This window comes from Melanerpes formicivorus, unplaced genomic scaffold (assembly GCF_026170545.1).
Source record: "Melanerpes formicivorus ecotype bairdi unplaced genomic scaffold, bMelFor1.0.p_v2 SCAF_23, whole genome shotgun sequence".
In the NCBI taxonomy this organism is placed as follows: domain Eukaryota; kingdom Metazoa; phylum Chordata; class Aves; order Piciformes; family Picidae; genus Melanerpes; species Melanerpes formicivorus.
Window position 1 is genome coordinate 7,066,305 of NW_027142375.1, and position 224,152 is coordinate 7,290,456.

General features: G+C 42.6%; 4 protein-coding genes across 18 annotated transcripts; 2 read left to right on the forward strand and 2 right to left on the reverse strand.

Moving 5' to 3' along the window:
• Positions 1-292: 292 nt before the first annotated feature.
• Positions 293-13,341, reverse strand: FAM221A (family with sequence similarity 221 member A). Of its 3 annotated transcripts, none has more exons than XM_068152420.1 (7): positions 13,120-13,341; positions 11,018-11,191; positions 10,397-10,587; positions 7,827-8,033; positions 6,951-7,061; positions 5,515-5,603; positions 293-3,037 (listed from the first exon to the last, which is right to left on the reverse strand). In XM_068152420.1, the coding sequence occupies exons 1-7, from the start codon at positions 13,296-13,298 to the stop codon at positions 2,975-2,977; spliced, it is 1,014 nt and encodes a 337-aa protein (XP_068008521.1). In that variant the 5' UTR covers positions 13,299-13,341; the 3' UTR covers positions 293-2,974. The 3 variants fall into 3 exon arrangements, with proteins under 3 accessions (XP_068008521.1, XP_068008522.1, XP_068008523.1); XM_068152421.1 differs by having other exon boundaries at positions 296-3,037; positions 13,079-13,232; XM_068152422.1 differs by having other exon boundaries at positions 297-3,037; positions 11,018-11,183; positions 13,079-13,163.
• A 6,167-nt stretch (positions 13,342-19,508) lies between these two features.
• On the reverse strand, positions 19,509-36,199 carry CCDC126 (coiled-coil domain containing 126). 9 transcript variants are annotated; one of them, XM_068152431.1, is made up of 5 exons: positions 36,126-36,199; positions 34,016-34,182; positions 25,135-25,272; positions 23,354-23,758; positions 19,509-21,078 (listed from the first exon to the last, which is right to left on the reverse strand). In XM_068152431.1, the coding sequence occupies exons 4-5, from the start codon at positions 23,589-23,591 to the stop codon at positions 20,897-20,899; spliced, it is 420 nt and encodes a 139-aa protein (XP_068008532.1). In that variant the 5' UTR covers positions 23,592-23,758; positions 25,135-25,272; positions 34,016-34,182; positions 36,126-36,199; the 3' UTR covers positions 19,509-20,896. The 9 variants fall into 9 exon arrangements, with proteins under 9 accessions (XP_068008532.1, XP_068008533.1, XP_068008529.1 ...); XM_068152432.1 differs by lacking the exon at positions 36,126-36,199 and adding an exon at positions 35,890-36,119 and having other exon boundaries at positions 25,135-25,267; XM_068152428.1 differs by lacking the exon at positions 36,126-36,199 and adding an exon at positions 35,890-36,119.
• An 11,714-nt stretch (positions 36,200-47,913) lies between these two features.
• On the forward strand, positions 47,914-73,747 carry TRA2A (transformer 2 alpha homolog). 4 transcript variants are annotated; one of them, XM_068152426.1, is made up of 8 exons: positions 47,915-48,141; positions 56,392-56,525; positions 57,708-57,879; positions 62,018-62,206; positions 71,013-71,128; positions 71,681-71,785; positions 72,526-72,593; positions 72,746-73,747. In XM_068152426.1, the coding sequence occupies exons 1-8, from the start codon at positions 48,106-48,108 to the stop codon at positions 72,754-72,756; spliced, it is 831 nt and encodes a 276-aa protein (XP_068008527.1). In that variant the 5' UTR covers positions 47,915-48,105; the 3' UTR covers positions 72,757-73,747. The 4 variants fall into 4 exon arrangements, with proteins under 4 accessions (XP_068008528.1, XP_068008527.1, XP_068008526.1 ...); XM_068152424.1 differs by having other exon boundaries at positions 47,917-48,141; positions 71,678-71,785; XM_068152427.1 differs by lacking the exon at positions 72,746-73,747 and having other exon boundaries at positions 47,914-48,141; positions 72,526-72,601.
• A 27,131-nt stretch (positions 73,748-100,878) lies between these two features.
• On the forward strand, positions 100,879-222,731 carry IGF2BP3 (insulin like growth factor 2 mRNA binding protein 3). 2 transcript variants are annotated; one of them, XM_068152437.1, is made up of 15 exons: positions 100,879-101,110; positions 102,401-102,461; positions 125,946-125,994; positions 175,803-175,854; positions 175,947-176,010; positions 184,602-184,886; positions 186,983-187,117; positions 188,099-188,221; positions 190,645-190,780; positions 192,603-192,734; positions 210,141-210,260; positions 215,373-215,447; positions 219,167-219,298; positions 221,069-221,182; positions 222,243-222,731. In XM_068152437.1, exons 1-15 carry the CDS (start codon positions 100,936-100,938, stop codon positions 222,342-222,344), a joined length of 1,755 nt encoding a protein of 584 aa, XP_068008538.1. In that variant the 5' UTR covers positions 100,879-100,935; the 3' UTR covers positions 222,345-222,731. The 2 variants fall into 2 exon arrangements, with proteins under 2 accessions (XP_068008538.1, XP_068008540.1); XM_068152439.1 differs by having other exon boundaries at positions 192,603-192,686.
• Positions 222,732-224,152: the final 1,421 nt, after the last annotated feature.

Genomic DNA, 224,152 nt, shown 5'->3' on the forward strand with positions numbered 1-224,152 from the left:
TTCCTAAACTGAGGGGCCCAGAACTGGACACAGTACTCGAGGTGTGGCCTAACCAGTGCAGTGTACAGGGGCAGAATGACCTCCCTGATCCTGCTGGCCACAATGTTCTTGATGCAGGCCAGGATGCCATTGGCCCTCTTGGCTGCCTGGGCACACTGCAGGCTCATATTCAGCCTACCATCGACCAGTACCCCCAGGTCCCTCTCTGCCTCGCTGCTCTCCAGCCACTCTGACCCCAGCCTGTAGCACTGCATGGGGTTGCTGTGGCCAATGTGCAGAACCCGGCACTTGGATGTGTTCAGTCTCATGCCGTTGGACTCTGCCCATCTGTCCAGCCTGTCAAGGTCCCTCTGCAGAGCCTCTCCACCCTCCAGCAGATCAACTCCTGCCCCCAGCTTGGTGTCATCAAAAAAAAAAGAGGAAAAAATATGTCTTCTAGTAAGGAAAGTGAGTTTCTTTTACTTGGGTGCCATCAACTATAGTGAAAAGAGGTCAGAACTCCTAAACAATACTTAATTCATGCGGTATTTTTATGATCCCACCAAAATTCCAAACAACAACAAAAAAGTAGTAAATGTATTTTTTTTTTCCATATAATTGAAGTGGAAATGTTACATAAGTTTAAGCATAAAGTAATTTTTGTATTTTGATAAGACCAGTTCATGATGACCAAAGTGCAGTCTAGTCAAGACTGAAATTGGCAAACACGTAAAACGGACAAGTATTTTTCACTCGATGTGAATGAAAGCATACTGTATTATTTCCTGAAAGTAGACAGTTATCAGTATGAAAAGAAATGCTACTTTTCTGCAACTATTAAAACCTCTTAACAATATTTTGCCGTGAGAAACCTCATCTCTGAAATACATACATTTCTGGAACTGCATTTCCTAATGGGTGTAGCCACAGGGATAAACACAGAAGCAAAACAAATTTCTGCTATTAAGCTTGTAATAACCTCTCTGAAGATTGAAATAAAGCATTTTTTTTCCTGTATTTTTTTAAATTACTCCTTTTAACCAATTTTATTTACATTTGTTTGTTTCTTGTAATTCAATTGGGAAATCTCCATTTACCTCTGAGACACAGGATATGGAATGGAATGGAATGGAGTGGAGTGGAGTGGAGTAGAGTAGAGTAGAGTAGAGTAGAGTAGAGTAGAGTAGAGTAGAGTAGAGTAGAGTAGAGTAGAGTAGAGTAGAGTAGAGTAGAGTAGAGTAGAGTAGAATAGACCAGGTTGGAAGAGACCTTCAAGATCATCGTGTCCAACCTATCATCCAACACCACCTAATCAACTAACCCATGCAACCAAGCACCCTGTCAAGTCTCCTCCTGAACACTTCCAGTGATGGCGATTCCACCACCTCCCCAGGCAGCAGAGGGGACACAAACAACTCTTTCAACTCTACTCAATTTGTAGAAATGATTGCTTGCTAGGACCACAAGAGGGAGCTCCAATTAGTATTTTTATTTATTAAGTAAAGCAGGTTGCAACATCATAGAATTTAAAGTTACTATTAAAGCATTTGACATATTATGCATTTAAAGTAACCGATTAACCTCTCTGGCACCTGTAGTAATGGCAGGACAGCTCAGAGTTAAGGTAAATTAGCCTTTTTTTACATCTTTTAAATTTGGGCAATTGAACCTTCCATTCCCATCTCATTTGATTCCAGCTGCCTCAAACAGTCACTGTACCACTTGCATGCACTCCTAGGAATTCTCCTTCCCTCCCACAGTTGATACCTGAACAAACAAGCAAATTGCCCTGTACCAAATGCATTCAAGCTCACCTCTTTTCCCCTGCCAATCAGGCACAGAGAAGTATTCTCTCTGATAGGAATCACAGCTTTGTAAGCTTCTCCCAATTCTTGCTATACCATCTGAAAAGTCTTCAATTCAAGAGGCAAATTTGTGTATTTTTAAAGACAGATTGATTTATACTTCTGTTTTCAAAAGAGACTAACAGGGTGAGCTCAGGTTCTGTTCTTTCCTCCCAAAATGCAGCCTCTGCCAGTTATTCTGTACCAAGTTCTCGCTGTGCTGCTTTGCAGGTTTAAACCACCCTGCAAAGTTACAAAATCTTACATTTGCCTGTCCCCTACCTTTAACAAAACATATGTTGCCACAGCTGTGAATATGGACAAAGAATACGAAAGCTCTTCTTGATGGACTCAGTCGGTGTTGGATTAGACAAGATGAAAAGAGAACCTGCAGATATGTTAAATGGTGTGGTATTTGTTTACATGCAGTAAAGCACATGTCTGTTTCTACTTAATGTTTTCAGAAGTTTACTGTAATGGAATCGCTGCCATGGACAGTATCACACAAATAGAACTGGGGGAATGGTATCACTAGGGAAATCTGGGATAAAATCTACAAGCAGGATCCCTTCAAGTAGCCAGTAAGTACAAGTGGAAATGGGTTTACATGCATATAGAATTTCACCTGTGAAAAATATTTTACCTTGGCAAGAGCAGAGCCTAGAGAAGCATGAGAGAAGGGTATGTTTGAATTTCATGTCAAGGCAATGAAACCAACAGGAGGAAAAAATTATAGATTAAAACATCAGTATAATGGGACAAATCCCACCAAGTAAAAATCCATTAAAAGATGAGTTCCAGGGACTCTAAAAATAAAGTGCATCATAAAAGACTAAGAGTAAGACACATACTTTCTTTGCCCTACTACAATATAATGTTTGAATACATGGTTGTTCTCTCAGATCTTAAATAACAGTTCTGTAAATCTCTAAATATGATTTTTCCATTCTCTAAGGAATACATATGTAATAATTCAGGAGATTAGAAATTCATTCAGTACCAATCTTATTACAAGACAATAAAAAATTAATTTCAGCAACAGACCAAAACAACAGAAAAAACCAAAGGAAAGTGTGCATGTATGCACTGAAAAGAAAATGCTCTTCAATACAACAATTAATCCTGTGCCAAGTAGTATCTCTTTATTAATCTCATGGCTTCTTTGATGCCACTGGACTTTTTTCTTTCAATTTGGCAGCCTTCTTCTTTTTCAGCTGTAACAAAGAAAGACAGCACAGTGGTTTAAGCATTCATCTTTAAGTTGGCTAGCAATGCAGTATTGAATCTCTACATCCAGCCACAAATTCAGCACAGTGATACATGCAGTGGAAAGAACTACAGCATTGCTTACTTTGAATCACTGGACAAAGGAGCGCTGCCATAGCTCTGCAGCTCATCCCCCTTTAACACCAGGGCTGCTTTTATCTCTGATAATGGCAACCTAGGTATTTATGTATCCCTCAAGGCCAAAGCACCTCCCAAATGTTCAACGGTTTATCTTTATGTCAGCAAAAGGTAAAGAAGTTTTATTACAGACGTGTAACAGACACAGAGCAGCCAGCGTGCACCAAGTTGCATGGGAAGTTTGTTGCTGAGGTAGGTGCAAAACCACCAACTCAGTGTCTCCCCACAAGATGATGTCTTCTCACAAGATTTTTTTTCTGCACAGTAGGCTATGATTTACCAACACACATACATTTAACTCTGCCATTTTTCAGTAAGATTATTAATCCAAATAAATAAATCTGTTGGTTCTGGAAGCAACAGTTGTTCTGTTAGTGAATGAAATTCTATTTAGAGCAATGATAGAAAAGGGATGCGTGGACTTTTGCATCTCATCTAACAAGATATGATGTTGCTATACAAAATGCAAAGAAAAGGAAAATATTTTGTACATGCCTTTTTTCATCCATAAAATAGTGCTGAAAGGAAACTATAGGCCCCAGCCTTGACTTGGATATCTACAAATGAACTTCAGCGCTAAGTGATCCTGTTGGATAGTATCTATCACAGTATCTCTAAGGTTGGAAGAGACCTCGAGGATCATTGAGTCCAACCTATCAACACACACCTCTAGACCATGGCACCAAGTGCCACATCCAATCTCCTCTTGAACACCTCCAGGGACGATGACTCAACCACCTCCCTGGGCAGCACATTCCAATGATGAATGACTCGCTCGGTGAAGAACTTTCTCCTCACCTCGAGCCTAAACCTCCCCTGGCACAGCTTGAGACTGTGTCCCCTTGTTCTGGTGCTGGTTGCCTGGGAGAAGACACCAACCCCTTCCTGGCTACAACCACCTTTCAGGTAGCTGTAGAGGGCAATGAGGTCACCCCTGAGCCTCCTCTTCTCCAGGCTAAACAATCCCAGCTCCCTCAGCCTCTCCTCATAGGGCTTGTGCTCAAGGCCTCTCACCAGCCTTCTCTGGACACATTCAAGTGTTTCGATGTCCTTCTTAAACTGAGGGGCCCAGAACTGGACACAGGACTGAAGGTGTGGCCTAACCAATGCAGAGTACAGAGGCACAATGACTTCCCTGCTCCTGCTGGCCACACTATTCCTAATGCAGGCCAGGATGCCATTGGCCTTCTTGGCCACCTGGGCACACTGCTGGCTCATGTTTAGGCAGCTGTCGACCAGTAACCCTAGGTCCCTCTCTGTTTAGGAGCTCTCTGACCCCAGCCTGTAGCTCTGCATGGGGTTGCCGTGGCCAAAGTGCAGCACCCAGCACTTGGACTTGTTAAATGCCATTGCATTGGATTCTGCCCATTTGTCCAGTCGGTTGAGGTCCCTCTGCAGAGCCTTTCTACCCTCTAACTGTGGGTCTACACTGCACTTTCCCATATTTGGAAGCTAGAAGTTTGCACCTGAAATTTCTACTGCCTTTTGCAAAGAAAATAAAATCTTACAGGATAGGGAAGAAAAGTAGCAGTTTGGATTTGACAGTAACTTATTTTCTCCTATAAACTCATCATCTATTTGTAACATCTTAGCATATTTTGTGATGATTTCCAAAGTAAAGAAAATTATTTACAATTTCACAAAGCTAGAAGAGCTCTCTCATTAACAAACACCTTGATGTAAGCAGCAAGCTTAACAGCAGTTAAGATTTTAGAAGTTACTTATGCAACATTGCCTTACGAAAGAATTCATATACAGTCGAGACCTACTTCCAGCTGAGATGGTGGAGCTAAGGAGCTGATGTGGAAACAGAACTGGTATTTAAAAATCTAAGCAACCTAGCTGCAAGGCATTTAAATTTAACATGGTCAAAAGGGTGGAGGAAGCACCTGAAGGGGGTGATTCAGACCATCTAAGACATACCAGATTTAGCCCAACTACACAGACACTCGTGAGGAAAAGGATATCATAAAGCTTCATAAATGAGGTAGGAAACAAACATTCCCAAATATCACAGGAGATTTTCTGTGCTTTGTTGGTTTTGTCAGATAGTAAAATATTTTGGTTTTCTATAAAGGAGAGCTATTGAAATAAAAAACTGTCCAGTTAAGGTAAATACTAGACATGATTCTGAACTCCTGCAACAGCTCATCATGGCATTTAAGAATTCATTCTGGTACTTTGTCAGGAAGAAAAGGCATTTAGATGGCACTTAACTCATATATTTTTATTTTTTAGACATCTTCTTGTGACAATGCATTTGAATTAAGCAATAACTGTAACTTACTTGTTCTGGATGACCTTTTTCAAAGTAAGTCATGTCATCATCTTCTGCAAGCTTTCCCTGAGAAATATGCCTTGTGGCACTCGAACCACCTGAAAGGGGAGAAAAAAACAAAGAAAGAAAAAAGAACAAGAAAATAAACCAAACCTTTTTTTCCATTAATGATACTTGCTATTCCATTGGTGATGTTTCCTATGTGGCAAAACATATTTCTAATAAGAACTCACCTTTATGGGTAACAAACCCCAGCAACTGGAACCAAAGCATAACATTTTTAGTCCAGGCTAGCAGCTATTATAAATAGTATTGGAATAGTATTGGAGGAGTTCAATTAATTGCTAAATTCTTATACTAAATGAGAGACATAACATAAGTATAACCAATCCATGCATCCAATTTCATGCAGAAAAGACTCTGGCAGAATGAGTTTCACAGGATTGTGATGAGTATGTATGATCCATTCAGATGTGATGAACTTCTGGATGGAATTAAACATTTAAAAAACTGATCTGGTGAAAAAGTGACACCATTAAGTACAAAATGCCAGGAAAAAAAATATTCAATTTATTAAAAAGCGTATCATGAGCAAAAAATAACAAGCAGCAACAAAACAGTTATTCTAACCACTTAATGTACATGAATGTCATACACAACAGGGCTTAGTATCATAATATCAGTATCAGTCAGGGTTGGAAGGGACCACAAGGATCATCTAGTTCCAACCCCCCTGCCATGGGCAGGGACACCCCACACTAGATCAGGCTGGACAGAGCCTCATCCAGCCTGGGCTTAAACACCTCCAGGGACAGCGCCCCAACCACCTCCCTGGACAACCCATTCCAGGGCTTCACCACTCTCATGGTTTCATAGTTTCATAGTTTCATTCAGGGTTGGAAGGGACCACAAGGATCATCTAGTTCCAACCCCCCTGCCATGGGCAGGGACACCCCACACTAGATCAGGCTGGACAGAGCCTCATCCAGCCTGCTCTTAAACACCCCCAGAGACGGGGCCTCGACCACCTCCCTGGACAACCCATTCCAGGGTCTCACCACTCTCATGGTGAAGAACTTCCTCCTCACATCTAGCCTGAATCTCCCCACCTCCAGCTTCATTCCATTCCCCCTAGTCCTATCACTACCTGAGATCTCCCCACCTCCAGCTTCATTCCATTCCCCTAGTGCTATCACTACCTGAGATCCTGAGAAGTCCCTTCCCCAGCCTTCTTGTAGGCTCCCTTCAGATACTGGAAGGCCACAATTAGGTCACCTCGGAGCCTTCTCTTCTCCAGACTGAACAGCCCCAAATTCAATACTTGTTTTAACCTGGGGTTTAGCGCTATGCATCCTTTGGCTCATAAATAAAACCAATGAATTTTCTATTAAATACTTTCTGTTTGAAAAAAAAGGAGAGTTGTTATTATTCTATTAATATAGCACCTGTTATCTGAGAGATAGCTGGAGCAGAATTAGAAGGTCCCTCAAATGCTCGTAAAAATGGATGATCTGTGCCAGTAACAGGCGATTCTAGAAGTTCAGCTGAAGGAGCCCCTGTTAGAAAACAAGTTGAACAAAAACATTAACTTCACAAGATACATTAAGAACAAACATGGTGGAGTCCAAACATGGCAACAGATTCATATTTACAACACTCAGTGCAGACCCCATAAACTCAAGTGTTAACAAAAACACTACAGAGGACAGCTTCAAAACAAATTAAAAGCTTTGTTTCCTTAATTCCTACAGCTTACATTTTTCTAAACTTCAGACAAATACAAGGAAACAGACCAGAATTTTAAAAATAAATAATGAGTACATGGCAATAATAAACAAAGCAGTATTTCAGGACAAAACACCTTCAGCAAAGGCATTGAGGACAACTAATACGCCTGTCAAAAATCAAGTTTTACAATCACCTTTTTTAATACTGAACAGCTATTAGCCTTTGAGCTTGGGAAAGAAAATGTCCTACCCAAGAAACACCTAGGCAGTATCAGGCTAAAGGCTTACATATATGTAAGATGGAAGTATTAAGAGAGACAGAATTTGCAGTTCTTTCTAAAAGATATGCTCTGCTTCAACCAGAACCTACTGGGCTGAACACCAGGATTGTTAATGAAAGGGGTGACTTTATCAATTCACTACAGTAAGTTGCACAAGTGGTTTTCTCACACCTGAAGCCTGGGAGGGGGAAACATATATCTGTCTTCATTCCTTCTCCTATTCATTCACTTCACCTTCAAACTTTGAAAAATCTATGCTGCTTTTCCAAACTGCTTAGTTGGAGAATTAAAATCTCAGGTCAGTTGCACTTACCTATTCCGCTGTCATCAAGTCTCACGTAGCCTTCTGCTAGTGAACTAAAACCTGTCAGTCCTCCCATAGCAGCATAAGGAACATCCTGCCCCACAGGCTTTCCTTGGGCTAAGCGCTCTTGTTTAGTTTCCACAACTGTTTCATGAGTATATGCTGGCTGACCACATGCACAGGTAAAGCAGCTATGAAAGCCCGAGCACTTGGAGCCTAATTAATAAATGAAAAAGCATCTTGAGTGAGATTGTAATGGAATTTGTACTTCATTGTAGACAAAATGGAGTCTCTCTAAAATGGTCTCCTAAAAACCTAGAGTTTCTTCACTGCAAAAGCATCAAGCTGTATGAAAATGCTGTATAAAACAGGAGAAAGGATGAGTGTGGAGATTAGATCATATCAGGGTTTCATTCAGTCAAGTTTTTAGTGTGGCTGAGGATGGAGATTGCACCTCTCAGGGGAGCCTGGACCAGTATTGGTTTTCTCTTGGAGCAGATGTTTCCTAACATCTAGCTGAATGGCTATGTTGCAACTTGTGCTTAGTAACATCCCTCTCTATTCCTCCTCTGACAAAAGATGAAAAACAAAACAATTCTGCCACTGGGTAAAGAAGACAACCAGCCAGCATGTTGGCAGTATTACCTTCAGTGGTGTGCAGCACATGTCAATGTTGTATGGCCAAGAAACTTCAAATCCCAATTTATCATACAAATCCCAAGGCAAATGTCTACTGCAATTAGCAAAATTATCTTAATAGTGAACAGGCTGTGGCAACAGCAGAATGAGTTCTACATATGAGTATTATGAGACTGATTTGCAGGGGGTTTTAAGCTTACATAGATATAGGACGTAACTGAACTAGTCCCACAAACGGAAGTGACATTCAGAAACACCATGAAGTTATACAGCTGCCCTAGCTACAGCCAGGAGTGTCATCAAAGCCCTGATGGATAAATTATGTAAACAAGAAATTGAGGAACTGACTTTGCAAATGTTTCATTATACAAATTACCCTGCTTCCAACTCCCAGTTACAGTTCATTTTGCAGAGCACAGAAAGACATTTCTTTTTAAGCCTAATGTAGTATGTTCAAGGATCACATTCTTGGAAGAGGTGAAGGCTTTCTCCTATCATTACAGGCACTCCTAAGTGACAGAGCTCTTGCTCTGTGTTTGGATATAGAATGAAGTACATGCAATATTAGTGTTTTTTCAATTACAACTTACCTATCACATTAGATTTCTACAACATCAGGCCAGATTTAATACCAGTACATTAAAACAACACGAGGTCAAAATAGCAGAAAGTCTTGGCACTTCTCTGTGTGATCTGTGAAGCCCTTGGAAGTCTCAGGTATTTCTGAGAAGCACTTTAAAAAGTGCATGGCATACATTATTAATAAAACCACCACGTTCTAAGGATTCAGGCCAAATCATCCAAGTGCATGTTTAAGACTTTCATGTTCCTTAGAGCAAATTCTTGAAAGGCTGTCATATAAATATTTCATGCTTTATTCTCTGGGATATATACTCATCCAGCAACAGTTGATTATGGTTCTTCCCATACAAATTACTTAGATTCCATGGAAGAAATTTACTAACAGTATGGAACTGTAGCAGAGAAAAACCCAACCAACCAAACCAACCAACTTCAGCTCACTTAAGTATGCACCATTTATTTTCTATGGTTAATAATTGCAACTGTTTCACTACAATACTCTCAAACAACTGAAGGAACATGCTTCCTCTTAGCGTCTTCTCAAACATTTTGCTTGAAATTCCATTCCCATTTGCATTTCTGGACCCATAACCTGTATGCTTGGGAACTGCTTTGTTGGAGTGCTAACAAGAGTACCATTTGAGAACACAGTATTGCTTCCTACTGAGTTAAGAAAATAGATGAAAATACATTAACGTTCTATTCAACCAGGCAATAGAGGAATGGAGAACAACACTTCTGTCTCTCAAACACAGTCTCACAGTCTCAGGCTGCGCCAGGGGAAGTTCAGGCTGGAGGTCAGGAGGAAGTTTTACACAGAGAGAGTGATTGCCCATTGGAATGGACATCCCAGGGAGGTGGTGGAATCGCCATCACTGGAGGTGTTCAGGAGGAGACTTGACAGGGTGCTTGGTTACATGGGTTACTTGATTAGGTGGTGTTGGATGACAGGTTGGACATGATGATCTTGAAGGTCTCTTCCAACCTGGTCTATTCTATTCTATTCTATTCTATTCTATTCTATTCAAACTACCAAGTTCAAGGAGAAAAGTCACATGCAGGCAGCAATGGAAGTGTCAAACCATATGTGGGGTGTTTCCATACTGCCTGACTTCAGGCATGTGTACCTAACTGAATCACTGAGAAACTTACACTCCCTCACAGGACTTGGAGAAGCTGAGGATCTTGCTCTAAACCCTCCTGTGCAAAAGGCAACATCTTCCATCCCATTCTAGGACCAAAAATTCAGTGACAAGTGCTGCACATACCTAATACTCTGGTGAGAATACATCTCTCTAATGTACTGTTCCTGTTAAAGTCTCCTAGCAAAGAATGCTGCAAGCCCATCAATAACTTACAAGAGTTACATGAAAATCCAGGTGCTGCACTGTGCTGATCAGCAAAGTGTTTGCATCGGCAGCGGATGGGCTGTGTGCCATTTAGAGGGACGTAGTGATAGGACTGGCATGGACAACAGCTAACTCTGCAAGGCACACGAATAGGACGCTCTGTGGGAAGCACTTCATAGTCCGTTTTGTGCTGTTTATACCTAAACCAGGCAAAAATAGCAACTTTTACGATTTTGTTACTATTTATCAGAAATCTAACAGAAAGGTTTGCAATCTAGCTTACAAGTTCTCTTCTGTAGTATCTTAAATAACGTTAATAACTGTTGTTAATTTCAAGTTGCATGCATAGTATCAGGTGCTTTATATGTTACATAAATCCCAGACCCTTACATTCATTTTGACAGCATTATCAGAATCAATCTGACCTACAACGACACAAACCTCAAAGCCGAATTTATCGCAGGCTACAAAAGAATGTATTTAGGCATAGTTCTTATGATTAAAACCCTAATCATCTCAAGCCTTAGACCTTAGCTTAACCTGCCTATACTGTACTGCAGTGCATCTGGAAACACTTCACATTTTCCTGATTTTAAAAACCACAGCAGTTCAAGCAAATCAGATTCCTACCGGTGAGTACAGAAGCACAGTCTCTCTGGTCCCACGAGCTTGCAGTCCATGCCAGTTGGTGATCTCCAGCTCACATACAACCTGTTCTGCAACCGAACTGGCATTACTTTTCTTTTGTACTCTTCATACTCCTCAGGTGTAAAGAGCTTTCCTCCATCATCATCACCTACAATCCTGAAAATGTGTCATTAAAAAACTGAAATAACATGAAGACAATAAAAGTAGATTTCTTCAGATTTTTTTTCACATAATATATGGCAATACTTTTGCTGTAAATAACAAAAAAAAACCCCAGTAATAATCCTTAGTTTTCATAACATTTTTCTGATACACATTTAGCAGAACTATAGCTGAATTTTAGAGAAGTTTTGTGAGTAATACTCGTTTAAAAATACTGTTGTGACAGACTGAAACACAGAGCTGTAAGAGAGAAGGAACAAAATAATGAAGCAAACCAAGCTTCTTTTCACACTGGAGAAAAATTAATGGGTTGTGTAAGCAGCCCCACCTCAGACTTCTTGAATGACCTCTGGCAAGTCACTTCACCCATCCACACCTAATTGCCCTGAAGACTTGTATCAGGTTATCGCATCTTAATCTAGTCGGAGCAAGATTGTTCAACGGGAAGTAAGTAATCACACTGCAATCAAAGTAGCAAACAATACATTCAAGATGTCTTCTAATTTGCAGGAAGATTCTGCTAGTTTACACACACAAAGGTGATACTATCACAGTATAACTAAGGTTGGAAGAGACCTCGAGGATCATCGAGTCCAACCTATCAACAGAGACCTCAGGACTAAACCATGGCACCAAGTGCCACGTCCAATCTCCTCTTGAACACCTCCAGGGATGGTGACTCCACCACCTCCCTGGGCAGTGGAGGCAGTGGCCATATCCCACACTTTGGACAGGCCCACTTAGTCAAACTATCACTATATTCACATTCAAGGTCACTGAATAGTTGGAACTCCAGCATAGCATCCAAATTCTACATTTATGGACAGAACTGTAGGCAGCAAATAAAACCTGCAAAATATAATTCAAACTCAATTACAGCATTCAGCTGTGCCAAAGGTTAGTTTATCAATGTCTGTAAATACTTTGGTTGTTATTATTTGGCTATGCTCGAACATACAGCATTTTTGTCAAATATTCTGTGGGTTTGTGCACTGCCAGGGCTGTACTGCACCAGAACAATGTGTCAACTCATCACTACCATTTGCCTATCAACCCAGCTGACACCCACTGAACCAGTGCGTATGCAAGAAATATGGGTGCTTATGTAATCGGTGCTTATATAAGAAATACCACAGTGCCTACTGCCTCTCATGCTTTACTCTAGGTTTTCCCCATCTAAATTAAGGCGCTTCGGTGTAGTAACTTGAGTTTTGCTCGAGAGGAGCAATGACGAGGTTGGCAAAGACAGGCAGCAGCAGCTAACAGCACGTGTTCGTTCCTTGCAAATGGGAATTCAGGACGCACGCACATCGGTGCCTCCTGAAGGCGCAGCAGCGTCGCAGCTGACCCTCACACACCACGTTACAGCCGCTCCGCCAGGCAGGGCACGCCGGGACCCGAGGACCACCGCGGCTCCTGGCTTGCGGACAGCCGTTACAACGTGCCCCCACTGCAGCGAGACGGAGTGGTCTCGTCCCCGCCAGGCCTGCCCCTAAGGGCTGCTTCCGGGCAGCCTGCTGTGCCTTCTCCACGGAGAGCCTCCCTCGGGCACCGCCACCGAGGTACCGGGGGCACGTCTCATTTCGCCTGTAAATGGCAGGGGTACGTGTGTGAAGGGGTGTGAACAAAAGCGCCGCAGGCCCCAAAAAGGCGGCTTTAGGGCGGCGGGAGGCGAGAGGATCTTTCTAGAGGAAGCCGCGGGCAGACCGCAGGTGCGCGTAAACCGCCCCTAGTTCCGCAGCACGGCGGGCCGCCGCACCTTGAGCCCCTACAGCTGGCCGCCGCGGCCGGGGCGCCCGCCTCAGCCAGCCCCGGCCAACCCCAGCCCACCGCGCCGCCCCTCTTCCCTCCCCTCCCCTCCGAGGTCGGCCCTCCTCTCACCGCCGGTACACCGCGTACTCCTCTACGGCCGCCGCGTTCACCTGCCGTTGTTCCATCTTGCGCCACCGCCGCTGGGCCTCCCGTGGGCAGGGCGCTGGGAGAGGACGTGTGGAGGCCGGCGGGGCGGCGGCGGCGCACCCGCGACAGCACCGACCGCGTCTGTCCCGCGGGCAGGCGGCTGAGCGAGCCGCCTTAGCAACCCGCCTGCAGCTGCCGACATACCACGGGCACGGCGAACTGCACGTTAGGACACACGTGGTGCTCACACCCTTCCACGGGACGGTGGTCACCCCGCAGACACCCACACTAAACAGCAGCGCTGGGGCACGGACATAATCTCTGCTAACACAGACCAACGCAACATATCAGGACCACCCCAAGCCGTCCCGGCCCTGCACTTGCTTTGTCCTGTGCAGCTGCTACTGATTAGACCTTTCCTTAGACCACCACATTTCTGGTGGGGAGAGGTACTTGTGGTTGATCACTGATCTCCTGGCATTTCTCCATTATAAAATATGTGCTCCACTATAAAATACACTTTCTTTTTTTCCCCCATAGTTCAAGACCTTTGGGAAACACAACCAGGGATTGTTCTTAGAGGAATTGGGAAGTGCAGGTTGCCAGTCTACATGTGACACAATGCCACCACTTTGAAACACCTCCTCCGATGTGTTTGAAAGCTGTAGTAAATAGTGCAGCATCAGAAATAGCTGCCTGTGATCTATCTGTATACATTGACTGCTTCCTCTCGATTCAACCTCTTCTGTTCATGTGGCTGAGCACATGAGCAGAAGAGGTAGGATGTTTTCCTTAGCTAAGCTTCAGGAAATAAGAGTATTCAAATTATGCTCTGCATGTTAGCATAAACTACGAGCCCTCAGGCGATTAAAATGAGACTCAAGAAGGCAGCTTTTCTCCCATACAATAAAATGACACGTGCCTGTCAAAAAAAAAAAGAGAGACAACAATTGAAGGAAATCTCCACGTTGTCTTGCATTATGCAAGCCACCAGCAACAAAGCAGAAGGTGAAGAGATGGCACAAGGACAAAGGCGGTATTTTGTCATCCCCCAGAGAGAGATGAAACAACAGGGAAACTCTCAGTTTTTGAGCAGTATCTAAATAAGGTGATAGGGCATATGGTCTGCACATTTGTCCTGTAGCTATGCCACATGTATATGAAATTTCAGCAGAGCAGCCAGCAGTGCAATGCAACACACATTGTTCTGTCACGCTGAGATCTGAACATGAGCAGGTCCATCTTAGAGGCAGAGCAGATAGGGGACCAAGTCACCTCTGCAGTCTTCACGTAAGCTAGCAGAGGAAAATAAAACCACACTTAAAAAATAATAATAAAAAATAACTAATTTTAAAAAAAGGTCAGGACTGTTTCTCCAGGTAAAATAGAATTCCTCTTATGACCTGAAAAAGAAAGAGATGAAAGAAAGGGGACCTTGAAAGCAGGACAAGGAGTTCTGCCGAGAGGGAATTCAAACGCACTGCTGTACAGGAGCTACACAGAACTCAATGTGTTTGAGGAACCTTATCCATATGCACATTTCACTAGTGACAGAGATCCCAGCACTGCCAAGAAAGTGGAAGGGGGGCTCTGGCAAGCCTGGTTCTCACAGAATGAACAGAGCTTCTATGCCATGGGTTGATGTACTTCTTATGTGCAAGATCTTTGTTAAAAACAGTGCTTTGAAATAGTTTAGGTTTGGAAAGCTGAGAGAGGTTTCCAAATTAGGCATCTATAGATGAGGGCTACAAATGTTAGGAGTGAAAGCACTGAGAGTAGGCAATCAAAAATACTTTTCTGTGGGACACCTGTCCTATGAACTACCTTCCATCTTAAAACCTGAGGATTCATTTCTGTATCTGATCACAGCAAATGTTCTCTGTGATAAAGAGACAACATTCAGCATATTAGCACTTCAGCATCTGCTTCAATCCAAATTTGTGCTCATAGACTTACTTAGGAACAAATATAAAAGGTGAAAGACTCTGTAAGTAAGAAATTGAATTATTAACCAACAGTGATATTTCAAGCATCCACTGTATTGTCAAGAATTAGGGCTGGACTGGCTACTAAATGAGTGACAAATGCTTTCACTTAACCCTTCTTCCCTCCCAAAGGAAAGAGAAAGGGAATTAGGGAAAGAGACCCGTGGTTTGGAAAAGAAAACAAAAAACACTTCAATAACAATAAAATGAAATACATACAAACATATACAACACCAATACTGAACCCAACCCCCCTGATGGCAATTAGTCGCTGTCACCACTGATGCTGTTAGCAGAAGTCCCAGACTGGACTCGGCTGCAGATGGGAAAGAGATTCAGGAGCTGGATTCTGGAACTGAAGAACTCAGGAACAAAGGCAGAAAGGATGGAATCCTCCTCATGCTGACCATTGAAGAAGGGGAAGTGTACAAGCACTTGACTCTCATAATCCCTTAGCTTTATACTGACAATGATGTATATGGAATGGAATACCTTGTTGGTCAGTTTAGGGTTACCTAACTGTCCACTGCTTCCTGCATGTACAGCCTTTTGCCTGGACTTCCACATGTTACACAAGATTTAGCAGTGACCTTGGTCTGCATGTCAATTCTTGGTACTAACTAGGAACACTGAGCATCCTCGCTACTCGAAGCGGACGCTGAGAAAACATGCCATTGACTTCAGGAAGAGCAGTTACTGGGAAGAGACTGAGCTGAAAAGTAAAATCACGTTTGTAACTCAAACCAGAAGATACTGTCATAGCACGAGTATACATTGCAATACATTTTGGATTCAGAAAATCATTTTCTGTCACCCATTCCTTCTAAGTGACTGTAATGGACACCCAGAATAAAATCCAGTGATTCCGAGTCAAACCAATGAGACTTTCCGTGGTGAACTAGCAAGTAATTTTGAATAGCAAGACAGGAAGGAAAAATAAGGGAGAAAAGAAAAAAAAAAAGGTTTTCTGCTACTGCAAAGAGGCTATGCCACAAGGTAAGTGAAAGGAACAGAAATCCAGATGGCATGTTTTACCTCCTGTGGCTGTGATGTAGCATACGGACGCTGCTGGCCCAAGATCTCTGAACATATCAAAGCGGGCTGAACATATGGACACTCGCTTACAGTACATCTCTGTGAGACCTAAGGTGCTGCCTACACATCAAAGGCAACAGCTTAATGCTTTGTAGGGTGTTGACAGTCTCTCTCAACACCCTCTGTTAATAAAATGTGTGACCCTTTAAATTGTTTTAGATCCTTACAAGTTTGACAAGTGCTTTAAAATTCATCTCGGTGAAATACCTACATAAATTGAATATAGCCACTACATCAATGCAAGACTAATTTAGAAATAGCTTTTAATATTTTAGACCTCAAGTCATAATTTTGAAGTAATTTTTATTGCTGTGCATTGGGTCAATGACTGTCTCTAATCAGCTATGCTGAAAATGAGAAGAATTGGAGCAAATAATGGAAGCCGTTTCCATCAAATTGTTTCCTCACTTCTCATTTGTCATCAATACTCTGATATACTTCAAAGCAAATGCAAGCAGTACTCACTTACTATGAACTTCTAACCATGACCACCATGCATTATGCTACAATAAAAATTAGTTTGTGTATTGTTAGCTCTATATTGCAGGCATTTAAAAACATCAACATATTTCTCTTCAGTTTTTGCTATTAGAGAAACAGAGCATGATTAAACATCTACTGAGCAGAACAAGCTCCTGAATGCCACAGGGAACCTGCAAGCTCACAGGCAAGCAAGGGTCAATTAACAATGAAAGGATTTTTTCTGGAGGTACTTCCAAACACAGATGGGAAAATTGTAGTAATTAAGATCAGTTGCAGATAAGATAACTCAGTAGCATGGGATGCCACTGATGCTTAAGTGATGTGCTTTCATACATGCAATGGAGGGTTTCTTCTTTAACTTGGGTCTTATTTTAATAATTAAATCTTTTTAAACAGATAAAACCACACATGTGCATTGTCCCAGACACACTGAGATTTAGTTAAACATCAATTCCCTGACCATCTATTCCACTTGAGAAACACTGAAAAAATCTAATTCACTAACTTAGCTGTCAGAGAAACAAGTCTCTCATTTCACTATTGCCTTTGAAATTTGCATACTATTGTCATGGTAGGGCCAAACGGGCCCAGCACAAACCCAGACAGGCCCTGATGTGTCTCAACATGGTCCCACTCCTACTTGCAGGAGTTGGGGGTGACGTGGGAAGAGGGACAAAAGAAAGGCCCCAACATGTCTGGGTAAACAAGTTTCCTTCTGGGGTAAGAGCATGTGTACTGACCACTGCTTCTCCCCGACCAGGCCTGTTTCTGCCTTTTATGGCCAAAGCCTGGCAGACTCCCTTTTCATTGGGTAACTATGTGCTGGCTTCAGTTGCCTTATTGGCCCAATTGAATCTTGTGCTGATTTCTAGTTGAGGCACCTTGCCTTTGCCTTGCCTGCTTGGACCTGCTTTGCTTGCCGTTGCCTGGTCCAGAGCCTGAGATAGAAGCCACAAGCCTACTCACTGCAAGTTAGAGAGCCACAAGCCTTAGGAGCTGGAGCAAAACCTCACTTCCTCTTGCAACTATAATTTTGCTATGCCTCAGTTTACCCAGGAAAGCTGAGAGTCCTTTGCAGAAGATGTGTTGTATCACCCACCGTCCTGCTGGAGCCAGACCAGCCCCAAGACCATGTGACATTCCTGCCAGCAACCAGCCATGCCTGGCACATGAGAGCACCCCCAAAAGCCTCAGTGGCTAATATACAGTAGCAGCACCCCAACATTTGGGGTAGAACCTTTTGTGAGTAATTAATTCATTGCCTCCTGTATTTACAGTTCTTGTCGAGTCTTCCCCCGCTGCGGTCAAGTGCCATATTGTTCCCGGGGATTCTCTCTGTTATTTCTCCTGGTTTGCTTAAAGTGGTTGAAATTGTTGTATTTGCCTAAATATTGTACATTCCCATTGTAAATATATATCCCAACTGTACATCCAACCTCTAACACGTTTTGGCAATTTTCCATATTCCATCTCTACGACTACCTGAAGGGAGGTTGTAGCCAGGCGGAGGTTGGTCTCTTCTCCCAGGCAACCAGCACCAGAACAAGAGGACACAGTCTCAAGCTGTGCCAGGGGAGGTTTAGGCTGGAGGTTAGTTCATTGGAGGTGTTTAGGAGAAGACTTGATAGGGTGCTTGGTTGCATGGTTTAGTCGATTAGGTGGTATTGGATAGTAGGTTGGACACAATGATCTTGAAGGTCTCTTCCAACCTGGTTTATTCTATTCTAATAAAAACTTATTAGATAAATAGATATTATAGATACTTTTATTAATATTTATCTTTGGCACCTTGTTAATTATAAATTCATAACTTCCTTACAACTCTCAAATACATTGAAGCTCCACAGGCAGCAGATAGTATCATCTTGTGAAGCACAAAGGACACAGTCCCAGCTAAGGACAATATATTTGGATTAACTGTTAAAGATTTCAGTAGACACTCTAAGTGACCTTTAAAAGAAACCCCAACATGCAAGTTTTATTAGAGTTTGAGCTCATTCCATTAATTTGACTATTTTAAGAAAGTATTTTCTGAAAGGATTTGAAGGAGACATAATGAACTGGGAACTTAAATTTTATGTGGTCTTTTTTCTAAATACACTTCTTGTAGAGGTTCCCAACTTCACTCTGCTTCTGCCTTCCCATGAGCAAAGGCCACAAGAGCAGCGATTACCCCCAGAAATACCTGCACAGGGCACTTGGGCACCTTGCACACACCACAGACATAATGCAGTTTGGAAACCTCTGCATTAACAAATATTTTTAATTAGAATTTAGGTATACCTGGCCAGCCTGTTTATGATGATTGTCTTAAGGAATAGAATAGACCAGACTAGACCAGAACAGAACAGACCGGAAGAGACCTTCAAGATCATCGCGTCCAACCCATCAACCAATCCAACCCACCTAAACAACTAACCCATGGCACCAAGCACCCCATCCAGTCTCCTCCTGAACACCTCCAATGATGGTGACTCCACCACCTCCCCAGGCAGCCCATTCCTATGGGCAATCACTCTCTCTGTATAGAACTTCTTCCTAACATCCAGCCTAAACCTCCCCTGGCGCAGCCTGAGACTGTGTCCTCTTGTTCTGGTGCTGGCTGCCTGGTATTTAGCAGTTACTTAAAGAAAACAGACAACATGGAGTATGTTAGGCATGTTACTGGATGCCAAGGATACCGATGTTCCACCACACTGGTAACAAGAACCACGTGCCATTTTCCTGTGTTTTCAAAATTACTTCATTAAAAACAGAACAGCAAACTTCAGCCAGGTACACTTGCCAGTCCAGAAGCACCCAGTGACACCAAGCAGCAGCCTGTTTTAAGAAAGATGAGCCTTTACAAGTACAATTAAAATTTTATTTCTCTCTTTCTGTATTGAAGTGAGTACAGGTTTACACACAATGTGACAGGGAAAAAAAAACTCATCTGGATACTAAGGTTGGAAATGGATCAGCAGTCCAGAACATCAGCAGGGAAACAGAAGAAAACAAAAAACCCACTACGTAACTTTGGATGATACTATCATCCAGCACCTCTGGTTTTACTGGTGGGAGGGGTGTTGTTAATAGATCAGACCACCCCCAGCCACCCCCCAAAACTCACTCATCACACACTTTTGGCAGAAGTCCCTGAACATATCCTCCCCACGCAAACATTCAGCACATTTAAAAAACATAGGCTCAGTGTCACTTTCTCTTTGCTATGACTTCAGTAACATCTGAAATATAGTGCATCCACACCGCAGTTCACTTGCTGTAAGGCTAACGGAGGTGTAAGGCAAACATCACCTTAGCACTCAGACACCCTTAGCACATACACCTCTGGGAGGTGCAGAGATGCCTTGTTTCCCTTCACTGCTTTTCGTCCCGATCACAAAAGCAATTTAGGGAGACGGTGTGCTATACTCATCACAAGCTGCAAGGTACTAACAAGTGAAACAGCAATGAATAAAAATAAACAGTATTCACATATCCAAAACTTGGCCATCACTTAAATAATTTTATCTGCAATTACAAAATACATACACTTAAATATCTCTGTAAGAAATCATCATCTAACGTATCACAGATTGTGAGTTGTTTCTGACAACTGCCTTAACTGCTGTGTAAAGATAAACCTGGACAGTGTTACTACCTATTTTAATTAAGTTCCCTAAATATACAGTAACTTCTCTCTAGCTATTCTGACAGATAGTGCAAATAAAGACATTCTTTGGGTCACAATTTTAAAATATTAATGGCAATGCTATCTTCAATTTAGTATTGTTTTAGTAAATGAGTAACAAAGTAAGTCTACACACATTCTAACAGTTCCTCAGTTACCTCAGCTTAACACAATCACAACAAATGAATAAGCTACAATACTGCTCACCTATCCAAAAGGTATGTTATATTCATACTTAAATAAATATATTTAGAAACCTACCTATGAGTTCTCCATTGCTTTCCATTTCTTGTTATTATCCAATGGCATAACTACATCAAATCATGGTAACAAAATAATCTTTGAAGACAACAAAGATCACTTCAGAGGTACTGCTCAAAGCCAATGAAAAAAAATGCTTGGAGAACCTATGCACATAAGTTAGGCCTACATAGATCCAGCACATTGCATAACAGAATAGTTTATGCTTCTTTTAGAGTCAACTACTGCTTTGCCCTAGCCAGAAATGAAAAGCTTATCTTAAGTATCAGCTATCATAGATGTAGCCACACAAAGTGGTCCTGTTTGCTATCTAATGTTGCTTGCTGGTTTTACACGTTTATTTGTAGTTACTGGCACCTGATTGCTAGTTCCATTAGTGGTATTTGTTGCTGAGCCAGTCACAACGATGTAATCAACTTTGTTTTCCAATTTCCCGAGGCGTTGTAAAATGTCATCCAGAAGAACAGCAATTGTTCTCTTAAGATCAGCTGAAGATAAAGGAGAAAAACAAATTAGATCCTGTTACTTACAATGTGTGGAAAAGAATTGCTATTTGAACATCTTCAGACCTCCTGTCCTTCCACTATACTTTTGGGGAAAGACTGCAGATTAGTATACAAGTACAGAATTAAAGAGCTGCTGACTAACACTATTCATTTGTTATTTTAGGCAAGGAAGATACCTCCAAAACAGGGAGTTGTGAAGGAAGCACATTAAATATTTGAGTGTAAGAACAAAGTAACTAGTTGGAGCATTAGACTAGTGACTATTCAAAGGCAGTATTTCAAATTTCATCCAGATAACAGCACTAGAATAGAATAGACCAGACCAGGTTGGAAGAGACCTTCAAGATCATCGCGTCCAACCCATCAACCAATCCAACCCACCTAAACAACTAAACCATGGCAAATAGAATACTCAGTTATGACACCTTTTAGCCTTAGACAGCAACAGAATATATTTAAATACATTTCAACATTTTGGGGGAAAAAAAGGTAATTCTTAATAGCTTTCCTCTAAATAACAGGTTTATCCCATAGAAAAAGTGCTGTAAGAAAGTCTTATAGCACTTTGTGGTGGGTTGAAGTTTCCCCCCAACATTAAATTTGCCAGACCAGTCAGAAGTAAATGAAGCTGTATTTACAAGCAAAATCTACACTCTACAAAGGAATGCAATGAATATGTACAAAATATACAGGACTTACAATATTACACAGATATTTACAATTAATAAACAGCACAAGGACCTCCCTGGCCAAGGACTAGGAGAAGCTACAAGCTTTTCCCTCCCTGCCTTCCCCTTACTCCCCTGTATGAAAGGGACAAGAGAAAAGAGCAGGGGAGTTAGACTTAGCCAAGGCCAGCCAAAGCACACAGATTATTTCTCTTGAGCAAAGCAAAAACAGCCGAGATCAGAAGATAGGAGAGGAAAAAAAAGGGAAGAATTGTTACGGTACAGCTCCTCTTATTCTAGATATTTACCCAATGAATTTGTTTACAATAATCTTTTGTTTTCCTTCTTACACCCAATAGTGATTTGATTGTATTTTTCTACTTTGCTGCTCAAAATCTGTAACTAAATTTTAAAGGCACACCCTAAAACCACCACACACTTCTTACACAAGCTAATGAAGTAGGAAAATTAAACATCTTCTATTCTGGAATATAAAACCAGTGACAGACCATTCAGCAAAAGCTAATTATGCTGTTGTCAATGTCAATATCAACATCTTCTCTCTCAGATTTGGGAAAAATGAACAAACCTACCAGGTTTGACAAGGTGTAAAGATCCCCCTCAAGACACACAGACATACAGAGACTCTCTCTCCCTTCCCCCTACCCCAACCAGTTCTTAACTAACAAGAAAAAATGGGGAGAAAAAACAGGCATGAAAGTGAAAAAAGAGAGTAAACCAAATAAACACTTGCAGTAAATGATAAAACAACATCTCAGCTCAGTCCCTCCCTCTAAAATTCTTTAGTAATGCCATCTTTGAATAAAAAAATTATATATTTTTAGACTACCATTCTTTTCAGAGATGTATTTTTTCCTTTATGACAGAACACAAGCAGCTTCCTCAGGGATTAACTAGAGATCATTGGCAGCCTTCCCTCAAGAGAGGCTACAAAGGACCAAAGCGTTAAAATCCTCCAGACCTTTTTATAGCTTTGCTAAAAGATCTCAAAACTACAGTCTCAAAACTACCTTTTCTGTACTTCAGGCAGGCACAGGTTCTAAGAAATATAATCCAGTGAATACTGGAAACAAATTCATCAAGTTAACAGGTAGATCACATTGAGAGGGATACGATGCAGCAAGCAACAAAGCTCTGAGACAAAGAATCTTATCTCTAATGACTACTTCTATGCAAGGGGAGATACTGCTGAATTCATAATTGCCTTGCAGATTTTGTACCATATCTTAATATTCAATGACAGTGATTAAACTAAAATCATTTAATACAGAGAGGTTTTTCTCTTAATACATAGAATAAACCAGGTTGGAAGAGATCTTCAAGATCATCGCGTCCAACCCATCAACCAATCCAACCCACCTAAAACAACTAACCCATGGCACCAAGTACCCCTTCAAGTCTCCTCCTGAACACCTCCAATGATGGTGACTCCACCACCTCCCCGGGCAGCCCATTCCAATGGGCAATCGCAGTATGTATTACTTTAAAACGAGGAAGTATAACTTTACAGTTTTCCAGCAAAAAATAAAATTCATGAATAACTGCTGCATTTTTTTTTTGCCTCTTACCATATCCTGTCATAGAGGTTCCACCACCACCATTCATTAAATTTTTATTTTCTTCTGCCAGTGCTTTGACATATCTTTTACTTAGATCTAGTATCTGTCCACGCAACTCGGCACTGCTTTGGCGTCTTGGGTACTGGAAAGTGTAGCGTAGCAACATCAACCCCCATATGATTCCAAAAACTAGTAAAAACATACTCAGTTTCTGGGACATATTTTTTCTTGAAAACGTGAGAAACATTTCTGATGAAGGCCACAGGCGTGTCTTAATTTCAGGATAAGTAATTGAACTTGGCTTGGTCAATTGATATCACACGTTAAACCAAAACAAGATTTCTAGGAAGTGAAAAAATCTTCTGGCTGGATCATCTTGAATTCATCTTCTCATGTTTCGGTTGGTCTTGATGACTGAAATGTGTAAAACAGCAGTTGGTTATTCACTGTCACAGCTGAGATCAAGGACAAAGACTAGTTTGTATAATCTAACAAAAATCAGTTTGCATCATCTAGCCAAAAGGGCTAGAGGCTGCACCTTTATTTAGAATAAACCAAACCAGGTTGGAAGAGACCTTCAAGATCATCATGTCCAACCCATCAACCAATTCAACCCACCCAAACAGCTAACCCATGGCACCAAGCACCCCATCAAGTCTCCTCCTGAACACCTCCAATGACAGCAACTCCACCACCTCCCCAGGCAGCCCATTCCAATGGGCCATCACTCTCTCTGTATAGAACTTCTTCCTAATATCCAACCTGAACCTCCCCTGGCGCAGCCTGAGACTGTGTCCTCTTGTTCTGGTACTGGGTGCCTGGGAGAAGAGACCATCATCCGCCTGTCTACAACCTCCCTTCAGGTAGTTGTAGAGAGTGATAAGGTCACCCCTGAGTCTCCTCTTCTCCAGGCTGAGCAACCCCAGCTCCCTCAGTCTTTCCTCATAGGGCTTGTGTTCCAAACCCCTCAAAAACTTTGTTGCTCTTCTCTGGACTCGTTCCAGCAAGTCAACCTCCTTCCTAAACTAGTTGAAGGGCCCAGAACTGGACACAGGAGTCGAGGTGTGGCCTAACCAGTGCAGTATACAGGGGCAGAATGACCTCCCTGCTCCTGCTGGCCACACTGTTCCTGATGCAGGCCAGGTTGCCATTGGCCCTCTTGGCTGCCTGGGCACACTGCAGGCTCATGTTCAGCCTGCCATCAACCAGTACCCCCAGGTCCCTCTCTGCCTGGCTGCTCTCCAGCCACTCTGACCCCAGCCTGTAGCACTGCATGGGGTTGTTGTGGCACCTACTAAGAGGTGCAGTCACCTTTCTCATTCCTCTTATTTTTACCCATTTTTTCTTCTCCAAAAATCAAAACTTCTATGCCTCTATGCATTGCCTTCAGTATTTTATAATTTGAACTGACAGTAAACCCAACAATATTTCAAACAAAACTAAGTATCACAGTATCACTAAGGTTGGAAGTATCTAGAAGAGACTTGTAAAACACACAGAACATTTTGACTAGTCATAAACTTAGATCTACACACAAGAAAAAATACTGTGAAATTATTTACTTGATTCTTACTGCTCACTTAGAAGCACAGGGCAAGTGTAAGTAGCTAAAATGCAAAACTAAATTCCTTCTTTGATTAGTTCAAAGCTGGGCACCATCATTTTCTGATTTTGTATAGCACTAAGATTTTCTTTTTCCCTTGCTAGTACCTAAAGAAATCAAATCAAAATGCACCAGCACATTGCACCCAGTGGCAGCCTTTTGCTACCACTTCAAAATAAAGTCTTACCATAGCAGCCAATTCCGATCTCTCAATAGATTAAGGCGTCAGGAGAAAAACAGATGGTAGGAAAGCTTCAGCAGTTAAACAACAAATGTCCAGACATTTTGAAGAAATATAAGCTTAACATCTTCAGGGAGCTCTGTACTGGGGGGAAATAAATAAAAAAGTATTAACATTAAATTAAACAAAGTACAGGACCAAAGAGACTTTCGTTTTCACATTGAGTGGCTGAAGGAGGGCGTCAAACCATAGGCTTTTAATGCAGAAATACGTTGTAGCAATTGTCAGGGAAGAACACAGAACCCAGTTCTACTCTAATTATACATACATCCATACATTTCAATGCCCAATAACTGATTTCAAAATACTTAAAAATAATGGTAAGAATCTCACTGAAACATGTCCCTTGTCTTGTATTACAAGACAGTGACAGCAGATGTTCCAGATTCACCATATATGTATATGAATACATACCGTTCTCTTATTCATTTTCCCTCCCTCATGCAAATCCAATCTTTTCAATCTCTTTACTTGTGTAATATAGTTCTCATTTTTCAGCCATCTCTAAAACATCTCCAATTATTCATTTATTTTTTTTTAAAGGGAGTTTGTATTGTTTAACATAGCCTGGATAATGCTGCTCATTTCACGTAACAGTTATGTTTTCCTTGTTATTCCCTATTCTTCCCCACAGCTTACCTGTCATTAGCGCTTTTCAGACTGAAGCTACACATTTAATAGAGCTCCACACCAGACTTGCTATAGCAGTACTTAGTTCTCTGTTTCAATGAGAATGTTGAGAACAAATTTCTTACGCTGCTAAGCACTCATCTAAATTTAACTCCACCTCCGCTCTCATCTCTCTACTGACTAGGTTCAGCTGGCCTTTTGCCAACACGCCAGGGTCTGCTGCAAACACAAGTGTAACTGTCAGCAGCGTTCTGAGTTGTGCATGTTGCTTACCCTTCACCTTCACTCTTCAGGTAGCCCTCTCAGCAGGCAGGGCAATGTGACTGAATAAAGTGGCAAGTTTTCAGTGTGCTCTTAAATCAACGTACACATCTAAATTATTCTGAAAACGATCAGCCCAAGGCACGCTCAGTATTAGGACTTAGGTGCCAAAATTCCAGTTGAGTAACAAGTTGTTGTGTGTAAAATGTTCTGTAGTAACTGTCTGCACATTAAAAACTTCCTTCTACTGTTGGATGTGTTAATGCAAGTAGCAATCACAAGTCACTAACTGAGGAATAGATTACTTCATCTTAACTGTGGGATGCCAGTGTGCACGTGCAGAGAAAGACAGCATGCAATAATTTGAAATCCCACTGTAAATTTAGTAGGATGTACTTTCTTCAAAGAATGTGCTTATATCCCCCCCCCCCAAAAAAAAAAAAACTTTTAAAATATAAATTTGTCTTAAGGACATAAGAGGAAAACAAGAAGAAAAACTTCAATTCTACAGTATTCACACAAATACCGGAATTGTATCATAGTATCAGTCAGGGTTGGAAGGGACCACAAGGATCATCTAGTTCCAATCCCCCTGCCATGGGCAGGGACACCCCACACTAGATCAGGCTGGCCAGAGCCTCATCCAGCCTGGTCTTAAACACCTCCAGGGACGGGGCCTCGACCACCTCCCTGGACAACCCATTCCAGGGCTTCACCACTCTCATGGGGAAGAACTTCCTCCTCACATCCAGCCTGAATCTCCCCACCTCCAGCTTCATTCCATTCCCCCTAGTCCTATCACTACCTGAGCTCCTGAGAAGTCCTTCCCCAGCCTTCCTGTAGGCCCCCTTCAGATACTGGAAGGCCACAATTAGGTCACCTGGGAGCCTTCTCTTCTGCAGACTGAACAGCCCCAACTCCTTCAGTCTGTCCTCATAGGAGAGGTGCTCCAGCCCTCTGATCATCCTTGTATGGTTAGATTTCCTAAAACAGATCCACCCTAAACATGAACTCACCAAAATGTCTTTTCCCCAGCTCTCTGCCAAACCTAAGGCTCTACACTCAGACTTTAAAGCATGAAGTGTACTTGTATCGGTAAGCATCTAAACAATCCCTGAATGGTATCAAATATGATGGAAAACATTAACATATGAGGTCCAGGAGTAAGGTATTCACATGATGGTTCAAAATACCAAACAGTATCTCTTAAGGAAACACCACAAGTCTCAACCTCCATTCTCAAAAGCCAGCCTTTTACATGTACTTTTTTTTTTTTAATTGCCTGAAAATGATAGATAGCTCCTGCAGAAATTGAGTTAAGTTCAGCTCTCCACAGATATCTAGCCATCTCATCCTGAAGCATTTAGACAATACTACTACAGAGCTTTGGAGTAGAAATAACTCTGCTATCGCACTGTAAATAAGACCACAAGCCAGGATATGAGTCCTAGCCAAGAGGAACAGATTGAATAAACTCTCACCAAGGAGCAGTAGGAATTACAGAATGGGTCTCTGCCACATGTATTTGATTCCCAGTGCACCTGCTGACTACTGAAACTAACGGAAATTAGGGACTTAACCTGCTGGGCAAATGGCCTAACACCCAAATACTGACAGTGGGCAAAGGAACTGGGAATAAGGTAAACCTGCGTGAAGGGAACTGTTTGTACTTGTCTCTTTTCCTATGCATTTTTAGAGGCCATTCCCCCTTAATGAATTCCAGTGCAATTTCAAAGTTCTGGAGATTTGGTATCATAGTATCAGCCAGGGTTGGAAGGGACCACAAGGATCATCTAGTTCCATCCCCCCAGCCATGGGCAGGGACACCCTTTCTTCCTGAATCATGCACTTGTAGTGACCTGTGACACACTCCCTTCTTCATAGACTTAGCCTGGGTAGAAAGCCAAGCCTACCACTCTCCCAATGACAGCTGAAGGGCTTTAATGGCAAAGGTGGTCAAAGCATTGCAGAGAGCAACAGGAAAAAAAGGACACATTGGAGCTAAGCCTTGCTGGAATTCCTACCATCCTTAACTTGAGACCAAAGACAGACAACCATGCAAATGAAGTACAGTCAGGAAAGAATTTGAAAATCTGAGGAGGGAATGGAAAAATAAAAAATGAAACAAAACACACCTCCACCTCAAAAACCTAAATACCACCACCCACCATCCCTCAAATTGAACAAAACCCCTGACCTGACTGTGCAGGCAAAATGTTGATCCAATAATCAGTGAAGAGGTGACAATCTTTCAGATAATCCTTTCAATAGGGAGCCTGAAGTAACTAATTAAAATTGAAGTTTAATCAAAGTTCTTAACACGAATATCTAAATTATTCTGAAAGTGACAAGACCAAATCAGGGGCAATTTTAGAATTTGGAATTGCAATGAATTCCTGAATAGGGGATCCAAGATGAGGTTTGCCTTTCACAGACACAGCAAGTTTAATTTTCTTCACTGTTGCCACTGCTGGTTGTGTAAGAAGTGTATTGTCAAAGCCTGCCAATATAAACTTAACATTGCCCAGTGATACTACAACAAACACTGACATGCATCTGGTAATGAAAGCTATGAACTAAGGCACTCATCCTCTCCAAAATAAAGTCATGTCTCTATCCTCCAAGCTGTGTATCAGTCATATATAAATTGTATTATTGAGCACACAAAACGAAAGGAACAAGGGCCAAAGAAGCAGAAAATCCAATATATTTTCTGTAATAAAGAGAAGTTATACTATATCTCATACTACTTTAAACAGGAGCATCAGGCTTTGGTTTGAACACTGACCTTTCTCCATGGAAACCAGTCTATACTTACAAGACATACTTGAATTTTATTGCAAAGTCTTCCTCAGATTCTGCTTTACTTATTCTCAGCAAAACCAGAGATTCTAGTCACATACAACACAAAACAAAATCAACCGTCTGTAAAGCAAACAAATGCCTCACACCCTGTGAAATAATCCCAGGGTCTCATGAAAACAAGGCATACCCAAATCCTTAAAAGGTTACAATACACCTTACAGCACTGTCAATTCTGCTAGTCAGTTAGCTCATGGAGATCGGTACGTATTTGTCATCATAGTTTGTCCAAGAGATCCTAAGCCTTCCTAGCACACTGATGTGGTTACCAGCGTAGCAAGTTTTAACTGCTGCAGAAGTGCTGTGTACCTTCTAGTTTTGAAAAATTTACAGGACAGGGAAAGGTGATTATTTAGAAGAGAAAAAGAAAGCAGCAGGCCCGCCAGGTGGTTTTGGTAGTTATTGCTAAGACACTTTAGCAAAAGAAAAACAAAAGAGCCACAAGAGGTGAAGAATAAACCCAAGCTTAAGAATCTCATTCCATTCCAGGATCAAAAAGATAAGGATAAAGCCAAGAACAATATACTGAAAATAGCATTGCTAATGTACAGTCCAATAAAGCCACCTCTTTGGTTATATATTCTGAAAGATAGAATGCCAAATACTGAGACAGTAACTCCTCAGTGATACCCTGGAGGCCCTATATAGGTCTCTAATGAACTAATATATAAGGAAATGGCCTTAATAAATGGGAACTTTACTCAATCTATTACTTTCTACCATAATACTTATCTGTTACTGTCAAATTATGACCACCAACAACGTGACAAAGTGAATTCAAAAGTAAGTCTGGATTTGCAACTCATTAACTATATAAACACAATAGGTGATTTATCAAGACAGAGATCTGAAAAATAAAGATAAAAATGCGAGATATAGCCAGGGGAGACAGAGGAAGGGAGGGGTGGGGGGAAATATTGTAACAGAAGAAAGAGTTGACAGAAATTAGAACAGTAGAAATAAAAGCTGATGTTAATAATTACTATAAAATAATTGTGCAGTACAAGATTATAATTTCTTACAATTTCAGTGGGAGTGTAACAACTCATAAAATAATTAAGGATTTAAAATTAACATACTAAAATTATGACTTGATGTGAAATTTCAGTAAAATTCATGTCAGCAAATATCTGAGTACAGTGAGGTTTCTGTATTAGTAAACAAATAAGCTGTGCTGTAACAAGTATTATGATTCCTCACTGCAAAAGCCAATACAGTTTCCATAAAGACAAAAATCACATGGCATTGCAGAATACTAGGAAATATATCCTATTAGTTTCATTTTTTTTGCTTCTATTTAGCATGTGCTCCTCACCTCGGTGACCTCCAACATCTTTCAGTTAGGGATTTTCCAAGAGGAGTCTTTGGGCATCACGGTTACTCAGCTGACAGACCACACTGACCACTCTGAGAGCAGGCAAGCTAGTTTTATGGCATGTGAAAACCTTTCAGCACAGCTTCTGAGCAGCAACAAAAATTGGAAGTCTAAAGAATGTTTCATGGGCACACAAAAAAAGCACAGAATGTATTCAATGACCAATTAATCTTTAAAGACAGAGGCAATGAAATAAGCACCTAGAAGCCCAAGAGCTATGTGCTGAGACTTTCTGAAACATCAAAAAGTATGTCTGCATTCTGGTAATTTACAGTCTTACATGTCTGTTGGTTTAGCAGTAGGAGAAAAATCTGCATGAGGTGCAGCTGACAAACAGGTGCACAAAGATGTTTAAGTATATCCTGTTACACAGGACCACGATTCCTGGCAATACACTGCAACTTCAGTTCTCTGTTCCTACACATAACATAAATCCCCTTTAACAAATAATTTTACCCAAATCATTCATACTTGAAACTGGTGCTCAAGAAAGAATCACATTCCTCATATTGCTAAAAGCAGAAGATTTAGTAGTATCATAGTATCAGTCAGGGTTGGAACGGACCACAAGGATCATATTTCTTGCAACAATGACAATAGAGTCATTTTCCTGACCTGGCACATCTGCACTGGTGACCTTGGCAGACCAACACTGCACTTTGGTTCCCAGGTTTGCTAATCAGATTTACTCAAACAGCTGCACAGCACCACAAATGAGCAGAATATTCTACTCAGAAGCAAATCATTAACAGCAGTGTGTGACCCCAGAAAAGTGGAATCACATCTGAGCTCTTTTGACGAGCCCCATCCCTGAAGGTTTTTAAGGGCAGGCTGGATGGGGCTCCGAGCAACCTGATCTACTGTAAGGCATCCCTGCCCATGGCAGGGGGATTGGAACTGGATGATCTTTGAGATCCCTTCCAACCCTGACAGTTCTATGAGATCTACTCTCAGTGTTTAGTATTAGGCTGCTGTAAAGTATGGTCAGCAGAATAACATCACCAGCAGAGAGAAGGATGGCCTAGTCACAAAATCTCTGCAATACTTGACTCGACCGAGCCAAAAAATGTTCTACCTGTGCATGAGACTTGAGGGTCTTTCAGGACCTCATCACAGATCAGTCAACAAAACAGAGAATTTATATTAATACTTGCTAGGCTCAAGTAAACAACACACTGCCTTCTCAAGAGTAGGTAAGAAGGCATATTTATGGGAGGAAAAAAAAAAAAAATATGACTACCCTATCAGCATGACAGCTGCTGGACTACAGGTTTTAGCAGTTTTGTACCACTTTTGGAATGCCAGAAGAGTCTGCCTAGCGCTTGTTGTCTTTTCCAGGGCATCTATCTTTATACCTTCTCTCACAGCATATGTTCCTTCATTCACTGCTTCTGCGTACTCTAGGTTTGCAGTTGCCAAGAAATGCTAGAAAAAAAATTATCCCTTTGCCTTATTGTTATCTGCCTTTCAGGGAATACCTTTGATGGAAATTCCCTGTGAAATCATAGAAACACAATAAATTTAAGAGAATAGCAAAAATGGGTCTCTCTTCTTCTACAGTGCTGCAACAAAGACAAAAGAAAATCGCCTTGTCTGATCCTGACAGTCCCTGCCTCTCAGTGCCGCCAAAGGATGAGGATATCTGGGCCAACGAAAGTCACACCGTACCGAGCAGACAAGTATTGTCACTGCTGATAAGCTGTTGCAGCTGCTTCAAACATATCTTAAACCAAGAAGAGTTTTGCCTCCTGCAGACAGGACACAACCTTGGACTTCGAGTTGAAAGCAAAAGCATATAGCTTTAGCCTTGAAATCCCACGCATGAAGTTTACAGTGGCTCTGGTATGATATCATGCCAGTGTCCAAACACTGTATTACCTTTTGCATTTAAATACTTAAGAAATACCTGTGACTTGTTTTCTATTTCAAATGTATGTAGTCCTATTTGCATTGGTTTTTATTTTACACTTCATACAAACAATTATTTTTATTTTGAATTATACCTACAGAGTACTTCTTTGGTGCCTTAAAGTAGCCTGGATTTTTTTCAGCACCCTTCTCCTCCTCCCTTTATTTTGCCTACTACCATCAATGGGTGCTTTTAAAATAAATCAACTATTTAAAAACAAAATTTCTTTGTTCCCTGCATGTGGGCAGCCAGCCAAGATTCAGGATTTTGTGAGGGGAAATGACTTGGCAAGGGTTTTGAAGAAAATTTAGGCAAGCAGATATCAATAGGGACAGTATATCATTCTTGCTTAACTTCCCCTCCTCCCACTGGCTCCATCTGGGCCTCAAAACATTTCTGTATCTCTGTATCAGCTTCCTGGGGGTAAAAAAAAAAAACAAAAAGGGGAAAAAAGGAGGGGGAAAAAAAAGCTTCATCCATCTGGGACACTTTATTTTTATCTTTTTGCTTCATTGCTGCCATTCAGGTCACAGTAGCACCCTTGCTCATAAGAACCGCAGTCATGACAGAACACAAGATACCTTCTTAGGTTATTTTCTGATAAGAGTAACACAATTTTTTTCATTGCAGCTGAACTCCAGGCTATGTTAAGTACTGCCCAGCAAAGTCCTAACTAGTAATTCTGCTCCCTTGTGAAAATTTTACAGCTGTTTGCACCAAAGCCCCTGCAACTCCAAAACTTCCTTCTAAGATGATTACGTTTAGCTAATTTTAGCTAGTTTTACACAGAGCCATACCTGCAAGATCATGCATGTAAAATACTGAGAAAAGAAGGATTTTTACTTTAACATTTTAAAGAGAACTAAAATGGGAGGGTAGTCAACTAACAAAGTTCTGGCTGCACTGGTGGAGAGATTGCCACTGCAGAACTGGTCATACACACACACACGGAGCATCCCTGAAAACACTATTCCGGCAGAACAGTATCAAAGGAAGAGGCTTGCAACAGCTGGGAGAGAGAAAGAATTTGCCTTGCAGGTTTTATTTCATGAAGCCTGAAGAAGTCAAACCGAGTATGGATGTGTGTAAGCTGTCCACCAAAAGTAAGTTTTGGTGGCCAAAACTACAGGACAGATTCACACTCCATGCCAAGAGGCTGATCTAGTTAAGATTTTTGTAACGTAACACTGAAGGCAATGTTAAAGTCTTTTCTGCTACATCTTTTATTATTTCTAGGTTGACTCATTGGTTTATTTTAGCATAGCAAGGGGTTATGACAGACAGTAGTTAACCACAGCACCACAGTGGTGTGCACTGTTGAGTATTTTGTTAAAATTAAGTGGAAGGTACCAAGAAATTTAACTGGATTATTTATATCATGATAGCCTCTTATTTCTTCATTATTCCTAAAGAGACCAGTTTCAGTGGAGTATGTTTTAAGTCCTCTTGTCTAGGCCTCTAGTATATGCCTTACTTTACAACAATAAATTGACAATCATGAAGTCTAGGACACTATTCATAATGCTCAGCTGAGGCAACCCAGCCACCTTGCAGTACAATTTTCAATCACAGGTGAAAGAGGACGTCAAAAATCAAATGCCACATACAGTACCTTTTAGCAATAAACTTGTACCAGCATAAAACACAATTCAGTTGAATGACTGAGCTCCACCATTTTTTGACAGCTACTAGAAACAATTTCATGGCTATTTTTGACACTTACTAGTCTTCAGATATGCTGACTACATTGCTGACACTTCAAGCTCACAGCATGCACTTATCCTACTTACAGTTCGGGCAAGATGCAGGAACTAGTGTCTTTAATTGCTCTTGGAAAAGGTACAAGTGGTCATGAACACCAGGGAAAATATTTCACTTTCAGCAGTCAAATGATGTCCAATTTCCAAGCTAAAATCACAATACACAATAAGCTAATACCAATGTCTCCTCCACCAAGCTAAAAGACAAAAAAAAAGAAGAAAGAAAGAAAATAAATCTCTGAAAGCAGGGACTACATAAGCTTTTAAAAAAGAATAGGAAGCAGCTTTATTTCCAACTGTAAAAGCTTCAGGTAAAAGACCTATTTACTAGACCGAGGGAACTCCAGCATAATTGCTTAATCCTCTGGAGTTCTCAGGTACCTGAAATGAACTATTAAGCAATTATATATTGTAATACATAAAATAAAGAGGCCAGAATAATTTAGGCTTTATACAGTAGTCAAAACGGGAACAAAGGTAGCAATAAATATGATCCAAAACTGCCATCGCTCCATGTGTGGCACCACAAGAAGTTGCTACTTATAATAGATTATTAGCATCTTCATATTGTCTCCTCTCTTTAATATTCTTGAGACTGGAACAAGAATTGCATGACATCTGCTCCAAAACAAACACTACATTATCATTAGAACAAATCATACTACGTTCAACACGTTCATATTCCAAAGGTACTGTTAAAGAGTCGCAATTCCTACAACGTTCCCCTTTCACAATGAAAAAACTGCCCCACTCAGCACCTCCCAATTCACACATTGAGAGGGCAAAACAACGATAAAAAAACCCAAACAGTTGTTAACCTGATCTAAACTGCATTACCACCACCCTTATCATGTAATAGGGCAGAACAAAAATTCTCCCTGCTTTGCTGTGTGGCACCAACACAGAAAGTACACTCCATTCTATCTGGGAGTATCTTTCACATTACTTGATTCATAAAAGAGAATTTACAGGATGCTACCAAGTTAGATTAGGAAACTGAAAGTTTATTAATAATTAATGAGCTACAGAAATAAAGCATAAATAACATTTATAGGAAAAAAAATAATGGAAGATTGGAAATTTAGTTAAAATAGCATCCTATGAAGGAAGCATTATTCCACAACTCTTGCTGTCAGGACTATTTTATAGTCTCCTAACATTTGCCCCTTTTTTTTCTATGCAAACTTGTCAGAAGATCACTTAACCTAACAATATTAAGGATTCTGACTTTGCTTGAATATGGATTTAACAAGTTGTTGGTTTTTTTTTCCTTCCCTTTAAGTTCCATCACATCACTGTGAGCATTCGCCTCTTTTGAAGTTCAGTTCTTACAAGACAGACATCGATCCTGCAGAGTCACTGCAGTCATAGTTTACGACAGGAAGGCCACTGCAAGTGAGGAGGCTAACCAGGAAACCCTTGTTTCCTTCACTGCTTCCTCACCGTCGAAGGACATTGCATCACAACCCTGGGACACGGTTATCCAGCCCAAGGAACGCTTAGCCACGGCGGGCAGCACGACACACTGTCCGCAGGGACCCACCAGACAGGCCTGCATCAGAAAGACCCGAGCTGCCACCGATAACCAGAGCTCGTAGAGCAAGGAGACCGACCTGCAGGCAGCGCCCACGCAGCCCGACAGCACGACCCGCTGCGAATAGGGGGAAAGGAGGGAAAGCCGACGGCTGCACAAGTGCCGGCGGGGTTGAGGGCGGGAGGTTAACAGAAGCATGGTGTAAGCCATAGGGAAAATAAACCTGTCCCGAAGCAGTGGCCAAGCCTTACGGAAAGAGCAAAGTCAGGCGCTCAAGCGAGGTGAAGACCTGGGTCTGCCTGGCAGCAGCAGCCAGGCCGCGGCCACTCAGCTCCCCCCCTTCGCCACCGCCGGCCGAGTCTGGCGCTACCTCCTCATCACTGCCCCAGCCGGCAGGCTGCCCCGTCCTCCCACACAGACTGACAGGCCTCCGTCACCCTCACGCCGCCCCGACTCCACAGTAGGACCTTCCTCGCCCCTTCCCCGACCCAGAGGCACAGGTCTTCCGCACGCCGCTCCGACTCGCCGCCCAACAAGGCGCCTCGGGGTGGGGCGGAGCGGCTCCGCAGCGGAACCCCCGAGCGGCCCCGAGCGGCCCCGCGCTACCTCCGCTCCCTGCGCTCCCGGCCCGCAGCCGTCTGACAGGCGCCGCTCGCTCCGCTTCCGCCCGCCCCACGCGCGACGCACCACCTGAGGCCCCGCCCCTTCTCCGCCCGCCGAACCCGGCCCAGCCCCGAGCGCTGCTGCAACCGAGCCGGGGCTCCTGGATGCGTGCCCCGCCGCTCTCGCCGGTGGCCGCCGCTGCCTTTGCGGGCGCGGGGGCTCGCTCGGGGCGAGGAGGCTCTCGCCCCCAAGGAGCGGGGAGAGCCGCAGCACGTTGTCGGGGAGCGAGGCAGGCTGTGCGGGGGCCGGGAGGGCGACACGTAACTGCAGGCTTAGCAGCCCCTCCTGGAAATGCCAACCGTCGGGCTCCAACTCGGAAATCCCTAGGAGGCTGGAGAGCTATGTGACTGTCAATTTCCACTGACGTCCATAAGTAAAGATTGCCTCCAGAAGTACAAGCCGGGAAAGCACCGCTTCTGCCCTCTAACGGCGTAAGCGAATTTTGACAGTGGCCTCAGAAATGCGTGGTGAGCCTCAGGTCTGGTGCAGGGACCGTTTACCCTCATCCTTAACCTCGTTCTTGTAACCCACAGGTGCAGTGTTCGTGGCTGGGATAGTATATAAACTCCCACTGCGACAGTCATGTAAATAAAATCTCTTGTGATTATAGGACTGTGCGAGCAAGTTACCTGAGGCTCTTTCTGCAAGGTGATATTTAAAGGAAGTTGGTTAACTAAAGGTGAACACTGGGGCACGCTCAACAGCTGCAGTGTTGCTAGGGGTAATCTTCAAGATTGTCCCTACCTAGGCAAGATGAGATACTGGTTATATGTCTCAGATGTTGCATGTAGAGGAAGGTTCTGTTTGGAACGCACTGCATCCTCTGTAAAGTAAGTCCAGATACAGTATGTGGTGTCCTGGCAGCTTGCGGATCCCACCACCACTCCACCTCCCCATCCTAGGGTACCCACATACCTGCACTGCACTGCTGCTCTGCTTCCCCTCTGGTACGTGTCAGAGGCTATACCTGGCTTCTCTCTGGTTTTCAACCCTAATGGGGAGGGTGGGGGAAAGGTGCTTGATACATCAAAGGGGTTAGTAGCTTGCACCCTAGCAGACAAAACTATTGGCAGGTGGTATCACGTCAGCCAGTCACTTGCATATAAAACTTTTCTAATGTTGACAAGTTTGCAGTCACTCATTTCAGAGTTTTGTGAAACATACTTTGGAAAAAAACGTTGTTGGTTTTTTTTTTTTTTCCCTATGTCAATCTGGAAACTATTGGTGTTCAATTGGAAGTTAAATTTAAGAACATTAGGCAACTGCTGAACTAAATAGAAGGCTATACTCCCCCAGAGAATTCAGAAGAAGCTGCATTGAATGGATTATATAGTTATTTCATTATGTAATCAATTCCATGGACAAAATTCTTTTACTAAAATTATACAATATTGAATGAGGATAGGGCAAAAAAAAACCTGAAATACTTAATAAGTAAGCTTTTCAGTGAACAGATTGACTGTATATTGTGCAACACCAATAAAATTGTTGCTAGAAGTGTCTTCTAAAGCAGAATCACCTCATCAGTTTCTATGGGTATTTTCTTGTCACGAGTTCCTTTTGAAAGGATCAAACCCAGATGGTCTGAAATGGACTTCAGATAACAAACATACTGCAGCTATTTACTGCCATCTATTACTGTACCATTTGCTCAGTGATTAATCTTTTATTTTCACAGATGTGCAGTGAACAGCTGTAATGTCTTTGCAAATATAATTTCCACACTCTTTAGAGCTTACTAGGAAGAGGAAGGGAAATCTGTCATTGGTGTAATCACAGGAAGATTTGCTTGTGTAGGTCACAAAATTGTATTAAGAAATCTGTCTCCATTATAAACGTACCCTCTGTTGACAGGAACTCTCAACTATTAATAATGTTCTTAATTCCTCTTGCCTGGAGGCTTCATGTGCTTGGTCATCTTTCACAAACAGGCATCTCACAATATTACATTATATTTTTACCCCTTATCCAAGATGTGTGGTAAAAACTGTATCACAATATATTATCAACCACCTTGTTTCTCCTCAGTGAGGTGAAAATCAAACCCTAATACTGTTTCATGGCCCTCATATTTTTGGGTAATAATACTCACAGGACTATTTCAAGGGATAGATGAAAGCCAGGAGCTGCAAGAGTGAAAACTTGCTATACTGCAGTATTCTGTATTAATTCTCAAAATACATTAAAAAAAAAACCACAACACCCAAAACTGGTTGTTGCTGCAGTGTTATCTTTGTTCCTTTCCTGTGCCATTCACTATCACTGCAGACAGTCCTTCTGACATTAATTTGCATAGCTGTTACTCCATCCTTTTCAAATATGTATTAAGAATTCTCTCTCTCATTATCTGTTTAAACTGCTTAATGGTAATGGCTAGAGAATGGCACTCTGATGAATATGCTTTATGATTAGTGTACTTGCTGCCTTATTAACCAATTAATCTTCTAATCTGTATCCTTAGATAAGAATGTATGCAACTTTGTACTTTCCTTACTGACACTCCTATTTCTCTCCCTTCCTAATCCCTTACCAGTAGTTTATACCCTTTTACTTCAGGGAATGGGCCTGATCTGGGCCCATCTTTTCCTCCAACGTGGATTCTTTTCCCCAAATGGTGAATACTGTATGAAAGCTAACAGTATAATACAACAACATATTAATACTGCTTGAAAAAGCTGCATAAGGCACGCTTAATGTCACATCAGCATATCCTTTAGGCCATCTCTAGCTGTGTTCTATGTTTGAACCATCTTCCATTTAACATAGAGACTAAAGACAGTTCATCTTTGCAGTCTTACTAAGAAACAGTGATATTTGAAAAGTAATATCAAATAATTATTGTCTTTATACCCCAGGAAACCAGTGAAGCTATTGTAGGCAATAATGCAATGAAGGCAGAAGAGCTACGGAAAAGATGGTGAACAGAGCTTGTAGTTTTCAACTCAAAACATAAGCTTGATTACACTTCTTAAAACTAGGTATTTGTATCAGTAACATTTTATAACATTTGTAACATTTTAGGACCACAGCAATGAAAAAAAAACGTGCTGGAATAAGGTAAACACCTTGAATGTGTGCATTAGTAGCAGCTCAACCCTCAGAAGCAGGAGTCACAATGTGGGCTGTAGCATCTTGCATATGTACATGTTAACAAAAAGCATATTCGTATCTTATATTCTCCTGAGCTTTCCCTCCCTCACCTGCTTACTTTTTTGGTTGGTTGGTTGGGTTTTTTAGTGTAACCACTATGTATTTTTAATGGGTTCTTCATGTTCCATACTTTCAGTGGCTCACCTTATGGCAGAAAATAGATACGCATTTTCATCTCTGAATTTCAATGTGCTTTTAATGCTCATTCCCTTTTGTTCCTGGAGTTAGATTACACTGAACGTCATCCTGAACCAGAATCATATTACACTGATCTTGCAGTGGAATAAGTGCTTTATTAGTAAAGCTGCACTTGAGAAGGGAGATGAGCAAATCTATCCACTGGGGTGGAATGGAGTACAGCAGGTATAAAAGACAAATTATGACATGGACTCAGAATGGCTTTTGGAAAGGGAGACATTGGCAAGGCTAAAACCCAGGCTAGCTTCTTAGGAATGAAAATGTAACTGTAATTAAACATGAACTGTCCAAGGAGTGAACTAAGACTTTCAAGAATTCACAGGCAAGAAACTTTCAGCCAAAATGAAATATCCTGCAAACCTAGAAGACCAGGAAGATCTTTCCCTGATATTGCTTCTTTACCATTGTGAGCTAATTTACTCTTTATTTGCTTTTGATCCACCATGCAAAAAGAGAAAGCGCTGGCATGCACAATGCCAGCATCCCATTTACAATAGAAGCAAAAAATAAGATAATTCATGGTCCAAGTAAGAAGCAATATGAACCATTTCCATACAGATGAATGTTCTGGTTTGAGTTAGAAAACTAATTCTGTTTGGTCATTTTACTTTTTATCGCAGGCTTTTCCAAGTAACTGCACTTTGTGAAATTAACAACCTGTTTTCAGAAACAGCATCTGTTTCTAGCTATGAGAACACTCAAGTCTCTAGTTATCACCAAGGCTTGGTGTGTAGCCCAAGGTGACTGCTATATCATGTATACTGCACTGGAGATGCAGAGTAAAAGGCTGGATTTACAGGGAGGAGTGGATAGTTCAGGTGACCCTAGAGTGACCAGCAAGGTATTCCATTCCATATATGTCATAATCTATATAAAGATGAAGGATCACAAGGATCAATCTCTCTTCTTCTTCCTCTTTTTCATTGGCCAGCATCTGAGGAAGACTCTGTCCATTCTGCCTAACCCAATCTGCATCTGGTTCCTGTCTGCTACTGAGTTGCTTCTGTCACAGCATCAGTGATGACAGTTTCTAACCGCCATCACAAGGTTGGGTTTGATATTGGTTTTATATGTATTTGTATATGTTTTATTTTATTGGTACTCTTTTCATTAAAGTAGCTTTTGTTGTCGGACAAGAGGGGACATGGGTCCCAGGAACACCTGTGCAATTCAGGCCTTGAAGAATTCTCTGTTGATAATATACTGGCGGAGAGGAGATGTGAGAAAGTGCTGATTGCTTGGTATGCTGAAGTCCAGCTGCCCCTGAGATGGGAGGCAAGCGAGATAAGGAAGAGGCGAGATCTGGGAAAGAGAGCAATTAGGCCGGATGGAAGAATTCCACAGAGTTGTGAAAACAATGATGTAACCTTTTAGAGAGCAACCAATAGTATGTTGCCAAGTGGGCATAATTATAGCAAACTGTATATAAGATGTGTCTGATGCTCAATAAAGTGGAATCCGCTGATCAAATTGGTCGTTAAAGCGGCCCCCTTCTTGCAGTAAGTGGCGCTCGAACACGGGACCCTAATGAAGACAAACGTTAGGGTTTAAGAAGTTCTTCGGGACGTTGGGAGATTCGCAGTAAGCCGGGAGGCAAGAAGACGGCCGGCCCGGGATAGCAGTACCGGAGGCTGCAAGAAAAGGGAAGACAGCCTTGAAGCCGAAGACGCTGTAGAGCCGGAAACTGCTTAAACGAGGACTGTGCGCACAGGTATTAACGTTTAAATACGGTTATGGATAGGCAGGCAGCGTATGATTTATTTATATGCTTTTTAGAAAAGCGACAGTGTAAGTTAAATTTTACAAAGGAGTTGGTGCCGCTGTTAAGCTATGCAGGAGAGTTAGGATATTTTAAGGACCCAAATGAGGTGTTTGAAAGATTGCAGTGGAAAAAGTCTGGACAAGACTTGTGGCTGCATGGCTTAGATGATGAAAAACGAGCAAAGGAGTGTGGAAAATGGTGGAAGATGGTTATGACAGCACTGGATCAGCATCGTGCTGAGCAAATGGCAGCTTATCAAGCCAGGGTACGATTAGATTATACGGACCCAAATGGAGCAAGTGTTACACATGCTGGGTTGCCTTTGTCAGAAGAGGTTCAGGATTATTTAAGAAAGGAGAAGGCTGCGTGTGTAAAAGGGTTAGGTGGCAGAGTCGAATTACAATCTGTAACACAGGACTCTGCTGAGGAGCCTTCCCCGTATCTTTTAGCTGAGCAAATTGTACAGGAGGAGAAAGTAAGTGAGGGAGAGGAGACAAACAGGGCGATAGATCCTGGAGGTGGTGTTAAAGATCATGTAAGAAAGCACGCAGAGTATTGGCGAAAGGTTGCAGAACACTTAAATGCCGAAGGAGATCAGGAAGGGCTTAGCCGGCTGGCTGCTTCACATCAAGCTTTTCCAGTGATGTATACACAGGTCCCTGGGGAGCAAAATGTTTTTCAGGCTGATGTAACCCAATTGCCATGGAAATTGTTATCTCAATTACGACAAGCTGCGAGTCAGTTTGGGGTTCAATTTGAACCAGCTAGACAGATGATTGATTTTATTTACATGAACTATAATATGTTACCTAGAGATTCTTATAATGTTATGAAGCTGATCCTAACAGCATCTCAATTTATGACATTTTTGAATGAGTGGGAACACCTAGCTAGACAATCAGCTGGAGTACAAAGACAGCAAAACGATCCATTATTTGGTGTAACAGTAGATCAGTTGTGTGGAACGGGACAGAATGAGAGACCAGAGTTACAGGCACTTTTACAGCCGCCTGTTTTGCAAGCATCAGCCCAGATAGTAAGGAGGGCTTTTGACAAGCAGAAGGATGGAAATGCAAATCCTCACTATATGGGAACTAAGCAAGGTAGACAGAAACCTCTTGGTGAATTTGTGGATAAGTTGCTTGCCGCACTTAGAGCAGCAAGCGTAGGAGAAGGTATCCGAGAGGCAATTTTAAGGCAGTGTTTAATGCAGAATGGGAACCAGCAGACGCAACAGCTTATTACATCAGCAGATCCTAGATGGACGGTAGCCGAATTGTTGCAGAGGGCTCAGGACTTGCCAAGCAATCCGATGGCCATGCTGACGGAGGTGATTGATAAGGGATTACAAAAACAGGCTGAGGTGTTGTCAATGACAATGACAAAACAGCTTGAGCATAGTCAGCAGGTTATGGCAGCCTTAGTACCTTTGCGCACAAACTCGAAAGGGCAAGGCCGACCCTATAAGCAGTCATCAGGCGAAATACAGTGTCATCGAAAAGCGTAAGGCGGAGATATCGTCTAAAGTAATGCCCGGACTTTTGGCCCATAGATCCGCTTTAGGGCATTTCCCTAGCGGAGATAGTTATTTTGATGAAGCTTGTTGGAGAGAATACAGGAACAAGTTGTGGGACTTGGTTATAGATGGTGATAAAACTGCTATAAAGCTGCAAAAGTCGTGGCGAGAATGCATGAACTGTGTTAAAACCTACGAACTGAAACAGCGAATGGCTGCTGCAGTTAGAGCAACTTTGTCAGGACGAGATGCAGCGCCAGGTGTATCTGAGTTGCAGCTGAAAGATGTGTCTGAGAACTGTCGACCGATCGACCGGGGCCGCCCCCGATACATCTTGCGGCGACCACACCGCGTTTACCAGCCGTCACCACTGCCGTTTGCACACAGCGGGGAACCTTCCTCTGACATCGCCAGCGACGGCTCGGACTCGGAAGACAATACCGGCAGCGAGGAATTCAAACAGCGCCGACTTTGCTTTACGGCCCCTCTTAGAAAAAATGGAGCGCTTGGAGGCTCGCGGTTACAGCGTTCCTGGCACCGCACTCCTCCCGCGAGCCCTGCCGGCCCCCGCGGATACCGACGGCTCCGACCAAGGCGGTACCGGCTGACGCACCACCGACACCGACAGCACCGACAGTAGCAGCGGAGCAGCTGCCACGGCAGCAGCCCCCACCCCTTTCCCCCGCAGCGGCTTTAGCCGCACTACTCTGTTTTGATTTAAAGCAACAGTACTCATTTTGTCATTTCTGATTGTAACGTCTTTTAGAGATTTGTTATTTAGAGTTTTGTTAAGTTTTTCTAATAAGCATAATGAATAAGTAAGCATTTGGTATTTATAAGTACTTAGTACATAGTAATTGCAGTAAGGTGTATGCACTTAGTTAAGAGTTCAAATTGTAAGATTTTCTTTTGGTTCGAACCTTCTTAGTTGTCTGCCTAGGCATTTCAAAGGAGCTCCATGTAATATAGTTAAGGAATGTATAAACAGGTTTTAATTTTGGAAAGTGTTTTTTAGTTAATGTAACAATTTTATTTCTTTTTAGACACTGATTTGATGGATTAATTTTAACATAGTTTTTTAAGGTTTTAAGGATTTTTAGTATTAGCATAAGTTAAGGTTTGTAGTAAATAGGTATTAATTTTAACAACTATTCCTTCACTAATATGCAGAAGAACCAAGACTAAGGGGAAACAGCATTTCCCATGAAGTCGAACATCGATCACAATAACTGTTATGATAATCTGGGGTCAAAAGCATCAATCAAAAAATATTTTGTCCTGAATGCTGAATTTGAAAATAGGCAGTTTGGGCTGGTAAATACAGAAAACCTATTTTGTGGTGAGGAAAAGGATTTAAATCCCCATGGAAAATTATTGAAAGGGATTGGCATAAGTGGGAAATAAAGACTAGAGAAATTTTAGTTGGGAAATATCAGGAATAATTAAAAGGATTAGTAAAAGGAAAAGTAAGAGACATAAGATTTTGAAGGAAGAGGAATTGAAATAACAAAAGCACAATGGGAAATGGTAAACAAACTAACCAAGGAAATAGAGAAGAGACTCCAAATGGAATTTTGAAGTGGGTTAAGGAGTTAAAAAATCTGTAGGGCTCCTGAAGAATGTAACTGCTGCCGAGAAGAAAATACACCCGGCTGCTGGTTGCACCCCAGCAGGCCGAGGAGGCAGAGTTCACATATACTTGGTGGAGCCTAATTTTGATCCTAACCCTATTTGTACATAAGTAGTCCAATCGAAATCAAAAACCATGTTCCCATGTGTGGAATCTTGATCAGACCGGAGAGAAAAGACTTGAACTTGAAAAAGCAATGGTAAATTTTTCTGCTACAGTTGAAATCATGATGAATGCAAGTATAGATGCAATAAAAGTGCAGCAAATTGAAATCAATAGTCTCTCGAAAATATCTACTCAGAATAGATTAGCTTTGGATTTTCTATATGTTAAGGAAGGGGGTGTATGTGTAGTCATAAATGTAAGTTGTTGTAGTTATGTTAATCTAGATAAACGAGTGAAAACAGATTTACAGGCGATTGTAAACCACAATCAGATATTACATCAGATTTCTTTAGATGATACTTCTTGTGGATTTAAAGAAATATGGGATAAATTAACTTTCTGGTTACCAAATCTAAATTGGCTTCAACATTTGTTTGTAATATTGTTGGAACAATTGTAATATTGCTATGCATAATACTCTGCAATTGTTGTTACAAAATACTAAGACCTTTAAGTAAGATTGCTCATGTCAATGAGTTACAAGTAGAGAATTATGATCAGAATGTGATCAGAACAGATGAACTTAATTATGATCCAATTAAGAAGGTTCTGAAATATCTGGAAATTTTAACACAAATCAATGGTGACAAAGAAAAAAAAAAAAAAGGGGGGGGAATTGTGATGAATATACTGGTGATTTGTGTTAAAATTGTAAGACTTAGAGTGCACTGGGATTAAGGGTCAGGATCTTGTAAGGCCTGTTTAGAGGATAAAGAGAAAGAAACCTATCTTGCAGACTTGCAAGGACACTGTCTGGTTAATTGGAGACATCACGGCTGAGAAGGAGCTGTCTTAAAGATAAACATTCAGAACTAGGAATTTGTTTTCTTCAGATAAGAAGCCTGCACAATTGAGCATGTGTGAAAGTGGATGCTCTGACCCTTACCACACTGAATGTAGGGAGAAGGGATTTGACCACCTATTCTAAGACTATCATATGCCTCCCTTCTATTTAGCATAAGTTTGCTTATATAGATGATGAAACTATATAAGATGAAGAAAACTATTGTAAGGTTGCTTTTTGGGTGAAGTTGGTACCAATAAGAGATTAGTATTACTAGGATGACCAAAAACACATTATTATGGGTAATTTTATATTGGGCAAAGCAATGAAGCTCTTTTGCTCTTGCTGATTGCCTGCAAGTTTTCTGTCTGTGAAGCTAGAGCCTGGCCAGATCTACCTTTACAGATTAAAGAAATCTTGCTACCATTAAACAAATTATGATTTTTGACCATCCTAGAGAAAATAGACGTGCAACATAACAGGTAATAATGAATTGATTGAACTTTTTCAGACGTGTCTGATAGGGATACCCAGACTTAATGTAAATATGTTTGTTAATTATAGTAGTAAGTTTTAAGGTTCTTAGGTATTATTGTACTCATTTTGATTATTGTTAAACTTGTTTATAATTGTATTATGCAAAGTGTTCAAAGAATAACTTCCAAGGCCTTACTTGCACAAAAGAAAAACGGGGGAATTGTTGTCGGACAAGAGGGGACATGGGTCCCAGGAACACCTGTGCAATTCAGGCCTTGAAGAATTCTCTGTTGATAATATACTGGCGGAGAGGAGATGTGAGAAAGTGCTGATTGCTTGGTATGCTGAAGTCCAGCTGCCCCTGAGATGGGAGGCAAGCGAGATAAGGAAGAGGCGAGATCTGGGAAAGAGAGCAATTAGGCCGGATGGAAGAATTCCACAGAGTTGTGAAAACAATGATGTAACCTTTTAGAGAGCAACCAATAGTATGTTGCCAAGTGGGCATAATTATAGCAAACTGTATATAAGATGTGTCTGATGCTCAATAAAGTGGAATCCGCTGATCAAATTGGTCGTTAAAGCGGCCCCCTTCTTGCAGTAGCTTTGGTTTTATTTTCCAATTCATAAGTCTCCCTTATGCGCCTTCTCATCCCTTTAGGAGGGGAAGAGGGATTAATAGAGAGTGTCTGTCACTTTCAGTGGCCAGCCCAGCCTTAACCGTTGACAAGGAACACATGACAAGGCTTTGTTAGAATCCAAGCTGTTTGTGGATGAGTAGCATAAATGTGGCTTCTCCACTGGGACACCTTGACAATGGGGTTGTGCTTCCACAGTGGCTGTCAAAAACACATCCCAGGCTGTGGAAAGAGACTCAGCCAGTGCAGCCAGTGCTGCATACGTGGCTGTTGCCTAAAGCCCTCAGACTGTGCTTCACACCGCAAAGGACTTCTAGAGAAATCCTGTGAATTGCCTCCAAGTGCCTCACGTACATGCACACTCACTTAAGCAGGCCAATCCTTGGTTACACCCACGGCAAACTGAAGATAGCCGGGCTCAGCCTACACAGGAATTTAGGCAGAACAGCTTCGCAGCCACAAAGGGAAGCTCCCGCCCCTGAAGAAGTACACAGAGCTAGCACAGAAGCAGCACCTGAGCTTGCCGATATCATTATCAGCTAAAGGGCTGGGAAACGGGAGGGAGTGCCACTTAGCAAACAACTCTCCTGGCTTTCTGTCAGAGGCAGGGCAAGAGTAGTCGTTTTGACATTTAAAAACTGTTCTGACCTAAGGAACTACCCATTTGACCCCTGGGTCGAGCTTCTCCTGCCTGCAAGATACAAGCTGCTGTAGTTACTGGTGTGTGCTGGAGCACCTTAAGTGCCACAACCACACCGGACACAGAAGAGGCACAGGGAAGCCTTTGCAATGTGGCTGAGCAGAAAATATAGGCTGGTAAAAAGGAAATTCGTGAGACCTTAAGCAAAGACGTAGGCCTTTGTTTCCTAGAAGTACTCAAGGATGAATAACGCAGGCTCGTTTTCAGATACGTACAACAAAATAAACCTTCCAGCCTTGCACGTCAAATCATCTTTTACTGTAACAAACTTCCGCCGATAACGACGACTTGAACGCATTAACTTTAGCTACTCTACCGGCAACACAGCAGCAGAACCCCAGAGAACGTGGCAGGAGGAGATGAGCAGAGGGAGACAGCGATAGCTCAGAAACCAGCGAAAGCTCATTTTCCCAACACGCAGTGGCAGCAACACCAGCCGAGAGCTGCCGCCTTTGTGCGCGAAGCGGCGGGCAGGGCGGCAGGCAGCACCCGCATACCTGGCGGCGGGGCGGGGCACTGAGCCCGCACGCTCCCGCGGCGGCTCCAACAGGGGAACCGCGGGGAGGAAACGGAGAGGCCCGCGCGGGAAGTGGGTTACGCATGCGTGACCGTCCCCGGCGAAGGTTGTCGCAGCCGCACGCCTCGTCCCGCCGGCGGCGCCTCCTTTGTGACAGGCGGGCCGAGGTGGGCCACGCCCCCCGCGCGGTGCCGGGCGCAGACGGAGAGGAGGCGCCATTTTGCGCTGCTGCGGGAGACGGTTTGGGGGGTTCTGGCGGGAGGGAGGTGGTATCGGGACTGGTAGCAATACTAGCAACAGCAACAATAGCGGTAGTATCGGTCGTGGGTGCGGTTGCTGATTGGGACTAGTGTCCCTGTTTGCCCATCCCCGTGGCCAGGACTGTCGACATGAGCGACGTGGAGGAGAATAACTTCGAGGGGAGGGTGAGTAGCCATCCCTATCCGGGCCGCGCTAAAGGGGGATGAGCTAATCCGGGGAAGGCGGGTGGGCGCTCTGCTTTCTCAGGCCCGGTAGGGGTGGGGGCAACGCAGCTTGTTTCTAAAATGGCTTCTTATGGCGTTCGAGTTTCGACTGGGCCGTGGGCGATTCGCGTCCCTCTCCTTATCTCCCTCTTTTATCTTGACGACCGGGGCTCTGAGGAAAGTGGCCCAGTGTGGAGCTGAGCTCCCCTGCCTTAATCCTCATGCGTTTCCTTCTCCCGTCATATCTCCGTCCGCCTCCGTTGGGATGCGGGCCTCCACCCTGCTAACGCAGGTTTTTCCTTTAAGATCAGGGCTTCGGGCTCTGCCATAGCCCGATGTTTCTCTATTTTCTTTCCTTCCCGTGATCTTGAGCTGAGCTGTTGTCCCGATTCGCTTGTAATCTGACGGGTCCGGGCTGCTCTTCCTCGTGCCCACTCTGCCAGCGGGCAGTGCCGGCCAGGATCCCATCCTGGTCGTGGCTAGGGAGAGCGGCGTCCCGCGCAGTATAGTCGAGGCCTCTGCCCGCGTAAAAGAGGAGGGACTGAGTCCTTTTGTGAGAGGTACGCTGCCTCTCTTGTCTGTTGGCCTGCAAACAGGATCTTCGGACCAGCTCTCCCGAAACTATCGGGGAGATACGGTCTTTGTTATTAAACCGTTGACGTTCATAGATCAGGCAGCTGAGGGCTTTTGCTCAAGAAGCTACTGTGGCTTTGTAACCTTTTTAGACCCGTTGCTTCTCTCTGGTTGCTGCGGGTTTTCATGTACACGTATGACTGGTCCCTTCCATTTTCATTGTGTTTTTTCTTCGTAGTGATGATCAGGGCAAGCAGGAAATAGAAGCTGCTTGAAACAAGAATGAAATGTTGCCTTGTCGCCACTCCATCACTATTTTTTTAATTATTATTTTATTATTTTGTGCAGAGTTTTGGGTTTGTGCCTTTTGTTTTTTTAACCTTTTAAGAGATTGTTTAGAGAAACACCTGAGCATCCTTTTGGTGACTGATGAAGCAGTGACAGCAGCTTTGCAATTATACAGGGTTAGTACCTGGGGAAACAAGCAATGAAATCTTGGAAGAGCACTGTCATATTCCAGTAATTATTTTTACACCAATATTGTTACCCTTTCGTAGTATTAGTAAAGGAAAACCAAAAACAACCCCAAAACATTCTTTAGTCTGAGAGTGCTGTAGCTGGCTGTGCAGTGACTGCTGCTACTTCCTCAGGTGAGGTACACAAAATCTGTTCATGTGTTGCTTGCTAGGACAAAGATGCCTGTACAGCTAAGCTAAATAAACTAATCTCTGAAGGGAAAACCTGCTGACTCTGAGAAAGTTGAACAACAAATAGGCTTTGTTGATTAAAAAAAAAAAAGTAATCCTGTAGTCTCACATTTCACAGTAAGATTCCTGTTTCTCTTTAAATTTTCTTGTCTGTATTCCCACTGATTTTCATTGTTAGGAAATATTTATGTTAGGTTCATCTACAGAAGATTTGTATTTAATTCCTTGCTAGAGCTCTTTGTGTTAAAAAAACTAATACAGCTCTGTGGTTTCACTACATCTGCACTCCTTTTTGGCCAAAAATAGAAATAAAAGAACGTTTTGAAAGTGTCAGTTCAGGAGAGTGCTGTGTAGCAGTCCCTGTGACTGCTGCTTCTTAGGTGGCATGTTCTTTTTTGTGTGTGTGGTAGAAAATACCTCTGTAAATTGCTGCTGACCATGTTGAGTCTTTGCTTGGAAAACTTTTTGTCTTCCTAAACACTGGAATTTCTCACTCAATTTGTCATACCTACTGGTGTGTCTTACCTAGTGGTATGTTTTTTTTAATAACAGAACATAATGACAGGTACTTGATTAATTTATAGTTTGGGTGGGGTTTTTTCCTACTCATGAGCATTCAGAAGTGGTTCTTCTTTTCTTCAGTAATACCCTTGTAGATGCTACTGAAGTACTTGAAATAAATTATATTTGTCTGTATCTTAATTTTCACTGAAAGTGCTCACAGGCATCAAATGTGTAACTTTGGGGCTTTAGTGTTTAGTCTGCTTTTACCAATTGGATGGAGCTGTTATGTACTGAATGTCCTGGGGCTTCAGTTCACTGTATGCAGATGCATGAAAATGAGAGTATGGCATAAGTTTTCAGTGGGAGAAAGAACTGCAGAAACTGGAAAAGAAGTTTAAGAATCTGCTTTCTTGGAAATTGCCACAAGTCAGAATTCTGAGTACCTTTTCAGTTCCCCACACACCCACCTCTCCTTAAGTTTCAAGGCTGAAGTCTGAGGCAGAGTTTTTAAAAAATCAGTGCAAAAGGAATAAGAGAGTTTCAGTTTAAGTCCTTCTATATTCTATTCACGTAGCACTTCAATGGAAATTCTTGCACATAGTGGTGAAGTCAAACCAAGATCAAGGTATTTATTGATATGTATGAAGTTTTCTCTTAGATTAATTAAAAAGTGTTTTCCTTTCACTTCACTGTGAAGGAAAAAGTGCTCATATATAAATAATATTAATTCAGTTGTTTGGTTTTTTAAGTTTTCCCCCAATGTTATCATTAAATACAATCTTTTTTTAAATTGGCCTTTAAAGCTTTTTTTTTAACCAGCCTTAAGGTACTGTGTATATATATGCTTTGCCTCTAATTGATGGTACTAAAATTTTGTTAATTAATTTGAAGGGGAAGTTAAGAATAATCATGGAAATAACTTTCCAATCAAATTGATCATTTGCACTACTTGAAGACTTGCATTTCTAAAGTGTGAGATATCTTGTTGAAGGAAGCATGCATAGTTCATATGAATGCAAGCAGCTTTTGGGTTAGCTTAACTACATGTCTTCATTAAGTTTGTATGCAAAAAGCTTCATTTTTCATGTGTTCAAATGTTAGTTACCTAAATCTCATAAGCTTCAAGATCGCTTGGGGGGGAGGTGAGGCAAGGAGGGGGATGAGGAATCAGGTTAGTTATTGCATTCAATCTCTCCTGTGGTGGCAGTGTGCCACCTCTGTGGAAAGGAAGGTGCATTGCTTTCCATGCCTCTCGAACTACAGGTGTGACAATCTCTTAATGCTTGAGTTCTGTATTGCCCTGGAGAGTGCTGTGAACACTCCATGGTTTCTAGTAACTGGTGTGGGGAAAGAGACTTTTTCTGGAAGTCCATTTTTTTTCTTAATCAAGCTCAGTAAGTTCTAGATTGTTCTACACTAACTGGCAAGACTAATGTTTTTGAAAACAAATTCCATTTGCTATCTTCCATATGTGATAAAGGAGTGACTGCAGAATCCTCTCCGAAAAGGTGTATTTTCAAACCTCAGTGAGAAGATTAGCTTGTAATTTCAAAAAGTTTATTGCTGAGGCTTCCTTTTTTTTTTTTTTTATCAGACTGCAAGTGTGACAGAATATAGTATGGAGCAAAAATTGTTTAATCTCTCTGGTGAGTTTCAGGGAAATTTGTCAGAACAGTGGTTAAAAGGTAATCTTTCCCTTTCTTATAAATGAGATGTCACTAAATTGAGTTTTATCCAATGTCTGCAGGCTGCTGCCAAACTCTAGTTTCTTTTGAGTGCTTACAATTTTCTGTCACCTTATAAAGTTTGGCTTCATTAATTTGTTTTTTCAGTTTGGGCAGGAGTTCTTAGCAGGATTTTTGTAAGGTCTGAACTACCGTTTTGCTGCTCTAATGGTATTGCTAGACTACCTGTCCTGTATATTTTTTCATCCTGTGTTTCTCCACAAAGTGAGATGAATTTCAGCTGAAACGTCTATGTGATTTAATGATTCAGGTCTTTTTCCTTCTCACTGCACTTTCCCTGCTTTGCCTTGGAAAGCCTAATTTAAGCTTACTCAGTTCTTATTCAGAGTCTCACTTAAAATTTTGATAGTCTTTCTGCTATACTTTGGAATGGTAAGGTGTGAGGTGAACACAAGTTCAAGACAGAAGAGTTGTATGAACGAAAGAAGTTTTGTCTTTTGTTGTTGGTCGGTGTGGTGGTAGTTGGTTGATTGTTTTCCTGAGGGAGATGAATGGTAGATGTAACTTGCATTTATTACATTATTTAAACAGTTGTTCAAAGACTGGATTTATGTAATCATGAAGTAGTGGCCAGGAGGTATCATTGCTGTACTGCTTTGTTTTGTGGTAGTCTTTCAGGGAAGACAGAAGGTAGAAAGAATGAAAAGTACTCTTTAGTGCTGTCTTTAAATTCTCCTAGCTGCACCTCTTCATATCTGGAGAATTGTTAAATGAATCTGCAGTCTAATCAGATTTTGTGTTTGCTTTTCATAATTTATTTGGCTACAAGTTCCATTTCTTGGTGAATCAGTGACCTCATTTCCTGTTGTGTATTTGAGGAAGCCACCATAGCTTATACTGAAGAAAAACATTCTTAAAAATTCAATTATTTTTTAATTCTGTGATTTAGGTTTGGGTATTTTTTTGTGTGTCCTTTCTCTCTTCCCCCCCCTCCAAGTTTTGCCCTCTTATTGATAGATGTAACAGTTGCTTTGAAAGCAAACTCTAATCTGAAGAATATTGGGGAAGTTAGCTAGCTGTCTTGTCTTCTGGGCTGTAGTGACAGCAAATCTAAATAGTTTGACATGGTCACAGTGAGAAAGTATTTGTAAGTTTGAAAGTAGTGACTGAACAGTTGTGTAATAAAGCCAAAGGTACTAAAATAGGTAGTGCTTTGTAATATAGTTGTGGGATGAGAAGCTGAGTTTAAGAAATGGGGTCTTATCTGTGGCCCTTGCATGACAGAACATTTAAAACAGCAAGCTAAGAAAATGCTGAGGATCCTGAGAAAAAAGTTAGGTGGAATTTTTTGTTGTTGTTTGTTTCAGTGGTTTTGGGGGTTTGGTTGTTCTTTTTAAGCAGCATTTAAATGAATTTTTGTGATAATCATGGAGCTAAGATTAGAACGTTTAGATTGCTTAAAGAGTAGTACAGAGCAAAGAGATTTTAATGCTTTGGATAACTGAGGTGTCTATAGTCTGTCATTAAATATGATGTACTAAAAAATGTTAACTTTAATTTTCTCATATTGCAGAGTGGATATAAATTGTTCATGCAGAACAATTGAGTTGTCCTGTGATGCAGACTAAGATACAGCTTGCTGCTTACTTCCTTATAGTAGGAGGTAGAGGAGAAAAAAATTCTTTAAATCTCCCATTGTGACTCCTTGAAGCTCTGAATCTCTTAATCCCTGTTGGTAGTCTTGCTGATACAAATCTTATTAGATATTTTCTCAGTGTCATCCTTAAGTCCTTAAACTCTTGCAGATTATTGTGATTCCCTTAGTCTCTCCTTTTGAAGAACTGTAGGAGATATAACTAGGTGATCTATGTTGCATCAGAAGATGAGATGTAATTGGCTGCCAATGACAGACACAGTATGCAACTGCTAACAGGTAATCTTTCTTTAGCTGCAGTTTACATCTACAGTTAACTTTGTTAGAGGAAGTTTGAAATGTGTAAGAAATTCTACTGGTCCCTCTGTCACTCCAGTTTTTAAAGCTGTGTATTTGAGAGTGCAGCCCCTAAAGGGTTTAAACATACTTCCAAAAGGACTTGACCTGCGTGAAATGCTGAAACGTTTGCTGTCAGCAAGTGAATACAGTTATCATAATATGTTACGGCAACTTAATGTGTTATCTTAAATGGTGGTGTTAGAAACTCTGTGGACAGTGTCATAAGATGCTTCAGTTTAATACATAGGGACTTCTGCATTGTATGGGACTAATTTGGTCCTTATTTTATTTTTAGCACCTCTCAACCCTTCTAGATTATGCAGTATCTGGTTTTGGTGTTTGTTGGGTGGTGGTTTGTTTGTGGGGTTTTTTGTGGCTTTATTTGGTTGGTGGGTTTGGGGATTTTGGTTTGGTTTGGTTTGGTTTAGGTTTTGGGGTGATTTTTTTTTTTGGTTGGGTTTTGGTTTGTTTTACTAATTTCCAAAGTTCTTGTTCAAGAATTTGTCTTCCAAATGTAAGATGTATAAACAGCACCGTATCTTCACTAAGGAGTGACTGAGGAGGGGTGAATTCTGTGTTTTTATTGAAGGTTGTTTGCTAAATCTGAATGATGTCACATTAAATATTTTTTTTTTTCTGTGTTGCTGAGCACTTACTAGAGGGAGAAGTGGAAACTAATTGTTACAGGGTATGAGGTTTAAAGGGAAGACTTAAAGAAGCTTTTGAACAATGAAGAGTACAAATATAGAGGTGAGGTGTTAGAAAAACATGTTAGTGTTCTAAAAGGAAATGTTTGGGATTTTTTATAGTGAACAGTGGATTTCAAATGTGAAAATAAAAAACTCCAAATAAAATTTGGCAATGTTTAAGTTCCTGTAGATAGTTCTGTTTCAGTGAAAGTCATGTATCTAGGTCAGCAGCTAACCAACTTAGTAATGGAGATGTAATGCGGACCTGATTCTTTGGTCCACATGTCACAGCCAGACTTCAAATTTGGCCTCCATTGATAAGCTTGGCAGGTCTATCATCCCAGTAAGTGACTTTACCCATGTGTCCCTTGTCTTTTTTAAAGAGGTAAAGGAGAAAGGTAGTGTGGCTGTAATACTTGCTAATAAGGAGTCTTTCAGGGTTCGCTTAGAGTGGATTTGTTGTCTTGAAATGCACATGCTTTGAAAAGAACTTCAGCCAAAAGTACTGAAGATTTTAACTGCAATTGTGGATATAGGCAGAGTAAGAAATAAATTGAGAAAAACACTGTGAGGACAGCCAGGAGGAGAAACAACGTAAACAAATATGAAATGTAACACTTATGGGAGGGGAACTTGCTGTGCATTTTTTTCATTAAGAGGTTTGCACCTTTTTGTGAAGTAACATAGCATACTATTTGGGAGGGCGGGGGAGGGACAGGGAGGGTGGTGGTTATAGCTGAGCTCTGTAGAAATGCTGTACACTTTAAAATCTGAGGAAAACCTAACCTGCTCTTTGTTTGCTTGTTTTCCTAGTTTTTCTCTTGTGTGCATTACCATGCAAGAAAAAAACCCTCATGTCTTTACTTATATTGGATTGCTTTGAACTGTACTATTATACATCCTGTTTTATATGGATTAAGTTATATGCAAGGAAAACAGGATAACAATAAGGAAGAAAATTAGGAAGATAAATAATTTGTGGCATATATCTATGTGCATGTATTATGCGAGTAAGTATGTGCATAGATAGGTTTTGACTGGAAATCTTTGGCCATTCTGTTGAACTGAGAGTGTCTTAGTAATAATGTGTAGCAGTAGAATTTGGGGTATTTGATATTGGGAAATACATAGTTATTATTTTAGGGGGGAAATAGTGGTTATTGATATCAATACTTTTATACACTTGTGCTGATCAGTTTTTAGTTTGTGTATCTTACCAAAAAAATCCAAGAGGGGAGGAGGGTAGCTTTGAAAATACAGTAAAACACTGAGAATTCAGTAAGCTCTTTGTTAGAACATAGACACTTATACAGTTTTAAAGATATTTAAAAAAAAAAAAGGTTGTTTTATAAAATAGTTTCTTGCACTTTACCTGCTGGCTTTTCAATTTGGTAGATAACATCTGAACTCCAGCAGAGTTTTATAATCCCCACGTGCTTAAATATACTAAATGTTCTTTTTCCATTAAGGTTAATGTTCGTGAAGAAATTGAAGAGTTTTTTCCAAGAATGTGGAAGATAAATCAAGATAAAAGAAGGCTAATGAAAAGTATTAAAGATCAGAAAATTAAAATTGAATGGGGGAAAAAATTGAACAGAAGATTGGTCAGATAGAAGCGCTTGAATATTTTTTTAAGGCTATAAGGAATTGTTTGAATTGGGGAAGAATACACGAAGTATGAAAAATGAAAAACTCAATGAAGAATGAAGAAAAGTAGAAAGCAAGAGTGAAGTAGAATTAAAAGAATCTGGAAGAATGAATGGGTCCTAGGTTAAGTAAATGTATGGTTTATGTTCCAGTGTCTGTATGATCAAGTTGTAGATGAATTTGCATGATTACTTAGTTAATAGAGAATTGGTGATCTGGTTCAAGCAGGGAACTATTTGAGGAAAGCATACAATATTAACAGTGGGGTAGCAAAATGAAATTTGTTTTGGAGGGTATTGCCTAACCATTTGTTTTTCAGGAGCAATCAATATAATAGAATTACTGTACTTTAAATGTTAGGAGTTAGGCATTTATACAACCAATACCATTTTTAATACTGTCTTTTTTGTTAGGAGTCTCGCTCCCAGTCAAAATCTCCAGCTGGGAGTCCTGCTCGTGTAAAATCGGAGAGCAGGTCAGGATCTCGCAGTCCTTCAAGGGCTTCCAAACATTCTGAATCGCACTCTAGGTCGAGATCAAAATCAAGGTATGTCCAGGAAGTTATTCACGTTAATTTGGTGTTACTGCTTATGCCTGTTCTTTTGGTACCTTGAGACTTCTTTTATAAACTCTCTGTGGTTTATTAACAGGGCTATGTTAATTTGTATGCATGGATGTGAATAGAGAAAGTAATAGAAGTAATAGTAATGTAGAAATTGCAACTTAAATTTGCAGGTTTATCTTTTCAGATGAGATTACATCTCAGGTCTGTAAAAGCTCCTGCCTCTTTCCCCCAAAATCTTATACATGAACCTTCCTTTTAGGAAAAAAAGAGAAGTGAGAACTGCAGCAAAGATAGTTGCAGTTACAGGAAAAGGATGAGCTTTGCAACTGTTGGAAATGTTGGAAGAACTCTTCTTGGCATTCCTTCACTGGAGGCTTATCCTACGTATTTTCTCTTCCATCATCATGCTGGTGAAAATGAGGAGAGCTATCAAATTGTTCTTTCATCAGTGGAGAGAGAAACCATTTGTAGCTCTGGAGGGGCGGAAGAGGAATTAATCCCATCTTCCCTCTTTATATGTTTCATGCCAAGGCAGCTGGAAAAGTTACTGTGCTCTGAATTCTTGAAGTTCAGCCTAATGTTATACTTGCTCTTGCAATGTTTAGCCAGATACCTACAGTTATTTGGATACAGTGTCCTTATAGAATCATGCAACTTTGATGGGATAATGCTTGTTAAAAATTGAGCTTACCATTGGCTAGATGTATGGAAAGATGTTTGAGGAATTAAGCAGGCTTGGCTTTTTGTCTTGAATAATTTTCAAGCCTACATGAACTTTGTTTGTGGATGTGCAGCACTGTAGTGCTGCTGAACCTTTCCAGTTTTCATCCAAGACAGATTTTGGTGTGGCATATGTCACTTCTGTATCATTGTGCTAATGTTAGTTACACATGCAGCCATACAGATAAAAGTTTGAACTTCAAGGTTCTGAAAACTATTGTGAATGTAATCTTCATGGTATGCCAGATGTACTCTCACAAAGTAAAAAATGGTATTACTGAGCAGGTTTTCAAATATCCATGCACTCTATAGATGTGCAGAGTAGAAGAAAAATATTTTAACTGTAGAGAGCCTCTTAAAAAAAAAATCTCTGGGAAATTTAATACTTGCAATTGAGTATGTTATATGCACATGACCTGACTAAAAGCTTTCTCTCTGTTGAAGATCCAGGTCCAGAAGACATTCGCACAGACGTTACACTCGTTCCAGGTCCCATTCCCATTCTCATTCCCATAGGAGACGTTCTCGAAGTAGATCGTATACACCAGAATACCGTCGTCGAAGGAGCCGTAGTCATTCTCCAATGTCCAACAGAAGAAGGCACACTGGCAGCAGAGTATGTTCATGTTTACCAAGGCTGAGTATCAACAAAACAATTGCTGTGTATATCATTGTAGTGCAGGTTAACCTACAGGCTGAATTTCATGCTGTCTCGTCACTGGAGAATAAGGGATTTTGGATAGGGAAGAATGGTCAGGGAAGCAGTCTCTGTCTTTACAGCTGGGCACTTCTTGGACGTGCAACTGGCCGAGCAGTTGTAGAAATTAACTGAAAGCCATATGTTGCAAGCTAGCACGTGCAGATGGGTAGCATCTGCTTCTGTCTGCTTTAGAAGTTGAACCTTTCTGATTTTATTACAGTTCCAAGTACATGTACCCTTCATGAAAGTGAGACCTTTCCTGTGCATGCTTGCAACCTGATAGTATTCAGATTGACTAAAGGACCCAAAGAAGACAGTTCTCAAGTATTTGGTTTTAACATACAATACATTATGTTGAAGGTTGCTTGTGGTTTAACTCAAAGAAATACATCCATGTGTTATTTGGTAATGTGTAAATATTAATAGACTAGAAAAATTTACAGCTATAAAATAAGCCTTTCAAAATATAAGATAATTCTCTTTGTGCACAGGGGGGAGTATAGATACACCAACCAACATGCTAATCTTTCATCATGTTGAGACATTTCTCCCATTTCTCCAAATTCTCTTTACAGTCTGTTTCAGTGCCTTAGCTTCTAGTTCCACATCATTTCAGGCTACTCTAAATGAGTACTGTTAGACATAGGTCTGCCTCTTCTTTGGTGAAGGCTCTGGTACTCTCCTGGTCCTTGTAGTTTTTATCTAAGTGCAGTTCTCCAAAGAGTGCAGGTTTTTTGCAGGCTTTTGCAAGCAGGTGAAACAGCTCACCAGGACCAGATAAGATCAATGTGAGAGAGAAGACAGTGTGTGGAAAGGGACAAGCCTACAGAAGTGCTTATGTACAGTGGCTTAAGCTGTTGTGAAGCAACATTTATAGTTCTGCTTTTTGTGGATTGTTGCCAGTGTGTAATCATGATGTAATAAATACGAATCTAGTGTCTTGAAAAATTGGCAGCAATAACTGAACTTTAAAAGCCTTAGCAGATTTCCTGGTGAGGGATGAATGAATCTACTTTACTACTTCAAGAAATATTTTGCTCTGTGAAGAAGTCTTTTTTGCCTTGGAAACGATTCTGTGAAACGTGAAACTTATTTTCACAGTGAATTTCACATTAGTTCCTGTCATGGTCTAACTCCAGCCAGCAACTAAGCACTGCACAGCCACTTGCTCACTCCCCACCCCCAGTGGAATAGGAGAATCAGATAAAGAAAACGTAAAACTTGTGGACTGAGATAAAGACAGTTTAATAGGACAGAAAAGGAAGGGGGAATAATAGAATATATCAAGAAAGTGATGCACAGTACAGTTGCTCACCACCTGCTGACTGCTGCCCAGCAAGTCCCTGAGCTATGGTGCCCCCACCAGCTTCCACCAGTTTATATATTGAAGATGATGTCATGTAGTGTAGAATATTACTCTGGCCAGTTTGGGTCAGCTGTCCTGACATGTGTCCCCTCCCAGCTTCTTGTGCACCGTCAGCCTCCATAGTGTCAGGAGAATCTGAGAAGTTGCAAAAAAACACGTTTGTCTTAATTGTTGATAAGTGGCATTTATACTAAAATGATAGTGTGTTACTGACATTATTCTTGTTCTAAATCCAAAACACAGCAATAGATCAGCTGCTAGGAAAAAAAATTTAACTTCAGTCCAGCCTAAATCAGGAAAGTTCTAAGAAATAGTTCTAGTAATGTCAAAACAAAGCTCAAATCAAACATTTTTAATTCCCCAAATAGCAAGGTCCTAAAGACACCAGGAAAAACTGTAGCAATTTTTCCATTTCTGATGTGGTAGAGAGAGCTTGCATACTGTATTGATGGGAGGTAGTGAAAAAACTAATATAAAAGCTGTCTTTTAGTCTTCCACAGTCAGTTTAATCCTTCTGCTTACGATGTAAATGTCATGTTTTGCTTAGGGTGCACAGAATGATTCTCAGTAGTAATAATAATAGTAATAATAATAAACAACCAGGTTGGAAGAGACCTTCAAGATCATCTCATCCAACCCATCAACCAATCCAACCCATATAAACAACTAAACCATGGCACCAAGCACCCCGTCAAGTCTCCTCCTGAACACCTCCAATGATGGTGACTCCACCACCTCCCTGGGCAGCCCATTCCAATGGGCAATCACTCTCTCTGTATAGAACTTCTTCCTAACATCCAACCTAAACCTCCCCTGGCGCAGCCTGAGACTGTGTCCTCTTGTTCTGGTGCTGGCTGCCTGGGAGAAGAGACCAACCTCTGCCTGTCTACAACGTCCCTTCAGGTAGTTGTAGAGAGTGATAAGGTCACCCCTGAGTCTCCTCCTCTCCAGGCTAAACAACCCCAGCTCCCTCAGCCTCTCCTCATAGGGCTTGTGTTCCAAACCCCTCACCAACTTTGTTGCCCTTTTCTGGACACGTTCCAGCAAGTCAACCTCCTTCCTAAACTGAGGGGCCCAGAACTGGACACAGTACTCGAGGTGTGTCCTAACCAGTGCAGTCACCCCTGAGTCTCCTCTTCTCCAGGCTAAGCAACCCCAGCACCCTCAGTCTCAGTACTCCCTCAGTACTTGGCCTCAAAAAGTTATAAGGGTTAAGTGTAAGGGAAATGTGAAAAATAACTATAATACTGCTATGTACTATGTGGAGGGACTTGTCCAAACAATGATTTAAAAGACTGGGAGACTTCATTATACTCTCCGGAGCTGCGGTAATACCAGAGAGTGTGGCTGTTAATGGCACTGAATTATCAGATGGATTTGAAATACGGAGTTTAAAAAACAATCCTAAACTCGTATAATTAAACTTTTCCAATGACAAACTGTCAGTTTTTGTTCTGTTCTTCAGCTGTGTTGAGGAATCGTGGAAAATTCTTACCTTAAAAGTTTGAACATTAACAAATGGAAAGAAAATTCAGATAGATGAGTAGTTCAGGCATCTTCATTTTTACAGCGGGTCCCTGGAAAAAAGCTCTGAGAAGAACATGAGGGAAGATTTCAGCCTGTTTATTTTTGAATCAGGCTGAAAGGCAAGCTCTGAAGCATCAATTACTGTGCATCTGTGGCTTTGAAAATCTGAAACTGACATACGTGTTTCAGCTGTGTCAACTTACGGATATTATTTTAGCAGAAACATTAAATCACTAAGCCTGTTGATGCCATTTTAAATTGCTGCATGTAGTATAACAGGTGCCAGAAGCTTAACTGAAAAGAAAAATGTTAATTGATAATTATTATAGCAGAATTGGCATTAGATCAACTCTGTGGCATGTAGAGAAAATTTGAACCTGATAGAGAAATTGTACTTTGTGCAATTTCGTATTTGACTTCCTGTAGTTGAAGGCCCTGCCCCTGGAGGTGTTTAAGACCAGGCTGGATGAGGCTCTGGCCAGCCTGATCTAGTGTGGGGTGTCCCTGCCCATGACAGGGGGGTTGGAACTAGATGATCCTTGTGGTCCCTTCCAACCCTGACTGATACTATGATACTAAGTGAAATCCTAAGTAGATATGTATCCCACATCACATTAAAGAATCAAGAGTGTTGCTCTAGAAAACTGTGCATGCTTTTGGATTAGTTTCACAGAAATTACCTTCAACAGTGTTTTGATGAAAGCAGCCAGTCATTTTCATCCAGTTTACAAGTGGGAAGAGATAAACTTTCAATTGTAAATACTGATTTTCAGTGTAGTTGAGGAGGAAATGTTGAGGGGGGAGGAAGTTTTGATAGAAGGTATAGTTTAACTGGCCATGCTTAGGAGCTCAGGTGTTTGGTGTGTGCATTTGGAGGCAGTGTGCACTCGAGTAATAGTGGTGGACATGCAGAAAGGCTGAAGGTTGGAGTTCAAGCTGGCTGACCTTGTCTCTTGCCTTTTAAAATTAATGACAATAGCTGCTTTTTGAAAATACCTTATATTTGGAATACTAATTGCTAAAGTGTTAAGCTTTGTAATAAACTATGTTTTCTAGTTTTCTTCAGATGAAATGTTTTTACTAAGGGAGACACTTTGATGAGAGAATGTATTGTTTGGGGTTTTATTTGGTACTTAATGAGTTGAACCTTTGTTTCACCAGGCTAATCCAGACCCTAATACGTGTCTTGGAGTGTTTGGTCTCAGTTTGTATACTACTGAGAGAGATTTGCGTGAAGTCTTCTCCCGTTACGGACCTTTGACTGGTGTCAATGTGGTTTATGATCAGCGGACTGGACGATCGAGAGGATTTGCATTCGTTTATTTTGAGAGAATTGATGATTCTAAAGAGGTAAATTCATGCTTTACTACTTCAAATAGGTGTGCTCTTTCTGTATTGTCTGAATCAATATCTGTTAAAAAACCACATGTTTTTGTGTATTGTGTTTTTGTGCAGGTTCTCACAGTGAGGTTAATTTAAGATTTCTTTATTCAAACGCCATGGCACTTTTTAAAGATACTCAGCCTTTAAGTTCCATGTTCAGGTGCTTGGGAAAATTCCAAGCATGAGCTGCTTGTATTGAATCACTAACAAGTGTCTGTGTAGAGGGTTGAGAGAGAGAAGGCCCAGCTTTCCCTCCCCCACAAAGAAAAGAAACCACAGCTAGCTCTGTTGGAGAAGCAAAGGAATGCTATATTTACAAGCAATATATGGAATGCAGGTTGTATAAGCACAATATATACAGTATTTACAATATATATATAGAAATATACAGCAAAGAAAAATACAGGAACAAAACTCCCTCCTCTGTTCAGAGGAGGGCTCCCCCCCTGTACCCCCCTCTCTCCCCCTACCTCCCTTTTTTTCCCAAAAAGGGTTAGAGAGAGGAAAGGCAGTTATTAAGGAAGAGAATTCTTATTAGGCCTCCAAGAGCATGCAGAGATTAGTTTTGCTTATCTGTTACTCAAGGTCAGAGCTCCAGCTAGTAGCCAGAAGCAGACAAGCTGGAAAGGGAGAACAGAGAGGAACTGGACAAGATTCCAACTGCACTAAAATTTAAAGCTGCATTCTACCAATGGAATTCGTTTAGACCTATCTTTGTTTACAAAATATTCTGCCAGAGTGTTCCAGCACTGTCCCTTTGTGAAAGGCACAGCCTCAAACGGTCACAGTCTGTAACTTGAAAATGAAAGTATATATTCAGAGAAACCTCCCAGTAGGCTTTTTTAATATTTTGAAAGTTAACTTTTCAGAGTAGCTTTCTGTATGTATCAACATCCTGAAGATTCTCTTTACATTCCATGCTCTTCTCTGAAAGCACATCATCCCACATTTGAAAGGTAGTGGGGTTTGTCCTGACTTTTTAATTCCCTAGTTACATGGATAGCTGTAAACAGTTAGACTGAGATTTATTGTTAGTAAAATTGATAGAATCAAAGCATATGAACTGCAGCCTGTGTTAGGTTCACCACAGTAAGCGGTACATTTTGAACTCTGTAAGGATACTGTGAGCTTTACTACATTTACTGAAGTGTGTAGATAAAACTACTGTTGAAGACTTGTTTTTTCAGTCAGTGAGATTACCACTTTTTGGACAAACTGAGTTACAGAAGTCAAGCATCTTATTTGTGGATTAAAAGTTTTGGGCAGATGGTTCAGATTTGCTTTTGATTCTGTTTGTATTCGATAAGTACATGCATAGTGCTGGGATAGGACTCTTTGTACTTAGCATTGAAGGGAGGAAGAGAGACAGCTATGGAACCCAGTATCAGTAGCTGAAAAATGAAAACTGATGCTAGTTGATGATATTTTAATGAAAAAAATATTTCATGGGTGGTTTGGTTGTATTAGACTCATGATCTTGACTGATTTCTGGTATGATGCAATGGAGAATAGGAAGAGGAGGGCTTGTAGATGTATGTCTGTGTGGTTGTTGTAAGTTCTAGGGGTAAGACAGACACAAAACTCCTTTAGGATCCCTTCTGTGTTTTCCCACTATCATTCAGACAGGTTGAGAAAGGAGTTAATGGAGCAAGTAGTTCTATATTCATCTTCAGTGGCCTACTCTCTTCTAACTTTTAGCTTTGTATTTCCTTGCACTCCAAGCCCACTGGGATTTTGGAAGTGTGACTGTTGTGTAGAGTACATAGCATGCAAAATACTTACACAGTATTTCTTAGCACGTCCATGTGCCAGTCTTGTCTCTTTTCCAGCTTTATATGTCTTTAGTGGAGTTTTTTCCTAGTTGCCACGGGCAATGGTCATGCATGACACCATGCATTTCTTACAATGTTCCGTGTAAATAGCATGAAGTAATTTGTTTAGTATAAAGCTGCTTTGGCAGATGCTGCAACACTGGAACACAAACAGACAATATGCAAGTACAGAAACAAAGATGAGCACCTTATGCAGGAACTGAAATGATTGGGAATGTAACTAAACCCATTTTTTTCTCCCCAATAGGCCTAGCATGAAGAGTGGGAAAGGATACAAAACCTCCCAACGCTTGGCATTTACATAACTTTAATGCTTTGGCAAAAAAAGGACAGAAGAAAAATTTGTCTTATTTTGTAGGCCTTGAGGGCAGATTTGAGGATAGCAATAAGTGACAGCTAGTATAGGAAAAGGAGATATAGTTACAGGCATGAAACTCTTGACAGGCCCTGTAGGAAAACACTGAAAGGCATGAAGCAATTCTCTGTGTGGAAGATAGATCACATCTGAAGAGTGTGTATAAAAGCAATGACATGATAATTACATTTCTTCCTCTTCAAAAACAAAACAAACACCACCACCAGCAGCCCCCCAGCACCCTAAGCATCCAAATAAAGAATATCAAACTCTAGATGAAATGTTGAACTAAATGCCAGTGCTTCTACGGCAGTCATAGATGGATTAAATGTGTGGAACTCCACAGAAAAGTAAGGCTTTCCCGTCATCTTCACTAATGTTGTTTTAAGAGAGGTAACACAGGGAAGCCTCTGGGCTGACATGCTCTCAAACACTGTTAATATTAAAATTTTACATCAAATTAATTGAGTAGTTTACATTTAAACTTGCATGACTTGGTTTAAGATAGGTGAGTATTGTGTGGATTCTATTGTGACTGAAACCCCTCCAGATCTTGGTCATCACTGGCTAACTTCTGTTACAAATTGGATGAGTTACTGAGCTGTCCAGCTTTTCAGTAACTCACAATATAAAGTGTTCATTGTTTAAGCTGAAGCTACTGTGAATGTACTGCATGTTGTTTGTAGCAAGAACTCACCTGAGAAGAACTAGATACAGCAACTGTTGGTAATATGGCATTTCCTTTTTTCTTACATACTACTTACATGCTCTTTGTAGTTTTGACAGTCTTTCAGAACTGTTTGCTGAAGGAGTGTTCAATACAGTCAGGACAAACTTTGTACCGATGAACTGAGCTGTGAACATATTTCAGTTGCCAAAAGACCAGAACTATAACATGGTTATTGTTTCAGATTGCAAGACATTTAATCTGTGGTGCAGGTCTTAAAAGCATCACTATGGATCAAAACTTCTCCCATAGCTTGTTGAAAAAAATGCTTCAAGTATTGTTTGTGGTGTCAAAAGAGGGACCCTTGATATTCTAGAAAATAAGTTCTCACATATTTGGAATTAAAAGTTAGAGACTTATGGAGAGTCTGAAATACTATGAAATTTCTAATACTTGCAGAAACATCCAGTTACTCATTCTGGTTCTCTAAAATTGGATATTCCTTGACTATGAAACTCCTTGTACTTCAAGGACAGTTGAAGCTCTGAAAACTATATCTTGAAAAATTACCACTGACTGTTGTTTTTTAAATATTTCAAACAATAGGGGAAGCTAATCTATTATGTCTGTTCATCCTATGCTGTACCTGTGATACAGTGAGGATGATGATGATCAGAGGGCTGGAGCACCTCTCCTACGAGGAAAGACTGAAGGAGTTGGGGCTGTTCAGTCTAGAGAAGAGACAGCTCTGAGGTGACCTCATTGTGGCCTTCCAGTATCTGAAGGGGGCCTACAGGAAGTCTGGGGAGGGACTTCTCAGGATCTCAGGTAGTCATAGGACTAGGGGGAATGGAATGAAGCTGGAGGTGGGGAGGAAGTTCTTCACCATGAGAGTGGTGAAGCCTGGAATGGGTTGTCCAGGGAGGTGGTTGGGGCCCCGTCCCTGGAGGTGTTTAAGAGCAGGCTGGATGAGGCTCTGGCCAGGCTGATCTAGTGTGGGGTGTCCCTGCCCATGGCAGGGGGGGTGGAACTAGATGATTCTTGTGGTCCCTTCCAACCCTGACTGATACTATGATACTATGATATTGTTTGCACTAAATATATGAGAAGGACAGCAAGTATGGGAAAAATCAAAACAATGACCAAAAAAACACACAAAACCACACACCACTCAAAACCAAAAATAATCAAGAACCCCCACTATAAACCCTAGTGAACAAAACTAGTCAGTATCTCGTAGAGTTACTTTTAAATATGAAAATACATTTTCAAAGTGAGTCCCAGTGTAAGTCACTTGTCTTTGACTATTCAAATTTGTTCAATCTGTGCATTACTAACTTTGTCATGATGTCATGTTAGTGAAGTCATTTGAGGCAGTCAGACACAGCCAAAATGAAAGCTTGCTGATCTTTTGTCAATAGAAATGTGACCTGACTGTTAGAATCTGACTGGCAGAGCTGAGGTGTCTCTTGTCCCCACTTCCTCACCACACCTTTCCCCTAGTAACCACAGTGCAGGCTGCAGAAATTTCCCATGTTCCTTTTCCAAGCTGCTCTGTGTGGCATTAGACAGACTGAAAAATTAATTTCTTCAGTGAATTCTTGATTGCTTACCTGTGTAAGTTTGTGCATATCATTCAGAGGTCATAGTTTCCAAACTTGTTTTCCTCTCTATGAATGCTAATGTGTAGAAATCACCACATGCTGTAATAAATTGAGCCAGCAGTGTGCCCAGGTGGCCAAGAAGGCCAATGGCATCCTGGTCTGCATTAGGAATAGTGTGGCCAGCAGGAGCAGGGAAGTCATTGTGCCCCTGTACTCTGCATTGGTTAGGCTGCACCTTGAGTACTGTGTCCAGTTCTGGGCCCCTCAGTTTAAGAAGGACATCGAAACACTTGAGCGTGTCCAGAGAAGGGCAGCAAGGCTGGTGAGAGGCCTTGAACACAAGCCCTATGAGGAGAGGCTGAGGGAGCTGGGATTGTTTAGCCTGGAGAAGAGGAGGCTCAGGGATGACCTTATTGTTCTCTACAACTACCTGAAAGGTGTTTGTAGCCAGGAAGGGGTTGGTCTCTTCTCTCAAGCAACCAGCACCAGAACAGGGGGACACAGTCTCAAGCTGCGCCAGGGGAGGTTTAGACTCGAGGTGAGGAGAAAGTTCTTCACTGAGCGAGTCGTTTGTCATTGGAATGTGCTGCCCAGGGAGGTGGTGGAGTCACCGTCCCTGGAGGCGTTCAAGAGGAGATTGGACGTGGCACTTAGTGCCATGGTTTGGTCCTGAGGTCTGTGTTGATAGGTTGGACTCGGTGTCCTTAAGGTCTCTTCCAACCTTAGTGATTCTGTGAATCTGTAAATATAAAATGAGACTGGAATCTGTGAAATTTGTTTTGAGCCACTGGGGGCCATGATCCTGTGGTTTGGGAACTGCTCATTTTGTCAAACACCTTGCAGGTAATTTGAAGGAGTTGCGTTGTTTTGGATAGACTGCTGTAGGTTCACAGCTGTAATGTAAGACTGAGGCATTACCTGTGGCATTCCCAACCCTCATGCTTGCATTTTCTGACTGCAAACATCTGGCCTACAAAGTCAATTTTTTGTTAAAGTTTGCACCCAAACTGATACTATGTGTTTATAGGAATCCTGCCTGCTTGCTTACTGTCATCTTGCAAAAGCTGTGCAAGTCTTCTAACAATGGTTGGGTATTTGGAAGAAAATCCTGGTTGAAACAAAAAGGGGCTGTTAACAGTCTCCTAAAAGGGTATTGTGTTTCTTGAACCCCAAAACAATTCATTTTTTTCCTGTTTGATGGTTTGGGAAATACACTTCCATCTCTTCAACAGTATTTGAAAATCTCTTCTGTGTTGTTAGAGCAAATGTGCCTTTTCCCCCCCCCCTTGACATTTCAGTGTTCTTAGCAGCATTCATGTATACTCAAAGTCATCAAGAAAAGCAAACTGAAGTTTGTTCTGAATATGCTAGCCAATGAAATACAAAATACAAATCTCTATAATAAACTTGAAAAAATCATTTTCAAGATAACACCCAAGTGTCAGTAATTGGGATCACCAATACATTTTTACAGCCTTCGTACAAAATAAGTATCACTTGTCTGAAACCAGGTTTGCAAATAGGGATTTTAGCCTCTCAGTGCATTGGGTTGGAAGGTACCCACAAAGGCTGTCTTGTCCAACCCCCCTGCATTGAGCAGGGAGACTTCCAACTAGGTCGGCCTGCCCTTGGCCACATGGAGTCTGATCTTCAGTGTCTCCAGGCACAGAGCCTCAACCATATCCCTGGGCAATTTCAGCATTTTACCACTCTCATTGTAAAGAACTTTCTTATGTACAACCCAGCTCTAGTTTCAACCCATTCCCCCTCATCCTATTGCTGCAAGCCCTTCTAAACAGTCCTTCCTGTAGGTCCCCCTTCAGATACTGAAATAAATCAGTAAGGTCTCCCCAGAGCCTTACCTTCTCCAGGCTGAATAGCCCAAATTCTTTCAGCCTGTCTTCAGTGTAGGTCCACGTGTGTCTTGTACTGAGGGCCCCAGAGCTGGACACAGCACTCCAGGTGAGGAGTTGTATTGGCCTTATTACAGCAATCATTAGCTAATAGTGTCAACTGAAGTACTTTGTTTCAAAGACTTCAGGTGTTCACATTAAGGATGTTCACAGAAGGATGTAGAGAATTTTCAAACATCTTTGGAAGGAATTTCCAGTTGCTAGTGATGGAATACAAGTGATTGATACTATTGATTACTGTCGAATTCATAATGGCTTATCATAGGCTTTAGCCTTTCTGCAGTTGGGGGATGTAGTGAGAACTGTAAAAGGCTTTCTTATGTCTGCATTTCTCTTTAAAAAAAATACACATTGTTGTAGCTGGCAGTTACTGCTGACAGCTGTTGAAAGCTAAGAAAATGAGTTTTGATATTGGATAAGTCATTAGACACTAGCTGGGGTGTGGTGAGTGTCATGCAGACTGGTAAGTAATCTTTATGCACTGAAATGTACCACATTTCTTGGTAGTTCCAAAACAAACAGTGAGGTTTTAAAATGAATTCTTCATCTGTCCTGCAGAAACGTTGCTTTTGTCTGTACTGCTCAAACAACTCTTCCAAGAGGTGTGTTTTTTCTTTTAATTAAACAATATGCACATGCCAGATGTTCTGGATTTGAGGTGGCTTCTTTTCAGCTCAACTTAATACTCTGCAAGTTGTTGACTGGACATAGAAGTGCCATAAAGCTAAACATTCCTTACCTTTAAAAACGATTTGTATATTGCTGTATTTCCAGAAAGGTGCTTTTCAGCATGGAGCTCAATTTTTCAGCCAACTATTTGCAGCCTGTATTTTTAGGTTTGGTTCACATACATATTCCCAGAATATGTGGGCAGTTTTCTTTTGATTCAGATTGTCCCTGTGGAACAGGACTTAGAAATAAAGAAATGAAAGGCCAGTAAAACATAAGCTAGCAATCATAAAACATACTTCTGTGTACGTTGAAAGGCTTGAGATGGTCTTTGCCTGTGCCTTGCACTTAGCCGAGGCGGAGTTCTAGTTTTGAGTGGGAACAGACCTCACTAGGTGGCGATAGAGTCTAGATGGAAACTGCGTTATTTAAACGCGAAGCGAAGTGTGGTTCGGAGGTTAGTGGTAATTCAGTCACTGCCACTTCGGGGACATCACAGTTCAATCATGTGGGGGGTCAGCGTTTTCTTTCCTCTTGGGGAGCTTGTATGTTAATTCAGTGAGTTTATTGTTAAGGGAGATGCAAAAATTTACATCTCTCAATAGTTTATTCTGTTATTTAATAAATAAATGCACTGCTTGGAGACATTCCATGTCTTGAGGTTGTGTGCTGTTCCTCACAGTTAAATAATAGCAAAGTAGTTCTGTTCTGTAACTCCAGAGAGTAACAATACACATGGAAAATGAAAATAATGTCTATTGGGCTAAGCGCTGTGCTTAGTATCACAAGCTAAGCTGTGTCTCCTGGTGTTTCAGAGATCCTGGAGCAGCTGATGAAAGAATAAATTTGTTTTGAAAATGTTAATAGCTTTTAAGTCCTGCATTGACTGTTTGTTGATTCTTAAGGCCGGGGGAATGTGTTTTGGGGGGTTGGGTTTTTTTAGGTTATTGGTGCGTAATATAATTCTCAAAAGTACGCTGTGCTCCTTTAAAAAACTGTTTTTGTTGTTTGAGTTTGTGAAAGGCCATTGTATTGATTGTCAAAAACTAGAGAAACGGGCTGGGACACATCGTGAGTGTGTGCGGGCTGGAGGCGAGGCTGGAGGCACGGGCTTCTCAAGCGCAGACCCTTCTGTGTGTCGCTTTAGCAGGCTGCTATTGTGAGAGTGAGTGGGGAGGAAGGTTGTAATTAGGTATCCATGTAGGCTGAACCCGCCATTTTACTAAGCTCTGCTGGAGTAGGTCCTTGTAAGGGAGATGGCAGGAGGCTGGGAGAGCATGAAATGGCAGCCGACTAGCAGTAATCCGGCCATATGCACCCTACAGGAAGCCACTGTTTTGCACAGCTTTTGAATCCGCCCGGCCCCTCTGGGTCAGGCGGCTGTAAGAAGGATGCCGTTTCCTGAAAAAGCTGCTTTGACTTTCAGTTTACCTTTTTGGTGGGTAGAAGACAAAGTCTAAGGAAAGTGACTGTTAGTGGTTAGCACTGTGCTCTCTTAAGAAGGGGTTGCGTGTCATGTTAGTCCCGCACCTTAGGGCAGTCCTGCAACACTGCCGGCAAACAGGCCAGGGACAGAGACGAGCCATTCGCCACAGTGGGGCACTAGTAACCAGCCAAAATAAAATCATTTCAGGGCTTGTTTTTCTGCTGGAAAATGATGTGGTTTGTATATAACCTTCCATAGTGCCAGTAGGTTGCAAGTTTCACATCCCTGTTCTTTGTCTTTCCTGCAGGCAATGGAGCACGCAAACGGTATGGAGCTGGATGGTAGGAGGATTCGGGTGGATTACTCAATCACCAAGAGAGCACATACACCCACCCCAGGCATTTACATGGGCAGGCCAACACAGTAAGGAGTTCAGTCATTTCCAGTCCTGGTGCTAAAATGGATTTAAACCGAGTGCTTGGAGTCTGGTTTAAGAACTAGAACTAGAGATATACCTTTTTATGAGTTATGCCAATTCTAATTTTATCACAAAGTTATTAATATAAAGAGTGTGTTGCTGTGGTCCATAATGTGTTACTCAATCCTGTTACAGTTTTATTCTCTTTACTTATAAAAAAATACTGGAGGAATTATTTGGAGAAAACCAAACAGAACCAAATAAACAAAAAAGTCTCTATCCAGCATGGTCAATTAATGCATCCTTACCTTACTGCCATTCCAAGGTGCCCCTTTGCCTTCTGTTTCAATGGAAATTAAACCCTAATGCCTTGTGGACTTTCTGGAGGGTTTGGGAGGTGTTTAAATGCTGCACTGTTAGATTGTTTTGTGGCATAGTTACAAGTATCTGGTTTACAAAAATGCCTTTTGAAAAAGCTCTTAAATAATTTGAATCACAATGAGGAGTAGATACCTAGTGTGATGAGGTTTCTTTTTCTCCCTTTTCTATAATAGCAGTGGAGGAGGTGGTGGTGGAGGAGCAGGTCGTCGCCGTGACTCATATTATGACAGGGGGTATGACAGAGGATATGACAGATACGAAGAGTACGATTACAGATACAGGTATCTTATGGGGTTTTATTCTACTTGTGTTTGAAAAGTGGATTTCTTGGAGGGAAAAAAACAAACCCAAAAACTAAATAGGAGAGCAGAAATGCTGCCAAGTTTGTAGCAAGAGTGTATGCAGAATCTTGCTGTGTGTTAGAACCTCGTTGTGTTAGGTTTTGTGGGATTAAAGTAGTCATAAACAGAAGTGTTTATATAATGTGGGTTACACAGTAAACAGTTGGACAAGGGTTTAATTTTTGCTACCTGAAGGAGGTAGAGCATGTGCCATATAAATCTAGCAGGCAGAGAGAAAAGGAACTTATTTTTTCCATGCTGTATATAGAAACAGGGACAGCTGATACACAGGGCTGTTTAAAAAGGGGTTATTTGTAGATGAGATTTTTAATGCTTGACATTTTATAACCTTCTGACTGTTTTGAAAGTTATCTAGTTTCAGAGGATGTTGTTCAACAAGAATTGTAGGCATCTGGAAAAGCACTTTATGTGTTTGCAAGGCTAGTGAGAGTTTATTCAGTGCTTTATTTGGGAATAGCTTAGAGTTTTAAACACATCAAATAGAGAAATATAAAAGCATTTGTTAAATAACTGTAAGCCACGGCCAAATAAAGCTGAGATCATTCATGCAGGCCAAGTCTTTCAGTGCTGAGGAAATGGTTCTCTTCTGTAGAAGTGATGTGAATAAGGCTTCTTTCATAATGGATCTTGTTGGGTGACTTTTTTAACTTCCTTTAAAGGAGACGATCACCATCGCCTTACTATAGTCGATACCGATCACGATCACGGTCCCGTTCCTATAGTCCACGTAAGTGAATGGAATCTGGCTGCTTAAACCTTGTTGGTACAAGCACGAATCGATTAATGGAAGCTCTTTAAATTGGAGCTTTGAATAGGAGAGGGTCTGGGTACAGTTTGTTTATAGTAATTGTCTTTACTTTTTCTGCTTCCCCTCCCCAGGGCGCTACTGAAGAGCAGAAGGTTTATCACTGAGGACAGGATTTTTAAATAAAAAGTTGGGATCTTACCTTCCTTACTGCTTCCTTTCCCATCCTCCCTTCTTTGTCCTCCATCCATCTCTTTCACAAACCTTGGTTCGTTTAGAACATATCTTCAGTTGAAGTATTCCTGTTTTCCATCCCTCCTTATTGTAATACTCTTAAATATTGTAATTGTTGTAGGTTTTGTGTAGTAAAAACATCTTAAACAAAATTAAATAGAGAACCCAAAGTGCTGATACATTTTGGAAGTCATGCCTGGTTTGTTTTTAAGACAATTGGACTCCTGACTAATCAGAAGACAGCATTGGTATTTTTAAAGCTTGCATGTCATATGTAGTGCACACAGTCAGATACTTTAATATAAACCTGCATTTCCAAGTAACTTGTTAATCTTTCTGTTAAAATGTTTACCTATTACTTTGACAAACAAGTAACGACTTGGAGCCTTTTCTGTAACGACAAATTTGCTTAGGTAGTCATGAGCCAGAGGATTTCTTTCTAATTTTTTATTTGGTTGGTTTTTTTCTTTTGGTTCAGGTGGTTGCTTTGAGTGTAAACTACTTGAGCTAGAGCAAGGTTTGGGAAAACCCCCCCTTGTACCCACACAAGGTCAATGCTATGTTTTATAGGTAAAGTCTCTGGATTGCTACATAGTGGATATGTTTGAAGTTAACACTGTAAAGATACTGGGGATTTTATTGGACTCAGTGGAATATTTCCCCTTCATCAGTGCAGGAATAAGAAATATTTATTGAACATAGCAATTAGTTATATAATTTGCTGTTCATTAAACAAAAAAAAAACCCCACAAACACAAAACACCAACTTTTGGTATTGCAATAATGATTGAGCAAGTTTTGTTTCCAGTCCTTTTTGGAGTTTTGAAAGTATGGATGGATAAACCTACAACTACATGTAAACCTTTTTTTTCTCTCCTCTCAATAAAAGTAAATTCCATTGAGATACAGCTTCTTGTCTTTTATTCTGCATTTTGTGTCACCTTGGATGATGGGCTAAACCAGACCTGTATGGGTAAAAAAAGTCAGCATTTTCCTGCCTTTGTCCTCCCTGAGAATCAGCCTGTGGTTACAGGGGATGGCTAAGCCAAGTGAGTAGTCCAGTTTTCTCTTGTGGTATCTTTGGCACTTGCTGGAATCCTGGTGAGATGGTTTAAGGAGAGAAACAGTATTGACTTTGTTTAGATTTCTGGCAAGTTTTGCCCTCTGAAATAACTCGCCATGTGGCTGGTGGAATGTCTGTGTTGGCAGAGCAAAAGGAATAGGATGACAAAACCCCCACAGGAAAAACTATTTCCATCCTGATTATCACAGAATGCCACTAAAAGAGGTTGTCATACTTTTAAAAGGCTAAGTGTGTGAAGTGTAATTGTGTTAGCTGTTTGTGAATGTCAGTGCCAGGAACTATTAACAAGTAATTGAAAGGATTACTAACACACATCCAACTATTTTGGAAGCTTGATACAACACACCAGGGAAAACTGGTAACAAAACTTTTAAGATCTAACTTACTGCAACTTTACTGGTTCATTATGGTTTACCCATAAGTTGCAGTCAAAATCTTGGAGTGAAATGAAAGCCAAGGATCTGAAATGCTGAAGTTCAGTAACCTCTCAGCCCCTATGAGTTTGCTGGTATTTATTGGTGACCCAGACAAATCAGGAACTGTTAAGAAACTCCTTCTCTAAAGAAAAGTGCCAGTCTCAACAGGGAGAGGACTCTTAGCATTCACATTTTTTGTTCTTTCAAAATTATGGTATGTAACAGAGGGAGGCAACCGGATGCAAGAAGATGGGAAATAGCTGCAGGGTGGGGGGAGGCATTCAGGCTCAGAGAATTCTAACAGGAAGCAAGAAAGAGGAGACTACTTCTTGCTAGGTTGTGGCATTTGTGGCCTGTGAATGCCAAGGGTATAGAAGTGTTAGGTGGGGAAACAGTCCAACAAATCTTGCCTGGAAGCTAAAGCTAAAAAGGAATGGCTTGAGCCTTAGCTGGTGTGTGTGTTTCAACAGGTAAACTAACAACCTCACCATCTCATTTGTCACAAGTCCATATATAGCTGTAAGTGACCCCAGTGTTGTAGCACAGGGTGAGGTTTGTGCTTCCTCCTGGCTCATCCAATACAGTCCATGTGAAGAACAGGTGAAAATTCTTGCTGTATTCAACACTGTTTGTGCAGGTGTAAGTAATTGGTGGACTTAAATGACCATTTCTACCCCCCCAGCCTGAAATGGGAAGGCTATTTCGTAGCTGTTTCCTCCTTTATGTATTTTTTTGTTTGTTTTGTAACTGAAATCAGCTGTTCTTGGGGAAGCCTCAGCTTTGTTGTGAATGGACTTAAGATCACCGTTTATATAAGCTCCTAATCCTGTTTATATAAAATAGTCTGGGTAATTCATCCTGCATCTCTAAACACAGCTAGACAGATACATACATTCTCTAGTCAGTTCTATATTTTCCTCAGCTCCAGATAGAGAACTTTAAAGAGAGTCACACTGCTGACCATATGCTGAAGTTTCACAAGAAAGCAAAAAGCCAACGTAAGCAACAAAAGAGTTACTTGGTACACACAATGGAATCCCAGGGCATGTTTAAGTACTGGCTTTAGACAAACCTGACAGTTCATCTGTGTGTTCATTCTAAGCATAGGATATTAAACACACCACATTCTCAAATGCTTCAAAGTAGTGGCCACAAGGAGTTTGCAACAGCTGCTCCACAGGCTAACCTGAGACTCTGTGTAATGGAAACTCTGCACCCAATGGCAGCAGCTAGAGACACACAGGTTTACATCTTGGGTCAAAATGTGTGCCCACATGAAGATAGGCACAACGTGAAGCTTCTTAGAGCTGTTGTTTTGGCATTTGTCCTATATAAATAAAGCATCAAATCTGTCATGGCATTAAGCTTTCAATCTTGCAATTCCCCCCAAAACATTTGCCTGTGTTGCTGTGTGATATGAAAGAGGTGTGACCCCAGCAGCTTTTTGGCAAAGCATCTTGTGCTGCACAGCTTCATGGAGCCAGAACAGTTAGAGAGGTATTTGTATCCCTGCTGCTCCTTGCTGTTGACTTGCTGTGGTCAGCTGAATCCTCTGGAGCAAACACAGGCTCTCCCTGGAGGTGTTGAAGAAGCATGGACATGGCACTTTGGGATGTGGCTTAACAATTACAGTGATGTTAGATTAATAGAAAAGACCTCCAAGATAATTGAGTGCAACTAACAGAAACAATTCTATGATTCTCAACCAGGGCAAGAACATAATCTGGGATAAATGTTTTCTGTTACTTCTTACAACAGCAACTTATTTTGGTTGGGCAAATGCAAACATGAAATGCAGACTCAGACCACACCATCTGCAGTACCTGCAGGTATCATTTCTTGCATAGCTTAAGTTCTACTTCCACATAAAGTAATTCAGCTACAACAATCTGTGTACAGAACAGGTGAGGACTGTTAGGTTCAGCAGAGGAAGGTGGTTCTGTATTACACAAACCTGTAAATACAACAGTTTCATCATCAAGCCCTGAACACAAGCCCTCTGAGGAGAGGCTGAGGGAGCTGGGATTGTTTAGCCTGGAGAAGAGGAGGCTCAGGGGAGACCTCATTGCCCTCTACAACTACCTGAAGGGTGGTTGTAGCCAGGAAGAGGTTGGCCTCTTCTCCCAGGCAACCAGCACCAGAACAAGAGGACACAGTCTCAAGCTGCGCCAGGGGAGGTTTAGACTCGAGGTGAGGAGAAAGTTCTTCACTGAGCAAGTAATTCATCATTGGAACGGGTTGCCCAGGGAGGTGGTTGAGTCATCGACCCTGGAGGCATTCAAGGGGAGATTGGATGTGGCACTTGGTGCCATGGTCTAGTCATGGGGTGTGTGTTGATAGGTTGGACTTGATGATCCTCGAGGTCCTTTCCAACCTAAGTGATACTGTGATCAAGGTTAAGTAAAAATCAGTTTCCCTTAAACAGGCCTGAGATACGTCCAGGCAGCATAAAAAAAACCCACCACCACACTTCCTCACCTTGGGTTCAACTTGTTATTAAACTGGAACAACTAAGCCTCAAGACTTCCATTTGTACTGCTTCAGAGCTGCAAAATTAAACATTCTTTAAGAAACCTGGCAGATTACTACTGGCCTGGAACAGGCCACAAGCCACTTCAGGAGGCCTGCTGTTGAATTTATGAGGAAAGTGAGACCACCTTACCCAGCATTTTAACACTTGGGGTGGCAACTGATGGTTACATCTTTGGCATCTAATAGCAGGTCTCTCTGACATTCATATTAATACCCACACTTGGCAAAACACTAAAGATGATCTTAATTAGCCAAGATCTGCAAACCTTTCTTCTAATCAGTTCTTGAAGAGAAAGTGGCTGTGGCAGAAAGTTTTCAAATTAACGAAAGGGGCCCTTCTGTGTAAGGTTAAGCTTAAAGGCTTTGATTTATCAAATAAAAAAATACAGTAAGCTTTGTCTCTTTGTGGAGCTTTCTGACTGTGAAGCCAGAACATCAAGAGTGGGTAATATTGGTCATCAAGAATCAACATTGATAAAACACTTCCACCAGGCTGATCTCCTCATTCTCCTCCCAGTACTCTATTAGGACCAGGATAGCACAGTGAATATTCTGTTCTCCTTGGCCAGAAGAGAGAAGGGGGAAAAGGCAGACACAACAGGTCCTAACCTGTATTTCATGTTCCAAAGCCTTTCCTCCTCTTATCAGTGGAAGTCTGAACAGTGAAGATACCATCTTCAAGCCAATGGATCATATCCAAAGGAACATGCAGCAGGCTTGCTCTGCACGTAAGGAAGAGTTACCTGCCAAGTTGGAGACTAGCTTCTTGCTTGTTGAGGTGTCCTTCATATGTCTACAACCAGTGTAAGTAATTATTGAAGTGGCTGAGGCCAGATCTGCTCGAGCAGCAATTGCCGTTACTGTGCAGCAGGGATGACCTGGCTCTCCCTCCTGTGCAACTGCTTCTCCCAGAGTGCTTCACAACATCACATCAGTTGCTAGCACTTGAGGGGAAAGTTAGCAAGAGCAAAGCTTCACACACACAGAGAAATAAAAACACAAAACACCACAAAAATGTAGCACTGGCCTCACACAGGAAAATAAGTGTAGGGATTTTCAGAGGTGTCTTACAGTATCACTAAGGTTGGAAGAGGCCTCGAGGATTGTCGAGTCCAACCTTACATACAAAGCGTTAAATTTCCATCTACTAGAGGCTGGATAAGAACTCATGCAGCAACCCAACTGAGCATTTTATAGAAAGCAGACAAGACCAATAGGTCTTCAAAAAGACAAAACCTTAGGGATGTTAACAACTGGAGTTGATGTAGCTGAGAACACTCCCTAGAAAGGCAAATTCATGCTGGGATAGTTACCCAACATGGTGGGAATATAGGAGGTCTGGATTCAGTTCCTACCTCAGCCTGCATGGGTAACCTTTAGCAGAATCAGAGAATCAGATTTGTTAGGGTTGGAAGGGACCTCAAGGATCATCCAGTTCCAACACCCCTGCCATGGGCAGGGACACCTCACACTACATCAGCTTGCTCAGAGCCACATCCAGCCTTAAAGACCTCCAGGGATGAAGCTTCTACCACCTCCCTGGGCAGCCTGTTCCAGTGTCTCACCACCGTCATGGTGAAGAGCTCCTTGCTAACATCCAATCTGAATCTACCCATTCCTATTTTTGTTCCAGTCCCCCTAGTCCCATCATTACCTGACATCCTAAAAAGTCCCTCCCCAGCTTTCTTGTAGGCCCCCTTAAGATACTGGAAGGGAATGCTTAATCTGTTTTCCATGTATGAAGATGAGGTTAATAAATACACTTATTTTTTTTGTCTGTTCCAGCTTCTGAAGACAGTGGGCAACTTGCAAGAGGATCTGTGAAAAATAATTAAACAATAATTATATAAATCTCTAAATAAGTTTATAAAGTATATGCCAGTACTGGCAGATGCAGTACACAAAAGCAGCCACACATGCACAAGGATATCCTTTAGAAGTGGTCTTGCCTGTTCCCAAACAGATGTTCCAAGAGAGGACATGTTCTCAGAGTTTGGTTCTGGAACTAAAATACTCAGAGGTTCCTTCCTCAAGTGCATGCAAACGAACAGACAGCTTGCTTCGGTCTGAGGGAGGGGCTGAGCCCCATGTCCCAGCCCATGCTTTCCAGCCCTACCCCAGGGGAAGGCTCCTCCTTGCTGAGCACCTATGCAGTGACCGCAAGCAGCATATTGTAGAGCAGCTGAAAGGGCATGCTCAAACACCAACACTTCTAAAAGACATTACAGAATCCATTTTATTTCTATGAACTTCTGGCTTAGTGCATCACCATGCTGCACAGCTAATTTAGCTCTCCAAAGCCAGAGGAACCTGGGATCTCTGCTATGGATTTCAGGGTCACTTGAGATGGTGGTTATTGCTGGGTTAACCAAAAAAGCAATTGTACAACCCAGTTCAGAGGCTGGCCATTCAGTGTAACCCACAAACCTCCCACAAGAAGCACCCAAGTGAGCTTAGGGTCACTCTCCCCTCTGCCAATCCCCCAGCACAGCTGCCCACTGCCAAGCCAGCTTTGGGGCTGTTGCGGGCAAAGCTTGTGGTCTTTTCTCCCTGTCCTGGCCTGGGGAAAGACCATACACTCTCCCAGTTCTCTGCTTCCTCAGCCAAAACCTTGGCTTGAGCATTTTTAAGCTTGAAGAGTTCTGCAGCCGAGCATCAAGTGATGCTGGCCAGGAGCACCCCAGGGGCTCACCCTTTTCCTCACCACTCACAGGGGAAGGGGAAGTGAAAGCTACAGCATTGGGCCCACTGCGACTCAGCAGCTCTGGTGCAGCTCCAACACACACCAATTCAGCCACTCTGCAAGCCCAGCTGCTCCAGTGGCTGACCCAGCAGGTAAAACTGGGGTTGGGTTACTGCCAATCCCTCTGGGATGTAACCAGGTAAAACATCAAGTGATGATTTAGGATCATTGGATGTTAGGGGTTGGAAGGGACCTTTGAAGATCAAGTCCAACCCCACACACACCCCCTTGCCAGAGCAGGGCACAGGTCACACAGGAACACATCCAGATGGGTTGTGAAAGTCCGCAGAGAAGGAGACTCTACAATCTCTCTGGGGAGCCTGTTCCAGTGCTCTGTGACCCTCACAGTGAAGTTCTTCCTCATATTGAAGTGGAGTCTCCTGTGCTGTAGTTTATATCTGTTGCTCCTTGCCCCATCACAGGGTGTAACTGAGCAGAGCCTGTCCCCTCCCTCTTGACAGGCAGCCCTCAAATATTTATAAACATTTATTAAATCCCTTCTCCGTCTTCTCCAGACTACAAAGCCACAAGGCTCTCAGCCTCTCCTCACAGCGCACATGCTCCAGCCCCTTAGTCATCATGTAGCTCTCTGTTGGACTGTCTCCAGCAGATCCTTGTCCCTCTTGAACTGAGGAGCCCAAAACTGGATGCAATATTTCAGGTGAGGTCTCACCAGGGCAGAGTAGAGGGAGAGGAGAGCCTCCCTTGGTCTGCTGAACACACTTTCAGTATCTGTTACTTGTAGCAGAGAAGAGCAGCACAGCTGGTGAGGGGTTTGGAGCACAAGCCCTATGAGGAGCAGCTGAGGGAGCTGGGGTTGTTTAGCCTGGAGAAGAGGAGACTCAGGGGTGACCTTATTGCTGTCTAAAGCTGCCTGAAGGGTGGCTGTAGCCAGGTGGGGAGTGGTCTCTTCTCCCAGGCAACCTGTAACACAGAACAAGAGGACACAGTCTCAAAATGCACCAGGGGAGGTTTAGGCAGGATGTCAGGAAGAAACTCTTCCCAGAAAGAGTGATTTGCCATTGGAATGTGCTGCCCAGGGAGGTGGTGGAGTCACCATCACTGGAAGCGTTTGAAAAGAGACTGGATGAGGCACTTGGTGCCATGGTTTAGTTGATTAGATGGTGATAGGTTGGACTTGATGATTTTGAAAGTCTTCTCCAGCCTGGTTAATTCTGTATTCTCTTTTCCAGACTAAACAACCCTACTCCCTCAGCCTGTCCTCACAGCAAAGGTGCTGTAGCCCTTGGATCATTTTTGTGGCCCTCCTCCGGGCTTTCTCCAACAGCTGTGTGTCCTTTTTATGATGAGAACACCAAGGCAGGATTTCACTCCCTCCCTCTTACCCTGCTGCCCACACTCCTCTGGATGCAGCCCAGCACATGGCTACTTTCTGGGCTGCATGAAGGCACTGTTGGCTCCTTCTCATCAATCAACACACCAAAGTCTCTCTCTTCAGGGCTTCTCTCAGCCCACTCTGCACCCAGCCTGGATTTGTACCACCACCATTCACCTGCCCCAAGCAGCTCCTGCTCCTCCCTCACCATCCTCCACCCTGCCTAAAGAGCTTCTGCTCCACCACCACCATGTTTGCACTCATCCCATAGCCTAGGGCAAGATCCCCAACCAGCCAAGATATCACACAGAGGAGCTCAGCCCCAGTAAGGAGGCCCAGCCAGCACCCATGGATGGTATTGGAGTAGTCATCAAATCTCTTCCTACCTAGCCGGGGGGCCACCAGGCCCCCCAGCCTTTGTTGTCACCACCACCATCACCCAGTGTGCACCATGGGCACTCACCAGTGATGAGAGGAGGATCCTCCAGCCCAGAGGGGCTCAGCTTGGGGCTTCTGCTTTTTCTGGTGGGGATTAAAAAGGGGAGTGGGTGGGGAGGGCCAAGTGGGCACACCTGAGGTGGGAGGAGACTCCAACAGAGCCCAGGTGCTGTGGGATTTTTAGACTGGGCATTAGGAAAGAAATTTTCACAGAAAGATTGATCAGGTATTGGAATGTGCTGCCCAGGGAGGTGGTTGAGTCACCCACCCTGGATGTGTTTAGACGTGGTGCTTGGGAATATGGTTTAGGGGTGAACTTTGTAGAGAAGGGTTATTGGTTGGACTTGGTGATCCTGAGGGTCTTTTCCAACCTGAATGTTTCTGTGATTCTACCTCTAGATGAGCAAGTGACAAACAGTGTCACTGGCTCTCTGTGCCCATGTGCATCTCAGCTGTCTGCCAAAACAGGCAAGGGGAGGTTTTAATTCAGAGCCTGGTACAGTGACAGAGCCAGGTCAGATCCTGCTCAGGAATGACACCTGAAACTAGGAGGCTGATACCAAAGTAGGGTGTCTCAAAACTTCAAACTTTGGATGAAATGACTCACACCTCCCAGACTGCAAAAAGAAATTACATCTCTGGGCAACAGTGGATTTCCAGCTACTCACAGAAAGCAAATCTTCATCACCTGTTGGAGCAACACAACCTGGGATGCAAAGGCTACCACTGCCTGCTTTTTCATCTGCTTCTTTTGGGCTGGTGCAAGTCTGTGAGTAAGAATGTTGTTAATCAATTAACCAATGTAGCTGGGAAACTGCTAGACCTGTGAAGGATATGCCTGGTTTTTAAATTAACTCCTCAGAGTGGGTAAGTTCTTGCTTATTTTTTCCCCTCCTTCAGCTTCTTCAAAATATTTCTCTTCTGTGGGCATTGTACAGTCCTCCCTTATCATCATCCTTGCCACAACCACTACTGCCCCACTTTCTGGGGTATTGTAAGCTCTGTAGGAAAAGGGAGAGTGGGTGACCCATCTCTCATGCATAGGAGGAGTAAGTGTGCACAAAATAATGACAATTAAGGTAGATCATGAGGCTGGAGCATCCAGGATGGGGGAAGTGTCAGAAAACCAGAAAAATGAAGACTCAACTGAAGTTTGCTGCAAAATGAGCGGGTCAAAGCATATCTAAAGGTAAAAGATGTTTTGTTGCTGGGGTTTTGTTCATTTGTTTGTTTTCCTAACCATGGACCTACAAGGAATTCTGATCCCAAACCCCATGAAAGAATGAACAGAAGAGTTGATGGTTTTGTGCTCACCTCCCTCAGAGTATGGAGATTCCCATGCAGAAATCTGTCTTTCAGGAGGTGGAGAACATTAACACCAGATTTGAAGCTTAGCAGGGAACGAAAGCCAAAGGAACAGGTTTTTAATGAGATGGGCACCACAGAGACCTGGACAAGGCACATCTTCAAGCATCTTTCAAGTACTGACATGGAGAAGCCTCCTGTAGTAAGGCTGGAGATGAGGGATAAGATCTTGACAGGCAAATAGGAAATGTTGTGTCCTGCCTTTAGTGACATATGCCACATAAATTGCTTATTGCTCCACTGTGACGTGAGGAGCAAAACAGTGGCTCCTGTCCACAAGCCTGTGGTCAGAATTCTGCTGATGGTCCATAGCAATTTGAACTCATCCTTCCAGGCAGGACACTGCAAGAGTGATTTGAGATACTCCATGGGTCATGAGGGGCAAGACCCCGAGCTTTTGCCTGTCCAGGTAGGACCAAACTCTGCTCCGGTCCAGCCTGAATTCAACATCTCTGATCTTTTAAAATGCATCCTTGGCTTTTTCTTGACTGGAACATCTTGTGATCCCTGGCTTTTAAGGAAATGTTAATGGTAGTCCCTATTCTCCTGGAACACGTGCAGTTTCTCTAAATCCCTGTGGCGATTGTTAGTCTGCTGCCACAGAGGCACTGGGAGGAGAAAGGAGGAAGGGAGCAGGAATGTATCCCACCACTTACTTGCTGGAGAAAACTGCACCTTCTTCTGGCTCACTCATGGAATAGACGGGAAAGTGTGGCAAAACAGAGTGTAGTGTAGTATTTATTTATGTTCTTATATTTAAACAGAGCTGGTGAGGCTCAGCCATCCTCAGCAGCAGGGGTTTATTTGTATAAAGTCCCGTAACCCCCCGGATGACAACACTTGGCTCCAGGACCACACTGCCTGGAGTAATCACTTTCAGAGACTCGCCTCACCTCTGCCTGTTCCTCTCCCGCCCTCAAAAGAGTCCTGAACAGTATTTTTAAACACTGAGTCTCCTAGGTGTCATACTTGTTACTGTCTTTAAAACAGCAGTCCAAATTACCAAATATCCCCTTTGAGGCAGTGTCACTCTGTCCCCCCACGCAGTCTGTGTTACCCTGAGGATGAGCTGGGCTGCAATAGCGGAGGATGAGCCAAACAGGTCTGATGGCTCTCACCTCTGTTCTTTGTGTTATAGAATAGAATAAACCAGGTTGGAAGAGACTTTCAAGATCATTGTGTCCAACCTATCATCCAACACCACCTAATCAACTAAACCATGCAACCAAGCACCCTATCAAGTCTCCTCCTGAACACCTCCAGTGATGGTGACTCCACCACCTCCTTGGGCAGCCCATTCCAATGGGCAATCACTCTCTCTGTGTAAAACTTCCTCCTAACCTCCAGCCTAAACCTCCCCTGGCACAGCCTGACACTGTGTCCTCTTGTTCTGGTGCTGGTTGCCTGGGAGAAGAGACCAACCTCTGCCTGTCTACAACCCCCCTTCAGGTAGTTGTAGACAGCAATAAGGTCACCCCTGAGTCTCCTCTTCTCCAGGCTCAAATGAGTTGAGGTGCTCTTTCACACCACGGCTTCTGTGCCCCACAGCACTGTGATGCTGAGCAAAGTCACTGGTGCTCCAAGCATTTAAGATTCTCCCTTTGTGAAGTATATATTTTTATGTTAATAAAACTCATTCCCTGTGTGGTTTTTGGAGTTTTGGTTGGTTGGATTTTGTCTGGTTTGGTTTGTTTTGGCAGAGGAATGAAGAAGCAGAGAATTGTCTCAGGAGTGCTCTCTGTGCTATGTTTGAATTGTCTGAAGGTGTCATTGCTACTTTTACAAGTTTGGAAACATGCTTGTTGCTTGCTTGCAGGTGACCTGAGTACAGGAGTTACCCTCTAGTACCATCATGCCAAAATCGCCACGCTCTTTTACTGGAAGAGCATGCTTCCAGGACGGCTTAATGAGCACAAAGTCACTCAGGTACTGGATGGACAGGAAAATTGTTCATAGCCAAGGACACAATGAAAAAACTTCTCCGTTTTCTATAAGAACTTGCTCCCCTTTGGGATTGGTCTGGAGCAACTTCCCTGCAACACCTTCTGTTTTCTTACCCCTTTCCCCTTTGTCCTGGAAAGCACACAGCGGGAGGGAGCTCAGGAAAAGTGTCCCTGGAAGTGATGCAGGTAGCTCATGCCCCCTGCCCTCCTGGGCTTCCTGTTCACCCGGGTCAGAGCTAAAGCCGCAACCCTCCAGCGCCGGTTGTATGCGCCGCAGCAATCGCTGTCCCTCTCGGGAAGAGCATCCGGCTCCTGCGCTCTGTTCTCCCGGCTCCTCCGGCTGCACAGTGCCGAGGGAGGAACTGCGCTCCCTGCCAGCACCACCTTGTGAGCCACCTCCACGTGTCACCCGTGAGATACAGGTGATAAAGTGACGTCTGTCCCCGGTAAAGTCTGCGTCCCAGAGATGAAACCCACTTCCTTCTACAGTTCTGGAGGAAAAAGCAGCTCCTGGCTGCGATTTCAGTGGCAGCACAGCTTGTGGTGAAGCTTCGCAGAGCTGAGGGAGGGGGCTGCTACCATCTCCGGTTGAAACAGAGCAGCTGTCGAGGGATTCAGCTCTGGGCTTCACCAACGACCTACCCCGTTGGGACTAGTGAAATGGATATGGGGAGGTAACTAGGGTCTATGAGCAGCATCTCTGCTCAACTCCTGGTGAGTGGCAGAAAGGATTTCCACCCAAATACCTACCCCAATAGCTAAAATCATCCTCTGCGGCATGTGGAAATATAAACCTTCATTTTCCCGCCTGCTAAAGCCACCTGCTGTTGTCTCCTCCTGTTTTCTACTTTTAGCTCATTAGTTCCACCATGGCTACACTGTGCTGTCTCACTGCCTTTTACTGAAGGCACGTCAGAGGCGAGTAAATGCATCTGAGCAGCTGTTTGCCACGTTTGCTGCTGAAAAGCATCATGGACCAACATCAAATCCCTGCTGAATAAGAGCTCCAGGGAGGAACCAGCCCTGAAACTCTGACATCTTCCAACACTACCAAGGTCTTTTTGTCACAGCCTCCTCTCTAACTTCTTCTGGGTGAGAAAGATGAGCCTCTGTGGCTGTAGTGATAATTTTATGAGTTGACTTCTTAAATATCAGCGTGACAAATACTCATTGAAGGGTATTGCCAGCTTACTTTCTTGATGGTGATATCCATGCAAAAGCTTGCCATAATCTTCTACAAATCATGAGGAACATGAGTGGAACTCTGAAAAGCTGCCCAAGAATTTCTATAATGTCACCAGGTGCGTTGGGTCAGGCTTAATCTGAGAAGGCTCCTCTCTGATTTCTTTCCTTTCCAAGAAAGTGGTCTTCCTCTCTAACAAGACAGAGTGTTATCTTAATCAACATCCTCTTTATACTCAAAATACAGTTCCTCCTAGACAAAGATGGAAGAGAAAAAGTGTCAGGAAAAAGAGAGAGAGTTAGATAGGCAGCATTTGCTGGACATCTGGGTGTGTGGCAAGAGCTTCAGCGGCATGAAGAATAGTGAATGAACCAGAAGCAAAGACAGAAGGAGGTGTGAGGAAGGAGCTCTCGTTGCTGGAACATGGGCAAGGAGAAGGGAAAACCAGCTGCAAGGCTAAAGACAGCATCATAGCTGGGAAAGTTCAAAAGTAGCTCAGGCAATTAGTGCAAAAGATGGAAGGGAAAAGGAAAGATATGTGGGTGATATGGAACAGAAGAGCAACTGTGCAGAGAGGAAATTCTGGGACACACCAGGGGACTACCACGCTGTGGTGAGAGCAGGTGGCTCTGGAAAAATTAGTGACTGCTCTCTATAGGAGAGAGTAGGACTGAGAATGATGAAGATGCAGAAGATGCTTGTTCAAGCAGTCACCTCTAGTCACCTCTAGCAGTGAATGACACTATCTGGAGCTTTCTGCTTGATGCACTTTCCACAACCAATGCTAAGACTTTCACTACCTGCCAAGCCTCTCCATGCCTCAAAGTCTCTCTGCAGCACTGAGAACTAAGTATTCTCCTCACCTCCAGCTACAGTGAAGTTTCTTATTACAGTAGGTTGTTTTGTGATGAATCCATTTGCATGGGGTTTTGCTAAGTACTAACTACAAACATTCAAATCAATAACCATAGAACTTGGGAAATTTCAAAACCTTGGAAAGATTTCCAGAGAGGAGAAGGTGATGTTTACAGTCTTAAAAGCTTAGCAATAATAAAGAAGCAAAACTTCTGTTTCAGGGAGATCTGCAGAAATTGTCTTATTTTTCTTCTTGCAACCAACACATTGTTTTTGTTCTGGAGTCAGACAACTCTTTAGTTACTGAGCGTACAATATGGATTTTTCACTAGTGCCCTCGTCCTTTTTTCCTTTTCTTTATGCTGGCATGAATTTGCTCTTCCTGTCAGACACCGGTTACTGCAAAGCCACAAAGATCTCATCTGCTTTTAACTTCCTCCTCACAGCTCAGGGTCTGCACTTCTTCTCCAGCATAGTGCCAATTTCTTGCCAGAAAACAGCTCTGTTGTAGTTAGTGTTTGCCTGAGCTTGAAAGCATGCTGACCCCAGCTTTTTTTGTCAGCTGCAGCTCCCTAAGCCCACAGCTGCTCCACCCAGACCTCTGGTGAGACGTTACCACCACTGGAGTCCTACTCACAGGAGATCAGTCATCAGAACAGAGCTGTAAAATATCTGAGTGCTGTTCTTGAAGAACAGTCCCCTGAAGGGACTGCTCAAGCATGTTGTATTGAACCAGTCTTTCATCACTTCTTGGTACTGCCATTTCTCTGTCCTCTCCAAAATCCAGTTTGAATGCACAGGTTTTCCATAGAGCATCAGTAAGGCTCCAGCAACCCCTGACTTTCAACAAATCTGTTCTCAGAGGCAAGCAGGAGCCCTGCAAATGGGGAAACCTACATGCAGAGGCACAAGGAGTGCTTTCCCCCATTATTCATTGTCTAAAGCACAATCCTATTAGTGCTGATGGGAATAAGTTGCACCAGCTAATGTGTGGGAAAGTCTAAAACCAGCACACAGGTAGAAGCCAGTGCCCTGTGCTGGGCTCCCCAGGCACAAATGGTCTACAGGAGTCCTGAGAAGAGACTTCACTTTCTGATTTCAGTCTTCTGGCATGGATCAGGATGGGGATAAGATAAAACACCGGCCACAAAACATGGATACTCAAGTAGTAACGGGATGGAACCACTTCAGTAAGGAGGAGAGGGAAGAAAGGCAGGTAGAGAGACCAGGAAACAGGGGATAACATCTGGGGAAAGAAAATCTGGTGTCAGCTTAAGGTCAGTAGTTGAAAAGGGAAGCAAGGTGGAAAAAATTCAGATGAAACAGGAAAGACGTGGCTATGAGCTGGGCAAAGGACACTAGAGACTAGGTATGAAAACAAGCAGTACCAGAAGTTTTCCTGTGCAATACACATCAAACTCCATGACTAGCCACCCGTGTTGAAGGGCAAGGATTCTGTTGCCCTGAAAATGTGAATGTGAAGGCATGACAGAGGATGCAACTGTGTTTTATGAAAGCAAGAGTTACTGAACAGGTCTGTGGTGACTGTGCCAGTACGTCGGGCATTTTGAATCCAGACTGCTTGTGAGGTGCAGCTCCCACAAGGTGATTTGCTCTCTGTTTTAACACTTGTTACCCTTTTCACTCTGTCTTTTGGAAACACTCTGGAACTGACTGCCTAGGACATCAGTCTTCCTAAGATCAGATTTACTTTGGGAAGGGTTGTGTTTTATCTATGCAGGGATGTAAAATTCACTTTCCTGAGAGCCACACGTACACACTCTTCCTCTGGCTCCGCTATCTTCTCTTCAAGACCACAGCCAAAAAGAATAAGGGAAGCCAGCACCCCTGCTAGGGGCATATGTCTGAATAGGCACAAGCTTAATAATGTCCTTATTTAAATATGTATAGAACCAAATGTGAATTGTTAATGTAATTGTTAACGTAGCTCGCCATTGCTAAAACATTTTGAGGTGGTTTGGCTTTCCCTTGATGATGAGGTTGGGCATCTTCCCTGAGGTCAAAGTGAGGAAAATATTGGTGTCTTCCCTTCTCCGACTGCTTTGAAACCAGGATCTCTGTTGGTTTTATTCTCGGTCTTTTGTGGCTACTGCAAAGGAGCATCGTTCAGAAGGCACCGTGTGCTTGTTCTCCAGGGGCTGCCGCCTTCCCGGCCCTTTCCCAGCCGGGGGCCTCCCCGCCGCGTCTGCCAGCCCTCCCCGGCCCCAGCGAGGGCAGCCGGCGGGGGCAGGGACTGGGGGCGGGGGGCAGGGGCTAAGGAAGGATTTCGGTGGGGTGTGAAGGGACACCGGGCGGCCGCGGGGGGATGGGAGAGCAGCAGGCAGCTGGGGAAGGAGGGGCGGCGGGGGGCCCCGGGGGGCCAGGCTGGCGGGTCCCGGGGGGGCCTCCCGGTGCCAGCGCTCTTGCCCTCGGGCAGAGCCGGCCGGCAGCAGCCACCCCCTGGCCACCCGCAGCCGGCAGGAAACCCCACCGACCATCTTCTGAAGGGAAGGTTCCCTCGGCTTTGTGCGGGCCGGCCGGCGGGAGGCGGCGGCCCCGCGCCCCTCGGCCGCGTGGGGCTGCCGGCTGCGAGGCGGTCAGCGCTGCGGGGCCGGGGCGGCGGCGGCGCTTCCCACCGCCCGCGGCTCCTCGGAGCTCCATCCCGGCTGCCCGAACCTCACATGCTGCTGCAGTGCGTGACCCTCCCCACCATGTGCCATTTGGCTGTTGTTGGAGGGGAAGTGAGCTCGGAGGTGATCACATCAAGCGCCTGATAACCCCGAGGCCACCTCTGTCGGCGGCAGCCCCGCTCCCCACTGCGGCTCCCCCACCCCTCCTGCTTTCCCAAGGGAGTACAGAGCAGCACCAGCCCTTGGTATCTGCTGGTCTAGTTCTGCCGCAGTTCAGCCTCACCCAGCCCTTCCCTTCCCAAGATAGAAAGATGTCTTCCCTGTTCAACTTCCCGAGGTAAGCTGGTCCCCTGACGCTTTGGAAGGTTCATTAATTAATTAGGCAGCACCTGTTGCTCTCAGAGGAGAAGAAGGAAAAGGAAAGCGTAATTTATCAACTTGAAAAGCCTCTCCACTTATTTTTTTTTTTTTTTTTTGATACATAACAGGGTTCTTGCAGTCAATGTCCCACCTACTTGTCTGGACCTAGGTAAATTCAATTCACCTCAAGAGTTTTCTGTTCAAACTGTCCTACAGAAGGACAGTTGCTGTGAAGCTTGGTCTATGGACTGGTAAATGCCATTACATCTGCTGGCAGTGCAAGTTTCTATTCACCTTCTATTGAAAGACCTCCATAGCAAACCAGGAAATTTACATTTTGGAGTGAAAATGGTGTGTCTGGAGCCACCTCCCACCCACAGTACCAGTGTAGATTTGACTCCATTGGTGAGGTATGGCTGTTCCTTTTGAAAAAATACTATGTGATGAGAGGCAAAAGGGCAATTCCCAAAGGGCAATTCTCTGTGCCCACAGGCAGGTGTTTTGGGATATGTCAAAGAAGAGGCAGCATTTCATCTTGATGCTAATGAGCTGCAGTGGCCACTGCTGCTCTATTTCATCTAGGACTTGGTGGCTCCAGTCAAAGGCAACCCCACTATACCTATCCAAGACATTTCTTAAAACATTACACTGCTGAAGCTTTTTTTCTCCCTGAAAATGAACTTCTTCAAAACAGAAATTTGCTAGAAAGCAGCCTATTGTTATTTTAGCACAAATTTTCTCTTTTAAGAGAGAATACCTGCCACAGCTGCATTTTGTGTTAACATGTTCTCTTTTGGTGCTGTTTTCTGTTTGATTTAATTACATAGAGATTGGAGTTGAAAATAGCAAATAACCATAGTCCAGGTCCTCACTCCTAGGCAAGGCAAGGTTTTCATCTGTTACTTGATTAGTCATTGATGGGGATTTCTAATAGTCCAGGAGTACAGTGTTCTGCCATACCTATAACTTATTCCAAGGACCATATGAAATAAAGAGTTATGGGAATGAGTGGATTGCCTGGGAAGAGTAAGTGCTGCATTCAGTATTTAAGTACAAGAAATGCTTCACCTCTTGTACAAAACAACAACAACAACAAAACAACTTTATGCTTTACTCTGTTATTGGTTTTGTTTTCTGTTTGTTTGTTTTCTTTCCCCAATGATTTCCTAATTTTGCATGTAGTTGCTCAGGATTTAACAATGTTTGTATCATCAAAGTGTATAAAAAGAAGATGAATAAGAATTATATGATCTGCAAAGTTGGTTTTGAGATTAGAAATGGAAAAATATATCAGAAACTGTGTTAGTAGAAAATATTAATAAGTTAACACTTTAGCAAGAACAAATTAATGCAGGAGAAAAACTATAAGCTTATGAAATTTAATGTAGGAAAAAAATAGTTTATCAAGTTAGAATGTCACCAGTTTTGAAAATATAGCATGGATTTAGCCTGTTTTCTTAAATTGCAAGTATGGCTTCTATATGTATGATATTTACAACCAGAACTAGTAATTTGATAACCAGATCTCAAAAGTGTTCAGAGCTTTCCACTGCTTGACCTACAGTTTCAGAACTGAAAGCAAGTCCTGGCTTGTTTTACCTCTTCACCAGCCTCTGCAGAAGTTTTAAGATGAGACTGTGCATGCACAGAGATATGATATCTTATACTACAGGTTTGCAACAAAATGTCCAACATTTAAAAACAAACAAAGCAGCCAATAATAAAGAAGCCCCAACATTTTGTACAGGAATAAAATGAATCAATTGCAATGTTACTTGCAGCAGATGGAAACCAGTACATGTCTGTACAATAGGGTGCTTGTGGGGATTTCAGGTATAAACCCTCACATCTTTTTCACTCATAATTTAGAGAGAAAACAAAATCTTCCCCGGGGCTACAATTTGTCAAGTTTTTTCTGCCTGCTTAAAACAGTTTCTAAGCTGTCTGGAAGAGTGTATGGGGCAAAATTTATTTTTCTTATTGGAAAAGGCTTGTTTACTCTTGCCTAATTATTAAGACAACTGCACTTTGAAACGTGACATTTTGCTCCTTCTTACTGGAATACATCCACAAACCAATTCGAAGTTAAGTTTTGAACTTCTGCAAGTTACTCGCAGGACATGGGGAAAGCCATAAATTAGGTTGACAGCATTTGCATCCAGAAAGCTGATCTGGTTTGTTCTGTTTCTTCAAAAGCCAGCATTTGAAAATCCCATGTGCAGCTCAGAAGTATAACCTTTTAGCCTGGCCAGGGAGATTTCCTAAGAAACTGACAGGGCACCTGTGGGCCTTTGACTTAGTGGAGCCAGGAAACACTTTTGTTGTCTTCTTTCCACTGCTACCCTCCCTTTGCCCACACTTTTCTCTTCCTCAAAGTAAATCACCAGAGCTTGCTGAAAATAAGACATTTAAAATTAGCAGTGTTTGGGCTAGTTTTAGCTTCCTGAAGCTTAAGGCATCATTAAAAGTGTTTTCATTAAAAAAATACATTTAAAAAATAGTACTATTCAATCAAACAAACAGAGTGTGCTACTGATATATTCCTACATATTCTTATCATCTTGGAAATAGATTTAATTCTTTGGGCTTGTGGATTTGGTTTGTTTGTTGGTTTGGGGGGGGGGTTTGTTTTGCTTTGTTTTTACTTTGAGAGAAAGTTCTATTTTTACTAACTTGCCAGCACTGCAGAAAATTTAACTAGAATTTCCTGACTATCAAGGTTTAATTAAGCAACCTGAACACTCAATTCCATTGGGTTACTTCACGTGTGTGTTTCACCACCACCGGAACTGATGTTTGGATTTTTTTTTGTTTTGAGACAAATTAGGATCATAGTCTGACCAGAAGCATATCTCACATCAAAATGAGGATTTCAGCACTTAGCTTTAATATTAGAAATGTGTACAAAAAGCAAAGAGCTAATAAACACTTCTGAATTTTCTTGGATGCACCATTTCATGTAAGAAAAAGGATTGAAGCACGCAATCATCCTTTTTTTTCCCTCCCCTTTTTTTCCTCCCCCTCCCCTCCACTCAAAGAATGAAAATGAGCAAATTTTGGTGTTTCTTTGTTAACACAACTTTGACTATATTTTTACATTGTTAATTTATGTCAAATAAGGTAGGTATTAACCTTGCCTCTAGCTGTTGCCTATGAGAATGTTTCACTGACTGTTTACAGATAGGCTGGGGCTTTATCACAGGTCTGATGCAAGAAAGCTGAATTTTTTCCCCTGGCCTCTGTGACCCCATTATAGTACTTTGTTAGTGTGCATTCTGCAAGCTCAGACTCACTCCTACAGCACGACTATACATTCAAACAATGGACTCAAAGCAGACTTGCAAAAAAATAGCTTCAAACCAGACTTGCAGACTTAGGTTTACCTAAATATAGAATTTGTTTTCCATTTCCCTACTTGATTTTTAAACTTTGGTTTGAAGTGTACTTTAAAAGCATTTAAAAGACCAGACAAACTGTTTACTGTTGCAAAACTTCACAGAAACTAAAAACATTTACTGAGAAGCAACTTGGGTCTGAAATTTGCAGAAACCACGACTTTGTCTGAGAGATATTTGTGTGCCTCCAGTAGTATCAGGGATTGCTCAATTGAGATGTAAATTGAGCTTTAAAGCAGGAATTAATTAGCATGAAAGTAATGATATATATATTGAGAGAGATATACAGACACACACACATGAATTTTGTCAGACTAAGATCTGTATTTATTTTTACAGGCTATGCCTTATGAGGATGCAAGACATTGGTTTTCCTGGTTTGGGGTTTGGTGGTGTTTTTTTTTTTTGTAGATCTCTTTTCTCCTCCTTAATTGCTTAATTTTGTAGAAGTTTTAGTTCCTTGACTTAGCTACTTTTGGCAACAACTAGGCTGTACATAAAATATTTGGGGAAAAATAAAGTCAAACTTCGTTGACTGATTAAGTGCCAGAGAACCAGAACTTGTGGGAAAGAGGGGGATAAATTTAAACAAACAAACAAACAAAAGGTATTTCCTTTTCTGTAAAGATTGTGCCAGCCATTTTACACTGACAATATCTACCAGAATAGAGGTCTTCTCATTTACATTCCCCAACATTTTCTACCTAAAAAAATGTGTACAATATACTAAGGTAAGCCACTGCAAAGGAAACAGTAATATGATATGGGTTTTCACGAGGAACACAAAAGACTAAGCCTAATTTGTTTAAAACCAGATAAAGAATAGCTGTAGTGACCTAATGAAATTATTCACATATAAGCATTAATGTCTGCAGGAGGAGCCAATAATCCCACAGCTCAGCCTTCAAGCCTCACAGGTAGTTTAAAATTGCCATATAGTCCATAATTCACAGACTCAACTACCCAATCTGCTTAAGAAACAGAGCAGAAACAAAAACGTGACTGCATTTAATGTTAGATTGCTTTCTGATCTTGAGAACAAAAAAAATTAGTACTTATCAAATCATAAAATATACACTGTGCTGGGAAAGCATTTTAAATACAAATATTCAAGACCATGTTTTTCTAAGGGTGCATGTATCAATGGCCAATTTAAACAGCTTTTTTTTTTTTAATGAATGTAACATCCAAACTGGAACAATTATTCCTGATGAAATTTGTAGAAGGCATATCCAACATCTAAACCAAACCACTGCCTGATCTGGGAAGGCAATGAATTCTTATCAACCTCAAGCAACAGAATAAATAGACTTTAAGATTTTTCAACTAAATTAAAGCAAACAAGAGCAACAAAAGAAGTAAAGTACGAAATTTCAGGAGCTGACATCTTCAATTTTGCTTTGCCGTAACAAAAATAAATCAACCCTAAGTTCTATGCAAAATAAGTGTTTTGTTTTTTTTTTTTAATGTTAAAAACAAAAATTTGAAGTGTTTTTTTGGTTGGTTGGTTTTGGTTTTGTCAAAGGCAAGCATTACACCAGAATTGTTAAAGAAAGAGATCAACGTTTTTTTCTAATTAACAAATAATATCTACTTGAAAAGAATTCTGGGCATCAAAATCTAACCAGTACCAGGTAATGAAACCAAAATATAACACTTTTTTGCCCCCCTTATAACCTTAACATATGGAAGGTCTTGGGACTGAATTCACCATGCACCTATAATACTGCTAGCTGACACCACCACTATCATGCTAGTAAGGCAAAACAGATTCTGGAGAAGAGGGTCTCATTGCTCTGACCAAAAGGATTTTCTGCTTGGATTGCTGCCCCATTTTACTCTTTTACTTGATATTTTTTTTTTTTTCTTCTTGTCAAAAGTTCTTGATCAAAGGAGGAGCAAATAAGAAATATATTCTGATTTCTCAAAAATGTGAGAAAACAAAACAAGAGCACAAACCCATCTGAACACGGTTAAATTGCATGTAACCAGTGAGAAACATTTTTGCTTTTGAAATAACACCTTCATTTTCAGTTCTCCACCCCTTGTAAAAGCCCTACAAAATATTTTGCAGCTAGAGGAAGCCATGTTGACAATTATTCCCGTCATTTGGTCAAACAAACTTCTGAATTCGCCTACCTGTTTTATAAAGGATATATTTATATTTTTTCTGCATTCACTTTCCACCACAACTGCAAAGATCTCAGGTTTCAGATATCAAACTGAAATATGATAAGTTCCATTTTGAAAGCCCCATTTTACAGCCAGCTGTGCCAAGCAGAGTGAACACTGATGAAAACTTCATGTATATTTATATGCAAAAAAAGATTGTAAGCCGTTTCCACGTAACTTAAATATATGTGATCAGATTTTTGTCTTGCAAGATCTGTTTGCAAACGTTTGAAAGCTGAAAATAAGAGAAACTGAGAATTCAGTATGTGAATAAAGAGATCTCTGGACAAAATGGAAAAAAACCAAAATACTTACTTTGAAATCAGCATGCAGAGATTTCTTCTAAGTCCCAGTTACAGTGTTTTATATACCGGAAGGCTTGTTTAGAAATCGTTTGTATTATTTTAATACAATAATACTGCGATAACATCGCGTTACAAAATAAAAGAATTCCTGTAACTTTCCGACAAGCAAGACAGTACAGACAGCTAGCCTCTTTGCATTTTTTTTCTTTTATTGGAAAAACAGAACTGGCTACAATGTCTTATCTCAAGCCCTAAAACTTCCGAAGTAAGCGTGTAATGTATTTTCTCCATTTCAGCCAGGCACGGCAGTCGCCGTGCTCCTCGCTCTCATTCACAGGCTTTTGCAGCGTTTCGTGATCAAGACTCACAAGCCTGGGAACGGAGCGGGTCCCCGTGCTCCGGCAAGCACCGTGCAGTGCTTTTTGCCTGCGCAGGCAGCCTCCGCTGCTACGAGAAGCCGAGCGGAACCCACTCCGAGCACCGAGAGACGAAAACTGCCGGTATCAAGCCGCCGCCGCCGCCTCACCCAGCCGCCCGGAGGTGCGTGCTTCGGTAAAAGCGGCCAGACCCGCCGGTAGCACAGCGGCAGCGTCCGGAGCCACCAACCCCGCTGGCTGCGAGAGGTCGCCTGCCGTCGCCCCCCCTCCAGACCCCAGAGACCTGCTACCGCCCTGGGACTCCTCGGCATGGGCATTCTGCGGATCCGGCTGCGCTTCCCGTTCCCGTAAGGCGCCCACGCCCCTCCACTCCTTTGTTCATCGCCCTCCCGGTACGGCTGCGGCGCGGCGCCTCGGCCCTATCACTGAGTCAGAGACCCCCGGAACCGGCATCTCTGCAGCGTGGCACCCACTTACCGCCTTACAAAGCCCCAACCCGCTGGTGAGGGGGAGGGAGGGAAGAAAGAGCCGGCTGACTCCCATCCCTGCCCTCCCCTGGCCGGTGGCGCCGCGCCCCACTCCCGCCGCCGCCCCCTCCCCTCCCCTCTCCGCGCCCCGCCCCGCCGCCGCCGCCCGGGCAGCCGCCCCCCGCCACCTCCGCCGCACGGCCGCCACCGCTTTCGCGCCACGCGCCGCAGGGGCCGGCTCGGAAGCCAATGGGCAACCGCGCCGCGGCGGCGGGCGGCGCTGGTAGGCGCAGGGCGCAGCCAATGGGAGGCGGCGCAGCGCCGCGGTCCGCGCCGCTTACTACGAGTGACTATGGCCGCTCGCGGCTGGGCGCACGGGGCGGCCCCGAGCCCCTGGGGTTGGCGGCGCCTCGCGGCCGCGGCACGAGAGCAGGACGGGGCGCGGCCTCTTCGTGGCGGGGCCGGGGCCGCTGGCGGACGGCCCGTCGCGGCCGTCCCGTCGGGAGAGGTAGCCGCGCCCGCGAGGAGCGGCGGCTCCTCTGCGCCGTGAGGGGGCAGGGCCGGGGACGGCGGCACCCCTGCCGTCTTTAGCGACGGTTGGAATTCAGGACCCCGGCGGGTGGCCGCCCGGTGGCCGTTAGGCCCCGCGGAAGAAGCCCGCTGCCCCTGCTCCCCATGATGGCTGCCCGGCCCCCGCTGCCCATCGCGCCGGCGGCCGTGCCTCAGCCACAAACCCACGCGGGAGCCTTCCTTGGGCGGCAGCAGTCTAACAACAAAAAAAACCCCAAACCCAACATTTAATGGTAAATATTGAGGCTGCGGGCGGTCCAGCGTGCCACCCACCCACCGTGCGCTGAGGGCAGAACCCGGCGGAGGGGGGAGCGAGGGAGCGCCCTCCCCCCCGTGACCGTGGGAGCGGGAATGGACGGACGCTGCAGAAGCTGTCGGTGTCTTACCCTAGATCGTGGGAAGAAGCACATGGTTGAGTTTTAATTCTAAATGGCAGACTGTCTTAAATGCTCTCCCTAATTGCAAGTTGGCTTTACTTCCATGTGTAGAATATTTACGTGAGCATTTCAACTTGGTTGCTGTGGATGATAAACATAAACATTTGAAATGCAGAAGAAAATAAATAAATTGATATAATCACTTTTCTTACAGAGGTGGCTTGAAAAATAGGTTAACCATGAGAATGCCCGAATGTCTGCTCGTGCATTTGATTTGTGAGTGCCAAAATAAATTACATCTCAAACGGTAAAACTCTATTCTCAGTAGTGTTCAGATTTGGGATTGCCCAACTGATCTGGACTGTGCTCATCTGTACAGGGAAGTGGAGATTTATCAGACAGTGAGCAAGTTTTTTTTGTTGTTGAATTGGTTTGGCATTTGAGGTTTAGATTTACTCTTCAAGCCACTGACCAACACACACTTCTTGACAAACAAAGCAATGCATTACCCAGCAGTACAGAAAATATTTCAGCTTATTAGCAAAATGTTTTCAGAGTATATATATTAAAAAAAAGGGGGGGGAGATGGCTAATAAGCAACATTTTTTTTCCAAACCATCTGATTGCCAAGTGGTTTGTGATGTTGTTGGACAACTGATGCATATTGTTATCATGAACTCTCAAACTTCATTTAGTAAAAATTAAAATGAAAACAAAACAAAACAAAAAAACCCTAACAAAATATTATCAAACTAGAATTATAAATGACACACAGACACCCTGCTTGCAGGAAATGCCAGATAATGCTATAGACCAGCCACGTAGAATTGAGGACGTTCAGTCTGCCTTCTAGATTCAGTGTGAATAAAATTTATAAAGAATGCAATTAAATCTCCCAAGAGCAGTGACGAATTTCCTTCACAAGTTTAACTCAGAATTGTGTAGTTTGGAGGGGGCTGGTTGTTTTTTGACTTGGAAAGACAATTCGTTTATTTTCGTCAGGCTGCGCAGGACAGGGTTGTGAAATACAAAATTAATTTAGAGAAATAAAAAACCAAAGCCACATTTAGCATCAAAAAAAAAAAGCCATAACAGATTAATCCTGTAGAAGAGAAATTATTTCTCTCTATCCCCAAGATAATAATTTGCTGATTTTCTCCAAAATGGAAGCAGTGATTACATTCTGATGAGTGGATCACAAAGCACTTGCTTTCTTCAATCGCAAGCTGACAATTAAAAGTTCATAAAACTGACACCCGGATTAAACAATGGGTTGAAATTACAAATGTTGGGGGCTTTTTTTTTGGTAAAGCGAGGCGCTTGGCTGCACCCAACAAAAGGGCCGTATTTCCAACTTACTGCAACATTCACCCAGCCCCTAATGATTTCACAATGGTCTGGGACTCCAGCCCTCATGGTAAGACATGTCTCCTTGCATCATACCACCACACGCCAAATCCTTAGCGACTTGCTCTCGCCCCCGCGCCCTGCGTACCACCACCGCAGCCCGACGCGGGGGACAAAGCCTGCCCCTCTCATGGCTTCCCAGGGCATTTAAATCACCCCTTTCGAATTCTACGCTGGTTAGAACATAGGCATCAAACTATGAAGCGTCCCTGTTTACTACGGATTTCTAGACGTACTGCATGACATGTGGAAATCCATTCACTGCACACTAATAAAAGTATTTTAACCATTTTCCATGGATATACCTATTAAAAAGTACCGCAAGAAGCCTACCACAGAACAAATGAAACCTTCGGCTAAAGTGCGTTGAATTATTAAACAAAACCTACTAGATCGCTATATTAAACACAGTGCTGGCTTTCATTTCCGTATCCTTTCTTCATCTTCAGGCAACATTTTGTTTGCACTGGAAAGGCTCCACACCCTCAAACCCCTCCCCCACAAGCCCACCATTGTATCTGTACGAATGTGGAGAATTATGAATGGTTCCTTAAACCGGGCCGGGGGCGGGGGGGGAGGGGGTCGCCAAATCCCTTTGTGTGCCGTTACCAGCCGAGGGCAACGGTGCCTTTGCGTTTCCCCCCGCGCCGTCCACCATTACCCAGATGGAAAGGCAGCGTGGTCCCCCCGCCCCTCCCGGGCCAGGCAGAGCCGGAGTGCGGCTCCCTCGCCCCAGGACTCTCCCCTTCTTCATCATCCCCCAACTCTCCTCCACCCCTTTGTCTTCCTCCCCCCTCCTTTCTCCTCCTTTCCTTAAGGCTCAGCACAAGGGGCATTGCGAGTAATACAGAAATATTACCATATGGGGCTCCTCCGAGGCTGGAGAGACCCCCCGCCCCGCCAGTCCCCCAGCACGCAGCTGCGGCGGAGATGCGCGGGAGCGGATCCCCGCTCTCCCCCGCCGCCTCCCCCCATGCCTGCACCCCCTCCCCCCTCTTTTTCTTCCCCTTTCTAATCCCCCTCCCCCGACCTATGGTGCCGGGGAGCGGGATCGCCCAGGCACGACCCCAATGAATAATCCCCACAGCCTGGCACGGCGGGGGAGGAGCGGAGCGGGGCGGGGGGGGGGGGGGGGGGGGGTGTGGGGGCGGGCATTGCGGTGCCTTTTCCCCTCCCTCCCCGGGATCACACCCCGCTCGCACGGGGGGAGGTGCAGCCGCCCAGCCGTTTTTGGGCGGCGGGGGCGCGCAAAGCGGACTCCCTCAGTGGAAGGGCAGAGGCGGCGCCGACCGGCGCCCACCCAACTCTGGTTCCCCTTCCTCCGCCCTCTCTAAACTTGTCCTGTCCTGTCCAGCCTCCCCCCACACCCCTCCTCGTCCTTCACCCCGGCCCTCCTCCTCCTCCTCCTCCTCCTCCGTGAGTGTGTGCGCCCCATCCACTCACTAATTGAAGAGCTGGGATTCCTCACGTGAGAAGTTGATTTGTAGTTTGAACACGTGGCTCATTCAAAAAGCCGGAATATTCAAGTAATTTTTTTTTCTCTCTTTCCCTCCTTCCCTCCCCCCTCTCCTTCTCTAGTGGATTTTTTTTTTTTTCAGAGGGAGAGGCGGCGCCTGCACGCACGTAGTGTGACATTTCCATAGTCCGCCTGCTGCTGCCAAAGGGGCTTGGGGGCAAGACAAAAAAAGTAGTTTTTCCTTTTTTTTTTTTTTTTCCTTCCTTTTTTTTTTTTTTTTTTTTTTTCCTCCCCTCTTTCCCTCCTCCTTTTCCTCTCCTCAGCCCGCCATCCAAGGCCCCGGCGCTGGGTGTTTCCCCCGCGCCCCCCATGCACCCGGGTAGCACGGCAGGCACCTAGGGCTCCCGTTTGGCTACGCGTCTTTTTTTTTTTTTTTTTTTTTTTTTCCCTTTTTTTTTTTTTTTTTTTTACCCCTTGAGAGAGAGAGGGAGGGACACAAGCTGCAGATCTGATTTTTTTTTTTTTTTTTTTTTCCCCTGTCTCCTCTCTCTCTCTCTCTCTCTCTCTCTCTCCTTCCTCCCTCCATCGCATTTTGTTTTATTTCCCCCTTCCTCCCCACCTCCTCTCGCAAGACGAGGGTTGCAGTCCGCGGTGCGCGCCTTCTCGAGCCGCCAGGAAGATGAACAAGCTCTACATCGGCAACCTCGGCGAGAACGTCAGCCCCCTCGACCTGGAAAGTCTCTTTAAGGACTCCAAGATCCCATTCTCGGGCCAGTTCCTGGTGAAGACGGGGTACGCCTTCGTGGACTGCCCCGACGAGAGCTGGGCCATGAAGGCCATCGAGGCACTTTCAGGTGAGCGGTCCTTTCCACTCCCCGCTCTCCTCGCAGCCCCGACGGCTCCCGCCGCCTGCGCTCCTCCGCGGCCGCGGAACTGCTGCAGGGAGAGCTGGGCCTCGCCGCCGGTCTGGAATAGAGGTTCGGGAAGGTGCCTGCTACCCTGACTCCCCTCCCGCCCCAGGTGAAGTGCAAACTGTTGTTTTCCTAGCGTGGCCAGAGCTGCTTGGCCTTCCCGCGGAGGCTTTGCGCGGGGCTTACGCGGCAGCGGCCCCCCGGGAGAGACCAGCTTGGTGAGGCGGAGGAGTGGGGCTGGGGAGGGGCGGGAGCCTGGGCCCACGGACCCGCGGCGCAGCGGCTCCCATGTTTTTCCACACCCCACGGCCAGCCCTGCCCGGCCGGGGCCCCTCGCTGCATCAGAGGGGGAGGGGGGAGGACGAGGGTGGCCGTGGGTGCCGAGAGGAGGGGGAGGACTGCGGGCGCTGGGCAGCGGCTGCACACCCCCTTCGGGCATAACTGGACACCCCCACCCTCCCCCGCAGCCCCTCACAGGGGCCGCCTCCCCCCGAAGCTGGCTGGGGCTTCCCGCGGCTTGGCGCAGGCCGCAGGGCTGGGGGCCAGCAGCCGAATTGCCCCAAACTTGGGAGGGGGGGCAGCCCCTGTCTGCTCCCCCCCGCTGCCCTACTATTTATTTCGGTTTCTTTTCGTGGGTCTTAGGCACCCATCACCGCCTCCAGCAGCGCGCCGACTCCTGGCCCCGACATCCTGTTTTCGTGTGCTTTAAAAAAAAAAATAAAAAAAAAATTAAAGAAATGAATTTTTTTTTTCGCGTGAAGCGGCTCTGCGGAGGTCTGCTGGGAGAGGTTCCCTCGGGAAAGACGGGCTCGGGCAACGCTCGGTGTCTCCGTTCGGCTTCCTTCCCGCCCGCTTCCGCGCAGCAAACCGCCCCAAGTTGGAGGCCCGGCGGGGGCCGCCGGAACCCCCGCTGTCCGTGCCCGAGCCCCGGCCGAATCCGGCTCCCGCACACGGTGTTTCACCAGCCGTTTTTTTTTTTATCTCGAGGCTGGGGCGGAGGAAGGGGCCCGGCTGAGGGCAGCTCCGGCTTCCCCGCGGCAGCGGCTCGGCCCCGGGCGCCGGGCTGTGTCGCCTTACCCGCTCCGCCGGCGCCCGGGCTGCCGATGAATGGGCTAACGTGTTGCGCTCCCGTTTCCTGCCTTACGCCCCTGCGAACCGGCTCCGGGAGACGGGTATGAGCGACGGACGGACGGCTGGGCTCAAGTATTTTCTCCTTTCTGTGTATTTTTGTAGGTAAAGTGGAACTGCATGGGAAACTCATAGAAGTTGAACATTCAGTCCCTAAAAGACAAAGGTAATGTCTTTTTCTTTTTGTCCCTCAGTTACTCAGTGAGAAGCAATTTGAAAAATGCTTAGGTTTGTGTTTCTCTTCCCTGTAGATAAATGGACCGCGTTCTTAAACCTACAGGCATGCACTCCGTGCTGCTGTCCTAGAGGGTTGCTAGAACCAACCCTTGTGCTTGTAATGTCTTGGCGAGGCAACAGCGCTAGTTTTCAATTTATTTAAAAAACAACAAACCAAACAAACAACCAGACCCAAAACAAAACACACAACAAACCAACCAACCAACCAAAAAAAAAACCCCAAACAAACCCAAAACCCTTTGTGTGGGAGAAGCAAGTTGTTATGGTGTGATGGCAAAGGGTTGTGATGAAGATTTTAAAATTTAAAGTTCCATGAGAAGAGTTCAAATCTGGGTGCTAGCAGGAAATGAGATGTGGTGCTGTGAGCCGTGTAACGGGCAAGCACATGAGCTTTGCTCCAGCCACAAAAGCATCTTGTAAATATACTGCTATGCATTTTTTTTTCCCCCCTTCCTTTTTAAATCTTGCCATGTTGGAGTCTGCAGCATTTTATAGGCACGTGGTAGAAGTCTCATCTGTATTTGAGAGGATTTTTTTTCATCACTATTTTGAGCTGCTCTATAGAAGCAGCAGGAGAATGGCTTCTTCCCAGTAAGGGCAGGATTTATTCATCCTTAATTTCTAAATATATGTATGATTGGTGTGATTTTTTTTTGCAAGGCAGTAATTTGGTTGGGCCTCCCGTAATGAAGCAATATTTGCCATAAACCAGGGTAGTGTTTTTACATTGCCTATAGCAATGCAGCCTGCTTCGTTCACAAATATTTAGATTGCAGAAAACCTGGTGTGCACCAGAGAGTAAAAGAGAAATAGATCAAACTTTCAACGTTGCTTGCTCCTATACTCCATTATTCAATCTGGGAAGTGTGTCTGTCTGTGTAACTTACTTAAAAATGGCTTCTATTATTTCAGGGTTATTTTTTAAAGTACAGCCTCTATAAATTAGTTGGTTTGTGAAGGTGAATTGTCTGTCTCGGTGGGCATTGTACCTTGGCATTTTGAGAACTAGGAGTTTAATTACTTTTTAGTGTTAGAGGGAAAGCTTTGTTTGAAGGAGTATGGAGGACTTGTGCTTGAAGGGGGGAGAATCGCTCTCTGGACCAATTCATAGCATTCTAATCCTTATGGTTGTGTTCATTTGATACTTTTCATGGTAATGTGTTCTATGTGCTTATTAAATATGCAGGATAAATGGCTTTGATTTTTCAGTAGACCATATTTCAGTGTGTTGTTTTTTTTTTTTCAACACAAAAATACTGTTGTAGATGGAATATATTTTTGGGTTTAAGAAGAAAATTCCATGGGACATGTAGGAACTGATAATTTCCTATTAGTCTCTGTAATAAATTTGTTTATTTAGCTTAAGCTTGCATAAGTAGCATTCTATTTATGCTGTTGAAAACAAATTCATTTCACCTTCAAATTTAAAATCGCTGATGGCCCCTCAACTTTTTTTTTTTTCCCCCCACCCCTTAATATTGCCTAATGTGTTTTAAAAGTATTTTCCTGTTCTTTCAGCTGCCAGCTGGAATGGTGTAAAAGTCCATTCTTCATATTGGGTAGCTTGTCTTCCTATTTGCCTGCAAACTGGCAATTACCAGAATTGTGCCTCTCTCTGTAACTTGTTGAAAAGAATCCTGCAGTCAACTTGAGTCCTTTTCTAGGCATACATTGCCTGCACATATATATATATATAGTGACACTGGGGAAGAAAGTGCACGTGTAATTGTATCAGCATACGCCTATGGCTTCTTCCCAAAGCCCTTATTTATTAAAACGCTGTTTTATCCTGCAGTATCATGTTGGAATGTATCAGATGTAGTTGAGATTTATACTGCTCCTCAAGAGAAAATTCAATTGCACTGAGAAATGCAAAAAAAAAAAAAAAAGAGCTGCACTTCCTTCCCCTTTGTTTCCACTCCCCCTTTCCCAGAATCAAACACAGAAAGCCATTTGCAATTAATTCAGTGGCTTCCATATGTAACAGTGACTCTCTCCTTAATTTTATGGATGGTCTGATACTTTTATTTTTTGGGAGGGTCAAAAAGTTGGAGGTTTTTTTCCACATCTCTGTAAACATTGCTTACTGGGCATATATTTAGAGTTGTTAGGTATGTGCAAAACCACAGTTCTAAAATGTTGAGTGTTTTTTTGTGAAACGGGTTATTAAGGCGCTTTCAAAGTAACTTACTTTAAGTCTTTGTATCTTTTCCACACAAGGGAAAGGTGCAGATGCAGCCAGGGGGTGTGTGTGTGGGGGGGATGTGTTGCTCAGCAGGCCCACCCAGTGAGATTGCTGGAGAGAGCTTCCAGAGAGGCCTGTGTGCTCCAGCTTGCGAGATAGGGTTAGAGAAGTGATGCCATTACAAAGAAAAAAACCCCAAAAGCGAATGTGTCAAGTCCATCTGTCAGCATGAGTGTACGATTAATAGCTTGGTCAAATGATTACTTCATAAGAGCAGAAGTTGTTTTGTAGTGCACCGAAATGATTCGATACATTGTATTGACCTCTGCTGCTTGAGACTGCTTCATGCAGAGTCCTGGCTCCCCTCCTTCCAACCTCCTTAAATATGATGATTTTTTTTATTTACCCCCAGCACAGTGTGAATATTATCACTTGCAAAGGTAGTTTGTGGCTATCTTGTGCCTGAGGTGCATGGGAGGAAAGGGTAAGGGTTTGGTAATCCATATCCTCATCACATAAAGGAAGGTCAAGAGGTGGTGTCAGCTAGGGTTTCCATAAAGTTGAGCTGAATCTAGAAGACAGTGGATTGTGCATGGCTTGTTATTCAGGATGAAATTCTTGTGCCCAGCAGTCACCGCATTCCAGCCCTTGCTGGATCTTCAGATTTGAAATGGGCACACCCAGGTTTGCAAAATTACCTTCTTACCTGCTGTGGAAGAAGGGAGAGGGCCTTCTGTGTGGCTTCCTCCCACCCCTCCTCCCTGGAAGTGCTTAAAAACAGACAAGGGGATATACTGTGGTTGAAAGGAGGGGCATGGTCAAGATTTCCTTGATGGAAGGGTGGGGAATTGTTTTGGGGGAGGTGCAAAGTATTTAATAAGCTTGGACTAGATTCCTGACTTGCTATTGAAATCTCAAGAGAATGCCAAAGGAATGCAGCATTTCTGCATTCAGACCCCTTGGTGTGGAAGAAGGCTACTGCAATATTTAATGGTTTAGGTCACTTCATGCAAAAGTTGGAGAAGACACACTAATAATTCTGGCTGCTAGTCACACACTGCAAGGCAAGGCAGAGGACTCCTGGTTGTGATCATTGCTTGGATGGGTGTTCTTTTTGCAAAGCAGCAATGCTGGAAGGGGATGGTGGCAGCCCCTCGTGTATGTGTGCCTGTGCCCATGAAACTTGTGGTGCAAGGCTTTGGGTACTACCTTGCAGCAATCCAAGAGCAGCTGGTATCTTGCAAGGCGAAGCATGCTGCAATCTGATTATTCAAATGGCCCTGATGTCACTTGTGCGTACTGAGGGGGGAGGGCGGGCGGGCAGGCAGGCGTTAACTCTGGGCACCTGGGGCTGTGCCTGGTGCAGCCTCCTAGCTCTGGCTTTTGTGCTCAGGTGGGCTTTCCACCCAAATCTGGTCCATCACGCCCACTCCTGGGGCCCTCAGGTGCCTAAAATGCTCACAATAACTGAATTGTGGTAATGATGAGGTACTTCTCCAATTAGTGGGTGAATTTCTCCCCTACACATACCTTGAGTGCTCTTTTTTAGGGGAAGAAATTCACTGTTATCTCTTCCAGAGGGTTCATTTGGGAGAGGAGCAGAAGAAGGTAGTGAAGATGTACTTGTAGGTAGCACTGCCTTTTAATGAGCTGTGCTATGGGGAGGGGAATGGCCTGGCAGCTGTGCTTCACCTCTAATGCTGAAGTATCTGAAGGCTGGTTTGGGGAAAACAGGCACAAATCGCTTTATGCATCCCTATCTGTTCCAGAGACAAACCTTACTCTGTTGGATGGGCTTTGGATTGTGTTGCTAATTGTCAGTATAATGAGATGTTGGGAAATAGCTTCAGAAGGCTGAAGTGTGGGTAGTGGCCACAATGGCCACAGGTATTAAAAGAAAAGAAAAAAAGTCATGGCATTGATCTTTAGTTTTGCTTCTGCAAATATCTATCAGTGAATCATGCTGAGTGTGTGAGAACATGATATAAAATATGCTGTTTATTAGCTGAATGTGTGCTCTTCTGGGGGAAGAGGTGGAGAACTACTCCTGGGTCCAAACCGGAGGAACGCTTTAGAGAGCGGCAGGCTGAAACATTGTGTAGTTCTGGGGGTTCACTCTGTTCCCACACTTAGTTTTTTTGCAGATGTGAACAGGAAATTACTATTATTATTTTTTTTTAAATTATTTTTAATAATCTTTGAAAGCTTACAATTAGAGTGGCAACAAACCTGGATAGTTGAGGTGATTCCTACACAGGCAGCGAGTCCTTGTGGCAAGAACAGTTAACTCTGCTAATTGGTAGGTTGTTGGAAGTTTAATTTTTATAACTCATGCCATTTGAATGTTAATTAAAAAAAACCCTGTTTTGTTTTTTTTTTTTTGGTTGCAGTTTAAAAACAATAAGCCAGACTGCCTGAAATACCCCTATAAATGTGTGATCCTGCTTGCTTTTTTGCTTCTTTCCCTTAACAGGAGGAACCCTGAAAGCATACTGCTAACAGACATTACGGTTTATGTAGATATGGCAGACTTTGAAAGAACACAGTCAAAAATGAGGGTTTGGAAGTGTAATTCAAGGATGGTAAAATACAATCAGGAGATGTGCAAAATTGTTTATTTCTCCTTTTTTTTTCCTCCCTGAAGCATGGGGCAATAACATTTTCCCTGGTTTTGAGACCTTAAAGGTGGTATTTTTGTAAAATGGGACTGTTCATTTCAGTTGCTCTTTTAAGTGCAGAGCATAGGACTCTCCAGTGCTGGAGTCCTTTTGTGGCTTCTGGCTAGCTACTGGTTAGACTTCAAATACTTAGTTTTGACCTGAAAGATTCTTAAATGGGCTGGGATTTTCCCATCTTAACAGAAAATGTGAAGCTTCCTATACTGGCCATGAGAGAGAGACCCAGGAAGAATTAAAATACACCTTATGCTTCATGATGGACAGGGCTGGCTCTTCAGGGAACCTCACAACATATATTCTTTGCTCCTCAAACCTGTTCCTCTCCTTAATGTCATCCTAGCTTCTAGGATTTTATCCTCCTGAGATTTTTGGTAACAAATACATAGTGCCATGGGTCACAGTTGAAGACTTTCTGGTGTTTTCATCCTCGCATGAGCCCATTGAGACAAGCACAAGGCAATATTGATGTGTTGCTTTTTTTCCCCCCCTTCTTATTTATTCTTGGTGTTTTATTATTCAGAGTGAGTAAATAGTTGGAGAAGGAGTGCAAAAAACTAAATGCTGTAAAATCTAAGGAGGATAACATTTCTTGCTTTCTAGAGGAAGAGGAATAGGTGGAAAAAGTTTGAGTAGGACTTATGCCCTTAGCAACACTGAGGTGCTTTATGCACTTCCAGAGGGCTTTAACGTGGTTCTCTTTTAATGTGTGTTCTCATTTTGTTTTCATATGCAAAGTGTTTATCTCCATGTCAGTGCATTCTTTATCTCAAGTGATGCAAAGTATAGTGTTATCCATTGAGCTATATGCTAGTTACTGCTGAAAGTGGAGATAAAATGACAGCTTTTCTGTATTTCATCTAGAAAATGTGATATTGTTACCAGAAATACTTGTGTGGTATTGATAGTTTTAGTCTGAGGCTTCCATCCTTTTTTTTTTTTTCCTGGGCATGCCAAGTGCATGCACTTGAATTCCTTTCCATCCTGCATCTTTGCTGTATGAATGCTATGCTTGCTGTACATATAAACACTGTAGAATGTGCCATCCAAAATCTCCACGGGAATCTGGGTTTAAGGTGTGCTGGGGGCATCTGTAAGCCCAGTGCTTACTGGTGCTGCCCAGCCTCTCTGGGGATGTTTATTTGTGTGGGTACTTCAGTGGTAGTTTTGCTTCCTTGCCACCTGGAGTAAATAATTTGCTGTAGAAAAGCTTTTGCATGGGAGAAAGAGCTCCTGAGCATTTGGGCAAGTTCTAGATGACAAGCAAAAATTATATATTATTGTATCATCTCTTGGTTTTTCTTCTTTTTCAAACCTGCAGTATTTGTTTTGTGAGTGTGTTGAAAGATGCATATGTCTAACAAAGAAGAAGGTCTTGATGTTTGTAGTTGGTTGCTGAGCAAATAAAGTATATTACAAGGGTCAATGGTAGGGTAAAAGTTAAAATACTGTATGTGTAATGGCAACAAAATAGTGGAGCCAAAAAAAAAGGTGGTGTTTTCCTTTTTTTTCCCTTTAATCTGCAAGTATGACACTTAAAAATGGGCAATTCTATTAGATTGTAATATTGATTGTCCTTTTGCTGAAGTGTATTATCATGGCAGGAGGCATAAGAGCAACCTGTAGTACAAAAACTCTCTCCCGTGCAACATAACTTTATCAGCAGTGTGCTTCCCTTGTTGCCCTTCTCTTCATGGTGCAGCAGAATCAGAACCAATTAAAACTGTCCTTGTACAAATCTGGATGGAAGACTGTCTTTAAGAGGTAAAATGGGACACTCTGTGCCTCAGTTTGAGTGAAAATTTGGGTGAGAGCGCAGATAACAAAGAATCAGAGGGAAATGACTCCCCTTGGGTATGGGACTAAATATTGAAACAAAACTGTCCTGAAATGAGAAGCCTTCATCTGGGAAGTGCCTTACTCCATTTTAGTTTGTTTTTGGGGTATAGTTTTGTAGCTCCACTCTGAGAAATAATGCGGAGAAGTGTTTCAAAGGGAGTGTGTATGTCTTTCTGTGCGCATACACACACACACACATACATGCATTTAAAAAGATTATATTGCCATAAAATAATTTGCCATTCAAGAGGAGACCAGCTAAAAATACATGGAGAATTTATAAAAATAGAAAGGTTGGGTGTTTTTTCTTATATATATATATATCCCCCCCCCCCTTCCTAGTGCTAGTACACTTGAACACAACTGGAGCTGAATGTTCACTTTTGAAAGATTAACTTTCATGCTCAGCTGAACTTTAGGAACGCTATTTTAAAATATGTAGTCTACTCCATGTGTCATGCATTTTCCCCTCCTTTGTGAAAAGAGCAGTGCTTTATTGTTTTGGTGAATTGATTTTTAAATGCGAAACCTACACAGCCTGTAGGTTTGGGTTTCGTTTCTTTTTCCCCCTCAAAAACCCCCCGAGTTTGCTTCACTCTAACAAAGCCTTACATATTGTAGTGCAGAAATCAAAATTCCGGATAGGGGGAACTGTAGTCTGTGTCAACAAGATGTCTTTTTTTTTATTCCCCCCCTTCCAGCAGAAATTTTTAATTTATTTGGCTTTTCAATTATTTTCCTGGAAGTTCATCTTAAGTAGCGGTTAGGGATGAAGTAATAAAACTTGTGCTAGGATTTGGAGTCATCCATGTGTGGATCACGGTGGGACTCTAATTTTCTAGGAATTGGCAGGGCAGGAGGGCTAGCTGTGAGAAGGTGGGGGTGAAAAACCACCCATCGAGGGAGTTGTTCTGTTCAGTTGCTTCACGAGGCTTTCATTGTGGGGCCTGGTTCCGCGTGCTCTTTGCCCCTTCTCCCCTGCCCTTGGAGGAAGTCCTTGGTGTGCTGCGGGGAGGCTCTTGGGAAACCGAGTTTGCAAAACTGCTCTAGCTTTGGCAGGGAAAATGTGTGTGTCTTTTGCCATTGATAAATGACACACACGAGTTTGCTTGCTTGCTTTTCTGTCTATTTATTAAATAACAGTTACAGAACAGATCATCCAGAAACACGTTTTTGGTGGCAGTGAGTCGCTTGGTTTGTACATGTAAAGGATATTCTCTGCGTGACGGTGGCTTCCTGGTCACTGTGGAAGATCTACATCTAGAGTAAAAATTTCCAAGCAATGCCTCTTTAGGACTGTACTTTGAATAATATTATATGTGGGATGCTTGAGGAATTTAGGTAGTGTTTTAATCCAAGATAACAGCCTACACTTATGTGAACCATGTGTTGTCCTTTTCCTGATGTAGATTAAAATTCTGATGAGCATGCTTTAAATGATTTTTCCAGAGAAAGTTTTGTGGCAGCCTTAAGTGGGAAAATAATTATTTGTCCATCTTGAAATATTATTCCTAATGTTGAAATAATTTTTCATCTTGGTTTGCTAATTGCATGCTAGCTTGCACAGGTTCCCCTCCCTGTCAAGGGGCTGGTCTGTAATAGGTGTGTACTGCTGTGCCGTAAAGAGCACATGGGTCCTTCTTATCAAGAGAACTGGATCCCTGAATAAACCACATCATTCTTTGTGGAAATCCAACATTCTGGTGTGCAGAGGGAGCTATTTGCCAGGGTCAAGTGAGAGGGATTCAATGCTAAGTGTCTTTTAGTGGTATTGATCACAGCAGATGCCGGTGCTGATTAACAGCGAGAGTTATTACAGGATGAGCTTCACGTTAATAGAAGTTTGGTTATTTAAGCAAGTTCCAGGTGTTGGGGGCAGCAGCATCACTTGGTGTCAGAGTTAAAAACTGGTGTTGCTAACTAGGCAATACTCCTTTTGCCCGTAACAAGCCCTGGAGTACCTCAATGCTTGTTTGTTACCCGACTGTATGAACTCTGCACCTGCACAAAAATCCTTAATGTAGTATGCTTTAAAGGAATGTGCAACTTCTCATTTAAAACTGTCTGCTAATCCAGATGTGCTTCTATTTCAAATGCATACTCAGAGGTGGTAAGCATTTAGTTTAAAATGTAGTCTGTAGATCTATGAATACTTAATGAAGGAATTGAAGGATTCTGTGGTGATGCACAAGTATTTTACTAGTTTCTAATAACCTGTACAAAATACACGAGAAACTGACAGAGTAGAGATTAAAAACTCCCTGTCTATTCACCATGAATTTCTTTGTTTTTGGACTTCAATGCTGGTGCACAGTGCTAGTAGTGTAAAATTGTTCTTACACCTTCAGATAAACCAGTATTAGCCATATATCAGGATGATTATTCTATTAAACTAGTGTTCCTGTAAACAAACAAAAAACACAGCGACTTCCCCTCACCTGAAAAATCAATACCCAAACACCCCACAAAGTTGTAATTGTCAAAGAGTAGGTGACCATTTATTTATTAAATACTGAGTTTCTTTCCCAATTATTGTCTTGAGTCCTAATAACAAATGATGATGTCCTATTCTATTTGTCCACTGGCCTGGTTGCTGCTTATTTCATTTGCATTAAGGATGTGCTTGCGTAGAGTAAGTTGTGTAGCTCTGTTAAGGAGTTTTCATTTTGTCCTGTTATGCAGTTAGAAGGTTTATAAATCATGTGATTTCTATCCCTTCACTCAACCCTAGCTACTCTCTTAACTGTGAGGTATCTGTTGACATGTTAATATACCCCAAATTTTGCATGTAATATAGAATTGTGAATTTTTGACTGAAGTTGTGGAGTACACACCCTTTGTACAGCAGGGCTTGATGACAGTTCAATTCAACTCAAATCATGGGCAAAATTATCTCTTCAGGTCTGTAACATGTGCTTAACCTATATCAAGTTGAAGCCACCCATTACTCCTTGACAGAAAACTTGGGGAAAGATGTAGAAGATTTATCACTATAATGTGTAGAGCCCTTCAAGCTTTTAAATTGAGTTAAAAGTTGTTTTACCTACATGTCTGACTAGCTTCAGTCAAATCACAAAACAGCATTCACTTGTGGTTGGCCCTTGTGGCAAATAATAAGCTGCTGTACGTGGTTTTTCTTCCTGACCCTTTTGCTCATAATACCTTATCCACACAGTTCACTTACAATGAGTGTTACTGGTTTGGGCTGTGTTGGGTTAAGTTCATCTTAATATAAAAATGCTACTTCTGAATGCCTGGAGGACAGCACAGCTCCAGCGCTGCACGTGTGCTTACGTCAGTCCCCTGCTGTACCGCAGGGCTGTGTTTTGTACAGTGCCTCTTCAAAATGGCTTTTCAAATGGAACTTCAAGCTGCATTCACTTCTTCGCTGTAGAGTGCTGGTAGAAACCACATGCGAGACTGTTTTCCTGAATGCCTCTTTGCTGTAGTTCTGACTTGGGTCGCTGGGTGCTTAAAAAAAGAAAAACCCAAGTGGGGAAACAAGGGGAGAAAAAGGCAAGGCAGTGCGTGGAAAAGTCAGCCCAGAACTGAAGGCATGTTTCACCATGATGAAGCTCTGCAACTTTCTGAGGAAGAAATGATGTTTAAGGAGTGATTGTTTTTTGGGAGATGGTTGTGATGTGTGTAGTTCCTGGTAAGACTTAGGCTAGATGAGGAGAGCTTTGCCTGAGTTAGGGCTGGGGGGCTGAGCAGGTGCCCTGACCTGTTTCTTGTCCCTCTGACATCCAGCTCCGTGAACTTTCCTTGCACTCTGTGGATAACGTGCGTGTGGTTACAAACTATTAAAGCATGTCTTTGAGGTTTGGGGGAGGAGAGGGAGGGAGTGCTTGCTTTGTTTCCAGGCGTTTGGGAGCTCCGTTTCTGGTTATTACTGGTAGCTGTCTCATTGTATTGTCCAGTACTAGCCACTAAGCTGATACCAGCATGGTTTGGAGCTGAATTCCTGGGAGGTGACTGGGGGCGGAGAGTGGGGGAGATGAGTGAAGACGACATAGGAACAGGGAACTTAGCAGAAAATTATCAGAAGGATGCTGTCTTTCTGTGTTTGAGTATTTACTTATCTTGTAACATCATAGCCTTGCTTATGCTGATTTAAAAATAAATAAAAATTGGTATCTTCAGCTGTTTCCTGCTCTTTATTTCTTTAATATGTTCTTGAATCCTCACTTGTTGAGCATGTCTCTGTACAGATGGAACAGCTGAATTTCAAAGCTTTGAAAGGCTTATTTAAATGATGCTAAGCTGCTAAAAGCATCTTGATCTACTAGTGGGGCAGGTACACCTAGTTTAGGTATCTCTAGCACATCAGTACTGCATGATTGTCAAAAGAAGCTAGTAATTACTGCCTTGGTGTGACAATAAGCTTGCACATCTGTATACAAACGACATTTGAAGTAATTAACTGCTGACTAATTTGTTAAACTTGGTCACAATTACCATCCCCGTGCACCTGAACTTTGTTCCTTATCTTGGTTTAGCCATCAAGCAAAATGTTATGCATTTGAGAACTCAGTGCGAATAACCTTGCTGTGAATGATAATTGACTTGTAAATCCCACTTATGATTTAGCTGGCTTGTTATAGCACAATATAGGCCTTTTCTCTGCTTTGAAATTAACTCATTAAAATTTACAGTTTTGCTTGATTTAATACAAAGTGAATTAGTGTAACTGCTCAATGCCACCCTCTGCAAAGTGTGGTTTTTCAGTGTAGGAATGTGACTTTTTTTACTCTTTTTGGGTCTGATTGTAGCAGTGTATTCAAATCTGCAGCGATGGTGGGAAAGTCTGTCCACTGTGATTTGCAAAATATGCTTACTGTTCTGTGCTTTCTGTGGAAAAAGGAAGTGGAAAATAATGCAGTTATTTAAAAGGTGGTAATGGCTATCCTGTAATTGCTTTATAGGTCACCTCTTAAAGCCCTGACTCTTTTTTTTATAGTATTTTGAAAGTGGGGGGAAGTTATTAAATGTTAACTGTGAAGGTTACTGAAGAGAATACACTTATACCTCTGAAGTACAAGTGACTGGTCAACAGAACTTGCCTTTGAGAAAAAACTGTAGAATAAAAATGTTGCATCATTTCAGATAGGATAATTAATTTTTAGGTGTTGAGTTTCCCAGTTGAACAGAACAAAATGATACTCCAAGGCTTTCACCAAGGCATGGTGTGAAAGCTCATGGATTGCCTTCCTATATCATACTGTGGTAAGCCTGTGTGCACCAATCCAAGCTCCTGTGACAAAAGCAGAGAAGATTGCTTTGATAATGCTTAAAAATGAAGTTTAATGAGAGGTAATTATAGAATTCATTTGAATAAATATAAACAATTGTGGAAAACTTTTTTTTATGCTCATGTGAAGTAATTGTGGCCTTCCAGTATCTGAAGGGGGCCTACAAGAAGGCTGGGGAGGGACTTCTCAGGATCTCAGGTAGTGATAGGAGTAGGGGGAATGGAATGAAGCTGGAGGTGGGGAGATTCAGGCTGGATGTGAGGAGGAAGTTCTTCCCCATGAGAGTGGTGAAGCCCTGGAATGGGTTGTCCAGGGAGGTGATTGGGGCCCTGTCCCTGGAGGTGTTTTTAGCCCAGGCTGGATGAGGCTCTGGCCAGCCTGATCTAGTGTGGGGTGTCCCTGCTCATGGCAAGAGGGTTGGAACTAGATGATCCTTGTGGTCCCTTCCAACCCTGAATGATACTATGATACTATAATGCTTTTAACTACGCCAGGACAAAATATGTACTGTGAATGTGGATTCACTAGTGTAGACGTACTTAGCCTCACCAGAATTATTGCCCTATAAAATGAAAGGAGAAAATAAGCTTTGTAGAGTATGGAAGGCTTTGCATGATTGATGATACTTAATAAATTGAAGTTCCTAAAATGTCTTAAAATTATTTTTTTTCCCCAGTAGGCTGACTGTAGGTAGAAACTTACTGTAGAAAATATTGCATAGATGTGCAAAGTGTGTATAATGTCTAATTCCACATCCTAACTGAAAGGTGCTGCATTTTACACTTGGAGAGTATGTTTGGAGGGGAGAGCACACAGTTCTAAATAACAAACTTTTACTGTGAGTACAGGTATGAAACTTTCAGTGTTACTTTGTCCACATTGTTGTTGTTGTTTAACAGGAATTTATTCTGGGGGAGAACTCTTCAGGGAAAATGACTTAATAGAAGTTGCAATAATGTCTGAAAAGCATAAGCCTGACTTTTTGCTTTTAGCAAGTAATGTAAGTGTGGAAAAAGCAGTGGCTCAAAATACTGCATCTGGTGGTGGCAAGAAAAAAAAGACAAAGCCAAAAGGCGGAGTGGTCACTTTCAGTGATTTTCAGGGTTTGATAGGGTGAGAGAAAGGAAGAGAAATTATTTGGTGGTGATAGTGCAAAACCCACACACCCTAGCCCTCCTCCAGTTAGATGCTAGATCTCATCTGCTTTAGGTTACTTAATCAGTTTAAGACTACGTGGAATTGCCATTAGTAAGGGCCGACACTTAAGTGATGTTTCTTGCTGGTATTCAATTACTTCAGAAAAGTGTATTAGTAAAATAATTCCTAGAGAGATTTGGTATCTGTGCAGTCTTAGTTGTCATGGTCATCAGTTCATACCTCAAAAGCCAGCTTTTATTTCTTAAATCTATATGAATAAGATTTAATCTACTGAGTCCTTTGAGATGACAGAGGTGTATTTTTAAACCATGTAATAGGAAATCTACAATGAGTTCACATTCCTCTGGTTGTAAAACTGGGGAAGTGTTCTCCTCAACCTATTCCTGTTAGTGTGGTCTAGAAGATGTGAAAGAAGATATTTATCTTGCCAGTGCTTTAAAAACTTTTCTTGGTTTGTCTTGAGATTGAGAGTAGTAATGTGAATATTGTTATTAATTGAATGAAACCACAACCACGTGTGCAGGCTAACTGTAGATATCTGTTAGGCTTTGCTAGAACATGAGATGAGCATTGTGTATCTTTTAAATGCTCAGTTATGTCAATATAGAGCTGTCCTCTTGTGAAGTTGAGCAATATATATATATTTATGAAAGAAGTAATAGAAAAGGGAAGTTTGAGGCAGAGTGGATGCAGAGTGAGAGCCATACACGTATGTGCATGCACACACACACATTCTGCGTTTGTCGAGTGGCTGTAAACACCAGAAAGTGCCTGAAATGGGGCTGTACCCTTGAAAATGTTGATTTCCTCTGTGGTTCTGGTAGCTCTGCTTTCAGTTGTTGTTCTTTTAAGCGCTAGGACTTAATTCATATTTTTAGATAGTGTTTAGACAATTGCCTGAACGAAGTAGTTGACCCTTATTAATACCCTTTTGTACCGGGGAAGAGACTTGAAATTGCCAGCGAGCCTGTCTGTTAGGTGAAGTTTACACACACAATCAGACTGAGCAGGGCTTTCATTTGTCCTAGTTACAGTAGATAGATGGTATTTTCAGCAGCATGAGTGTTCCAGTGTGTTTCCGTTTCTCAGACCCCACAGGAACCTTTATTTTCAGAGATAATTTTAGGAATTGGACATTAATTTGTGGGTTGGGTTTTTTTTTTGTCTGGTAGTTTGGATGTGTGTGTTTGGGGTTTTTTGTGAAGTAGCCCAAGAGAGGCAGGAAACAGGCTTTTATTCAAATAGTCTGTGTGGGGTGAAACAGCAAGGCAGCAGAGATGTTAAGTGCTAGGATGGGTCCCTCAACTACCCTAACACCTTGTTCATTTCATCTCTAAATTAGCTCTCTCGCAATCAGAAAGGTTTAAATCGGATACTTAATGGCAAAAAAGGTAACAAATAGAAGTTCCCTCTCTCTCAGCTTGGGTTTCTTGCAGCTACCTGCTGTGAGTGTATGGATGAACAACTCGCTGTTTTAACTTCAAGCCTTGTTTTGCTTCCCCTCTGCCCCCCCCCAAAAACACTAGAACTGAATTTGATTGGTTCATCTGGAGCGCACAGCGAATTTAAACCGAGTATTAAAAACCTTAGTTTCACTTGAGCCTGATCATAAGGAGACCAAACCAGATGAGAATCCCTGCCTATAGCTGTGACCTAAGCAATCTGGAAAGCATTTCTGATCTCTGCAAGCAGGCTCATGATTGAGGAAGTTGGTCTCAGCTGTGGGGTGGCAGCTGGATTTGTCTGAATGCTGCTAATTTCACTTAGGTATTTCCATCTGAGAAGGGTGAACCAATGAATGATTTTTGAGACAAGATCTGATATGGTGTCACACCTCCTGAACCAAAAAAAATATGCCAAACTTTTGCACTGTACATATCATCTGCATTGCTTCTTTCCATCTAACTGATGTGCAAAATCCTGTGGAGTAAGAGATGGTAGTGGGGAAGACACATGAGATAAGCACTGTCAGGGTATATACAGCAGCTCCTTCATGGAACAAAGTTTGACTTCTGTAATTTCTCAAGATTTTTTAATTCAGAAAATGCACTGAAGTATCCCACTCCGTTTCTTTCTCTTGCTTGGGTCCTTTAAAAGGAGCTGAATTCACTGAGAATTTAAGTTCCTTCACTTCCTCTGTAGAGCTCTCCAGCCCCTAACTTGGCCATGTATTGCAGGGGCAAGATTCAGTCTACAGCTGCTCCTTACAGCTGATGTAAAACTTCACAGTTCATAATGGAAATATTGACTACTTCAAGTAGCAGTCCCTGTGGACGCTGTAAAAACAGGTGAAGGCAGAGAAGAAGCCTTCAGCTACTTTGGTGGCTGAAGGAAAGGAAAGGTGAGGAGGAGAAAGATGAGTGCTGCCCCTTCATTAGGGGATTACTACTTCATACCAGTTAAGATTTGAAATAAACAAATTTCTTTCTATTTGGAAGCATTTTTTTGCATTTGAAAATGTTATTTTCAGCATTTCATGTCTCCTGAGTGTTTTCATTTAGGTCCAAGTTAGTGATGGGATGGCAGAATCAGTGACAACTGGCCATAGCTGTAAAAGCTTTGGTCAACAACATCAGCTAAGTACTCCAATTGTTTAAGGAATACAGACCTCTGCTCTGAGGGGGAGGGAAAGAGAAACTGTGACTTGTAGGGAAAAATATCAAGTATCTCCCAACAAGCAGTGAAAGAAAAGAAAAACCTAAACCTAACCCAAACAGCCCCCCTGCCCCCCCCATTTCAGCTTCTCCAAAGTTTCATCCTGGGAGAAGACAACAGACCTGAAATGTCAGAAGCCACAAAGGTAGATGGAAGCCCATTTTCCTAAAGGATACTGGAACTTCCCATTTCAATTTAATGCAGTGCTTAATTCTTTAATTACAGAACAAAATCTGAATCTGAACAAATTTCTCTTATTAACAGCACCTAGAAAATTGAAGTTATTTGAATTATGAGTTTGACATTAATATGGTAATAGCAGAATCTTTGAATTTCCTCCTCAACGTGTCTCTCTAGAACACTCAAGGGAATTTACAAATAACAAGGATAAGCTTTTAGTCTAACAAGTGATGTGAAGAATTGTCAGGACGAAATCCTGAAGCAAATGCTTGTAGGTGAAAGCCTACTATGCAGGTAATCTACATAAACATCAGCATTACTGTCAGGCTTACATTGGTTGATGGTACCTATTTTGTATGATGTAACTGGTTGTGCCACTATAAATCTTCTGGGTTTGCTTCTTGAGCTGTCATATCCTGTCTGCAAATATCCAGTCTCTTTTGAAGCATTTGAGCCTATCCTGCTAGGAGAACACAGCCCTGTGCCCAGTTGTATGGCTGGTGGCTTTAGGGAGCAGAGCTGTGTGGTGTGTACTGGCCCCACAGACAGCTTCCTGATTGTTTGTCCCGATGGAAGGTAACAAGCAGATGTGGTGTTTTACAGGCACCAGTAGGAAACCTGATCATCAGCTCAGAGGGATCTGTGAGGTAACCCAAGAGCCAGATTTTCATCTTGAATGCTGAGTTAACACACCTCTCCAAAGCAGCTACTTTGGGTTGCACGTGCAAGATGAAAAGGCAAAAGTGTAGCTGGGAGCCAAGCGTTAATTATATCATGAATGAGCTTCGAGGGAAAACTTTCTTTGTCCAGATTTTATGGAAACCCCTTATTCTGAGTGGTAGCACAGAGTGTTTCTAAATCCAGGTTTGGGATTAAATAATGAGGCAACACAAGGAGGAGTATTGCTGCAGTTTGCCTGTGACTAGCTAAGCTTTGCTTGAATTGCTGAACTGGGTCTGAAATCGGAGCGGTAATGTTTCCTCTTCAAGCCTTCTGCTGTCCAGATCAGCATATCGAAATAAGAAATGGTGATATTTGTTAACAAGTCAGTGTTTGAAACCATTCTCCTTTCTTCTTGTAGATAAGGAATGAAGATGAGCTCTTTGGTTCACAAGCTAATGGCTTGATTTGATAAAATACAGTAACTGCTGTCAATATGCCTTGCAATATAGACTAGAAATTAATTGTCTCTTAATAGAGGTGATATGCCTTCCTCTCTTTCACTTCATGAAACCTGAGTGTGTTTTTAACAAATTCAGTACACTCTCTTTGTGGATAGGGAGTGTGACCTCTGACAAATACAAAAGCAAGAACTACTGGTTAGGAATAAGCAAATGGATATGTATTTGTGTGTGTACATGCCTAGAAAATGTTATCAAAACATGGCTTAGTAAGTGTTCAAAGAGCTTTATTTGGGTGAACTTATTTCCATTCATCAGGTGCTGTCAGTAATAAACAACTTAAAAGCTGAAAAGATGGCTTATATTCATGGAGTCTTCAGCATGAAGTCAGGTGGCAGGCAGAGGCTGGAGCACCTCTTACAGGACAAGCCACTCCAGTGGCTTAGTTGGCATCACTGTCTGATTTGCCATGAAGAAAACAAAAAGCCTCCTCCCTTGCCTTGTAACTATAAAAAAAAAAAGTTAATTTTTTTTTACCCCAAAGACACAAATGTGAATTGAGAGTTAATAATCTTGTTTCATTCTGTACACCTGTTTGCCTTTTTAAATCCCCTTCCCACCAGAGGAACATTTAAAACCACTGATTCATTCTGTTGTGATCGAGCATCAGCTTCTTGAAGCAACCTTAGGGGGAGCAGCTAATAAACTTCATGTGTGGGAAGCTTTTTTTTTTGTTGATTTTTTTGTCTTTTCCTTGCCTGTTTTTATTTTGTTGGCTGCAGAATGAACAATAAGGCACCTCTCCCCCCTATAAGTTCAGTTGATTGCCACCAGCTTTATGTTTGGCTATAGCAGTTGCTAACTCTGCTTCTGTGGCTGCTCATGTCAAGACCTCTTTTATACCCAAGTTGTTTCTCAGCCACTGGCATTTGCCACAGTCCATAGCAGGTTTTCAGTTGTGTGGTGGGATGTGTTGTATTTTGGTTGCATGTGGGTTTTGGTGGTGGTGTCTATTTTACATAGATATAAAATATTTCATCCTCATCTGTTTAAATTTGTGAAGAAAGCTTGAGAGATGATGGGTTTACATGGCTCTTTGGAGCTCAGGGAGCAAAAGGGTTGTTTCAGCGGGTGGATTTGCAGGGACATCACACACAACTGGCAGTGCCAGGGGACCACAAGCTTGGAGGCAGCACTGAGGAGTAACACCACTCTGTGATGCTGGGTACTGGCATTCTCTGCATTGTGTTGTTGGTACCAGGTGCCAAGACCTTTTCCAGGTAACCAGTACAGCAGTGCCTACCTAGAATGCATGGAATGAATAAGCTCTTGCCCTTTGTGTGATCCTAAGAGTAGAAAAGACAGACCATTTGCTTTCTATCCCATAGGTATTGAGTTCAAACAATTGAATGGACTAACATTGTTGATGTTCACTTGATCTGCTTTGAAATACATTTAACTCTTTTCCCATAGAGTCCTGCTTAAGAGGAGCAGGTTTGCGCCGTGTGGGTTTAAGGCGTCAGTGTTGTGCATAGCTCCTGTGGCTGCTGAAATAAGGCACTGTTAGATGGTGTTATTGTTGAGAATTAAGGAGCAGGAGGTAGCAGCTCTCTGAGGAAAGGGAGGATGGTGAGAAGGGTCTGTTGAGAGTGTGGGTATAACAACAGTGCGGAAATGCAGTCACTTTGATACTTCTGTGTGCGGTCAGCTCTGAAACAGTGAAATTGTGACACACCTGAGAGATACAAAATAATCACAACTGCCAGCAAAATCAAGATATACTTAGTAACTCTCTGCCTTCTAATTGTTTATCCTGGGGGGGGTGTGGGGTGAGTTTTTTTCCTCCAATTTGCCCGTTAGGGGAGGTGCGGACAATGAAATTGTATTAGTTAAAATGTATACTGAGACTTTATGTGATGCAACCCCCAACAATTTCTGATACCTTTTTAACTCAGGAGGATTTTGATAGGTTGAAGAAAAACAAAATTGTATAGGGAGGGCAAAGAGAGAAGAGTGCACAGAAGATCCTGAAATTGGGTTTTTTTCTTTCCTCTTCCCACCACATTTTCCCTATGACATGTTTAGTACAGTTTCATGTGTGGAGGGTTCTTGTGGCTTGGGACCACCTGCTGTCCCCATGTGTGTTCTCTGTTTACACAGGAGAGATTACTCCTTCAGATCACCAAGCTGATTTAGAGTAAATTGTCCATTTTAGTGGTACTTTACCCTTTCTGTCTCAGTACACACATGTAGCACAAGTATGTTGCTTCCTTGCACAGTGGTGTCTTTCTGCTTTACCTGCTTTGTGTTGCAGAGGTGTTCATGTCCTCCAAACATAAGGCTTCATGCCTCACCATCCCAAGAATAAATACGGTGACAGCCATCAGCATGGCTTGAAGTAACTGAATCTAGTTACTTGCATAGTCCCTGGAATTGAAGATTAGAATGTGTACAATTCCTCTTAAGGAAAAATATTGCCAAATAAGTGTTTATGGACTGACCTTATATAGAAACCAGCAAGTCTTTCGTCTTGCCCAATTAAAGGTGTTTTGCATGTCTTTGGAAAAGAGAAACAAGTAGGAACACCTGCTCACGTGCTGTGAACTAGAGCTTTCAAAAACCTTCTTATCACACAGAGCACAAACTTAATCTACCCCAACTTTTTTTTTCAGTTGACATCTATTTGCATTGCCCATTCAGAGTGTAAGAAATGAATTAAGAACTCTGCTTAAACTGGAAAAAGTGCATCCACAAGGCTTACATGAGTCACACTGAGATATGCTGGCAATGTTTACTGAGGTTTTATTAAGACTAGCTGAAACTGGTGTAATAAAATATGTTGGTAGGATTTTTCAGGACTATTTCTTGTCTTGCATACCTGATATGAATGCAAGTACTTGTAGAGTAACAAAACTTCATATTACTTAAAGGTAAAACAAACCTCTGTAGGTTTATGCTGCCTGAGAGGTGACAGCAATAGGAACTTTATATATACTGTACTTGGAAGGAAATTAGAGTTATGAGGAAGACAAAAAGCATCCTAAAAGAGCTGATGTTGTCTGAGAAGAGAATTTCTGAGATGCTGCTGCTATCTATAATTTCCTTTCCATATCTACTGTGTAGAATTTTGTTTCTGCACAAAAAGGCACTTTGTGAAGTCAGAACCCTTCCTCATGGAAGCTGTTGTCACTCCTTGAAATGCAGTCAGGCACGGCTTTGTCCCTTAGTCTTTGCTATGCGTTTGTATTCGGTTTGGGGTTTTTCTTGAAGTTGAGAGCTGGTTCCCTGCACACAGAGGTGATGGTGAATTGCTAGTGCCACCCTGCCGTGAGGAGCTGCCAAAGCTGCCTGTCCAAGCAGGAGCTGTGCAGGTATTACAGCTTGTGGAGGATTCAGGCTACATCTGCTTGCTGCTAGTTCAGTGTTCATTCTTGTCCTGGCCACACAGAACCACCTCCAATATTTCTATCCTTTCTGTGTGTGGGGAAAGGGGTTACCAGATTTGTGTAGTTTTGGGTAATTTTAAGAAATAAGCTTACACTAGTTTGTTTATGTGTATATATTAAGATAGAAGCTGGTAGTGATTGAAATGGAGAAATCTTGAAGTGTTTGTAATCTTTTATCTTACACTGGTTGTGTGAGATTCCTCTCTCGATCGTGCAAAGCTTTGTTCATTTCCCCTTATTGCTAATTGTACAGAAATGATGTTGATGCATGTGCAGTTTTTTTCCATGAGGCTTTAACCTCATGCATTAGGTGACAAATTATAATTACTTAGTGTAGCCAAGCAACTGATGAAGGTGTAAATAGTTTCGAATTAAATGGTTCACATGGCTATTTCTTGTCACTTTGAAGCTACCTTTCAGCTCTGTACTATAGCTGCCTCACTATTGCCGTAAAATGAGGCGCACAGCAGGGCTGTATCTGTTTTGTACATGGCTTGCCACTTCCTTTGGTTCTATGAATGTGAAGAAATGGTACTTTTAAGGTGTCATTTTTCCCCTGCCCCTCTGCTTTCCCTCTCCTTAGCCCCTGCACGATGTTCAAATTATTTCTGTGCTATGTTTTAAACGGCATCTGGCATCAAACTTTTCAGTCCCTGTAAGTTGTGGGAATAAAAAACCCCACCCATCTCCAACAACATGTTATCTCTTTTATTGTCCAAGTTAGAGAATGCTTGCCTTCCCCCCCTCCCCCCTTCCTTTTCATTTTGGTCTGCTTTTCAGGTGTCGGGAAGTAAAAGATTATCCTTCTGGAATGAAATGCGGGATGGGAGTTGTGTGTGTGTGAACCTTTTATGTGTGCTTCTGGGAAGGACTCCTCCCCTTCTCCTCACTAGCAGACCTACACTGCTCAGTGTGGGCATTTGTCTAGCTTGGTGTGGAGCTGGGGTGAGACCTGTTGTTGGTGTGCTGGCTGGGCTGTTGTGTGCTTGTGTCCCCCTGTGAGTGGCACTCCTTGCTACGAAACTCATGAATTTTAATTTGAATCTACAAGTGTGAGAGACTAATGGCATGCCACAGTTTGAAGCACATTCAATAGCCTATTGGCTGCCAATTTTGTGGTTTGGGATTTTTCTGCTTTAAAGATTCCCAGTATTTTTAATGAAGAATGAACATCCCCCCCTTTTTTTTTTTTGGCTGCTACTTTAGGACCCAGCTTTCAAGTTGCAGGTTGCTGTGTGAGATCGTTCTGATGCTTCAGAGCAGTGTATCAGTGCTTTAGGGTGATTGTTTTGTAGCAGGATTGATAGCTGAGACTACAGTTTAAGGAAATCTTTGCAAACTTCAAGGAAATGTTCTCCAGCTCCCCTCTTATAGTGAAGCAGCTCCTGACTTCTGCTTTGCTCTCTTGGAAACAAAAGCTTAAACAAGGTTGTGTGTGATTTGGGTTTTTGGTTCTCCCTTCCTTGCCTGCTTGTATGACCACGAAACAGCTGAGAAATGCTGCACAGCTGAAACCTGTTCATCTTTTCTGGAGACAGTGCTGTCACTTGATCCCATGGTCACTGTAGCATTGGGGGTGATGCCTTCATGTGAGAAGTTTTGAGTGAGCTGGCTTTGTGCTGTAAGTTTGGGCTGTGCCCTGAAGAAAGCTTGTGAGAGGAGCATTTTGAGATGTGAAACTCACTGTAGGCATAGGTGGATTGGTGGTGTTAAGGAGTGGATTTTAAAAGGATCTGTGGGGAAAAATAAAAGATTTCAGTTTTGCTGCTGGACAGGAACATCTCTAAATTTTTCTTTCAAGGTTTCGCTTGTCCACCTAAGTCTAACAAACTTCTGCTACAAAAAGTCTTTGAGCTGTGAATTGGTTTTGGTACTGAGCAATTAGAACACCAAGTAAAACTGAGCGTTTGAACACAAGAAGCTTCCTTGAGCTGCTTTGGTGAAACAAAATATAGATGAGACTTTCAAACCTAGGCTGCTCAGTGTTGTCCCCTCTCTCTTCCCCAGACCTTCCCAGGCTAGCCAGACAGATCCAGGCAGAATGCCTTACCTGAGTTCAGCTGAAACTGTGTTAATCTACACATTCTTGTAAATCCCAAGGGGTTTGTGGCATCTCTGGCATTTATTTGTTCTCTCACTTTGAGGGAAGGGAGGAGACAAAGGACTTGGCTGTGAAAGCAGTCAGCATGCTGCCAGGCTTTGCAGTAGCACTTCAAAGTGAATGTTTTGTTTACTAGATAAGCGAAAACTGATGTAAATTTGGGGTGAGAATACAATGGGTTTACTGATGCTTACCCCCTTCTCCAGATCAGAGACTGAGAATGTTAGTCACAGAAATTAGAAATGAGTCTGTATTACACTAATGGAAAGCTTAATATCAAATGTATACAATATAGAATTTTTCTCCCTTGAAATGTAGGCTCCTTAAGTACCTTCTTGGTAAATGGGAAAACAAAACACCTAAAAACCAACCCCGACCAACAAAGATGAATTCTTGAAGCGTGTACAGGGGAAACCCAGTACAAGTGCATGGGATTATTGCGCTCATTTATAACAGAGAACTAGATATTGAAGTCCTTAAAGCTGAAATATAAAGACTCCAAGAAAAGTGGGGACTTCATGAAATGTAACAGCTGTCAAATGTGTAACAAGCATTTCTGTAACAGCTCTTTGGGCTCGAAATGGTTTTGACCTGGCATTCCCCTCGCAGCGATCTGTTGGGCTTTTTGGAGTTGTGTGCTGAGTTTTGCCCCTCTTCGTTGTGACAGGTCCTCGAAGGTATGACACTGCTAGGTAGAGTCTTAGCTTGCAATAATGTTTCTCTTTCTGTGTCGTGTTATGTTTATTTTTTTTTTTTCTTGTTGGTTTGTTTTCCCAACTATTTTCTTGGATTTATTTTCAGGAGTCGGAAGCTTCAGATCAGAAATATCCCGCCTCATTTGCAGTGGGAGGTAGGAAATCACTTGAAAAAAACCATAATGCTTTCTGTGCTTAAAAAACTGTGTTTCTGTTTCACTCTTTATCCACAAGGCTTTCCCCCTTCCCCCACCTTTCACTTGCTTTGCACACACCACCCATTCTGTTCTGGGGAAAAATCCTTTGCAAGAGGGAACAATAGAGCCTTCTAAGCAATTCAGATAACTGTCTTCATTTCTGCTCTCTGAGTTAACCATAAAAAATGCTGAAATGAATTCTTTGGTGAATGCTGACTTCCTGATGCAGTCAGTCTCTTTGACTGAAAGCTTGTCCCTTTTGGACCTTGCTGGTGGCTGGTGTATGAGTTCAGTAAACTTAATGAAAGTTCATGTTTAAATACTTTCTCCAAACCTTTACCACAGCAAAAATGTAATGCTTTTTTTGTTTTGTTTTCTCCTGTTTTGCTTTTCCTTGCTCCTCTATGGTGGTGGTATTATACAAATTGTTTGCTCATGCTATTACAGTTATTGGCTCTGGCTGATACATTGTGTACTTGCTGTTTACACTCTACAAATAGTGTGATGGTTTTTGCAGTTATAATTGGGCTACTGTGAGAATGGATATGTTTTCTTTGCTGTTCTTCCACCTTGTATGTGTTTAAAATACTGTTTTCATGTTTCACTAGTGGTAAGTCATCTTTTTGCCTGAGGGAGATTAGAGGGTGGAGGGTTTGAGGATAAAGCTCCTGTACAGTTGTTCTCTGAGCAGGTTTGGTCTGTTGCCTTCCTCTGACTTTCCCTCTGCAGCCACTTCTTTGTTTGCACTGCCTGATTGCTTCCTAGCTTTGGAGAAAAATGGAGTCATTGCTCTGTCCACTCTAGGCTGTCAGCCACAGGATTTCTGTGTGATAGCAGCACACACCACCTCTCATTCAGCTGAAACATGATACTGATCCATTTGATACATTTTTGTTTCAAATTCATAACAGAGAGTTGAGGGTGACTGATTTGAGGCTTTACTCTACTTTTTTTGGGGGGTATAAACTCCCTCTGATGAATCTATGCAGGATTAGTGTCACAGCAGAGGTATATAATTCAGAAAATGTTAATAAAGACAAATAAAAGCACTGCTGAGAAGAAGACATCAAAATGCTTTTACCTGCTTGTCTCTCCTTACACACACATAGCCATTACTGCTTGTATGTTACAGGTATTTACCTTGTTTCCCATCTGCTCCTTGATTTCCCCCCCCCCAATGTTTTCCTTCTCTTCCTCCACTGCTGCTGTTCCTGTAAATGACATCTGCTCTCAGTGACATGTTCCTTCTACCCTGTGTTTTTAAAACTATCTTCCCTAAGTTCCCCCAGAAGTGTTACAATTGTCACTATTAACCTCGTCTCAACCATGCCTAGATCACAGTATCACAGTATCACTTAGGTTGGAAAGGACCTCGAGGATCATCGAGTCCAACCTGACACCGCAGACCCCATGACTAGACCATGGCACCAAGTGCCACGTCCAATCTCCCCTTGAACGCCTCCAGGGTCGATGACTCAACCACCTCCCCGGGCAACCCATTCCAATGCCGAATGACTCGCTCGGTGAAGAACTTCCTCCTCACCTCGAGTCTGAACCTCCCCTGGCGCAGCTTGAGACTGTGTCCCCTTGTTCTGGTGCTGGTTGCCTGGGAGAAGAGGCCAACTCCCTCCTGGCTACAACCACCCTTCAGGTAGTTGTAGAGGGCAATAAGGTCACCCCTGAGCCTCCTCTTCTCCAGGCTAAACAATCCCAGCTCCCTCAGCCTCTCCTCATAGGGCTTGTGTTCAAGGCCTCTCACCAGCCTTGTTGCCCTTCTCTGGACACGCTCAAGTGTCTCAATGTCCTTCTTAAACTGATGTCCTGAAGTTGCTTGTATAGCCCTGATTCTGCAGGTGCAGGATTTAGAGGCCCTGAAATCACAGTATTACAGTATCACTAAGGTTGGAAGAGACCTCAAAGATCACAGAGTCCAACCTGTCACCACAGACCTCATGACTAGACCATGGCACCAAGTGCCACTTCCAATCCCCTCTGGAATACCTCCAGGGACGGTGACTCCACCACCTCCCTGGGCATCACATTCCAATGACTAATGACTCTCTTAGTGAAGAACTCTCTCCTAACCTTGAGCCTAAACTTCCCCTGGTGCAGCTTGAGACTGTGTCCCCTTGTTCTGGTGCTGGTTGCCTAGGAGAAGAGGCCAACCCCTTCCTGGCTACAACCTCCTTTCAGGTAGTTGTAGAGAGTTGTAACCCCTACAATGCTCATGCATTCTCGTGCAAAATCAGGGCTGCTTGCCAAGTATGGTATGTCCATAAATAAAACTGCAGGAAGTTTGAGTGCTGGGGGCCTGTCACTTCTGCCCTAAGCAGGTAAGTCTTGTATGTTGTCAGGAGTGCTGATAACAAAACACAGCAACTGGTGATAAAGTTCATCAGGGAATTATATTCAACTTAACCTTGGACTCCAGTGGTGGTTGTGGGGTTTTGTTTCTTCTTTATTTGTTTTTTTGGTGCTAAAAGACCTTGCTAAAATGTTGTTTTTTGAGCTCTATAAGAAAGTTTTGGATGATTTCTCCTTAAAACAAATCCTTCTTGCAATAAATTGCTTGGTAGGGAGAGTGTAAGTTTATACATAGAGAGAGATTCATACTGCAGCAACGCTCCTGCATAGTATGTTCTGAGGGGATGCTGTGTGCACACGTATGGCAGCTGGAGCAGTTTCACTCAAATTGTTTCTTATAGTCCCTCTGTGCCAATTTACTTGCCTCATCACTCCTTTGTTAATTGCTTGAATCAAGACTGATTTCTAATGGGTGTGAAATCTTTAAAACCAAACCAAACTAATGGAAGAGGCCTCTAGGTTAGTTCAGTCTATCAGCTGAAATACAAAACACACTTGGTAACCTGTAACACCTTCCTTTTTAGAGTGACCTACATGAATAGAATGGAAGAAAGATGAAAGATCTTGTGAGGTTCTTTTTTTAGTCCTGGTATAATTACTATTAGGCAGGTTATGTTGTCATTCTCTTCATGTGTTTTCTTAAGCTCTGTTGAAATAATTCTTCATTTAAAAAACAATATGGTTTTGATGGAAAATGAATGGCTTCCAAGGAAGCCACAGGTGTGTACCCCTAGCAGTTGGTGTGTGCACCTTGAGTTGGACACTTCACAGATCTTCTTGATGCTAGTGTGCCACACAGCGTTACCTGTATGTCCTGGGCCCGGTGGGACTGAGACCCAGTGAGTGTGGGTGCACACCTACACCCAACAGGGATGGTCCTTGGCTCGTAACGAATCACCCACAAAACCTCTTATAAAGTGTCCATAATGTTCTCAAGTGCAGCTCCTTGGATTTGGAGAAAGCAGGTGTGGAAGAGTGGTAGATGTGCTGGTCCTGTAGCAACTTGGCTGCAATTTGTAACGTGAAGTATAAGGGCTTGGTAGCAGCCTCCCCCTCCTGAGTACCTCAGAGAACAGTATTGTTCTTTCTGGGTTTCAGAACCAGAAAAAAAAATCAGAAATAAACTGAAGCTTAATCTGATCTGAGACTCTGTTATGCTGCATCATCTGAGGAAGATACCCTGGTGTCAATATGGGTGCTTTCCTCTCCATGCAGAGGGGAGCTGGCTTGTGAGATGCATAAAATGCCAGAGTAAATGAGTTTCTTGTGAAACCCTTGAAACTGTTTCACTGCTTTACCCTCTTTCTGAGAGGGTGCATGTCTATTTAGTGAAATCTAGTGCCTGTAGTGATGTGGAAGAGAAAGCATTGAACTTCAGTGTTAAGGAAATCTTGACTTGCACTTGGAAGAAACTGGATATCCTGATGACTCACGTGAGGTAGGATGCTTGATCTATGGCTATTCCATATAGACTGGGAAATACACAGTGAATGTAAATGGCCCCAGAATAATGAACATTTACTGATGAAACGTTTCATAAATCAACTACATAAAATCAGATTACTTACTCTTCTGGCTGCTTTTTGTTGAGGAAGATATTCCAACTAGTTTTCCTCCCTATGTAGATTGAAGTTACTGAACCAAATACTGACTCTTGCAACCAGTCATAGCAATGGACTTGTCTCCTTGGGCAATGCAAAAAGTAATAGTAAAAGCAATAAAGTTAAGATGACCCTTTTAGACTGTGTTCAGGCCCAAGTGGTGGAAGAGAGGCAGATAATGATCTGCTATAATCTGCTGAGTTACTACACTGAAACAAACCCACAAGGTTGTAATTGTGAAGAATTCACTCTTAAAATGCAGCTGTAAAAGATACTATTCTATGCATTCTAAGGCATTCAAGATTAAGTTTGCACTAAACTTGCCTGCTAATTAATCTGAACTTCAGGAAGGTCTGTGTGTTTGTTGGTTTTGTTTTTTTTTTTGGTGAGGTTCTGCAGATTTCTCTGCCTGTGGGTTGAAAATACTCTTGTACTACTTGCCCAGCTAGGAGAAACTGGGTGTGAAGGGAAGGCAACATCTCTGTCTGAACTAAAGACAAGGTAGGACTTGAGTCAGACCGCAAGTGAAGCTCAGGCTGGTAGAGGCTCTCGAACTTCATGTTCTCATCCAGCAGGTCATACCCATTTCCCCCACTTCCTTCCCTGGGCTCTCTGGATTTGAGGACTTTGGATCAGTGTACATCTTCCACAAAAGCATCATCATTTCTGGAATGCATCTTCCCTCTGCTCGCACGTAAATTGCCTACAGAGGTTATTGTATCAATTTAGTGATTTGAAGGACATACACATGATCAGACTATTTTAAAATCAGATTGACTTGCCACTAAGGTTTTGTGAAGGAAACCCTCAAACAATTATTATACTTCCTTTTTAAGTGATAGTAAGTGGGCATTTCCTCCCTCCTGCCCTTTCCTTTCCATACTCAAATACAATGTCCAGATTGATGCTAAGAATCACTTCAAGTGAGAGATTTGGCACACCACCTTCTCCCATTCTACACACACACCAATCTCCTCTTTCCCTGGCACTAAGGTTTCTGCAGGAAACCAAATAGATCATTATTACTCTTTCCTGAACCACAGTCTGTAACATACTGTTTTGACTCCTAATTTGTAACCACAAGTAATTCCTCACTTAACTTGTGAGTGTTCAGCACTGGAGGTGTATTTACAAAACAAAATGATATGCCTTCCAGAAGGAGGTCTAGGTGTGGTGATTTGAAACTCAAGTACCTAGAGTTTATTTCTCATTCAACATGACAGGGATCCAAGTGGAGTTGTTCTCAGAAGGATCTGCTGTGTGAAATGTCACTTATCTTTTTTTCCCCCTTGCTTTCTTTTTAAACATTTTAAAACCAGTTTCCTCAGTGTAGAGTATGCTTCAAGGGATTTTCTTCCCAAATATTTTTTTCTGTGCTTAGTGAATAAAACACTAGAGAACAGACTTTCAGGACACAGATGGTGCCAGAAACAGCACTTGCTGGCTCAGCGGGAAGGTATCAGTTGAAGAGTTCCCACTTACCTTCTGTAGGTTTATTTCCTTATTGGTTTGTATGGAGCAGATAAACACATACAGTGTTGATGAACTTTGTAACAGAAAAGGTAGACTAAAAGCCCAGCTTGTGCAATGTCAACCTGTTGAGTTGAGCAGAGAAGCAAGGAAAACACTGAATGTATATTCCTAGCTCTGCTGTGAGACTTGCAGGTTGCTTTCAGGAGCAGAAATGCGTGGGAAGGGAGGTCTGATTTAGCTCTTCCAAAGGAAAAAGTATGTTACTAAATATGGCTTGTTTTGCCTTGCTTCATCATGGAAGTGACAAATGAAGCCTCAGAGTGATGCTTAGACCTCTGATGTTTTAGATTCTCCAAGAAATAGTAGTAATGGAAAAGGGTTTCTGGATCAAAGTTGTAATGTGAGTGCAGGTTCAGCGTTGAGACTTCTATCAATGCAATAAAGGTTTGAGACCTCTCTAGTCAACTGCAAATTTAAACCCCAACCCTCAGTTTATTCCAAAGATTCAGGGCTGGTTATGGTCATGAGTAAATGTTAGTAAATCTTCTTACAGTTGCACATAACTGTTTGTTCTGAAGATTTATAGTAGCTTGTGTTGCTGCTTCGACTAAAAGAGATGAGCTGTGTCAGGTGGGTTGGCTGCTTTACTGTGTTTAACTCTAGAAATGCACTGTGAAAACTGATCTTCCTGAAGAGCATCCTGCTTATGAGGCACCTTATTCTAGATTACCAAGAATATGAAAAGGACAGGTGGGGTTCAAGAAAGGAAAAGAACAACATGACACCATTGCAATTAAGAGTAAATCAGAAGTATACAAAGCTGCTATTTCTCATAAAGCAACATGTAAAGAAGAGATGCAGGAATGAGCTGAGCTGCAATGAAAAGAATTCTGGAAGAATGATGATTCAAAAGAGAGGTTTAAAATCTATTGAAAATATGATCTTTCACCTCAAGCCTCTTCCAAGAATCCTCACTTAATGTACTGCTATAAAAATAATGTATAGCTACAAAAGAGCTAGCAAAATTCTGAGCATGCACAAATTATCTGCTGCTGCCTGCCAGGTGTGGGAATTTCTGTTAGAAATCACTGTTTTCTGCTTCCTCCTCATCAGGCTATAAGCTGTACTTTTTGCCACTTACTACTAGCCCTACTCAGCAGGAGAACATGGTAGTCTGTTCTCTCTGGTAGTTTTCTACATATTTGCAGACCTATGATGTTTAGGAAGGGTTGAGGAGAGAGTTTTAAGATCTTTCAGTCTCTTCTTAAGACTGATTTTTATGCAATTGATTGCTCTTAAGTCTTTCACCTGACAACGTCCCATGAGGCTTCTACAGAGTAGTTTCTGTAGTTTAATTGCTTTGAGCTCTTCTCTTGTCCTCTATACACTTGCAGTCTTTCACCCTTGTTCCCACCTTCAGATTTAATAAACAGAAACCTAATACAACACTAGGTGTGGTGTTCTCCTGCAAACTTTGTGAAATGGAGCTCTTCAGTTTGACAGTAGGATGATAATGACTATTGCCTTGCAGTGATTACAAGCTCAACTTGTCACCTGCTATTGTAGTGCTCACTATTTACCTTATGAGTCTGTTGTGGAGGACAGTGTCAAAAGCCTTCTGAAGAGAGAGATTTCCCCCCCACACCCCCCCCTCCATTTACTGCTAATTCTGCTATGATGAGAAGTTGGAGAGATTTATTAAGAGCTATGTACATCAGAGAAAGTCTGCATGTTGATCTGCTTATTTTGATTCCTACCCTACAAGACAGAGGGTAGATCAGCCCTTGGGGCAATACAGAGTCCCAGGGCAGATCACTGCTTCCATGTCTTGGATCTATACCCAGTGGAAAGAGATGCTAGTCATATTTCTTTTCTCTGACCTGGGCCCCACACTCTGAACTAACTATTTTGCCTAAGCTGCACTTAATTCCTGTTTCCTAACTGCTCTTAGCAGGTGAGTCAGACTGACATAGGAAAAGGAACTGCATTTGCTGCAGACCATCCAGTTCTGCACTTAGGACAACATACTAGCTTATGCTGGGATTTTAATTGCCTGGCTTAATCATATGGGGTGATGTTTGCAGGTATGTGTGAGGTAGTAAACACCATATGCAGGTGTTTAAAATACAGGATATGGGAGTAGAGGTCCTTGGATAAACATGCAACAAACTTATTTCTCACTTGCAATGATTTATTCATATCAGCTTGTTGGTTGTGGCACTGTTGATTATTGTCTTTACAGTTATAAAGAAGGAAGAATCCAGTAGGGAAAGTACTTGGAGGAGTTTGGGGCACATCATTTTTCTCTTAAATCAGAATTGTATTGATCCTTTGATCAAATGTCTGCCCCCATTTAAATGCTAATATCCCAGGTGCCCCTACTGATGGTGAGTTTGCTGTGCTTTTCCTACAGTTGTAGGCTTAGAAAAGTAGCACAGTGTTAGTTAACACAACTTTTTTTTTGTGGGAAACTTGTATTGCAGTAGTTTAGGTAAGGAATGGAGAAGTTAGAGGTGAGGTCAGGGCTCTTTTGTGCTGAGCACCTAGAAGTTATGGAAGGTGGTCTTCCAACCATAGCAACTAGACATAATGTCAGTACTCTGTTTCAAAGAAATATGAAGATTCACCAAGTCAGAGCTGACTGACACAGTTTAGAGGTGTGAAAGTTATCCTTCCTGGTGGCCAAGGTGAAAAGTTGAAAGAATAGGAAGTTGAAGATCTGTGGTTTGTTGCTACAGGAAATGTGGTATCAGGATGGTTGTTCAGGCAGCCACCTTGACTCATATGGCAGAGGCAAGAAGGTTGGCCAAGCACCTTTTGAAGAACACACTGCAGTGCCAAAGCTGTTGGACCAGAATATTAAGCAACCTGGAACAACTCCTGCCTCCTCTGAACATGCTGAGTAGCAAACTGCAGTGACTTTGGGGTGAATTTTTTTGAGCTGTCAGTTAACCCTCCTATGGAGGGATAAGGTCAAGAAGTAGAGGGAAACATCCGTTTGAACCTGAGACTTAGTATGTTGTCTTATGCGAGTCACTTAGCTCTGAGATTCAGTGGGTTGTGTAGATCTCTGTTGGCATATGAACTGCTTTTGGCTGTGATGGGCCCTAATGTCAAAGCAGAGAAAACCAGTGAGTTTTGAGTGCTAAATGTGGCCATTCCAGTGAAGACACACAGAAGCTTTGGCATTAGAGACTGCACTTATGGGTTTATCATATCCCCTCCCCCCCCCCAAATATTCAGTGGGAGAAAGAGTTAAGGGATTTTGGTTTGGGTTTTCCAGAAAATTTCTGGTTTTGTGACTTTTTTCATCATCTAGGATAAAGGCACAACCTGTGATTCCTTAACTGGTCAGAAATGTTCTAATACCTAAACCAGCAGTTAGCATGCAAGAATTTGGGCATTGTCACCATGAGGCTGCTTGGCATTGTTAGAACAATGTGTTTCTCACAAGCCTAGAATAATATGGTTGCTTGTTTACCCTGTCACTAACAGTGACTTGGAAACTTCAGAGATCTGAAGAGACATACTGAGCTTGCTTAGTTCAAAACACTTCTTGGGAAGGCAGCCACCAAATCTTACTTTTTATTTGCAGTTCTAGAAGGTGTCTGTGAAGACCTTTGCTGAAAAGCCCCTTAGCCAGGAGCCATAATTTTTACTTAAGGAATCACTTTAATCATGGCTCAACCTCTTTATCCAGTGTTGTGACATGTACTTTCACAGAATTACAAAACCATTCCGGTTGGAAGAGTTCTCAGGAGGTCTGTAGTCTGACTTTCTGTTCAAAGCAAGGTCTGTGGTGAATTCAAACCACATTGCTCAGGGTTTTCTCCAGTCTTGGAAACCTCTAGGAATATAGTTTGAGCAATGTCTCCAGGTGACCAGTTCAAAGGATTAATCATTGTGCTGTTAAGGATTGGGTTTCTGTGTACCTGGTGAGGATGCCCGTTGTATCAGCTTAAGCTTCTTGTCTCTTGTTCTCCTGCCCTGCAACTCTGAGAAGAGCCTGGCTGTGTCTGTTCTTGGGCTCAACAAGGCTGGTTTCCTTAGCCTCTTCTCAGTGGAGGGGTACTTTAGCTTCCAGTGAGCTTCCTAGCCCTTAACTCATTTCAGGCTCAGTGGCTTTCTGGTACTCCAGATCCCAAGGCTGGATGCATACACATGTGTGTGTGATGGTCCCCTTTGACTTTGCATTTATTGACTTCCCTCCATCTATTGCCTCTCTTCCTGTTAACACAGCCCAGGTTGTTGCTGACCAGCTTTGCTGCCAGGACACAGACCTGGCATGTGTTCAGCTTGCTGTTCACCACTACCTCACACAGTCTTTTTAACACAACTACTCTCTGAGGCACTCCTTAGCCTGTATCAGTGTGGAGGAGATTCTTTTTTTCCTTGTGTGTGGCTTTGCATTTGTCCTTCTTTAATTTCATCAGGTGGTTATTGGCCTGTTCCTCTACTAGCCCTAGGTCGGTCTTGGTGGCAGCCCTGTCCTCTGGAGTGTTGACTGTTTCCCTCAATTTGATTTTATCCCCAGACTTGAGGAGGGTGTTCTGCAGCACCTTCTCCAGGTCATTGGCAAAGATGTGAAGTGGGACTGGCCCTAGGATAAACCACTTGTTACTGGTCTCTCGGTAGAATGTGGCCAGATATGTCCTCTGAGGCCAACTGTTACTCATTATAGCATTGTTTCTGGAACTTAAGCTGAACAGAGTGTCTGCAAGTCTGCCACCTGCATGCAGAGGAGGAGGAAAATGCCTAGCAATGGTATTGTATCTCTGCAGATGGAACTTAGGCTGCATGCCCCTGGCAGCTAAATTTTCTTGAACGTGAAAACATTAACCCATTGTTCAAAACACCCTGAAATGAGACAGCCCTGAAGTGAAATAAGCAGCACCAACATGCTGCTGCTTTCTTCATTTCACATGCAATTGCATGATCTTGTTTCTCACTGGCACTTCATTAGTGTCAAAAAACCACCAAAACCAAACCAACAACAACCCACCACCAAGGGACTACTTGGTGTAAAGTGTAGCTTCTGAAAACTCTTTTCACTTCTTAATGCAGCCTCAGTATAGCAAACCATAATGCAAGTCCCAAAGTAGCTTTTTGACCTATGAAATAATACACTTTTGTTTTCTCCTTTTACAAGGAAAATGTACACTTCTCCCTGTTGATGCTATTGATGACATTGCTGTGTCTTGCACTTGTAAATTTGGCCCCCTCCAAATTATCAGGGCTGCCTGATGTCTTAAATCATACTCACTTTAGTTTGTGTGAAATGATGACTCAGTAGTTCTTACTGGTATTGGGCCTTCTATGGAGCTGCTGGGAGTGTAGCCCAGAAAACTTCTGATGAAATGAGATGCCAGTACTTTTTGTGTGTGTGTTTGTTTTAATGTGTGAAGCTGCTGGTAAAGCTGTGTGCTTTCATAAACAAAGATGCCCTTCAAGTGCTGTAAAATGAATGTGATTAAGAAGCTAGTTGTTTCTGCCCTGCTTTTGGAGAAGTGAAGCAGTTTTTAGCTACCTGCAATGAAAGATGATGTCACTAGGAGGGTTTGTATCTTCAGACTTACCATTTGTATAACTTGAAAAGAACTGAAAGAGATGCATAAATGAGTTGTTCCTCAGGCAATAACAGGACAAACGTTCTGAGCTTTTGGCTCCTGATAGCCGGAGGAATAGAAACATATTAGCTTCAAGTGGCAACAATGATCCTTTTCTTAATCCACTTACTCAGTTGGTTTGTAAAGAACATAAATCTTTCCTCTGACCCACTGTTGCAGGGTTTATGTGTAGTCCTGCATCCCACTTTTGTTGTGCATTGGGAAGGGTACAAGAGTAAGGGCAAGGTTGTGGTGATAATTTGCCAGAGTACTCTCCTAGCTTTCAGCATTTTGCAGCCTGGTAACCTACTGACCCAGAAACAGTGCCTTCATATTTGAGAAATTCATCTGGAGTTTCTGCAAACATGTTCTTGAAAAATGCAATCTCCCAGCATCCCCAATATACTGTAGTGAAGAGCTGCATGGTTTTCAGGGCATGTTGTAGAAACAATCATCTCACGTGCTCTCAACTTCCACCTGCCTCCCAGCTCCTGCACTGGAGGGAACAACGACTATTAGCAGTTGTATGGCCCTTTTCTGCCGATTTCCCTTTATTTTGAAGACATTTATTCCCTAGCCATTTCTTTTTCAGACTGAAGAGCCATAGCCTCAAACCCACAACAAGCCTGCTTAGTAGTTTTAGTGTAGAAGCTGTTCCCTAACCTTTTATCTTTGTCCCGTTCATGGAAATGCCACTAAGTGATTTGGAGGTGAGTGACTGCACGTGGTCATGTCCTTCATTCCAAGTTATTTGACTTTGAAGGTAGCTGCTGTCAGTGACCTTCATGTATGTCATGGAGTTTGATCCTTTTTTATTTTGGGGGGGGGAGGGAGGGGAACCAAGGCAAGCTGCCATGAAACCAGTGGGAAGCTGATCAGTGGAACGGGGTTTGCTGTTTTATGTCTCAAGAGATCAGACTTGTTTTCATGACAACCATGGGAAAAATTGACATTATCAGTAGTGTAGATCCTCTTCTGGGCTTGCTGCTGGTTGCCAGGAAATGTTACATCGGATCATATGCCTACCACATGTTGACCTAACTTTATGCAACTGCTTTTTGTATTTCTGAGGGGCTGGCTAGTTCCAGTCCCGTTGACTATAAAGCAATGGCAGTCAGCAGATCACCCCCTGCCACTTGTGCTTGGGGGGGGGGGATTTTTTTTCTGGTCCCATTTACCAGACAAGTAAGAAGTGGCTGTCAGGCTACCCCTGAGCATGTCTCCTGAGGCTGCTGCAGAGGCTGCGGTGCTGCTTCTGCTACAAACCTGCTACTTGTAGAACACCATTACTTCATTGCCTCTCCATTCACCTTCCACAGTGACCATTTAGGCTGCAGTCTGGAACTTGGCCATTCAAGACTGAGGGCCCTGTCCATGTCTCTTCTCACAGCTCCTACTTGCTTTCATCTAGTGCTCAAGAAAAATCTTGAGCTACTTCTTAGGTGTGTGTGGAAAAGCAACAACATGAGCTCAGCTGCAGAGCCTCCTGCGGAGACATATGACCAAGGCAAACAGTGAAGCTGTTGTACCAAGCAAAGGGAAGTGCCACAGGCTTATGGAAAGGCAAGAGAGGCCAACACAATCAGCATCTGCATACTATCATTTCATCCATCAGCTAGTGCTCACTCCAAGAGCCTGGATGCTGTGGTGGGTCAGATATTGACTGTTGGGTTGAAAAGCAGCAGTGAGGACATGAAGAATAAGTAGGATATGTTTTAAGATGAACATTAACCAAGCAAAAACTGCTGAGTAGGAGCCAGGGAGGTGAATTTGTGTTAATGTATTCCCTTTTTCAAGTTTTTGTGTTGTTCTAAAGCCTGAAACTTCCTCTGATCCTCTGTCCCAAACTGGTAGCCAAGTACATGTGGGTAGGGAAGGAAGGGAATGCAACTTGAAATAGCTCCTTTAATTTTCAGATGCATTGGATGTTGTGGCAATCAGAAAGGGGATGTGACTGAAAGCCATCAAAACCACTTCCAAGCACATGCCTTTTAGTGGAGCAAATGAGCAGGATTTTCAGAATATAATGCAAACAGGAAATCACTTTCAAAACTGTAGCCCACCATTAACTTGAGGGGGAGGGAAGATATTAAAACTATCCTTGCAAACAACTGCCTTATAAAGCCTAATAGGGGATTGAATGGATGTGTAAGAAACAAAACCAAATCAACATTTCTTGGGACACCTTTTATTGGGTGTTAGGGCTTTTTTGTTGCTCTTAGTAATAGTCAGGCTGTTATGTGAGTAGTAGATAGTTATTCATGCAACACTTTCACTTATTTGCTCACATAGTTCTCTTACTGAACTCATAGTTATCTGATGTGAGCAGCAACTACGAGGCCAATCTCAGCTATGTGCTCTGAAGTGGAGGGTTATGATGTGCCAAGGGCTTCTAGGTAGGTGTTCCACAGTTCTTTGTTGCACTGGATATACAATTACATCTGTAGCCTTCATCTGACTGCACTCTGCAGCTGTTGCTCTTCTGGAAGTGGTCTTGAGTCTGGTGGTGTGTGCCAGAGTCCTTGTATTAGATTCAGCAAGCTCTTGTTCTGGGGAACTTCCACATGCTACCTGCTCAGCACACCTTTCCTTTTCTTGACATGTCTTCTGGTAACAGTTTCTCTTCTAAATGTGTAGAAATCTAGAGGAATTTTTGATGTGAGCTTACACTGAAGCAATGGTTTTTACGTCCTAGATACAAGACTATTTTTTGTTCTCCTTTTCCTTCTTTTGGAGTATGGGACTTCTGTGTAGCCATAGCATTCTTGCAGGCAGCATGGCATCAGGTGATTATTTCTAACTTTGATTTCTGATTTATTTGCACAAGCTGTTAAGTACTTGAGTGACTGCATCCTTGCAGGAAACTTTCTTCTTGTATCAGCCTCTTACTGACATTAAGCAGTTACTGGGAGTATCCATTGGTAGGTTGGGGTTTCACACTCAGGAGCCTCTCTTCTTGTTGACATTCTCTTGTTTTTTTAAGCCTGTAGTAGAAGAACTAGCACAGTAGGGGGGGGGTACTGAAGACCTGAAGCAGCAACCTGAAGGGAATTCATGCTAGAATAGCAATTTGGACTTCTCAGACTGTGCCATCTCCAGTGACTTCTGATGGACTATGAATGCCTTTAGGACTGTGTGCAGATAGCTGTACAGTGGGTATGAACTTCTCTTAGCTAAGCTGTCTGCTCACTACAACCACCCCTCAGCTCTGAGGTCCACAGCTCACTAGCTGTGAAAATCGCTGTGGGATCTAGATGGAGATTGAAAGGGCTGGAGAAGAGAAGAGAAGCTGAACCTTTGCCAGCTCAGGAGCTGAGAAGTTGAGAGCAGTTCAAATAAATTGTGTTGCTGCTAAGCATTGGAGGCAAGTGACCATGACTTCCACCACTTTGCCACATGACTTAACTTCTGATCTAAGCCAGTGTCCAGTGATGACTTCAGACTCTGTAGGAATGCTCATGTTTGATGATTGTTTTCTGTGGCTGTATGTTATGAAAGGAACTTCTGCCTAGTAACTAACTTGTCTAATGAGAGATGATAACCTGCTTCAACACGGCAGTATGGTTTTGTTTACAAAACAGATAGAAGGTATGCAATGTTTTGTTTCAGCATGTTTAACTATGGTCTTGAGGCTTCCCTGGGTTTTGAAAGGCGTTGATACACTTGCAACTGCCCTCTGTGTCTTGCTGTTTCAAGCCGGCAAGCAATCCTCTTCTCCATCCTTCTAGGGAGTTGCTGTCTTGCAAAAGCAGACAGGAATCACTTAATTTCTTCTTCCAGTAGGAATATTTGAGATCATGTCTACCTTTATGTAGCTTTCCATTAGTTTGTCAGAGCCAATGTTTTGGTGGTCACCCTTCTGATTGTTCGTTTTTCCATTGTGAAACTGCTGTTAATTTTTCTCCCACACAGGCAGTGCAATAATGCAGCTTCGTAGAGCAGAGCCAAGCAATGGGGCATCAAGACTGTAACATGCAAGGGATGTTAGAGCCTCAGGGCCCAGTGTCCTTAGACTGCGCTGACTGCTTTGCACTGCTCCCAATCCATCTGCATGGTATTAGCTGCTGAGCTCTGTGGGATTAAAAGCACTGCCCTACCACATGTAGCTTGTCAGATATTTCTCTTGCTTGACAAAGAAGGTATGATGCTGCCTTTCACATTTTTGTTGCAGTGGGGCCAGATGTTTTCATTATTGGGGAGCTTCACAAATGCAACAGAGACCTTCTGTCCTTGAGATTAGGGAGGGAGCTCATCAGGTCTGTCTGGCCATATGTGCTTTCCTGTGCCAGGGTTGTGGCAAACCCGAAAACTTGCTACTGGCAGTGCCAGGCTGTTGATGTAAAGCTGCTTGGAGCTAACCCCAGGCTTCTACAAGGCAGGTGGTGTTGTCCTGGACTGAGGGGAAACAGGTTTCTGATGGCAGAGCACAGAAGTGCCTGGGGTGCCCTTCTGCTCCCAGAAGCCATGCCTTACAGTGCCCTGCTTCAGGGAGGATCACCACACATGTGCATTACCCTGCTCATGTGCTCACTGACACACACTTCTGCAGCGTGTACAGATCTCCAAGGAAATACTTTGACCAGGCCTCTTTAACAAGCCTCTTCAAAAATATTTTTATAAATATGAACACTACTAGATCAAATGTGGAAATGAAAAAAAAAAAAAACCATGGAGTGTCTGACTTGCAGCAGAATTTGCTCCTCTCGGAAGCATGTGGTACAGGAATTGAAGTTACCTGCTGATTTTGGTACTGCCACACAGTAATTGCTTTTGGGGAGCAAGCAGATTCTAGACTACATTGTAATTAATGCAGTGACATTCAACACTTCTGCTTTTTAGAGTTCTCGTTTTAGTGGAAGTAAATGCAAGCAGAAGTGATCAACAGCTGTTTCAGCAGCATTCTGACTGTTTCCTAGTGTCTGTGTGGTAGAAAATATGGTCTCTCCAGTCATCTTGTATCTGAGTTCAGGCAGTTGGGTTTGGGACACAGGAAGTCTCGATTTTGTGAGTAACAGAGTTGCTTTCAATCTTGGTGGGAAAGTTGCAGTGAGTAATGATATAACCACTGCATAAAATCAAAGAGAGGGCACTGCTGCCTTCTCTGCCAGAGAGCTGTGTGTACGTGTGGGGAAACCCCTTAAAAACCCCTGCTGGCTTCTGCAGCATGTCAGCTCAGATCACTGTTGCTTCTTTAGGTCATGACAAGTGCACTTTCTCTGCAAAAGCGAAGAGTTTGAAGTTTTTGGAAGTGTTGAAAAGGAAATATACTTCTCATGAGTATTATCTTTTGTGATCTGAGTAGAGGAAATAAAGGTGCTAACATGCTTCATGATGAGTTTTCTCTCATTCAGGCAACAGTACATTGGTAATCAAAGCGAGGAATCATTTTAATAGTAGGTTTTGGGACAGTGATATCATCACAGTCAAATTGTGACTAACAAGTTAATTATAGATACTGTGTATTGGTTCTGTGTTTTTTTATGATATCTTAAACTTGGCAAAAGAAAAATGTAGATTATAAAAAGATTGAGAACTGAAACCTCTAGCTGAGCTCCAACATCTCATGCACACTTACTTAAACTTTAAAAAATGCTTTTAAACAGATCTTTCCAGACTGTTAGTCTCACTCTAGATGAACAGTTTTAGAGGTATTTCTATAAATCATCAAAAAGAAATTTTTACCATGAGATGAATTCCAAATTTTGCCTACAGAGACAAGTTAGAAAGCCCCAAACCAGCCCCCTAGATAAACAAAGCCACCCAACAGACTTCCTTCTCTACTTGTCTTTAAACTTGCTAATAAGCATTTTTTGTGACATTATCTGAAACAAAACAACTGTGCTTGTCTGTGAATTACTCTTCATTGGAAGTTCTTGCCCTCTTTCTTGCAAGGATTGGCTCTTCACCAGTTCAGTTTTTTCCTGAGTTGAGCATAAAGCGAGCTAAATGAGCTCACTTGTTTTCTAACCTTTCTGATGTTGATGTTAGCAGAAAAGCAAGTGCAGATGATGCACGCAGTACTGTTACACACAGTACTGTTACACACTGGAGTTTGTCTTTCAGCAGGCAATTTGGACTATGACTTCCTAGGCTTTCAAACTGTTGGATGAAGCTTCATACCTCCAAGTGTACCACCCCAAAACAAACTCCTAGCCTGTGAGCAGAGGCCTTGTGCTTGGTGGATAGAAGATCTCTAATTCTCATTTTGCTTTCATTCCAAGTCACTGTTGGAGGAAGCTGCTTTCTTCTTTTGTCCCCCTTCTATTCTCCAATCACAGCAGCTACATGGTAGCATCCTTATGCTGTAGCTCCTGGATGTTAGACAACCTCTTGGGATTTGTAGAACACACAGCTTTCTAGAGCTTTTTGCTTCTATCAAAGACCAGGGCAGAGGTGGGGGCAGAGGGCATCTCTTATCCTCATCCTTTTTGCTGAGAACTGTTGTCCTGTTACATTGGTAGGAGGAAGAAGTTTTATGAGCTCAAACTGAAGAGCTTTGGATTTGTGTGTGTGCTTTCTCAGTTTTTGTGATATCCTGATGTCAAAGTTGAGGTGCTTCCCAGATCATCTGACAGCAGAAAGCTGGAGGATATGGAGATGCCATACCAGCAGTGCTTGAAGATGCATGCAGCAAAAGGGAGGGAAACGTTAAACCTATTCTTCACCTGAAGTGTGATGAATTAGTAGTGAGAACTACATAATGGTGAGTCTTCATTCAACAAAAAAATATGTAGGTTTTCAGATCCCTTTTTCCTCTCTTGGTCTATTAAGAGTAGGACTTAAAGCTACAGGAACACCGTAGTTGTTTGTAGGCATAAGAGATACTTATGGACAATGTTGCAAATGTTATTTTAGGCTACTACTTTGCTATCAACTTCATGGCTGTTTTCTACCTGAATTCAGTTTAAAACTTCTGTATAATTTCATTTAAAAAAAAAAGAGCAGAATCAAGTTTCTAGATGCAGAAAGCCTCAATAATTCTCTGCTTAACCAGAACTTCAAGAAGTTTTGTATCGTGCTGTTTGAAGGAAGCATTCATGACAAAGCCTTTGTGTTTTGTGCTAAATCACAAAAGGGCTCATTGCACCTTGGATTAATATCCACGTATCAGATGCACACCAGATCCTAAGACATTAGGGCTTCTCTTGTGAACCTCTATAACACTCAGCCTCCACCAACTGCTTGTAGCACTTTACAAGGCAAAAATCTACAAAGCTGAATATAGGGGAGGGAAGTGACCATAAGCAAGGTTACAGCTCCTGATTCCTTATCCATTGCTATCAACTCATTTCCCTGTGGCTGTAGAAGAGTACCAGTGGAATTCCAGGAGGGAGGTATGTAATAAAAACTATCAGCCCTACAAATGCTTCCTACAGAACTGATTGTGGGTTGTAGTGCTCTTCAAAACTGCTTTTGAAATCAAACTTGAGGGATTTCTTGCAATTCTGCAGATCACCTGTCTGTTCCGAAAAAGCACAAGCAATGCTTTCCTTGGTTTTTCTTTTCCAGGTCTAGCTTAAATTGTGCTCATGAAACTGCTTTTCTCACTGCCTGTGTAAACTGCTTAACTACCCATCAGATGATTCTAACCATTTCTAGCGATCGATGTGTTGTGATGCTTGAGTGTTTCCTTGCCAGGGCATGGAAATCACCTGAACAGAGGTAACTGTTCTGCTAATGTTCATTAATGTCTCCCTATTTTTGTTTGCTTGGGGTTTTTTCCTAGTAATTTAATTCATGCCATAGCTGCCTCTTGCATGCTGTTGTGGCTTTGGCATATCTGACAGCGTATCTTGCAGGATAGTTGCTTTTCATTTCCTTTTGAGAGTGATCCAGACACAGCAATGCTGTCTAAGGAAATCCTGCTGCTTGACTCTGGCTGCAGTTGTAGGGAGGTCATTAGCATGATCTTTGGTCCTGTTCTGCTCCTTTCTCCTTGCGCTGTCCTCACTGTTGTCTTCTGTTGTGTATCTGTTAAGCAGCCTACTCTCACTGCAGCTTATCAGTGAGAAGATCTTTACTCCTGAGAGCAAGACAACAAAAAATTGGAGAGGATCTGTGGAAATCTAAAACACATAGCTTCCTCCTTCCTGTTTTCTTGGCTCATAGGATATATACAGTTATTTTGAGTGCACATAACATTAAATTTCTTTCTTATTTCTAGTGGCTACTTAAATGATTCCTGAGTACTGTAAGTACTTGTACTATCACCCATTTATATGACCCACAGAACCAGCACTCTGTGGGCTGCAGATAGTGTGGGGCATACAGATAGCACTGGTGTCATCCACATCAAGTCTGTTCTGGGATCATCAAAAGGTCATTTGGATGATCATGGCATTTGCTCATTAGCATGCTTCCCACAAAAGGGTGGTGGTTTATTTCAGTGATTTTTGGTGTGATCTGGGGTTGTGCGTGGGTGCAAGACTCTGAAAGTGAAGGTATTTGTCATTGTGGCTTCCTAGTGTGGCTTAGGTGTGCAGCAGAATTGTTTTTAATATTCCTGAAGCTTGTTGTACACTTAAAATTCTCAGCAGTGCCCTTTGTTCCTCACCAAGACTCCACTTCGTGTTTTATCTCTCTTCATGGTGACTCCTGCAGTATTGGAGGAGTATCTGTGATCCTTGCTTTGTAACCTGTGATACTTCCTTACAAAGGTCACCCATGTCATCCTCCCCTGCTTTCTCTGGGCTGTGCTGCAGTCAGTGGGGCTTGCCAGCATGTGGAGATGTGGTTTCCATCTTGTAGGAGTTCTCTGAGTGGCCCTTGAGGCATGCAACCCTCCCTCATGCAAGCGCAGGCTCCCTGAGCTCGTCTGAGGCTGAGATGTTCCTAGAGTGCGAATGCTGTGTTTCGTGTGATCTGGACCGAGAGTCTGCCTATTTGGCTGCGCCCCACCCTCCCTCAGTGAGGCCCAAAACAAACATTGTGCAAATCGTGTGTCCCTCAAACACGCTGTCAGTGAGAATTGTTGTCCTTCCACTGAGATTAAGGCTACTCCAAGCGGGCAGTGATTGCAGGAGTTGGTCTCTGCTTGGAGTTTCCTCTACTGAAGCGCTTGCTGCCCCGTGAAAGCACGGAAAGAACACGAGATGACACAGCCTACAAAAACTTCACCACTAACTGCTTTCGATATTCATCTGCTACACCATGATCTCCCAGTCTCATTTCTTTCAGTGGAAAGCCCTTCTGTTCTGGTAAAGAGGAAAATTTTGTGTAGGTTAAGTAAGTAGGAGACACGAAGATTATTTCTCTGAAATAAACCGAAACCTCTGTGGTAAAAACACTTCAAAACTGTCATAAATGAGCAAATCTTTTAATAACAATAATAAAAGAATCGGTGGATTCGTGTGTGGCTCAACTTAGTTTAAGGGCAGAGAAGAGTTTGTGTTGGAGAAGTATACAATTTTGGTTTATGAAGCCTCGTTTACTGTGTGAATAATTCTTTATAAATATAGCTAGTGATTTAAGAGATGACTCATTAATGGTTTAAAAGCAGTATAGTAAAAATGAAACTTGGTTGTATGTGAGAGCTATTTTTGTGGGTGTGGTGTTTTTGGGTTGTTGGGGTTTTTTTTTAAGTTATTTTTGGGAGGTGCATTCAGTGGAATCCTTCTAACTGTTCTCTGTGGTGTAACTGTGATTGCCTACCTCCCTGGTTTCCTCTTTGCCGTTTACTTCGTAGCAGCAAACTGGGAAATGTTGATGTCAGGAAAGTAAAAGTCTGGGTAAATGTACAGTTTAAAGCAAGGACTGGAATGAAGCTAGTCTTGAAATTAGGGTAACTTTTGTTTTTTGTTGCAGTACTAGATCAGATCCTGTTACTGTATTCAAGTTATGATCAAAAGCCAGTATAACTCTAACTTACTCTGTCATCTCAGCGAGTGAGGTTGTTGGCTTGTCTGACTTAAAAGAGAAGGAAAACAGTGTGTGTTATGTTTCAGTGATCCCTGGCTGATCAATTCCACTATAAGCAGGAAAATTCTTCTCCTTGAACATTGGTAGTAGTCTTAAGATGAAAATGTTCAGCTGTTGTTGAGCTTCAGAAGAGTTGAAGTTCTACATCTGATACTGTTTGCTGTAATACCAGTTCTTCAGAATGGAGGCTTCTTTTTATGACTACTTATATAAATCCCTCTGTTTTATTTGGCAGTTGGAGAGTATTGGACTTAAAAGTGGCATGCATGTCGTTTTATACTAATGCAAATTTTAGAACTAAGTTGCACTGGACAAGAATCAGTGTATTTCAGAGGAGCGTCACTACCTGTCCATTCTACAAAGGCTTGTCTACGCATGGAGCTGCAGGAAAAACAATGGAGGCTGGGTTCTGCATCCAAGCATTATGTCTCCTTGGGAATATTGTTGCCTTCACATATTCCAATTAGCAGAACTTAATGCTAAAGATAGGCATTTAGGCTGGGCTTAAAGTAACGGGAACTCCAAATTCAGTGACTCGTAGGAGGTTCTAAACCAGTCTGCTTTTCTCAGCTTTGCCTCTTCGTGTGTGTGTATAATCAGGTCTTGAAATCCATCATGCTTTTCCATTATCTAAAAAAAATGTGAACAGTTTTGGGTGAAACTTTTGTCAGGCTCTCTGCTCATCTGAAAAAAACACCCCACCAAACAAAGCTAAAACCAAACCTACAAAGACACCCCAAAAGCAAACCCAAACCCCATTTTCGGAACGTTTCCAGTGAAGTTTTAGAGTATTAACTGGAGTTGTAAATTAAAACACTTGCCTTGTATAACATTGTAATATTTTATTGCTGTTAGATCAGCAATCATGCCTCAGTATTTCTAAGGAGGCTATTGACTTGTTGGTCACTTGGTCTGTTTGACAGTTTTAAGAGATGCTGCTTGAAAGCATTTTGTGTCCAGACAGGTGATCCTTTTAAGCCTAGGGGGGAAAAAAGGCAAAAATTGACTTATTAGTCCAGAATGAAATAATTAAAAGATCAAGTTCTCAATAGCATGATGCAAAGTGGAAAAATAAAAACCATGAGCATAACCTTGATGCTTTCACTTTTATGTAGCTAGATACCTCCCCAGTTTTAATTTTCCTGCTGCATTTTGCCTTTGCTGCTGCCTCTCTTCCCCAGATCTCACCTGTTCTCCTTGGTCCCCTTTCTAGCAGAGTGCAGCACTGACCAGCTTGGCTTCCACATGCAAACCTTCCCCTCTCAAGGGAGGCCCCAGAGAGGCAGAGTTGGAGAGCCAGTTGTGCCATCAGGCTTTGCTGATGGCAGGGGATGGCTGTGAGGTTGGAGCTATGGTTTGAAGGTGACTTGGGGTGAGATCAGTTGTGCTTTGCATGATTGGGAGAGGTGGGGGAGAATGGCTAAGGTAACCACATGCAATACTTGAGATCAAGGTTTTTAGGTCAATGTGCAGTAATGCAATTAGTAGCTGCTTGGGCTTGGCAAGCAGATTACCCATGCACCTTACCTCTGGATTGTAAGCTGGGTGGTTGTTCAGCAGTAGGACACCCAAAAGCTTAGGGAGTTGGACTCTCACAAGTGCAGCCATATAGAAGCTCACAAAACAGCTGTGCTGGACTAGTCAGTTAAAATCTTACCTTCGTGTTGTACAGATCACTTGAATAATGGCACAGGTAATTTAGGTGCCTTGGGGGAGAAGCTGGACTATGGGGATTAGTCAAATGTTTGTTTTTATGGAAAATTAATGGGATTTGTTTCTCAGCAGCTTATTTTCTAATGCTGCCAGAAAGCAGATGCAAATATCTTCCTACACATTCTCCCCATCCTTCCCAGTTGTTCTCATTTGCTTGCTTTGGCAGCAGCAATTTTCCACACTGCTTCCTGCGTTCCTCTCTTGATTGTCCTCAGCACAGTATGCAGGTAAGTCACAGCAAACAAACCCATGTGCAGGTAAAGCAATGCTGTCGTTCTAGTAACCTTTTAGAACCATGCCCATTTGTGTCTTGTGCTGTCCACTTCTGCCTCCCAACTTGCTTGTGGTTGAACTTGCTTTCTTTCCTGGTCTTCATGTGTTAGCACTGAGTGTGGTTGTCACAGGCACCTGCTGTTGGAATATCTATAGTCTGGGGACCATGCCAGTCAGCACACAGCACTTCAATGATTCATGATCTACTTGAGTTCAAACATTGTAAGATATTCTGGAAAGGCCTGCGTAAAATTTCATTAAACAAAGCTTAAAGTAACATCTCAAGCTAGTGAAAACAGATGATGAAATCAGTGTAGAGTTTCTACACAAGTAGAAAATAAGTGAACTGAACAGTTAGGTTGGGGTTTTGTGTTTGGGGGTGTGTGTTTTGTGTGGCATGTGTGTTGGTTTCTAACTTCAGTTCTTCTTCAGAATTCTGTTTGACTGCCATCCTGGATAACGTGGCAGTTAACCTTGAGAGCTGCTAACTCTGTGTTCTGAAGGAACAGACTATACTAAGGGCTATTAATTAGTTCCTTCTCTAGTATTTCTGTTCTTTGCAAACATGATGAGGATGCTGCAAACCATGTATGTTTCTGTGAGGTTTCTCGGCGGAATAAGTACTGACATAACTACACCAACTTTTGGATACAGAAACTTTCACACCCTTAAGGTAGAATGTTGCCTTTCTAGCTTGTGCTTCTGTTTTGATAAAGTCTTGGTTTGCATTTTTTGTTGTTTATTGCCATGTTTGAGGTGGCTTAGTGCTTTATAGTTTTGTTCATTTATATATGGCATATAATTTTGTCAGCTTGCAAACTTGACCAGTGAGCATTTGGCTGTCTGACCTTGCCTCTGGCCAAAGCATTTGCTCAACTGTTTGTAGGTAGCCTAAACACAGCTCTTGGAGCATAACAGGGGAAGAATGCATTTATATTCAGTTTTCCATACCCTCACAGTAGCCTCCTTCATTCTTTAATCCTTGTTGTCTTCCTCACTGCATTGCTTATTAGTGAAGTGTAAGGGTACTCGGTGAGTTTGCCAGAACTAAACAGTAAAGAATTTGCTTGAAACTATTCAAATGATATTTCAAGAAGGACACTTACTACTGAAAAAATGCAGTAAACTCACCTGGGAGAGTGATTAGAGGTAGTTGCAGATATACAGATGTTACTTGAAAGTAGAAAGTGGAGCGTTATGTGTATTGGTAAAACCTTTGTTATTTGATTACTGTTTCTATTAACAAAAGCTATCAGATAATGCACAAATTTTACAGTATTATGCACTGTGTTGTCTGGAAATGGGGGCCAAGATGATACCATTTCTTGCTTCCTTTAGATGAGTCTGTACAGACTTTCATTCACAGATGAAAGATGTTTCAGGGTGTTTGAACAGCTGATGCTAGAGATACTGATAAGTTTGAAAAATAGCCATACATGGAACCTGAAATATGAGTGGAGAATGCAAGGGGTTTTACAGAGGTTCACATTTCTCTTGTTCTTTATGCAGACCCTTTATTGCTTACATGAAATATTTACTTTTCACTTAAAAGAAATTAACTTAGTCCATTTGCTTTCAGTTTGCACTGCCCCAGCCTTCTTAGGCTGCTTCAGGATTTTCTGAGTGCTATGCAGCCATTTCCTCCTGATACCATCAGAAGTATGAGTTCTGGGGCTGCCCCAATGAGTCACTCAGTAAAACCAAAACAGTCCCATGAGATTCAGGCTCATCTTTCTGTAAATAAGTGTGTGCTTGTCTACCTTCTTTTTCCTGTAAACTGCTGAGGCAGTGAAAGCTCTTTCTAGGCATGTGCCCTTGATAAACAATGCTAGAAGTAGGGCAGTTTGCTATGGCTACATATATATGGCCACTGTATTCCTAGTTGCTTTAAGAGATGTTCCTCTATTTAAGCTGTCAGTTGAGCACAGGGTGGGTTTTGTGGGTTTTTCTTTTTGGCCAAGTGAGTAAATAATCTGGAGTGCTCAGATGTTCTACTTTTGGTTTTGATTTCTAATTCAGGCTCCTAATATGTAGATCACTCAAATTTATTTCCTCAGTGTGCGAACAGTTAGGTGACACATCTGTTCATCATGCTTGCAGTGACTTTTTATCTTCTCACTGGCTTAGGGCAGAGGTGGCTTTCAGGCTTTTCAAGCAGTCTGTGTCCTTTCTTTATGATGTTGATGCTTTTCTGAGCATTAAGCACCATTATTCTGCTCCTGAAGCCACACTGCTGTCTTTTGGGCTGGTTATTGTCACTGTTGCTAAAACTACTTCAGGTGCAGTCAAGATCTTATCAAAAGAATAATCAGTCACATTAGGCAAAGCCTGTCTATTTTTGTCACTGTGCTGTTGTCCCCTTTCTTGCAAAAGAGCAGAACTGGTTAAGCCCATGAAAGTATTTCATGCTGTCTTTTTTTTTACTCATGTGCCTCACATGAAAGCTGGTATACCTCTCTCAGGTTCCTCAAAATTTGTTCTTCAGACCCACATGGTTTGCTGTGCTAGCAAACAGTTTCCCCTGGGTCATGCAGGAAGCGATCCCTCAAAGCACAGCCCAAGACTGATTTAAGCACAAAGCCCATGTTGGAGCAGCTTGCTGTGCTGAGAGTGGGAAGGGGGATTTTTAGAGCTGGGTGTATGGGACCTGGAGGAAGGGAAGGGGAAGAGAGGTTTATTTTAACTCTAAGCTTTATGTAGCTTGTTTCCTTCCTTCCTTCCTTGTTTCCGTTGCCCCCTGCTTTACCTTTATGGTAACAACATGCAAGAATCTATGCAGCTTTTAAAGAAGTTCCACTTGCTTTTGGGTAGCAATGGTTTTTTCTGCATCAAATCATCCCCCAGGTGCCAGAGACGTGGGGTGTGGCGGTGGTATCTCACTCGCACTTGGGCAGGGGTCTCAGCCTGCTGCAGTCAGGGGTGGCTGCTGTGCAAGGAGATGAGAGGTGGCCCTACATTCACACAACAGCCCAAAGAAAAGGTAGATGTGGCAGTCTGGTCATGAAAAAATTAAAGACAGTGGAGGTGTGTGTGTATGTGGCAGGGCAGACTGAGAAGCAGCATCTGTGGGCCAGGGACAGGCTGTGCAAGTGCAGAGAGATGAGAGCAAGCACCCGTTTTTGGCAGTGCTTCATTTTACTGGGTTGCTGCACTTGTTGCTGATGAAGTAGTGGTGTGAATCATTGTGTCCTGCACCACATGGTTGTTTAACCTCACGGCTCCCTCCCTCACGGCTCCCTCCCTCACGGCTCCCTCCCTCACGGCTCCCTCCCTCACGGCTCCCTCCCTCACGGCTCCCTCCCTCACGGCTCCCTCCCTCACGGCTCCCTCCCTCACGGCTCCCTCCCTCACGGCTCCCTCCCTCACGGCTCCCTCCCTCACGGCTCCCTCCCTCACGGCTCCCTCCCTCACGGCTCCCTCCCTCACATGTACAGACTTAAGACTTCCCACAGATTACCTCTGCAGGTGATATGACTGCAAATCTTTTAGTTGTTTGTTGGAGGTCATGTTCTGTGGGCTTTGGAGGGCCCTCATTCCTTGACTGTAGATGTCCTCAAAGCATTTTGTGTGTTTCTTCGAGTGATGGCACATGGTGAGCAACCAGTGCTGTGGGGAAAGACCATAGCTCTTAACTCTCACCAGTTAAGCCCTTGCAAGTTCAATGCTGGAGAAGAGCAATTGTAGGAAGTCTTTTCTGCACATACACTTTTGCCTATTCTAAACTGGTTGCCCTTGCAAACAAAATAGCTCTTAGTGCCTGCACTGTCCTGCCTTTTACCAACAGTTAGTATTGCACAGGATTCTTTGACACCTACATCCATCAAACTCTTGAGTGAATTTCACTTCAAACAATCCAAGATCCTTGAGAAAATGAGTGTTTAGTCTCTGTACTTCATCATATTCTGTTGCTTTAGATACCCAGCTGAAGAGTTTGCAAGCTGCGCTTAGTTTCCTTCCCAGCTTGAGCCACTACGAAGTACAAGTTTCACAGCACTAAAAGACAGAAACCAGGCTGTAAGGCAGTCCAAATTAGCAGTTCATTTCTAAATCATGAATAATTCTGAAAACCCTGTTGTGTGAGAGAAAGGTCCCTATTTTGGCATTTTTGATACAGAAACAGCGTATGGCTGGGATAGAGAAGAGGAAGAACAACATGACTTGTGGTGCATAAAAGATTTATTTTGCTGCACTCTCTTCACAGGTCATAAGAATGTAAAAGAAACAACAACATTAAACAAAACAAACAAACACCACAAAGCAAACAAAAAAAACCCCAAACCCAAAACTAAACAAACAAACAAAAAACATGAGAACAAAACACCCCCAAAACCAAACACAACCAATCAACAGTCATAAAACAAAACCAACTAACACCAACTTCATCTGTTGGAAGCCAGCAGCTTGACACCCCTGCTGAGTTGGCTGCACAGCCACTTTTTAAGTGGCTTCAGGGCTCACTCAGTGAGATGTGGGGCTCTCTCCAGCCATTTACCCAAAGGTCACTGTCTGCCACATCCCCTGGCTTCAGCCACCACAGGCTTCAGTGGAGATGTATAGGGTGAGAATATGACCAAGCCGTGTGCTCAGGTGGTCAAGAAAGCCAATGGCATCCTGAGTTGGATTAGAAATGCTGTGTCCATCAGGAGTAGGGAGGTGATTGTCCCCTTGTACTCAGCTCTGGTGAGGCCACACCTTGAGTATTGTTTCCAGTTTTGGGCACCTCAATACAGGAGAGATGTGGAGGTGTTGGAGCCAGTGCAGAGGAGGGCAACGAAGCTGGGGAAGGGTCTGGAGAATAAATCTTATGAGGAGCAACTGAGGGAGCTGCAACTGTTTAGTTTGGGGGGAAAAAAGGAGGCTGAGGGGCAACCACATTGTGGTCTACTTGAAAGGATGTTGTGGAGAGGCTGGTGCTGGTCTCCTCTCACAGGTAATTAGTGATTAGAGGGAATGGCCTCAACTGGGTAAGTTTAGATTGGACATGAGGAAAACATTTTTCACAGAAAGGGTGGTCAGACATTGGAATGTGCTGCCCACAGAGGTGGTTGAGGCACCAACCCTAGATGTGTTTAAAGGTCGTTTGGATGTGGTGAACCTTGTAGAGTAGGGTCAATGCCTGGATTTGGTGATCCTGAGGGTCTTTTCCAACCTGAATGTTACTGTGATTCTGTGAGAGTGTGGACTGCTGCCAGTGGAGCTGCAGTCACACATCGGGCTCCCACCTCTGGCTTTGCTCCTTCGTCTCTCCTGGGTACAATGCCATTCCCTTCTTGCTGCTCAGGTGCCTACTGGCTGTGCTGCTCAGAGATGTGTGGGCAAATGAAGCTCTGCCATCACTACCAGGAGATCTCAGCATGGGCAAGCATTGCAGGGCAGGAGCTTGTTTTTATGACGCTTCACCCAGCTGTGCAGGGCCCAGTTGCTGCATCTAGTTTCCAGCTTTTGCGGTCTTCGTAGCTCTTCTGGGGAAGTTATTGTTGTAAACAGGCTTGTGCTTCACATGTATGGTTTTTTGCTGGTGTTTCTAATGAGGGCAGAGCATTCCACACTACAACAGTAATGTGCACTGCAGTGGTTATGCAGATGGCCCTGGCCTCACGTCGTCTGCTTCGTACCAGATTTACAACTGCGTGTTCGTTGCTACTCAAGCTGCACATGCGAGCGGTGCTCTTGTAGTTGCCTGTGTGTCTAAAGGTGTGACATAGAGATGACTCTTCTTGGTAGAGCCTTGTAGAGAGCAGTTTCTTTTATCCAGCAGCTGACATTTGGGGGGGAAAAAAATATATATATATATACCAACAAAATCTTGATGTACTTCTTGTGAGGCCTTTGGTCTTCTGAAGCCAAATCAAAAAAAGTAAGGTTGGAGCCACTTTTGAGGAATACTTGGAATATTTGTTGTTTCTGCAGAGAAGGGCAGGGGTGCTGAGATCTTCTGCTGACTTGTTCTGGATTAAGGAATTTAACTTTTGACATCCAAGCTTGAAAACTATGCATTTTTTTTTTTTTTCCCTTTTTCTTTTAAATGTAACATTTTGGTGGTTTGTAACCACTGTTACAGCACAGCTTAAACTGCTGTGTGGGGTAGTTGAGAAGTCCCTGCAATGGAGCACTGATTCGGTTTTTATTTTTGTTGGCCAGTGTGAAGCTGTGATTGTATTTAAGATGAGAAAACATAATATTTCATCTCCTCCACACATAATTTGCCAGCTGGAATTTTATAATTATGGTTCTAGTTAAGCTTGCAGTTTGGTAACGCCAGAACTTGAACCAATTTGTCTTTCCTCTAACGGTTAGAAAATGAGTGTTTAATTGAATGGTTTATGGCAACCAATGGCTGTTCTTAACTTGTGGTGTAATAAAGGAAGGGCAAGTACCCAGACAGCTTTCTGACTGGTATGTTGGTGGCACTTCTTAAGGGTGGTGGACTGCTGATGTGTACTTAGGTATTGCAGTTTAAGCTTTTTTTTTTTTCTTCCTGAACTTTCAGAGTAAATTTATTAACTTTTTTTTTTTTTTCAAAGCTTATTAGTTAAGCATAAGGATTTTGTAGCCCATGAGAGGATCACTCAGTGCATCTCTGTCACAAACAGAGCCAGCAGTGTGCCCAGGTGGCCAAGAAGGCCAATGGCATCCTGGCCTGCATTAGGAATAGTGTGGCCAGCACGAGCAGGGAAGTTGTCATGCCCCTGTACTCTGCATTGGGTAGGCCACACCTTGAGTCCTGTGCCCACTTCTGGGCCCCTCAGTTTAAGAAGGACATTGAGACACTTGAACGTGTCCAGAGAAGGGCAATGAGGCTGGGGAGAGGCCTTGAGCACAAGCCCTGTGAGGAGAGACTGAGGGAGCTGGGATTGTTTAGCCTGGAGAAGCGGAGGCTCAGGGGTGACCTCATTGCCCTCTACAACTACCTGAAAGGAGGTTGTAGCCAGGAGGAGGTTGGTCTCTTCTCCCAGGCAGCCAGCACCAGAACAAGGGGACACAGTCTCAAGCTGCACCAGGGGAAGTTTAGGCTCAAGGTGAGGAGAAAGTTCTTCACCAAGAGAGTCATTGGTCATTGGAATGTGCTGCCCAGGGAGGTGGTGGAGTCACCATCCCTGGAGGTGTTCAAGAGGAGATTGGAAGTGGCACTTGGTGCCATGGTCTAGTCATGAGGTCTGTGGTGACAGGTTGGACCCAATCTTTGAGGTCTCTTCCAACCTTGGTGATACTGTGATAGAGGTGATCTTCTGTTGCATTCATGGCAATGCCATAAGTAGTAAGGTGTTCTCACATTGTCACTTGCTGTTCTGCTGTGCTCTGAGTGCTAAGGGTTTTTTTTAAGGTCAGTTCTATTTGCCATCTTTGTACACCTAAAAAAAAAAGGGTAAAAATTTCATTTAAATGCAAAATATAAGCTCATCTGCAAACCCCTAATCCAAGCCTTCACTATCCTTTCCTGTTTTACAGCTGTGATAAGCTCCATGTAACCGCATCTGGAGTTATGTTGGCCCTCTTTCATCAAATCACTATGTGCCCACTTGATACTTCCTCTGTAATGCTTTTCATCTCCTTTTAGAAGCACCACAAAGTAGATTTCTGTAAAGGGGAAGAAAATGCCTAACTTGTTAAAACATTGCTTTTTTTTCTTACATATTTTGTATTTTAACTGCAAGTGTGTTTGCACAGCTGTCTATGTTCACATACATGTCTGCTCCTCAAGTATGTGAACTGTGCAATAGATGGATGATAATGTTTTATGCCTATGCACTCACACAGAGATTTATATTAACAAATCAAGGTTTGCATTACATCCCAGTTTCTGTCTTGTAATGCTGTGTAGCTTGCACTTCATTGTTGGCTCAAACTGGGAATGAAACTAAGGAGCTTGTGAACACCTTTAGTACTGTTTCTAAAGCAATAGAGAATGATTAAGTGCAGACTCTAAACATTGGCTTTGTAAAGTATCGTGTGTGATAGTGAAATTTATTCAAGGATTTGATGTGTATAAGTTTGTTCTACACTGTTCACTGATGTGGAGACAAGAGTTTTGGCAGATGATATTTTCCCAGTGCAGAGTGGAGTGTCTGTGATGTTTCCCATCATGCTACCATCTCCGTTGAGACGAACATCCTTGTCTCAGTTAGTCCTGTTACATTAGTCTCTTTAGCCCAATGGCTCTGTGGACTCTTCTGTTTTACTCTGTGTTCTTTGTAAGAAGTATGTGGACTGCTTTAAGAACACCTCCAGCAGGGGAAGTAAAACTCAACTAAAACACAACCTCCAAGGAGGACCTGAGGTCATTAAGTCTTTCCACTGTTTTGTGTGGAGACAAAAGTTTTCAAGTGCAAAAAATCTTTTAGTATCTGTTGTAGATAAGTGAAATTCCTTAAGTATAAAATCTGCAATGGTATGGGGAGGATATCTCTAGTGTTGAGTGTCTTGAAAGCAGCCATACTTAATCTCCAATGATACAGATTCAGACATTGGCTTGAAATTACTAAGGTGTAGCTGATTGTACCTTATGCTCCATAAAAAGACTTGTTTAGGTCTTGACTAGCTCTGGTGGTGGTGATCCATGTGGCTGGCTGTTTCTAAAATCTGTGAGGGACAGAAGTCAAAACCAACTTCAGTCAAGTATTTAATTCCTGAGGTCAGTCTTGGTTCTGAAGCCCGGTAGCTGTGGCTGTCGTGGAACAAGTTCTAGACCTGATCTTCCAGTTGCTGTCTTACTGTGGTGTGAACACTTATGGTTGGACTGACTGGACTTTGGCAGACACAGAAGGTCGTTAAAAGCTCTTGAACTTTAAGTCAGTGCTCTTTGTATGCAACATTCAATGTGTTTGTATTGATATTGTCGTCTTTGAAGTAGTGGGGAGATGGGGAAAGACTGTAGGTGCAGGGATAAGGGTATACGTGTGCAGGGTGTGTACTTGTACAAAGTACAGGGTTCAGGTCTCTCAGTACAGGGCTTCAGGGTCTCATGGTAAGATGCACATGAAGCCTGACAGTGCATGGGGCTACTGTACATCTGTTTCTAAATTAGTCATTCTTGGTGTTTCTACTACAGTGTAAAATTTCTTGGTAGACCTACTCTCAACTGATGATGTGAGTTCTAGTCATGTTGCTTCTACTTCGAGAAGCATTTGATTTGAAAATCCTTAGCAGGCCTACTTGAGCTGTAGTCATTGAATAGTTTAAACCTATGACAAGATGCTGAATTGACAGAATCATAGCACTGCTGAGGTTGGAAGAAACCTTTGAGGTCATCAGGTCGAGCTTCTCACCTGGAGTTTGCAATCCCATCACTACTGCTAAGCTACTACCACTAAACTGAGTCCTGTAGTACTGCATCCACATGCCTTTTAAACATCTCCAGGAACGGTGACACCACCACCACCCTGGACAGCCTGTTCCAATGCTTGATAATCCTTTCTGTGAAAAAATTCTTGTCCTACCAGTCTTTGAAAGATGTCACTTTTTAAATGAGCCAATCACAAGTGATGTGAACATTATTCATCTTATGCTAATGCTACAGAATTCTTTGAGATGTGTGCACAGCACACATCCCACAACCTATATTTTTATGCCTGAAGCAGCTTCTCATATCAGCTCGTTCTTCCGTGCTCTGTGTGCTGATATCCTGCAAGTGGGCTGGCTATGAATGAATATGTATAGTATGTTATGTGTGTATGCCTGCACATATGCACAGAAATAGGTAAAAGGCATTTAAAACTTTTGTTCAGAAGTAGCAATCAGCTGAATGTATTAAACCACAAGAAGCTGTAGTCCACATCTACATAGGTCTTCTCTACCACTGCTACAGGAGTGTAGAGAGACATGGGAGACTGGACTGCATTTCTGAGCAGATCATTCAAATCACCCTGAGCGTGGATTTGCTAAGATTTTTATCTGTCAGCTGCAGAAACCAGCTTCAGTGTTTTGCTAAGAGGTTTCTAGAAGAATGTTCTAACATTGCTAATATACCAACTATATTTGTACTTGTGAAGCTCTTCGGTTTTCATTCTCACACAGTGCAACTGGAGGTGAGCAAACTACTATCTTCGTATTCTTCTTATTAAAGCCTGCTTTTAGCATTTATCTTGTGATGAAAACCCAGCTGAAGGCATTGTTACCTACACCTTAACATGAGGCAGACGAGACAAAGTGTGTAATGCTTATTTGCTGTCATTTTTCTTTTAAGTTGAGGACTGATTTATTTATGTAACATGTAGTCACAGATCTAGTCAAAGTGAAGATAAATCAGACTTCCTTTTTTTCAGAGTGTGAGCAGAGATCTCTTGAGTTATTGTTTCCTGATTTCTTGTCTGAAGGTATAAAAATACCAGAAGCACTGAGGCTTTTAGCGGTAGTTTTAGTGCAGCCAAAACAGTGAGGAACATAATCTCATGCAGGCAATATTGTTCAGAGGCTCAAGTTGTCTCAGTGACATGTGAGAGTTTCTTCACTCCTTCTCTGGCTAGATATCTGAAAAAGTGACTACTTGAGTTAAATTTACTTTTTTACTTGAAAAAGGGTGGAGGGTGAGGGGAGGGATTGAGTTTTCTGACACACATCCTCCCTTCCCCACACCCCACCCAAGTACACTGCTATCTTTGAGCTGCTTGGTGGTATTTAGTTTTCTGTCATTAGATGCCTGGAGGTACTACCTGCTCTTGTTGATGTGTACTGAGGAAAAACCTTGTGCTTAAGGTTTAGGTAAGATTCATGGAAAGAAAACAAACAAACAAACCATAAACTGTGCAGTCAGTGTTGAGGTAAGTTCAAGGGGATGATTGCCAGACTGGAGCAGTTGGTCCATCAGTTACCAGAAGGCTGTTCTTTTTCCCATCTAGAAATAGGTTGCTGCCGGTTTTGTGTCCATCTCTGTGACAATCATGTGGAAAGGCGCAAGAGAAAACAGGCAAACTGAAAACAAAGTATTTTTGCCTTTGAGTACACAAAAATGATCGTAAAACGAGCTCTCTTAATGTGTTTAACCTCAGATGACTCCAACTGTGTAGCTAAATGGCTGCCAGAAAAAGGAGGGTCCAAGCATAAATGTTAAGCTTGTCTGTGATAGTGCCTGGTGTGCACTTCAGGAGCCACTCTGTGATAGCCACTGGTGATCCAAGTTAAGGGATGCCCTGCACTGTATCAGTGGAAGACAATACAAGGAGCTTAGCTGGTCTCCTCGTCACCATCTATTCATATTTTCAGAGCGTTAACCTTGGGGCAATTCCTTTATCATATTGGAAAGCATGAGAGCCTTTATTAAACATAAAGAGGACACACCCTGTGCATGTTGTAATGTGCAGAGGCTTTTGTTCCTGGGAATGTCTGGGCTATTTTTCCCCCCTTCTTCTAGGAAAAGCTAATATCATCATCAAAATATAAGCCGTCTGCCTCTTCCTCGTGAAAGCTCACGGTTACAGATAAGGTTACGTGCCGAAGTCTTGCCACATGCTGGTTGGGGGTAACAGCAGATAACTTGGAGCCTGCAGCTGAGATGAGCATGTTGGAGTATCTGTTTACAAATCAAATATCGGCCTGGCATGGCCTGCCCTGGCAGCAGAGCTGTGTGCACGCTAAAATTAAAGGGGAGGCTGGAAAGGGAGACATTCCTCATGTTCTGGGCTGGTCTCATTGGTTCAGCGGCATGTGCCACTACTGTGCTGCTGGCATGGTAGCCAGCATAACTACAGTAGCACATTGTGTGCTGCTGGGTAAGAGCTCAACAATGAGGGACTGGAAAAGACCACTTTCCATAGAGAGGTTTTTAGAAGGCTGAATGCTACCAAAATAATTTTACAAAGCTATATAATCTGAAAAGCAACTGAAGTGACTGCCCTTGATCTGCTGCCAGACCTCATAGGGGTATTGCTTTCCACAGGCTGCTGCAGCACACTCAGCCATGTTACCCCATCCCGTAATTTTTTTTCCCCTATGCTATAGCTGAGCTTACTGTTTATGCTAGTTTGAAAGTTAAGCATTCTCTTGGGGAAGCAGAGGGAGAAGTGATTTTACTGTTGCTATGTGGAAGAATGGCTAAATGCTTGCATGTATTTTCTTTGGGGGTGATACAGAGAGTTTAGACTTCAAATTCTAGCTGAGGGCATTCAGGTTTCTAACCCAGTTGCTAGGGCTGGCAGCAGCTCTTCAAGTGTTGTCGTCCCTGCTGCCAAGGACATTGTGATATCCTGGAGGGGACAATATGGCAGCCTCTTAATTTGAACCTCTCAAATCGCTTCACAATTGAAGATCTTGTAAAAAATGTTGGTAAAGGTCTCCAAAGCAGTGGGACTTCTTGTAAAATAAAAAAAGGATGTGGAAATACAACGTTCTCAGCTTTTCCTCCTGCCATGTGATTAGGAAGAGCAGGTCTACAGTAAGGTGGTGTCTGTAGTGCTTCTAGAAGGTGTGCTGAAGCAAATGCCTGCTCTTCCTGTGCAGTGTCCATATTTTTAGAGCTGCTTGGCCACCTCACTGCTTGTTGGAAAGGTTTCTTCTAGCTTCACAGGGGGAGAAGGTGATGGTGGCTGGTGGTTTTTTTTGGTTGTTTGTTTTCTAGGCATTTAAAATATTTCTTGTTTCCTGGGATGCCCTGCTGTCTGCATGTTGTCATTATTCATAATTTAAGACCCTGTCTTGATAGTAGAACATGTGCAAAGGGTCCATCTTTATTCAGTCAACTGTTGTCTGAAGAGCATCTTGGAGTAGCACTGTGCTGAGCCATGTCATATTGGAGGGTCTTTTGACTGTTATGTATTGATTATATTTTTTTTCCTCCTTTTGAGTATCTGGGTGATGAAATCATGCAGTCAGTGTTTTGTCATCTTGTGTGTGGCTGCTTTCTCCCTGAGATTGAGTGCTGATGTGTATGTGTGATGGTATGTGCTTATATGAGTGTTTATTAGTTGATTTCTGAGGCTTTGGCAGCTGCTGCTTGTCTCAGTCTTTCTCATTTATGCTTGTCCTGTATTCTCTTATACACAGAAGATGCTCCTGTGTTCTCACTGACCTGGGATCCTGAACTTCCTGTTTGCTCCCTTCTCTAACCTGGTTGTGATGCAGCTTGTCCCTAAACTCTGTCCAGGTTTTTGGAGTGCTTTCTTTTGGAGTGCCTGATATTTTAGAAACACACCCTGTAGCTGCTCAATCCCACAGTAGCTGGTCACTTCCCCTGTCTCCTTTCCTACCCAGTATAGATCCAGTTTCTGTGAAATCTTTCCTGGGCACTCCTGTCTTTTTCTTCCCCTTTATGTCCAGAAGCCCAGGCTGTGGCTCAGATACCAGTCTTTGGGTCACTACTGTGACCTCCCTGGCCTCCCAGCTGGGCAATACTACTTTTGGCATTCAGACCGCCTAGTCTTCATTTCCTTAGGCAATAAGGAGAGTCTGCTCTATGCTTCAGGAGCAGAGAACAGCCTTGAAATCAACACAAAGATCAGGTGGATGCTTTGATTGCACACACCCCGCTCAGATACTTTCCCATGTAGCTCTTGTACCCTTTGCCTACACATCACTCTTTGAGGCAAAGACCACCCTGGGTCGTGGCAGCTTGCACAACTGATGTTTAATGCAAGAGGTGTGTGCCACTAGTGGTTTGAAGTAATTTTCCCACTGTCCCAGCAGTCCTCTGCTACCACTCTGCATCTTCTTGATATTCTGGGCTGTGAATAACACATGGTTTATTCTCATCCAGATGCCATGGGCAGGGATTGCTGAGCTGTGGGTCCTCTAAATACTCAGCAGACAAATAACCCAGGATTTCTTGGTTCCTCTTACACTGCCGCCTCTTCTTGTGTCACTGAAGTACTCTTTCCCTCTGTGCCTAAAAATCTAACTCCCCTTCTGTTGGGCTGAGTATTTTGCTATGAATCAGTGAAAAATCAGAATGAAGTGTACATTCATACAGGCGTGTGCTGGGGATTTACACTCCCACTTCCCTTATTTTAAGTAGTGCTGGCTTTTTAAATGTCAAAAAATTTAAATGTTGAGCTTTTAAGCAGAAGGAGCTGTTTTGACAAGAGGAGGTAGTTTATTGTATAGTAAATGTGATCCTGGTAAATGGCATACAGCTTCTGTGCCCTGCAGTATTGTTCACCTTTTACTCTTAATTTATTACTACTAGAGATGGTTTTGATTCATCTTCAGGGGAATACTGCTGTGGAGTTCAAGTACTTTCAGCAGAGAACAGCTTGGGGAGCTACTTGCTACTGCACCAGGACTAGAGCCACTGAACTCAAATACTTGCAGTGCCTGTTTCAAAGCATAAGAAAGAAGTTGTGTTGAAATGGAGTGTCCAGACTTCTGGAAAACAACAGTTTTGGGGTTGTTTAAGCTTGTTTTGTTTTAAAACCAGTGTGTGTCAGTCTAGTGCCTGGTGTTGCCAAACTGCCCAGATGCTTGCACGAGGGTGGCTTTTGCAGAGGACTGCTCTAATGCCTGATTTTAGCTGCTCAAGTCTGATGTCTTGGGCAGAGATGGTTATTCAGTTGAAGTGAAAGCTTTGTTATAAAATACAAGCAGGGATTTAGGTCTGGCCTTTCCTGTGGGGCCATTGGAGTCATAAGAGTAGAGATCACCTCTGCTGTGTTGTTTGATTTCTTGTCCTCCTCACACGTAGGCATGAGGAACAGCAAGCAATTTTAACTGCTCCAAGCAGGAATTCTCTTTGAAAGAACAGCAGACAACGCAGGACTGTATATCGCCCATGTTAGTTGTTAATCCCTTTTTCCTCTATGACTCCCAGTGCCTGTGATGAATAAGGGTGTTTCAGTTTTTGAGTGTGATTTATTTAGGGTATTAATTACCACAAAAGCAGTGTCAGGTTGTAAACTTGCATCTCTTTCCCTTTGCAAGAAGGGAAAACATTCTAATGCTATTAATAATGAGGCTCTACAATCAGCTTGGGAGTCTAAGAGTTTGCTGGTGACTGAATGCATCCTGCAAGACTGAACAGAAAGCTCTTCCATATCGTTGTAGAAGAGTCTGAATGCAAGTAAACCAAAGCAGAGATCACTCCTGAGTCACACTTTTGCATATATAACTCATTTGACTTTATCTGTTCTCCTTGAATTGCTGCATTCACCTTGCCATTCTATTGCTCCTTTAAGATGGACGGTAATTTGTCGTCTGCAGGGTGTCAGGTAGCACTCAGCATTCACACTCTTGATGTGTCTTGTTTGGGTATATATAAGTCAAATGGTATTAGCAGAGTGCATCTCTTGCAATCTTAGTTTCTAATTTAGATGATCACATTCAGAAATTTGTGGGGTTTGTAAACATCAAAGACCTTACATTTCAGATCAGTGCATGAGCTGGCCAGAAAGCTGGGATACTTGAGGGCTTGAAAACCTCGTTGACCTTGGTGGATGCATGTTTAACAGTTTCATGGTTATTGCTAACATTTAGGGGGTATGTTTTAGAGTGATTTAAGTATGTGTACTTTTATGACTATCTGAAATAGCTGCTAGTTATCATGGTTTAGCAGAGACATTTTCTGCACTTAAACTGATCACAGGATGTTAGGGGTTGGAAGGGACCTCCAAATGTCACCGAGTCCAATTGCCTTGCCGGAGCAGCACCATAGAATCTAGCACAGGTCACACAGGAATGCGTCCAGAGGGGTCTTGAAAGTCTCCAGAGAAGGAGACTCCACAACCTCTCTGGGGAGCCTGTTCATAGTTTCATAGTTTCATTCAGGGTTGGAAGGGACCACACGGATCATCTAGTTCCAACCCCCCTGCCATGGGCAGTGACACTCCACACTAGATCAGGCTGGCCAGAGCCTCATCCAGCCTGGGCTTAAACATCTCCAGGGACGGGGCCTCAACCACCTCCCTGGACAACCCATTCCAGGGTTTCACCACTCTCATGGTGAAGAACCTCCTCCTCACATCTAGCCTGAATCTCCCCACCTCCAGCTTCATTCCATTCCCCCTAGTCCTATCACTACCTGAGATCCTGAGAAGTCCTTCCCCAGCCTTCTTGTAGGCCCCCTTCAGATACTGGAAGGCCACAATGAGGTCACCTCGGAGCCTTCTCTTCTGCAGTTCCAGTGCTCTGTGACCCCCCACAGTGAAGAAGTTCCTTTTCATGTTGAGGTGGAACCTCCTGATTCCCCTTTGCCCCAAGATCCATGTGTCTGCAGCTTGAAGGCTTTGACAGCACTAAATTGTTGTTGGTTTCAAAACTCTTACCTTTGTTAGCACTGTAGAGGTGAATCTGGAGCTCAAAGTAATTAAAATACTTCAGGGTGATGTTCTTGCTTCATTGAGATGTTGCCTTGTTATAAAGTATGGAGTTCATATTTTTGTCTGACCCCAGGCTTGAATGTTCTAAGTCCTGCTCAAACCTCCTCTGATTTCAGTGCCCAGCTCTCACAGCAGGGCGTCAGTAAAGGCTGTCCCTGTTTCTTGTCCCTCAATGCAGCCATGCAAACAAGGGAGGTGGGTTAAGAAAAATTTGTCTTCTCCTGCTCTTGGGAGGACTTCATTTTCAGGTGTAACTGCTATAGCCCCTCAGTGACTGAGCTGACCCCCGTGTTAAGAGACTGCTACTGACAATTTCCATTCAAGTACAGGAGTTTTACCATGCCAGCAAAAGAGCCAGTGATGTGAGTGGGGTAGGTGAGGTGCACTGACTACTCGAGAGAGTTTTGCGCAAGAGTAGCCAGCAACCCTTGTGAAAGTCTCTGCAAATGCAGGTTAAGAGTTCCTTCCCTTCAGCAGCCTTGTATTTGAGGCTTATGGTTTAGAGGCCAAACCTTTCACATATCTGGTCTGTAGTGGTGCGTAGTAGGACTGCTGGGAAACTGAAGGCGTGACATCCACAGACAGAATCACAGAATCAACCAGGTTGGAAGAGACATCCAAGTTCATCAAGTCCAACTGCTCACCCAACCCTATCTAAGCAATTAGACCATGGCACTAAGTGCCTCATCCAGTCTCTTCTTAAACATCTTCAGGGACACTGACCCCACCACCTCCCTGGGCAGCCCATTCCAATGGACAATCACCCTTTAAAAAGGGGGAAGGGGATTCTTGTAAGTATAACCCAAGTAAAATGCTTCAATCTTTTTATAGTTGTTCCTAGTTATAAAGAGATGTAAAGATATTCATGAAGTGGTTGTTAAGGACTTATCTTTTTCCTGAAAGCTTGTCATCTTGAGTCTTGAGCACAATAGAGGGAACGTCTCAGATGTGATCTCCATCTGAGTTCTAATATACTTTATTTTTATCTGCACTAATCCCAACTAAATTCTTTTTACAGGATTTTTCACTATGATTCCGTCTATCATTTCAGATAGTTACAGGCAGTTCCTAGAGGAAATGCTTCATGTTAAAATCTGGGACAATCTTTCCTGGAAAGTTTTGCCTAGTGCCGAGCGCTGACTTGGCTCTCTTTCTATTATGTGGCAGCATACCTGTACCAGAAGGAATATTTGTCTTAAGTGTAGCCTCTTCATGAGATTATCCCTGTGCTCTTGTTGAGAGATTTCCTGGAACCTGTAACTGTTGATCAGTTCCAAAAGAGGATTCAAATATTGATTTTTAGTTTGACAGATCTCTGTTGCAGTTGCAGGTTTCCAACTCTACAGAAGGCTTTTTTCTTTTTCTTTCTTTTTTTTTTCCCCCCTGGTAAATGAACTATTATGCTGAAACTAAAAATATCAGGCTAGCACCAGCCTTGTAGCAATGAAGTGACAACTAGACTTTTTAACAGGTAGAGAAAATAGCTTTCAAAAGCTCCTTTTTCACACACGTGCACACAGAAAAGGGTAAAAACGTATGGGAGGTATACAATTCACCTTGGTAAACCTTCCAATTAAAACCCCACGTTTTCCATAGTGATATATGGAGTTAAGGGGACTGAGAAGTTGAAGGGGGGGAAGAGGAAAAACGTAGCTGTTTCCTCTTTGGTTTGCATGGCACTGAGCAGGACATTGTAGCTTGCGCTGTGGGGCCGAGCAGCAGTCTTTGTGACAGAGACCATCGCTGGATGCCTCTGCGGGAAGGTGCTGAAACTGTCAATAAAGAACCAATTGTATTTTAATGTAGCGCTGTGAATAAAGCAGAAAATTCATCCTTTATCCCACTGCATTTTCCAAACATTCTTTCAAAATTTGCTGGCTCCTTTGCTTTTGTGTAGTCTGTCATTTAATCAAAGTTGGGTGATGGATGCTCACTGGATAGCAATGGTTTTATAGCTTGCTTTTTTGTGTGTGTGTTCCCCCTTCCCTTTGGCAAACTGCAAATGAGATTGTGGAAGTAGTGGAGAGTGTTTCCACTTAAACCGGCCACCTCGATGCGAGAGGAGGCAGATGAACACGAGCTAGTGTTTCTGTTGCTTCCCACTACGTTTCACAACACCCATCTGCCAGCCCAGCATGTGATCCTTCTCTCATGCCGAGCCGCAGAAATGTCCTGGTAGCCCGTCTGCCTGGGGAGGAGGAGGGGGAGGAGGGGGCCCCAGCAGTGCTCACAAGGAGATCCTGGGAACGGGGATTAGCTGTGTTCAGCAGCAGTTGCTGCCTTTAAGGGCCAATCTGCATGACAGGGCATTTCAATTTTCTGGAAACCAGGGCAGGTACCGAACCAGGAGTGCTAACCTGGTTCACAAACCCTTACATTATCTGAAACCACTCTAGAAGCTCCATCTTCAGTGTGAGGAGAGGGGAGAGTAATGAAGTATTTCGGTACATGTTGCGTGGTGCTTAATTGCATTCAGATAATGTTGCATAAATACTTATTTCTCCGTGTTTTCCGACTTGTTTTCATTTAATTTAGATGAAGGGTGAACAGGAGCTGCCAATTTGGCCATCTCTCCATGATTCGTTATTTCATAATACCTGTATCATGTTCCCTCTCACTCCTTTCCAAACTGAATTATCCTGCTCCCTTTAATCTCTTTGTGAAGGAGGCCACCCATGCATCTAATGAGGGTTTGGGGATTTTTTTTTTGCCTTTCTCTTAACATTTCTCAAGAACTCTTTTTTTCCCCCCCCAACCTTGGAAACCTTTTAATGCCATTTGTCAGCTTCAATACTACTATTTCTTTTTTTGGCATCCCTTACCTCCCTAGTGTAATGCACACTAATCTTTCCTCCCTATCACGCATGCAGGAGGCTATTTCCACATTAGGGTGCAATGTGGGAACACAAAAGCACTCCAAAACTTTATGCCTCCTGCATTCAGCACCTGGACTGATTTTTGTAGCCCCCAAATTTTTTTCCCATTTCTTCTGTTTTCAGAGTTAGTTTAATGTTCTCCCAGTGAATCTTTCCATCATATGCCGTTTTTATCTGAAAAAAGGAGAAAGTTCTGATTGTCTTCATCTGTACCATGTTGCTTACATTTCTGGGAGTCCTCTTAATTCTTTTTCTTCAGAAGCTCACCTTGTATATTATGCCAATTACAATTTAGATGATTCTTGACTTAAGAATCCAGATTTAAGGCAGATTGTTACAAATGCTGTTGAACACTAATGTGATTTTCAAGCATTTTTTCTTTTTCTGTTAGCTTTTAATGTATAGGGGGGGCGTGTGTGTTAGGAGGGTGGTGGTGTATGACAATTGAAATGGTCCAGCAGTATTACTTGGGAATACCTCTAAACACATGTGGTATGTGGAGCTGGTTACAATAGTTGTAGTCATGGTTGCGTGTGATGCTCTGACCTATTTTCAGTTGCTTTCTCTTGCTTAATTTGAAATGGCCAAGTTGAAGTAGTCCACATCATCTCTTCTCTCCTTGCCTTTAGTTTGAGCATGTCATGTTCCATAATGGGCAAAGTGCATAGGGACCTAGTGTTTGCTCTTAACCCTTAGAGGAGCCCTTAGTGTTTGCTCTTAGAGGGACATTGGTTGGAGCCACAGCGTGGCTCTGATGTCAGCTAACAAGTCTAGTGTGTGCCGTGAAGGTGTCTTGGCTGTTAAGGGTTGTGCCTCAGTTACTCACTACACACTTCAACCTGCAGCAAGCCAAGCACTTTCAGGAGGATTCCTTTGTTTAGGGAAATTAAATGCTGCCATGGCAAGTTGAATTTTGTTCCTTCTAGTCTCTGCTGCCAGGCAAACTGTTCAAGAAGTTGCCACCGGTTGCTAACGGTGTGCCTTGTCTTGTGATGAGCCACAGGTGCCTTCTGCAGAAATGCTGCTCTCTTTGCCACCAAAAGTGGCTTTGAAGCTGTGCTTTGAACGTGCTGATCTGATGAGCCCTGTGGAAAACCGAGCCCTCGGTGTCCTATTTGGTCACTCAATTAGTAGTTCCTCTTGACAATTTTGGCTTTGTTCTCTGTGGTTCAGCTTTACATTCTTAAAACCTTGGTAATGCCACCTAAACAGAATGGTATTATAGGGTAAACTTATTAATAGTTTTGAACATTTGGATATAACTGCAAGTTCCCAGGAGAAGAATTCACTCCAGGGTTTGTATGGGATGTGGTAACGAAGCCGAAGTTATTGTTTTCAGGCACTGCCTTTTTGGTGTGTGCAAACAATGACTTCAGCAGCTTCCAGACTTATTTTTCTGATTCTTCCAGACTATGGTCATGGTTTCATGAGACAGTAAACTGGGTGTTGGAGAGCCTACAAGATGAAAAACACCATCACCACATGCTGCAATGTGTTGAGCCATTTCAAAGTGGCTTTGCCTATTCACCAGACATTGGAGGGATAACTGTTCTGGCAGAGCATCTTCTGGTTTGGGTACTCCATGTCCATGCTGCTCTGCCTTCACAAGGGACCAACATGCTCTGACCTTAATGGTGAAAATGTCATATAAGTTGTGATACTTGGCTTGTGTGGTGGCAGTAGTCCAGATCAGCTGCTCAGGCTGGAGGTGTACTGAGCAACCTGGAGACAAGTTTACCCATGCACCATGGCATCTGTGCAGATGAGGTGGAATGATCCAATTACACCTTTAATAACTGGCTGCTTCCTCAGGTATTTATCATGGACTGCTTCATATTCAATGAATTGGGTGTCAGGAGGATGGGGCCAGTCTTTTTTCAGTGGTACCTAATGAGAGAACAAGAAGTAATAGGCACAAGCTTCAACATAGGAAGCTCCTTCTAAACATGAGGACCAACTTCTTTACTTCGAAGGTGGTGGAGTACTGGAGTAGGCTGCCCAGATTGGTGGTGGATTCTCCATGTCTGAAGTCATTCAAAACCTGCCTGGATGCCATTCTGTTCAACCTGCTCTAAGTAAACTTATTCTAGCAGTGGGGTTGGCCTAGACGATCTCCAGAGAGATGCCTTCCAACCCCTATCATTCTGGATTTCTTTTTATTTCCTTGTAAAGCTGTGCTACCTGGGCTGCTTGTTAGACATGTGGTCGTGGGTTTTGTTTTGGTTTACCAGCAAAAAGATTAAGCCAAAGTGGGAAAGTACTCCTGAAGAACCTTTTGGCCTACTTCCCTCCCCACCCCACCTCCCATGATCAGTCCTTTGCATCTAGTGGGGCTGAGAGCACAATGCTGGCTCTGTTGAGGTCCTATTTCACATGTCGAAGTCACAAAATGCCATCTCTGCTCATGCTGTGCTGCAAGTTTTGGTACACCTGAGCCAGGTGAGGGTCATACCAGGCTAGCTGTACTGCATTAACAGAATGAAAAATTGTTTTGTCTTGTGGGCTTAAATATACCAACAGAGCACTTGAAATGTGCATATGGCATTAGTTGTTTAGTTGGGCTTGATGTCAGGAGTGATATCAGCATTGCTCTGCACTTGTACCCCATCCTTTCCTTATTTGGCTCTACCTTTCCTCTTTTAAATTAAAAAGCCACTCATACTAACAACTTTATATCTTTTTACTCACTGTTGCCTGACTCTTTATTTCAAGAGGAAAAGAAAACCCAAACCGCCCCTGTCTTTGCACCCAGGAAATGCCATGTTGTCCTTCACTGAACAGCCTTAATCCTCCCATCTTTTTTCCCCCCCTTTTTTCTTTTTTTTTCTTTGCCTCTCTTATTTGTGATTTCAGTTGTGTTGTATAGTTTTAACTCCCAATCAACCTATCATGGGTGGTGACCTAATGGATTTACTCTACAGGAGTGATGAAAATAACTTCAAGTTCTAAGGCATCACTGAAGTTCCCATTGCTATGTGATGTGTGAGAGAAACAATATGGATAACTGTGCTTGTGGACCAGATGCCTTGAGATTAATTTGCTTGTGACACAGGGAAGAAATCCTATAGCACCATAAGAAGAGGTATATGCAATAGTCCTGAAAGTGCAGCAAACACAGCTCTGGTTTGTTCAAAGGTGCTATTTCTAAATCTGTGAAATCTGCATGAGAACTGGGATATTTTTAAGTGTGCTTTGAGCTCTTGGCTCTACTGAGGAGCAACATTTCCTTGTTTCTTTTTCCCTTGCAAAGCAGCCTCGATTTGTGGGGCTTGGTGTAGGGTAATGCTGTTTATAATGAAGTCAGAATTGGCTTTTAGAGTCTGATGAATGAAAGTCCACAGTATAAGACTGCAGCTTTTTGTGAGAGAGACATCTGTGCTACAACAAGAGCAGGAGACCCAATTTAGACAACTGGTAGAAGGAGAGCTCAAGAAAAGGAAAGACTTCCCCCCCCCCCCCCCCCATCTTAAATTAAATATTTGTACAAATAAACTTTTCAGCTGCTCATCAGAATTGCTGCTGCACCACCAACTTGGCTTTGAATTTTGTTCTGATTGCCCAACAAGGCTGTACATGAAGAGTGTTACGGAAGAGCGGCTTAAACAAAACATGTTTGTTTTGCAGCAGAATTAGAGGCTTTGGGATAGAGGGGAGAAAAATTGGGGAGAGGGAAAAGACAGTGTGAAGAAAAATATGAACAGATGAAGGATGGCAATAGAAACTGGCTGTTGCAGTAAATACAAGTGGAGCAAGCAACACACAGGAGCTGTGTGTTTTGAAAGTGAGTTACGGTCGGGAATCTGGCTCTGAATACAGTTACAATGACTTCTTCCAACTGGATTAGCTGGTTCAGTTAGAAGTGTGCTCACCCATGAAACTTGCTCCTCACGCACACACGCACCCTAACTGCTGCTGAAACTTCTGATAGTGCACTTGAAATACAAAAGGCTACCCCCGCAGTATGGGTCACACTTAAAACCTTGCTTCATGGGACTAATTGTGATCAAAATAGAAGTGTCTTCAGAGAGCAAGTGTCTTTGACCAAAGAGGATTGCTTCTCATTTCAGTTAAAGCAATCCTTTGAAACTTCTCATCAATCTGCTTGGTAAAACAACTCTTCAGAATATGGGACTCAAATCAGTTGGATTAAAACCCAGATGGACACTATCTCTGGCTGAAACAGCTCGGAAGAGGATTAAGGAGAGCAGCCTAAGTGGAGAACTCCTGGTGAAGAGGGGTGAGATGCCGCATGTGCCATTCTGGGCTGTTCCTGTTTAACAGGAACCTTTTGGTTCTTAGTCTTCTCAAAGCAGATATAAGATTAGCATGTTGAGAGGCTTTGATGGCTGATCAGAAACATGCTGAAAGGAGTAGTTTTTAGAGAGAATGTTGTCTTTAAAAAGCTGTGTGGATTCAGCTTCAAAGCATTTCTTTTTTTCTTGTTGAAGCTGTTGACTTTAATATGGGGATCTTAATGTAAAGGTATGCCTAGCCCAGAATATGAATTTAATAGGGCAATAGCTTACAATATAGCAATTAACTACTATCCAGCAAAGTCTTGTGGTATCTCTGGCATTATGGCTTTGGCCTTTTCCTGTATGATAAGGGATGAAAATGAGCTTTCTGTGACTTTGAGGTGATGCAGTTTTGGGGCAGAGTGGTCATGAGCTGGTGCTCTGCTCAATTCAGAGATAATGAATTTGTCTTAACTAAAGACATTAGCTTATGTTGCTGCATGGTCTGCTGTGTAATAGGACACGGTGGTTGACATACTATAGGGACAAAGGAATTACTTTATCAGACTAACTCTTCAGTATCCTGTTTCAACTAAACATCTCAGAATGGATCTCTAAGCCAGGGACTTGCTCTGCTTGTTGCAAAACCATCTGAGATTCTGTTCACCCACAGATTTTAGTGGTGGAACAATTACTACTTCAGTCTGCGGAAGGAGTCTTTTCTCTAATGGCATGAGGTGACTCCTGGCCACTGTGGAGCCATGGCCACAGACCTGCAAGACCTCACAACTCCCGCTTCTCTGTACAAACATTTCAAATGTCTTAAAAGGATCTTTCACGGACTTTTAATTTACTTTGATCCCCTGGAGCATCTCTACCTGTAAAATTGTACAGGATCACAGGACGGTAGGAATTGGAAGGGACCTCTGGACATGGAGTCCAACCTCCCTGCCAGAGCAGGACAATAGAATATAGTACAGGTCACACAGGGATGCATCCAGACAGGTCTTGAAAATCTCCAGAGGAGACTCAACAACCTCTCTGTGGAGTCTGTTCCAGTGATCCGTGACCCACACAGTAAAGAAGTTCCTTCTCAAGTTGAGGTGGAACTTCCTGTGCTGTAGTTGATATCCATTGCTCCTTGTCCTATCACAGGGCACAATTGAGAAGAGACTGTCCCTTCTTTCCTGACACTCAGCCCTCATATATTTGTATACATTTACTCTATCCCTTCTCATTCTTCTCCTCTCCAGACTAAGCAGCCCCAGGGCTCTCAGCCTTTTCTCACAGGGCAGTGCTCCTGTCTCTTAATCATCCTCATAGCCTTCTGTTGGACCCTCTCCAGTAGATCCTTGTGCTTCATGAACTGGGGAGCCCAAAACTGGATGCAATATTCCAGGTGAGGTCTCACTAGGGCAGAGTAGAGGGGTAGGAGAACCTCCCTTGATCTGCTGGACACACTCAATGCAAATGCCAGAGTAAAAATTTCCATAGTTTTAAATTGTCAGATCTGAGGAGTGGCAGAAAAAATACTGTTTTGGGGACTGAAAAATCAGACTTTGAGACTAGGCTAATCTCTACTTGCAGAATGAGAGGACAATTGTCACCTTGCCTATGCAAACAAAGTTGCCAAGAAAACTTATTAGACCCTGCAAAAGAAGGATGGGGAAATGTTGCAGTTAGAAGCAGTAATGCATTGCTCAAACTTGGTGAGCAGTGCACTGCCTTTTAAATACGTGGTTTGAAGTGTCTGTGTGCAATTGCAGTTTTAGGAGGTGGTAAAGACTGGCAATTCTGTACTGATGTAAGCTGTCATTAGGTTTGGGCATACGAACTGCATTTTACCTTAAAAGTATCTTTTATATTGCGGTAAAAGTATGGGGTACATTAATAAATCATAATTCTACATGTTTAATCTCCTGAGGATGTAGTCTCTGAATTTTGCAGTTTCAGGGATTGAGGTTTTGTGCACACTAAATTGCTGGTTAGAGCAAGTGGAAGCATGAAACAATGAGAAGTTGCACACATGTTCTTATGCCTACTGCTTTCTTTATGTCCTTTGTTTTCTTGCCTCCTTCCTTGCCCAAAAGGGTTGTCTGTTGCATCCTGTTGTTGTCCCCCTGTTCCCCTCCATACTGACATGTTGCTTTAAATGAATTGAAGAATAGCACTTTGGTCACACAAGAAGCTGCCAGCTTACATTTATTTACTTCTCAGGATCTCAGGTAGTGCTAGGAATAGGGGGAATGGAATGAAGCTGGAGGTGGGGAGATTGAGGCTGGATGTGAGGAGGAAGTTCTTCACCATGAGAGTGGTGAAGCCCTGGAATGGGTTGTCCAGGGAGATGGTTGAGGCCGCATCCCTGGAGGTGTTTAAGCCCAGGCTGGACGAGGCTCTGGCCAGCCTGATCTAGTGTGGGGTGTCCCTGCCCATGCAACTAGATGATCCTTGTGGTCCCTTCCAACCCTGACTGATACTATGATACTATTTATTTATCTCTTGGTATAAATTGTGAACCTTCCCAGCATCATTTTAGTTCTTGAGACAAAACATTAGGATGTAATAAGCTGCAGCTTATGATCTGTGCTAGTTACAACCACAGTGACTGTTCCCTGAAGTGGGAAAAAAATTAAGTATATGCCATGTGAATTCTGGAAGTGATACAACTGTTGGTACTCTGATCTCTTGACTAAAATATTCTGACACCTTGCTTTTCCTCCAAGTCTCTGTGTTTCTCTCCCCTTCTTCATCCTCCGTTTGACCAGAATGAAACAAATTGTGCTGGATAAAATTATTCAGATTTCTTTTACCCCTTGTCACATCTCTTTTTTTTGCCTGTTCCTCCCTAGCTTTCTACCACATGACAAATTAATTGTGACTTTCAAATAATTGTAAGAATACAATGTGCAAGTGGCTCCTGTGGAATGGGTCTTTGGGAAAACTGTCAAAATAACTGTGGAACATCTTTTAATGCGCTGGTTATTCCACTTAACTTCTCCATGTAGACGAGCCCCCGCTAAGTAACACGCATTTGTGTGTATGACCTCTGTGTTGGGAAGGAGGAATAAACTGTGCCAGTGTAACAGATATGTGCTTGGGATGTGCTGAAAGATTTTACTTCAGGTTTGTTCTTCTCTGATTATTCCTGCTCTTGCTGTAGCCCGCTCTGGGGCCAGCTGACCTGAAGCTTCGTTTTCCAAGGCTGGGACTTGCAGCGCAGTGCGACTTCGTGGAGCTCTGTGCAGTGTTTTCACATTCATGAGGTTTTTAAAGGCAGACTTTTCTGATGTGAGACAGAAAATGAGCGATGTGTGTGTGTGTGTTCTTCCAAAACCAGTGAACATTTCTTCCTTATTAGAATGCATGTCTTGAATCTTCTGTGTTCTGCTGAAATTATCACAGATTTTAGCGGTTTTACAGGCTTTTGTTAATCTGTGCTGAAATGGAAATTTGTAATTTCTTTTGACAGGTGTTGGACAGTTTGTTAGCTCAGTATGGAACAGTGGAGAACTGTGAGCAAGGTATGGCTCTACTCTCAAATGGCTTTTAAATTTGTAGTGGGAAGAGAGTGCACACTGAACTTAACCTCTTTTCATTGCGTTTTCCTCTCTAGTGAACACTGACACCGAGACTGCAGTTGTAAATGTAACATATGGCAATAAGGACCAGGCTAGACAGTAAGTACCTTATTTACTTGTTGCTGTTGTCCAGCTTGGCTTTTGGAATTCGTATTCCTCTGCTTTTTAAATGCAACTTCATTTCTGGCCTTGTAAGCTACAATTTCTGAGAAGCTTTCTCGGTCTTCACCTCCCTCAAGCTCGTGTGCTTCACCTTAATCTGCTGGGGTTTGTCATCAGCTTTCCCAGAACTTTGATGAAACAAAATAAATTAATAACTTTGAAACTGTGGGTAACATTCTTTCACTGGAGAGGGCTGAGTTACAAGTTAGTGATCTGCCAGTGGCAGAGGACTGTAATTACTGCTTAATTTGTAGCTGTTTTCTAAAAGAGGTTTGTGGTACCCTTTTATAACATTGGTTGCTCTCTGCCTGCCATTCTTCTCCTCAGTTTCTGCTATTTTGCTATGATTTCCCTGTAATTGTCTATATTTTTTGAATTACAAAACTTAATACTGCTTCCAAGGACACACAAGGTGGTAATTTGAATGAAATAACTTAAAAAAAACCAGAAAGTCCAAATAAATGATGTATTTTATGCTTACTTAAGACATGAGTAATTTAACTTTTAATCTAGTATTACCAAGTAAAATATAATGCTTTACTTTTTTAATGGTTGTATGTCTTTTTCCTTTAAACATCCCCATCATATGTTGTGCTACAGGTTTAATTGTGCTGTTTCACCACAGGTATAAAAAAAACCTAGTGTTCTGTAATTTTTAACATAGTAATATAAATATTCTTCCTCCCCCCCTCCTCATTCTAGCTGTAGTAGGCTGAACAAAACCCAACCCATGGGATAGCCTACAATCATCTCTTTTATTTTAACTTTGAAATTTCTGCCACCTTGTGGCTAACTACAATCAGCAGTTAATATTCAGAGAATGCTTATGGTGTGCATTAATTCAGAATTACAAGTGAAACAATATTTGTACATATAATTAAGTAATTAGGCCTTCTGTGTAACTTGAATGCAACACATGTATTTAATCTTTCAAAGTGTTAGGTTGCTTGTTAGTGTATTCCAAACAAGTGTGATGGGAAACTTGTGTCGGTGGCGTCTCCTGTGTGCACTGGAGCTGAGGGAAATGGTGGTTTTCTTGGATTCACTACCTGCCTTTTCTTAAAACCTGAATCCTTCAGGCAATTCCTGCTCAGGGTCTTCCATTGGTTTTTAATTCTATTGCACAGTAATTAAGAAAAATGTTGAATTTCTAGCTTTGAAAATACTTACGGTGCCATGTTAAAAATTACTGCTGCATAGACCACTTTCAAAGAACACAGTGTAAGCAGGAGGTGCCTAATGTGGCAGGGAAAGAAGCATTTCATGTCATTTTGAGCTGCTTGTCCTCTGTGATGTGGGGTCCTGGATTTGTGTACTCCCTTCCGAGGTTGAAAACATCGGCGTACAGTTTCTCCCTCCTCAAAGTGTACTTGCTAACTGATAAGGTTAAACCTGAGGAAATGCTGAGATAAGCCCAGACTGTAAAGAAGCATCTGACATGAAATTCTGTTTTGCATGAGAAATCATATGACAAGTGAAAAACCATGAGTCTGAAGCAGGTGAATTAGCATCCAGCGTGAGTGTTGGAGGTGGACTTGAAGCAGTGCAAGTTGAAAGATGACACAATTTGGTTGCCTTGAACAAGTAGAGTGAATGGAGGAGCCTTGGTTTGCTTTTGTGAATGGTTTGATGTAGACACATTTTTTCAGGGAGTGAGTTCATTTTCTGTACAGAAAATGTTAGCTTAGATTGGCTGGGTTCAGGATGCAGCCTTGGCATCATATAGAAACTCTACAACTACCTGAAGGGGGGTTGTAAACAGGCAGAGGTTGGTCTCTTCTCCCAGGCAGCCAGCATCAGAACAAGAGGACACAGTCTCAGGCTGCACCAGGGGAAGTTCAGGCTGGAGGTCAGGAGGAAGTTTTACACAGAGAGAGTGATTGCCCGTTGGAATGGGCTGCCCGGGGAGGTGGTGGAGTCGCCGTCACTGGAGGTGTTCAGGAGGAGACTTGACAGGGTGCTTGGTTGCATGGGTTAGTTGATTAGGTGGTGTTGGGTGATAAGTTGGACTTGATGATCTTGAAGGTCTCTTCCAACCTGGTTTATTCTATTCTATAAGAGAACAATTGGCTGGATAGAGTTTTTTCGTAGGAAAACAACCTGAGGAAGTGCAATAAAGAATTTCTTGAGGACCAATGCATGTGTGGCTTTTCTGGAGTCACTGTGGTTCAGTTGAATTGTTGTCTCAAACATGACTTAGCTTTCCTTCTTGGAGCTGGCTGTTGTGGACAACAAATGGCTACGAATGGGGAGTGGTGTACAAGTGCTGATAGCTGAAGAAAGCAGTGTTGGTCAGTCCACACAGTGCAAGGGGTAACAAGAAGTGACTTTGTCAAAAGCTCTTTAGAACTGTTGAGGATCTGTTGAGGCTTTGTATTTTGAAGCTTAGCTGTCTAGGGGAAGTGGTGCTTTTGGCCAGGAATTCTGAAGCAAATACCATGTTGTCAATTTTTTTTTTTCCCCTCTGGGATGGTACTGAGTTTGTGGCATATTCAGTACAGAGTTGCATCCAAAATTAGCTTGGAAACTGAAACCTGCAAAGAATGCTGCAGTCCTTCTGGGAAACAAGTCTTGGAAAGAACACACAGCACCCAAAATCTGACATGTGCACAGTTACTGACTTTTAGTTGGAATGGAGGTCTGTGGCTTGACCTACCAGAGGTGATGCCTCTTTCCTAGCTGGATGGCTGTGAGGTTGCATTAGCAGGAAGAAGTAGGATGCTGCTCCTTGTTTTTATGTGGCTAGAGCAGAGAAGTCAGTGTGGCAAATCAGGTACTTGTGGGAAGTTTGGTAGGTTTGTGTAAATGTGTACAGAGCGCCCAGAGCCATGCATGGGCCTGGGAGAACTGTCCATTGCTCTCCAGGGCTGTGGGTAGTGAGAGGAAGGCTGGGACTGCTAGGACAGCTGTCACCCCATGACTCTCTTTCTCTCCTTGGAAGCACCTGGGAGGAAGAAGGAATTATTCCAGTTGGAAACTGCCCTTGCTGCTCTCCTTCCTGGAGAGGGCCTTGCAAAGCATATGTGTGCTCTTTTGGCACATGCAGTTACTGCATAGTGTGGTAGACTGTGGAATATTTGGAAGAGAGATCAGAGTGCAAGCAGTAGAGCTTGACACCCATCACTCAGTATGAACAACCCAACCAGCCGCACCTAGGTACTGAGTCAGTTTATGACCTGCTTGCCAGAGGGCATCCCCTCCCCTCCTAATATCCTTGACTGCAACCAGCAGGATTTGCTGGCTCTGTGATACACTGCCACCTAAATTATGGCTATCATGCTCAGATGTTACACCACTTCCCCTTTCCCTCTCCAGAGTGTTCCAGTGTGTGTAGCTCTGCCTAGGATTTTGGAAGGGAGACTTCATGCAAAGTTGGCCTCATGTGGAGTAGGTGTATATTGTTTAAGTATGGGGCTAGATGTGTGGTTTATATCTTATGTTTTCTCTGTCATGCCTCTTAACTGATGGAGTATTCTAGCTGTGGGCTGCAATGTCAGGAGCTTGGAATCTGCATCTTTGCAGATAAAAGCAGGTATATTGCTCTTTGAAGACACCTGTGGCCACCTTTTAATTAAAATACTTGCAAAAGGAAACAATTTATTTTACCTTTCCAGCGAAGCACAAAGCTCTGTGGGCATCTAATGTATCCTTGATTAATGAATTAGGGTTCACATAACTAGTACTTCCACATGCCACCTTGGGTCAGGACTAATGTTGCCATAGGAACGATCATACTGAGGATTCAGGGGTCTATGATCATAATCTTGGATTGTTTTGTTTTAAATTTACTTTCAGACATGCTCATGAAAACTAAATTTTTTATTATTATTAGTATTTAATGCACAAAGAAATCATTATGGCCAAATAAAATTACTATGTGGCTCTATCTTCTCAATATGCAAATACCTGCTCAGGGAGGAAAAAAAGAAAGGGGGTGTACCCAGGAGCCGCGTGTGGGAGTGAAATATGTTCTCCATCTAGTGCTTAGTGTCATCGTGCTCTCAATGGGAGAATGATTTCCAGCACAAGACTCGGTGCTTTTACTGTACTCATTTATCTAGGATGTTTAACCTCCGCCAGCATCAGAAGGGAGAAGGCTGTGCAAACATCCTCTCGCAGGGAGCTCATGAGAGGACAGCAGTGAGATGTCATTTTGATGCAGAAAGGCTCAGGTGACTAGTTCTACAAAATATTTGCTTAGAGGTTTCATTTTTATGCAGGAATCCTCTCATTTCTGAGCAGGTGTCATGTCAGTGTAAGCCAGGCTGTGCAGATGGAACAGAGCACAGGCAGCAGTCACTGCAGCCTCTCAATCAATGTCCTATGAAGAAATTCTTATTTACACTGTTATGTCTTTTCTGATCTACACTGCTTTATAAAGAAATTCTGATCTACACTGCTCTTGCTGGCATATGAAACATACATTTTCCATTTTCACTAAATATTGATATTAAAGAGGATTTGAGAGAATCCCCCTCTTACTGTGGAATTTTACTGATTGGGTTTTTTGTTCTTCTCCATCTTTGTCCTCATTAAGTGAATGCGAGACTTTTAGCCCTCGCATTAAAAAGATGGTTTGTGGTTTGCTTAGTAGGTACTGGTTGTGAACTCTGACAGAGGTAACCTGTGTGGCCTTTGTGCACCTGTGGTCACAAAAGGAGACTCCCAGCCCTGTTTGGGAAGGCAGAGGTCTTTGCAGAAAGGCAGAGGTGGTGTTGCTGTGGTTTGGAGTTAAGTTTCTGAGGTGATCAGTTAAAGCAAGTGTGTGCTTCAAAAAAGCAGCTGGATTTAATGTGTATTCGGTGGCCTGCAACAACAATGATAGCTTGACTGAAACAGGTGCCATTAGTGCTGTGAAGAACCAGTAACTAACTTTCCTCTGGGGCTCAGACTTTTTAAGGGAGCAAGGATGGCTCTGCTGATTGCAGGTACCTGCCCCAGATGGTGTTTTACAGCAACTTAGCATTCATGTAGAAGACAGTTTTTAATTGCTCATCTCTCTTCTGGTTTTTTTATTCCTTTCCCCTTCTCTCTCCTGACACAGTGCCTAGATGTTTCTAAAATTCTTGCCTTGTTATGGTGCTGAAGGATTGCTGAATCATCATGTTGCTTGTTTCCAGCCCTATGTTTTGATAAAAATGAGTTCAGAACAGTTAAATGAAAGTGTATGATAGTCCTAGTGAAAACTGTCAAGGGTTGGAATGTGAAGACCAGACTCAGCAGCTAAAGTAGCTTTTGAAAAGCTGTGGGCTTGTCTTGTGTAAGAAATGCAGCAGAACTGTTTGTTTGCTACATCACTGAAGATTAGTTATCTTGGTGTACCCCTCTGTGTGCCCAAACCTCAGTGCAGAATGTGAGACCACCTGCCCATAAAGGATCAGTTTGACAAAAAGCCTGGGAGAGAAGCATTTAATTACTGACTGTTTTCACTTCTCATCACTTGGCCAAATCACATTATGAAACAAGTCAGCCTATAAAATATGGAGAGCTCTTTGACTCATTAGGTAAATTATTCTCTGTAGCTGTCTAGACTAATTGAAACAAGTGATACTATTGTAGTATCTTAAGTATGCTACAGAATCTAGTACACAGTACTAGAGATACTGCAGCATGTCTGGTAGCTAACTAGAAAAGTAAAGCTATAAGCAGGTTTGCCTTCAAATACTTGCTCAAAACCAACCAATCCAGGGTTTTTTCTGTGCTTTTTTTTGTCTTCATACATCTTTCGTAGCCAAAGCTTCTTCATTGGTCACACAATTGATTTTTCCCGCACTGGCAAATGAACTTTTCTCAGCTTGCTTTGAATTTAAGCTGCTTATAGTCAGGCAGAACCATTTAGCAATTCATCATTTGTTCTTAGGTAGAAAAATTCCAGTGTTCTTTCCAGGAAAAATATGTCATATATATATATATATGTCAGTTGTTGCTGTATGATTTCTTGTGAAATCATGATAGGCATGTACTCTAGTTGCAAAAAAAGCCTGGTCTTTTCCTTCCCCCTCTTTTCTAAGGAGTATTGGGAAGTGTCTTGCACTGATTTAATATGAAGTTTTTAGTGCTGGGTTTCTTGTTTTAAGATGCTCTAAACCCAGAGGAGATTGGAGCATTCTGGGAAAGAAGCAGTGGCTGAACTTGTCAGATGAGTGTGTGGAAGGAAATTAGTTGGGCTGGGTGTCAGTCTGGAGCCTACCAGATTGAAGAAATTGTTGGTGCTCCATCTCCCTGATATCTTAAGGTTTGATTCCTAAAACTACCACAGGCAGCTGCATTGCTTGCTGTTTATCTCCCTGGTAGTAAATTTGTTGATTCAGTAAGACTCAACACAGGAATAGATACCAATGACAAATGGTATGTTCAGGATGCATAAAAACAGAAGGCTCCAGACCCATTTCCCAGATAGGTTCTTCATGGAGTGACACTTCAGCAAAATGCTTTTTTGGCATTGGAAATCTATGCAGAAATTCAGACTTGAGAGACAAATCCATAGCAACACAAGTTTCTCTGGTCTGCCTGCTCACTGCCCTTAGTGTTGGTAAAGGAGTTTTTTCTCTGTATTCAAATGCTCTTTAAAGTCCATGGAGTAAAAGTTAAGAAATGCCAACTTTGAAATAGCTTCAGCAAATTTTCATCCAGCTCTCTTTTGCCATATGCTGTAAGAGATTCTTCTGTTGTGGGAGTAATTACACACTTGCCCTGTTCCCAAAGGACCTGTGTCTCATTTGGTGAACACAAGTATTTAATGAGCAGTGATCAGTTATTCAATATTTTGCTTTCCTTGTTCTTCATTGGTGTTGCTTTGGGCCTTATTTATTATCAGCTCTTATTAAACACTTCTTTTAAGACAGAAATTACTGCCTTTCTCAGAAGCTCTTTATTCTTGGACTGTCAAGTATTTTGAGGATGCTTGTTCAGCCCTTGGGAGATGAGGGGCATGGTTTCCTCAGTACCCACATACCATGTTTTACCTGCAAAGCTGCTGCTTGGCTTCAACAGCTGCTTTAGACTCAGACTGTCATATTGGACACCCAAGAGGTGAATAGTACTTTTCACTGGACACCTCTGAAATTGTAGGGGTTTGACTAGCACCATCCTTTGTCTGCAGTGGGGAAGAGGTAAAAACGTTGCTGAGGGTCGCATTTGCTCACTGGCACTAACAACCTGAAAACGTACACGAGCAGAGGGACTGGATTAACTCTGACTCCAGAGCATATGGTTACTTGGGCTTTTTAACAAAAATGTTGACAGGTTCCCTAATGTAAGATGAAATCTTTTCCCTCCCACTACTGATTTCAATTCAAATTTTGTGTTAAAATGAAATGTAGCAGTAATCTTTGGCCCAGGATTAGGCCTGGTATTTATGCATTGTCCCAAATCACCACGCTTTTCAATGTTATCAATGTATCACTGATCATCTGAATAATATTGTCTTCTGTAGCAAAAGTTGAGAAGTCTTTCTTGGGCAAATGTTAAACTTTATAGCAGTAGCTTACCAGTGTGTTGCACGTAGCTTAGTTATTCCTATTGTTTACTGGATCCTTCATTATAGTGAGTAAAAATTTTCCAGTCACAGAGTACTCTCTAGAAACCTGTTTATAAGTCTAGAGTTGTTTTGCCTCTGCAAAGAGGGGGACACCAGCAGCTCTGTTTGACTTGCAAACTTGGTCCCACCTTGATTAGAAGGGCTGGGCAGAGGGAGAGCCGAGCGACTGGGTGTTTATTCAGTGTGCAGGGCCATGGGGTGAGTGTTGTGTGAGGGCTTCACTTTGCCTGAAAGGACAGGAGAGAACTTGAAACACCACTGAAATATCTTCTAACACCTTTGCATCTATGGAGAGTTTCATTTCCTGGTTAACTTTTAAACCTGCTTACAACATGACCAGTTGATAAGTTGCAAGGTGCTGTGGTCATCTGCTAATTTTTATTTCAAATGCCATTGATTGGCTTTGAAGGATTTGTTTCCTGCTGAGAATGAACCAGGAGTTGCCTTTCACATCTCTCTTTTCTCTCTTTCTTTCGTGGTGTCTCCATCAACTCCCCACCCCACTCTCTGACATGGCTATGTCAGGTATTGCAAAAAATCCAGCCAAACAGCTGTGCTGGCAAAAACCTTAATGAAGGTGCTGTGATAGCAGCTAAAAGGTTTTCCCTCTGGTGCAGCTTTAATTCTATTTGGGAAACTGATTTAAATTAAACCAGGCAAAAGAATGCTTTTGAGCATATAAGCTCTGTCTCCTGTGAGGTTTTGCTGATAGGGTTGCATGAGCAAAACCTTTAAAGTGCACAGAAGCCCAGAGCCAGCAAGAACTAACTCGTCCTTAATATGTGACTTGAGAGAGAATAAAAAAAAGTTGTGTGATCCAAATCTTGACTGAGACTTTTGACTGTTACTTTCATCTTGGAACCATTTTTGTGCTTTGTCCTGCTATTTAGAAGGTGCAGAAGTCTGTGTCTGAATGAATCCCTTTTTCATAAGGCTGTGCACATGACTGTGGTTTTGTTTTCTTCACTCTCCTCCACTTTGTCAACAGAGCAATAGAAAAACTGAACGGGTTTCAGCTTGAAAACTATTCCTTGAAAGTTGCATACATCCCTGACGAAATGGCAGCCCAGCAACCTCCACAACAACATCCCCAGGGAAGACGTGGATTTGGGCAGAGGGGTCCTCCAAGGCAAGGGTCACCCGGTGCAACCACAAGGCAGAAACCACAGTCGGACGTTCCTCTACGGATGCTGGTTCCCACGCAGTTCGTAGGAGCCATTATTGGGAAGGAAGGAGCAACAATCAGAAACATTACAAAGCAGACACAGTCCAAGTAAGTTACTTCACCAAACTGCATTGAAAGCTGTAATATTGTGACCTCCTCTCCCATGTGGAGGGAAAGCTGTAGAACTTCACAACTAACCTGTGTGGTCAGAGAGCAAACGAAGGTAACTGTCACTAGGAAATCTTTCTTGTCCTTGACACATGCTCAAATACTATCTGATTTGTTTCTCCCTTTTAAAAAGAATGAAACTACTTAGTACTGGTGGTAATAGTGTCCTAGCACAAAAAGTGAAACTGAAAGAGCTATGCTGGTCTGTGGGACATATCGCAGTATCACAGTATACAGAGTCAGTGCAGCAACGTACCCGAGTCTGCAATTATTAATTTTAGCTTCAATTTGGATAGTTTTAGGCTTTACAAATATTTTCAGTTCAAGAACAGAAAACAAAATTAAATGGAGGGGTTGGGGTGTGAATAATCTTGCCTTCCCTCACTCGTCCTTACACCTCACACCTGTTGAATACACTTGTTGCTATCAAGTTGAAGACCACACCAAAACACAGATTAAGGAAATGCATGGGAGGCAAAAAACAAGCTACTGAGTGACCTAAGAAGCTTAGAGCACTAGGATCTAGGGATCCTGGAGGAGATTGCTTTCAATGCATGTTAAATTCCTACTCACAAGGAAGTGCTAAGTGCAGGGGTCCTATTCAAAGAATTATTCCTGGATACCCCTAAGAGTGGAGAGTGAAAGGTGCTGCCTTCAGCAGTACACAGAGCCCCCAGCTCTGTAGTTACATGAGACAAGACCTGAAAATAAGCTGTACATGAGGGGTGTGATAGGTATGAGTGTTAGTGACTTAATTTTTGGGAGTAGTTAATGAGGATAAAGGAATCCTCTCTAATTACACACATGAGCTCCCATTCCCCCAACACACAGGCTGCTCCTCTCCTCCCAAACCTGGGACTATCATGATGCTCATTCCAACCTCTCATTAGCATCTGTAACCCAGCAGACTTATTGGCTGTGTTTAAAAACAGACATTTAAGAGATTTGTGATGTCCTGTTGAGACTTCATTGTGGTTTGCTTATGAGTAACCAAATTTTCAGGTGGTATCTTTAACACTCTTGGGCTATAAAAATCATGAAAGATTGACTTAAGGGAAGCTTTTATCTCTTAAAAGAAATCTGGATAGAGCAGAAAAATCCCAGGTTGCTAACTTCACAGATATGTAACTTTGGCATTTTCATTGGTTTGGGGATAAGAGGAGAGATGTCATCTACTTCCAGTTGCACCAAGGATTGCCATGGGCTTCTTAGAAAATGCTATGTTGTGCAACAAAATGAATTCTTAATATGAGAAAGAACTCAAACAATGAAGGGGATTATTGAAAAGTAGCAGCATGGTGGTTTAATTTGGGAACAACTGTGATTTGGGGGAGAGAAGGGGGAGCAAAAGGTAGATAGAAAGAGTATGTGACCCCCAGTTGATTGAGAAAGGATAAACAATATCCAAAGCATTGTGTTCATGTAGGTCATCATTAATTTTAGTTCAATTCCTAGAGCAACATAAACCATGGTGTAGACTAAGGCTGGTAGATTTAGAGTGGAGGACAGTAGAACTAGAAGAAATGTACTATGAGGACAAATTTTAGGCTTAGAAAGCATGGGAAAATAATCTTGAGGATGAATAGAAGTACTACAATGCTGCTTGCTAGCAGAGAAGAGCTAGGGAACTCTGCTGCGGAGGTCACTAAAGACAGGATGAGACAAAGCCTTGGCTGTACCTCATATAGTCATCAGTGGAATGACAGGGCTGGTAATACTATTGGGAAAGCTTGATCAAGTGTTGCCTTCAGTGGTTTACCATAGATCATCTATCTAACAACTTCTTTGAATATCTTGATGAGATCTTAGTTAGAGATGTAGTTTCCACAAAGATGAGATTTGGTTGGTAAAATCAGGATGGGAGAAACTCTTTGTAACAAAACAAAAAGAATATTTAGGACGTGTGTAAGTAATTAAACCACTTAAATGTACTCTGTGTTAGCTCAAAAGAAGTTAGTTCTGAGTTGGAAACATGCAAGGCTTACCATACAGTACCAACTTACAGTTAGTGTTTTTCTCTTTCCTTTCTTTTCAAGAATTGATATCCATCGTAAAGAGAATGCAGGTGCTGCTGAGAAACCCATCACCATCCACTCAACTCCTGAAGGTTGCTCAACAGCTTGTAAAATTATCATGGAGATCATGCAAAAGGAAGCTCAAGACACTAAATTGTGAGTAAAAGGCATTTCACCATGGAAGCACTAAAAATACTGAATCCTTATTGACTATATTGATAGATGGAATCCTTAAAAACTGTTAACAAGTGAATCTTTATCCATATTTAAGTAGGTAAAGAACTAAGACTTTTTGCTTGCTGAATTAGTCCTAGCACACATCTATGTTTTCAGCCATTGTCTAGCTGTGATTTTGAGGTGGACTGGAGCAAACAGGCTGAACAGATGGGCCTAATCCAATGGCATGAGATGTAACACAAGCCCTATGAGGAGAGGCTGAGGGAGCTGGGGTTGCTCAGCCTGGAGAAGAGGAGACTCAGGGGTTGACCTTCTTGCTCTCTACAACTACCTGAAAGGAGGTTGTAGACAGGCAGATGCTGGTCTCTTCTCCCAGGCAGCCAGCACCAGAACATGAGGACACGGTCTCAAGCTGTGCCAGGGGAGGTTTAGGCTGGATGTTAGGAAGAAGTTCTATACAGAGAGAGTGATTGCCCATTGGAATGGGCTGCCTGGGGAGGTGGTGGAGTCTCCATCATTGGAGGTGTTCAGGAGGAGACTTGATGGGGTGCTTGGTGCCATGGTTTAGTTGATTAGGTGGGTTGGATTGGTTGATAGGCTGGACACGATCTTGAAGGTCTCTTCCAACCTGGTCTATTCTATTCTAAATACTGAAGTTTCTTGAGCAACTCATAGCTTTTAATCAGAACATAACAAGCTGTAAGCTCTCCCTAAAAGCTTTCAGATATATTTCTTCCTTCCCAACAGTTCTTGCTAATTTAGCCTGAGATTTATTTAGCAAGTATGTTACAATAAATCTTCTAGATGATAGTGTGGAAGAGTGTACCCTGCTCGGATTTATTCTGCATCTAGTATGAATGTGTAAGTGAATGGGAGTTGTGGAATGAAAATTTATCCATAATATGCAATAACTTAAACTATGGTCCCCAAAAGTCTCACTGGATGTAACCTCCATTACAGTACAGAAGAAATTCCCTTGAAGATATTGGCACATAACAACTTTGTTGGCCGACTTATTGGCAAAGAAGGAAGAAACCTGAAGAAAATTGAACAGGACACAGACACTAAGATCACAATATCTCCGTAAGTTTTTGGTGGCCTAATCTTTTTGGTGAGGCATCTCAAATGGCAGCAATGCCACTGCAGTGCATTCAGGTACAGGGTTCTTACAAACACAGTATTTATGTTTTGAAGGCTGAGATGAACAGCCTTTTGGAGACCTCTCTATACTGCAGATTAAAGTGTCACTTAATCTTAGTTAAATTCAATATAAGCAGTGAGTCTTCAATATAAACTCAGTCAAGAGCAAGCCTAAAAATAACATAGGCTGTGTGGAGCCTGTGTTAGACTATACTTAAAGTGTCAGTTGGTTTTAACATATTACACCATACGCAATGATGAGTGTTTGAAGCTGTAAGCCTTGGATCGCTTCTGAGCTACATGTGAAAATGAGTGTAACTGGTGATGTTTTTCACTTCTGATAGAGATGAAATTTTTGGACAAAGCAAATGAAAACCAGAAAGAGTATTTTTAGTAGTAGTTCTGTCCCTTTTGGCCACTAGCAATCAAACTGGGGTACGTCGACTAGTCTGTTTTGAAGTAGTAACTGAGTTTGTGAAGGTAACTGAGACCCATTCAAATTTAGCTGGGATTAAACAGGAGTTTTCACCTTTACTGGAAGTCTGCAATTCACTGATTAGATCAGCATCTCTGTAGAAGCTTGGCTGTTAGTAGTAGTTTTACCCTGAAGCAGTATCTTCAGAGAACCTCCTGTTCTGAATAACAAATACTCTGGCGTGAACTTTCAAGCCTTTGAGGACATCCTGAACTTAGGCCTTAGTCAGAGTGTCAATAAGTCTTACGGGCTGTAGGAAAGGGAGGAAGTTTGGAAGGTACATGAAGACATACACATACAAAAAAGTAAATACATACAGGAGACCCCCCCCAAAAAAAAAAGTATATTGCAGAAAGTAGCTGAAATGAAGGCAAGAAACCTAAGGGTGAATGAAGTCCCTCAAACCCATGAAACTCAAAATGGGGTGGAACCAGAGGCCCTCCCGAAGGTATGTAAACAATTAGGGAACAATTTGTCTGAGGAAGAGAAATGAATCAATTGGAGAAAAAGCACCCAAATAAACGTGTTGTGAAAATAGGGTTTTGTGAGGCCAGCATGCTCTGGCATGTGCTGTCATAAACATTTTGTTTGCAAACAGTACACAGACTGCTAACGCTGTTGCTTAAAGGGAGAACATTAAATGTACAGCGTACGTGGGATAATGGACTTTGTTCTGTGAAACCAACTTGTCTTTATAGATGATACAAATAACACATTGTCTGTAAACACTTGCAGAGATTTTTTTTTCACTTAGCAAGTTAATGGTTTATTTGCATTAAAACCTTAGCCTCAAGATTATACTTGTCATGCTATGCCTGAAACAGCCCCATGAAGTTGCCTGGTTTAATCAGTACATAGGAGAGCATATGTGCCCATTGATTCTGCTTTGTCTAATTAGTCTTTCTCCTGATCTCTTCATTCAGGGTTTTTGGTAAGCTTGTCCAGCTTGGCAGCTGTCTTGGGAAAGTGTTCCTTCTTTGGGGTGTTTTCCACCACTTTCCTTCCTGAGGCAGTAACTCAGTGCTTGCACACTGGAAACTGAAGGATTGCCTTGTTGGACGTGTTTTGTGCTTGGCATTGCTTACCTGAGATGCAAAGGTTGCCATGCTGCCTGCTGTGCAAGAAAGCAAGCCTTGCATGCTGCTTCCTAGCTCCTTCCTGCCATGGGCTTCCTCACCCCTCCTGCATCCTGCTCTGAATTTTTCTTGTTGTTTAAATTTCTTTTGCCTTCACCCCTTCAACTCGCCTTTTCTCAGTAAATGCCATGGCTTCCCAGTCAGTTTCTTCCATTTTGCCACATCAGGTCAGCATTTGTTACCTAACAAAGTACTCATTTAATGCTGCAACCCTTTCATTTTTCCCTGAGGAGCTACTGGTGTTTTGCAGCAAATGTTGACTTGGACACAGCTTTTGATTTTCCTGTTATGAGGATTTGGAGGCTCTCCTGCAGTTTCACTGAGGATTGGGCTTCCCCCCCACCCCCTTCCTATAGGAATCCCTTATTGTTCTCAAGGAAAGAAAGTTTATTATGGTCTGTTTGTGGGATGTCTACAATGTCTGAAGCCCTCTCTCTGCTGGTAGGGCTGGTGTGGAGTGCGAAGTTGAATGGTGCCACGCTGCTCTGTGGAGTGTGATGGTTTCTATCTTGCGTTGCACCTAAACACATCTCAACCATCTGATGCCAAACCTCACTGCAGTGGTTTTTGTTGTATTTGCTGTGAGAATCAGAGTTTCTCCAGATTCTCTGAGAACTGTTTGAGCCCTGTTATGAATTGTTACTCAGCTCTTTGGAGGGCAAACTCGACACACGTGGATGTCATTGCGCTCCAGTGGTAAAATGTGACCACCCTCCACTGTTTGCTAATTAACTGTGCTTCTGTTTCATTTGCAGATTGCAGGACTTGACACTCTATAATCCAGAAAGGACCATTACAGTTAAAGGCAGTATTGAAACTTGTGCCAAGGCTGAGGAAGAAATTATGAAGAAAATCAGGGAGTCCTATGAAAATGACATTGCTGCTATGAATGTGAGTTGTCTTGTGGCATGAGCCCTTTTTGGAACTAGAACCATGGCGGGGTTTAAGGTCACCTGGCCTAGCAGGAGGGTTGCTTGGTATAAGGTCCATTTGAAAGTTAAATGAAGTTGTGTAGGGATTTGTCCCCTCTTAACATTTCCAAGGGTAGGAAGTCCACAGACTCTCTGGTCTGCATCTGCCCTCTCTCTGTGCTCTCTTGGCAAACATTTCTTTCCTGATATCACATCAGAATTCCCCTTTTGTGGCTTCTCCCTGTTGCCTCATCTGTGGGGCTTGGACAAGGTTTTCATTATTTACATACATTTGATATTTTAATGGAGGCTTTTCTGATTTCTTTTGAGTAGGGGAACTGAGAAATTGGTTTAGATTGAGGAAATGAATTAGGGTTTCACTTGGGTTTTGTTGCAAAAGGCTAAAGGAACCTGTGCTTATCTACTGTTGCGGTTTATGTGTTCTAGCTTGTCATATTTCTTAGTGCTTCCCAGCTTCTTCAGGTTAAAAGCATAACATGTGGGAGAAGCATCTGTGCTGCTTTCAATTATTTAATTCAAGAAGATTTTATTAAGGTTTTTCTTGATATAGATGATAAAGGCATTTAGTTATTCAAAGGGGATTGGTTATTATCTAATAAAACCAACGCGCCTCACTTAGTTTGCCAAAGTATTACTAATGCATATTGAGAAATGATTGAGATTTTTGATAAAGAGGGTTTTTTTTTTGTCTGTATCCAAATCTGTGGTCTAGAGTCAGACTGGAAATACTTTTTCAGTTCATAGCAGTCTCTGAGTTTCTAGATGTGGCTGTTCTTCAGGGTTTGCCTAATGGCTGCAGAGAACATTCTCCCTGCTTCTTCCCTGTCCCCCATACTACAAGTAAATTGCAGGACATTGATTCTATGGTTCTGTAAACTATCCACAAGGACCACAGTCATGAATTTTATAGTGGTACATTTACACTTCATACAGTGAGCACAAATATGGGGTGAGATTGAGGCTGCTCTTAGGTTTGGCAGGGGTGCGGTTAGCAGGAAACCACCTCTGTAACTGGATGGATGTCAGGTTTAGCTTGTAAGGAATATTAGGGTAGTTTTTCAGTTGGTGAAACTTTTGGGGAGTTTTGGTGTTCCATGATTGGCTTCTCTTGATGGCCTGGGATGGTGTCTGTCTCTAGCTGTGGTATTTCTGAAACAGTCTATTACTGGGTATAAAAAAAGGGCCAGACAAGTTTTGTATCATGGAAAGCACACACTCCCTATCACATGATGCCGCTACTTTTGTCAGATGTGGTCAAGTAAGGGACATGCAACTTTATAGCTGATGTTTCCATAGCATAAAGGGGGGGGGGGTATCTCATTTCCTTTTTTGCAAGGCATGGGAGGGAGGATGGGGTTAGAGCATGGCATGTACCCCAGTGCATGAAAAACCAGGGCTTGAACATAGGCTTTTTCTGTTTCTACAGGACTGTCTCTTCAGTATAAAGCAAAATTATTGTTTCTCTTAATTGGTTTGTTCTGAAAGTAAATTTTGCTACCACCTCAGCTTCTTGCTCTAAGGTTTGTCATATGCTTCACTGGTTAAGCTGTAGCAAGTGGTTCCCAGCTGCCTTTTCTACTACGTGCTTTTTATACTATTGGCCTGCATATGTGCCTGGGAAATTGATTTGAAGCAGAGTTCTTGGAGTAATGGAGATGAAATATATTTGTATAAATAACATAGTGACATCTCAGAAGGGTTAATGGCCTATGCCAAGTAGCCTTGTGATTAAAGTTAATAATCAGGATTATAAATCTTAAGTAACTCTCTTGCCTTTGCAGCTTCAAGCACATTTAATTCCTGGATTAAATCTGAATGCCTTGGGTCTGTTCCCACCTTCTTCTTCAGGAATACCACCTCCCGCAGTGAGTGTTGCCTCCGCTGCTGCTGCTGCTTCATATCCACCATTTGGGGTAAGGGATGCTGGATGGTTAGTGGAGGGTGATACTCAGCTGTGTAACGCTGCTACTCAGAACTAATCAGCTGGCTGTGGGTTTGCCAAATTGCCTCCAAAATCTGGAACTAGTCTTTTAGGAGCTGCGTTCTGTCAGCTTTTGGGATGCTGTCTTTCTTCTTGCTGGCACAGTGCAAATATTTCGTATGGCTGTGGTTGGGAGCAGGCATTCCTTGGTTGTTTAATGCAGTGCTCAACGATGTCAGAAAATAGTGGCTTTTAGAGAAGTGATAAATACTGTTTTGTAGAGAACTCTAATTACTATTAGAGGAAATTTTATAGAAAATGAAATGATGAAACTCTAGAATTTGTAATTAATGATGCCAGTCTGCAATTTTACCAGGAAAGGAAGGGGGGGGAAAAAAGAATGAAAGAACTTTGCCATAAAGCGGGGGTTCTAGATATGGTTAAGATGCTTGAATGTAGTAGTTTTATAGATCTCTAAGCCATGTTGAAATGCAGTAGTGCTAAATATATAGGATTTAAATTACATGGAGGAATCTCCAGAAAGCTGTGATTTACTTGTCACATTGCTCTCTAAGACATATGTGGGAAAAGTTCAATAGACTCAGTCGAATCCAGTGCTGACTAAATGGGGCGTTTTACTATGGTGCAGAAGATAATCTGCTGTATCAGGAAGTTCCAGAGGCTTTCTGGACAGAGCTAGTCCTGTTAGTCACATAAAACCCCCAAACCTCAACTTTATTGTACATCTCTTCCCTGTTTCCAGTGGTGCTTGTTCTTAGCAAGTCAGTGGAAGATGAACTTTGAAAATTAACTCTGACAAGCGGATGACAGAATTTTACAACCTGTTCTTTGCTCTACATAACATCTAGAGAGCTAAGTCTGGGGCTCCTCATGAACTAGAAAAGTGAAAATGCAGCACTGCACACCAAATTTTATCAAATAACAGAAGTGGGTCTCTGTACGTTGCACCAAAGGATAGCTGTTGCCTAAATGGTTTTCCCAGAGGCACAGGAAAAATTCCACACTCAGGATTGTTTATGGGAATGAACAATTTGGGTGTTACGAGCATCTTACAAACTCTAGGGCACATAGGAGTGGCTTTATCAGGAAAACCTGCTCCAATGCTACAACTGACATGTCCTTATACTTGGTTATTTTACTGCTAATACCAGTGCCTCTAGTTATGACATTCTCTCCCTCTCAGCACCTCTGCATTTTGATTAGAGTGGCAAGCTAAACTAAAAGACAGGTGTTTGTTTCATTGTGCTGTGTAAAACACTGTCTGTAGTAATGGATTGCCCTAATTTATTGTGAGTGTAACTAGAGGTGATTCGTTACCGGAATATAACACGGTTTTTTACGTTAGTGGTACTGACAAGTATAGCCTCTTCTGTCTTTTTACTCTAGATTTGCACAAACTGCCTTGCTGTTCTTGAGATTCATATTCACAGAATCAATAAGGTTGTAAAAGACCTCAGAGATCATTAAGTCCAACCTGTCACCCAACACCTAATGACTACTAACCCATGGCTTTGAGCGCCACGTCAAATCCCTTTTTGAGCATCTCCAGGGACGGTGACTCCACCACCTCCCTGGGCAGCACATTCCAATGGCCAACAACTCTTTCTGTGAAGAACTTTCTCCTCACCTCCAGCCTAAACTTCCCCTGGTGCAGCTTGAGACTGTGTGCTCTTGTTCTGCCACTGGCTGCCTGGGAGAAGAGACCAACCCCCATCTGGGTACAACCTCCCTTCAGGTAGCTGTAGAGAGCAATAAGGTCTCCTCTGAGCCTCTTCTTCTGCAGGCTAAACAGTCCCAGCTCCCTCAGCCTCTTGTCATAGGGCTTGTGCTCGAGGCCTCTCACCAACCTCAAACCTACAGTTTGTAAACCTACAGTTCTGTTCCTCGGTTTAGTTATCTTTATTTCTTTCCCTGTTTTTGTTGTGGTTCTTTTTCACTTCCATTGTGCACTTAAACAGCTCTGAAGTTGGTGAGTTCAATCTTATTGTTGTCTGACTGTCTCTGTTGGCAGTGCATCTTCACCCTTTTGTTTGGCCTGGCATTTTCCAGGTTTCTGGAACTAGGATAGTGTTAACATCTGGGGAGGAAAAAAGCCCCAAACTAAAGCAAACAGCAAAACAAGAAACAAATATCATTGTTTAAAAGTTCAGTAACTGCAGGTGGAAAAGACCACACTGTCTAAATTCTGTTGTGCTCTTGGTCATGGTGTTTGTGCAGTCTCTCAATCAGCTCCTGTTCCAGACAGTCTAGATGTATGACAAGCTAATGTGTAGAAAGAAGGGATAAACTCACAGATTCAGAGGACAAACTCTGACAGCTTTTGTTAGAGGTTGGGGGTGGTACCCCTGAACCTGGCACTAAGCACTTCTGAGACATGAACATGTCAACATGGCATGAACAGTCAACATTCTCTCGCTGTTTCCTCCTTAAATATGACTTTATTTGGAAAGAGGAAGGTGGTTCCATGAGCCTCAGGGAAGCCAGCCCCTCAGATTACTTGGAGATGCTGTTCATAGTATCATAGTATCATTCAGGGTTGGAAGGGACCACAAGGATCATCTAGTTCCAACCCCCCTGCCATGGGCAGGGACACCCCACACTAGATCAGCCTGGCCACAGCCTCATCCAGCCTGGTCTTAAACATCTCCAGGGACGGGGCCCCGACCACCTCCCTGGACAGCCCATTCCAGGGTTTCACCACTCTCATGGGGAAGAACTTCCTCCTCACATCCAGCCTGAATCTCCCCACCTCCAGCTTCATTCCATTCCCCCTAGTCCTATCACTACTTGAGATCCTGAGAAGTCCTTCCCCAGCCTTCCTGTAGGCCCCCTTCCTTGAGGAGTGAGAAAGAAGAAAAAGAGTGAGTTTAGCTTTTAATAAATGCAGTGTTCCAAGCCCCACAAATATTTTTATAATTATTATTACTTATATTTTAAAAATTATTTTAAACTTTTTGGGGACAAAGACTTCTATTTTGTGTATGAAGCTTGTTTCTGTAATTTCTGAGGTTTACTCCTCTCTAATATGTTTTTTTTCTCCCCTTTAGTAGAACAACTTCTAAGACACTGATTAAATAGAGTGTTGGGGCATGTAGAAATAGGGCAAAAGGAAAGGACTGGGTATACTTTGAAGAACAAATGAGAGATGGAAACCATTTGAAAGGCTAAAGGCATCTGGAGAGGGAGATCTAGGAGAGTTCATAAGGGATTTAAAAAGTAAAAATCTGAGTAAGAGAGGCTTCAAAGAAAGAGTCATTAGAAGCAGCATTAATGAAGAAACCACAGGGAGACATTATGTTCATTTACCTGTTAGCTATTTGTTACCAAGTTCCTTAGCAAACATGTTTGGATCACCCAAGTCCTTTTAGCTTTTGAGTGGATGTCCTTGTATGCCCAGCAGCACTGATTAGTTGGTATTGAGGATATCCCTTTCAGGCAGCTGAAAATCTGTTCTGAAATCATGGCTGTCATGAGGGTTTAAGAAATCTCTCCTGATGCTGTCTCATTTTTGTCAGGGCAAATTTTGCTGACTTCTCAGGGCTGGACAGGAGCAGCTCTTCCTTGTCTCCTGTTTGAGGTCAATTTCAGCTACACTGTCATCAGAGACACCTCTTGGCATCTAATGCCACTGAAGTCCTTGTATGAATTTCTGCTTACATACCATATAGTGACCTTTCAGACACATCATAATGAGGTCCCAGAGTTCTGCAGCTTCTCTTTGAATACGGTTGCATGGACCCTTTCCTCACCTTGTGGGGGTGGACTCACAGGTGGCCCTCCCTTGGGTCAGAAGAGGTAGTTAGGTGAGGTTTGGGTACTTGCAGAAGATTTTTCCATGTAGAGCTGATCCTGTACTATTTTCTAGTGACAAGGTGTTGCTATGACTTCGTGTAGGACTTGTTCCCAGAGAAACTGAAGTGTCATCTTAATTAGTGAAACAACTGTCTGTCACATTCCTGCTACTTTTTTTTCCTATGGGTGGAATGAAAAAAATCCGTTTACTGTGCAGATGTGGGGTTGTGTTGCATTGCCAGAGCTTGAAGTGACAGGTCTGAGCGTCTATACAGCTGTAGCCAAGTACTCCTAGAGTATTCAGGAGCTTGGGACAGATTAATTAGGTTTAGGTGTTTAATGTGAGCAGCTGTGTGATGCTTTCTCTCCCTCTTCCTGCAAAATGTTCAGGTGTTTGACAGGAACATCAACATGTGTTCTCCAGCTGCTTCAAGAGTGTCACAAACTGAAGAAATGATGTTGTCAAACACAAGCCAGTGTTTACTATCTTAGGCTGGGCCACATTGAGAACAACTATTTACAAAGGCCTGTAGTGATAGATGAGGGACAGTTGTTTTAAATTAGAGAAGAGTTAATTTAAGTTGGCCATTAGGAGGAAGTCCTTTGCTGTGAGGGTAGTGGAACACTGGGACAGGGTGCCCAGGATGGTGGTTGAGGCCCTGACTTTGGAGGTATTCAAGGTGAGGCTTGACAGGGCTCTGGGCAACCTGGTGGAGGATGTCCTTGTTGACTGCAGAGGGGCTGGGGATTGGACTAGATGACCCTTCCAACCCAAACCATTCTGTGATTCTCTGTGATATATCTCTGTGATGGTTCAGCTTCATCTGATTTCATCTCCTAAGATACATTTTCTGTCTCACTAAGAATTTGAATGTTGCTTTACCCTTTGTCCTGGTGGTAGAGCCCATACAGGAAAGCAAAAGCCATCCTTGGAACCTGTCTATGTCCACTGCCCATGGCTAAAACTGAGCACCACATCTAGTGCAGGCTAATTACTTTTTAAACTACTTTCTTTATATATTTACCTATCACTAGCAGCAATTTTAATTGCAACTGAATAGCTGATTTGCAAAATCCAAGCTCTTTGTCTGCTTTTAAGAAGTCATTTAGTGTAGTCCTTTAAAAGGTCTGCAGTGGAATTACATATTGTGTTTCTGCCCCTGAGTTTTCCTGCCTCATTTTGCAAATATCCAAGGTCTGTGTACTTTTTGTCCTGGCCTCCTAAACAAGTGAATTGGAACATGTGGAAATCATTGAAGTGGTTTAAGGTTTGAGGAAAAGGGGGGGCTGAAGAAATGTCTTGGTTAAGACATAAATGTCTTTGCACTGTGAAATAGCCATGATTTTGTTCTTAATGATCCTGGTGATATGGCAAAAGCAATGTTGGTTGGTTTCTTTTCATGGATATGTGGCCTTGTGTTACCATACTAAAGCTTAGTAGCCTTCCTGTGCATATTACGGGATGGCATTTAACAAGTCCAAGTGCTGGGTGCTGCACTTTGGCCACAGCAACCCCATTCAGAGCTACAGGCTGGGGTCAGAGTGGCTGGAGAGCTCCCAAACAGAGAGGAACCTGGGGGTGCTGATTGACAGCTGCTTAAACATGAGCCAGCAGTGTGCCCAGGTGGCCAAGAAGGCCAATGGCATCCTGGCCTGCATTAGGAATAGTGTGGCCAGCACGAGCAGGGAGGTCATTGTGCCCCTGTACTCTGCTTTGGTTAGGCTGCACCCTGAGTCCTGTGTCCAGTTCTGTGCCCCTCAGTTTAAGAAGGACATTGAGACACTTGAATGTGTCCAGAGAAGGGCAACAAGGCTGGGGAGAGGCCTTGAGCACAAGCCCTATGAGGAGAGGCTGAGGGAGCTGGGAGTGTTTAGCCTGGAGAAGAGGAGGCTCAGGGGTGACCTTATTGCCCTCTACAACTACTTGAAAGGTGGTTGTAGCCAGGAAGGGGTTGGTCTCTTCTCCCAGGCAACCAGCACCAGAACAAGAGGACACAGTCTCAAGCTGCACCAGGGGAGGTTTAGGCTGGAGGTGAGGAGAAAGTTCTTCACCGAGAGAGTCATTCGTCATTGGAACGGGTTGCCCAGGGAGGTGGTGGAGTCACCATCCCTGGAGGTGTTCAAGAGGAGATTGGACGTGGCACTTGTGCCATGGTCTAGTCATGAGGTCTGTGGTGACAGGTTGGACTTGATGATCCTCGAGGTCTCTTCCAACCTTAGCGATACTGTGATATTAGTAGCTGATGTCCTATCCAGCTGCTTTTGGACCTGGAGAACAATCACCATCTCTTTATTCTTAGATATTTCTCCTTAATTTAAATGCTTCTGTGTGTTCAGGTGTGATACAGTTGCAAATAGTTTTGTTAGTCTGCTTGTTGTCACTCACAATGAATGTCATGAGCTGAGCACCTGCAAGACAAATTGGGATCTGTCTGAGGGAAGAGAGTAAGATTCTGCAAGAGTGATACGCTCTGGGCTTGTTTTTCTGATGCTATGTTTCCACAAATACTTCAGAAAATAACCCATCCAAAGTGCTTCTGAGGTGGCATTGTACTGCTCAGAGCTGTTGTGATGAAATAGTTGCATTTGTCCTCTCAACTTTGAGAAAGTACACATGTTTGTTTGTCTAGAGTAGAAGTTTCCCTTGCAACACTGAAGACTTTTAAGCTCCAAATAAAAAAAAACAAACCAATCTGTGTTAAAAGTTGAGCTGCCTACAGTCATGCTTTAAATGTACCTGGCACATCCACTGGAGCCAAAAGGGTTACACCCATCCTTTTACAATGGAAACTGCATGGTTAACTGTGCGTCTGGCTGCGCTTTTGATGTAGCGCTCCGGTCTGGCTTTTGGCATTCCAGTGGTATGGAGGAAGGTGGTTTAACCAGTGGAGAGCTCAGCCTGCCCTTTGATGCCCTCAACAGGGTGGTAGAATCACTTCTGTCACACGGCAGGTGTACTCAAACACGTAGGAAGGTAAGGGGGACACAACTTTCTCCTGCAAGTGGAGCTCATGCCAGCTCTCCTCCTGCGTCTCTAAGATTCTTTGAGACAACTGAACCTCTGCAATGTGGTGGTTAGCTAAGGTAAAGAGATGCTTCTCTGCAGCAGGACTGCTTTCTCTACTGATCTTCTTGCACATCAGTTGTAGCTTCTTGAAGCTCTGCCCTTGCAATACACTGTTTCTAACCTTTTCTCTAGTCTCACAGTTAGTTTTTAGGATTGTTGATAGGCATGGGGGCTAGTGGTATTTGAAAGAGATATAGATGCAGTGCTGAGGATCATAATTTAATGGTTACCTGATGACATTAGGTTTAATGGTTGGACTTGATGATTCTAAGGGTATTTTCTTACCAAAATGGTTCCATGATTCAAAGAAGGAAGGGAAGAGAAAAGGTAGTTTCCTACAGTAAACAAATCCAAGGAATCAAACCACCAAACTCTTTCTGGTGGCAAAAGCCTTCTACAGCTAGGCTGATAGGTTGCTTTCCATTTTTTTGTTTGCTTGCTGTTTCCTGAAGTTTTGTTGCAGGTGAGGAACATGCCAATGGAAAACTTTCTCTTTAGAAGATGTGGTCAAGACAGATTCCTTCTTTATTCTCCAGCAATTTTATTGATAGTAAAGAGATCATCTATATCACAAATGTAAGAGAAGTAGTAACTGTTTTGTGCTTTTGGCAGGAAAGAAAAGGAATTTACAATGAAAAATTCCTTCATTGACGGGCCTTTGTTTGAAGCCCTGAGCATAAATGACAGACAAGGAGGAGGAAAAACTGTCCTGTGTTCCTAGGTGCTTTGACTCTTACTTGGTGGAGTTGAGCTCCTTTGGATGTTCAAGTTCAATAGGATTAGCTTGTGCAATTGTTACCCTGCAGTAGTACTGTATGTAGTTGTAAGTGGCTTTGCCCTAATTTGGCTAGCTTGTTAAGCAGTGGATGATTTTGTGAGGAGCTGCCCTACATCCCAGCCAAAAGAGGATGTGGTTTTGGGGGGTGAAGAAGGATTTGCCAGTGTTTTTACAAAATGGTTTTGTATCTGTGAAATGAAAACCATGCATGTGCGGCGCACAAAATCTTGCAGGACACTCCAAGACAACAGCCTTTTCTGGAGGGGGGGGAAGTGCTACCAGCTTAATTAGACTTCTTTTGAAGATTGTAACCTTAGTGCCCTGAATACACCTTCCCTGCTGGTTAGTTTAAATTCATTAATGATGCTTTGTTTACGACTAAAATTTACTCCATGATGCATAACATTGGGAAATTGTTCTGCCCTGTGGAGAAAGTGGTTGGTCCTGCCAAGGCCTCAAAGCTGCCTTCTTTTACCATGCTGTGTTGGCAGGGCCCCATGTCCAGGGAAATGAGAAACACTTCTACCTCTGCAGATGGACTGGCTCCCAGTGAGGGAGGCAAAATGCAGTTGGTGCTATATGGTGTACAAAGATCTGGGAAATGAACAGCTTTTTTAATGAGGTGTTGAAACGTCCAGTTAATGTTACTGGATTATTTTTAGTGCTCTGAGGTAGTTGTCATGCCAATAGCATCATTGACTAGATGGTGATGCACACTTCTAAAAATCAAAATAGCTTCTTCCTTGCTGCAGGTTTGAATACTTGTAGTGAAATTTGTAGTTCCTTGGGACAAGAGGTAAGAATTTGTCTTCATCTCCTGCTCCTGGATTCTTGTTTTGAACATCTCAGGCTCTCAAGCTCCAAGTATCAGGCTCCGCAATTTCTGATTGTTAAACTAAACAGAAAATTCCTTAAGGTGCCAAATACTATTTTGATTCTAGAGTGTGCTGAGTTCCTTCAGGCCAGAAACAAAAATAGGTCAAGCCCTCATTCTGGTGTTGCTGGCTCCATCTTTGGTTGGGTTGTTTGTTAAACATGATGGGAAAAATAAGTGACCTTTCAGTGTTTTTTCACAACCTGTTTCTCTTGTGGGCGCCAAGGCTTCTGAGAGCAGTGTCTTTGTAAAACAGAACTGATTGCATACCTGCATGCTTGAAACCCACAGTTTTCATGAGCTGTTTCTAGGAGTCTGGAGTATCCTATGTACCACTGTTTGTGAAGTGGAAGTGTTTTCTAGGTGTAAACACTTTTGGTGGTCACGCAGTGTTGCAGCGCTAAATACCTGTGTTTGCTGCCTGTGGATGCCCAGCAAAATCCCTGCTTACGTAGTTTCACAATCTGTTCCTTATGCTGAGTTTGGGGTTGGTGTGTTTTTTTTTTTTTTGCCTTTGGCTGCCTCTTCAGATGAAAAGGTGGCAGATTGCTGCTTTTTGGCATTGTGGCTAATCAGATTTTGCAAAAACAAGAAGTTCATGTCACGTTCAGAAATATGTCAGACCTGTTCCTGCTTGTGAAATGCCTTGTAACCAGCCTGCCAGAAAATGTTCCTTCTCTGCTTCTGTGATTTCTAGCCTGGCTAGGCTTTCATCTTGGAAACACTTCTGATAGGTGCAGTCCTGTTAGTGACTTCTAGTAGTCTGAGGAGATCCCCATGACTTGCCAGGTAGAAGATGATGGTGATGAAAAGTACTGAAGTGAAGAGCCAAGCGATGGAATGAGTAGTATTTAATGAGATGATTTTAGCAGCATCTCACTTAAGGTACTGACCAGTGTGCAAGAATTGGCTGTATTTTGAGCTTCAGGTGTTGAAACACAGTAGTATCCATACTGGAAATACAGACAGGAGTTACTGCTTAGGTTGTCAACCAAGAATGGCTCAGCTCAGCTAGCTGGACAGAGGGCTCTTACCCTCACAACATACTTCTGAGTGTCCAGGACTGATACAGGGGGAAGAGACAGAGCTGTGTGGCCATGCTGTGGGCTGATTGCCTTGAGAAGGATGATGTTCTTGGTTTATCTAGTGAAACAAGAGTTACTTATGTGATGCAGCAGTAGTGACTGCAAGGGCAAGGGAGAGCCAGCCCCGCTCTGAACGCAGCTCAGAGACCCAGACCACGGAGCACGGTGGTGTGATGAGATTCTGGCTGTGCTAGGAGAAGATAGCTGCAAGTGTGGTGTTAAAGCTGCTGTGGGGGAGTTCCTTGTCATATTGGAAATCCTTCCCACCACTCATGCTGCTTGTTATCAACTAGGAGTTCATGTGAAGAGGAAGCTCTGGGTGGATGTTGGCAGTACAGTTTGTGATGGGAAAATGGGTGATGCTTCAGAGCATCCAGCGTGAAGTTAAAAATACACATTGTTTCCTCCAAAGGGCTTTGCTAGCTCTCAGCTGACTGAAATCAGCATTGAAGGACTCTGTGACCGCCTGAGAGTAGCCATGGCTTTTCAGGTAGTGAATATGGCAGAATATTGTAGACTCATAGTGAGGGCATAAATCCATTCTAAATAAGCTCAGAGGAGGGGGGAGCTCAGGCTTCAGTCTGTTAACCTGCCCTGGCAGCAGCACTGTAGCTGATGTACAAAATGGTGACACAGGAAGTATTTGAAACGGTGTTGTTAAACCTCAGGCGGTGTTAGACTTATCCACTGAGACTTGGAATAAGTTTTCCTTAATGAGTCCTTGTTTCCAATGAAGGCTCAAACTCTTAGCACTAGTATTGGAAAAGGAACACACTGGGATTTCTTTCACCAGTGTCAAAAGCTTGTTTTTATTAATGCAATGAATCCTTTAAAGACACTTGGCTTCATGTTGGTTTCTTTCTGCTGCAGTCTTTTACTACTAAATAAAAGCATTTATTACAGCTGTAGGCCAGGACAATTATTCCCCTTGCAAAAAAACATGGTTTAAATTTTGTCTTTGGGTCTGGTAGAGGGTTTGAATAAAAGAATGCCTCACTTTCTGACAAAGCTTAGGGCATTCTGAAGGCAGAGTCAGCCATTTGTAGCTCTGCCTTGCCTTGGTGACGGTGATCCTAGCAGTCAGGAAGGGGAAGACATTTTTCATGCAGTCGCTTGTTGTTATGTGGTGTTTGGCTTTTTTTTGTGTGTGCTTTTTGTTTTGTTTTAATTTACAAAGTGCATTTCTTTACTGTAAGAAGAATAAAACATCAATAACCAACTAGACTAGATGACAGTCAAACATTGGCTGAGACTTCTCCATGCAGTTTTAAAATACTTTTAAAGTATTTCCCTCACAGCTAAAAAAAAAAATGGTTGCTGGCTAGGAATGGCTAACATGACTTCGTGACTTAGAAGGAATGTCTGATCCTAAGGTAATTCATTTACAACACATCTAGAATAAATTAAAACATGTACTGGAGATGCATAATGGACTTAGAAAGCAGCAGAGATGGGATTCTGTCCCCATTGATGTCTGCCACAAAGCCTGATTTACTTCAGTGGGCACATTATCTTTAAATATCTACAGCCTTATCCCAAATGTTGCTATGGATTTACCATCCACATAGATTTGAAGGAGCAAGGGATCTATGGAGACACTCAAAAAACATGACTAGGGAAAACAAGAATTGTGCTGTTGGCAGGCGTGCAGCAGTTAAACAGTAAAATTTGCACTGTTCATGCTTGCAGAAGGTGATGAAGATTAATGATCAAGTTAATAGGAGGGACATAAATAACAAATATGCCCTCTCACCAGCTCTGAGATGGATCGGTCTGCACACTGAAAGTGGCTGAGACAGTCATGGACTGATCTAGTAGCAGCATCAGCTGAAAGCAAGAGAGGTGGATTCATCTTGAGGAATAAGTCTCAAGCTCACACCTGGCTCAAGCTGCACCAGGGGAGGTTTAGGCTGGAGGTTAGGAAGAAGTTTTACACAGAGAGAGTGATTGGCCATTGGAGTGGGCTGCCCGAGGAGGTGGTGGAGTCACCATCACTGGAGGTGTTCACGAGGAGACTTGATGGGGTGCTTGGTTGCATGGTTTAGTTGATTAGGTTGTGTTGGATGATAGATTGGACGTGATGATCTTGGTCTCTTCCAACCTGGTTTATTCTATTCTAACTAAGAAGGCAAAGCATTTATTTATTTATTCTTAATTGGTGGGTGGTTTTGTTGTGGTTTGTTTGGTGTGGTGGTTTGTTATTAATGTTGTTCCCCAGACACAATGTCCACTCCCCCAGCTCTGGTGGTGTGGGACCTACTGTTTTACTGCTGTCTGAAGAATCACAACTTGATTTTTCTGAGTTTTCATCCTTCCCTGGCCATGCTTTGGCTGTTATGCAAATACGAAATGAAGATGTTTTTCCTCCTGATGTAAGGGAAAAGCTCTCCTCCATGTCTGGTTTACAGCAGTTTGTAGGACTGATGCAGAAGGCTTAAAGGCAGCCCGTTGGGCTCCATAGATCTTTCTAATTCTACAAGCAAGAGCTGTAGAGAGAAAAGTGAACAGCAAATTTTGTCTGGGAGTTCTCAGCTTCTGGCTTTGGTGTGAAGCAGTAGCTCTTGTGCTGAGAAGGGCTTGGAGCAATATCCCAAAGAGGGGAGGAGCCTCACCCCAGTTGATGCAGAAGAAGAAACAGCTCCTGTGCTAAACCAGTGTGCCAGGTAAAGTATAATGTGGTAGGAATGGCAGTAAAGAAGTGATTGCCCTGGGAAAACCTTCTGTAGGGGTGCAGGGCAAGCCAGGTGTGATGCAGCAGCAGCCAGGGATTACAGGATTTAGGAACAGATTAGGTTAAATCCTGCATGGAGGTTGTGGGAATTTAAGAGGCCTTTTTTCCACAAGCACTCCCTACCCACCCACCCCACCCCCCCAAACAAAAAGGGAAAAGTTGGTATAGGCCACTAGGCTAGGGACAGATGGCTGGTGTTCAGGGACTTGCAGGAGGTGTGGAAATAAGTGTATCCAAGCTGCTGCAGGAAAATAGAGTTGGACTAGTCTAAAACCTTTGAGTTAGTTACTGGTGTGCAGAAGTTGTTGCTTAGCTTCATCCAGTGGGGTAGATTAATTTACATCCCAGTGTTAGATCACTGCTTTCAATCATGATTTAAATGAGCAAGCAGGAAACCTGATTTAAGTTGACTTACCAAGTGTCACATCTGTGCTTTAGTTACCTTCCTGGAAACTCCAGCGTAGTCTGATACAACCACAACTACCTTTTGCTAACACAGTGACTGCATCTCTCTCTTCATGCATGCAGCTTACCATTTGCTGTGGTTGATACATCTTTTTTTCACATTTCTTGTTAAAAATTAATGAATGGTGCTTTTCTTATTTGCTTGATTGACTTTAACTTCTGATTTTCACCAGGCTACATCTGGATGGAAATTGGAATCCAATTAATGAACAAAATCAGCATTTACAAGCGTTTTCATTAGTTAAATGTGCTGGAGTTGGATGAAAATTCATTATTGTCTTTATCCAGCACATTTAATTAATGAAAACTCTTTTAAATGCTCATATTAGTTCTAAAAAAACCTAAGTTCTCCATCTGAATGAACATCTGGGTGTTGTCTGTGTGCTCCAACTATGAGAGACAGAAACTTCTCTCCCCAAAGAAATATTCCCCTAGCATATGCAGGCTTGCTGGCCCACCACTCAGAAGAGTGTGTAGCTTGCTTTCTAGTGTTCAGACCTGCCCAGAATTAGGGCTGACTGGCCCTGGGCCAATCCCACAAACATTGCAAGAGCAGAAGTCGTGGTCTGCTCCTCGCAGAAATCTGAGATGGTTACTTACAAATTAGGGTGGATGTAAGGACCATACAGCTTGGAAAAACCAAAGTTACTATTTGAAGATACTTCACCACCCTCCTACCCCCTCAACATTTCTCTAGGTTCCCAGGCCTGGGCTGGTCTTGAATAAACTAATTTCTTACATGGTGGGTGGGAAAAATAAAGTGAATGGGGAAGATGAGAGAATTGTACAGAGCTCTCCATGTACAAGAGACTTCTGTCAAAAATGAGCTGATGACTAATTCCACGACTTAAGCTTCACAACTTCAGTTACAAATGCACACTGCTTTAACAGTTGGATTGTGAAATAATTAAATCTGTGGCTACATCATTAAGGTTCTTAAAATGAAGTTAAAGATGAACTGAAAGATGTTCTCTGGAGTCAATACCAACAGATATTCTCCAAGCTATATATGTATACACACATCTATATTTTAGCTCTTTAATTTTAGATGTTTAAGCAAACTTGGCCTTGTTAGGGGAGTGAACATTGAGACTCAGATTCCACGTAGTGGGAAAACAGTTCCCTAAATTTAGTGCTTCTAACATATGTTTAAGATCTAGGAATCTATTTCTGATATTACTCATGCTAGAAGTTCCTGGAAAGCTCTATGACTTATGTGATGTGGCATGGGGAAGATTAAGTTATGGTTGATTTTCTTCCATCCTAAGATCCACAGAAGCATCTGGAAGATTGATGGGTGGGATAGTCATTGCATTATGTTTTGATGTGTTTCGTTTGCAGGATAGTCTTCCAGTAAATACAACGGGGTTTAAAAATTATTGTGGGTAAGGAGGTGGACAGATAATAAATTGAGCTTGATGTTATGATACTCATTTAAAAGCCTCAGCTAGACGTGACTTTTGCCAGAAGGAGAAAGAAAGAGACGGTTTTGATGCTCATGATTTAAAATAAGTTAAACAGGAGGGGGTTTTGAGTGGTTAAAAATCAGTGTGGCTAAGGAAATGGACATAATCTTTCTAAATCCTACATAATGGTACACTGCAAGTGAGCTTGGTCACATATTATGTGCCAATGAGTTTCTGTGGTTCAGTATTGACAGGCTCTCCACTGCTCCTTAATAAACAGGTATCACTGTTACACCAAAACTGAAGTTTAACATTGAAGAACCTCCCTCTCAAAAATGGTGAGAGTCCTCTAAGAAAAAGGAAGTTTAAATGTACCAAGAAGTCAAAATTGTGAGGAGGGATTGGGGGAAGAGTGTTGCAGTGAGCCAACTGTATAACTGGACAGGGTACGTCTTCTGTCTGTCTTTGACTTTGCCCATGTTTCATGTTTAAGGGTGAGGCAGCAGAAAGGAATTTCAGTGGTAAATTGAATCTAGCCAAGAAAGTGGCTTGAAATCAGGCTTTGGGAAGAAGAGGGGAAAACTGTGCTGCAGGCAGATGGGCAACAGAGGGAAGGCAGGAAATTTCTGCAAACAAAAGTAATGAAGCTTGGTTCATTACTATGGCAGAGAAATGTCTGGAGGTGGGTTTAGGTAGAAAACATATAAACCCTTGAAAACCGAGTCAAGTTACAGGTTTGATTTGTGGCAGTGTTGTATGGATGAGCTGGAAGGTTTCGTGCATGACTTGGAAGTTCAGCTGGAAGAGAGTAGCTGGAGTTGCATGTAGGAAGGAAAACTTTGGACTCTTGCAGGAGCTGGAGCACATATGGACAGCTGAAGGTAGCAGGGGTCAAGGAGACGAGCGAGCAAGGGATGGCTAAGATGCCTGCGTCTGGATTGGAAAGGGAGGTTCCTCTGTGCTCAGTACAGTTAGTATGGGTCCTTGCAACAAAACCAGAGAACACAGAAATGCCTCATGAATTTGTACCCACTTAGAAACTGTTCTCTCAAGTGCTGAGATCAACCAAGCACCTACAGTAGCCTTTCCAACTTACTGGAAAGCTTGCTGGATTCACAATGAACATGTGAAAGGACTTACTATGAGTACACACAGGATGTTTGTAATAATAGGAGGAGAAAATGAGTAATCTTCTGGAAAACAGTTTTAGATATATAATGAAGTGACTGGTATCTTGAAGTACAAATGTGTAGTTTGAGATCACTTTAAACTGATCTGCAGGCAGATTAAAAGGGGTGTTTCCACCTCTTCTCATGCCCTGACCTCACTGATGTTGCTTACTCCCTTATCCCAGGAGTGCCACTTGTGTGGCTCTCTAGTTATTCTGGTCAGAGCCCCACTGCTCATCTTAAAAATCAGCTGAATCTGCGGTCCTGCTGGTCACAAAGCACACGGGGCAGTGGGGAGGCTGGGTGTGGAGGGCTGCAACCAGTGTCTGGGGAGCATGTGGGCTTTAACCAGCATAAACTGCAAAGGGAATGTACTTCCTGATGCCTTGTAGCTGTGAAAACACAGGGCAAACTGTTTGACTGCAGCATTCACCTGAAGTGACTGGCAGAATGTGTTTCTATTCTTAATATCCTATTTTGGGTGTTTTGTTGTTGTGGGTTTGGGTTGTGTTTGGTTTTTTTCACCTGGTACATGGAGCTGTGCCTGGAATTTGTTTCTCCTGAGGCTACACTTGACTTGTGTTTACTAAATATAAGAGCGGTAAAACTTGGAAACAAGCATTTTGCTCTGATTTGTTTATGGTTAATGCACTGGGACTTTGCTTCCCCTTGATAGAAGTTGCCGAAATTTGAAAGGAACCAGAGAGAGTTTATCTTTTTGTTGTTAGGATTGCAGCTGCTGTTTGCTTTGTGTTGTATATAGTACATATTCCCCCCACCCCCGATGATATCCCAGAAAAAGCTGCTCCTGTGAGCTTCCATGTGTGGGTCTGCATCCCTACCAAAATAGGCAAGTGGAAATAAAGTGAAATGAGCACAGTTGGTCCCACATGCTCTGCCGACCGCTGCTCAGGCTGCTCTGTGTGATAGGCACCGAGAGAGGGTGAGGATGGCAAACATCTCTGTGGGAAAAGGGCTTGTTGGCTTTGGCTCAGAATGAGCAAAATTCTGAGAATATGTAAGAGGGCTACATAGAGGAAGAAATGCTTTAAAAAGGAGAGGGGTCTTAAACACCTCCTAGCTCAATGGAAGACTTGTGAGAAATGCTTTTGAGAAGTAACCCTGGTGTAAGTGGATGGATTAATGGCATGGTGGCACAGTGGGTTCTCAGCAGTGCTCCATTAGTCCAAGACAAGCTCTTCTGAGGCTGGAGAAGTAGTTATGGCTCATTGTGGCATATGTAATCCTGCGGTTTGATCATTGCTGTGCAGCCCACAGAGGATCTCAAGTGCTGTGTTGTGCTCTCCAGCTGGGGCCTCTGCTTGAAAGCAATAGGAAGTTGCAGCGGTGCCTAATATCCGATGGGTGCAGCATTAGGGCCTCTCATTTTTAAGAACGCCTGATCTGGCATGCAATTTACTAGCCTGCTTGAGGCCTGCTGCCAGGGCTCCAACTGTTGCATAATGTTACACAGGAGGAATTGCTGGCAGTTTTCAAGCTGGCTATCATTCCAGATCACTCCCGAACAAAGGAAATCGTAGCCTATATGTAACTGTGAAGGGTTTGTTTTTTGTGCCGCTCTCAGCATAATCTGAAATTAAAAAAAGAAGCTGGAAAACTAGAAAGAGTTTGCCTGCTTAGGCTGCAGCCCATCTGCTTGTAGCAGCTTCATCTGCAGAGGCTTGCATGGGGAAGAGCAGCCAGCCAGCGACAGGTAAGAAAGCAAGCCTCGCGAAGAAGCAACATCTCAATTGTTTTTGAAACTCTAAGCATTAAAGTTGCAAGGGCTTTACAGGAGATGAAAGAATCCTTCTCCAGCTCAAACTGTTCTTTCATGTTCTGTGAATTCTGTGATTCCCAGGAAAAGCCAGACCCTTAATACTCAGACATCACAGAGCATCGTAAGATTTCCCCCTCATTTCCATGTGTGCTCGTTCCGTACCCGTTTCCCTCTCAGTCTGATCTGTAATGTTCAAAAACATTCACTGCATATTTCCTTCTTCCCTGCAGCAACAGCCCGAGTCTGAGACTGTTCATCTGTTCATCCCAGCCTTGGCAGTTGGAGCTATTATTGGCAAGCAGGGACAGCACATCAAACAACTTTCTCGTTTCGCAGGCGCATCCATTAAGGTATTATTGCACTGCCTAACTCTGTCTGTTCTGCGTGACACCTCCTGCAAGTTTGCACAAGCCGGGGTGTTGTGAACCTCCTCCCCCACTCTCTGCTTAGAATGGGATGTGATAAATGGTACATTTGTTTATAAATCATCTTTTAATCTTCCTTAAGACAAGATAATTAGAAGCGTGTTTTCAAACGTCTCCCAAGGTGTGAAATATAAGCTGCAAAGAGAACTACTCTGGTGGTCTCGGTTTCTTAGAAACAGGCTGCACGGTGCAGAGGTTGAAGGCTTTCTTCTTGCTTTTTGGGTGAAGTGAAAATTGGTGATGTAAATTCCCTTTCTAAAAATAGCAGCACAGGTGAAGTCTCATGCTGCTGTGGCAGCTCCTGCTCTGTTCCGGGTGGATTGGGCTGCGCTGTCGAGCTCAGATGGCTCCACACTGAAGCATTCATGTTTTAAAATGAGCCACGTGCTCCAAGCTTCCTGGGGCGGGTCACAGGTCTTTAAAATCATGCTTACCTGTGGTGGGTTTGAAACTACCCCCCAACTAATTTGAGAGAACCTCCCAAACTACAATTGCCAGACCAGCTCAGTTGGAAGCAAATGAAGCTGTATTTAGATTTTAGTTTTGCTTCTATAAATAGGAGGTGCAATGAATATGTGCAAAATATACAATATTTACATGTATTAACAAGTTATAAACAACACAAGAACCCCCCTGGACAAAACCAGGGGGTTACCAATAGCTTCCCCCTCTCCCTCCCCTGGACAAGGGAAAAAGAAAGAGGAGAAAAGCAGAGGGTAGCTTCTTTGTACTTAGCCACAACAAGAAAGCAGCCAAGGTCAGCGCACCAGAAGCAGCAACCAGCTAGTATCTGCTAGAGTGAAGAAACTGAGAAAGAAGTTTCTGCAGCTAACTTTGTTAGCTATCAGACCAATGGGATTATTGAGATCTTATCATTATTGTCCCTTTACATCCAATGGTAATCTATTCACATTCCACCACTTCCTACTCAATCTGTGGAAAATTCCTGAAGCATCAACCTAAAACTGCCACATCACCTCAGCACCTTGCTTTAACATCCAGCTTTTTATGTGTTGATTGCCCCAGTGTAGCTAAGAACAAGATGCTTTGCAGAGACAACCTAAAGGAACTTTGAGTTTGAATTGTAGTCATTTTGGTGAAATCCTCCTTGCCTGTGTTATAGGGGTTAGTGTCAATTACAGGTGTAGGAGGGCTTCGGGTTTCTGCTACTAATGGCATCGTAATCACAAGTATCTTCTCTAGATGCTTGAGAATAGCCAATTATGCTGTTCTGTGCTGTAAAAACTGTTTGGGCCTAAATGAAAAAAGAGTGTGGGGAAAGCACAGTGTGTAGCTTTGTTACATGCTGTTTAAGTGATGCTTCCCTGCACAGATGAAGCAAACATTTTCTTAATTTTCTCTTTGCTGAGGAGATTTATCTTGGCAAGTGAGTGCTATGACAGAGATCTGCCTAAAGTCAGGGACAGAAGGGCAGGAGTTGGCTTTGAGATGAGCTTGGTGTAGCCAGTGAGGCTGGGCTTGGCTTGGAAGTGTACCGAGCAAAATGACTGGGGAACTCCAATGAATGAGTCTCATGTGTGATTTACTGAATACTGATCCATTTACTGGCCTGTCAACCCAACTGGCAAGCTGCCTGATAACATCCTTTACTGAGCTCTACATTCAATAGTTGTTACAGTACCCAGGTGGTTTACATTAGTAGGGTACTAATAATCGTATTTTTGGGGGTGGGGGAAAAGGAACAGAAGAAAATTAAGTGTTGATCTAATTTTTTTTTTTTATCAGATCTGTCTTGTGTAGAGGTTGATGTATCACATCTATTTCCTCTGTTCCCTTACTCTGTATCCAATATCCATACTGGCCTGCATCAGGAACAGGGAGGTCATTCTGCCCCTGTACACTGCACTGGTTAGGCCACACCTCGAGTACTGTGTCCAGTTCTGGGCCCCTCAGTTTAGGAAGGAGGTTGACTTGCTGGAGCGAGTCCAGAGAAGGGCAACAAAGTTGGTGAGGGGTTTGGAACACAAGCCCTATGAGGAGAGGCTGAGTGAGCTGGGGTTGCTTAGCCTGGAGAAGAGGAGACTCAGGGGTGACCTTATTGCTTCCTACAACTACCTTAACAGAGGTTGTAGACAGGCAGAGGTTGGTCTCTTCTCCCAGGCAGCCAGTACCAGAACAAGAGGACACAGTCCCAGGCTGTGCCAGGGGAGGTTTAGGCTGGAGATTAGGAGGAAGTTTTAAACAGAGAGGGTGATTGCCATTGGAATGGGCTGCCTGGGGAGGTGGTGGAGTCACCATCACTGGAGGTGTTCAGGAGGAGACTTGATGGGGTGCTTGGTTGCATGGTTTAGTTGGTTGGGTGGTGTTGGATGATAGGTTGGACGTGATCTTGAAGGTCTCTTCCAACCAGGTTTGTTCTATTTTAATATGGTATATGGAAGGTACTGCTAGGTGGAGAGAGAAATACGAAGTGAACTGGACTTCAAGATCCCCTCCGAACTAGTTCTTGAAGTTGGTCCTTGGAAGACAGTCCACAAGAAAGAGTTTTCTGAGTTTCTTGTCTATCTGGCCTCAGGCTTCCTCTACTGGCTGGCACTCCTCTACCTTAGCACATTTAGCGTGTCTGGATTAACTGAAATTCAGTCAAGTTAGTGAAAGCTCTGGTCAGTTGTTTGTGTTGTTTTTTTTCCTTCAGTAGTAATAAAGAAATTTTTAGTGGAAATAAGATTAAATCTTAACAAAACTGCACAGGTGCAGGGTATGCCTGCTGAATTGGGAAGCTGAATGTGTGCTTATCAACAGAAATAACAATGCAGCTTCATTTGTAATCTAACAGAAGAATATGGAGCAGCTGCTGTGTGAAAGGATTGAATACAACACTTAGTAGTAACTTACTCAAAACTTGTGAGCTTCCCTCGTGTGGCCCACTTGCCCTTTATCATATTATCATATTTTTTGGGCCAAAATAAGTGATGAATCACCAAGGAGTTTGTGCTTTTAGCTGTGAGTTGGAGGAGGGAGTTCTGCCTGAGTAACTTTAAACTTGCCAAACTAATCATCATACTTTGTGGAGTAACACTTTGTGTATGACACTGGACTTGTTTTGAGTTGAGCTGTGGATTATTACAGTTGAAAATGTTTTACATCTTCTTTGTGCTGAAGCTGAGCTTTGTAGATTTAGTGGAATTCCTTAGCCACAAAGTAAGACTAAATTGCAGATAGAGTGGGGATCTGCGTGAGGCTGTGGTGTCCAGCCTGTCATTCAGAGGTGTCTATGCCTGTTGATGAGCTTAGGCTCGGTGTGGGGCTCCAGCAGACTGAGTTATTCAGCAAAAGAGCCAGGCAGAGATTTCTGTGCTGTCTGCTACCCACCCTATACTACAGTGCTGGAATGTGTTAGGAACTATTGGCATCTCCTTGGTTATAAATATTCCCAGAGCAGTCCTCCCTGTTTCTGAAGGAGTTGGGATGAGTGTTACAGGCATTGGGTGTATGAACTTGTCGGCTTGTGACTTGGCAAATGGAAGGCTGATTGTTTTCTGGTTAGAAATTTAAACCTAGTTCTCTCAGAAGTTAAAAGAAATCTGCTATTTAATGCAATTTGTTATGAATGTAACTTCTCCCAAGAGCAGGCAGACAGCATTAACATGGAGGTCTCCTTAAGATGTCCCTTCAGACACTGAAATGTTATTGGGTGAATGTTTCTTTCACAGCCCTCAGCCATGTTTTACTCCAGTTGCTGAGAACAGGACACCTGAAGGTAAAAGCCAAGCAAGAAATGTTCCAGAACATTTCAGAACCTGTAAGATGTAACAAAGGCTTGAAGAAAATGATTTTCCCTGAAATTTCAATGAAGGTGCTGGTGTTCAGTAAGAAAATGTGATGTGAAAGACAGGCAGACTGCAATGTCCAGTTTGAAGGAATGGCAATTGTCAGGCTGAGCTCTGCTCATTCAACTGACTCCCAAGATGTGCCTTGAAATTTTGTCCCTTTAAAGTGCCTGTGTTCCAAAGAATGAATGGATTTAGTCTGTACTTTGCCCTTACAATGTGATGTCACACAAATGCACTACTATAAAACAAATGGTTTTTTGGATGCAGCCAATTGGAACACAGATCATGTGAAAAATAACTATGCAAACTCTATAAGTGGTATGTAATGTTTTCTGCCTCTTAGGGTACAGTATGAATAATTATATCAACTTCTGTTAGCAAAACTCTTCAGTGAAAATGAGGCATGGTGGCTGGTAATTTGTCTGAAATAAACTCCAGCTGTTAAATATGAATAACATCCCTGTGCCAACAGCTAAGATGAAATCCTGTAGTGTTTAATACATTGCCCATTCAACAGCGGCTATGTAATACTAGATGCAACAATGGAAATGTCAGTTGTGATAAACAAAGGATTCATCCAGAATGTCAGGCACTACTTTGAATTATTTAATGCCACTGGAGTCTGAGAACAACACCCACAGAAATCTTACTTTTGTGGTGACCCTACAGGCATCTCTGTCTCAGCTCTAGTGGAGTTGAATTTTTATTTGGGTCACACAAATAAATGTCTGTAGGTAAAAACCCCTTGGAAACGGCAAACTCATTGTCCAGCATAGAGGATTGTTTTGTATCCAGTTAGTTGTGACAGCAAAGTCATCTTCTGTTCTCAGAGGGACAGATGTAGACTTTTGCTAATGATCCAAACTTGTTAGAAACACTGTTTGAGACTAGAGATTAGAATCTCCATCCATTAACCACACTTGTCTTTTTGAAGGCAGTGTCTTACATCACTCAGCCACATGAAAATGGCTTCTGGGATTTTGCCATGTGTGGATGAGTAGCTGTGCCTTTAATTTTCAGAAGTGAATTTGCTTATGGTTTAGCCAGTGTCTCTCTATCTCATTATAGCTAATTAATGCGCTTTAAAGAGAACAAACCTGTCGCGATCGCAGCAGTGCGATGCTGCTGCTGTAAGGAGTAACTTTTCACTCTTGAACAGAATGTGAGACTGAAATGGGGAGGAGGTGACTTTAAATTCTTCCTTCAAAAGACAGCTACCAAAAGCTATGTTTATCCATTCCAGATTGCTCCTGCTGAAGGACCAGATGCCAAGCTGAGAATGGTTATCATCACTGGACCTCCAGAAGCTCAGTTCAAGGTACATGTTAAAACCTTGTCAGTCTGTAGTGGCCTTTGGATTGTAAGGGACCACACTGAAAGCAGAACTCCTGGTTCCAAGCATTATTTTATTCAGAGTTTTAGGAAACACTTGATTTTTTTTTTTTACTTTCCTTTTCCCTGAAGGTATCTCATAGGAATATGAGTAATATGGCATGATCAGAGGCCACTTCCTGGTCACCTGAAAACTTTTGGGAGTTTCATGCAAATTAGAATGGAGTCTAGCATGAAAACGTGGCTGTATTGCATCCCTAATTTTCCCTTTTTCTACAAGCATAAGAGTTCACTCTTTCTAGGCTGTCTTCATACATGCAACAGTTTAGTGTTTAACTGAAATAAAGCTGACAAGATGAGAAACTGGGTCTTCCCAGGTTACTGTTGCATGCCAAATGGAAAAAGCTTTCTGTGTAGCTTTATAGATAAATGCAAGATTTCTAATTATATTTCCACTACAACTACAAGGAGATATTCAACCTGATTATCCCATTTGTGTTCAAATTGAGTTCTGGACTGGCCTTCTGCCTGAAGTGCCAAGGGATAAATCTAGTTACTCTAAAAGGAGTTGACCATGTTAGGAATGATGCAGACAACTCAGTGCAACAGCCTGGCCTCATCGCAGTTGAGGCCCAGGGCAGGTAGGAAGTCACTTGAGAGTTCATGTCCTGGCATCGTTCTCTTGCCTGTTCTCGTTTCTGTCTTTTGTATTTTTGCTCCAGGGCATCTTGCAAGACGAAGGTGCACAAACTTCAGGCATATCTAGAATCAGTTTCATTAAAGCCTTTAGGAGTTTTGGAGAAGTATCAGGGCAGGTATTTTGCAGTAGCAATAGTGAACTAGATGCCTTTGGGATTACTGCTCAGCTACCATACACATTTAAGAAGCTACTGAAGGCAAAGCATAATTTAGAAGCTCTGCCTCCTTGAGGTTTTCTGTGTGCATGTGAGAACAAGGCATGTTCCTCATATGGGGTGCTTTTGTGATCTAGGATCAGCACAAGGTCAGATTCTGGCCATCTTTCCATCAGATATCAGTGGACTTGCCCTCAAATGATAGCAGGCCAAAGCAGATTTGGACATCCCTTGTCCTGACTTCTCGTGTAGGCAAAGGCTACAGGTCTTTACAACTTTGCTTTTACAGCTTCCTCAAATTTGACATCCCACAGAATTCTTTTGCCAGCTCTTTATCCCAACCTGGAACATGCAAGGAGAAAATTCTCCCTTTTCTGCACCCCATACGTTGTTTAAAACCACAACAATCAGTCACTTCTCTACACTTGGGCTTCTGCTTGCAGTAGCACAGCCAAAGCTCCTGAGTTTGGTGTTTCAGAGTTTCATGAAGGAGAGGGGTTATCCCTTCAGCTCCAGTCCTCACAGTCTTCTACTACACTTTGAGCAGTGCCCTGTCAACTGAGATGGGCAGAGGCAGAGTTGAGTCTTTTCTTTTATCACCACTGTTAATCTGCAACATGCCTAACAGGACCAAGTTTAATGCTGTCCTGAAGTTCTGGTTTAGAAGGGTCTTCTCTATCTTTGAGCATAGACTATTGCTTGTTAGGCACCAAGAATGTAGTCTGGGTGCACAACAACTTGAAGTGGGAATAGCTGCTGCCCAGATGAGTAACCAGCTCTCGGAGAGGCGGTGTCATCCCAGAGCCTGTGAGTTTGGCATTCTTTCCCTACTACATTGTGTTCTGCTGTTGTGATTCATGTCCATGGTAGTTGCAGTGGCTGCATCCCTTCCTTCCTCAGCTGCAGTGGCCCGAGGATGTGGTATGCAGAGCTATTTATTAGCAAGGCAATGGGAAGAGAATATGCCACTGTTTACAACCTCTGCTGCAGTGCTCCCGAGAGTTTAGGCATGCCCCTGACACCAATATTCACAGATGATTGTTGCCTTGGATCTGGGAAACAGATCTCAGTGGAAGCTAGTACAGATAACTACTTTCATTCACTGTTTGGCTGTGAAGAAGGTACAGCCCAGTCAGATATTTTATTTTTCTTTCCCCCTTTCTTTTCAAGAGCCAAAATATTTGGGATGCTGGAAACTTAGCTACTGTCTCTCAACATCAACATCCCACATCGTTTTATAATTCAGCAGTTACTAACCATTTTTCCTTAAAGTATCTCTTCCACTGAGCCCCACAGCCTGGGCAGATTGTCTCATGGTGCACATGGAAAATTGCCATTGAAATAGAAAGGACTAGGCTGGCTACTGTCTGCCCCTGACAAATTTGGAAATAGCTGCAAAACTCCAGCTGGAGATGATAGCTGTGAGTAGTGTTTTATCTGCTCTTGGCAAAGCCTTCTGAAGTGTTTTGCTGGAGCAGAAATCTCTGATTCCAGGGCAGTTGATGGTGACAGTAGTTGTGCTGAATTTTTGAATGGCTTCTTTGTGTAGTCTTTTGCCATACAGGAAGATGATGGCTCTTGTCCCCTGGGATGTAGCCCCAGGACCTGCAGTATCCCACCTAGGTCAGAGCCATGTGCTAGATTATTCCATGCTCTTCAGGTGGAGCTTGACTTACCCAAAATACTGAGCGCTCTCAACTTCCAGGTCCCAAAGTGGCTGTGTTCTTACCCATTCCAGAGTAGCGTGACCCTGAGTAGGTTTGTAGGACGTGAGCTAGAAATGAGACGAAATAAGCTGCCACTCTTTAATTACCACATCATACAACCTTTTGGACTTGTTTTTATATTTCATTGCAGTGGTGACCTGCAAGATGTTGGATCTAGCATGTACGCAGTGATAGGGCTGGTGAGCATGATTTAAAAGATGGTAAAGAACCTGAACTGCAAAGGCTGTGTGGTACCAGGCTTATGGTCTTCACAGCGCATCTCTTCAGTGTCTCAATAGAAATGTTCTTCTGATGCCTCTAGGAGATGCTAAGTAGATCTGGTTAACATTTCTCAAGAATTAACTGATGAAGGGCAAGGAATAAGGAAATAAATGTGTTTTACAATCAGCAAGATTCATGAGCTTAATCTCAGTGGACATTCTTTTTGCTACCTAGCGCTGACATGTTCCCCAGAAAAGGGAACTGTGTGCTGGTTGGAGGAATACTGTTCCCATGGTGCTGTTTAGATCTGGGCAGCTTGATTTTTCACTTTAAACAATTGAGCAAGCTGAGATGATTTTTAAACGTGTTGTGATGGATTGTAAAAGTAAGCTCCTTGCTCTAACTGGAGACTTTATCCCATGACTTGGGTTGTCGGTTTTTGGTGTTTGTGTTTTGTTCCCCCACCACCACCTTTTTGGAGGAGTGGTGATTGTGCTTTTTTTGTTTCGTTTAGTTCAGCATCCTTAAAAGATTTCTGAGCCAATTAATTGCTGTATCTGCTTCTGGGTGTAATAAAAAAATGCTTAGGCAGATAGCTCTTCTTTCCACCACTTCTTAGCTCTACAGAGCTGTAATAGCTTTTTGGTTTGGGGGTCTTTTTTAAGCAATATTTCTACTGAAAAGCAGAAGAATAGTGATTTCTGTTGAATTGCTCTGCAGCTCCCTGGTTTGTCATGCAATCTTCAGAGTTTGACAGCAGTGCTTCCTAGCTTGGTACAAAGACTGATTTTATAAGAATAGTTACTGCATTTATTAGGGAAAATGCTTTGTCAAGGCTGTGAACTGAGAATACTTTCTCTGGAGTTTCTTGAAGTTCACTAGATTGCAGTAAGTGCGTTCTCTAATGGAAAGCATTTTTGCAGGCTCAAGGGAGGATCTATGGGAAACTTAAAGAAGAAAATTTCTTTGGACCTAAAGAAGAAGTGAAACTTGAGGCTCATATAAAAGTGCCATCCTATGCTGCTGGTAGAGTTATTGGAAAAGGAGGCAAAACTGTAAGTAGCTGAAAGAAAACTTCTAGTGGTGCTGTGTTTCTTATTCCAGTGTGTGGACATAAGGTTTAAACCTATAGCTAATCCTTTGGAGTTACATTCAAGCAGGTGTTATTTTCTGAGCTGTACTTGAGATTTCCTTCCTAGCAGAGAGCCAAGAGAAGCCAATCTCCTAGAATGATTTCCATAATAACAAAAAAAGGTCTTAGCAAAAATCAATAGCCCCAGTCAGATCTGGGGGGCTTTTATTAATGGAAATGTAATTCTTCCGTTTAGAATGCACACACTCCCAGTCAAGCCCTGCTCCTGTGAACTTTAGGTTATGCCAGATACTGCAAAAAGTGCTCATGCATCTCATTCAATTAAAATCAAATCCCATGTCTCCAAAGGTGGCACTGCTGGACAAAACTGAGTGTGAAAGCAGAATTTCTAAATAAGTGGTAAGAAATTAAGACACATTCAGGCCTCACTATTGCAGACTCCCCACCTCCTTCCCCAATTAATTTGCTTCATCTTAACTGATGGTGCTCCTCAGGCTCAGTTTGTGACACAAAATAAGAGCTTTTTCAGCCTTGAAAAGCTGCTGATACTGAAGCATTTTGAGTTGTAAGTCAGGTGCTAGATGATATTTGCAAAGGAATGGTTTGCTTTTGGGTCTCTGACCTGAGTGCAGTGGGGTCTTGAAGCTAAGTGTAGGAAGGCAACATGCTAAGAGGTTTAAGGACAAGCTTACCTGAAAAGTTGGTTGTCTAAACCATCTTTGATTAAACAGTCACAGAAACACAGAATGTTAGGACATGGGAGGGACTGCGAAAGATCATCTAGTCCAACCCCCCTGCCAGAGTAGGATCACCTACTATGAGGGGTGACCTCATTGCCCTCTACAACTACCTGCAGGGTGGTTGTGGCCAGGAAGGGGTTGGTCTCTTCTCCCAGGCGACCAGCACCAGAACAAGGGGACACAGTCTCAGGCTGCACCAGGGGAGGTTTAGACTCGAGGTGAGGAGGAAGCTCTTCACTGAGCAAGTCATTCATCATTGGAACGGGTTGCCCAGGGAGGTGGTGGAGTCACCATCCCTGGAGGTGTTCAAGAGGAGATTGGACGTGGCACTTGGTACCATGGTCTAGTCAGGGGGTCTGTGTTGATAGGTTGGACTCGATGATCCTCGAGGTCCTTTCCAACCTAAGTTATACTGTGATATCTAGAGCAGATCACACAGGAATGCATCCAGGTGGGTTTTGAATATCTCCAGAGAAGGAGACTCCCTTGGGCAGTTACACATTTTTTAAGCAGTATGAGTATATATATGGGAGAGAGACTCAGATCTTAGCTTATAGACTGCTGAAAATAATTTGGCCACTTCTCATTGCTCCTTCTGGAGCCCTCCATCTTGTAGAGACTTTTCAAGGAAAAATGTAGAAATAATTTGACTTTCTTCTACCCTACATTTATACATTGTATGACTTTTCTGACCTTAAACTCGTAAACTCAACTGTAAACACTATTTGCTTTTTAAAGTAATCTGTTTAACACCTTCTGTGTTGTATTTAGTCTTTAAAACACTTCTACAAACCTAGAGAAGCTGGTGCTAATTTATGTTAGAGACACAAGAGGCTCATCTTGCAGAGTGCACACTGCTGCACAAAGATGCTTTCTGTTAGGGGCTTTCTTTTTTTAAACACAACTTGTTTCTGTGGTCAGCAGTATTTCTGAGGTTTGGTGGTTGTGGATTATTTGTTTAAGATGTTCTGATTTCTACTTTCTATTAACAGGTAAATGAGCTTCAAAACTTGACAAGTGCAGAAGTTGTAGTCCCTCGTGACCAGACACCTGATGAAAATGACCAGGTGGTTGTGAAAATAACTGGCCACTTCTATGCATGCCAGGTAGGAGGACTGGAATGAATTTCTGTATTCCCTTCATTTTTCTGTGGTCTTTCTTTTACATCCATGTGCAGAGCCAAAGGATGGAAGGCCAAGGGATACTGGCCTTTCAGTATCTGAAGGGGGCCTACAGGAAGGCTGGGGAAGGACTTCTCAGGATCTCAAGTAGTGATAGGACTAGGGGGAATGGAATGAAGCTGGAGGTGGGGAGATTCAGGCTAGATGTGAGGAGGAGGTTCTTCACCATGAGAGTGGTGAAACCCTGGAATGGGTTGTCCAGGGAGGTGGTCGAGGCCCCGTCCCTGGAGGTGTTTAAGAGCAGGCTGGATGAGGCTCTGGCCAGCCTGATCTAGTGTGGGGTGTCCCTGCCCATGGCAGGGGGGTTGGAACTAGATGATCCTTGTGGCCCCTTCCAACCCTGAATGATACTGTGATACTATGAAGACTTTTACTCAGGATACAGAAAGCACTGCTTGCCAGGCTCCTCTAGTTGTATTGCTACCATACGCTTTCCTCATGCCTGAGAGAAGGGTTTACAAGAGTATTGCAGTTACATATGTTAAGCAAGCTCCTTAAATTCTCCTGTCGATATGTAGGCTCTGGCCCTGCTAAAACATCCAAATCAGAAAGGGGGTGGGAGGAATGCCAAGTCATGTAAGCTTGACTTTCTGGACCCTGGTGTATAAAAACATTACCCACTCTCTAGCAAGGCAGTGGTTCTTGCAAAACGTTAGTATCTCCAGAGGAGTAAAATCAAACCGCTTTGTAGCTTCAACAATCTTAATGTCAGTAGTAATCTGCCTATGTTTACACTTTCCATAGACACATCTATATGATGTGAAAACTGACCATGCAGATAGTTGTGGTAGGTGGAAGAACGTTAAAAATGAAGTTGTACATTATGACTGTTCCAAGCATGGTTTAAGTAATGAGCTACCTTCTTAGAACTAGCAATTCAGTTACCCCAGGTTGTTTTAATCCGAGTAGCCGCTCTAGCTGGTGGTGAACAGCAGTGGCGGCAGCATGGCATCATGATGGGTCGTTTATTCTTTATGTCCTTCAGCTTGCTCAGAGAAAAATTCAGGAAATACTGGCTCAGGTAAGAAGGCAGCAGCAACAGCAAAAAACATTGCAAAGCGGACAGCCTCAGCCCAGACGGAAATAAAGGTTTAGGAAATGGCCCACCAGAGACAGATGCCAGACCAAAGACAGACTGTGCGACAAAGAGACGGGTGGTGAGCACCTGTTGAAGTTATATGCAGAAGATCCACCAAGCCAATCACCTGTTCGAGGACCAGGCAACCGTTGAACGCTGTCTCTGAGAATGTATTCTTTAGGCTCTCTCAAACTTTTGAAACCCAGCTTTAAAATGAGGACCCCTTCACTTCCCTTTTGTTCTATTCTCACAACTTAACATAAACGCGTTAGTCTTTTTTATTGTTCTTATTATTCCCCAACAATTTTAGAACTTGGTTTAATGAAGCTTTCTCTTCTGAGTTCACTGGTTAAAAAAAAAATAGGAAAAAAAAAAAGGAAAAAAAAAAAAAGAAAAACAACAACAACAACAAACCAACAACAAAAGAAAAGGCATTGCTCTTATAGGTCCATTGTAGAAGAAGCGACACACCCAGGGGGGCGGGATGGTGGGTGGGCTGGGGGTCAGGGGTACAGGTATTGACAAGAGTTTAAGTGTTAGTCCCAATGTGGAAACAAGTGGCATTTTTTAAAACAACAATTTGGTTGCATTTTTTTACATAACACTGCCATGAATAACCTAAGGGAAGTGTTGAATGGTGTTGGCCAGGGCATAAAAAAAAAAAAAGATAAAATATGCATTTTTACTAAACTACCTCAGGCATTTAGTACCTCAATGAGAAAATTGTTCCTTTTTTGGTTTTGTGGGGTTTTTCCTTGCCTTTTTTTTTTTCCCCTCTTTTTTTTTTTCCCCTTCTTTTTTCCTTTTTTCCCCTCTCATTTTTTTTTTTAATTTTTCTTTTTTCCTCTTTTTTCTTTTTTTTCTTTTTTTTCCTTTTTTATCTTTTTTCTTTTTTATTTTTCTTTTTTCTTATTTTTCTTTTTTCTTTTTCTTTTCTCTTTTATCCTTTTTTATCTTTTTCTTTTTTTATCTTTTTTTTCTTTTTTATCTTTTTTCCTTTTTCTTTCTTTTTTATCTTTTTTCCTTTTTCTTTTTCTTTTTTCTTTTTTCCTTTTTCTTTTTTTATCTTTTTTCCTTTTTCTTTTTTTATCTTTTTTCCTTTTTCTTTTTTTATCTTTTTTCCTTTTTCTTTTTTTCTTTTTCCTTTTTCTTTTTTTCTTTTTCCTTTCTCTTTTTTCCTTTTCCTTTTTTCTTTTTTCCTTTTTCTTTTTTTCTTTTTTCCTTTTTTTTCTTTTTTCCTTTTTCTTTTTTTCTTTTTCTTTTTTTCTCTTTTTTCCTTTTTTTTTCTCTTTTTTATTCTTTTTTTTTCTTTATTCCTTTTTTCCTCTTTTTTTAAATTCCTTTATTTCCTCTTTTTTTAATTCCTTTTTTCCTCTTTTTTTTAATTCCTTTTTTCCTCTTTTTAATTCCTTTTTTCCTCTTTTTTTTCTTATTTTTTTTCCTTTTTTTTATTCTTTTTTCCCTCTTTTTTTTTATTCCTTTTTTTTCTTTTTTTCCTCTTTTTTTGGGTGTTTTTTTTTGTATTTTGTATACTTTATAAAGCTAATAGTTCTTGAGCATTTTATTTTTTTATAAAAAGAAAAAAAAAAAGAAAGAAATTAAAATGTAATCAGCCACCAGCCAGGAGTACTTAAATACTTATTGGGGGGAAGAGAGAAAAAAACAAAACAAATATAGCAGAGCACTTCTAGCTGCTGGCTGATGGGAGTAAAGGTGGGGTAAAAAAAAAAAACAAAAAACATAAAAATAATAATAATAATAAAAAAAATTACAGCCTCAGGTGATCTGAGGGCTTCAACACCATCATTTAATAAAAA

Bases quoted from the DNA above. Each gene is read 5' to 3' on its own strand.
- FAM221A (XM_068152420.1), bottom strand. From the start codon at position 13,298: ATGTCGGCAGCTGCAGGCGGGTTGCTAAGGCGGCTCGCTCAGCCGCCT. The intron at 11,192-13,119 runs GTGAACGCGGCG...ACACATTTTCAG, and splicing joins GCAAGATGGAACAACGGCAG to GATTGTAGGTGATGATGATG. The intron at 3,038-5,514 runs GTAAGTTACAGT...TCTTTGTTACAG, and splicing joins AAAAAGGTCATCCAGAACAA to CTGAAAAAGAAGAAGGCTGC.
- CCDC126 (XM_068152431.1), bottom strand. From the start codon at position 23,591: ATGTTTCTCACGTTTTCAAGAAAAAATATGTCCCAGAAACTGAGTATG. The intron at 21,079-23,353 runs GTAAGAGGCAAA...CTTTATCTTCAG, and splicing joins AACCTCTATGACAGGATATG to CTGATCTTAAGAGAACAATT.
- TRA2A (XM_068152424.1), top strand. From the start codon at position 48,106: ATGAGCGACGTGGAGGAGAATAACTTCGAGGGGAGG. The intron at 62,207-71,012 runs GTAAATTCATGC...TCTTTCCTGCAG, and splicing joins GAATTGATGATTCTAAAGAG to GCAATGGAGCACGCAAACGG. The intron at 71,129-71,677 runs GTAAGGAGTTCA...TTTCTATAATAG, and splicing joins TACATGGGCAGGCCAACACA to CAGTGGAGGAGGTGGTGGTG.
- IGF2BP3 (XM_068152437.1), top strand. From the start codon at position 100,936: ATGAACAAGCTCTACATCGGCAACCTCGGCGAGAACGTCAGCCCCCTC. The intron at 175,855-175,946 runs GTATGGCTCTAC...TTTCCTCTCTAG, and splicing joins AGTGGAGAACTGTGAGCAAG to TGAACACTGACACCGAGACT. The intron at 184,887-186,982 runs GTAAGTTACTTC...TTTCTTTTCAAG, and splicing joins ACAAAGCAGACACAGTCCAA to AATTGATATCCATCGTAAAG.